Here is a 288,358-nt window from a genome sequence, read left to right on the forward strand (position 1 = left end):
CTCAATCACTCTCTGACACTATCTATCAGTCTCTGACACTCTCTGACACTCTCAGACGCTCTCAGACACTCTCTATCACTCTCTGACACTTTCTGACACTCTCTGACACTCTCTATCACTCTCTGACATTCTCAATCACTCTCCGATACTCTCCATCACTCTCTGACACTTTCAGACACTCTTAATCACTCTCTGACAGTGTTTGACACTCTCTGACACTCTCAGACACTCTCAGACACTTTATATCACTCTCTGACACTCTCAGACAGTCTCTGACACTTCCTATCACTCGCTGACACTCTCTGACACTCTCAGAGACTCTCAGATAGTCTCAGACACTTTCTATCACTCCCTGACACTGTCTGACAATCTCTGACTCTCTCAGACCCTCTCAGACACCATCTGACACTTTCTATCACTCTCTGACAAACTCAGCCACTCTCTGTCACTTTCTATCACTCCCTGACACTGTTTGACACTGTCTGACACTCTCAGACAATCTCAGACACTTTCTATCACTCTCTGACACTCTCAGACACTCTCTGACACTTTCTATCACTCGCTGACACTCTCTGACACTCTCAGAGACTCTCAGACAGTCGCAGACACTTTCTATCACTCTCTGACACTGTCTGACAATCTCTGACACTCTCAGACACTCACTTTCACTCTCTATCACTCTATGACACTCCCTATCCCTCCCTTACACTCTCAGATTCTCTATGACAATCTCTTTCACTCTCCAACACTCTCAGACACTCTCAGACACCATCTGACACTCTCAGACTCTCTCAGACATTCTCAGACACTCTCGATCAATATCTATCACTCTCTGACACACTCTGACACTGCCTATCACTCTTTGACACTCTCTGACACTCACTATCACTCTCTATCACTCTCTGGCACACTCTGACACTCTCTGGCGCTCTCAGACACTCTCTATCACTCTCTATCACTCTCTGACACACTCTGACAGTCTCTGACACTCTCAGACAGTCTCAGACACTCTCTATCACTCTCAGACACTCTCTATCGCTCTCTATCACTCTCTGACACTCTCTGACACTCTCTATCACTCTCTGACACTCTCAGACACTCTCTATCACTCACTGACACTCTCTATCACTCTCTGACACTCTCTGACACAATCTGACACACTCAGACACTCTATCACTCTGCATCACTCTCTGTCACTCTCTGACACACTCTGACACTCTCTGACACTCTCTGACAGTCTCAGACACTCTCTATCACTCTCAGACACTCTCTATCGCTCTCTATCACTCTCTGACACTCTCTGACACTCTCTATCACTCTCTGACACTCTCAGACACTCTCTATCACTCACTGACACTCTCTATCACTCTCTGACACTCTCTGACACAATCTGACACACTCAGACACTCTATCACTCTGCATCACTCTCTGTCACTCTCTGACACACTCTGACACTCTCTGACACTCTCTGACACTCTCTGACAATCTCTGACATTCTCTCTCACTCTCTGAAACACTCCGTCTCTCACAGACACTCTCAGACACTCTTGATCACTCTCTGACATACTCTATCACTCTCTGACACTCAAAGACACCCAAAGACACTCTCTATCACTCTCTGACACTCTCTGACTCTCTCTGACTCTCTCTGACTCTCTCAGACACTCTCTGACACTTTCTATCACTCTCTGAACCTCTCAGACACACTCTGACAATTTCTATCACTCTCTGAAACTCTCTGACACTCTCAGAGACTCTCAGACAGTCTCAGACACTTTCTCTCACTCTCTGACACTGTCTGACAATCTCTGACACTCTCAGACACTCTCTTTCACTCTCTATCCCTCTATGACACTCCCTATAACTCCCTCACAATCTCAGATTCTCTATGACACTCTCTTTCACTCTCCATCACTCTCTGACACTGTCAGACACTCTCTGACACTCTCAGACTCTCTCAGAAAATATCTATCACTCTATGAAACTCTCCGACACTCTCTATCACTCTCTGGCACAATCTGAATCGCTCTCTGACACTCTCTGACACTCTCTATCACTCTCTGACACTCACGGACACTCTCAGACTCGCTCAGACACTCTCAGGCACTCTCTATCACTCTCTATCACTCTCTGACAATCTCTGACTCTCTGAGACACTCTCAGACACTCTCAGACACTCTCTATCACTCCCTGACACTCTCAGACACTCTCTATCGCTCTCTATCACTCTCTGACACGCTCTGATGCACTCAGACACTCTCTGACACGCTCAGACACTCTATATCACTCTCTATCACCCTCTGACACTCTCAGACACTCTCTATCACTCTCTGACACTCTCTGACTCTCTGAGACACTCTCAGACACTCTCTAGCACTCTCTGACAATCTCAGACACTCTCTATCACTCTCTGACACTCTCAGACACTCCCTATCACTCTATATCACTCTCTGACACACTCAGACACTCTCTGATATGCTCAGACACTCTCTATCACTCTCTATCACTCTCTGACACTCTCAGACACTCTCTATCACTGTCTGACACTATCTGACAATCTCTGACACTCTCAGACACTCTCAGACACTCTCTATCACTCTCTGACACTCTCAGACACTCTCTATCACTCTCTGACACTCTCTGACTCTCTCTGACACTCTCTATCACTCTCTGTCACTCTCAGACACTCTCTGACACTCTCTATCAATCTATGACGCTCTCTATCACTCTCTATCACTCTCTATCACTCTCTGACACACTCAGACAATCTCTGACCCTCTCAGACACTCTCTATCACTCTCTATCACTCTCAGCACACTCTATCACTCTCTGACACTCTATGACTTTCTCTGTCACTCTCTACCACTCTCTATCACTCCATGACGCTCTCTGACACTCTCTATCACTCTATGACGCTCTATGACAATCTCTATCACTCTCCATCACTCTCTGACACTCTCTGACACTCTCAGACACTCTCTGTCACTCTCTGAAACTCTCTGACACTCTCTATCACTCTCTGACACGCTCTGACACACTCAGACACTCTCTGACACTCTCAGACACTCTCTATCACTCTCTGACACTCTCTGACTCTCTCTGACACTCTCTATCACTCTCAGACACTCTCAGACGCTCTCTGACACGCTCAGACACTCTCTAACACTCTCTGACGCTCTCTGACATTCTCTATCACTCTATGACGCTCTCTGAAACTCTCTATCACTCTCTATCACTCTGTGACACTCTCTGACACACTCATACACTCTCTGACACTCTCAGACACTCTCTATCACTCTCTGACACTCACTGACACTCTCTATTACTCTCTATCACTCTCTATCACTCTCTGACACACTCTGACCATCGCTGACACTCTCAGACACTCTCTAACACTCTCCGACACTCACTGACACTCTCAGACACTCTCTGTCACTCTCAGACACTCTCAGACACTCTCTATCACACTCTGACACTCTCTGACACTCTCAGACACTCTCTGACACTCTCGATCACTCTATGACACTCTCTGACACTCTCTGACACTCTCTATCAATCTCTGACACACTCTGACGCTCTCTGACAGTCTCAGACACACTCTATCACTCTCTGACACTCACTGACACTCTCAGACACTCTCTATCACTCTCCATCACTCTCTATCACTCTCTGACACTCTCTGACACTCTGTGACTCGCTGAGACATTCTCAGACACTCTCTGACACTCTCTGACACTCTCAGACACTCTGTGACTCTCTGAGACACTCTCAGACACTCTCCATCACTCTCTGACACTCTCAGACACTCTCTTTCACTCTCTGACACTTTCAGACACACTGAGACAAACTCTATCACTCTCTGACACTCACTGACACTCTCAGACACTCTCTGTCACTCTCAGACACTCTCTATCACTCTCTATCACTCTCTGACACTCTCTGACTCTCAGAGACCCTCTCAGACAATCTCTGACACTCGCAGACACACTCTATCACTCTCTGACACTCTCAGACACTCTCTATCACTCTCTGACACTCTCTATCACTCTCTATCACTCTCTGACACGCTCTGAGGCACTCAGACACTCTCTGACACTCTCAGACACTCTCTATCACTCTCTGACACTCTCTGACTCTCTGAGACACTCTCAGACACTCTCTATCACTCTCTGACACTCTCAGACACTCTCTATCACTCTCTGACACTCTCAGACACTCCCTATCACTCTCTATCACTCTCTGACACACTCAGAAACTCTCTGACACGCTCAGACACTCTCTATCACTCTCTATCACTCTCTAACACTCTCAGACACTCTCTATCACTGTCTGACACTATCTGACACTCTCTGAAACTCTCTGACACTCTCTATCACTCTCTGACACTCTCTGACAATCTCTGACACTCTCAGACACTCTCAGACACTCTCTATCACTCTCTGACACTCTCAGACACTCTCTATCACTCTCTGACACTCTCTGACTCTCTCTGACACTCTCTATCACTCTCAGACACTCTCAGACACTCTCGATCACTCCATGACGCTCTCTATCACTCTCTATCACTCTATATCACTCTCTCACAATCTCTGACACACTCAGACCATCTCTGACACTCTCAGACACTCTCTATCACTCTCTATCACTCTCAGACACACTCTATCACTCTCTGACACTCTATGACTCTCTCTGACACTCTCTATCACTCTCTATCACTCTATGACGCTCTCTGACACTCTCTATCACTCTATGACGCTCTCTGACACTCTCTATCACTCTCTATCACTCTCTGACACTCTCTGACACACTCAAACCTCTCTGACACTCTCAGACAATCTCTATAACTCTCTATCACTCTCTGACATTCTCTATCACTCTCTATCACTCTCTGACACTCTCTGACACTCTCAATCACTCTCTGACTGTCTCTGACACTCTCAGACATTCTCAATGACTCTCAATCACTCTCTGACACTCTCTGACACTCTCTGACACTTTCAATCACTCTCTGACACTCTCTGACACTCTCAGACACTCTCTATCACTCTCTGACACTGTCTGACACCCTCTGACATTCTCTGACACTCTCTATCACTCTCTGTCCCTCTCTGACACTCTCTGACACTCTGTGACACTGTCTGACATTCTCTGACACTCTTTATCAGTCTCTGACATTCTCTGACACGCTCTATCACTCTCTGACACACTGTACCACTCTCTGACACTCTCAGACACTCTCTATCTCTCTCTGACACTCTCTATCAATCTCTGACAATCTCAGACACTCTCAATCACTCTCTGACACTATCTATCAGTCTCTGGCACTCTCTGACACTGTCTGACACTCTCAGACGCTCTCAGATACTCTCTATCACTCTCTGACACTCTCTGACACTCTCAGACACTCCCAATCACTCTCTGACACTCTCAGCCACTCCCTATTACTCTCTGACTCTCTCTATCACTCTCTGACAAGCTCTGATACTCTCTGACACTCTCTGAAACTCTCTAACACTCTCAGACACTCTCAATCACTCTCTGACACTCTCAGACTCCGTCTATCACTCTCTGACATGCTCTGACACTCTCTGACATGCTCTCTGACACTCTCTGACACTCTCTATCACACTCGGTCACTCTCTGACACTCTCTATCTATCTCTGACGTTCTCAGACACTCTCTATCACTCTCTGACAATCTTAGACACCCTCAATCACTCTCAGACAATCGATATCACACTCTCTGACACGCTCTGACACTCTCAGTCACTCTCTGACTCTCTCAGACTCTCTCAGACATTCTCAATGACTCTCAATCACTCTCTGACACTCTCTGACTCTCTCAGACACTCTCTATCACTCTCTGACACTCTCTGACACCCTCTGACAATCTCTGACACTCTCTATCATTCTCTGACACTCTCTGACATTCTGTGACACTCTCTGACATTCTCTGACACTCTCTATCAGTCTCTGACACACTGTATCACTCTCTGACACTCTCAGACACTCTCTATCTCTCTCTGACACTCTCTATCACTCTCTGACTCTCTCAGACACTCTCAGACACTCTCAATCACGCTCTGACACTATCTATCAGTTTCAGACACTCTCAATCACTCTCAAACACTCTCAGACAATCCCTATCACTCTCTGACTCTCTCTATCACTCTCTGACAAGCTCTGACACTCTCTGACACTCTCTTTCACTCTCTGAACTCTGTAACACTCTCAGATACTCTCAATCACTCTCTGACACTCTCAGATACTCCCAATCACTCTCTGACACTCTCTGACTCCGTCCATCACTCTCTGACATGCTCTGACATGCTCTGACACTCTCTGACACTCTCTGACACTCTCTGTCACACTCGGTCACTCTCTGACACTCTCTGACATTGTCTATCACTCTCTGACATTCTCAGACACTCTCTATCACTCTCTGACACTCTTAGACACCCTCAATCACTCTCAAACACTCTATATCACACTCTCTGACAAGCTCTGACACTCTGAATCACACTCTGACTCTCTCAGACGCTCTCAGACATTCTCAATGACTCTCAATCACACTCTGACACTCTCTGACACTCTCAGACACTCTCTATCACTCTCTGACACTCTCTGACACCCTCTGACAATCTCTGACACTCTCTATCACTCTCGAACCCTCTCTGACACTCAGTGACACTCTGTGACACTCTCTGACACTCTCAGACACTCTCTATCTCTCTCTGACACTCTCTATCACTCGCTGACTCTCTCAGACACTCTCAGACACTGTCAGAGACTCTCTATCACTCTCTGACACTTTCTGACACTCTCTATCACTCTCTGGCATTCTCAATCACTCTCTGACACTCTCTGACACTCTCAGACACTCTCTATCACTCTCTGACACTCTCTGACACTCTCAGACACTCTCATGCACTCTCTGACACACTCAGACACTCTCTGACACTCTCTGACACTCTCAGACACTCTCTATCACTCTCTATCACTCTCTGACACTCTCAGACACTCTCAGACACTCTCAGACACTCTCTATCACTCTCTATTGCTCTCTGACACTATCAGACACTCTCTTTCACTCTCTGACACTCTCTGACACTCTCAGACACTCTCTATCACTCTCTGACACTCTCTGACACTCTCTGACACTCTCTGACACTCTCTATCACTCTCTATCACTCTCTGACTCTCTCAGACACTCTCAGACACTCTCAATCACTCTCTGACACTATCTAGCAGTCTCTGACACTCTCTGACACTGTCTGACACTCTCAGACGCTGTCAGACACTCTCTATCACACTCGGTCACTCTCTGACACTCTCTGACATTGTCTATCACTCTCTGACATTCTCAGACACTCTCTATCACTCTCTGACACTCTTAGACACCCTCAATCACTCTCAGACACTCTATATCACACTCTCTGACAAGCTCTGACACTCTGAATCACACTCTGACTCTCTCTGACGCTCTCAGACATTCTCAATGACTCTCAATCACACTCTGACACTCTCTGACACTCTCAGACACTCTCTATCACTCTCTGACACTCTCTGACACCCTCTGACAATCTCTGACACTCTCTATCACTCTCGATCCCTCTCTGACACTCAGTGACACTCTGTGACACTCTCTGACACTCTCAGACACTCTCTATCTCTCTCTGACACTCTCTATCACTCGCTGACTCTCTCAGACACTCTCAGACACTTTCAATCACTCTCTGACATTATCTATCAGTCTCTGACACTCTCTGACACTCTCAGACGCTCTCAGACACTCTCTATCTCTCTCTGACACTCTCTATCACTCGCTGACTCTCTCAGACACTCTCAGACACTCTGAATCACTCTCTGACACTATCTATCAGTCTCTGACACTCTCTGACACTCTCAGACGCTCTCAGACACTCTCTATCACTCTCTGACACTTTCTGACACTCTCTGACAATCTCTATCACTCTCTGACATTCTCAATCACTCTCTGACACTCTCCATCACTGTCTGACACTTTCAGACACTCTTAATCACTCTCTGATACTCTCAGACACTCTCTGACACACTCAGACGCACTCTGACACACTCAGACACTCTCAGACACTCTCAGGCACTCTCTATCACTCTCTATCACTCTCTGACACTCTCTGACACTTTCAGACACTCTCTATCACTCTCTGACACTCTCTGACACTCTCTGACACTCTGTATCACTCTCTGATACTCGCAGACTCTCTCTATCACTCTCTGACACTCTATATCACTCTCTGTCACTCTCTGACACTCTCTGACGCACACTGACACTCTCAGACAGTCTATATCACTCTCTATCACTCTCTGACACTCTCTGACACTCTCAGACACTCTCTATCAAACTCTATCACTCTCTGACACTCTCTATCGCTCTCTGATACTCTCTATCACTCTATGACACTCTCTATCACTCTATGACGCTCGCTGACACTCTCTAGCTCTCTCTATCATTCTCTTACACCCTCTGACACTGTCTGACACTCTCAGACGCTCTCAGATACTCTCTATCACTCTCTGACACTCTCTGACACTCTCAGACACTCCCAATCACTCTCTGACACTCTCAGCCACTCTCTATTACTCTCTGACTCTCTCCATCACTCTCTGACAAGCTCTGATACTCTCTGACACTCTCTGAAACTCTCTAACACTCTCAGACACTCTCAATCACTCTCTGACACTCTCAGACTCCGTCTATCACTCTCTGACATGCTCTGACACTCTCTGACATGCTCTCTGACAATCTCTGACACTCTCTATCACACTCGGTCACTCTCTGACACTCTCTATCTCTCTCTGACGTTCTCAGACACTCTCTATCACTCTCTGACAATCTTAGACACCCTCAATCACTCTCAGACAATCTATATCACACTCTCTGACACGCTCTGACACTCTCAATCACTCTCTGACTCTCTCAGACTCTCTCAGACATTCTCAATGACTCTCAATCACTCTCTGACACTCTCTGACTCTCTCAGACACTCTCTATCACTCTCTGACACTCTCTGACACCCTCTGACAATCTCTGACACTCTCTATCATTCTCTGACACTCTCTGACACTCTGTGACACTCACTGACATTCTCTGACACTCTCTATCAGTCTCTGACACACTGTATCACTCTCTGACACTCTCAGACACTCTCTATCTCTCTCTGACACTCTCTATCACTCTCTGACTCTCTCAGACTCTCTCAGACTCTCTCAGACATTCTCAATGACTCTCAATCACTCTCTGACACTCTCTGACTCTCTCAGACACTCTCTATCACTCTCTGACACTCTCTGACACCCTCTGACAATCTCTGACACTCTCTATCATTCTCTGACACTCTCTGACACTCTGTGACACTCTCTGACATTCTCTGACACTCTCTATCAGTCTCTGACACACTGTATCACTCTCTGACACTCTCAGACACTCTCTATCTCTCTCTGACACTCTCTATCACTCTCTGAATCTCTCAGACACTCTCAGACACTCTCAATCACGCTCTGACACTATCTATCAGTTTCAGACACTCTCAATCACTCTCAAACACTCTCAGACAATCCCTATCACTCTCTGACTCTCTCTATCACTCTCTGACAAGCTCTGACACTCTCTGACACTCTCTTTCACTCTCTGAAACTCTGTAACACTCTCAGATACTCTCAATCACTCTCTGACACTCTCAGACACTCCCAATCACTCTCTGACACTCTCTGACTCCGTCCATCACTCTCTGACATGCTCTGACATGCTCTGACACTCTCTGACACTCTCTGACACTCTCTATCACACTCGGTCACTCTCTGACACTCTCTGACATTGTCTATCACTCTCTGACATTCTCAGACACTCTCTATCACTCTCTGACACTCTTAGACACCCTCAATCACTCTCAGACACTCTATATCACACTCTCTGACAAGCTCTGACACTCTGAATCACTCTCTGACTCTCTCAGACGCTCTTAGACATTCTCAATGACTCTCAATCACACTCTGACACTCTCTGACACTCTCAGACACTCTCTACCACTCTCTGACACCCTCTGACACTCTCTGACACTCTCTATCACTCTCGATCCCTCTCTGACACTCAGTGACACTCTGTGACACTCTCTGACACTCTCAGACACTCTCTATCTCTCTCTGACACTCTCTATCACTCGCTGACTCTCTCAGACACTCTCAGACACTCTCAATCACTCTCTGACACTATCTATCAGTCTCTGACACTCTCTGACACTCTCAGACGCTCTCAGACACTCTCTATCACTCTCTGACACTTTCTGACACTCTCTGACACTCTCTATCACTCTCTGACATTCTCAATCACTCTCCGATACTCTCCATCACTCTCTGACACTTTCAGACACTCTTAATCACTCTCTGACAGTGTTTGACACTCTCTGACACTCTCAGACACTCTCAGACACTTTATATCACTCTCTGACACTCTCAGACAGTCTCTGACACTTCCTATCACTCGCTGACACTCTCTGACACTCTCAGAGACTCTCAGATAGTCTCAGACACTTTCTATCACTCCCTGACACTGTCTGACAATCTCTGACACTCTCAGACACTCTCTTTCACTCTCTATCCCTCCATGACACTCCCTATCACTCCCTAACACTCTCAGATACTCTATGGCACTCTATTTCACTCTCCATCACTCTCTGACACTGTCAGACACTCTCAGACTCTCTCAGACACTATCTATCACTCTATGAAACTCTCTGACACTCTCTATCACTCTCTGGCACACTCTGAATCTCTCTGACACTCTCTGACACTCTCTATCACTCTCTGACACTCTCTGACACTCTCTGACAATCTCAGACACTCTCTGACACTCTCTATGACTCTCTGACACTGTCTGACACTTTCAGACACTCTCTACCACTCTCTATCACTCTCTGACACTCTTTGAGACTCTCTGACACTCTCTGACACTCCCTGACACTCTCCATCACTCTCTGACACTCTCTGGCACTCTCTGACAATCTCAGACACTGTCTGACGCTTTCTATGACTCTCTGACACTGTCTGGCACTTTCAGACACTCTCAGACACACTCATACACTGTCTGGCGCTCTCTGGCACTCTCTATCACTCTCTGGCACTCTCTATCACTCTCTGACACTCTCAGACTCTCCCTGACGCTCTCAGACTCTCTCTGACACTCTCTAACACTCTCTGACACTCTCTGACACTCTCAGACACTCTCTGACACTCTCAGACGCTCTCTGACACTCTCTATCACTCTCTGACTCTCTATATCACTTTCTGACACAGCCTGACACACACTGACACTCTCAGGCACTCTCTGAAACTCTCTATCACTCTCTGAAACTTTCTGACACTCGCAGACACTCTGAGACACTCTCAGACACTGTCAGACACTTTCTGTCACTCTCTGACACTCTCTGTCACTCTCTATCACTCCCAGGCACTCTCTATCACTCTCTACCACTCTCTACCACTCTCTGTCATTCTCTGTCGCTCTCTATCACTCTCTGACTTTCTCTGACTCTCTCTGAAACTCTCAGACACTCTCTGACTCTCTCAGACCCTCTCAGACACCATCTGACACTTTCTATCACTCTCTGACAAACTCAGCCACTCTCTGTCACTTTCTATCACTCCCTGACACTGTTTGACACTGTCTGACACTCTCAGACAATCTCAGACACTTTCTATCACTCTCTGACACTCTCAGACACTCTCTGACACTTTCTATCACTCGCTGACACTCTCTGACACTCTCAGAGACTCTCAGACAGTCGCAGACACTTTCTATCACTCTCTGACACTGTCTGACAATCTCTGACACTCTCAGACACTCACTTTCACTCTCTATCACTCTATGACACTCCCTATCCCTCCCTTACACTCTCAGATTCTCTATGACAATCTCTTTCACTCTCCAACACTCTCAGACACTCTCAGACACCATCTGACACTCTCAGACTCTCTCAGACATTCTCAGACACTCTCGATCAATATCTATCACTCTCTGACACACTCTGACACTGCCTATCACTCTTTGACACTCTCTGACACTCACTATCACTCTCTATCACTCTCTGGCACACTCTGACACTCTCTGGCGCTCTCAGACACTCTCTATCACTCTCTATCACTCTCTGACACACTCTGACAGTCTCTGACACTCTCAGACAGTCTCAGACACTCTCTATCACTCTCAGACACTCTCTATCGCTCTCTATCACTCTCTGACACTCTCTGACACTCTCTATCACTCTCTGACACTCTCAGACACTCTCTATCACTCACTGACACTCTCTATCACTCTCTGACACTCTCTGACACAATCTGACACACTCAGACACTCTATCACTCTGCATCACTCTCTGTCACTCTCTGACACACTCTGACACTCTCTGACACTCTCTGACAGTCTCAGACACTCTCTATCACTCTCAGACACTCTCTATCGCTCTCTATCACTCTCTGACACTCTCTGACACTCTCTATCACTCTCTGACACTCTCAGACACTCTCTATCACTCACTGACACTCTCTATCACTCTCTGACACTCTCTGACACAATCTGACACACTCAGACACTCTATCACTCTGCATCACTCTCTGTCACTCTCTGACACACTCTGACACTCTCTGACACTCTCTGACACTCTCTGACAATCTCTGACATTCTCTCTCACTCTCTGAAACACTCCGTCTCTCACAGACACTCTCAGACACTCTTGATCACTCTCTGACATACTCTATCACTCTCTGACACTCAAAGACACCCAAAGACACTCTCTATCACTCTCTGACACTCTCTGACTCTCTCTGACTCTCTCTGACTCTCTCAGACACTCTCTGACACTTTCTATCACTCTCTGAACCTCTCAGACACACTCTGACAATTTCTATCACTCTCTGAAACTCTCTGACACTCTCAGAGACTCTCAGACAGTCTCAGACACTTTCTCTCACTCTCTGACACTGTCTGACAATCTCTGACACTCTCAGACACTCTCTTTCACTCTCTATCCCTCTATGACACTCCCTATAACTCCCTCACAATCTCAGATTCTCTATGACACTCTCTTTCACTCTCCATCACTCTCTGACACTGTCAGACACTCTCTGACACTCTCAGACTCTCTCAGAAAATATCTATCACTCTATGAAACTCTCCGACACTCTCTATCACTCTCTGGCACAATCTGAATCGCTCTCTGACACTCTCTGACACTCTCTATCACTCTCTGACACTCACGGACACTCTCAGACTCGCTCAGACACTCTCAGGCACTCTCTATCACTCTCTATCACTCTCTGACAATCTCTGACTCTCTGAGACACTCTCAGACACTCTCAGACACTCTCTATCACTCCCTGACACTCTCAGACACTCTCTATCGCTCTCTATCACTCTCTGACACGCTCTGATGCACTCAGACACTCTCTGACACGCTCAGACACTCTATATCACTCTCTATCACCCTCTGACACTCTCAGACACTCTCTATCACTCTCTGACACTCTCTGACTCTCTGAGACACTCTCAGACACTCTCTAGCACTCTCTGACAATCTCAGACACTCTCTATCACTCTCTGACACTCTCAGACACTCCCTATCACTCTATATCACTCTCTGACACACTCAGACACTCTCTGATATGCTCAGACACTCTCTATCACTCTCTATCACTCTCTGACACTCTCAGACACTCTCTATCACAGTCTGACACTATCTGACAATCTCTGACACTCTCAGACACTCTCAGACACTCTCTATCACTCTCTGACACTCTCAGACACTCTCTATCACTCTCTGACACTCTCTGACTCTCTCTGACACTCTCTATCACTCTCTGTCACTCTCAGACACTCTCTGACACTCTCTATCAATCTATGACGCTCTCTATCACTCTCTATCACTCTCTGACACACTCAGACAATCTCTGACCCTCTCAGACACTCTCTATCACTCTCTATCACTCTCAGCACACTCTATCACTCTCTGACACTCTATGACTTTCTCTGTCACTCTCTACCACTCTCTATCACTCCATGACGCTCTCTGACACTCTCTATCACTCTATGACGCTCTATGACAATCTCTATCACTCTCCATCACTCTCTGACACTCTCTGACACTCTCAGACACTCTCTGTCACTCTCTGAAACTCTCTGACACTCTCTATCACTCTCTGACACGCTCTGACACACTCAGACACTCTCTGACACTCTCAGACACTCTCTATCACTCTCTGACACTCTCTGACTCTCTCTGACACTCTCTATCACTCTCAGACACTCTCAGACGCTCTCTGACACGCTCAGACACTCTCTAACACTCTCTGACGCTCTCTGACATTCTCTATCACTCTATGACGCTCTCTGAAACTCTCTATCACTCTGTGACACTCTCTGACACACTCATACACTCTCTGACACTCTCAGACACTCTCTATCACTCTCTGACACTCACTGACACTCTCTATTACTCTCTATCACTCTCTATCACTCTCTGACACACTCTGACCATCGCTGACACTCTCAGACACTCTCTAACACTCTCCGACACTCACTGACACTCTCAGACACTCTCTGTCACTCTCAGACACTCTCAGACACTCTCTATCACACTCTGACACTCTCTGACACTCTCAGACACTCTCTGACACTCTCGATCACTCTATGACACTCTCTGACACTCTCTGACACTCTCTATCAATCTCTGACACACTCTGACGCTCTCTGACAGTCTCAGACACACTCTATCACTCTCTGACACTCACTGACACTCTCAGACACTCTCTATCACTCTCCATCACTCTCTATCACTCTCTGACACTCTCTGACACTCTGTGACTCGCTGAGACATTCTCAGACACTCTCTGACACTCTCTGACACTCTCAGACACTCTGTGACTCTCTGAGACACTCTCAGACACTCTCCATCACTCTCTGACACTCTCAGACACTCTCTTTCACTCTCTGACACTCTCAGACACACTGAGACAAACTCTATCACTCTCTGACACTCACTGACACTCTCAGACACTCTCTGTCACTCTCAGACACTCTCTATCACTCTCTATCACTCTCTGACACTCTCTGACTCTCTGAGACCCTCTCAGACAATCTCTGACACTCGCAGACACACTCTATCACTCTCTGACACTCTCAGACACTCTCTATCACTCTCTGACACTCTCTATCACTCTCTATCACTCTCTGACACGCTCTGAGGCACTCAGACACTCTCTGACACTCTCAGACACTCTCTATCACTCTCTGACACTCTCTGACTCTCTGAGACACTCTCAGACACTCTCTATCACTCTCTGACACTCTCAGACACTCTCTATCACTCTCTGACACTCTCAGACACTCCCTATCACTCTCTATCACTCTCTGACACACTCAGAAACTCTCTGACACGCTCAGACACTCTCTATCACTCTCTATCACTCTCTAACACTCTCAGACACTCTCTATCACTGTCTGACACTATCTGACACTCTCTGAAACTCTCTGACACTCTCTATCACTCTCTGACACTCTCTGACAATCTCTGACACTCTCAGACACTCTCAGACACTCTCTATCACTCTCTGACACTCTCAGACACTCTCTATCACTCTCTGACACTCTCTGACTCTCTCTGACACTCTCTATCACTCTCAGACACTCTCAGACACTCTCGATCACTCCATGACGCTCTCTATCACTCTCTATCACTCTATATCGCACTCTCACAATCTCTGACACACTCAGACCATCTCTGACACTCTCAGACACTCTCTATCACTCTCTATCACTCTCAGACACACTCTATCACTCTCTGACACTCTATGACTCTCTCTGACACTCTCTATCACTCTCTATCACTCTATGACGCTCTCTGACACTCTCTATCACTCTATGACGCTCTCTGACACTCTCTATCACTCTCTATCACTCTCTGACACTCTCTGACACACTCAAACCTCTCTGACACTCTCAGACAATCTCTATAACTCTCTATCACTCTCTGACATTCTCTATCACTCTCTATCACTCTCTGACACTCTCTGACACTCTCAATCACTCTCTGACTGTCTCTGACACTCTCAGACATTCTCAATGACTCTCAATCACTCTCTGACACTCTCTGACACTCTCTGACACTTTCAATCACTCTCTGACACTCTCTGACACTCTCAGACACTCTCTATCACTCTCTGACACTGTCTGACACCCTCTGACATTCTCTGACACTCTCTATCACTCTCTGTCCCTCTCTGACACTCTCTGACACTCTGTGACACTGTCTGACATTCTCTGACACTCTTTATCAGTCTCTGACATTCTCTGACACGCTCTATCACTCTCTGACACACTGTACCACTCTCTGACACTCTCAGACACTCTCTATCTCTCTCTGACACTCTCTATCAATCTCTGACAATCTCAGACACTCTCAATCACTCTCTGACACTATCTATCAGTCTCTGGCACTCTCTGACACTGTCTGACACTCTCAGACGCTCTCAGATACTCTCTATCACTCTCTGACACTCTCTGACACTCTCAGACACTCCCAATCACTCTCTGACACTCTCAGCCACTCCCTATTACTCTCTGACTCTCTCTATCACTCTCTGACAAGCTCTGATACTCTCTGACACTCTCTGAAACTCTCTAACACTCTCAGACACTCTCAATCACTCTCTGACACTCTCAGACTCCGTCTATCACTCTCTGACATGCTCTGACACTCTCTGACATGCTCTCTGACACTCTCTGACACTCTCTATCACACTCGGTCACTCTCTGACACTCTCTATCTATCTCTGACGTTCTCAGACACTCTCTATCACTCTCTGACAATCTTAGACACCCTCAATCACTCTCAGACAATCGATATCACACTCTCTGACACGCTCTGACACTCTCAGTCACTCTCTGACTCTCTCAGACTCTCTCAGACATTCTCAATGACTCTCAATCACTCTCTGACACTCTCTGACTCTCTCAGACACTCTCTATCACTCTCTGACACTCTCTGACACCCTCTGACAATCTCTGACACTCTCTATCATTCTCTGACACTCTCTGACATTCTGTGACACTCTCTGACATTCTCTGACACTCTCTATCAGTCTCTGACACACTGTATCACTCTCTGACACTCTCAGACACTCTCTATCTCTCTCTGACACTCTCTATCACTCTCTGACTCTCTCAGACACTCTCAGACACTCTCAATCACGCTCTGACACTATCTATCAGTTTCAGACACTCTCAATCACTCTCAAACACTCTCAGACAATCCCTATCACTCTCTGACTCTCTCTATCACTCTCTGACAAGCTCTGACACTCTCTGACACTCTCTTTCACTCTCTGAACTCTGTAACACTCTCAGATACTCTCAATCACTCTCTGACACTCTCAGATACTCCCAATCACTCTCTGACACTCTCTGACTCCGTCCATCACTCTCTGACATGCTCTGACATGCTCTGACACTCTCTGACACTCTCTGACACTCTCTGTCACACTCGGTCACTCTCTGACACTCTCTGACATTGTCTATCACTCTCTGACATTCTCAGACACTCTCTATCACTCTCTGACACTCTTAGACACCCTCAATCACTCTCAAACACTCTATATCACACTCTCTGACAAGCTCTGACACTCTGAATCACACTCTGACTCTCTCAGACGCTCTCAGACATTCTCAATGACTCTCAATCACACTCTGACACTCTCTGACACTCTCAGACACTCTCTATCACTCTCTGACACTCTCTGACACCCTCTGACAATCTCTGACACTCTCTATCACTCTCGAACCCTCTCTGACACTCAGTGACACTCTGTGACACTCTCTGACACTCTCAGACACTCTCTATCTCTCTCTGACACTCTCTATCACTCGCTGACTCTCTCAGACACTCTCAGACACTGTCAGAGACTCTCTATCACTCTCTGACACTTTCTGACACTCTCTATCACTCTCTGGCATTCTCAATCACTCTCTGACACTCTCTGACACTCTCAGACACTCTCTATCACTCTCTGACACTCTCTGACACTCTCAGACACTCTCATACACTCTCTGACACACTCAGACACTCTCTGACACTCTCTGACACTCTCAGACACTCTCTATCACTCTCTATCACTCTCTGACACTCTCAGACACTCTCAGACACTCTCAGACACTCTCTATCACTCTCTATTGCTCTCTGACACTATCAGACACTCTCTTTCACTCTCTGACACTCTCTGACACTCTCAGACACTCTCTATCACTCTCTGACACTCTCTGACACTCTCTGACACTCTCTGACACTCTCTATCACTCTCTATCACTCTCTGACTCTCTCAGACACTCTCAGACACTCTCAATCACTCTCTGACACTATCTAGCAGTCTCTGACACTCTCTGACACTGTCTGACACTCTCAGACGCTGTCAGACACTCTCTATCACACTCGGTCACTCTCTGACACTCTCTGACATTGTCTATCACTCTCTGACATTCTCAGACACTCTCTATCACTCTCTGACACTCTTAGACACCCTCAATCACTCTCAGACACTCTATATCACACTCTCTGACAAGCTCTGACACTCTGAATCACACTCTGACTCTCTCTGACGCTCTCAGACATTCTCAATGACTCTCAATCACACTCTGACACTCTCTGACACTCTCAGACACTCTCTATCACTCTCTGACACTCTCTGACACCCTCTGACAATCTCTGACACTCTCTATCACTCTCGATCCCTCTCTGACACTCAGTGACACTCTGTGACACTCTCTGACACTCTCAGACACTCTCTATCTCTCTCTGACACTCTCTATCACTCGCTGACTCTCTCAGACACTCTCAGACACTTTCAATCACTCTCTGACATTATCTATCAGTCTCTGACACTCTCTGACACTCTCAGACGCTCTCAGACACTCTCTATCTCTCTCTGACACTCTCTATCACTCGCTGACTCTCTCAGACACTCTCAGACACTCTGAATCACTCTCTGACACTATCTATCAGTCTCTGACACTCTCTGACACTCTCAGACGCTCTCAGACACTCTCTATCACTCTCTGACACTTTCTGACACTCTCTGACAATCTCTATCACTCTCTGACATTCTCAATCACTCTCTGACACTCTCCATCACTGTCTGACACTTTCAGACACTCTTAATCACTCTCTGATACTCTCAGACACTCTCTGACACACTCAGACGCACTCTGACACACTCAGACACTCTCAGACACTCTCAGGCACTCTCTATCACTCTCTATCACTCTCTGACACTCTCTGACACTTTCAGACACTCTCTATCACTCTCTGACACTCTCTGACACTCTCTATCACTCTCTATCACTCTCTGACACACTCTGACAATCTCTGACACTCTCAGACACTCTCAGACACTCTCTATCACTCTCTGACACACTCTGACACCCTCTGACAATCTCTGACACTCTCAGACACTCTCAGACACTCTCTGACACTCTCTGACACTCTCAGACACACTCTATCACTCTCTGACACTCTCTGACACTCTCTGACACTCTCTGTCACTCTCTATCACTCTCTGACACCCTCTGACAATCTCTGACACTCTCTATCAATCTCTATCCCTCTCTGACACTCTCAATCACTCTCTGACTCTCTCAGACACTCTCAGACACTCTCAATCATTCTCTGACACTCTCTGACACTCTCAGACACTCTCAGACACTCTCTGACACACTCAGACACTCTCTGACACTCTCTGACACTCTCAGACACTCTCTATCACTCTCTGACACTCTCTGACACTCTCTGACACGCTCTGTCACTCTCTATCACTCTCTGACACCCTCTGACAATCTCTGACACTCTCTATCACTCTCTATCCCTCTCTGACACTCTCTATCACTCTCTGACTCTCTCAGACACTCTCAGACACTCTCAATCACTCTCTGACACTCTCTGACACTCTCAGACACTCTCATACACTCTCGGACACACTCAGACACTCTCTGACACTCTCTGACACTCTCAGACACTCTCTATCACTCTCTGACACTCTCTGACACTCTCAGACACTCTCAGACACTCTCTATCACTCTCTATTGCTCTCTGACACTATCAGACACTCTCTTTCACTCTCTGACTCTCTCTGACACTCTCAGACACTCTCTATCACTCTCTGACACTCTCTGACACTCTCTGACACTCTCTATCACTCTATATCACACTCTGACACTCTCTGACACTCTCAGACACACTCTATCTCTCTCTGACACTCTCTATCACTCTCTGACTCTCTCAGACACTCTCAGACACTCTCAATCACTCTCTGACACTATCTAGCAGTCTCTGACACTCTCTGACACTGTCTGACACTCTCAGACGCTGTCAGACACTCTCTATCACACTCGGTCACTCTCTGACACTCTCTGACATTGTCTATCACTCTCTGACATTCTCAGACACTCTCTATCACTCTCTGACACTCTTAGACACCCTCAATCACTCTCAGACACTCTATATCACACTCTCTGACAAGCTCTGACACTCTGAATCACACTCTGACTCTCTCAGACGCTCTCAGACATTCTCAATGACTCTCAATCACACTCTGACACTCTCTGACACTCTCAGACACTCTCTATCACTCTCTGACACTCTCTGACACCCTCTGACAATCTCTGACACTCTCTATCACTCTCGATCCCTCTCTGACACTCAGTGACACTCTCTGACACTCTCAGACACTCTCTATCTCTCTCTGACACTCTCTATCACTCTTTGACTCTCTCAGACACTCTCAGACACTTTCAATCACTCTCTGACATTATCTATCAGTCTCTGACACTCTCTGACACTCTCAGACGCTCTCAGACACTCTCTATCTCTCTCTGACACTCTCTATCACTCGCTGACTCTCTCAGACACTCTGAATCACTCTCTGACACTATCTATCAGTCTCTGACACTCTCTGACACTCTCAGACGCTCTCAGACACTCTCTATCACTCTCTGACACTTTCTGACACTCTCTGACAATCTCTATCACTCTCTGACATTCTCAATCACTCTCTGACACTCTCCATCACTCTCTGACACTTTCAGACACTCTTAATCACTCTCTGATACTCTCAGACACTCTCTGACACACTCAGACGCACTCTGACACACTCAGACACTCTCAGACACTCTCAGGCACTCTCTATCACTCTCTATCACTCTCTGACACTCTCTGACACTTTCAGACACTCTCTATCACTCTCTGACACTCGCTGACACTCTCTGACACTCTCTATCACTCTCTATCACTCTCTGACACACTCTGACAATCTCTGACACTCTCAGACACTCTCAGACACTCTCTATCACTCTCTGACACACTCTGACACCCTCTGACAATCTCTGACACTCTCAGACACTCTCAGACACTCTCTGACACTCTCTGACACTCTCAGACAAACTCTATCACTCTCTGACACTCTCTGACACTCTCTGACACTCTCTGTCACTCTCTATCACACTCTGACACCCTCTGACAATCTCTGACACTCTCTATCACTCTCTATCCCTCTCTGACACTCTCTGACACTCTCTGACACTCTCAGACACTCTCTATCTCTCTCTGACACTCTCTATCACTCTCTGACTCTCTCAGACACTCTCAGACACTCTCAATCACTCTCTGACACTATCTAGCAGTCTCTGACACTCTCTGACACTGTCTGACACTCTCAGACGCTGTCAGAGACTCTATATCACTCTCTGACACTTTCTGACACTCTCTATCACTCTCTGGCATTCTCAATCACTCTCTGACACTCTCTGACACTCTCAGACACTCTCTATCACTCTCTGACACTCTCTGACACTCTCAGACACTCTCATACACTCTCTGACACTCTCAGACACTCTCTATCACTCTCTGACACTCTCTGACACTCTCTATCACTCTCTATCACTCTCTGACACTCTCAGACACTCTCAGACACTCTCAGACACTCTCTATCACTCTCTATTGCTCTCTGACACTATCAGACACTCTCTTTCACTCTCTGACACTCTCTGACACTCTCAGACACTCTCTATCACTCTCTGACACTCTCTGACACTCTCTGACACACTCTGACACTCTCTGACACACTCTGACACTCTCTGACACTCTCTGACACACTCTGACACACTCTGACACTCTCTGACACACTCTGACACACTCTGACACTCTCTATCACTCTCTATCACTCTCTATCACTCTCTGACACTTTCTGACACTCTCTGACACACTCTGACACTCTCTATCACTCTCTATCACTCTCTATCACTCTCTGACACTTTCTGACACTCTCTATCACTCTCTGGCATTCTCAATCACTCTCTGACACTCTCTGACACTCTCAGACACTCTCTATCACTCTCTGACACTCTCTGACACTCTCAGACACTCTCATACCCTCTCTGACACACTCAGACACTCTCTGATACTCTCTGACACTCTCAGACACTCTCTATCACTCTCTGACACTCTCTGACACTCTCTATCACTCTCTATCACTCTCTGACACACTCTGACAATCTCTGACACTCTCAGACACTCTCAGACACTCTCTATCACTCTCTATTGCTCTCTGACACTCTCAGACACTCTCTATCACTCTCTGACACTCTCTGACACTCTCAGACACTCTCAGACACTCTCAATCACTCTCTGACACTATCTAGCAGTCTCTGACAGTCTCTGACACTGTCTGACACTCTCAGACGCTGTCAGAGACTCTCTATCACTCTCTGACACTTTCTGAGACTCTCTATCACTCTCTGGCATTCTCAATCACTCTCTGACACTCTCTGACACTCTCAGACACTCTCTATCACTCTCTGACACTCTCTGACACTCTCAGACACTCTCTATCACTCTCTGACACTCTCTGACACTCTCAGACACTCTCAGCACTCTCATACACTCTCTGACACTCTCAGACACTCTCTATCACTCTCTATCACTCTCTGACACTCTCAGACACTCTCAGACACTCTCTATCACTCTCTATTGCTCTCTGACACTATCAGACACTCTCTTTCACTCTCTGACACTCTCTGACACTCTCAGACACTCTCTATCACTCTCTATCACTCTCTGACACTCTCTGACACTCTCTGACACTCTCTATCGCTCTCTATCACACTCTGACACTCTCTGACACTCTCAGACACACTCTATCTCTCTCTGACACTCTCTATCACTCTCTGACTCTCTCAGACACTCTCAGACACTCTCAATCACTCTCTGACACTATCTAGCAGTCTCTGACACTCTCTGACACTGTCTGACACTCTCAGACGCTTTCAGACACTCTCTATCACTCTCTGACACTTTCTGACACTCTCTATCACTCTCTGGCATTCTCAATCACTCTCTGACACTCTCTGACACTCTCAGACACTCTCTATCACTCTCTGACACTCTCTGACACTCTCAGACACTCTCATACCCTCTCTGACACACTCAGACACTCTCTGACACTCTCTGACACTCTCAGACACACTCTATCACTCTCTGACACTCTCTGACACTCTCTATCACTCTCTATCACTCTCTGACACACTCTGACAATCTCTGACACTCTCAGACACTCTCAGACACTCTCTATCACTCTCTATTGCTCTCTGACACTCTCAGACACTCTCTATCACTCTCTGACACTCTCTGACACTCTCAGACACTCTCTATCACTCTCTGACACTCTCTGACACTCTCTGACACTCTCTATCACTCTCTATCACACTCTGACACCCTCTGACAATCTCTGACACTCTCTATCACTCTCTATCCCTCTCTGACACTCTCTGACACTCTCTGACATTCTCTGACACTCTCTATCAGTCTCCGACACACTGTATCACTCTCTGACACTCTCAGACACTCTCTATCTCTCTCTGACACTCTCTATCACTCTCTGACTCTCTCAGACACTCTCAGACACTCTCAATCACTCTCTGGCACTATCTATCAGTTTCTGACACTCTCTGACATTGTCTGACACTCTCAGACGCTCTCAGACACTCTCTATCACTCTCTCACACTTTCTGACACTCTCCGACTCTCTCTATCACTCTCTGACACACTCCATCACCCTTTGACACTCTCTGACTCTCTCTGACACTCTCAGACACTCTCTATCACTCTCTGACACTCTCTGACACTTTCAGACACTCTCAATCACTCTCTGACACTCTCTGACACTCTCTGACACTTTCAGACACTCTCAATCACTCTCTGACACTCTCAGACACTCTCTGACACACTCAGACACTCTCTGACACTCTCAGACACGCTCTGACACTCTCTGACACACTCAGACACTCTCTGACACACTCAGACACTCTCTGACACTCTCAGACACTCTCTATCACTCTCTATCACTCTCTGACACTCTCTGACACTCTCTGACACTCTCTGACACTTTCAGACACTCTCAATCACTCTCAGACACTCTCTATCACTCTCTATCACTCTCTGACACTCTCTGACACTCTCTGACACTCTCTGACACTTTCAGACACTCTCAATCACTCTCTGACACTCTCAGACACTCTCTGACACTCTCAGACACTCTCTGACACTCTCAGACACTCTCTATCACTCTCTATCACTCTCTGACACTCTCTGACACTCTCAATCACTCTCTATCACTCTCTGACACTCTCTGACACTCTCAATCACTCTCTGACACTCTCAGACATTCTCTGTCACACTCAGACACTCTCTGACACACTCAGACACTCTCTGACACTCTCAGACACTCTCTATCACTCTCTATCACACTCTGACACCCTCTGAAAGTCTCTGACACTCTCTGACACTCTCTGACATTCTCTGACACTCTCTATCAGTCTCTGACACACTGTATCACTCTCTGACACTCTCAGACACTCTCTATCTCTCTCTGACACTCTCTGTCACTCTCTGACTCTCTCAGACACTCTCAGACACTCTCAATCACTCTCTGGCACTATCTATCAGTCTCTGACACTTTCTGACACTGTCTGACACTCTCAGACGCTCTCAGACACTCTCTATCACTCTCTGACTCTTTCTGACACTCTCTGACACTCTCTATCACTCTCTGACACTCTCAATCACTCTCTGACACTCTCTGACACTCTCTGACACTCTCAGACACTCTCTAACACTCTCTGACACTCTCCGACACTTTCAGACACTCTCAATCACTCTCTGACACTCTCTGACACTCTCTGACACTTTCAGACACTCTCAATCACTCCCTGACACTCTCAGACACTCTCTGACACACTCAGACACTCTCTGACACTCTCTATCACTCTCTGACACTCTCTGACACTTTCAGACACTCTCAATCACTCTCTGACACTCTCTGACACTTTCAGACACTCTCAATCACTCTCTGACACACTCAGACGCTCTCTGACACTCTCAGACACTCTCTATCACTCTCTATCACTCTCTGACACACTCAGACACTCTCAATCACTCTCTGACACTCTCTGACACTTTCAGACACTCTCAATCACTCCCTGACACTCTCCGACACTCTCTGACACACTCAGACACTCTCTGACACTCTCTATCACTCTCTGACACTCTCTGACACTTTCAGACACTCTCAATCACTCTCTGACACTTTCAGACACTCTCAATCACTCTCTGACACACTCAGACACTCTCTGACACTCTCAGACACTCTCTATCACTCTCTGACACTCTCTGACATTCTCAATCACTCTCTGACACTCTCAGACACTCTCTGACACACTCAGACACTCTCTGACACTCTCAAACACACTCTATCATTCTCTATCACTCTCTGACACTCTCTGACACTCTCTGACACACTCAGACACTCTCTGACACTCTCTGACACTCTCTGACACTCTCTATCACTCTCTGACACTCTCTGACACTCTCTGACACTCTCTATCACTCTCTATCACTCTCTGACACACTCTGACAATCTCTGACACTCTCAGACACTCTCTATCACTCTCTATTACTCTCTGACACTCTCAGACACTTTCAGACACTCTCAATCACTCTCTGACACACTCAGACACTCTCTGACACTCTCAGACACTCTCTCTCACTCTCTATCACTCTCTGACACTCTCTGACGCTCTCAATCACTCTCTGACACTCTCAGACACTCTCTGACACACTCAGACACTCTCTGACACTCTCAGACACTCTCTATCACTTTCTATCACTCTCTGACACTCTCTGACACTCTCAGACACTCTCTGACACTCTCTGACACTTTCAGACACTCTCAATCAATCTCTGACACTCTCAGACACTCTCTGACACACTCAGACACTCTCTGACACTCTCAGACACTCTCTATCACTCTCTATCACTCTCTGACACTCTCAATCACTCTCTGACACTCTCAGACACTCTCTGACACACTCAGACACTCTCTGACACACTCAGACACTCTCTGACACTCTCAGACACTCTCTATCACTCTCTATCACACTCTGACACCCTCTGACACTTTCAGACACTCTCAATCACTCTCTGACACACTCAGACACTCTCTGACACTCTCAGACACTCTATCACTCTCTATCACTCTCTGACACTCTCTGACACTGTCAATCACTCTCTGACACTCTCAGACACTCTCTGACACACTCAGACACTCTCTGACACTCTCAGACACTCTCTATCACTTTCTATCACTCTCTGACACTCTCAGACACTCTCTGACACTCTCTGACACTTTCAGACACTCTCAATCACTCTCTGACATTCTCAGACACTCTCTGACACACTCAGACACTCTCTGACACTCTCAGACACTCACTATCACTCTCTATCACTCTCTGACACTCTCAATCACTCTCTGACACTCCCAGACACTCTCTGACACACTCAGACATTCTCTGACACACTCAGACACTCTCTGACACTCTCAGACACTCTCTATCACTCTCTATCACACTCTGACACCCTCTGACAATCTCTGACACTCTCTATCACTCTCTATCCCTCTCTGACACTCTCGGACACTCTCTGAAATTCTCTGACACTCTCTATCAGTCTCTGACACACTGTATCACTCTCTGACACTCTCAGACACTCTCTATCTCTCTCTGACACTCTCTATCACTCTCTGACTCTCTCAGACACTCTCAGACACTCTAAAACATTCTCTGGCACAATCTATCAGTCTCTGACACTCTCTGACACATTCTGACACTCTCAGACGCTCTCAGACAGTCTCTATCACTCTCTGACACTTTCTGACACTCTCTGACACTCTCTATCACTCTCTGACACTCTCAATCACCCTTTGACACTCTCTGACACTCTCTGACACTCTCAGACACTCTCTATCACTCTCTGACACTTTCAGACAATCTCAATCACTCTCTGACACTCTCTGACACTCTCTGACACTTTCAGACACTCTCAATCACTCTCTGACACTCTCAGACACTCTCTGACACACTCAGACACTCTCCGACACTCTCTATCACTCTCTGACACTCTCTGACACGTTCAGACACTCTCAATCACTCTCTGATACTCTCTGACACTTTCAAACACTTTCAATCACTCTCTGACACACTCAGACACTCTCTGACACTCTCAGACACTCTCTATCACTCTCTATCACTCTCTGACACTCTCTGACACTCTCAATCACTCTCTGACACTCTCAGACACTCTCTGACACACTCAGACATTCTCTGACACTCTCAGACACTCTCTATCACTCTCTATCACTCTCTGACACTCTCTGACACTCTCAGACACACTCTGACATTCTCTGACACTCTCTGACACTCTCAGACACTCTCTATCACTCTCTATCACTCTCTGACACTCTCTGACACTCTCAGACACTCTCTATCACACTCTGACACTCTCTGACACTCTCAGACACTCTCAGATACTCTCTATCACTCTCTATCACTCTCTGACACTCTCAATCACTCTCTGACACTCTCAGACACTCTCTGACACACTCAGACACTCTCTGACACTCTCAGACACTCTCTATCACTCTCTGACACTCTCTGACACTCTCAGACACTCTCTATCACTCTCTGACACTCTCTGACACTCTCTGACACACTCAGACACTCTCAGACACTCTCAGATACTCTCTATCACTCTCTATAACTTCTGACACTCTCTGACACTCTCAGACACTCTCTATCACTCTCTGACACTCTCTGACACTCTCTGACACTTTCAGACACTCTCAAACACTCTCTGATACTCTCTGACACTTTCAAACACTCTCAATCACTCTCTGACACACTCAGACACTCTCTGACACTCTCAGACACTCTCTATCACTCTCTATCACTCTCTATCACTCTCTGACACTCTCTGACACTCTCAATCACTCTCTGACACTCTCAGACACACTCAGACATTCTCTGACACTCTCAGACACTCTCTATCACTCTCTATCACTCTCTGACACTCTCTGACACTCTCAGACACTCTCTGACACTCTCTGACACTCTCTGACACTCTCAGACACTCTCTATCACTCTCTATCACTCTCTGACACTCTCTGACACTCTCAGACACTCTCTGACACTCTCTGAAACTCTCTGACACACTCAGACACTCTCAGACACTCTCAGATACTCTCTATCACTCTCTATAACTTCTGACACTCTCTGACACTCTCAGACACTCTCTATCACTCTCTGACTCTCTCTGACACTCTCTGACACTCTCTGACACTCTCTGACACTTTCAGACACTCTCAATCACTCTTTATCACTCTATATCACACTCTGACACACTCTGACACTCTCTGACACTCTCTGACACTCTCAGACACTCTCTATCACTCTCTATAACTCTCTGACACTCTCTGACACTCTCAGACACTCTCTATCACACTCTGACACTCTCTGACACTCTCAGATACTCTCTATCACTCTCTGACACTCTCTATCACTCTCTGACACTCTCTGACACTCTCTGACACACTCAGACACTCTCAGACACTCTCAGATACTCTCTATCACTCTCTATAACTTCTGACACTCTCTGACACTCTCAGACACTCTCTATCACTCTCTGACACTCTCTGACACTCTCTGACACACTCAGACACTCTCAGACACTCTCTGACGCACTCAGACACTCTCTGACACTCTCAGACACTCTCTATCACTCTCTATCACTCTCTGACACTCTCAGTCACTCTCTGACACTCTCAGACACTCTCTGGCACTCTCAGACACTCTCTATCACTCTCTGACACTCTCTGACACTCTCTGACACACTCAGACAGTCTCAGACACTCTCAGATACTCTCTATCACTCTCTATAACTTCATACACTCTCTGACACTCTCAGTCACTCTCTATCACTCTCTGACACTCTCTGACACTTTCAGACACTCTCAATCACTCTCTGACACTCTCAGAAACTCTCTGACGCACTCAGACATTCTCTGACACTCTCAGACACTCTCTATCACTCTCTATCACTCTCTGACACTCTCAGTCACTCTCTGACACTCTCAGACACTCTCTGACACACTCAGACACTCTCTGACACACTCAGACACTCTCTATCACTCTCTACCACTCTCTGACACTCTCTGACACTCTCAGACACTCTCTATCACTCTCTGACACTCTCTGACACTCTCTGACACACTCAGACACTCTCTATCACTCTCAGACACTCTCTATCACTCTCAGACACTATCAGACATTCTCTATCACTCTCTGACACTCTCTCACATACTCTGACACTCTCTGACACTCTCAGACACTCTCTGACACTCTCTGACACTCTCTATCACTCTATTACACTCTCTGACACTCTCTGACACTCTCAGACACTCTCTACCACTCTCTATCACTCACTGATACACTCTGAAAGTCACTGACGCTCTCAGAAACTCTCAGACACTCTCTGTCACTCTCAGACACTGTCTATCACTCTCTATCACTCTCTATCACTCTCTGACACTCTCTGACTCTCTGAGACACTCTCAGACACTCTCTATCACCCTCTGACACTCTCAGACACTCTCTGTCACTCTCAGACACTCTCTATCACTCTCTATCACTCTCTGACACTCTCTGACACTCTCTGACTCTCTGAGACACACTCAGACACACTCTCTCACTCTGTGACACTCTGTGACACTCTCTGACACTCTCTATCACTCTTTATCACTCTATATCACACTCCGACACACTCTGACAATCTCTGACACTCACTGACACTCTCAGACACACTCTGTCACTCTCAGACACTATCAGACATTCTCTATCACTCTCTGACACTCTCTCACATACTCTGACACTCTCTGACACTCTCAGACACTCTCTACCACTCTCTATCACTCACTGATACACTCTGAAAGTCACTGACGCTCTCAGAAACTCTCAGACACTCTCCGTCACTCTCAGACACTCTCTATCACTCTCTATCACTCTCTGACACTCTCTGACACTCTCTGACTCTCTGAGACACTCTCAGACACTCTCTATCACCCTCTGACACTCTCTGACACTCTCTATTACTCTCTGACACTCTCAGCCACTCTCTATCACTCTCCATTACGCTCTGACACTCTCTGACACTCTCTGACACTCTGTATCACTCTCTGATACTCGCAGACTCTCTCTATCACTCTCTGACACTCTCTATCACTCTCTGACACTCTCTGACGCACACTGGCACACTCTGACACTCTCTATCACTCTCTGTCACTCTCTGACACTCTCTGACACACTCTGACACTCTCTGACGCTCTCAGACAGTCTCTATCACTCTCCATCACTCTCTGACACTCTCTGACACTCTCAGACACTCTCTGACACTCTCTATCAATCTCTATCACTCACTAACACTCTCTATCGCTCTCTGATACTCTCTATCACTCTATGACACACTCTGACACTCCCTGGCTCTCTCTATCACTCTCTTGCACTCTCTGACACACTCTGACACTCTCAGACACTCTCTGTCACTCCCTATCACTCTCTGTCACTCTCTGACACTCACAGACACTCTCCATCACACTCTGACACTCTCTGAATTTTCAGATATTCACTGACACTCTCTGAAACTCTCTATCACTCTCTAAAACTCTCTGACACTCTCTGACACTCTGTATCACTCTCTGATACTGGCTGACTCTCTCTATCACTCTCTGACACTCTCTATCACTCTCTGACACTCTCTGACACACACTGACACTCTCTATCACTCTCTGTCACTCTCTGACACTCACTGACACACTCTGACACTCTCTGACACTCTCAGACACTCTCTATCACTCTCTATCACTCTCTGACACTCTCAGTCACTCTCTGACACTCTCAGACACTCTCTGGCACTCTCAGACACTCTCTATCACTCTCTGACACTCTCTGACACTCTCTGACACACTCAGACAGTCTCAGACACTCTCAGATACTCTCTATCACTCTCTATAACTTCATACACTCTCTGACACTCTCAGTCACTCTCTATCACTCTCTGACACTCTCTGACACTTTCAGACACTCTCAATCACTCTCTGACACTCTCAGACACTCTCTGACGCACTCAGACATTCTCTGACACTCTCAGACACTCTCTATCACTCTCTGACACTCTCAGTCACTCTCTGACACTCTCAGACACTCTCTGACACACTCAGACACTCTCTGACACTCTCAGACACTCTCTATCACTCTCTACCACTCTCTGACACTCTCTGACACTCTCAGACACTCTCTATCACTCTCTGACACTCTCTTACACTCTCTGACACACTCAGACACTCTCTGACACTCTCAGACACTCTCTATCACTCTCTATCACACTCTGACACTCTCTATCACTCTCCATCAATCTCTGACATGCTCTGACACACTCACACAATCTCTATCACTCTCTGGCACTATCTGACACTCTCTGAAACACTCTGACACTCTCTATCACTCTCTATCCCTCTCTGAAACCCTCTGACAATCTCTGACCCTCTCAGACACTCTCTATCACTCTCTGACACTCACTGACACTCTCTGACACTCTCTATCACTCTTTATCACTCTCTATCACTCTCTGACACACTCTGACAATCTCTGATACTCACTGACACTCTCAGACAAACTCTGTCACTCTCAGACACTATCAGACATTCTCTATCACTCTCTGACACTCTCTATCACCCTCTGACACTCTCAGACACTCTCTGTCACTCTCAGACACTCTCTATCACTCTCTATCACTCTCTATCACTCTCTGACACTCTCTGACACTCTCTGACTCTCTGAGACACTCTCAGACACTCTCTATCACCCTCTGACACTCTCAGACACTCTCTGTCACTCTCAGACACTCTCTATCACTCTCTATCACTCTCTGACACTCTCTGACACTCTCTGACTCTCTGAGACACACTCAGACACACTCTCTCACTCTGTGACACTCTGTGACACTCTCTGACACTCTCTATCACTCTTTATCACTCTATATCACACTCCGACACACTCTGACAATCTCTGACACTCACTGACACTCTCAGACACACTCTGTCACTCTCAGACACTATCAGACATTCTCTATCACTCTCTGACACTCTCTCACATACTCTGACACTCTCTGACACTCTCAGACACTCTCTACCACTCTCTATCACTCACTGATACACTCTGAAAGTCACTGACGCTCTCAGAAACTCTCAGACACTCTCCGTCACTCTCAGACACTCTCTATCACTCTCTATCACTCTCTGACACTCTCTGACACTCTCTGACTCTCTGAGACACTCTCAGACACTCTCTATCACCCTCTGACACTCTCTGACACTCTCTATTACTCTCTGACACTCTCAGCCACTCTCTATCACTCTCCATTACTCTCTGACACTCTCTGACACTCTCTGACACTCTGTATCACTCTCTGATACTCGCAGACTCTCTCTATCACTCTCTGACACTCTCTATCACTCTCTGACACTCTCTGACGCACACTGACACACTCTGACACTCTCTATCACTCTCTGTCACTCTCTGACACTCTCTGACACACTCTGACACTCTCTGACGCTCTCAGACAGTCTCTATCACTCTCCATCACTCTCTGACACTCTCTGACACTCTCAGACACTCTCAGACACTCTCTATCAATCTCTATCACTCACTAACACTCTCTATCGCTCTATGACACACTCTGACACTCCCTAGCTCTCTCTATCACTCTCTTGCACTCTCTGACACACTCTGACACTCTCAGACACTCTCTGTCACTCCCTATCACTCTCTGTCACTCTCTGACACTCACAGACACTCTCCATCACACTCTGACACTCTCTGAATTTTCAGATATTCACTGACACTCTCTGAAACTCTCTATCACTCTCTAAAACTCTCTGACACTCTCTGACACTCTGTATCACTCTCTGATACTCGCTGACTCTCTCTATCACTCTCTGACACTCTCTATCACTCTCTGACACTCTCTGACACACACTGACACTCTCTATCACTCTCTGTCACTCTCTGACACTCACTGACACACTCTGACACTCTCTGACGCTCTCAGACAGTCTCTATCACTCTCTAACACTCTCTGACTCTCTCTGACACTCTCAGGCACTCTCAGACAATCTCTATCAATCTCTATCACTCTCTGACACTCTCTACCACTCTCTGACACTCTCTATCGCCCACTGACCCTCTCTATCACTCTATGACGCTCGCTGACACTTTCTGGCTCTCTCTATCATTCTCTTGCACTCTCTGACACACTCTGACACTCTCAGACACTCTCTGTCACTCCATATCACTCTCTGACACTCTGACACTCTCTGACACTCTCTGACACTCTCTGACACTCTCTGACACTCTCTATCACACTCTGACACTCTCTGACACTCTCAGATACTCTCTGACACTCTTTGAAACTCTCTATCACTCTCTATCAGTCTCTGACACTCTCTGACACTCTCTGACACTCTCTATCACTCTTTATCACTCTATATCACACTCTGACACACTCTGACAATCTCTGACACTCACTGACACTCTCAGACACACTCTGTCACTCTCAGACACTATCAGACATTCTCTATCACTCTCTGACACTCTCTATCACCCTCTGACACTCTCTGACACTCTCTATTACTCTCTGACACTTTCAGACACTCTCAATCACTCTCTGACACTCTCAGACACTCTCTGACACACTCAGACACTCTCTGACACTCTCTATCACTCTCTGACACTCTCTGACACTTTCAGACACTCTCAATCACTCTCTGATACTCTCTGACACTTTCAAACACTCTCAATCACTCTCTGACACACTCAGACACTCTCTGACACTCTCAGACACTCTCTATCACTCTCTATCACTCTCTATCACTCTCTGACACTCTCTGACACTCTCAATCACTCGCTGACACTCTCAGACACACTCAGACATTCTCAGACACTCTCTATCACTCTCTATCACTCTCTGACACTCTCTGACACTCTCAGACACTCTCTGACACTCTCTGACACTCTCTGACACTCTCAGACACTCTCTATCACTCTCTATCACTCTCTGACACTCTCTGACACTCTCAGACACTCTCTGACACTCTCTGACACTCTCTGACACACTCAGACACTCTCAGACACTCTCAGATACTCTCTATCACTCTCTATAACTTCTGACACTCTCTGACACTCTCAGACACTCTCTATCACTCTCTGACTCTCTCTGACACTCTCTGACACTCTCTGACACTCTCTGACACTTTCAGACACTCTCAATCACTCTTTATCACTCTATATCACACTCTGACACACTCTGACAATCTCTGACACTCACTGACACTCTCAGACACACTCTGTCACTCTCAGACACTATCAGACATTCTCTATCACTCTCTGACACTCTCTATCACCCTCTGACACTCTCTGACACTCTCTGACACTCTCAGACACTCTCAATCACTCTTTATCACTCTATATCACACTCTGACACATTCTGACAATCTCTGACACTCACTGACACTCTCAGACACACTCTGTCACTCTCAGACACTATCAGACATTCTCTATCACTCTCTGACACTCTCTATCACCCTCTGACACTCTCAGACACTCTCTATCACTCTCTATCACTCTCTGACACTCTCTGACACTCTCAGACACTCTCTGACACTCTCTGACACTCTCTGACACTCTCAGACACTCTCTATCACTCTCTATCACTCTCTGACACTCTCTGACACTCTCAGACACTCTCTGACACTCTCTGACACTCTCAGGTACTCTCTATCACTCTCTATAACTTCTGACACTCTCTGACACTCTCAGACACTCTCTATCACTCTCTGACTCTCTCTGACACTCTCTGACACTCTCTGACACTCTCTGACACTTTCAGACACTCTCAATCACTCTTTATCACTCTATATCACACTCTGACACACTCTGACAATCTCTGACACTCACTGACACTCTCAGACACACTCTGTCACTCTCAGACACTATCAGACATTCTCTATCACTCTCTGACACTCTCTATCTGCCTCTGACACTCTCTGACACTCTCAGACACTCTCTATCACTCTCTATAACTCTCTGACACTCTCTGACACTCTCAGACACTCTCTATCACACTCTGACACTCTCTGACACTCTCAGATACTCTCTATCACTCTCTATCACTCTCTGACACTCTGAATCACTCTCTGACACTCTCAGACACTCTCTGACACTCTCAGACACTCTCTATCACTCTCTATCACTCTCTGACACTCGCAGACACTCGCAGACACTCTCTATCACTCTCTGACACTCTCTGACACTCTCTGACACACTCAGACACTCTCAGACACTCTCAGATACTCTCTATCACTCTCTATAACTTCTGACACTCTCTGACACTCTCAGACACTCTCTATCACTCTCTGACACTCTCTGACACTCTCTGACACACTCAGACACTCTCAGACACTCTCTGACGCACTCAGACACTCTCTGACACTCTCAGACACTCTCTATCACTCTCTATCACTCTCTGACACTCTCAGTCACTCTCTGACACTCTCTATCACGCTCTGACACTCTCTGACACTCTGACACACTCAGACAGTCTCAGACACTCTCAGATACTCTCTATCACTCTCTATAACTTCATACACTCTCTGACACTCTCAGTCACTCTCTATCACTCTCTGACACTCTCTGACACTTTCAGACACTCTCAATCACTCTCTGACACTCTCAGACACTCTCTGACGGACTCAGACATTCTCTGACACTCTCAGACACTCTCTATCACTCTCTTTCACTCTCTGACACTCTCAGTCACTCTCTGACACTCTCAGACACTCTCTGACACACTCAGACACTCTCTGACACTCTCAGACACTCTCTATCACTCTCTACCACTCTCTGACACTCTCTGGCACTCTCAGACACTCTCTATCACGCTCTGACACTCTCTGACACTCTCTGACACACTCAGACAGTCTCAGACACTCTCAGATACTCTCTATCACTCTCTATAACTTCATACACTCTCTGACACTCTCAGTCACTCTCTATCACTCTCTGACACTCTCTGACACTTTCAGACACTCTCAATCACTCTCTGACACTCTCAGACACTCTCTGACGCACTCAGACATTCTCTGACACTCTCAGACACTCTCTATCACTCTCTTTCACTCTCTGACACTCTCAGTCACTCTCTGACACTCTCAGACACTCTCTGACACACTCAGACACTCTCTGACACTCTCAGACACTCTCTATCACTCTCTACCACTCTCTGACACTCTCTGACACTCTCAGACACTCTCTATCACTCTCTGACACTCTCTGACACTCTCTGACACACTCAGACACTCTCTGACACTCTCAGACACTCTCTATCACTCTCTATCACACTCTGACACTCTCTATCACTCTCCATCAATCTCTGACACGCTCTGACACACTCACACAATCTCTATCACTCTCTGGCACTATCTGACACTCTCTGAAACACTCTGACACTCTCAATCACTCTCTATCCCTCTCTGAAACCCTCTGACAATCTCTGACCCTCTCAGACACTCTCTATCACTCTCTGACACTCACTGACACTCTCAGACACTCTCTATCAATCTCTATAACTGTCTGACACACTCAGACACACTCTCTCACTCTCTGACACTCTCTGACACTCTCTGACACTCTCTATCACTCTATTACACTCTCTGACACTCTCTGACACTCTCAGACACTCTCTACCACTCTCTATCACTCACTGATACACTCTGAAAGTCACTGACGCTCTCAGAAACTCTCAGACACTCTCTGTCACTCTCAGACACTCTCTATCACTCTCTATCACTCTCTATCACTCTCTGACACTCTCTGACACTCTCTGACTCTCTGAGACACTCTCAGACACTCTCTATCACCCTCTGACACTCTCAGACACTCTCTGTCACTCTCAGACACTCTCTATCACTCTCTATCACTCTCTGACACTCTCTGACACTCTCTGACTCTCTGAGACACACTCAGACACACTCTCTCACTCTGTGACACTCTGTGACACTCTCTGACACTCTCTATCACTCTTTATCACTCTATATCACACTCCGACACACTCTGACAATCTCTGACACTCACTGACACTCTCAGACACACTCTGTCACTCTCAGACACTATCAGACATTCTCTATCACTCTCTGACACTCTCTCACATACTCTGACACTCTCTGACACTCTCAGACACTCTCTGACACTCTATAACACTCTGTTACACTCTCTGACACTATCTGACACTCTCAGACACTCTCTACCACTCTCTATCACTCACTGATACACTCTGAAAGTCACTGACTCTCTGAGACACTCTCAGACACTCTCTATCACCCTCTGACACTCTCTGACACTCTCTATTACTCTCTGACACTCCCAGCCACTCTCTATCACTCTCCATTACTCTCTGACACTCTCTGACACTCTCTGACACTCTGTATCACTCTCTGATACTCGCAGACTCTCTCTATCACTCTCTGACACTCTCTATCACTCTCTGACACTCTCTGACGCACACTGACACACTCTGACACTCTCTATCACTCTCTGTCACTCTCTGACACTCTCTGACACACTCTGACACTCTCTGACGCTCTCAGACAGTCTCTATCACTCTCCATCACTCTCTGACACTCTCTGACACTCTCAGACACTCTCAGACACTCTCTATCAATCTCTATCACTCACGAACACTCTCTATCGCTCTCTGATACTCTCTATCACTCTATGAAACACTCTGACACTCCCTAGCTCTCTCTATCACTCTCTTGCACTCTCTGACACACTCTGACACTCTCAGACACTCTCTGTCACTCCCTATCACTCTCTGTCACTCTCTGACACTCACAGACACTCTCCATCACACTCTGACACTCTCTGAATTTTCAGATATTCACTGACACTCTCTGAAACTCTCTATCACTCTCTAAAACTCTCTGACACTCTCTGACACTCTGTATCACTCTCTGATACTCGCTGACTCTCTCTATCACTCTCTGACACTCTCTATCACTCTCTGACACTCTCTGACACACACTGACACTCTCTATCACTCTCTGTCACTCTCTGACACTCACTGACACACTCTGACACTCTCTGACGCTCTCAGACAGTCTCTATCACTCTCTAACACTCTCTGACTCTCTCTGACACTCTCAGGCACTCTCAGACAATCTCTATCAATCTCTATCACTCTCTGACACTCTCTACCACTCTCTGACACTCTCTATCGCCCACTGACACTCTCTATCACTCTATGACGCTCGCTGACACTTTCTAGCTCTCTCTATCATTCTCTTGCACTCTCTGACACACTCTGACACTCTCAGACACTCTCTGTCACTCCATATCACTCTCTGACACTCTGACACTCTCTGACACTCTCTGACACTCTCTGACACTCTCTATCACACTCTGACACTCTCTGACACTCTCAGATACTCTCTGACACTCTTTGAAACTCTCTATCACTCTCTATCAGTCTCTGACACTCTCTGACACTCTCTGACACACTCTGACACTCTCAGACACTCTATGTCACTCCGTATCACTCTCTGACACTCTCTGACACTCTCAGACACTCTCTATCACTCTCTATCACTCTCTGACACTCTCTGACACTCTCAGACACTCTCTGACACTCTCTGACACTCTCTGACACTTTCAGACACTCTCAATCACTCTCTGACACTCTCAGACACTCACTGACACACTCAGACACTCTCTGACACTCTCAGACACTCTCTATCACTCTCTATCACTCTCTGACACTCTCTGACACACTCAATCACTCTCTGACACTCTCAGACACTCTCTGACACACTCAGACACTCTCTGACACACTCAGACACTCTCTGACACTCTCAGACAATCTCTGACACTCTCTATCACTCTCTATCCCTCTCTGACACTCTCTGACACTCTCTGACATTCTCTGACACTCTCTATCAGTCTCTGACACACTGTATCACTCCCTGACACTCTCAGACACTCTCTATCACTCTCTATCACTCTCTATCACTCTCTGACTCGCTCAGACACTCCCAGACACTCTCAATCACTCTCTGGCACTATCTATCAGTCTCTGACACTTTCTGACAATGTCTGACACTCTCAGACGCTCGCTGACACTCTCTAGCTCTCTCTATAATTCTCTTGCACTCTCGGACACACTCTGACACTCTCAGACACTCTCTGTCACTCCATATCACTCTCTGACACTCTGACACTCTCTGACACTCTCTGACACTCTCTATCACACTCTGACACTCTCTGACACTCTCAGATACTCTCTGACACTCTCTGAAACTCTCTATCACTCTCTATCAGTCTCTGACGCTCTCTGACACTCTCTGACACACTCTGACACTCTCAGACACTCTCTGTCACTCCCTATCACTCTCTGACACTCTCTGACACTCTCTGACACTCTCAGACACTCTCTGACACTCTCTGACACTCTCTGACACTCTGACACTCTCTGACACTCTCTGACACTCTCTATCACACTCTGACACTCTCTGACACTCTCAGATACACTCTGACACTCTCTGAAACTCTCTATCACTCTCTATCAGTCTCTGACACTCTCTGACACTCTCTGACACACTCTGACACTCTCAGACACTCTCTGTCACTCCCTATCACTCTCTGACACTCTCTGACACTCTCTGACACTCTCAGACACTCTCTATCACTCTCTATCACTCTCTGAAACTCTCTGACACTCTCAGACACTCTCTGACACTCTCTGAAACTCTCTGACACTCTCAGACACTCTCTGACACTCTCTGACACTCTCTGACACTCTCTGACACTTTCAGACACTCTCAATCACTCTCTGACACTCTCAGACACTCTCTGACACACTCAGACACTCTCTGACACACTCAGACACTCTCTGACACTCTCAGACAATCTCTGACACTCTTTATCACTCTCTATCCCTCTCTGACACTCTCTGACACTCTCTGACATTCTCTGACACTCTCTATCAGTCTCTGACACACTGTATCACTCTCTGACACTCTCAGACACTCTCTATCTCTCTCTGACACTCTCTATCACTCTCTGACTCGCTCAGACACTCTCAGACACTCTCAATCACTCTCTGCCACTATCTATCAGTCTCTGACACTTTCTGACAATGTCTGACACTCTCAGACGCTCTCAGACACTCTCTATCACTCTCTGACACTCTCAATCACTCTTTGACACTCTCTGACACTCTCTGACACTCTCAGACACTCTCTATCACTCTCTGACACTCTCTGACACTTTCAGACACTCTCAATCACTCTCTGACACTCTCTGACACTCTCTGACACTTTCAGACACTCTCAATCACTCTCTGACACTCTCTGACACTCTCTGACATTATCTACACTCTCTAACACTCTCTGAAGCTCTCTGAAACTCTCTGACACGCTGTGACACTCTCAGAAACTCTCTGAAACTCTCTGACCCTCTCTGACACTCTCTGACACTTTTTGACTCTCCCTGAAACTCTCTGACTCTCTCGGACACTCTCCGACCGACTCAGAAAATCTTTGAAACTCTCTGACACTCTCTGAAACTCTTTGACACTCACTGAAACTCTCTGACACTCTCTGACACTCTCTGAAACTCTCTGACACCATCTGAAACTCTCTGAAAACCTCCGACACTCTCTGACACTCTCTGACGCTCTCTGAAGCTCTCTGAAACTCACTGGCACTCTCTGACACTCTCAGAAAATCTCTGAAGCTCTCTGACACTCTCTGAAACTGTTTGACACTCACTGAAACTCTCTGAAACTCTCTGACACTCTCTGACACTCTCTGACACTCTCTGACACTCTCTGAAACTCTCTGAAAACATCCGACACTCTCTGACACTCTCTGACGCTCTCTGAAGCTCTCTCAAACTCTCTGACACTCTGTGACACTCTCTGAAACTCTCTGACAGTATCTGACACTCTCTGAAACTTTCTGACAATCTCTGAAACTGTCTGAAAATTTCTGACACTCTCTGACACTCTCTGAAACTCTCTGACACTCTCAGAAACTCTCGGAAACTCACTGAAACTCTCTGAAACTCCCTGACACTCTCTGACACTCTGTGACACTCTCTGAAACTCTCTGACAATCTCTGAAACACTCAGAAACTCTCTAAAACTCTCTGACACTCTCTGAAACTCTCTGACCCTCTCTGACACTCTCTGACACTCTCTGAAACACTCTGAAACTCTCTGACACTCTCTGACACTCTCTGAAACTCTCTGACAATTCTCTGAAACTCTCTGTCACTCTCTGACACTCTGTGACACTCTCTGACACTCTCTGAAGCGCTCTGAAATTCTCTGACAGTCTGTGACACTCTCTGAAACTCTTGACACACTCTGAAAGTCTCAGAAAATCTCAGAAACTCTCTGGCAATCTCTGACACTCTCTGAAACTCTCTGACACTCTCTGAAACGCTTTGACACTCTCTGAAACTCTCAGACAATCTCTGACACTCTCTGAAACTCTTTGACAATTCTCTGAACCTCTCCCACACTCTCTGACACTCTCTGCAATCTCTCTGACGCTCTCTGACAGTCTGTGACACTGGCTGAAACTCTTGACACTCTCTGAAAGTCTCAGAAAATCTCAGAAACTCTCTGGCAATCTCTGACACGCTCTGACACACTCAGAAACCCTCTGAAACTCTCTGACACTCTCAGAAACTCTCAGAAACTCTCTGAAACTCTCTTACACTCTCTGAGACTCTCTGACTCTCTGTGACACTCTCTGAAAGTCTCTGACACTCTCTGACACACTCAGAAACTCTCTGAACCTCTCTGACACTCTCTGACACTCTCCGAAACTCTCTGACACTCTGTGACACACTGTGAAAATTTCTGACACTCTCTGACAGTCTCTGAAGCTCTCTGGAACTCTCTGAAAATCTCTGACACTCTCTGACACTCTCAGACACTCTCAATCACTCTCTGACACTCTCTGACACTCTCTGACACTTTCAGACACTCTCAATCACTCTCTGACACTCTCAGACACTCTCTGACATTCTCTGACACTCTCTATCAGTCTCTGACACACTGCATCACTCTCTGACACTCTCAGACACTCTCTATCTCTCTCTGACACTCTCTGACACTTTCAGACACTCTCAATCATCAGACACTCTCTGACACACTCAGACACTCTCTGACACTCTCTATCACTCTCTGACACTCTCTGACACTTTCAGACACTCTCAATCACTCTCTGACACTCTCTGACACTTTCAGACACTCTCAATCACTCTCTGACACACTCAGACACTCTCTGACACTCTCAGACACTCTCTATCACTCTCTATCACTCTCTGACACTCTCAGTCACTCTCTATCACTCTCTATCAATCTCTGACACTCTCTGACACTCTCAATCACTCTCAGACACTCTCTGACACTCTCTGACACTCTCAATCACTCGCTGACACTCTCAGACACTCTCTGACACTCTCAGACACTCTCTATCACTCTCTATCACTCTCTGACACTCTCAGTCGCTCTCTATCACTCTCTATCAATCTCTGACACTCTCTGACACTCTCAATCACTCTCTGACACTCTCAGACACTCTCTGACACACTCAGACACTCTCAGACACTCTCAGACACACTCAGACACTCTCTATCACTCTCTGACACTCTCTGACACTCTCAATCACTCTCTGACTCTCTCAGACACTCTCTGACACACTCAGACACTCTCTGACACACTCAGACACTCTCTGACACTCTCAGACACTCTCTATCACTCTCTATCACTCTCTGACACTCTCTGACACTCTCAATCACTCTCTGACACTCTCTGACACACTCAGACCCTCTCTGACACACTCAGACACTCTCTGACACTCTCAGACACTCTCTATCACTCTATGTCACTCTCTGACACTCTCTGACACTCTCAGACACTCTCTATCACTCTCTGACACTCTCTGACACTCTCTGACACTCTCTAGCACTCTCTATCACTCTCTGACACACTCTGACAATCTCTGACACTCTCAGACACTCTCAGACAATCTCTATCAATCTCTATTACTCTCTGACACTCTCAAACACTCTCTATTACTCTCTGACACTCTCTGACACTCTCTGACACTCTCTATCACTCTCTGACACTCTCTGACACTCTCTGACATTCTCTATCACTCTCTATCACACTCTGACACTCTCTGACACTCTCAGTCACTCTCTATCACTCTCTATCAATCTCTGACACTCTCTGACACTCTCAATCACTCTCTGACACTCTCAGACACTCTCAATCACTCTCTGACACTCTCTGACACTCTCTGACACTCTCTAGCACTCTCTATCACTCTCTGACACACTCTGACATACTCTGACACTCTCAGACACTCTCAGACAATCTCTATCAATCTCTATTACTCTCTGACACTCTCAGACACTCTCTATTACTCTCTGACACTCTCTGACACTCTCTGACACTCTCTATCACTCTCTGACACTCTCTGACACTCTCTGACACTCTCTATCACTCTCTATCACACTCTGACACAATCTGACACTCTCAGTCACTCTCTATCACTCTCTATCAATCTCTGACACTCTCTGACACTCTCAATCACTCTCTGACACTCTCAGACACTCTCAATCACTCTCTGACACTCTCAGACACTCTCTGACACTCTCAGACACTCTCTATCACTCTCTATCACTCTCTGACACTCTCAGTCACTCTCTATCACTCTCTATCAATCTCTGACACTCTCTGACACTCTCAATCACTCTCTGACACTCTCTGACACTCTCTGACACACTCAGACCCTCTCTGACACACTCAGACACTCTCTGACACTCTCAGACACTCTCTATCACTCTATGTCACTCTCTGACACTCTCTGACACTCTCAGACACTCTCTATCACTCTCTGACACTCTCTGACACTCTCTGACACTCTCTGACAATCTCTAGCACTCTCTATCACTCTCTGACACACTCTGACAATCTCTGACACTCTCAGACACTCTCAGACAATCTCTATCAATCTCTATTACTCTCTGACACTCTCAAACACTCTCTATTACTCTCTGACACTCTCTGACACTCTCTGACACTCTCTATCACTCTCTGACACTCTCTGACACTCTCTGACATTCTCTATCACTCTCTATCACACTCTGACACTCTCTGACACTCTCAGTCACTCTCTATCACTCTCTATCAATCTCTGACACTCTCTGACACTCTCAATCACTCTCTGACACTCTCAGACACTCTCAATCACTCTCTGACACTCTCTGACACTCTCTGACACTCTCTAGCACTCTCTATCACTCTCTGACACACTCTAACAATCTCTGACACTCTCAGACACTCTCAGACAATCTCTATCAATCTCTATTACTCTCTGACACTCTCAGACACTCTCTATTACTCTCTGACACTCTCTGACACTCTCTGACACTCTCTATCACTCTCTGACACTCTCTGACACTCTCTGACACTCTCTATCACTCTCTATCACACTCTGACACAATCTGACACTCTCAGTCACTCTCTATCACTCTCTATCAATCTCTGACACTCTCTGACACTCTCAATCACTCTCTGACACTCTCAGACACTCTCAATCACTCTCTGACACTCTCAGACACTCTCTGACACTCTCAGACACTCTCTATCACTCTCTATCACTCTCTGACACTCTCAGTCACTCTCTATCACTCTCTATCAATCTCTGACACTCTCTGACACTCTCAATCACTCTCTGACACTCTCAGACACTCTCTGACACACTCAGACACTCTCAGACACTCTCAGACACTCTCTATCACTCTCTGACACTCTCTGACACTCTCAATCACTCTCTGACTCTCTCAGACACTCTCTGACACACTCAGACACTCTCAGACACTCTCTATCACTCTCTGACACTCTCTGACACTCTCAATCACTCTCTGACTCTCTCAGACACTCTCTGACACACTCAGACACTCTCTGACACTCTCAGACACTCTCTATCACTCTCTATCACTCTCTGACACTCTCTGACACTCTCAATCACTCTCTGACACTCTCTGACACACTCAGACCCTCTCTGACACACTCAGACACTCTCTGACACTCTCAGACACTCTCTATCACTCTATGTCACTCTCTGACACTCTCAGACACTCTCTATCACTCTCTGACACTCTCTGACACTCTCTGACACTCTCTCGCACTCTCTATCACTCTCTGACACACTCTGACAATCTCGGACACTCTCAGACACTCTCAGACAATCTCCATCAATCTCTATTACTCTCTGACACACTCAGACACACTCTCTCACTCTGTGACACTCTGTGACACTCTCTGACACTCTCTATCACTCTTTATCACTCTATATCACACTCTGACACACTCTGACAATCTCTGACACTCTCAGACAATCTCTGACACTCTCTATCACTCTCTATCCCTCTCTGACACTCTCTGACACTCTCTGACATTCTCTGACACTCTCTATCAGTCTCTGACACACTGTATCACTCTCTGACACTCTCAGACACTCTCTATCTCTCTCTGACACTCTCTATCACTCTCTGACTCGCTCAGACACTCTCAGACACTCTCAATCACTCTCTGGCACTATCTATCAGTCTCTGACACTTTCTGACAATGTCTGACACTCTCAGACGCTCTCAGACACTCTCTATCACTCTCTGACACTCTCAATCACTCTTTGACACTCTCTGACACTCTCTGACACTCTCAGACACTCTCTATCACTCTCTGACACTCTCTGGCACTTTCAGACACTCTCAATCACTCTCTGACACTCTCTGACACTCTCTGACACTTTCAGACACTCTCAATCACTCTCTGACACTCTCAGACACTCTCTGACATTATCTGACACTCTCTATCAGTCTCTGACACACTGTATCACTCTCTGACACTCTCAGACACTCTCTATCTCTCTCTGACACTCTCTATCACTCTCTGACGCGCTCAGACACTCTCAGACACTCTCAATCACTCTCTGGCACTATCTATCGGTCTCTGACACTTTCTGACAATGTCTGACACTCTCAGACGCTCTCAGACACTCTCTATCACTCTCTGACACTCTCAATCACTCTTTGACACTCTCTGACACTCTCTGACACTCTCAGACACTCTCTATCACTCTCTGACACTCTCTGACACTTTCAGACACTCTCAATCACTCTCTGACACACTCAGACACTCTCTGACACTCTCAGACACTCTCTATCACTCTCTGACACTCTCTGACACTCTCAATCACTCTCTGACACTCTCTGACACACTCAGACCCTCTCTGACACACTCAGACACTCTCTGACACTCTCAGACACTCTCTATCACTCTATGTCACTCTCTGACACTCTCAGACACTCTCTATCACTCTCTGACACTCTCTGACACTCTCTAGCACTCTCTATCACTCTCTGACACACTCTGACCATCTCTGACACTCTCAGACAATCTCTATCAATCTCCATTACTCTCTGACACTCTCAGACACTCTCTATTACTCTCTGACACTCTCTGACACTCTCTGACACTCTCTATCACTCTCTGACACTCTCTGACACTCTCTATCACTCTCTGACACTCTCTATCACTCTCAATCACTCTCTGACACTCTCTGACACACTCAGACCCTCTCTGACACACTCAGACACTCTCTGACACTCTCAGACACTCTCTATCACTCTATGTCACTCTCTGACACTCTCAGACACTCTCTATCACTCTCTGACACTCTCTGACACTCTCTAGCACTCTCTATCACTCTCTGACACACTCTGACCATCTCTGACACTCTCAGACACTCTCAGACAATCTCTATCAATCTCCATTACTCTCTGACACTCTCAGACACTCTCTATTACTCTCTGACACTCTCTGACACTCTCTGACACTCTCTATCACTCTCTGACACTCTCTGACACTCTCTGACACTCTCTATCACTCTCTATCACTCTCTATCACTCTCTATCACTCTCTGACACTCTCTGACACTCTCAATCACTCTCTGACTCTCTCAGACACTCTCTGACACACTCAGACACTCTCTGACACTCTCTGACACTCTCTGACACTCTCTGACTCTCTGAGACACTCTCAGACACTCTCTATCACCCTCCGACACTCTCAGACACTCTCTGTCACTCTCAGACACTCTCTATCACTCTCTATCACTCTCTGACACTCTCTGACACTCTCTCTCACTCTCTGACACTCTCTGACACTCTCTGACACTCTCTGACACACTCAGACACTCTCAGACACTCTCAGATACTCTCTATCACTCTCTATAACTTCTGACACTCTCTGAAACTCTCAGACACTCTCTATCACTCTCTGACACTCTCTGACACTCTCTGACACTTTCAGACACTCTCAATCACTCTTTGACACTCTCAGACACTCTCTGACACTCTCAGACACTCTCTATCACTCTCTGACACTCTCTGACACTCTCTGACACACTCAGACACTCTCAGACACTCTCAGATACTCTATATCACTCTCTATAACTTCTGACACTCTCTGACACTCTCAGAAGCTCTCTATCACTCTCTGACACTCTCTGACACTCTCTGACACTTTCAGACACTCTCAATCACTCTCTGACACTCTCAGTCACTCTCTCACATACTCTGACACTCTCTGACACTCTCAGACACTCTCTGACACTCTCTGACACTCTCTATCACTCTATTACACTCTCTGACACTCTCTGACACTCTCAGACACTCTCTACCACTCTCTATCACTCACTGATACACTCTGAAAGTCACTGACGCTCTCAGAAACTCTCAGACACACTCTGTCACTCTCAGACACTCTCTATCACTCTCTATCGCTCTCTGACACTCTCTGACACTCTCTGACTCTCTGAGACACTCTCAGACACTCTCTATCACCCTCTGACACTCTCAGACACTCTCTGTCACTCTCAGACACTCTCTATCACTCTCTATCACTCTCTATCACTCTCTGACACTCTCTGACACTCTCTGACTCTCTGAGACACACTCAGACACACTCTCTCACTCTGTGACACTCTGTGACACTCTCTGACACTCTCTATCACTCTTTATCACTCTATATCACTCTCTGACACACTCTGACAATCTCTGACACTCACTGACACTCTCAGACACACTCTGTCACTCTCAGACACTATCAGACATTCTCTATCACTCTCTGACACTCTCCCACATACTCTGACACTCTCTGACACTCTCAGACACTCTCTAGCTCTCTCTATCACTCTCTTGCACTCTCTGACACACTCTGACACTCTCAGACACTCTCTGTCACTCCCTGTCACTCCCTAACACTCTCTGTCACTCTCTGACACTCTCAGACACTCTCCATCACACTCTGACACTCTCTGAATTTTAAGATATTCACTGACACTCTCTGAAACTCTCTCTCACTCTCTAAAACTCTCTGACACTCTCTGACACTCTGTATCACTCTCAGATACTCGCTGACTCTCTCTATCACTCTCTGACACCCTCTATCACTCTCTGACACTCTCTGACACACACTGACACTCTCTATCACTCTCTGTCACTCTCTGACACTCACTGACACACTCTGACACTCTCTGACGCTCTCAGACAGTCTCTATCACTCTCTAACACTCTCTGACTCTCTCTGACACTCTCAGGCACTCTCAGACAATCTCTATCAATCTCTATCACTCTCTGACACTCTCTACCACTCTCTGACACTCTCTATCGCCCACTGACCCTCTCTATCACTCTATGACGCTCGCTGACACTTTCTGGCTCTCTCTATCATTCTCTTGCACTCTCTGACACACTCTGACACTCTCAGACACTCTCTGTCACTCCATATCACTCTCTGACACTCTGACACTCTCTGACACTCTCTGACACTCTCTATCACACTCTGACACTCTCTGACACTCTCAGATACTCTCTGACACTCTCTAAAACTCTCTATCACTCTCTATCAGTCTCTGACACTCTCTGACACTCTCTGACACACTCTGACACTCTCAGACACTCTATGTCACTCCGTATCACTCTCTGACACTCTCTGACACTCTCAGACACTCTCTATCACTCTCTGACACTCTCTGACACTCTCAGACACTCTCTGACACTCTCTGACACTCTCTGACACTTTCAGACACTCTCAATCACTCTCTGACACTCCCAGACACTCACTGACACACTCAGACACTCTCTGACACTCTCAGACACTCTCTATCACTCTCTATCACTCTCTGACACTCTCTGACACTCTCAATCACTCTCTGACACTCTCAATCACTCTCTGACACACTCAGACACTCTCTGACACACTCAGACACTCTCTGACACTCTCAGACAATCTCTGACACTCTCTATCACTCTCTATCCCTCTTTGACACTCTCTGACACTCTCTGACATTCTCTGACACTCTCTATCAGTCTCTGACACACTGTATCACTCTCTGACACTCTCAGACACTCTCTATCTCTCTCTGACACTCTCTATCACTCTCTGACTCGCTCAGACACTCCCAGACACTCTCAATCACTCTCTGGCACTATCTATCAGTCTCTGACACTTTCTGACAATGTCTGACACTCTCAGACGCTCGCTGACACTCTCTAGTTCTCTCTATCATTCTCTTGCACTCTCGGACACACTCTGACACTCTCAGACACTCTCTGTCACTCCATATCACTCTCTGACACTCTGACACTCTCTGACACTCTCTGACACTCTCTATCACACTCTGACACTCTCTGACACTCTCAGATACCCTCTGACACTCTCTGAAACTCTCTATCACTCTCTATCAGTCTCTGACGCTCTCTGACACTCTCTGACACACTCTGACACTCTCAGACACTCTCTGTCACTCCCTATCACTCTCTGACACTCTCTGACACTCTCAGACACTCTCTGACACTCTCTGACACTCTCTGACACTCTCTGACACTCTCTATCACACTCTGACACTCTCTGACACTCTCAGATACACTCTGACACTCTCTGAAACTCTCTATCACTCTCTATCAGTCTCTGACACTCTCTGACACTCTCTGACACACTCTGACACTCTCAGACACTCTCTGTCACTCCCTATCACTCTCTGACACTCTCTGACACTCTCTGACACTCTCAGACACTCTCTGAAACTCTCTGACACTCTCAGACACTCTCTGACACTCTCTGACACTCTCTGACAATTTCAGACACTCTCAATCACTCTCTGACACTCTCAGACACTCTCTGACACACTCAGACACTCTCTGACACTCTCAGACACTCTCAATCACTCTCTGACACTCTTCAGACACTCTCTGACACACTCAGACACTCTCTGACACACTCAGACACTCTCTGACACTCTCAGACACTCTCTGACACTCTCTGACACTCTCTGACACTTTCAGACACTCTCAATCACTCTCTGACACTCCCAGACACTCACTGACACACTCAGACACTCTCTGACACTCTCAGACACTCTCTATCACTCTCTATCACTCTCTGACACTCTCTGACACTCTCAATCACTCTCTGACACTCTCAATCACTCTCTGACACACTCAGACACTCTCTGACACACTCAGACACTCTCTGACACTCTCAGACAATCTCTGACACTCTCTATCACTCTCTATCCCTCTTTGACACTCTCTGACACTCTCTGACATTCTCTGACACTCTCTATCAGTCTCTGACACACTGTATCACTCTCTGACACTCTCAGACACTCTCTATCTCTCTCTCTGACACTCTCTATCACTCTCTGACTCGCTCAGACACTCCCAGACACTCTCAATCACTCTCTGGCACTATCTATCAGTCTCTGACACTTTCTGACAATGTCTGACACTCTCAGACGCTCGCTGACACTCTCTAGCTCTCTCTATCATTCTCTTGCACTCTCGGACACACTCTGACACTCTCAGACACTCTCTGTCACTCCATATCACTCTCTGACACTCTGACACTCTCTGACACTCTCTGACACTCTCTATCACACTCTGACACTCTCTGACACTCTCAGATACCCTCTGACACTCTCTGAAACTCTCTATCACTCTCTATCAGTCTCTGACGCTCTCTGACACTCTCTGACACACTCTGACACTCTCAGACACTCTCTGTCACTCCCTATCACTCTCTGACACTCTCTGACACTCTCAGACACTCTCTGACACTCTCTGACACTCTGACACTCTCTGACACTCTCTGACACTCTCTATCACACTCTGACACTCTCTGACACTCTCAGATACACTCTGACACTCTCTGAAACTCTCTATCACTCTCTATCAGTCTCTGACACTCTCTGACACTCTCTGACACACTCTGACACTCTCAGACACTCTCTGTCACTCCCTATCACTCTCTGACACTCTCTGACACTCTCTGACACTCTCTGACACTCTCAGACACTCTCTATCACTCTCTGAAACTCTCTGACACTCTCAGACACTCTCTGACACTCTCTGACACTCTCTGACACTCTCTGACACTTTCAGACACTCTCAATCACTCTCTGACACTCTCAGACACTCTCTGACACACTCAGACACTCTCTGACACTCTCAGACACTCTCAATCACTCTCTGACACTCTTCAGACACTCTCTGACACACTCAGACACTCTCTGACACACTCAGACACTCTCTGACTCTCTCAGACAATCTCTGACACTCTCTATCACTCTCTATCCCTCTCTGACACTCTCTGACACTCTCTGACATTCTCTGACACTCTCTATCAGTCTCTGACACACTGTATCACTCTCTGACACTCTCAGACACTCTCTATCTCTCTCTGACACTCTCTATCACTCTCTGACTCGCTCAGACACTCTCAGACACTCTCAATCAGTCTCTGGCACTATCTATCAGTCTCTGACACTTTCTGACAATGTCTGACACTCTCAGAAGCTCTCAGACACTCTCTATCACTCTCTGACACTCTCAATCACTCTTTGACACTCTCTGACACTCTCTGACACTCTCAGACACTCTCTATCACTCTCTGACACTCTCTGACACTTTCAGACACTCTCAATCACTCTCTGACACTCTCTGACACTCTCTGACACTTTCAGACACTCTCAATCACTCTCTGACACTCTCAGACACTCTCTGACATTATCTACACTCTCTAACACTCTCTGAAGCTCTCTGAAACTCTCTGACACGCTGTGACACTCTCAGAAACTCTCTGAAACTCTCTGACCCTCTCTGACACTCTCTGACACTTTTTGACTCTCCCTGAAACTCTCTGACTCTCTCGGACACTCTCCGACCGACTCAGAAAATCTCTGAAACTCTCTGACACTCTCTGAAACTCTTTGACACTCACTGAAACTCTCTGACACTCTCTGACACTCTCTGAAACTCTCTGAAACTCTCTGACACCATCTGAAACTCTCTGAAAACCTCCGACACTCTCTGACACTCTCTGACGCTCTCTGAAGCTCTCTGAAACTCTCTGGCACTCTCTGACACTCTCAGAAAATCTCTGAAGCTCTCTGACACTCTCTGAAACTGTTTGACACTCACTGAAACTCTCTGAAACTCTCTGACACTCTCTGACACTCTCTGACACTCTCTGAAACTCTCTGAAACTCTCTGAAACTCTCTGAAAACATCCGACACTCTCTGACACTCTCTGACGCTCTCTGAAGCTCTCTCAAACTCTCTGACACTCTGTGACACTCTCTGAAACTCTCTGACAGTATCTGACACTCTCTGAAACTTTCTGACAATCTCTGAAACTGTCTGAAAATTTCTGACACTCTCTGACACTCTCTGAAACTCTCTGACACTCTCAGAAACTCTCGGAAACTCACTGAAACTCTCTGAAACTCCCTGACACTCTCTGACACTCTGTGACACTCTCTGAAACTCTCTGACAATCTCTGAAACACTCAGAAACTCTCTAAAACTCTCTGACACTCTCTGAAACTCTCTGACCCTCTCTGACACTCTCTGACACTCTCTGAAACACTCTGAAACTCTCTGACACTCTCTGACACTCTCTGAAACTCTCTGACAATTCTCTGAAACTCTCTGTCACTCTCTGACACTCTGTGACACTCTCTGACACTCTCTGAAGCGCTCTGAAATTCTCTGACAGTCTGTGACACTCTCTGAAACTCTTGACACACTCTGAAAGTCTCAGAAAATCTCAGAAACTCTCTGGCAATCTCTGACACTCTCTGAAACTCTCTGACACTCTCTGAAACGCTTTGACACTCTCTGAAACTCTCAGACAATCTCTGACACTCTCTGAAACTCTTTGACAATTCTCTGAACCTCTCCCACACTCTCTGACACTCTCTGCAATCTCTCTGACGCTCTCTGACAGTCTGTGACACTGGCTGAAACTCTTGACACTCTCTGAAAGTCTCAGAAAATCTCAGAAACTCTCTGGCAATCTCTGACACGCTCTGACACACTCAGAAACCCTCTGAAACTCTCTGACACTCTCAGAAACTCTCAGAAACTCTCTGAAACTCTCTTACACTCTCTGAGACTCTCTGACTCTCTGTGACACTCTCTGAAAGTCTCTGACACTCTCTGACACACTCAGAAACTCTCTGAACCTCTCTGACACTCTCTGACACTCTCCAAAACTCTCTGACACTCTGTGACACACTGTGAAAATTTCTGACACTCTCTGACAGTCTCTGAAGCTCTCTGGAACTCTCTGAAAATCTCTTTGACACTCTCTGACACTCTCAGACACTCTCAATCACTCTCTGACACTCTCTGACACTCTCTGACACTTTCAGACACTCTCAATCACTCTCTGACACTCTCTATCAGTCTCTGACACACTGCATCACTCTCTGACACTCTCAGACACTCTCTATCTCTCTCTGACACTCTCTATCACTCTCTGACTCGCTCAGCCACTCTCAGACACTCTCAATCACTCTCTGGCACTATCTATCAGTCTCTGACACTTTCTGACAATGTCTGACACTCTCAGACGCTCTCAGACACTCTCTATCACTCTCTGACACTCTCAATCACTCTTTGACACTCTCTGACACTCTCTGACACTCTCAGACACTCTCTATCACTCTCTGACACTCTCTGACACTTTCAGACACTCTCAATCACTCTCTGACACTCTCTGACACTTTCAGACACTCTCTATCACTCTCTGACACTCTCTGACACTTTCAGACACTCTCAATCATCAGACACTCTCTGACACACTCAGACACTCTCTGACACTCTCTATCACTCTCTGACACTCTCTGACACTTTCAGACACTCTCAATCACTCTCTGACACTCTCTGACACTTTCAGACACTCTCAATCACTCTCCGACACACTCAGACACTCTCTGACACTCTCAGACACTCTCTATCACTCTCTATCACTCTCTGACACTCTCAGTCACTCTCTATCACTCTCTATCAATCTCTGACACTCTCTGACACTCTCAATCACTCTCTGACACTCTCAGACACTCTCAATCACTCTCTGACACTCTCAGACACTCTCTGACACTCTCAGACACTCTCTATCACTCTCTATCACTCTCTGACACTCTCAGTCACTCTCTATCACTATCTATCAATCTCTGACACTCTCTGACACACTCAATCACTCTCTGACACTCTCAGACACTCTCTGACACACTCAGACACTCTCAGACACTCTCTATCACTCTCTATCACTCTCTGACACTCTCTGACACTCTCAATCACTCTCTGACTCTCTCAGACACTCTCTGACACACTCAGACACACTCTGACAACACTCAGACACTCTCTGACACTCTCAGACACTCTCTATCACTCTCTATCACTCTCTGACACTCTCTGACACTCTCAATCACTCTCTGACACTCTCTGACACACTCAGACCCTCTCTGACACACTCAGACACTCTCTGACACTCTCGGACACTCTCTATCACTCTATGTCACTCTCTGACACTCTCTGACACTCTCAGACACTCTCTATCACTCTCTGACACTCTCTGACACTCTCTGACACTCCCTAGCACTCTCTATCACTCTCTGACACACTCTGACAATCTCTGACACTCTCAGACACTCTCAGACATTCTCTATCAATCTCTATTACTCTCTGACACTCTCAGACACTCTCTATTACTCTCTGACACTCTCTGACACTCTCTGACACTCTCTATCACTCTCTGACACTCTCTGACACTCTCTGACACTCTCTATCACTCTCTATCACACTCTGACACTCTCTGACACTCTCAGTCACTCTCTATCACTCTCTATCAATCTCTGACACTCTCTGACACTCTCAATCACTCTCTGACACTCTCAGACACTCTCAATCACTCTCTATCACTCTCTGACACTCTCAGTCACTCTCTATCACTCTCTATCAATCTCAGACACTCTCTGACACTCTCAGACACTCTCTATCACTCTCTATCACTCTCTGACACTCTCAGTCACTCTCTATCACTCTCTATCACTGTCTGGCACTCTCAGTCACTCTCTATCACTCTCTATCAATCTCTGACACTCTCTGACACTCTCAATCACTCTCTGACACTCTCAGACACTCTCTGACACACTCAGACACTCTCAGACACTCTCAGACACTCTCTATCACTCTCTGACACTCTCTGACACTCTCAATCACTCTCTGACTCTCTCAGACACTCTCTGACACACTCAGACACTCTCTGACACTCTCAGACACTCTCTATCACTCTCTATCACTCTCTGACACTCTCTGACACTCTCAATCACTCTCTGACACTCTCTGACACACTCAGACCCTCTCTGACACACTCAGACACTCTCTGACACTCTCAGACACTCTATATCACTCTATGTCACTCTCTGACACTCTCTGACACTCTCAGACACTCTCTATCAATCTCTGACACTCTCTGACACTCTCTGACACTCTCTAGCACTCTCTATCACTCTCTGACACACTCTGACAATCTCTGACACTCTCAGACACTCTCAGACAATCTCTATCAATCTCTATTACTCTCTGACACTCTCAGACACTCTCTATTACTCTCTGACACTCTCTGACACTCTCTGACACTCTCTATCACTCTCTATCACACTCTGACACTCTCTGACACTCTCAGACACTCTCAGACACTCTCAGATACTCTCTATCACTCTCTATAACTCTCTGACACTCTCTGACACTCTCAGACACTCTCTATCACTCTCTGACATTCTCTGACACTCTCAGACACTCTCAGATACTCTCTATCACTCTCTATCACTCTCTGACACTCTCTGACACTCTCAATCACTCTCTGACTCTCTCAGACACTCTCTGACACACTCAGACACTCTCTGACACTCTCAGACACTCTCTATCACTCTCTGACACTCTCTGACACTCTCTGTCACTCTCTGACACTCTCTGACACTCTCTGACACACTCAGACACTCTCAGACACTCTCAGATACTCTCTATCACTCTCTATAACTTCTGACACTCTCTGAAACTCTCAGACACTCTCTATCACTCTCTGACACTCTCTGACACTCTCTGACACTTTCAGACACACTCAATCACTCTTTGACACTCTCAGACACTCTCTGACACTCTCAGACACTCTCTATCACTCTCTGACACTCTCTGACACTCTCTGACACACTCAGACACTCTCAGACACTTTCAGACACTCTCAATCACTCTCTGACACTCTCTATCACTCTATTACACTCTCTGAAACTCTCTGACACTCTCAGACTCTCTCTACCACTCTCTATCACTTACTGATACACTCTGAAAGTCACTGACGCTCTCAGAAACTCTCAGACACTCTCTGTCACTCTCAGACACTCTCTATCACTCTCTATCACTCTCTATCGCTCTCAGACACTCTCTGACACTCTCTGACTCTCTGAGACACTCTCAGACACTCTCTATCACCCTCTGACACTCTCAGACACTCTCTGTCACTCTCAGACACTATCTATCACTCTCTATCACTCTCTATCACTCTCTGACACTCTCTGACACTCTCTGACTCTCTGAGACACACTCAGACACACTCTCTCACTCTGTGACACTCTGTGACACTCTCTGACACTCTCTATCACTCTTTATCACTCTATATCACACTCTGACACACTCTGACAATCTCTGACACTCTCAGACAATCTCTGACACTCTCTATCACTCTCTATCCCTCTCTGACACTCTCTGACACTCTCTGACATTCTCTGACACTCTCTATCAGTCTCTGACACACTGTATCACTCTCTGACACTCTCAGACACTCTCTATCTCTCTCTGACACTCTCTATCACTCTCTGACTCGCTCAGACACTCTCAGACACTCTCAATCACTCTCTGGCACTATCTATCAGTCTCTGACACTTTCTGACAATGTCTGACACTCTCAGACGCTCTCAGACACTCTCTATCACTCTCTGACACTCTCAATCACTCTCTCGCACTCTCTATCACTCTCTGACACACTCTGACAATCTCTGGCACTCTCAGACACTCTCAGACAATCTCTATCAATCTCTATTACTCTCTGACACTCTCAGACACTCTCTATTACTCTCTGACACTCTCTGACACTCTCTGACACTCTCTATCACTCTCTGACACTCTCTGACACTCTCTGACACTCTCTATCACTCTCAGACACTCTCAGATACTCTCTATCACTCCCTATAACTATCTGACACTCTCTGACACTCTCAAGAAACTCTCTATCACTCTCTGACATTCTCTGACACTCTCAGATACTCTCTATCACTCTCTATCACTCTCTGACACTCTCTGACACTCTCAATCACTCTCTGACTCTCTCAGACACTCTCTGACACACTCAGACACTCTCTGACACTCTCAGACACTCTCTATCACTCTCTATCACTCTCTGACACTCTCTGACACTCTCTATCACTCTCTGACACTCTCTGACACTCTCTGACACTCTCAGACACTCTCAGACACTCTCAGATACTCTCTATCACTCCCTATAACTATCTGACACTCTCTGACACTCTCAAGAAACTCTCTATCACTCTCTGACATTCTCTGACACTCTCAGATACTCTCTATCACTCTCTATCACTCTCTGACACTCTCTGACACTCTCAATCACTCTCTGACTCTCTCAGACACTCTCTGACACACTCAGACACTCTCTGACACTCTCAGACACTCTCTATCACTCTCTATCACTCTCTGACACTCTCTGACACTCTCTATCACTCTCTGACACTCTCTGACACTCTCTGACACACTCAGACACTCTCAGACTCTCTCAGATACTCTCTATCACTCTCTATAACTTCTGACACTCTCTGAAACTCTCAGACACTCTCTATCACTCTCTGACACTCTCTGACACTCTCTGACACTTTCAGACACTCTCAATCACTCTTTGACACTCTCAGACACTCTCTGACACTCTCAGACACTCTCTATCACTCTCTGACACTCTCTGACACTCTCTGACACACTCAGACACTCTCAGACACTCTCAGATACTCTCTATAACTCTCTATAACTTCTGACACTCTCTGACACTCTCAGAAACTCTCTATCACTCTCTGACACTCTCTGACACTCTCTGACACTTTCAGACACTCTCAATCACTCTCTGACACTCTCAGTCACTCTCTCACATACTCTGACACTCTCTGACACTCTCAGACACTCTCTGACACTCTCTGACACTCTCTATCACTCTATTACACTCTCTGAAACTCTCTGACACTCTCAGACACTCTCTACCACTCTCTATCACTCACTGATACGCTCTGAAAGGCACTGACGCTCTCAGAAACTCTCAGACACTCTCTGTCACTCTCAGACACTCTCTATCACTCTCTATCAGTCTCTATCGCTCTCTGACACTCTCTGACACTCTCTGACTCTCTGAGACACTCTCAGACACTCTCTATCACCCTCTGACACTCTCAGACACTCTCTGTCACTTTCAGACACTCTCTATCACTCTCTATCACTCTCTGACACTCTCTGACACTCTCTGACTCTCTGAGACACACTCAGACACACTCTCTCACTCTGTGACACTCTGTGACACTCTCTGACACTCTCTATCACTCTTTATCACTCTATATCACACTCTGACACACTCTGACAATCTCTGACACTCTCAGACAATCTCTGACACTCTCTATCACTCTCTACCCCTCTCTGACACTCTCTGACACTCTCTGACATTCTCTGACACTCTCTATCAGTCTCTGACACACTGTATCTCTCTCTGACACTCTCTATCACTCTCGGACTCGCTCAGACACTCTCAGACACTCTCAATCACTCTCTGGCACTATCTATCAGTCTCTGACACTTTCTGACAATGTCTGACACTCTCAGAGACGCTCTCAGACACTCTCTATCACTCTCTGACACTCTCAATCACTCTTTGACACTCTCTGACACTCTCTGACACTCTCAGACACTTTCTATCACTCTCTGACACTCTCTGACACTTTCAGACACTCTCAATCACTCTCTGACACTCTCTGACACTCTCTGACACTTTCAGACACTCTCTATCACTCTCTGACATTCTCTGACACTTTCAGACACTCTCAATCATCAGACACTCTCTGACACACTCAGACACTCTCTGACACTCTCTATCACTCTCTGACACTCTCTGACACTTTAAGACACTCTCAATCACTCTCTGACACACTCAGACACTCTCTGACACCCTCAGACACTCTCTATCACTCTCTATCAGTCTCTGACACACTGTATCGCTCTCTGACACTCTCAGACACTCTCTATCTCTCTCTGACACTCTCTATCACTCTCTGACTCGCTCAGACACTCTCAGACACTCTCAATCACTCTCTGGCACTATCTATCAGTCTCTGACACGTTCTGACAATGTCTGACACTCTCAGACGCTCTCAGACACTCTCTATCACTCTCTGACACTCTCAATCACTCTTTGACACTCTCTGACACTCTCTGACACTCTCAGACACTCTCTATCACTCTCTGACACTCTCAATCACTCTTTGACACTCTCTGACACTCTCTGACACTCTCAGACACTCTCTATCACTCTCTGACACTCTCTGACACTTTCAGACACTCTCAATCACTCTCTGACACTCTCTGACACTCTCTGACACTTTCAGACACTCTCTATCACTCTCTGACACTCTCTGACACTTTCAGACACTCTCAATCATCAGACACTCTCTGACACACTCAGACACTCTCTGACACTCTCTATCACTCTCTGACACTCTCTGACACTTTAAGACACTCTCAATCACTCTCTGACACACTCAGACATTCTCTGACACTCTCAGACACTCTCTATCACTCTCTATCACTCTCTGACACTCTCAGTCACTCTCTATCACTCTCTATCAATCTCTGACACTCTCTGACACTCTCAATCACTCTCTGACACTCTCAGACACTCTCTGACACACTCAGACACTCTCAGACACTCTCAGACACTCTCTATCACTCTCAGACACTCTCTGACACTCTCAGACACTCTCTGACACTCTCTGACACTCTCTGACACTTTCAGACACTCTCAATCACTCTCTGACACTCTCAGACACTCTCTGACACACTCAGACACTCTCTGACACTCTCAGACACTCTCTATCACTCTATATCACTCTCTGACACTCTCTGACACTCTCAATCACTCTCTGACACTCTCTGACACACTCAGACCCTCTCTGACACACTCAGACACTCTCTGACACTCTCAGACACTCTCTATCACTCTATGTCACTCTCTGACACTCTCTGACAATCTCAGACACTCTCTATCACTCTCTGACACTCTCTGACAATCTCTGACACTCTCAGACACTCTCAGACAATCTCTATCAATCTCTATTACTCTCTGACACTCTCAGACACTCTCTATTACTCTCTGACACTCTCTGACTCTCTCTGACACTCTCTATCACTCTCTGACACTCTCTGACACTCTCTGACACTCTCTATCACTCTCTATCACACTCTGACACACTCTGACAATCTCTGACACTCTCAGACACTCTCTATTACTCTCTGACACTCTCTGACACTCTCTGACACTCTCTATCACTCTCTGACACTCTCTGACACTCTCTGACACTCTCTATCACTCTCTGACACTCTCTGACACTCTCTGACACTCTCTAGCACTCTCTATCACTCTCTGACACACTCTGACAATCTCTGACACTCTCAGACACTCTCAGACAATCTCTATCAATCTCTATTACTCTCTGACACTCTCAGACACTCTCTATTACTCTCTGACACTCTCTGACACTCTCTGACACTCTCTATCACTCTCTGACACTCTCTGACACTCTCGGACACTCTCTAGCACTCTCTATCACTCTCTGACACACTCTGACAATCTCTGACACTCTCAGACACTCTCAGACAATCTCTATCAATCTCTATTACTCTCTGACACTCTCAGACACTCTCTATTACTCTCTGACACTCTCTGACACTCTCTATCACTCTCTGACACTCTCTGACACTCTCTATCACTCTCTATCACACTCTGACACACTCTGACAATCTCTGACACTCTCAGACACTCTCAGATACTCTCTATCACTCTCTATAACTCTCTGACACTCTCTGACACTCTCAGACACTCTCTATCACTCTCCGACATTCTCTGACACTCTCAGACACTCTCATATACTCTCTATCACTCTCTATCACTCTCTGACACTCTCTGACACTCTCAATCACTCTCTGACTCTCTCAGACACTCTCTGACACACTCAGACACTCTCTGACACTCTCAGACACTCTCTATCACTCTCTATCACTCTCTGACACTCTCTGACACTCTCTCTCACTCTCTGACACTCTCTGACACTCTCTGACACACTCAGACACTCTCAGACACTCTCAGATACTCACTATCACTCTCTATAACTTCTGACACGCTCTGAAAATCTCAGACACTCTCTATCACTCTCTGACACTCTCTGAAACTTTCAGACACTCTCAATCACTCTTTGACACTCTCAGACACTCTCTGACACTCTCAGACACTCTCTATCACTCTCTGACACTCTCTGACACACTCAGACACTCTCAGACACTCTCAGATACTCTCTATCACTCTCTATAACTTCTGACACTCTCTGACACTCTCAGAAACTCTCTATCACTCTCTGACACTCTCTGACACTCTCTGACACTTTCAGACACTCTCAATCACTCTCTGACACTCTCAGTCACTCTCTCACATACTCTGACACTCTCTGACACTCTCAGACACTCTCTGACACTCTCTGACACTCTCTATCACTCTATTACACTCTCTGACACTCTCTGACACTCTCTGACACTCTCAGACACTCTCTACCACTCTCTATCACTCACTGATACACTCTGAAAGTCACTGACGCTCTCAGAAACTCTCAGACACTCTCTGTCACTCTCAGACACTCTGAGACACTCTCAGACACTCTCTATCACCCTCTGACACTCTCAGACACTCTCTGTCACTCTCAGACACTATCTATCACTCTCTATCACTCTCTATCACTCTCTGACACTCTCTGACACTCTCTGACTCTCTGAGACACACTCAGACACACTCTCTCACTCTGTGACACTCTGTGACACTCTCTGACACTCTCTATCACTCTTTATCACTCTATATCACACTCTGACACACTCTGACAATCTCTGACACTCTCAGACAATCTCTGACACTCTCTATCACTCTCTATCCCTCTCTGACACTCTCTGACACTCTCTGACAATCTCTGACACTCACTGACACTCTCAGACACACTCTGTCACTCTCAGACACTATCAGACATTCTCTATCACTCTCTGACACTCTCTCACATACTCTGACACTCTCTGACACTCTCAGACACTCTCTCGCTCTCTCTATCACTCTCTTGCACTCTCTGACACACTCTGACACTCTCAGACACTCTCTGTCACTCCCTATCACTCTCTGTCACTCTCTGACACTCTCAGACACTCTCCATCACACTCTGACACTCTCTGAATTTTCAGATATTCACTGACACTCTCTGAAACTCTCTATCACTCTCTAAAACTCTCTGACACTCTCTGACACTCTGTATCACTCTCTGACACTCTCTGACACACACTGACACTCTCTATCACTCTCTGTCACTCTCTGACACTCACTGACACACTCTGACACTCTCTGACACACACTGACACTCTCTATCACTCTCTGTCACTCTCTGACACTCACTGACACACTCTGACAGTCTCTGACGCTCTCAGACAGTCTCTATCACTCTCGAACACTCTCTGACTCTCTCTGACACTCTCAGGCACTCTCAGACAATCTCTATCAATCTCTATCACTCTCTGACACTCTCTATCACTCTCTGACACTCTCTATCGCCCACTGACCCTCTCTATCACTCTATGACGCTCGCTGACACTTTCTAGCTCTCTCTATCATTCTCTTGCACTCTCTGACACACTCTGACACTCTCAGACACTCTCTGTCACTCCATATCACTCTCTGACACTCTGACACTCTCTGACACTCTCTGACACTCTCTATCACACTCTGACACTCTCAGACACGCTCTGTCACTCCCTATCACTCTCTGACACTCTCTGACACTCTCTGACACTCTCAGACACTCTCTATCACTCTCTATCACTCTCTGACACTCTCTGACACTCTCAGACACTCTCTGACACTCTCTGACACTTTCAGACACTCTCAATCACTCTCTGACACTTTCAGACACTCTCTGACAAAATCAGACACTCTCTGACACTCTCAGACACTCTCTATCACTCTCTGACACTCTCTGACACTCTCAATCACTCTCTGACATTCTCAGACACTCTCTGACACACTCAGACACTCTCTGACACACTCAGACACTCTCTGACACTCTCAGACAATCTCTGACACTCTCTATCACTCTCTATCCCTCTCTGTCACGCTCTGACACTCTCTGACATTCTCTGACACTCTCTATCAGTCTCTGACACACTGTATCACTCTCTGACACTCTCAGACACTCTCTATCTCTCTCTGACACTCACTATCACTCCCTGACTCGCTCAGACACTCTCAGACACTCTCAATCACTCTCTGGCACTATCTATCAGTCTCTGACACTTTCTGACAATGTCTGACACTCTCAGACGCTCTCAGACACTCTCTATCACTCTCTGACACTTTCTGACACTCTCTGACACTCTCTATCACTCTCTGACACTCTCTATCGCCCACTGACCCTCTCTATCACTCTATGACGCTCGCTGACACTCTCTAGCTCTCTCTATCATTCTCTTGCACTTTCTGACACACTCTGACACTCTCAGACACTCTCTGTCACTCCATATCACTCTCTGACACTCTGACACTCTCTGACACTCTCTGACACTGTCTATCACACTCTGACACTCTCTGACACTCTCAGATACTCTCTGACACTCTCTGAAACTCTCTATCACTCTCTATCAGTCTCTAACACTCTCTGACACTCTCTGACACACTCTGACACTCTCAGACACTCTCTGTCACTCCCTATCACTCTCTGACACTCTCTGACACTCTCTGACACTCTCAGACACTCTCTGACACTCTCTGACACTCTCTGACACTCTGACACTCTCTGACACTCTCTGACACTCTCTATCACACTCTGACACTCTCTGACACTCTCAGATACTCTCTGACACTCTCTATCACACTCTGACACACTCTGACACTCTCAGACACTCTCTGTCACTGCCTATCACTCTCTGACACTCTCTGACACTCTCAGACACTCTCTATCACTCTCTATCACTCTCTGACACTCTCTGACACTCTCAGACACTCTCTGACACTCTCTGACACTCTCTGACACTTTCAGACACTCTCAATCACTCTCTGACACTCTCAGACACTCTCTGACACACTCAGACACTCTCTGACACTCGCAGACACTCTCTATCACTCTCTATCACTCTCTGACACTCTCTGACACTCTCAATCACTCTCTGACACTCTTCAGACACTCTCTGACACACTCAGACACTCTCTGACACACTCAGACACTCTCTGACACTCTCAGACAAACTCTGACACTCTCTATCACTCTCTATCCCTCTCTGACACTCTCTGAGACTCTCTGACATTCTCTGACACTCTCTATCAGTCTCTGACACACTGTATCACTCTCAGACACTCTCTATCTCTCTCTGACACTCTCTATCACTCTCTGACTCGCTCAGACACTCTCAGACACTCTCAATCACTCTCTGGCACTATCTATCAGTCTCTGACACTTTCTGACAATGTCTGACACTCTCAGACGCTCTCAGACACTCTCTATCACTCTCTAACACTTTCTGACACTCTCTGACACTCTCTATCACTCTCTGACACTCTCAATCACTCTTTGACACTCTCTGACACTCTCTGACACTCTCAGACACTCTCTATCACTCTCTGACACTCTCTGACACTTTCAGACACTCTCAATCACTCTCTGACACTCTCTGACACTCTCTGACACTTTCAGACACTCTCAATCACTCTCTGACACTCTCAGACACTCTATGACACACTCAGACACTCTCTGACACTCTCTATCACTGTCTGACACTCTCTGACACTTTCAGACACTCTCAATCATCAGACACTCTCTGACACACTCAGGCACTCTCTGACACTCTCTATCACTCTCTGACACTCTCTGACACTTTCAGACACTCTCAATCACTCTCTGACACTCTCTGACACTTTCAGACACTCTCAATCACTCTCTGACACACTCAGACACTCTCTGACACTCTCAGACACTCTCTATCACTCTCTATCACTCTCTGACACTCTCTGACACTCTCAATCACTCTCTGACACACTCAGACACTCTCTGACACTCTCAGACACTCTCTATCACTCTCTATCACTCTCTGACACTCTCAAACACTCTCTATCACTCTCTATCACTCTCTGACACTCTCTGACACTCTCAGACACTCTCTGACACTCTCTGACACTCTCTGACACTTTCAGACACTCTCAATCACTCTCTGACACTTTCAGACACTCTCTGACAAAATCAGACACTCTCTGACACTCTCAGACACTCTCTATCACTCTCTGACACTCTCTGACACTCTCAATCACTCTCTGACACTCTCAGACACTCTCTGACACACTCAGACACTCTCTGACACACTCAGACACTCTCTGACACTCTCAGACAATCTCTGACACTCTCTATCACTCTCTATCCCTCTCTGTCACGCTCTGACACTCTCTGACATTCTCTGACACTCTCTATCAGTCTCTGACACACTGTATCACTCTCTGACACTCTCAGACACTCTCTATCTCTCTCTGACACTCACTATCACTCTCTGACTCGCTCAGACACTCTCAGACACTCTCAATCACTCTCTGGCACTATCTATCAGTCTCTGACACTTTCTGACAATGTCTGACACTCTCAGACGCTCTCAGACACTCTCTATCACTCTCTGACACTTTCTGACACTCTCTGACACTCTCTATCACTCTCTGACACTCTCTATCGCCCACTGACCCTCTCTATCACTCTATGACGCTCGCTGACACTCTCTAGCTCTCTCTATCATTCTCTTGCACTTTCTGACACACTCTGACACTCTCAGACACTCTCTGTCACTCCATATCACTCTCTGACACTCTGACACTCTCTGACACTCTCTGACACTGTCTATCACACTCTGACACTCTCTGACACTCTCAGATACTCTCTGACACTCTCTGAAACTCTCTATCACTCTCTATCAGTCTCTGACACTCTCTGACACTCTCTGACACACTCTGACACTCTCAGACACTCTCTGTCACTCCCTATCACTCTCTGACACTCTCTGACACTCTCAGACACTCTCTGACACTCTCTGACACTCTCTGACACTCTGACACTCTCTGACACTCTCTGACACTCTCTATCACACTCTTACTCGCTCAGACACTCTCAGACACTCTCAATCACTCTCTGGCACTATCTATCAGTCTCTGACACTTTCTGACAATGTCTGACACTCTCAGACGCTCTCAGACACTCTCTATCACTCTCTAACACTTTCTGACACTCTCTGACACTCTCTATCACTCTCTGACACTCTCAATCACTCTTTGACACTCTCTGACACTCTCTGACACTCTCAGACACTCTCTATCACTCTCTGACACTCTCTGACACTTTCAGACACTCTCAATCACTCTCTGACACTCTCTGACACTCTCTGACACTTTCAGACACTCTCAATCACTCTCTGACACTCTCAGACACTCTATGACACACTCAGACACTCTCTGACACTCTCTATCACTCTCTGACACTCTCTGACACTTTCAGACACTCTCAATCATCAGACACTCTCTGACACTTTCAGACACTCTCAATCACTCTCTGACACTCTCAGACACTCTATGACACACTCAGACACTCTCTGACACTCTCTATCACTCTCTGACACTCTCTGACACTTTCAGACACTCTCAATCATCAGACACTCTCTGACACACTCAGACACTCTCTGACACTCTCTATCACTCTCTGACACTCTCTGACACTTTCAGACACTCTCAATCACTCTCTGACACTCTCTGACACTTTCAGACACTCTCAATCACTCTCTGACACACTCAGACACTCTCTGACACTCTCAGACACTCTCTATCACTCTCTATCACTCTCTGACACTCTCTGACACTCTCAATCACTCTCTGACACACTCAGACACTCTCTGACACTCTCAGACACTCTCTATCACTCTCTGACACTCTCTGACACTCTCAATCACTCTCTGACACTCTCAGACACTCTCTGACACACTCAGACACTCTCGGACACTCTCAGACACTCTCTATCACTCTCTATCCCTCTCTGACACTCTCTGAGACTTTCTGACATTCTCTGACACTCTCTATCAGTCTCTGACACACTGTATCACTCTCAGACACTCTCTATCTCTCTCTGACACTCTCTATCACTCTGTGACTCGCTCAGACACTCTCAGACACTCTCACTCACTCTCTGGCACTATCTATCAGTCTCTGACACTTTCTGACAATGTCTGACACTCTCAGACGCTCTCAGACACTCTCTATCACTCTCTAACACTTTCTGACACTCTCTGACACTCTCTATCACTCTCTGACACTCTCAATCACTCTTTGACACTCTCTGACACTCTCTGACACTCTCAGACACTCTCTATCACTCTCTGACACTCTCTGACACTTTCAGACACTCTCAATCACTCTCTGACACTCTCTGACACTTTCAGACACTCTCAATCACTCTCTGACACTCTCAGACACTCTCTGACACACTCAGACACTCTCTGACACTCTCTATCACTCTCTGACACTCTCTGACACTTTCAGACACTCTCAATCATCAGACACTCTCTGACACACTCAGACACTCTCTGACACTCTCTATCACTCTCTGACACTCTCTGACACTTTCAGACACTCTCAATCACTCTCTGACACTCTCTGACACTTTCAGACACTCTCAATCACTCTCTGACACACTCAGACACTCTCTGACACTCTCAGACACTCTCTATCACTCTCTATCACTCTCTGACACTCTCTGACACTCTCAATCACTCTCTGACACTCTCTGACACTCTCAGACACTCTCTGACACACTCAGACACTCTCGGACACTCTCAGACACTCTCTATCACTCTCTGACACTCTCTGACACTCTCAGACACTCTCTGACACTCTCAGACACTCTCTGACACTCTCTGACACTCTGACACTTTCAGACACTCTCAATCACTCTCTGACACTCTCAATCACTCTCTGACACTCTCTGACACTCTCTGACACTCTCAGACACTCTCTATCACTCTCTATCACTCTCTGACACTCTCTGACACTCTCAATCACTCTCTGACACTCTCTGACACACTCAGACCCTCTCTGACACACTCAGACACTCTCTGACACTCTCGGACACTCTCTATCACTCAATGTCACTCTCTGACACTCTCAGACACTCTCTGACACTCTCTGACACTCTCTGACACTTTCAGACACTGTCAATCACTCTCAGACACTCTCTGACTCACTCAGACACTCTCTGACACTCTCAGACACTCTCTATCACTCTCTATCACTCTCTGACACTCTCTGACACTCTCAATCACTCTCTGACACTCTCTGACACACTCAGACCATCTCTGACACACTCAGACACTCTCTGACACTCTCAGACACTCTCTATCACTCTATGTCACTCTCTGACACTCTCTGACACTCTCTAGCACTCTCTATCACTCTCTGACACACTCTGACAATCTCTGATACTCTCAGACACTCTCAGACACTCTCTATTACTCTCTGACACTCTCTGACACTCTGTGACACTCTCTATCACTCTCTGACACTCTCTGACACTCTCTGACACTCACTATCACTCTCTATCACACTCTGACAATCTCTGACACTCTCAGATACTCTCTATCACTCTCTATAACTCTCTGATACTCTCTGACACTCTCAGACACTCTCTATCACTCTCTGACATTCTCTGACACTCTCAGACACTCTCAGATACTCTCTATCACTCTCTATCACTCTCTGACACTCTCTGACACTCTCAATCACTCTCTGACTCTCTCAGACACTCTCTGACACACTCAGACACTCTCTGACACTCTCTATCACTCTCTATCACTCTCTATCACTCTCTGACACTCTCTGACACTCTCTATCACTCTCTGACACTCTCTGACACTCTCTGACACACTCAGACACTCTCAGACACTCTCAGATACTCTCTATCACTCTCTATAACTTCTGACACTCTCTGAAACTCTCAGACACTCTCTATCACTCTCGGACACTCTCTGACACTCTCTGACACTTTCAGACACTCTCAATCACTCTTTGACACTCTCAGTCACTCTCTGACACACTCAGACACTCTCTGAAGCTCTCAGACACTCTCTATCACTCTCTGACACTCACTGACATTCTCAGACACTCTCTATCAATGTCTATCACTCTCTGACACTCTCAGACACTCTCTATCACTCTCTGTCACTCTCTGACACTCTCAGACACTCTCTATCACGCTCTGACACTCACTGACACTCTCAGACACTCTCTATCACTCTCTATCACTCTCTGACACACTCTGACAATCTCTGACACTCTCAGACACTCTCAGACACACTCTATCACTCTCAGACACTCTCTATCACTCTCTGACACTCACTGACACTCTCAGACACTCTCTATCACTCTCTATCACTCTCTGACACACTCTGACAATCTCTGACACTCTCAGACACTCTCAGACACTCTCTATCACTCTCTGACACTCACTGACACTCTCAGACACTCTCTGTCACTCTCAGACACTCTCTATCACTCTCTATCACTCTCTGACACTCTCTATCACTCTCTATCACTCTCTGACACGCTCTGACACACTCAGACACTCTCTGACGGTCTCAGACACTCTCTATCACTCTCTGACACTCACTGACATTCTCAAACTCTCTCTATCAATCTCTATTACTCTCTGACACTCTCAGACACTCTCTATCACTCTCTGACACTCTCTGACACTCTCAGACACTCTCTATCAATCTCTGACACTCTCGGACACTCTCAGACACTCTCTATCACTCTCTGACACTCACTGACACTCTCAGACACTCTCTGTCACTCTCAGACACTCTCTATCACTCTCTGACACTGTCTGACATACTCTGAATCTCTCTGACACTCTCAGACACTCTCTGACACTCTCTGACACTGTCTATCACTCTATGACACTTTCTGACACTGTCTCTCACTCTCTGACACATTCTGACACCCTCTGACACTCTCAGACACACTGAGACACACTCTATCACTCTCTGACACTCACTGACACTCTCAGACACTCTCTATCACTCTCCATCACTCTCTGACACTCTCTGACTCTCTGAGACACTCTCAGACACTCTCTATCACTCTCCATCACTCTCTATCACTCTCTGACACTCTCAGACACTCTCTGTCACTCTCTGACACTCTCAGACACTGTCTATCGCTCTCTATCACTCTCTGACGCACTCAGACACTCTCTGACACGCTCAGACACTCTCTATCACTCTCTATCACTCTCTGACACTCTCAGACACTCTCTATCACTCTCTGACAATCTCTGACTCTCTGAGAGACTCTCAGACACTCTCTATCACTCTCTGACACTCTCAGACACTCTCTATCACTCTCTGACACTCTCAGACACTCCCTATCCCTCTCTGACACTCTCTGACACTCTCTGATACGCTCAGACACTCTCTATCACTCTCTATCACTCTCTGACACTCTCAGACACTCTCTATCACTGTCTGACACTATCTGACACTCTTTGAAACTCTCTGACACTCACTAACACTCTCTGACACACTCTGACACTCTCTGACACTCTCAGACACTCTCTATCACTCTCTGACACTCTCAGACACTCTCTATCACTCTCTGACTCTCTCTGACACTCTCTATCACTCTCTATCACTCTCTGTCACTCTCAGACACTCTCTGACACTCTCTATCACTCTATGACGCTCTCTATCACTCTCTATCACTCTCTATCACTCTCTGACACTCTCTGACACACTCAGACAATCTCTGACACTCTCACACACTCTCTATCAATCTCTATCACTCTCTGCACACTCTATCACTCTCTGTCACTCTATGACTTTCTCTGACACTCTCTACCACTCTCTATCACTCTATGACGCTCTCTGACACTCTCTATCACTCTATGACGCTCTCTGACACTCTCTATCACTCTCCATCACTCTCTGACACTCTCTGACACACTCAGACACTCTCTGACACCCTCAGACACTCTCTGTCACTCTCTGACACTCTCTGACTCTCTCTGCCACTCTCTATCACTCTCAGACACTCTCAGACGCTCTCTGACACGCTCAGACACTCTCTATCACTCTATGACGCTCTCTGACACTCTCTATCACTCTATGACGCTCTCTGAAACTCTCTATCACTCTCTATCACTCTGTGACACTCTCTGACATACTCATACACTCTCTGACACTCTCAGACACTCTCTATCACACTATGACACTCTCTGACACTCTCAGACACTCTCTGACACTCTCGATCACTCTATGACACTCTCTGACGCTCTCTATCAATCTCTGACACATTCTGACACACTCTGACACACTCTGACAGTCTCAGACACACTCTATCACTCTCTGACACTCACTGACACTCTCAGACACTCTCTATCACTCTCCATCGCTCACTATCACTCTCTGACACTCTCTGACACTCTGTGACTCGCTGAGACATTCTCAGACAGTCTCTGACACTCTCTGACACTCTCTGACACTCTCAGACACTCTCTATCACTCTCTGACACTCTCAGACACTATCTATCTCTCTCTATCACTCTCTGACACTCTGTGACTCTCTGAGACACTCTCAGACACTCTCCATCACTCTCTGACACTCTCAGACACTCTCTATCACTCTCTGACACTCTCAGACACCTGAGACAAACGCTATCACCCTCTGACACTCACTGACACTCTCAGACACTCTCTGTCACTCTCAGACACTCTCTATCACTCTCTATCACTCTCTGACACTCTCTGACTCTCTGAGACACTCTCAGACACTCTCTGACACTCTCAGACACACTCTATCACTCTCTGACACTCTCAGACACTCTCTATCGCTCTCTGACACTCTCTATCACTCTCTATCACTCTCTGACACGCTCTGAGGCACTCAGACACTCTCTGACACGCTCAGACACTCTCTATCACTCTCTAGCACTCTCTGACACTCTCAGACACTCTCTATCACTCTCTGACACTCTCTGACTCTCTGAGACACTCTCAGACGCTCTCTATCACTCTCTGACACTCTCAGACACTCTCTATCACTCTCTGACACTCTCAGACACTCTCTATCACTCTCTATCACTCTCTAACACTCTCAGACACTCTCTATCACTGTCTGACACCCTCTGACAATCTCTGACACTCTCTATCACTCTCTATCCCTCTCTGACACTCTCTGTCACTCTGTGACACTCTCTGACATTCTCTGACACTCTCTATCACTCTCTGACACACTGTACCACTCTCTGACACTCTCAGACACTCTCTATCTCTCTCTGACACTCTCTATCAATCTCTGACACTCTCAGACGCTCTCAGATACTCTCTATCACTCTCTGACACTCTCTGACACTCTCAGACACTCTCAATCACTCTCTGACACTCTCAGCAACTCCCTGTTACTCTCTGACTCTCTCTATCACTCTCTGACAAGCTCCGATACTCTCTGACACTCTCTGAAACTCTCTAACACTCTCAGACACTCTCAATCACTCTCTGACACTCTCAGACTCCGTCTATCACTCTCTGACATGCTCTGACACTCTCTGACATGCTCTCTGACACTCTCTGACACTCTCTATCACACTCGGTCACTCTCTGACACTCTCTATCTCTCTCTGACGTTCTCAGACACTCTCTATCACTCTCTGACAATCTTAGATACCCTCAATCACTCTCAGACAATCTATATCACACTCTCTGACACGCTCTGACACTCTCAATCACTCTCTGACTCTCTCAGACTCTCTCAGACATTCTCAATGACTCTCAATCACTCTCTGACACTCTCTGACACTCTCTGACTCTCTCAGACACTCTCTATCACTCTCTGACACTCTCTGACAGCCTCTGACAATCTCTGACACTCTCTATCACTCTCTATCCCTCTCTGACACTCTCTGTCACTCTGTGACAATCTCTGACATTCTCTGACACTCTTTATCAGTCTCTGACATTCTCTGACACTCTCTATCACTCTCTGACACACTGTACCACTCTCTGACACTCTCAGACACTCTCTATCTCTCTCTGACGCTCTCTATCAATCTCTGACACTCTCAGACGCTCTCAGATACTCTCTATCACTCTCTGACACTCTCTGACACTCTCAGACACTCTCAATCACTCTCTGACACTCTCAGCCACTCCCTGTTACTCTCTGACTCTCTCTATCACTCTCTGACAAGCTCTGATACTCTCTGACACTCTCTGAAACTCTCTAACACTCTCAGACACTCTCAATCACTCTCTGACACTCTCAGACTCCGTCTATCACTCTCTGACATGCTCTGACACTCTCTGACATGCTCTCTGACACTCTCTGACACTCTCTATCACACTCGGTCACTCTCTGACACTCTCTATCTCTCTCTGACGTTCTCAGACACTCTCTATCACTCTCTGACAATCTTAGACACCCTCAATCACTCTCAGACAATCTATATCACACTCTCTGACTCTCTCAGACTCTCTCAGACATTCTCAATGACTCTCTATCACTCTCTGACACTCTCTGACACCCTCTGACAATCTCTGACACTCTCTATCATTCTCTGACACTCTCTGACACTCTGTGACACTCTCTGACATTCTCTGACACTCTCTATCAGTCTCTGACACACTGTATCACTCTCTGACACTCTCAGACACTCTCTATCTCTCTCTGACACTCTCTATCACTCTCTGACTCTCTCAGACACTCTCAGACACTCTCAATCACGCTCTGACACTATCTATCAGTTTCAGACACTCTCAAACACTCTCAGACAATCCCTATCACACTCTGACTCTGTCACTCTCTGACAAGCTCTGACACTCCCTGACACTCTCTTTCACTCTCTGAAACTCTGTAACACTCTCAGACACTCTCAATCACTCTCTGACACTCGCAGACACTCCCAATCACTCTCTGACACTCTCTGACTCTGTCCATCACTCTCTGACATGCTCTGACACTCTCTGACACTCTCTGACACTCTCTATCACACTCGGTCACTCTCTGACACTCTCTGACACTGTCTATCACTCTCTGACATTCTCAGACACTCTCTATCACTCTTTGACACTGTTAGACACCCTCAATCACTCTCAGACACTCTATATCACACTCTCTGACAAGCTCTGACACTCTGAATCACTCTCTGACTCTCTCAGACGCTCTCAGACATTCTCAATGACTCTCAATCACACTCTGACACTCTCTGACACTCTCAGACACTCTCTATCACTCTCTGACACTCTCTGACACCGTCTGACAATCTCTGACACTCTCTATCTCTCTCTATCCCTCTCTGACACTCTGTGACACTCTGTGACAGTCTCTGACATTCTCTGACACTCTCTATCAGTCTCTGACACACTGTATCACTCTCTGACACTCTCAATCACTCTCTGACTCTATCTATCAGTCTCTGACACTCTCTGACACTGTCTGACACTCTCAGACGCTCTCAGACACTCGCTATCACTCTCTGACACTTTCTGACACTCTCTGACTCTCTCTATCACTCTCTGACATTCTCAATCACTCTCTGACACTCTCCATCACTCTCTGACACTCTCAGACACTTTCAGACAATCTTAATCACTCTCTGACATTCTCAGACACTCTCTGACACACTCAGACACTCTCTGACACACTCATACACTCTCAGACACTCTCTGACACTCTCAGACACTCTCTGACACACTCAGACACTCTCTGACACTCTCAGACACTCTCTATCACTCTCTATCACTCTTTGACACACTCTGACACTCTCAGACACTCTCTATCACTCTCTGACACTCTCTGACACTCTCAGACACTCTCTATCACTCTTTGACACTCTCTGACACTCTCAGACACTCTCTATCACTCTTTGACACTCTCTGACACTCTCTATCACTCTCTATCACTCTCTATCACTCTCTGACACACTCTGACAATCTCTGACACTCTCAGACACTCTCAGACACTCTCTATCACTCTCTATTACTCTCTGACACTCTCAGACACTCTCTATCACTCTGTGACACTCTCTGACACACTCAGACACTCTCCATCACTCTCTGACACTCTCTGACACCCTCTGACAATCTCTGACACTCTCTATCACTCTCTATCCCTCTCTGACACTCTCTGACACACTCTGACATTATATGACACTCTCTATCAGTCTCTGACTCACTGTATCACTCTCTGACACTCTCAGACACTCTCTATCTCTGTCTGACACTCTCTATCACTCTCTGACTCTCTCAGACACTCTCAGACACTCTCAATCACTCTCTGACACTATCTATCAGTCTCTGACACTCTCTGACACTGTCTGACACTCTCAGACGCTGTCAGACACTCTCTATCACTCTCTGACACTTTCTGACACTCTCTATCACTCTCTGACATTCTCAATCACTCTCTGACACTCTCTGACACTCTCAGACACTCTCTATCACTCTCTGACACTCTCTGACACTCTCTATCACTCTCTGACACTCTCTGACACTCTCTGACACTCTCTGACACTCTCAGACACTCTCTATCACTCTCTGACACTCTCTGAAACTCTCTGACACTCTCTACAACTCTCTATCACTCTCTGACACACTCTGACAATCTCTGACACTCTCAGACACTCTCAGACACTCTCTATCACTCTCTATTACTCTCTGACACTCTCAGACACTCTCTATCACTCTCTGACACTCTCTGACACTCTCAGACACTCTCTATCACTCTCTGACACTCTGTGACACTCTCTGACACTCTCTGACACTCTCTATCACTCTCTATCACACTCTGACACCCTCTGACAATGTCTGACACTCTCTATCACTCTCTATCCCTCTCTGACACTCTCTGACACTCTCTGAAATTCTCTGACACTCTCTATCAGTCTCTGACACACTGTATCACTCTCTGACACTCTCAGACACTCTCTATCTCTCTCTGACACTCTATATCACTCTCTGACTCTCTCAGACACTCTCAGACACTCTCAATCACTCTCTGGCACTATGTATCAGTCTCTGACACTCTCTGACACTGTCTGAATATCTCAGACGCTCTCAGACACTCTCTATCACTCTCTGACACTTTCTGACACTCTCTGACTCTCTCTATCACTCTCTGACACTCTCAATCACTCTTTGACACTCTCTGACTCTCTCTGACACTCTCAGACACTCTCTATCACTCTCTGACACTCTCTGACACTTTCAGACACTCTCAATCACTCTCTGACACTCTCTGACACTCTCTGACACTTTCAGACACTCTCAATCACTCTCTGACACTCTCAGACACTCTCTGACACACTCAGACACTCTCTGACACTCACTATCACTCTCTGACACTCTCTGACACTCTCTGACACTCTCTGACACTTTCAGACACTCTCAATCACTCTCTGACACTCTCTGACACTTTCAGACACTCTCAATCACTCTCTGACACACTCAGACACTCTCTGACACTTTCAGACACTCTCAATCACTCTCTGACACACTCAGACACTCTCTGACACTCTCAGACACTCTCTATCATTCTCGATCACTCTCTGACACTCTCTGACACTCTCTGACACTCTCTGACACTTTCTGACACTCTCAATCACTCTCTGACACACTCAGACACTCTCTGACACTCACTATCACTCTCTGACACTCTCTGACACTCTCTGACACTTTCAGACACTCTCAATCACTCTCTGACACTCTCTGACACTTTCAGACACTCTCAATCACTCTCTGACACACTCAGACACTCTCTGACACTTTCAGACACTCTCAATCACTCTCTGACACACTCAGACACTCTCTGACACTCTCAGACACTCTCTATCACTCTCGATCACTCTCTGACACTCTCTGACACTCTCAATCACTATCTGACACTCTCAGACACTCTCTGACACTCTCTGACACTCTCTGACACTCGCTGACAATCTCAGACACTCTCTATCACTCGCTGACACTCTCTGACACTCTCAGACACTCTGACACTCTCTGACACTCTGACACTCTCTGACACTCTCAGACACTCTCTATCACTCTCTGACACTCTCTGACACTCTCTGACATTCTCTGACACTCTCTATCACTCTCTATCACACTCTGACACCCTCTGACAATGTCTGACACTCTCTATCACTCTCTATCCCTCTCTGACACTCTCTGACACTCTCTGAAATTCTCTGACACTCTCTATCAGCCTCTGACACACTGTATCACTCTCTGACATTCTCAGACACTCTCTATCTCTCTCTGACACTCTCTATCACTCTCTGACTCTCTCAGACACTCTCAGACACTCTCAATCACTCTCTGGCACTATCTATCAGTCTCTGACACTCTCTGACACTGTCTGACACTCTCAGACGCTCTCAGACACTCTCTATCACTCTCTGACACTTTCTGACACTCTCTGACTCTCTCTATCACTCTCTGACACTCTCAATCACTCTTTGACACTCTCTGACTCTCTCTGACACTCTCAGACACTCTCTATCACTCTCTGACACTCTCTGACACCTTCAGACACTCTCAATCACTCTCTGACACTCTCTGACACTCTCTGACACTTTCAGACACTCTCAATCACTCTCTGACACTCTCAGACACTCTCTGACACACTCAGACACTCTCTGACACTCACTATCACTCTCTGACACTCTCTGACACTCTCTGACACTCTCTGACACTTTCAGACACTCTCAATCACTCTCTGACACTCTCTGACACTTTCAGACACTCTCAATCACTCTCTGACACACTCAGACACTCTCTGACACTTTCAGACACTCTCAATCACTCTCTGACACACTCAGACACTCTCTGACACTCTCAGACACTCTCTATCACTCTCGATCACTCTCTGACACTCTCTGACACTTTCAGACACACTCAGACACTCTCTGACACTCACTATCACTCTCTGACACTCTCTGACACTCTCTGACACTTTCAGACACTCTCAATCACTCTCTGACACTCTCTGACACTATCAGACACTCTCAATCAATCTCTGACACACTCAGACACTCTCTGACACTTTCAGACACTCTCAATCACTCTCTGACACACTCAGACACTCTCTTACACTCTCAGACGCTCTCTATCACTCTCGATCACTCTCTGACACTCTCTGACACTCTCAATCACTCTCTGGCACTCTCAGACACTCTCTGACACTCTCTGACACTCTCTGACACTCTCAATCACTCTCTGACACTCTCAGACACTCTCTGACACTCTCTGACACTCTCTATCACTCGCTGACACTCTCTGACTCTCTCTGACACTCTCTATCACTCTCTGACTCTCTCAGACACTCTCAGACACTCTCAATCACTCTCTGGCACTATCTATCAGTCTCTGACACTGTCTGACACTCTCAGACGCTCTCAGACACTCTCTATCACTCTCTGACACTTTCTGACACTCTCTGACTCTCTCTATCACTCTCTGACACTCTCAATCACTCTTTGACACTCTCTGACTCTCTCTGACACTCTCAGACACTCTCTATCACTCTCTGACACTCTCTGACACTTTCAGACACTCTCAATCACTCTCTGACACTCTCTGACAATCTCTGACACTTTCAGACACTCTCAATCACTCTCTGACACTCTCAGACACTCTCTGACACACTCAGACACTCTCTGACACTCACTATCACTCTCTGACACTCTCTGACACTCTCTGACACTCTCTGACACTTTCAGACACTCTCAATCACTCTCTGACACTCTCTGACACTTTCAGACACTCTCAATCACTCTCTGACACACTCAGACACTCTCTGACACTTTCAGACACTCTCAATCACTCTCTGACACACTCAGACACTCTCTGACACTCTCAGACACTCTCTATCACTCTCTATCACTCTCTGACTCTCTCAGACACTCTCAGACACTCTCAATCACTCTCTGGCACTATCTATCAGTCTCTGACACTCTCTGACACTGTCTGACACTCTCAGACGCTCTCAGACACTCTCTATCACTCTCTGACACTTTCTGACACTCTCTGACTCTCTCTATCACTCTCTGACACTCTCAATCACTCTTTGACACTCTCTGACTCTCTCTGACACTCTCAGACACTCTCTATCACTCTCTGACACTCTCTGACACCTTCAGACACTCTCAATCACTCTCTGACACTCTCTGACACTCTCTGACACTTTCAGACACTCTCAATCACTCTCTGACACTCTCAGACACTCTCTGACACACTCAGACACTCTCTGACACTCACTATCACTCTCTGACACTCTCTGACACTCTCTGACACTCTCTGACACTTTCAGACACTCTCAATCACTCTCTGACACTCTCTGACACTTTCAGACACTCTCAATCACTCTCTGACACACTCAGACACTCTCTGACACTTTCAGACACTCTCAATCACTCTCTGACACACTCAGACACTCTCTGACACTCTCAGACACTCTCTATCACTCTCGATCACTCTCTGACACTCTCTGACACTTTCAGACACACTCAGACACTCTCTGACACTCACTATCACTCTCTGACACTCTCTGACACTCTCTGACACTCTCTGACACTTTCAGACACTCTCAATCACTCTCTGACACTCTCTGACACTATCAGACACTCTCAATCAATCTCTGACACACTCAGACACTCTCTGACACTTTCAGACACTCTCAATCACTCTCTGACACACTCAGACACTCTCTTACACTCTCAGACGCTCTCTATCACTCTCGATCACTCTCTGACACTCTCTGACACTCTCAATCACTCTCTGGCACTCTCAGACACTCTCTGACACTCTCTGACACTCTCTGACACTCTCAATCACTCTCTGACACTCTCAGACACTCTCTGACACTCTCTGACACTCTCTATCACTCGCTGACACTCTCTGACTCTCTCTGACACTCTCTATCACTCTCTGACTCTCTCAGACACTCTCAGACACTCTCAATCACTCTCTGGCACTATCTATCAGTCTCTGACACTCTCTGACACTGTCTGACACTCTCAGACGCTCTCAGACACTCTCTATCACTCTCTGACACTTTCTGACACTCTCTGACTCTCTCTATCACTCTCTGACACTCTCAATCACTCTTTGACACTCTCTGACTCTCTCTGACACTCTCAGACACTCTCTATCACTCTCTGACACTCTCTGACACTTTCAGACACTCTCAATCACTCTCTGACACTCTCTGACAATCTCTGACACTTTCAGACACTCTCAATCACTCTCTGACACTCTCAGACACTCTCTGACACACTCAGACACTCTCTGACACTCACTATCACTCTCTGACACTCTCTGACACTCTCTGACACTTTCAGACACTCTCAATCACTCTCTGACACTCTCTGACACTTTCAGACACTCTCAATCACTCTCTGACACACTCAGACACTCTCTGACACTTTCAGACACTCTCAATCACTCTCTGACACACTCAGACACTCTCTGACACTCTCAGACACTCTCTATCACTCTCGATCACTCTCTGACACTCTCTGACACTTTCAGACACACTCAGACACTCTCTGACACTCACTATCACTCTCTGACACTCTCTGACACTCTCTGACACTCTCTGACACTTTCAGACACTCTCAATCACTCTCTGACACTCTCTGACACTATCAGACACTCTCAATCAATCTCTGACACACTCAGACACTCTCTGACACTTTCAGACACTCTCAATCACTCTCTGACACACTCAGACACTCTCTTACACTCTCAGACGCTCTCTATCACTCTCGATCACTCTCTGACACTCTCTGACACTCTCAATCACTCTCTGGCACTCTCAGACACTCTCTGACACTCTCTGACACTCTCTGACACTCTCAATCACTCTCTGACACTCTCAGACACTCTCTGACACTCTCTGACACTCTCTGACACTCTCTATCACTCGCTGACTCTCTCAGACACTCTCAGACACTCTCTGACACTCTCTGACACTTTCAGACACTCTCAATCACTCTCTGACACTCTCAGACACTCTCTGACACACTCAGACACTCTCTGACACTCTCTGACACTCTCAGACACTCTCAGACACTCTCTGACACTTTCTGACACTCTCAATCACTCTCTGACACTCTCTGACATTCTCTGACACTCTCTATCAGTCTCTGACACACTGTATCACTCTCTGACACTCTCAGACACTCTCTATCTCTCTCTGACACTTTCTATCACTCTCTGACTCTCTCAGACACTCTCAGACACTCTCAATCACTCTCTGGCACTATCTATCAGTCTCTGACGCTCTCGGACACTGTCTGACACTCTCAGACGCTCTCAGACACACTCTATCACTCTCTGACACTTTCTGACACTCTCTGATACTCTCTATCACTCTCTGACACTCTCAATCACTCTTTGACACTCTCTGACACTCTCAGACACTCTCAATCACTCTCTGACACTCTCTGACAATCTCTGACACTTTCAGACACTCTCAATCACTCTCTGACACTCTCTGACACTCTCTGACACTCTCTGACACTTTCAGACACTCTCTGACACACTCAGACACTCTCTGACACTTTCAGACACTCTCAATCACTCTCTGACACACTCAGACACTCTCTGACACTCTCAGACACTCTCTATCACTCACTATCACTCTCTGACACTCTCTGACACTCTCAATCACTCTCTGACACTCTCAGACACTCTCTGACACACTCAGACACTCTCTGACACTTTCAGACACTCTCAATCACTCTCTGACACTCTCAGACACTCTCTGACACACTCAGACACTCTCTGACACTCTCTATCACTCTCTGAAACTCTCTGACACTTTCAGACACTCAATCACTCTCTGACACTCTCTGACACTTTCAGACACTCTCAATCACTCTCTGACACACTCAGACACTCTCTGACACTCTCAGACACTCTCTATCACTCTATCACTCTCTGACACTCTCTGACACTCTCTGACACACTCAGACACTCTCTGACACTCTCTGACACTCTCTGTCTCTCTCTGACACTCTCTGACACTCTCTATCACTCTCTATCACTCTCTGGCACACTCTGACAATCTCTGACACTCTCAGACACTCTCAGACACTCTCTATCACTCTCTGACTCTCTCTGACACTCTCAGACACTCTCTATCACTCTCTGACACTCTCTGACACTTTCAGACACTCTCAATCACTCTCTGACACTCTCTGACACTCTCTGACACTTTCAGACACTCTCTGACACACTCAGACACTCTCTGACACTCTCAGACACTCTCTGACACTCTCGATCACTCTCTGACACTCTCTGACACTCTCAATCACTCTCTGACACTCTCAGACACTCACTGACACACTCAGACACTCTCTGACACTCTCAGACACTCTCTATCACTATCTATCACTCTCTGACACTTTCTGACACTCTCAATCACTCTCTGACACTCTCAGAGACTCTCTGACACACTCAGACACTCTCTGACACACTCAGACACTCTCTGACACTCTCAGACACTCGCTATCACTCTCTGACACTCTCTGACACCCTCTGACAATCTCTGACACTCTCTATCATTCTCTGACACTCTCTGACACTCTGTGACACTCTCTGACATTCTCTGACACTCTCTATCAGTCTCTGACACACTGTATCACTCTCTGACGCTCTCAGACACTCTCTATCTCTCTCTGACACTCTCTATCACTCTCTGACTCTCTCAGACACTCTCAGACACTCTCAATCACGCTCTGACACTATCTATCAGTTTCAGACACTCTCAAACACTCTCAGACAATCCCTATCACACTCTGACTCTGTCACTCTCTGACAAGCTCTGACACTCCCTGACACTCTCTTTCACTCTCTGAAACTCTGTAACACTCTCAGACACTCTCAATCACTCTCTGACACTCGCAGACACTCCCAATCACTCTCTGACACTCTCTGACTCTGTCCATCACTCTCTGACATGCTCTGACACTCTCTGACACTCTCTGACACTCTCTATCACACTCGGTCACTCTCTGACACTCTCTGACACTGTCTATCACTCTCTGACATTCTCAGACACTCTCTATCACTCTTTGACACTGTTAGACACCCTCAATCACTCTCAGACACTCTATATCACACTCTCTGACAAGCTCTGACACTCTGAATCACTCTCTGACTCTCTCAGACGCTCTCAGACATTCTCAATGACTCTCAATCACACTCTGACACTCTCTGACACTCTCAGACACTCTCTATCACTCTCTGACACTCTCTGACACCGTCTGACAATCTCTGACACTCTCTATCTCTCTCTATCACTCTCTGACACTCTCTGACACTCTCTGACACTTTCAGACACTCTCAATCACTCTCTGACACTCTCTGACACTATCAGACACTCTCAATCAATCTCTGACACACTCAGACACTCTCTGACACTTTCAGACACTCTCAATCACTCTCTGACACACTCAGACACTCTCTTACACTCTCAGACGCTCTCTATCACTCTCGATCACTCTCTGACACTCTCTGACACTCTCAATCACTCTCTGGCACTCTCAGACACTCTCTGACACTCTCTGACACTCTCTGACACTCTCAATCACTCTCTGACACTCTCAGACACTCTCTGACACTCTCTGACACTCTCTGACACTCTCTATCACTCGCTGACTCTCTCAGACACTCTCAGACACTCTCTGACACTCTCTGACACTTTCAGACACTCTCAATCACTCTCTGACACTCTCAGACACTCTCTGACACACTCAGACACTCTCTGACACTCTCTGACACTCTCAGACACTCTCAGACACTCTCTGACACTTTCTGACACTCTCAATCACTCTCTGACACTCTCTGACATTCTCTGACACTCTCTATCAGTCTCTGACACACTGTATCACTCTCTGACACTCTCAGACACTCTCTATCTCTCTCTGACACTTTCTATCACTCTCTGACTCTCTCAGACACTCTCAGACACTCTCAATCACTCTCTGGCACTATCTATCAGTCTCTGACGCTCTCGGACACTGTCTGACACTCTCAGACGCTCTCAGACACACTCTATCACTCTCTGACACTTTCTGACACTCTCTGATACTCTCTATCACTCTCTGACACTCTCAATCACTCTTTGACACTCTCTGACACTCTCAGACACTCTCAATCACTCTCTGACACTCTCTGACAATCTCTGACACTTTCAGACACTCTCAATCACTCTCTGACACTCTCTGACACTCTCTGACACTCTCTGACACTTTCAGACACTCTCTGACACACTCAGACACTCTCTGACACTTTCAGACACTCTCAATCACTCTCTGACACACTCAGACACTCTCTGACTCTCTCAGACACTCTCTATCACTCACTATCACTCTCTGACACTCTCTGACACTCTCAATCACTCTCTGACACTCTCAGACACTCTCTGACACACTCAGACACTCTCTGACACTTTCAGACACTCTCAATCACTCTCTGACACTCTCAGACACTCTCTGACACACTCAGACACTCTCTGACACTCTCTATCACTCTCTGAAACTCTCTGACACTTTCAGACACTCAATCACTCTCTGACACTCTCTGACACTTTCAGACACTCTCAATCACTCTCTGACACACTCAGACACTCTCTGACACTCTCAGACACTCTCTATCACTCTATCACTCTCTGACACTCTCTGACACTCTCTGACACACTCAGACACTCTCTGACACTCTCTGACACTCTCTGTCTCTCTCTGACACACTCAGACACTCTCTGACACTCTCAGACACTCTCTATCACTCACTATCACTCTCTGACACTCTCTGACACTCTCAATCACTCTCTGACACTCTCAGACACTCTCTGACACACTCAGACACTCTCTGACACTTTCAGACACTCTCAATCACTCTCTGACACTCTCAGACACTCTCTGACACACTCAGACACTCTCTGACACTCTCTATCACTCTCTGAAACTCTCTGACACTTTCAGACACTCAATCACTCTCTGACACTCTCTGACACTTTCAGACACTCTCAATCACTCTCTGACACACTCAGACACTCTCTGACACTCTCAGACACTCTCTATCACTCTATCACTCTCTGACACTCTCTGACACTCTCTGACACACTCAGACACTCTCTGACACTCTCTGACACTCTCTGTCTCTCTCTGACACTCTCTGACACTCTCTATCACTCTCTATCACTCTCTGGCACACTCTGACAATCTCTGACACTCTCAGACACTCTCAGACACTCTCTATCACTCTCTGACTCTCTCTGACACTCTCAGACACTCTCTATCACTCTCTGACACTCTCTGACACTTTCAGACACTCTCAATCACTCTCTGACACTCTCTGACACTCTCTGACACTTTCAGACACTCTCTGACACACTCAGACACTCTCTGACACTCTCAGACACTCTCTGACACTCTCGATCACTCTCTGACACTCTCTGACACTCTCAATCACTCTCTGACACTCTCAGACACTCACTGACACACTCAGACACTCTCTGACACTCTCAGACACTCTCTATCACTATCTATCACTCTCTGACACTTTCTGACACTCTCAATCACTCTCTGACACTCTCAGAGACTCTCTGACACACTCAGACACTCTCTGACACACTCAGACACTCTCTGACACTCTCAGACACTCGCTATCACTCTCTGACACTCTCTGACACCCTCTGACAATCTCTGACACTCTCTATCATTCTCTGACACTCTCTGACACTCTGTGACACTCTCTGACATTCTCTGACACTCTCTATCAGTCTCTGACACACTGTATCACTCTCTGACGCTCTCAGACACTCTCTATCTCTCTCTGACACTCTCTATCACTCTCTGACTCTCTCAGACACTCTCAGACACTCTCAATCACGCTCTGACACTATCTATCAGTTTCAGACACTCTCAAACACTCTCAGACAATCCCTATCACACTCTGACTCTGTCACTCTCTGACAAGCTCTGACACTCCCTGACACTCTCTTTCACTCTCTGAAACTCTGTAACACTCTCAGACACTCTCAATCACTCTCTGACACTCGCAGACACTCCCAATCACTCTCTGACACTCTCTGACTCTGTCCATCACTCTCTGACATGCTCTGACACTCTCTGACACTCTCTGACACTCTCTATCACACTCGGTCACTCTCTGACACTCTCTGACACTGTCTATCACTCTCTGACATTCTCAGACACTCTCTATCACTCTTTGACACTGTTAGACACCCTCAATCACTCTCAGACACTCTATATCACACTCTCTGACAAGCTCTGACACTCTGAATCACTCTCTGACTCTCTCAGACGCTCTCAGACATTCTCAATGACTCTCAATCACACTCTGACACTCTCTGACACTCTCAGACACTCTCTATCACTCTCTGACACTCTCTGACACCGTCTGACAATCTCTGACACTCTCTATCTCTCTCTATCACTCTCTGACACTCTCTGACACTCTCTGACACTTTCAGACACTCTCAATCACTCTCTGACACTCTCTGACACTATCAGACACTCTCAATCAATCTCTGACACACTCAGACACTCTCTGACACTTTCAGACACTCTCAATCACTCTCTGACACACTCAGACACTCTCTTACACTCTCAGACGCTCTCTATCACTCTCGATCACTCTCTGACACTCTCTGACACTCTCAATCACTCTCTGGCACTCTCAGACACTCTCTGACACTCTCTGACACTCTCTGACACTCTCAATCACTCTCTGACACTCTCAGACACTCTCTGACACTCTCTGACACTCTCTGACACTCTCTATCACTCGCTGACTCTCTCAGACACTCTCAGACACTCTCTGACACTCTCTGACACTTTCAGACACTCTCAATCACTCTCTGACACTCTCAGACACTCTCTGACACACTCAGACACTCTCTGACACTCTCTGACACTCTCAGACACTCTCAGACACTCTCTGACACTTTCTGACACTCTCAATCACTCTCTGACACTCTCTGACATTCTCTGACACTCTCTATCAGTCTCTGACACACTGTATCACTCTCTGACACTCTCAGACACTCTCTATCTCTCTCTGACACTTTCTATCACTCTCTGACTCTCTCAGACACTCTCAGACACTCTCAATCACTCTCTGGCACTATCTATCAGTCTCTGACGCTCTCGGACACTGTCTGACACTCTCAGACGCTCTCAGACACACTCTATCACTCTCTGACACTTTCTGACACTCTCTGATACTCTCTATCACTCTCTGACACTCTCAATCACTCTTTGACACTCTCTGACACTCTCAGACACTCTCAATCACTCTCTGACACTCTCTGACAATCTCTGACACTTTCAGACACTCTCAATCACTCTCTGACACTCTCTGACACTCTCTGACACTCTCTGACACTTTCAGACACTCTCTGACACACTCAGACACTCTCTGACACTTTCAGACACTCTCAATCACTCTCTGACACACTCAGACACTCTCTGACTCTCTCAGACACTCTCTATCACTCACTATCACTCTCTGACACTCTCTGACACTCTCAATCACTCTCTGACACTCTCAGACACTCTCTGACACACTCAGACACTCTCTGACACTTTCAGACACTCTCAATCACTCTCTGACACTCTCAGACACTCTCTGACACACTCAGACACTCTCTGACACTCTCTATCACTCTCTGAAACTCTCTGACACTTTCAGACACTCAATCACTCTCTGACACTCTCTGACACTTTCAGACACTCTCAATCACTCTCTGACACACTCAGACACTCTCTGACACTCTCAGACACTCTCTATCACTCTATCACTCTCTGACACTCTCTGACACTCTCTGACACACTCAGACACTCTCTGACACTCTCTGACACTCTCTGTCTCTCTCTGACACTCTCTGACACTCTCTATCACTCTCTATCACTCTCTGGCACACTCTGACACTCTCAGACACTCTCAGACACTCTCTATCACTCTCTGACTCTCTCTGACTCTCTCTGACACTCTCAGACACTCTCTATCACTCTCTGACACTCTCTGACACTTTCAGACACTCTCAATCACTCTCTGACACTCTCTGACACTCTCTGACACTTTCAGACACTCTCTGACACACTCAGACACTCTCTGACACTCTCAGACACTCTCTGACACTCTCGATCACTCTCTGACACTCTCTGACACTCTCAATCACTCTCTGACACTCTCAGACACTCACTGACACACTCAGACACTCTCTGACACTCTCAGACACTCTCTATCACTATCTATCACTCTCTGACACTTTCTGACACTCTCAATCACTCTCTGACACTCTCAGAGACTCTCTGACACACTCAGACACTCTCTGACACACTCAGACACTCTCTGACACTCTCAGTCACTCGCTATCACTCTCTGACACTCTCTGACACCCTCTGACAATCTCTGACACTCTCTATCATTCTCTGACACTCTCTGACACTCTGTGACACTCTCTGACATTCTCTGACACTCTCTATCAGTCTCTGACACACTGTATCACTCTCTGACACTCTCAGACACTCTCTATCTCTCTCTGACACTCTCTATCACTCTCTGACTCTCTCAGACACTCTCAGACACTCTCAATCACGCTCTGACACTATCTATCAGTTTCAGACACTCTCAAACACTCTCAGACAATCCCTATCACACTCTGACTCTGTCACTCTCTGACAAGCTCTGACACTCCCTGACACTCTCTTTCACTCTCTGAAACTCTGTAACACTCTCAGACACTCTCAATCACTCTCTGACACTCGCAGACACTCCCAATCACTCTCTGACACTCTCTGACTCTGTCCATCACTCTCTGACATGCTCTGACACTCTCTGACACTCTCTGACACTCTCTATCACACTCGGTCACTCTCTGACACTCTCTGACACTGTCTATCACTCTCTGACATTCTCAGACACTCTCTATCACTCTTTGACACTGTTAGACACCCTCAATCACTCTCAGACACTCTATATCACACTCTCTGACAAGCTCTGACACTCTGAATCACTCTCTGACTCTCTCAGACGCTCTCAGACATTCTCAATGACTCTCAATCACACTCTGACATCTCTGACACTCTCAGACACTCTCTATCACTCTCTGACACTCTCTGACACCGTCTGACAATCTCTGACACTCTCTATCTCTCTCTATCCCTCTCTGACACTCTGTGACACTCTGTGACAGTCTCTGACATTCTCTGACACTCTCTATCAGTCTCTGACACACTGTATCACTCTCTGACACTCTCAATCACTCTCTGACACTATCTATCAGTCTCTGACACTCTCTGACACTGTCTGACACTCTCAGACGCTCTCAGACACTCGCTATCACTCTCTGACACTTTCTGACACTCTCTGACTCTCTCTATCACTCTCTGACATTCTCAATCACTCTCTGACACTCTCCATTACTCTCTGACACTCTCAGACACTTTCAGACAATCTTAATCACTCTCTGACATTCTCAGACACTCTCTGACACACTCAGACACTCTCTGACACACTCATACACTCTCAGACACTCTCTGACACTCTCAGACACTCTCTGACACACTCAGACACTCTCTGACACTCTCAGACACTCTCGATCACTCTCTATCACTCTTTGACACACTCTGACACTCTCAGACACTCTCTATCACTCTCTGACACTCTCTGACACTCTCAGACACTCTCTATCACTCTTTGACACTCTCTGACACTCTCAGACACTCTCTATCACTCTTTGACACTCTCTGACACTCTCTATCACTCTCTATCACTCTCTATCACTCTCTGACACACTCTGACAATCTCTGACACTCTCAGACACTCTCAGACACTCTCTATCACTCTCTATTACTCTCTGACACTCTCAGACACTCTCTATCACTCTCTGACACTCTCTGACACACTCAGACACTCTCCATCACTCTCTGACACTCTCTGACACCCTCTGACAATCTCTGACACTCTCTATCACTCTCTATCCCTCTCTGACACTCTCTGACACACTCTGACATTATATGACACTCTCTATCAGTCTCTGACTCACTGTATCACTCTCTGACACTCTCAGACACTCTCTATCTCTGTCTGGCACTCTCTATCACTCTCTGACTCTCTCAGACACTCTCAGACACTCTCAATCACTCTCTGACACTATCTATCAGTCTCTGACACTCTCTGACACTGTCTGACACTCTCAGACGCTGTCAGACACTCTCTATCACTCTCTGACACTTTCTGACACGCTCTATCACTCTCTGACATTCTCAATCACTCTCTGACACTCTCTGACACTCTCAGACACTCTCTATCACTCTCTGACACTCTCTGACACTCTCTATCACTCTCTGACACTCTCTGACACTCTCTGACACTCTCTGACACTCTCAGACACTCTCTATCACTCTCTGACACTCTCTGAAACTCTCTGACACTCTCTACAACTCTCTATCACTCTCTGACACACTCTGACAATCTCTGACACTCTCAGACACTCTCAGACATTCTCTATCACTCTCTATTACTCTCTGACACTCTCTGGCACTATCTATCAGTCTCTGACACTCTCTGACACTGTCTGACACTCTCAGACGCTCTCAGACACTCTCTATCACTCTCTGACACTCTCTGACACTCTCTATCACTCTCTATCACACTCTGACACCCTCTGACAATGTCTGACACTCTCTATCACTCTCTATCCCTCTCTGACACTCTCTGACACTCTCTGAAATTCTCTGACACTCTCTATCAGTCTCTGACACACTGTATCACTCTCTGACACTCTCAGACACTCTCTATCTCTCTCTGACACTCTATATCACTCTCTGACTCTCTCAGACACTCTCAGACACTCTCAATCACTCTCTGGCACTATCTATCAGTCTCTGACACTCTCTGACACTGTCTGACACTCTCAGACGCTCTCAGACACTCTCTATCACTCTCTGACACTTTCTGACACTCTCTGACTCTCTCTATCACTCTCTGACACTCTCAATCACTCTGACACTCTCTGACACTCTCTGACACTCTCTGACACTCTCTGACACTTTCAGACACTCTCAATCACTCTCTGACACTCTCTGACACTTTCAGACACTCTCAATCACTCTCTGACACACTCAGACACTCTCTGACACTTTCAGACACTCTCAATCACTCTCTGACACACTCAGACACTCTCTGACACTCTCAGACACTCTCTATCACTCTCGATCACTCTCTGACACTCTCTGACACTCTCTGACACTCTCTGACACTTTCTGACACTCTCAATCACTCTCTGACACACTCAGACACTCTCTGACACTCACTATCACTCTCTGACACTCACTATCACTCTCTGACACTCTCTGACACTCTCTGACACTTTCAGACACTCTCAATCACTCTCTGACACACTCAGACACTCTCTGACACTTTCAGACACTCTCAATCACTCTCTGACACACTCAGACACTCTCTGACACTCTCAGACACTCTCTATCACTCTCGATCACTCGCTGACACTCTCTGACACTCTCAATCACTATCTGACACTCTCAGACACTCTCTGACACTCTCTGACACTCGCTGACACTCTCTGACACTCTCAGACACTCTGACACTCTCTGACACTCTCTGACACTCTCAGACACTCTCTATCACTCGCTGACACTCTCTGACACTCTCAGACACTCTGACACTCTCTGACACTCTGACACTCTCTGACACTCTCAGACACTCTCTATCACTCTCTGACACTCTCTGACACTCTCTGACATTCTCTGACACTCTCTATCACTCTCTATCACACTCTGACACCCTCTGACAATGTCTGACACTCTCTATCACTCTCTATCCCTCTCTGACACTCTCTGACACTCTCTGAAATTCTCTGACACTCTCTATCAGCCTCTGACACACTGTATCACTCTCTGACATTCTCAGACACTCTCTATCTCTCTCTGACACTCTCTATCACTCTCTGACTCTCTCAGACACTCTCAGACACTCTCAATCACTCTCTGGCACTATCTATCAGTCTCTGACACTCTCTGACACTGTCTGACACTCTCAGACGCTCTCAGACACTCTCTATCACTCTCTGACACTTTCTGACACTCTCTGACTCTCTCTATCACTCTCTGACACTCTCAATCACTCTTTGACACTCTCTGACTCTCTCTGACACTCTCAGACACTCTCTATCACTCTCTGACACTCTCTGACACTTTCAGACACTCTCAATCACTCTCTGACACTCTCTGACACTCTCTGACACTTTCAGACACTCTCAATCACTCTCTGACACTCTCAGACACTCTCTGACACACTCAGACACTCTCTGACACTCACTATCACTCTCTGACACTCTCTGACACTCTCTGACACTTTCAGACACTCTCAATCACTCTCTGACACTCTCTGACACTTTCAGACACTCTCAATCACTCTCTGACACACTGAGACACTCTCTGACACTTTCAGACACTCTCAATCACTCTCTGACACACTCAGACACTCTCTGACACTCTCAGACACTCTCTATCACTCTCGATCACTCTCTGACACTCTCTGACACTTTCAGACACACTCAGACACTCTCTGACACTCACTATCACTCTCTGACACTCTCTGACACTCTCTGACACTCTCTGACACTTTCAGACACTCTCAATCACTCTCTGACACTCTCTGACACTATCAGACACTCTCAATCAATCTCTGACACACTCAGACACTCTCTGACACTTTCAGACACTCTCAATCACTCTCTGACACACTCAGACACTCTCTTACACTCTCAGACGCTCTCTATCACTCTCGATCACTCTCTGACACTCTCTGACACTCTCAATCACTCTCTGGCACTCTCAGACACTCTCTGACACTCTCTGACACTCTCTGACACTCTCAATCACTCTCTGACACTCTCAGACACTCTCTGACACTCTCTGACACTCTCTGACACTCTCTATCACTCGCTGACACTCTCTGACTCTCTCAGACACTCTCAGACACTCTCTGACACTCTCTGACACTTTCAGACACTCTCAATCACTCTCTGACACTCTCAGACACTCTCTGACACACTCAGACACTCTCTGACACTCTCTGACACTCTCAGACACTCTCAGACACTCTCTGACACTTTCTGACACTCTCAATCACTCTCTGACACTCTCTGACATTCTCTGACACTCTCTATCAGTCTCTGACACACTGTATCACTCTCTGACACTCTCAGACACTCTCTATCTCTCTCTGACACTTTCTATCACTCTCTGACTCTCTCAGACACTCTCAGACACTCTCAATCACTCTCTGGCACTATCTATCAGTCTCTGACGCTCTCGGACACTGTCTGACACTCTCAGACGCTCTCAGACACACTCTATCACTCTCTGACACTTTCTGACACTCTCTGATACTCTCTATCACTCTCTGACACTCTCAATCACTCTTTGACACTCTCTGACACTTTCAGACACTCTCAATCACTCTCTGACACTCTCTGACAATCTCTGACACTTTCAGACACTCTCAATCACTCTCTGACACTCTCTGACACTCTCTGACACTCTCTGACACTTTCAGACACTCTCTGACACACTCAGACACTCTCTGACACTTTCAGACACTCTCAATCACTCTCTGACACACTCAGACACTCTCTGACACTCTCAGACACTCTCTATCACTCACTATCACTCTCTGACACTCTCTGACACTCTCAATCACTCTCTGACACTCTCAGACACTCTCTGACACACTCAGACACTCTCTGACACTTTCAGACACTCTCAATCACTCTCTGACACTCTCAGACACTCTCTGACACACTCAGACACTCTCTGACACTCTCTATCACTCTCTGAAACTCTCTGACACTTTCAGACACTCAATCACTCTCTGACACTCTCTGACACTTTCAGACACTCTCAATCACTCTCTGACACACTCAGACACTCTCTGACACTCTCAGACACTCTCTATCACTCTATCACTCTCTGACACTCTCTGACACTCTCTGACACACTCAGACACTCTCTGACACTCTCTGACACTCTCTGTCTCTCTCTGACACTCTCTGACACTCTCTTTCACTCTCTATCACTCTCTGGCACACTCTGACAATCTCTGACACTCTCAGACACTCTCAGACACTCTCTATCACTCTCTGACTCTCTCTGACACTCTCAGACACTCTCTATCACTCTCTGACACTCTCTGACACTTTCAGACACTCTCAATCACTCGCTGACACTCTCTGACACTCTCTGACACTTTCAGACACTCTCTGACACACTCAGACACTCTCTGACACTCTCAGACACTCTCTATCACTCTCGATCACTCTCTGACACTCTCTGACACTCTCAATCACTCTCTGACACTCTCAGACACTCACTGACACACTCAGACACTCTCTGACACTCTCAGACACTCTCTATCACTATCTATCACTCTCTGACACTTTCTGACACTCTCAATCACTCTCTGACACTCTCAGAGACTCTCTGACACACTCAGACACTCTCTGACACACTCAGACACTCTCTGACACTCTCAGACACTCGCTATCACTCTCTATCACACTCTGACACCCTCTGACAATCTCTGACACTCTCTATCACTCTCTATCCCTCTCTGACACTCTCTGACACTCTCTGACATTCTCTGACACTCTCTATCAGTCTCTGACACACTGTATCACTCTCAGACACTCTCAATCACTCTCTATCACACTCTGACACCCTCTGACAATCTCTGACACTCTCTATCACTCTCTATCCCTCTCTGACACTCTCTGACACTCTCTGACATTCTCTGACGCTCTCTATCAGTCTCTGAGACACTGTATCACTCTCTGACACTCTCAGACACTCTCAATCACTCTCTGACACTCTCAGACACTCTCTGACACTCTCTGACACTCTCTGACACTCTCTATCACTCGCTGACACTCTCTGACTCTCTCAGACACTCTCAGACACTCTCTGACACTCTCTGACACTTTCAGACACTCTCAATCACTCTCTGACACTCTCAGACACTCTCTGACACACTCAGACACTCTCTGCCACTCTCTGACACTCTCAGACACTCTCAGACACTCTCAGACACTCTCTGACACTTTCTGACACTCTCAATCACTCTCTGACACTCTCTGACATTCTCTGACACTCTCTATCAGTCTCTGACACACTGTATCACTCTCTGACACTCTCAGACACTCTCTATCTCTCTCTGACACTTTCTATCACTCTCTGACTCTCTCAGACACTCTCAGACACTCTCAATCACTCTCTGGCACTATCTATCAGTCTCTGACACTCTCGGACACTGTCTGACACTCTCAGACGCTCTCAGACACACTCTATCACTCTCTGACACTTTCTGACACTCTCTGAAACTCTCTATCACTCTCTGACACTCTCAATCACTCTTTGACACTCTCTGACACTTTCAGACACTCTCAATCACTCTCTGACACTCTCTGACAATCTCTGACACTTTCAGACACTCTCAATCACTCTCTGACACTCTCAGACACTCTCTGACACTCTCTGACACTTTCAGACACTCAATCACTCTCTGATACTCTCTGACACTTTCAGACACTCTCAATCACTCTCTGACACACTCAGACACTCTCTGACACTCTCAGACACTCTCTATCACTCACTATCACTCTCTGACACTCTCAATCACTCTCTGACACTCTCAGACACTCTCTGACACACTCAGACACTCACTGACACTTTCAGACACTCTCAATCACTCTCTGAAACTCTCAGACACTCTCTGACACACTCAGACACTCTCTGACACTCTCTATCACTCTCTGAAACTCTCTGACACTTTCAGACACTCAATCACTGTCTGACACTCTCTGACACTTTCAGACACTCTCAATCACTCTCTGACACACTCAGACACTCTCAGACACTCTCAGACACTCTCTATCACTCTATCACTCTCTGACACTCTCTGACACTCTCTGACACACTCAGACACTCTCTGACACTCTCTGACACTCTCTGTCTCTCTCTGACACTCTCTGACACTCTCTATCACTCTCTATCACTCTCTGGCACACTCTGACAATCTCTGACACTCTCAGACACTCTCAGACACTCTCTATCACTCTCTGACTCTCTCTGACACTCTCAGACACTCTCTGTCACTCTCTGACACTCTCTGACACTTTCAGACACTCTCAATCACTCTCTGACACTCTCTGACACTCTCTGACACTTTCAGACACTCTCTGACACTTTCAGACACTCTCAATCACTCTCTGACACACTCAGACACTCTCTGACACTCTCAGACCCTCTCCATTACTCACTATCTATCACTCTCTGACACTCTCTGACACTCTCAATCGCTCTCTGACACTCTCAGACACTCTCTGACACACTCAGACACTCTCTGACACTCTCTATCACTCTCTGAAACTCTCTGACACTTTCAGACACTCTCAATCACTCTCTGACACTCTCTGACACTCTCTGACACTTTCAGACACTCTCTGACACTTTCAGACACTCTCAATCACTCTCTGACACACTCAGACACTCTCTGACACTCTCAGACCCTCTCCATTACTCACTATCTATCACTCTCTGACACTCTCTGACACTCTCAATCGCTCTCTGACACTCTCTGACACTCTCAATCACTCTCTGACACTCTCAGACACTCTCTGACACACTCAGACACTCTCTGACACTTTCAGACACTCTCAATCACTCTCTGACACTCTCAGACACTCTCTGACACACTCAGACACTCTCTGACACTCTCTATCACTCTCTGAAACTCTCTGACACTTTCAGACACTCAATCACTCTCTGACACTCTCTGACACTTTCAGACACTCTCAATCACTCTCTGACACACTCAGACACTCTCTGACACTCTCAGACACTCTCTATCACTCTATCACTCTCTGACACTCTCTGACACTCTCTGACACACTCAGACACTCTCTGACACTCTCTGACACTCTCTGTCTCTCTCTGACACTCTCTGACACTCTCTGTCACTCTCTATCACTCTCTGGCACACTCTGACAATCTCTGACACTCTCAGACACTCTCAGACACTCTCTATCACTCTCTGACTCTCTCTGACACTCTCAGACACTCTCTATCACTCTCTGACACTCTCTGACACTTTCAGACACTCTCAATCACTCTCTGACACTCTCTGACACTCTCTGACACTCTCTGACACTTTCAGACACTCTCTGACACACTCAGACACTCTCTGACACTCTCAGACACTCTCTATCACTCTCGATCACTCTCTGACACTCTCTGACACTCTCAATCACTCTCTGACACTCTCAGACACTCACTGACACACTCAGACACTCTCTGACACTCTCAGACACTCTCTATCACTATCTATCACTCTCTGACACTTTCTGACACTCTCAATCACTCTCTGACACTCTCAGAGACTCTCTGACACACTCAGACACTCTCTGACACACTCAGACACTCTCTGACACTCTCAGACACTCGCTATCACTCTCTATCACACTCTGACACCCTCTGACAATCTCTGACACTCTCTATCACTCTCTATCCCTCTCTGACACTCTCTGACACTCTCTGACATTCTCTGACACTCTCTATCAGTCTCTGACACACTGTATCACTCTCAGACACTCTCAATCACTCTCTATCACACTCTGACACCCTCTGACAATCTCTGACACTCTCTATCACTCTCTATCCCTCTCTGACACTCTCTGACACTCTCTGACATTCTCTGACGCTCTCTATCAGTCTCTGAGACACTGTATCACTCTCTGACACTCTCAGACACTCTCAATCACTCTCTGACACTCTCAGACACTCTCTGACACTCTCTGACACTCTCTGACACTCTCTATCACTCGCTGACACTCTCTGACTCTCTCAGACACTCTCAGACACTCTCTGACACTCTCTGACACTTTCAGACACTCTCAATCACTCTCTGACACTCTCAGACACTCTCTGACACACTCAGACACTCTCTGCCACTCTCTGACACTCTCAGACACTCTCAGACACTCTCAGACACTCTCTGACACTTTCTGACACTCTCAATCACTCTCTGACACTCTCTGACATTCTCTGACACTCTCTATCAGTCTCTGACACACTGTATCACTCTCTGACACTCTCAGACACTCTCTATCTCTCTCTGACACTTTCTATCACTCTCTGACTCTCTCAGACACTCTCAGACACTCTCAATCACTCTCTGGCACTATCTATCAGTCTCTGACACTCTCGGACACTGTCTGACACTCTCAGACGCTCTCAGACACACTCTATCACTCTCTGACACTTTCTGACACTCTCTGAAACTCTCTATCACTCTCTGACACTCTCAATCACTCTTTGACACTCTCTGACACTTTCAGACACTCTCAATCACTCTCTGACACTCTCTGACAATCTCTGACACTTTCAGACACTCTCAATCACTCTCTGACACTCTCAGACACTCTCTGACACTCTCTGACACTTTCAGACACTCAATCACTCTCTGATACTCTCTGACACTTTCAGACACTCTCAATCACTCTCTGACACACTCAGACACTCTCTGACACTCTCAGACACTCTCTATCACTCACTATCACTCTCTGACACTCTCAATCACTCTCTGACACTCTCAGACACTCTCTGACACACTCAGACACTCACTGACACTTTCAGACACTCTCAATCACTCTCTGAAACTCTCAGACACTCTCTGACACACTCAGACACTCTCTGACACTCTCTATCACTCTCTGAAACTCTCTGACACTTTCAGACACTCAATCACTGTCTGACACTCTCTGACACTTTCAGACACTCTCAATCACTGTCTGACACACTCAGACACTCTCAGACACTCTCAGACACTCTCTATCACTCTATCACTCTCTGACACTCTCTGACACTCTCTGACACACTCAGACACTCTCTGACACTCTCTGACACTCTCTGTCTCTCTCTGACACTCTCTGACACTCTCTATCACTCTCTATCACTCTCTGGCACACTCTGACAATCTCTGACACTCTCAGACACTCTCAGACACTCTCTATCACTCTCTGACTCTCTCTGACACTCTCAGACACTCTCTGTCACTCTCTGACACTCTCTGACACTTTCAGACACTCTCAATCACTCTCTGACACTCTCTGACACTCTCTGACACTTTCAGACACTCTCTGACACTTTCAGACACTCTCAATCACTCTCTGACACACTCAGACACTCTCTGACACTCTCAGACCCTCTCCATTACTCACTATCTATCACTCTCTGACACTCTCTGACACTCTCAATCGCTCTCTGACACTCTCAGACACTCTCTGACACACTCAGACACTCTCTGACACTCTCTATCACTCTCTGAAACTCTCTGACACTTTCAGACACTCAATCACTCTCTGACACTCTCTGACACTTTCAGACACTCTCAATCACTCTCTGACACACTCAGACACTCTCAGACACTCTCAGACACTCTCTATCACTCTATCACTCTCTGACACTCTCTGACACTCTCTGACACACTCAGACACTCTCTGACACTCTCTGACACTCTCTGTCTCTCTCTGACACTCTCTGACACTCTCTATCACTCTCTATCACTCTCTGGCACACTCTGACAATCTCTGACACTCTCAGACACTCTCAGACACTCTCTATCACTCTCTGACTCTCTCTGACACTCTCAGACACTCTCTGTCACTCTCTGACACTCTCTGACACTTTCAGACACTCTCAATCACTCTCTGACACTTTCTGACACTCTCTGAAACTCTCTATCACTCTCTGACACTCTCAATCACTCTTTGACACTCTCTGACACTCGCTGACACTCTCAGACACTCTCTATCACTCTCTGACACTCTCTGACACTTTCAGACACTCTCAATCACTCTCTGACACTCTCTGACACTCTCTGACACTTTCAGACACTCTCTGACACACTCAGACGCTCTCTGACACTCTCAGACACTCTCTATCACTCTCGATCACTCTCTGACACTCTCTGACACTCTCAATCACTCTCTGACACTCTCAGACACTCACTGACACACTCAGACACTCTCTGACACTCTCAGACACTCTCTATCACTCTCTATCACTCTCTGACACTTTCTGACACTCTCAATCACTCTCTGACATTCTCAGACACTCTCTGACACACTCAGACACTCTCTGACACACTCAGACACTCTCTATCACTCTCTATCACACTCTGACACCCTCTGACAATCTCTGACACTCTCTATCACTCTCTATCCCTCTCTGACACTCTCTGACACTCTCTGACATTCTCTGACACTCTCTATCAGTCTCTGACACACTGTATCACTCTCAGACACTCTCAGACACTCTCTATCTCTCTCTGACACTTTTTATCACTCTCGGACTCTCTCAGACACTCTCAGACACTCTCAACCACTCTCTGGCACTATCTATCATTCTCTGACACTCTCTGACACTGTCGGACACTCTCAGACGCTCTCAGACACACTCTATCACTCTCTGACACTTTCTGACACTCTCTGAAACTATCTATCACTCTCTGACACTCTCAATCACTCTTTGACACTCTCTGACACTCTCTGACACTCTCAGACACTCTCTATCACTCTCTGACACTCTCTGACACTTTCAGACACTCTCAATCACTCTCTGACACTCTCTGACACTCTCTGACACTTTCAGACACTCTCAATCACTCTCTGACACTCTCAGACACTCTCTGACACACTCAGACACTCTCTGACACTCTCTATCACTCACTGACACTCTCTGACACTTTCAGACACTCAATCACTCTCTGACACTCTCTGACACTTTCAGACACTCTCAATCACTCTCTGACACACTCAGACACTCTCTGACACTCTCAGACACTTTCAGACACTCTCAATCACTCTCTGACACTCTCAGACACTCTCTGACACACTCAGACACTCTCTGACACTCTCTATCACTCACTGACACTCTCTGACACTTTCAGACACTCAATCACTCTCTGACACTCTCTGACACTTTCAGACACTCTCAATCACTCTCTGACACACTCAGACACTCTCTGACACTCTCAGACACACTCTATCACTCACTATCACTCTCTGACACTCTCTGACACTCTCAATCACTCTCTGACACTCTCTATCACTCTCTATCCCTCTCTGACACTCTCTGACACTCTCTGACATTCTCTGACACTCTCTATCAGTCTCTGACACACTGTATCACTCTCAGACACTCTCAATCACTCTCTATCACACTCTGACACCCTCTGACAATCTCTGACACTCTCTATCACTCTCTATCCCTCTCTGACACTCTCTGACACTCTCTGACATTCTCTGACGCTCTCTATCAGTCTCTGACACACTGTATCACTCTCTGACACTCTCAGACACTCTCAATCACTCTCTGACACTCTCAGACACTCTCTGACACTCTCTGACACTCTCTGACACTCTCTATCACTCGCTGACACTCTCTGACTCTCTCAGACACTCTCAGACACTCTCTGACACTCTCTGACACTTTCAGACACTCTCAATCACTCTCTGACACTCTCAGACACTCTCTGACACACTCAGACACTCTCTGCCACTCTCTGACACTCTCAGACACTCTCAGACACTCTCAGACACTCTCAGACACTTTCTGACACTCTCAATCACTCTCTGACACTCTCTGACATTCTCTGACACTCTCTATCAGTCTCTGACACACTGTATCACTCTCTGACACTCTCAGACACTCTCTATCTCTCTCTGACACTTTCTATCACTCTCTGACTCTCTCAGACACTCTCAGACACTCTCAATCACTCTCTGGCACTATCTATCAGTCTCTGACACTCTCGGACACTGTCTGACACTCTCAGACGCTCTCAGACACACTCTATCACTCTCTGACACTTTCTGACACTCTCTGAAACTCTCTATCACTCTCTGACACTCTCAATCACTCTTTGACACTCTCTGACACTTTCAGACACTCTCAATCACTCTCTGACACTCTCTGACAATCTCTGACACTTTCAGACACTCTCAATCACTCTCTGACACTCTCAGACACTCTCTGACACTCTCTGACACTTTCAGACACTCAATCACTCTCTGATACTCTCTGACACTTTCAGACACTCTCAATCACTCTCTGACACACTCAGACACTCTCTGACACTCTCAGACACTCTCTATCACTCACTATCACTCTCTGACACTCTCAATCACTCTCTGACACTCTCAGACACTCTCTGACACACTCAGACACTCACTGACACTTTCAGACACTCTCAATCACTCTCTGAAACTCTCAGACACTCTCTGACACACTCAGACACTCTCTGACACTCTCTATCACTCTCTGAAACTCTCTGACACTTTCAGACACTCAATCACTGTCTGACACTCTCTGACACTTTCAGACACTCTCAATCACTCTCTGACACACTCAGACACTCTCAGACACTCTCAGACACTCTCTATCACTCTATCACTCTCTGACACTCTCTGACACTCTCTGACACACTCAGACACTCTCTGACACTCTCTGACACTCTCTGTCTCTCTCTGACACTCTCTGACACTCTCTATCACTCTCTATCACTCTCTGGCACACTCTGACAATCTCTGACACTCTCAGACACTCTCAGACACTCTCTATCACTCTCTGACTCTCTCTGACACTCTCAGACACTCTCTGTCACTCTCTGACACTCTCTGACACTTTCAGACACTCTCAATCACTCTCTGACACTCTCTGACACTCTCTGACACTTTCAGACACTCTCTGACACTTTCAGACACTCTCAATCACTCTCTGACACACTCAGACACTCTCTGACACTCTCAGACCCTCTCCATTACTCACTATCTATCACTCTCTGACACTCTCTGACACTCTCAATCGCTCTCTGACACTCTCAGACACTCTCTGACACACTCAGACACTCTCTGACACTCTCTATCACTCTCTGAAACTCTCTGACACTTTCAGACACTCAATCACTCTCTGACACTCTCTGACACTTTCAGACACTCTCAATCACTCTCTGACACACTCAGACACTCTCAGACACTCTCAGACACTCTCTATCACTCTATCACTCTCTGACACTCTCTGACACTCTCTGACACACTCAGACACTCTCTGACACTCTCTGACACTCTCTGTCTCTCTCTGACACTCTCTGACACTCTCTATCACTCTCTATCACTCTCTGGCACACTCTGACAATCTCTGACACTCTCAGACACTCTCAGACACTCTCTATCACTCTCTGACTCTCTCTGACACTCTCAGACACTCTCTGTCACTCTCTGACACTCTCTGACACTTTCAGACACTCTCAATCACTCTCTGACACTTTCTGACACTCTCTGAAACTCTCTATCACTCTCTGACACTCTCAATCACTCTTTGACACTCTCTGACACTCGCTGACACTCTCAGACACTCTCTATCACTCTCTGACACTCTCTGACACTTTCAGACACTCTCAATCACTCTCTGACACTCTCTGACACTCTCTGACACTTTCAGACACTCTCTGACACACTCAGACGCTCTCTGACACTCTCAGACACTCTCTATCACTCTCGATCACTCTCTGACACTCTCTGACACTCTCAATCACTCTCTGACACTCTCAGACACTCACTGACACACTCAGACACTCTCTGACACTCTCAGACACTCTCTATCACTCTCTATCACTCTCTGACACTTTCTGACACTCTCAATCACTCTCTGACATTCTCAGACACTCTCTGACACACTCAGACACTCTCTGACACACTCAGACACTCTCTATCACTCTCTATCACACTCTGACACCCTCTGACAATCTCTGACACTCTCTATCACTCTCTATCCCTCTCTGACACTCTCTGACACTCTCTGACATTCTCTGACACTCTCTATCAGTCTCTGACACACTGTATCACTCTCTGACACTCTCAGACACTCTCTATCTCTCTCTGACACTTTTTATCACTCTCGGACTCTCTCAGACACTCTCAGACACTCTCAACCACTCTCTGGCACTATCTATCATTCTCTGACACTCTCTGACACTGTCGGACACTCTCAGACGCTCTCAGACACACTCTATCACTCTCTGACACTTTCTGACACTCTCTGAAACTATCTATCACTCTCTGACACTCTCAATCACTCTTTGACACTCTCTGACACTCTCTGACACTCTCAGACACTCTCTATCACTCTCTGACACTCTCTGACACTTTCAGACACTCTCAATCACTCTCTGACACTCTCTGACACTCTCTGACACTTTCAGACACTCTCAATCACTCTCTGACACTCTCAGACACTCTCTGACACACTCAGACACTCTCTGACACTCTCTATCACTCACTGACACTCTCTGACACTTTCAGACACTCAATCACTCTCTGACACTCTCTGACACTTTCAGACACTCTCAATCACTCTCTGACACACTCAGACACTCTCTGACACTCTCAGACACTTTCAGACACTCTCAATCACTCTCTGACACTCTCAGACACTCTCTGACACACTCAGAAACTCTCTGACACTCTCTATCACTCACTGACACTCTCTGACACTTTCAGACACTCAATCACTCTCTGACACTCTCTGACACTTTCAGACACTCTCAATCACTCTCTGACACACTCAGTCACTCTCTGACACTCTCAGACACACTCTATCACTCACTATCACTCTCTGACACTCTCTGACACTCTCAATCACTCTCTGACACTCTCAGACACTCTCTATCACTCACTATCACTCTCTGACACTCTCTGACACTCTCAATCACTCTTTGACACTCTCTGACACTCTCAATCACTCTCTGACACTCTCAGACACTCTCTGACACACTCAGACACTCTCTGACACTCTCAGACACTTTCTATCACTCTCTATCACTCTCTGATACTCTCTGATACTCTCTGACACTCTCTGACACACTCAGACACTCTCTGACACTCTCTGACACTCTCTATCTCTCTCTGACAGTCTCTGACACTCTCTGACACTCTCTATCACTCTCTATCACTCTCTGACACACTCTGACACACTCTGACAATCTCTGACACTCTCAGACACTCTCAGACACTCTCTATCACTCTCTATCACTCTCTGACACACTCTGACAATCTCTGACACTCTCAGACACTCTCAGACACTCTCTATCACTCTCTATTACTCTCTGACACTCTCAGACACTCTCTATCACTCTCTGACACTCTCAGACACTCTCTATCACTCTCTGACACTCTCTGACACTCTATATCACTCTCTATCACACTCTGACACCCTCTGACAATCTCTGACACTCTCTATCACTCTCTATCCCTCTCTAACACTCTCTGACAATCTCTGACATTCTCTGACACTCTCTATCAGTCTCTGACACACTGTATCACTCTCTGACACTCTCAGACACTCTCTATCTCTCTCTGACACTCTCTATCACTCTCTGACGCTCTCAGACACTCTCAGACACTCTCAATCACTCTCTGGCACTATCTATCAGTCTCTGACACTCTCTGACACTGTCTGACACTCTCAGACGCTCTCAGACACTCTCTATCACTCACTGACACTTTCTGACACTCTCTGACTCTCTCTATCACTCTCTGACACTCTCAATCACTCTTTGACACTCTCTGACACTCTCTAACACTCTCAGACACTCTCTATCACTCTCTGACACTCTCTGACACTTTCAGACACTCTTAATCACTCTCTGACACTCTCTGACACTCTCTGACACTTTCAGACACCGTCAATCACTCTCTGACACTCTCAGACACTCTCTGACACACTCAGACGCTCTCTGACACTCTCCATCACTCTCTGACACTCTCTGACACTCTCTGACACTCTCAATCACTCTCTGACACTCTCTGACACTTTCAGACACTCTCAATCACTCTCTGACACACTCAGACACCCTCTGACACTCTCAGACACTCTCTATCACTCTAAATCACTCTCTGACACTCTCAATCACTCTCTGACACTCTCAGACACTCTCTGACACACTCAGACACTCTCTGACACTCTCAGACACTCTCTATCACTCTCTATCAATCTCTGACACTCTCTGACACTCTCAGACACTCTCTGACACTCTCTGACACTTTCAGACACTCTCAATCACTCTCTGACACTCTCAGACGCTGTCAGACACTCTCAATCACTCTCAGACACTCTCTGACACACTCAGACACTCTCTGACACTCTCAGACACTCTCTATCACTCTCTATCACTCTCTGATACTCTCTGATACTCTCTGACACTCTCTGACACACTCAGACACTCTCTGACACTCTCTGACACTCTCTATCTCTCTCTGACAGTCTCTGACACTCTCTGACACTCTCTGACACTCTCTATCACTCTCTATCACACTCTGACAATCTCTGACACTCTCAGACACTCTCAGACACTCTCTATCACTCTCTATTACTCTCTGACACTCTCAGACACTCTCTATCACTCTCTGACACTCTCAGACACTCTCTATCACTCTCTGACACTCTCTGACACTCTATATCACTCTCTATCACACTCTGACACCCTCTGACAATCTCTGACACTCTCTATCACTCTCTATCCCTCTCTAACACTCTCTGACAATCTCTGACATTCTCTGACACTCTCTATCAGTCTCTGACACACTGTATCACTCTCTGACACTCTCAGACACTCTCTATCTCTCTCTGACACTCTCTATCACTCTCTGACTCTCTCAGACACTCTCAGACACTCTCAATCACTCTCTGGCACTATCTATCAGTCTCTGACACTCTCTGACACTGTCTGACACTCTCAGACGCTCTCAGACACTCTCTATCACTCACTGACACTTTCTGACACTCTCTGACTCTCTCTATCACTCTCTGACACTCTCAATCACTCTTTGACACTCTCTGACACTCTCTAACACTCTCAGACACTCTCTATCACTCTCTGACACTCTCTGACACTTTCAGACACTCTCAATCACTCTCTGACACTCTCTGACACTCTCTGACACTTTCAGACACCGTCAATCACTCTCTGACACTCTCCATCACTCTCTGACACTCTCTGACACTCTCTGACACTCTCAATCACTCTCTGACACTCTCTGACACTTTCAGACACTCTCAATCACTCTCTGACACACTCAGACACCCTCTGACACTCTCAGACACTCTCTATCACTCTAAATCACTCTCTGACACTCTCAATCACTCTCTGACACTCTCAGACACTCTCTGACACACTCAGACACTCTCTGACACTCTCAGACACTCTCTATCACTCTCTATCAATCTCTGACACTCTCTGACACTCTCAGACACTCTCTGACACTCTCTGACACTTTCAGACACTCTCAATCACTCTCTGACACTCTCAGACGCTGTCAGACACTCTCAATCACTCTCTGACACTCTCTGACAATTTCAGACACTCTCAATCACTCTCGGACACTCTCAGACACTCTCTGACACACTCAGACACTCTCTGACACTCTCTATCACTCTCTGAAACTCTCTGACACTTTCAGACACTCTCAATCACTCTCTGACACTCTCTGACACTTTCAGACACTCTCAATCACTCTCTGTCACACTCAGACACTCTCTGACACTCTCAGACTCTCTCTATCACTCTCTGACACTCTCTGACACTCTCAATCACTCTCTGACACTCTCAGACACTCTCTGACACACTCAGACACTCTCTGACACTCTCAGACACTCTCTATCACTCTCTGATACTCTCTGACACTCTAAGACACTCTCTGACACTCTCTGACACTCTCTGACACTTTCAGACTCTCTCAATAACTATCTGACACTCTCTGATACTTTCAGACAGTCTCAATCACTCTCTGACACTCTCAATCACTCTCTGACACTCTCAGACGCTCTCTGACACACTCAGACTCTCTCTGACACTCTCAGACACTCTCTATCACTCTCTGACACTCTCTGACACTCTCAGACACTCTCTGACACTCTCTGACACTCTCTGACACTTTCAGACACTCTCAATCACTCTCTGACACTCTCAGACTCTCTCTGACACACTCAGACTCTCTCTGACACTCTCAGACACTCTCTATCACTCTCTGACACTCTCTGACACTCTCAGACACTCTCTGACACTCTCTGACACTTTCAGACACTCTCAATCACTCTCTGACACTCTCTGACACTCTCTGACAGTCTCAGACACTCTCTATCACTCTCTAAAACTCGCTGACACTCTCTGACACTCTCAGACACTCTCTGACACTCTCTGACACTCTCTGATACTTTCAAGCACTCTCAATCACTCTCTGACACTCTCAGACACTCTCTGACACACTCAGACACTCTCTGACACTCTCAGACACTCTCTATCACTCTCTATCACTCTCTGACACTTTCTGACACTCGCAATCTCTCTCTGACACTCTCAGACACTCTCTGACACACTCAGACACTCTCTGACACACTCAGACACTCTCTGACACTCTCAGACACTCTCTATCACTCTCTATCACACTCTGACACCCTCTGACAATCTCTGACACTCTCTATCACTCTCTATCCCTCTCTGACACTCCCTGACACTCTCTGACATTCTCTGACACTCTCTATCAGTCTCTGACACACTGTATCACTCTCTGAGACTCTCAGACACTCTCTATCTCTCTCCGACACTTTCTATCACTCTCTGACTCTCTCAGACACTCTCAGACACTCTCAATCACTCTCTGGCACTATGTATCATTCTCTGACACTCTCTGACACTGTCTGACACTCTCAGACGCTCTCAGACACACTCTATCACACTCTGACACTTTCTGACACTCTCTGAAACTCTCGATAACTCTCTGACACTCTCAATCACTCTTTGACACTCTCTGACACTCTCTGACACTCTCAGACACTCTCTATCACTCTCTGACACTCTCTGACACTTTCAGACACTCTCAATCACTCTCTGACACTCTCTGACACTCTCTGACACTTTCAGACACTCTCAATCACTGAATCACTCTCTGACACTCTCTGACACTTTCAGACACTCTCAATCACTCTCTGACACACTCAGACACTCTCTGACACTCTCAGACACTCTCTATCACTCACTATCACTCTCTGACACTCTCTGACACTCTCAATCACTCTCTGACACTCTCAGACACTCTCTGACACACTCAGACACTCTCTGACACTCTCAGACACTCTCTATCACTCTCTATCACTCTTTGACACTCTCTGACACTCTCTGACACACTCAGACACTCTCTGACACTCTCTGACACTCTCTATCTCTCTCTGACACTCTCTGACACTCTCTGACACTCTCTATCACTCTCTATCACTCTCTGACACACTCAGACACTCTCTGACACTCTCAGACACTCTCTATCACTCTCTGACTCTCTCTGACACTCTCAGACACTCTCTATCACTCTCTGACACTCTCTGACACTTTCAGACACTCTCAATCACTCTCTGACACTCTCTGACACTTTCAGACACTCTCAATCACTCTCTGACACTCTCTGACACTTTCAGACACTCTCAATCACTCTCTGACACTCTCAGACACTCTCAGACACACTCAGACACTCTCTGACACTCACTATCACTCTCTGACACTCTCTGACACTTTCAGACACTCTCAATCACTCTCTGACACTCTCTGACACTTTCAGACACTCTCTATCACTCTCGATCACTCTCTGACACTCTCTGACACTCTCAATCACTCTCTGACACTCTCAGACACTCTCTGACACACTCAGACACTCTCTGAAACTCTCAGACACTCTCTATCACTCTCTATCACTCGCTGACACTCTCTGACACTCTCAGACACTCACTGACACACACAGACACTCTCTGACACTCTCAGACACTCTCTATCACTCTCTATCACTCTCTGACACTTTCTGACACTCTCAGACACTCTCTGACACTCTCTGACACTTTCAGACACTCTCAATCACTCTCTGACACTCTCTGACACTTTCAGACACTCTCAATCACTCTCTGACACTCTCAGACACTCTCAGACACACTCAGACACTCTCTGACACTCACTATCACTCTCTGACACTCTCTGACACTTTCAGACACTCTCAATCACTCTCTGACACTCTCTGACACTTTCAGACACTCTCTATCACTCTCGATCACTCTCTGACACTCTCTGACACTCTCAATCACTCTCTGACACTCTCAGACACTCTCTGACACACTCAGACACTCTCTGAAACTCTCAGACACTCTCTATCACTCTCTATCACTCGCTGACACTCTCTGACACTCTCAGACACTCACTGACACACACAGACACTCTCTGACACTCTCAGACACTCTCTATCACTCTCTATCACTCTCTGACACTTTCTGACACTCTCAGACACTCTCTATCACTCTCTATCACTCTCTGACACTTTCTGACACTCTCAATCACTCTCTGACACTCTCAGACACTCTCTGACACACTCAGACACTCTCTGACACTCTCAGACACACTCTATCACTCTCTATCACACTCTGACACCCTCTGACAATCTCTGACACTCTCTATCACTCTCTACCCCTCTCTGACACTCTCTGACACTCTCTGACACTCTCTGACATTCTCTGACACTCTCTATCAGTCTCTGACACACTGTATCACTCTCTGACACTCTCAGGCACTTTCTATCTCTCTCTGACACTTTATATCACTCTCTGACTCTCTCAGACACTCTCAGACACTCTCAATCACTCTCTGGCACTATCTATCAGTCTCTGACACTCTCTGACACTGTCTGACACTCTCAGACGCTCTCAGACACACTCTATCACTCTCTATCACACTCTGACACCCTCTGACAATCTCTGACACTCTCTATCACTCTCTACCCCTCTCTGACACTCTCTGACACTCTCTGACATTCTCTGACACTCTCTATCAGTCTCTGACACACTGTATCACTCTCTGACACTCTCAGACACTCTCTATCTCTCTCTGACACTTTATATCACTCTCTGACACTCTCAGACACTCTCAGACACTCTCAATCACTCTCTGGCACTATCTATCAGTCTCTGACACTCTCTGACACTGTCTGACACTCTCAGACGCTCTCAGACACACTCTATCACTCTCTGACACTTTCTGACACTCTCTGAAACTCTCTATCACTCTCTGACACTCTCAATCACTCTTTGACACTCTCAATCATTCTCTGACACTCTCAGACACTCTCTGACACACTCAGACACTCTCTGACACTCTCTATCACTCTCTGACTCACTCAGACACTCTCAGACACTCTCAATCACTCTCTGGCACTATCTATCAGTCTCTGACACTGTCTGACACTGTCAGACGCTCTCAGACACTCTCTATCACTCTCTGACACTTTCTGACACTCTCTGACTCACTCTATCACTCTCTGACACTCTCAATCACTCTCTGACACTCTCTGACACTCTCTGACACTCTCAGACACTCTCTATCACTCTCTGACACTCTCTGACACTTTCAGACACTCTCAATCACTCTCTGACACTCTCTGACACTTTCAGACACTCTCAATCACTCTCTGACACTCTCAGACACTCTCTGACACTCTCCATCACTCTCTGACACTCTCTGACACTTTCAGACACTCTCAATCACTCTCTGACACTCTCTGACACTTTCAGACACTCTCAATCACTCTCTGACACACTCAGACACCCTCTGACACTCTCAGACACTCTCTATCACTCTATATCACTCTCTGACACTCTCTGACACTCTCAGACACTCTCTGACACTCTCTGACACTTTCAGACACTCTCAATCACTCTCTGACACTCTCAATCACTCTCTGACACTCTCAATCACTCTCTGACACACTCAGACACCCTCTGACACTCTCAGACACTCTCTATCACTCTATATCACTCTCTGACACTCTCTGACACTCTCAGACACTCTCTGACAATTTCAGACAATCTCAATCACTCTCTGACACTCTCAGACACTCTCTGACACACTCAGACACTCTCTGACACTCTCTACCACTCTCTGACACTCTCTGACACTCTCTGACACTTTCAGACACTCTCAATCACTCTCTGACACTCACTGCACTCTCAATCACTCTCTGACACACTCAGACACTCTCTGACACTCTCAGACTCTCTCTATCACTCTCTGACACTCTCTGACACTCTCAATCACTCTCTGACACTCTCAGACACTCTCTGACACACTCAGACACTCTCTGACACTCTCAGACACTCTCTGACACTCTCTGACACTCTCAGACACTCTCTGACACACTCAGACACTCTCTGACACTCTCTGACACTTTCAGACACTCTCAATCACTCTCTGACACTCTCAGACACTCTCTGACACACTCAGACACTCTCTGACACTCTCAGACACTCTCTGACACTTTCAGACACTCTCAATCACTCTCTGACACTCTCAGACACTCTCTGACACACTCAGACACTCTCTGACACTCTCTGACACTCTCTGACACTCTCTGACACTTTCAGACAATCTCAATCACTCTCAGACACTCTCTGACACACTCAGACACTCTCTGACACTCTCAGACACTCTCTGACACTCTCTGACACTCTCAATCACTCTCTGACACACTCTATCACTCTCTGACACTCTCTGACACTCTCTGACACTCTCAGACACTCTCTATCACTCTCTATCACACTCTGACACTCTCTATCACTCTCTATCAATCTCTGACACGCTCTGACACACTCACACAATCTCTATCACTCTCTGGCACTATCTGACACTCTCTGAAACAATCTGACACTCTCTATCACTCTCTATCACTCTCTGAATCCCTCTGACAATCTCTGACACTCTCAGACACTCTCTATCACTCTCTGACACTCACTGACACTCTCAGACACTCTCTATCACTCTCTATAACTCTCTGACACACTCAGACACACTCTCTCACTCTCTGACACTCTCTGACACTCTCTGACACTCTCTGACACTTTCAGACACTCTCAATCACTCTCTGCCACTCTCTGACACTTTCAGACACTCTCTGACACTCTCAGACACCCTCTGACACTCTCAGACACTCTCTATCACTCTATATCACTCTCTGACACTCTCTGACACTCTCAATCACTCTCCGACACTCTCAGACACACTCTGACACACTCAGACACTCTCTGACACTCTCAGACACTCTCTATCACTCTCTATCAATCTCTGACACTCTCTGACACTCTCAGACACTCTCTGACACTCTCTGACACTTTCAGACACTCTCAATCACTCTCTGACACTCTCTGACACTTTCAGACACTCTCAATCACTCTCTGACACACTCAGACACCCTCTGACACTCTCAGACACTTTCAGACACTCTCAATCACTCTCTGACACTCTCTGACACTCTCAGACACTTTCAGACACTCTCAATCACTCTCTGACACTCTCTGACAATTTCAGACACTCTCAATCACTCTCTGACACTCTCAGACGCTCTCTGACACACTCAGACACTCTCTGACACTCTCTATCACTCTCTGACATTCTCTATCACTCTTTATCACTCTCTATCACTCTCTGACACACTCTGACAATCTCTGACACTCTCCATCACTCTCTGACACTCTCTGAAACTTTCAGACACTCTCAATCACTCTCTGACACTCTCTGACACTTTCAGACACTCTCAATCACTCTCTGACACACTCAGACACCCTCTGACACTCTCAGACACACTCAGACACTCTCTGACACTCTCTGTCAATCTCTGACACTCTCTGACACTCTCAGACACTCTCTGACACTCTCTGACACTTTCTGACACTCTCAATCACTCTCTGACACTCTCTGACACTTTCAGACACTTTCAATCATTCTCTGACACACTCAGACACTCTCTGACACTCTCAGACACTCTCTATCACTCTATATCACTCTCTGACACTCTCTGACACTCTCAATCACTCTCTGACACTCTCAGACACTCTCTGAAACTCTCTGACACTTTCAGACACTCTCTATCACTCTCTGACACTCTCTGACACTCTCTATCACTCTCTATTACTCTCTGACACTCTCTGACACTCTCTGACACTCTCCATCACTCTCTGACACTTTCAGACACTCTCAATCACTCTATATCACTCTCTGACACTCTCTGACACTCTCAATCACTCTCTGACACTCTCAATCACTCTCAGACACTCTCTGACACACTCAGACACACTCAGACACTCTCTGACACTCTCAGACACTCTCTATCACTCTCTATTACTCTCTGACACTCTCTGACACTCTCCATCACTCTCTGACACTCTCTGACACTTTCAGACACTCTCAATCACTCTATATCACTCTCTGACACTCGCTGACACTCTCAATCACTCTCTGACACTCTCAGACACTCTCAGACACTCTCTGACACACTCAGACACACTCAGACACTCTCTGACACTCTCAGACACTCTCTATCACTCTCTGTCAATCTCTGACACTCTCTGACACTCTCAGACACTCTCTGACACTCTCTGACACTTTCAGACACTCTCAATCACTCTCTGACACTCTCTGACACTTTCAGACACTTTCAATCATTCTCTGACACACTCAGACACCCTCTGACACTCTCAGACACTCTCTATCACTCTATATCACTCTCTGACACTCTCTGACACTCTCAATCACTCTCTGACACTCTCAGACACTCTCTGACACTCTCTGACACTTTCAGACACTCTATATCACTCTCTGACACTCTCTGACACTCTCAATCACTCTCTGACACTCTCAGACACTCTCTGACACTCTCTGACACTTTCAGACACTCTCTATCACTCTCTGACACTCTCTGACACTCTCAGACACTCTCTGACACTCTCTGACACTCTCTGACACTTTCAGACACTCTCAATCACTCTCTGACACTCTCAGACACTCTCTGACAAACTCAGACACTCTCTGACACTCTCAGACACTCTCTGACACTCTCTGACACTCTCAATCACTCTCTGACACTCTCTATCACTCTCTGACACTCTCTGACACTCTCTGACACACTCAGACACTCTCTGACACTCTCTGACACTCTCAGACACTCTCTATCACTCTCTGACACTCTCAGACACTCTCTGACAAACTCAGACACTCTCTGACACTCTCAGACACTCTCTGACACTCTCTGACACTCTCAATCACTCTCTGACACTCTCTATCACTCTCTGACACTCTCTGACACTCTCTGACACACTCAGACACTCTCTGACACTCTCTGACACTCTCAGACACTCTCTATCACTCTCTATCACTCTCTGTCAATCTCTGACACTCTCAGACACTCTCTGACACTCTCTGACACTCTCAATCACTCTCTGACACTCTCTATCACTCTCTGACACTCTCAGACACTCTCTGACACACTCAGACACACTCAGACACTCTCTGACACTCTCAGACACTCTCTATCACTCTCTGTCAATCTCTGACACTCTCTGACACTCTCAGACACTCTCTGACACTCTCTGACACTTTCAGACACTTTCAATCATTCTCTGACACACTCAGACACCCTCTGACACTCTCAGACACTCTCTATCACTCTATATCACTCTCAATCACTCTCTGACACTCTCTATCACTCTCTGACACTCTCTGACACTCTCTGACACACTCAGACACTCTCTGACACTCTCAGACACTCTCTATCACTCTATATCACACTCTGACACTCTCTATCACTCTCTATCAATCTCTGACAAGCTCTGACACACTCACACAATCTCTATCACTCTCTGGCACTATCTGACACTTTCTGAAACTATCTGACACTCTCTATCACTCTCTATCACTCTCTGAAACCCTCTGACAATCTCTGACACTCTCAGACACTCTCTATCACTCTCTGACACTCACTGACACTCTCAGACACTCTCTATCACTCTCTATAACTCTCTGACACACTCAGACACACTCTCTCACTCTCTGACACTCTCTGACACTCTCTGACACTCTCTATCACTCTTTATCACTCTCTATCACTCTCTGACACACTCTGACAATCTCTGACACTCACTGACACTCTCAGACACACACTGTCACTCTCAGACACTATCAGACATTCTCTATCACTCTCTGACACTCTCTCACAGTCTCTGACACTATCTGACACTCTCAGACACTCTCTGACACTCTCTGACACTCTCTATCACTCTATTACACTCTCTGACACTCTCTGACACTCTCAGACACTCTCTACCACTCTCTATCACTCACTGATACACTCTGAAAGTCACTGACGCTCTCAGAAACTCTCAGACACTCTCTGTCACTCTCAGACACTCTCTGACTCTCTGAGACACTCTCAGACACACTCTATCACCCTCTGACACTCTCAGACACTCTCTATCACTCTCTGACACTCTCAGACACTCTCTATCACTCTCTGACACTCTCTATTACTCTCTGACACTCTCAGCCACTCTCTGACTCTCTGAGACACTCTCAGACACACTCTATCACCCTCTGACACTCTCAGACACTCTCTATCACTCTCTGACACTCTCAGACACTCTCTATCACTCTCTGACACTCTCTATTACTCTCTGACACTCTCAGCCACTCTCTATCACTCTCTATTACTCTCTGACACTCTCTGACACTCTGTATCACTCTCTGATACTCGCAGACTCTCTCTATCACTCTCTGACACTCGCTATCACTCTCTGACACTCTCTGACGCACACTGACACACTCTGACACTCTATATCACTCTCTGTCACTCTCTGACACTCTCTGACGCACTCTGACACTCTCTGACACTCTCAGACAGTCTCTATCACTCTCTATCACTCTCTGACACTCTCTGACACTCTCAGACACTCTCAGACACTCTCTATCAATCTCTATCACTCTCTGACACTCTCTATCGGTCTCTGATACTCTCTATCACTCCATGACACTCTCTATCACTCTATGACGCTCGCTGACACTCTCTAGCTCTCTCTATCACTCTCTTACACTCTCTGACACACTCTGACACTCTCAGACACTCTTTATCACACTCTGACACTCTCTGACACTCTCAGATACTCTCTGACACTCTCTGAAACTCTCTATCACTCTCTATCAGTCTCTGACAATCTCTGACACTCTCTGACACACTCTGACACTCTCAGACACTCTCTGTCACTCCCTATCACTCTCTGACACTCTCTGACACTCTCAGACACTCTCTGACACTCTCAGACACACTCTATCACTCTCTATCACTCTCTGAAACTCTCTGACACTCTCTGACACACTCTGACACGCTCAGACACTCTCTATCACTCCCTATCACTCTCTGACACTCTCTCACACTCTCTGACACTCTCTCACATACTCTGACACTATCTGACACTCTCAGACACTCTCTGACACTCTCTGACACTCTCTATCACTCTATTACACTCTCTGACACTCTCTGACACTCTCAGACACTCTCTACCACTCTCTATCACTCACTGATACACTCTGAAAGTCACTGACGCTCTCAGAAACTCTCAGACACTCTCTGTCACTCTCAGACACTCTCTATCACTCTCTATCACTCTCTATCACTCTCTGACACTCTCTGACACTCTCTGACTCTCTGAGACACTCTCAGACACACTCTATCACCCTCTGACACTCTCAGACACTCTCTATCACTCTCTGACACTCTCAGACACTCTCTATCACTCTCTGACACTCTCTGACACTCTCTATTACTCTCTGACACTCTCAGCCACTCTCTATCACTCTCTATTACTCTCTGACACTCTCTGACACTCTCTGACACTCTGTATCACTCTCTGATACTCGCAGACTCTCTCTATCACTCTCTGACACTCTCTATCACTCTCTGACACTCTCTGACGCACACTGACACACTCTGACACTCTATATCACTCTCTGTCACTCTCTGACACTCTCTGACGCACTCTGACACTCTCTGACACTCTCAGACAGTCTCTATCACTCTCTATCACTCTCTGACACTCTCTGACACTCTCAAACACTCTCAGACACTCTCTATCAATCTCTATCACTCTCTGACACTCTCTATCGCTCTCTGATACTCTCTATCACTCCATGACACTCTCTATCACTCTATGACGCTCGCTGACACTCTCTAGCTCTCTCTATCATTCTCTTACACTCTCTGACACACTCTGACACTCTCAGACACTCTTTATCACACTCTGACACTCTCTGACACTCTCTGACACTCTCAGATACTCTCTGACACTCTCTGAAACTCTCTATCACTCTCTATCAGTCTCTGACAATCTCTGACACTCTCAGACACTCTCTGTCACTCCCTATCACTCTCTGACACTCCCTATCACTCTCTGACACTCTCTGACACTCTCTGACACTCTCTGACACTCTCAGACACTCTCTATCACTCCCTATCACTCTCTGACACTCTCTCACACTCTCTGACACTCTCAGACACTCTCCATCACTCTCTATCACTCTCTGAAACTCTCTGACACTCTCTGACACTCTCTGACACTCTCAGACACTCTCAGACAATCTCTATCAATCTCTATCACTCTCTGAAACTCTCTATCACTCTCTGACACTCTCTATCGCCCACTGACACTCTCTATCACTCCATGATGCTCTTTGACTCTCTCTATCACTCTATGACGCTCTCTGACACTCTCTATCACTCTCAATCACTCTCTGACACTCTCTGACACACTCAGACACTCTCTGACATTCTCAGACACTCTCTATCACTCTCTATCACACTCTGACACTCTCTATCACTCTCTATCAATCTCTGACACACTCACACAATCTCTATCACTCTCTGGCACTATCTGACACTCTCTGAAACTCTCTGACACTCTCTATCACTCTCTATCACTCTCTGAAACCCTCTGACAATCTCTGACACTCTCAGACACTCTCTATCACTCTCTGACACTCACTGACACTCTCAGACACTCTCTATCACTCTCTATAACTCTCTGACACACTCAGACACACTCTCTCACTCTCTGACACTCTCTGACACTCTCTGACACTCTCTATCACTCTTTATCACACTCTATCACTCTCTGACACACTTTGACAATCTCTGACACTCACTGACACTCTCAGACACACTCTGTCACTCTCAGACACTATCAGACATTCTCTATCACTCTCTGACACTCTCTCACATGCTCTGACACTCTCTGACACTCTCAGACACTCTCTGACACTCTCTATCACTCTATTAGACTCTCTGACTCTCTCTGACACTCTCAGACACTCTCTACCACTCTCTATCACTCACTGTTACACTCTGAAAGTCACTGACGCTCTCAGAAACTCTCAGACACTCTCTGTCACTCTCAGACACTCTCTATCACTCTCTATCACTCTCTATCACTCTCTGACACTCTCTGACACTCTCTGACTCTCTGAGACACTCTGAGACACTCTCTATCACCCTCTGACACTCTCAGACACTCTCTATCACTCTCTGACACTCTCAGACACTCTCTATCACTCTCTGACACTCTCTGACACTCTCTATTACTCTCTGACACTCTCAGCCACTCTCTATCACTCTCTATTACTCTCTGACACTCTCTGACACTCTCTGACACTCTGTATCACTCTCTGATACTCGCAGACTCTCTCAATCACTCTCTGACACTCTCTATCACTCTCTGGCACTCTCTGACGCACACTGACACACTCTGACACTCTCTATCACTCTCTGTCACTCTCTGACACCCTCTGACACACTCTGACACTCTCTGACGCTCTCAGACAGTCTCTATCACTCTCTATCACCCTCTGACACTCTCTGACACTCTCAGACACTCTCTATCAATCTCTATCACTCTCTGACAGTCTCTATCGCTCTCTGATACTCTCTATCACTCTATGACACTCTCTATCACTCTATGACGCTCGCTGACACTCTCTAGCTCTCTCTATCATTCTCTGGCACTCTCTGACACACTCTGACACTCTCAGACACTCTCTGTCACTCCCTATCACTCTCTGACACTCTGACACTCTCTGACACACTCTGACACTCTCTATCACACTCTGACACTCTCTGACACTCTCAGATACTCTCTGACACTCTCTGAAACTCTCTATCACTCTCTATCAGTCTCTGACACTCTCTGACACTCTCTGACACACTCTGACACTCTCTGACACTCTCAGACACTCTCTATCACTCTCTATCACTCTCTGAACCTCTCTGACACTCTCTGACACACTCTGACACGCTCAGACACTCTCTATCACTCCCTATCACTCTCTGACACTCTCTCACTCTCTCTGACACTCTCTCACACTCTCTATCACTCTCTATCACTCTCTGAAACTCTCTGACACTCTCTGACACTCTCTGACACTCTCAGACACTCTCAGACAATCTCTATCAATCTCTATCACTCTCTGACACTCTCTATCACTCTCTGACACTCTCTATCGCCCACTGACACTCTCTATCACTCCATGACGCTCTTTGACTCTCTCTATCACTCTATGACGCTCTCTGACACTCTCTATCACTCTCAATCACTCTCTGACACTCTCTGACACACTCAGACACTCTCTGACATTCTCAGACACTCTCTATCACTCTCTATCACACTCTGACACTCTCTATCACTCTCTATCAATCTCTGACACGCTCTGACACACTCACACAATCTCTATCACTCTCTGGCACTATCTGACACTCTCTGACACTCTCTGACACTCTCTATCACTCTCTATCACTCTCTGACACCCTCTGACAAACTCTGACACTCTCAGACACTCTCTGTCACTCCCTATCACTCTCTGACACTCTCTGACACTCTCAGACACTCTCTGTCACTCCCTATCACTCTCTGACACTCTCTGACACTCTCAGACACTCTCTATCACTCTCTATCACTCTCTGAAACTCTCTGACACTCTCTGACACACTCTGACACGCTCAGACACTCTCTATCACTCCCTATCACTCTCTGACACTCTCTCACACTCTCTGACACTCTCAGACACTCTCTATCACTCTCTATCACTCTCTGAAACTCTCTGACACTCTCTGACACTCTCTGACACTCTCCATCACTCTATGACACTCTCTGACACTCTCTATCACTCTCTGTCACTCTCTATCACTCTCTATCACTCTCTGACACTCTCTGACACTCTCCATCACTCAATGACACTCTGTGACACTCCCTATCACTCTCTATCACTCCTGAAACTCTGTGACACTCTCTGTCACTCTCCGTCACTCTCTGACACTCTCAGACACTCTCTATCACACTCCGTATCACTCTCTGACACCCAATGACTCTCTCTATCACTCTCTGACACTCTATATCACTCTCTATCACTCTCTGACACTCTCTGACACTCTCTATCACTCTCTGTCTCTCTCTGACACTCTCTATCGCTCTCTATCACTCTCTGACTCTCTCTGACACTCTATATCACTCTCTATCACTCTCTGACACTCTCTGACACACTCGATCACTCAATGACACTCTGTGACAGTCTCCATCACTCTCTGACACTCTCTGACACTCTCTGACACAATCAGACACTCAATGACACTCCCTGACACTCCCTATCACTCTCTTCCCTCTCTGACACTCTCTGACACTCTCAGACACTCTCAGACACTCTCAATGACTCTCTATCACTCTCTGACACTCTCTATCACTCTCTATCACTTTCTGACACTCTCTAACATTCTCTGACACTCTCTGACACTCTCTATCACTCAATGACACTCTCTGACGCTCTCTATCACTCTCTGACACTTTCTGACAATCTCTGACACTCTCAGACACTCCCTATCACTCTTTATCACTCTCTAACACTCTCTGACACTCTCTGACACTCTCAGACAATCTCTGACAATCAGAGACACTCTCTATCACTCTCTGTCACTCTCTATCACTCTCTATCACTCTCTGACACTCTCTGATACTCTCTATCACTCTTTGACACTCTCTGACAGTCTCTATCACTCTCTATCACTCTCTGACACTCTCTGACACACTCAGACACTCTGTGACTCACTCTGACACACTCTGTCACTCTCTGACACTCTGTATCACTCTCTATCACTCTCTGACACTCTCTGACACTCTCTATCACTCTCTGTCACTCTCTCACTATCCCTAACACTCTCTATCACTCTCTATCACTCTCTGGCACTCTCTGACACTCTATATCACTCAATGACACTCTGTGACACTCTCTGTCACTCTCTGTCACTCTCAGACACTCTCAGACACTATCCATCACTCTCTATCACTCTCTGACACTCTCTATCACTCAATGACACTCTCTGACACTCTCCATCACTCTCTGACACTCTCTGACACTCTCTGACACTCTCTGACACTCTCAGACACTCTCTATCACTCTTTATCACCGTCGGACACTCTCTGACACTCTCAGACACTCTCTGACAATCACAGACACTCTCAGACACTCTCTATCACTCTCTATCACTCTCTATCACTCTCTGACACTCTGTATCGCTCTCTATCACTCTCGATCACTCTCTGACACTCTCTGACACACTCTATCACTCAATGACACTCTCTGACACTCTCTATCACTCTCTGACACTCTCTATCACTCTCTATCACTCTTTGACACTCTCTGACACTCTCTGACACTCTCCATCACTCTCTATCACTCTCTGACACTCTCTGATACTCTCTATCACTCTCTGACACTCTCTGACAGTCTCTATCACTCTCTATCACTCTCTGACACTCTCTGACACACTCATACACTCTGTGACTCACTCTGACACTCTCGGTCACTCTCTGACACTCTCTATCACTCTCTATCACTCTCTGACACTCTCTGACACTCCCCATCACTTAATGACACTCTGTGACACTCCCTATCACTCTCCATCACTCTCTGACACTCTGTGACACTCTCTATCACTCTCCATCACTCTCTGACACTCTCAGACACTCTCTATCACACTCCGTATCACTCTCTGACAACCAATGACACTCTCTATCACTCTCTGACACTCTATATCACTCTCTATCACTCTCTGACACTCTCTGACACTCTCTATCACTCTCTGTCTCTCTCTGACACTCTCTATCACTCTCTATCACTCTCTGACTCGCTCTGACACTCTCTATCACTCTCTATCACTCTCTGACACTCTCTATCACTCAATGACACTCTGTGACAGTCTCTATCACTCTCTGACACTCTCTGACACAATCAGACACTCAATGACACTCTCTGACACTCCCTATCACTCTCTTCACTCTCTGACACTCTCAGACACTCTCAATCACTCTCCATCACTCTCTGACACTCTCTATCACTCTCTATCACTTTCTGACACTCTCTATCACTCTCTGACACTCTCTATCACTCAATGACACTCTCTGACACTCTTTATCACTCTCTGACACTCTCTGAAACTCTCTGACACTCTCAGACACTCTCTATCACTCTTTATCACTCTCTAACACTCACTGACACTCTCTGACACTCTCAGGCACTCTCTGACAATCACAGACACTCTCTATCACTCTCTATCTCTCTCTATCACTCTCTGACACTCTCTATCGCTCTCTGACAGTCTCGATCACTCTCTGGCACTCTCTGACACACTCTATCACTCAATGACACTCTCTGATACTCTCTATCACTCTCTGACACTCTCTATCACTCTCTATCACTCTCTGACACTCTCTGACACTCTCTATCACTCTCTATTACTCTCTGAGACTCTCTGACACTCACTATCCCTCTCTATCACTCTCTATCACTCTCTGACACTCTCTGACACTCTCCATCACTCAATGACACTCTGTGACACTCTATATCACACTCCATCACTCTCTGACACTCTGTGACACTCTCTATCACTCTCCATCACTCTCTGACACTCTCAGACACCCTCGATCACACTCCGTATCACTCTCTGACACCCAATGACACACTCTATCACTCTCTGACACTCTATATCACTCTCTATCACTCTCTGACACTCTCTGACACTCTCTATCACTCTCTGACTCTCTCTGACACTCTCTATCACTCTCTATCACTCTCTGACACTCTCTGACACTCTCTATCACTCAATGACACCCAATGACACTCTCTATCACTCTCTGACACTCTCTATCACTCTCTGACTCTCTCTGACACTCTCTATCACTCTCTATCACTCTCTGACACACTCTGACACTCTCCATCACTCTATGACACTCTCTGACACTCTCTATCGCTCTCTGTCACTCTCTGACACACTCTGACAACCTCTGACACACTCTGACACTCTCTGACACTCTCTGACACTCTCTGACACTCTCTGATACTCTCTGACACCCTCTGACACACTCTGACACACTCTGACACTCTCTGACGCTCTCAGACAGTCTCTATCACTCTCTATCACCCTCTGACACTCTCTGACACTCTCAGACACTCTCTATCAATCTCTATCACTCTCTGACATTCTCTATCGCTCTCTGATACTCTCTACAACTCTATGACACTCTCTATCACTCTATGACGCTCGCTGACACTCTCTAGCTCTCTCTATCATTCTCTGGCACTCTCTGACACACTCTGACACTCTCAGACACTCTCTGTCACTCCCTATCACTCTCTGACACTCTGACACTCTCTGACACACTTTGACACTCTCTATCACACTCTGACACTCTCTGACACTCTCTGACAGTCTCAGATACTCTCTGACACTCTCTGAAACTCTCTATCACTCTCTATCAGTCTCTGACACTCTCTGACACTCTCTGACACACTCTGACACTCTCTGACACTCTCAGACACTCTCTATCACTCTCTATCACTCTCTGAAACTCTCTGACACTCTCTGACACACTCTGACACGCTCAGACACTCTCTATCACTCCCTATCACTCTCTGACACTCTCTCACACTCTCTGACACTCTCTCACACTCTCTATCACTCTCTATCACTCTCTGAAACTCTCTGACACTCTCTGACACTCTCAGACACTCTCAGACAATCTCTATCAATCTCTATCACTCTCTGACACTCTCTATCACTCTCTGACACTCTCTATCGCCCACTGACACTCTCTATCACTCCATGACGCTCTTTGACTCTCTCTATCACTCTATGACGCTCTCTGACACTCTCTATCACTCTCAATCACTCTCTGACACTCTCTGACACACTCAGACACTCTCTGACATTCTCAGACACTCTCTATCACTCTCTATCACACTCTGACACTCTCTATCACTCTCTATCAATCTCTGACACGCTCTGACACACTCACACAATCTCTATCACTCTCTGGCACTATCTGACACTCTCTGACACTCTCTGACACTCTCTATCACTCTCTATCACTCTCTGACACCCTCTGACAAACTCTGACACTCTCAGATACTCTCTGTCACTCCCTATCACTCTCTGAAACTCTCTGACACTCTCTGACACGCTCTGACACGCTCAGAAACTCTCTATCACTCCCTATCACTCTCTGACACTCTCTCACACTCTCTGACACTCTCAGACACTCTCTATCACTCTCTATCACTCTCTGAAACTCTCTGACACTCTCTGACACTCTCTGACACTCTCCATCACTCTATGACACTCTCTGACACTCTCTATCACTCTCTGTCACTCTCTGAAACACACTGACAACCTCTGACACACTCTGACACTCTCTGACACTCTCTGACACTCTCTATCACTCTCTATCACTCTCTGACACTCTCTGACACTCTCCATCACTCAATGACACTCTGTGACACTCCCTATCACTCTCTATCACTCCTGAAACTCTGTGACACTCTCTGTCACTCTCCGTCACTCTCTGACACTCTCAGACACTCTCTATCACACTCCGTATCACTCTCTGACACCCAATGACTCTCTCTATCACTCTCTGACACTCTATATCACTCTCTATCACTCTCTGACACTCTCTGACACTCTCTATCACTCTCTGTCTCTCTCTGACACTCTCTATCGCTCTCTATCACTCTCTGACTCTCTCTGACACTCTATATCACTCTCTATCACTCTCTGACACTCTCTGACACACTCGATCACTCAATGACACTCTGTGACTGTCTCCATCACTCTCTGACACTCTCTGACACTCTCTGACACAATCAGACACTCAATGACACTCTCTGACACTCCCTGTCACTCTCTTCCCTCTCTGACACTCTCTGACACTCTCAGACACTCTCAGACACTCTCAATCACTCTCTATCACTCTCTGACACTCTCTATCACTCTCTATCACTTTCTGACACTCTCTAACATTCTCTGACACTCTCTGACACTCTCTATCACTCAATGACATTCTCTGACGCTCTCTATCACTCTCTGACACTTTCTGACAATCTCTGACACTCTCAGACACTCCCTATCACTCTTTATCACTCTCTAACACTCTCTGACAATCTCTGACACACTCAGACAATCTCTGACAATCACAGACACTCTCTATCATTCTCTGTCACTCTCTATCACTCTCTGACACTCCCTGACACTCTCTATCACTCTCGATCACTCTCTGACACTCTCTGATACTCTCTATCACTCTCTGACACTCTCTGACAGTCTCGATCACTCTCTATCACTCTCTGACACTCTCTGACACACTCTGACACTCTGTGACTCACTCTGACACACTCTGTCACTCTCTGACACTCTGTATCACTCTCTATCACTCTCTGACACTCTCTGACACTCTCTATCACTCTCTGTCAATCTCTCACTCTCCCTAACACTCTCTATCACTCTCTATCACTCTCTGGCACTCTCTGACACTCTATATCACTCAATGACACTCTGTGACACTCTCTGTCACTCTCTGTCACTCTCAGACACTCTCAGACACTATCCATCACTCTCTATCACTCTCTGACACTCTCTATCACTCAATGACACTCTCTGACACTCTCCATCACTCTCTGACACTCTCTGACACTCTCTGACACTCTCTGACACTCTCAGACACTCTCTATCACTCTTTATCACCGTCGGACACTCTCTGACACTCTCAGACACTCTCTGACAATCACAGACACTCTCAGACACTCTCTATCACTCTCTATCACTCTCTATCACTCTATGACACTCTGTATCGCTCTCTATCACTCTCGATCACTCTCTGACACTCTCTGACACACTCTATCACTCAATGACACTCTCTGACACTCTCTATCACTCTCGGACACTCTCTATCACTCTCTATCACTCTTTGACACTCTCTGACACTCTCTGACACTCTCTATCACTCTCTATCACTCTCTGACACTCTCTGATACACTCTATCACTCTCTGACACTCTCTGACAGTCTCTATCACTCTCTATCACTCTCTGACACTCTCTGACACTCTCAGACACTCTGTGACTCACTCTGACACTCTCGGTCACTCTCTGACACTATCTGACACACTCAGACACTCTCTGACATTCTCAGACACTCTCTATCACTCTCTATCACACTCTGACACTCTCTATCACTCTCTATCAATCTCTGACACGCTCTGACACACTCACACAATCTCTATCACTCTCTGGCACTATCTGACTCTCTCTGACACTCTCTGACACTCTCTATCACTCTCTATCACTCTCTGACACCCTCTGACAAACTCTGACACTCTCAGACACTCTCTGTCACTCCCTATCACTCTCTGACACTCTCTGACACTCTCAGACACTCTCTATCACTCACTATCACTCTCTGAAACTCTCTGACACTCTCTGACACACTCTGACACGCTCAGAAACTCTCTATCACTCCCTATCACTCTCTGACACTCTCTCACACTCTCTGACACTCTCAGACACTCTCTATCACTCTCTATCACTCTCTGAAACTCTCTGACACTCTCTGACACTCTCCATCACTCTATGACACTCTCTGACACTCTCTATCACTCTCTGTCACTCTCTGAAACACACTGACAACCTCTGACACACTCTGACACTCTCTGACACTCTCTGACACTCTCTATCACTCTCTATCACTCTCTGACACTCTCTGACACTCTCCATCACTCAATGACACTCTGTGACACTCCCTATCACTCTCTATCACTCCTGAAACTCTGTGACACTCTCTGTCACTCTCCGTCACTCTCTGACACTCTCAGACACTCTCTATCACACTCCGTATCACTCTCTGACACCCAATGACTCTCTCTATCACTCTCTGACACTCTATATCACTCTCTATTACTCTCTGACACTCTCTGACACTCTCTATCACTCTCTGTCTCTCTCTGACACTCTCTATCGCTCTCTATCACTCTCTGACTCTCTCTGACACTCTATATCACTCTCTATCACTCTCTGACACTCTCTGACACACTCGATCACTCAATGACACTCTGTGACTGTCTCCATCACTCTCTGACACTCTCTGACACTCTCTGACACAATCAGACACTCAATGACACTCTCTGACACTCCCTGTCACTCTCTTCCCTCTCTGACACTCTCTGACACTCTCAGACACTCTCAGACACTCTCAATCACTCTCTATCACTCTCTGACACTCTCTATCACTCTCTATCACTTTCTGACACTCTCTAACATTCTCTGACACTCTCTGACACTCTCTATCACTCTCTGGCACTCTCTGACACTCTATATCACTCAATGACACTCTGTGACACTCTCTGTCACTCTCTGTCACTCTCAGACACTCTCAGACACTATCCATCACTCTCTATCACTCTCTGACACTCTCTATCACTCAATGACACTCTCTGACACTCTCCATCACTCTCTGACACTCTCTGACCCTCTCAGACACTCTCTATCACTCTTTATCACCGTCGGACACTCTCTGACACTCTCAGACACTCTCTGACAATCACAGACACTCTCAGACACTCTCTATCACTCTCTATCACTCTCTATCACTCTCTGACACTCTGTATCGCTCTCTATCACTCTCGATCACTCTCTGACACTCTCTGACACACTCTATCACTCAATGACACTCTCTGACACTCTCTATCACTCTCTGACACTCTCTATCGCTCTCTATCACTCTTTGACACTCTCTGACACTCTCTGACACTCTCTATCACTCTCTATCACTCTCTGACACTCTCTGATACTCTCTATCACTCTCTGACACTCTCTGACAGTCTCTATCACTCTCTATCACTCTCTGACACTCTCTGACACACTCAGACACTCTGTGACTCACTCTGACACTCTCGGTCACTCTCTGACACTCTCTGACACACTCAGACACTCTCTGACATTCTCAGACACTCTCTATCACTCTCTATCACACTCTGACACTCTCTATCAGTCTCTATCAATCTCTGACACGCTCTGACACACTCACACAATCTCTATCACTCTCTGGCACTATCTGACACTCTCTGACACTCTCTGACACTCTCTATCACTCTCTATCACTCTCTGACACCCTCTGACAAACTCTGACACTCTCAGACACTCTCTGTCACTCCCTATCACTCTCTGACACTCTCTGACACTCTCAGACACTCTCTATCACTCTCTATCACTCTCTGAAACTCTCTGACACTCTCTGACACACTCTGACACGCTCAGAAACTCTCTATCACTCCCTATCACTCTCTGACACTCTCTCACACTCTCTGACACTCTCAGACACTCTCTATCACTCTCTATCACTCTCTGAAGCTCTCTGACACTCTCTGACACTCTCTGACACTCTCCATCACTCTATGACACTCTCTGACACTCTCTATCACTCTCTGTCACTCTCTGAAACACACTGACAACCTCTGACACACTCTGACACTCTCTGACACTCTCTGACACTCTCTATCACTCTCTATCACTCTCTGACACTCTCTGACACTCTCCATCACTCAATGACACTCTGTGACACTCCCTATCACTCTCTATCACTCCTGAAACTCTGTGACACTCTCTGTCACTCTCCGTCACTCTCTGACACTCTCAGACACTCTCTATCACACTCCGTATCACTCTCTGACACCCAATGACTCTCTCTATCACTCTCTGACACTCTATATCACTCTCTATCACTCTCTATCACTCTCTGACACTCTCTATCACTCTCTGTCTCTCTCTGACACTCTCTATCGCTCTCTATCACTCTCTGACTCTCTCTGACACTCTATATCACTCTCTATCACTCTCTGACACTCTCTGACACACTCGATCACTCAATGACACTCTGTGACTGTCTCCATCACTCTCTGACACTCTCTGACACTCTCTGACACAATCAGACACTCAATGACACTCTCTGACACTCCCTGTCACTCTCTATCGCTCTCTGTCACTCTCTGACACACTCTGACAACCTCTGACACACTCTGACACTCTCTGACACTCTCTGACACTCTCTGACACTCTCTGATACTCTCTGACACCCTCTGACACACTCTGACACACTCTGACACTCTCTGACGCTCTCAGACAGTCTCTATCACTCTCTATCACCCTCTGACACTCTCTGACACTCTCAGACACTCTCTATCAATCTCTATCACTCTCTGACATTCTCTATCGCTCTCTGATACTCTCTACAACTCTATGACACTCTCTATCACTCTATGACGCTCGCTGACACTCTCTAGCTCTCTCTATCATTCTCTGGCACTCTCTGACACACTCTGACACTCTCAGACACTCTCTGTCACTCCCTATCACTCTCTGACACTCTGACACTCTCTGACACACTTTGACACTCTCTATCACACTCTGACACTCTCTGACACTCTCTGACAGTCTCAGATACTCTCTGACACTCTCTGAAACTCTCTATCACTCTCTATCAGTCTCTGACACTCTCTGACACTCTCTGACACACTCTGACACTCTCTGACACTCTCAGACACTCTCTATCACTCTCTATCACTCTCTGAAACTCTCTGACACTCTCTGACACACTCTGACACGCTCAGACACTCTCTATCACTCCCTATCACTCTCTGACACTCTCTCACACTCTCTGACACTCTCTCACACTCTCTATCACTCTCTATCACTCTCTGAAACTCTCTGACACTCTCTGACACTCTCAGACACTCTCAGACAATCTCTATCAATCTCTATCACTCTCTGACACTCTCTATCACTCTCTGACACTCTCTATCGCCCACTGACACTCTCTATCACTCCATGACGCTCTTTGACTCTCTCTATCACTCTATGACGCTCTCTGACACTCTCTATCACTCTCAATCACTCTCTGACACTCTCTGACACACTCAGACACTCTCTGACATTCTCAGACACTCTCTATCACTCTCTATCACACTCTGACACTCTCTATCACTCTCTATCAATCTCTGACACGCTCTGACACACTCACACAATCTCTATCACTCTCTGGCACTATCTGACACTCTCTGACACTCTCTGACACTCTCTATCACTCTCTATCACTCTCTGACACCCTCTGACAAACTCTGACACTCTCAGATACTCTCTGTCACTCCCTATCACTCTCTGAAACTCTCTGACACTCTCTGACACGCTCTGACACGCTCAGAAACTCTCTATCACTCCCTATCACTCTCTGACACTCTCTCACACTCTCTGACACTCTCAGACACTCTCTATCACTCTCTATCACTCTCTGAAACTCTCTGACACTCTCTGACACTCTCTGACACTCTCCATCACTCTATGACACTCTCTGACACTCTCTATCACTCTCTGTCACTCTCTGAAACACACTGACAACCTCTGACACACTCTGACACTCTCTGACACTCTCTGACACTCTCTATCACTCTCTATCACTCTCTGACACTCTCTGACACTCTCCATCACTCAATGACACTCTGTGACACTCCCTATCACTCTCTATCACTCCTGAAACTCTGTGACACTCTCTGTCACTCTCCGTCACTCTCTGACACTCTCAGACACTCTCTATCACACTCCGTATCACTCTCTGACACCCAATGACTCTCTCTATCACTCTCTGACACTCTATATCACTCTCTATCACTCTCTGACACTCTCTGACACTCTCTATCACTCTCTGTCTCTCTCTGACACTCTCTATCGCTCTCTATCACTCTCTGACTCTCTCTGACACTCTATATCACTCTCTATCACTCTCTGACACTCTCTGACACACTCGATCACTCAATGACACTCTGTGACTGTCTCCATCACTCTCTGACACTCTCTGACACTCTCTGACACAATCAGACACTCAATGACACTCTCTGACACTCCCTGTCACTCTCTTCCCTCTCTGACACTCTCTGACACTCTCAGACACTCTCAGACACTCTCAATCACTCTCTATCACTCTCTGACACTCTCTATCACTCTCTATCACTTTCTGACACTCTCTAACATTCTCTGACACTCTCTGACACTCTCTATCACTCAATGACTTTCTCTGACGCTCTCTATCACTCTCTGACACTTTCTGACAATCTCTGACACTCTCAGACACTCCCTATCACTCTTTATCACTCTCTAACACTCTCTGACAATCTCTGACACACTCAGACAATCTCTGACAATCACAGACACTCTCTATCATTCTCTGTCACTCTCTATCACTCTCTGACACTCCCTGACACTCTCTATCACTCTCGATCACTCTCTGACACTCTCTGATACTCTCTATCACTCTCTGACACTCTCTGACAGTCTCGATCACTCTCTATCACTCTCTGACACTCTCTGACACACTCTGACACTCTGTGACTCACTCTGACACACTCTGTCACTCTCTGACACTCTGTATCACTCTCTATCACTCTCTGACACTCTCTGACACTCTCTATCACTCTCTGTCAATCTCTCACTCTCCCTAACACTCTCTATCACTCTCTATCACTCTCTGGCACTCTCTGACACTCTATATCACTCAATGACACTCTGTGACACTCTCTGTCACTCTCTGTCACTCTCAGACACTCTCAGACACTATCCATCACTCTCTATCACTCTCTGACACTCTCTATCACTCAATGACACTCTCTGGCACTCTCCATCACTCTCTGACACTCTCTGACACTCTCTGACACTCTCTGACACTCTCAGACACTCTCTATCACTCTTTATCACCGTCGGACACTCTCTGACACTCTCAGACACTCTCTGACAATCACAGACACTCTCAGACACTCTCTATCACTCTCTATCACTCTCTATCACTCTATGACACTCTGTATCGCTCTCTATCACTCTCGATCACTCTCTGACACTCTCTGACACACTCTATCACTCAATGACACTCTCTGACACTCTCTATCACTCTCGGACACTCTCTATCACTCTCTATCACTCTTTGACACTCTCTGACACTCTCTGACACTCTCTATCACTCTCTATCACTCTCTGACACTCTCTGATACACTCTATCACTCTCTGACACTCTCTGACAGTCTCTATCACTCTCTATCACTCTCTGACACTCTCTGACACTCTCAGACACTCTGTGACTCACTCTGACACTCTCGGTCACTCTCTGACACTCTCTGACACACTCAGACACTCTCTGACATTCTCAGACACTCTCTATCACTCTCTATCACACTCTGACACTCTCTATCACTCTCTATCAATCTCTGACACGCTCTGACACACTCACACAATCTCTATCACTCTCTGGCACTATCTGACTCTCTCTGACACTCTCTGACACTCTCTATCACTCTCTATCACTCTCTGACACCCTCTGACAAACTCTGACACTCTCAGACACTCTCTGTCACTCCCTATCACTCTCTGACACTCTCTGACACTCTCAGACACTCTCTATCACTCACTATCACTCTCTGAAACTCTCTGACACTCTCTGACACACTCTGACACGCTCAGAAACTCTCTATCACTCCCTATCACTCTCTGACACTCTCTCACACTCTCTGACACTCTCAGACACTCTCTATCACTCTCTATCACTCTCTGAAACTCTCTGACACTCTCTGACACTCTCCATCACTCTATGACACTCTCTGACACTCTCTATCACTCTCTGTCACTCTCTGAAACACACTGACAACCTCTGACACACTCTGACACTCTCTGACACTCTCTGACACTCTCTATCACTCTCTATCACTCTCTGACATTCTGTGACACTCTCCATCACTCAATGACACTCTGTGACACTCCCTATCACTCTCTATCACTCCTGAAACTCTGTGACACTCTCTGTCACTCTCCGTCACTCTCTGACACTCTCAGACACTCTCTATCACACTCCGTATCACTCTCTGACACCCAATGACTCTCTCTATCACTCTCTGACACTCTATATCACTCTCTATCACTCTCTGACACTCTCTGACACTCTCTATCACTCTCTGTCTCTCTCTGACACTCTCTATCGCTCTCTATCACTCTCTGACTCTCTCTGACACTCTATATCACTCTCTATCACTCTCTGACACTCTCTGACACACTCCGTATCACTCTCTGACACCCAATGACTCTCTCTATCACTCTCTGACACTCTATATCACTCTCTATCACTCTCTGACACTCTCTGACACTCTCTATCACTCTCTGTCTCTCTCTGACACTCTCTATCGCTCTCTATCACTCTCTGACTCTCTCTGACACTCTATATCACTCTCTATCACTCTCTGACACTCTCTGACACACTCGATCACTCAATGACACTCTGTGACTGTCTCCATCACTCTCTGACACTCTCTGACACTCTCTGACACAATCAGACACTCAATGACACTCTCTGACACTCCCTGTCACTCTCTTCCCTCTCTGACACTCTCTGACACTCTCAGACACTCTCAGACACTCTCAATCACTCTCTATCACTCTCTGACACTCTCTATCACTCTCTATCACTTTCTGACACTCTCTAACATTCTCTGACACTCTCTGACACTCTCTATCACTCTCTGGCACTCTCTGACACTCTATATCACTCAATGACACTCTGTGACACTCTCTGTCACTCTCTGTCACTCTCAGACACTCTCAGACACTATCCATCACTCTCTATCACTCTCTGACACTCTCTATCACTCAATGACACTCTCTGACACTCTCCATCACTCTCTGACACTCTCTGACCCTCTCAGACACTCTCTATCACTCTTTATCACCGTCGGACACTCTCTGACACTCTCAGACACTCTCTGACAATCACAGACACTCTCAGACACTCTCTATCACTCTCTATCACTCTCTATCACTCTCTGACACTCTGTATCGCTCTCTATCACTCTCGATCACTCTCTGACACTCTCTGACACACTCTATCACTCAATGACACTCTCTGACACTCTCTATCACTCTCTGACACTCTCTATCGCTCTCTATCACTCTTTGACACTCTCTGACACTCTCTGACACTCTCTATCACTCTCTATCACTCTCTGACACTCTCTGATACTCTCTATCACTCTCTGACACTCTCTGACAGTCTCTATCACTCTCTATCACTCTCTGACACTCTCTGACACACTCAGACACTCTGTGACTCACTCTGACACTCTCGGTCACTCTCTGACACTCTCTGACACACTCAGACACTCTCTGACATTCTCAGACACTCTCTATCACTCTCTATCACACTCTGACACTCTCTATCAGTCTCTATCAATCTCTGACACGCTCTGACACACTCACACAATCTCTATCACTCTCTGGCACTATCTGACACTCTCTGACACTCTCTGACACTCTCTATCACTCTCTATCACTCTCTGACACCCTCTGACAAACTCTGACACTCTCAGACACTCTCTGTCACTCCCTATCACTCTCTGACACTCTCTGACACTCTCAGACACTCTCTATCACTCTCTATCACTCTCTGAAACTCTCTGACACTCTCTGACACACTCTGACACGCTCAGAAACTCTCTATCACTCCCTATCACTCTCTGACACTCTCTCACACTCTCTGACACTCTCAGACACTCTCTATCACTCTCTATCACTCTCTGAAGCTCTCTGACACTCTCTGACACTCTCTGACACTCTCCATCACTCTATGACACTCTCTGACACTCTCTATCACTCTCTGTCACTCTCTGAAACACACTGACAACCTCTGACACACTCTGACACTCTCTGACACTCTCTGACACTCTCTATCACTCTCTATCACTCTCTGACACTCTCTGACACTCTCCATCACTCAATGACACTCTGTGACACTCCCTATCACTCTCTATCACTCCTGAAACTCTGTGACACTCTCTGTCACTCTCCGTCACTCTCTGACACTCTCAGACACTCTCTATCACACTCCGTATCACTCTCTGACACCCAATGACTCTCTCTATCACTCTCTGACACTCTATATCACTCTCTATCACTCTCTATCACTCTCTGACACTCTCTATCACTCTCTGTCTCTCTCTGACACTCTCTATCGCTCTCTATCACTCTCTGACTCTCTCTGACACTCTATATCACTCTCTATCACTCTCTGACACTCTCTGACACACTCGATCACTCAATGACACTCTGTGACTGTCTCCATCACTCTCTGACACTCTCTGACACTCTCTGACACAATCAGACACTCAATGACACTCTCTGACACTCCCTGTCACTCTCTTCCCTCTCTGACACTCTCTGACACTCTCTGACACACTCAGACACTCTCAGACACTCTCAATCACTCTCTATCACTCTCTGACACTCTCTTTCACTCTCTATCACTTTCTGACACTCTCTAACATTCTCTGACACTCTCTGACACTCTCTATCACTCAATGACACTCTCTGACGCTCTCTATCACTCTCTGACACTTTCTGACAATCTCTGACACTCTCAGACACTCCCTATCACTCTTTATCACTCTCTAACACTCTCTGACACTCTCTGACACTCTCAGACAATCTCTGACAATCACAGACACTCTCTATCACTCTCTGTCACTCTCTATCACTCTCTATCACTCTCTGACACTCCCTGACACTCTCTATCACTCTCGATCACTCTCTGACACTCTCTGATACTCTCTATCACTCTCTGACACTCTCTGACAGTCTCTATCACTCTCTATCACTCTCTGACACTCTCTGACACACTCTGACACTCTGTGACTCACTCTGACACACTCTGTCACTCTCTGACACTCTGTATCACTCTCTATCACTCTCTGACACTCTCTGACACTCTCTATCACTCTCTGTCAATCTCTCACTCTCCCTAACACTCTCTATCACTCTCTATCACTCTCTGGCACTCTCTGACACTCTATATCACTCAATGACACTCTGTGACACTCTCTGTCACTCTCTGTCACTCTCAGACACTCTCAGACACTATCCATCACTCTCTATCACTCTCTGACAATCTCTATCACTCAATGACACTCTCTGACACTCTCCATCACTCTCTGACACTCTCTGACACTCTCTGACACTCTCTGACACTCTCAGACACTCTCTATCACTCTTTATCACCGTCGGACACTCTCTGACACTCTCAGACACTCTCTGACAATCACAGACACTCTCAGACACTCTCTATCACTCTCTATCACTCTCTATCACTCTCTGACACTCTGTATCGCTCTCTATCACTCTCGATCACTCTCTGACACTCTCTGACACACTCTATCACTCAATGACACTCTCTGACACTCTCTATCACTCTCTGACACTCTCTATCACTCTCTATCACTCTTTGACACTCTCTGACACTCTCTGACACTCTCTATCACTCTCTATCACTCTCTGACACTCTCTGATACTCTCTATCACTCTCTGACACTCTCTGACAGTCTCTATCACTCTCTATCACTCTCTGACACTCTCTGACACACTCAGACACTCTGTGACTCACTCTGACACTCTCGGTCACTCTCTGACACTCTCTATCACTCTCTATCACTCTCTGACACTCTCTGACACTCCCCATCACTTAATGACACTCTGTGACACTCCCTATCACTCTCCATCACTCTCTGACACTCTGTGACACTCTCTATCACTCTCCATCACTCTCTGACACTCTCAGACACTCTCTATCTCACTCTGTATCACTCTCTGACAACCAATGACACTCTCTATCACTCTCTGACACTCTATATCACTCTCTATCACTCTCTGACACTCTCTGACACTCTCTATCACTCTCTGTCTCTCTCTGACACTCTCTATCACTCTCTATCACTCTCTGACTCTCTCTGACACTCTCTATCACTCTCTATCACTCTCTGACACTCTCTATCACTCAATGACACTCTGTGACAGTCTCTATCACTCTCTGACACTCTCTGACACAATCAGACACTCAATGACACTCTCTGACACTCCCTATCACTCTCTTCACTCTCTGACACTCTCAGACACTCTCAATCACTCTCCATCACTCTCTGACACTCTCTATCACTTTCTGACACTCTCTATCACTCTCTGACACTCTCTATCACTCAATGACACTCTCTGACACTCTTTATCACTCTCTGACACTCTCTGAAACTCTCTGACACTCTCAGACACTCTCTATCACTCTTTATCACTCTCTAACACTCACTGACACTCTCTGACACTCTCAGGCACTCTCTGACAATCACAGACACTCTCTATCACTCTCTATCTCTCTCTATCACTCTCTGACACTCTCTATCGCTCTCTGACAGTCTCGATCACTCTCTGACACTCTCTGACACACTCTATCACTCAATGACGTTCTCTGACACTCTCTATCACTCTCTGACACTCTCGATCACTCTCTATCACTCTCTGACACTCTCTGACACTCTCTATCACTCTCTATTACTCTCTGAGACTCTCTAGCACTCACTATCACTCTTTATCACTCTCTATCACTCTCTGACACTGTCTGACACTCTCCATCACTCAATGACACTCTGTGACACTCTATATCACACTCCATCACTCTCTGACACTCTGTGACACTCTCTATCACTCTCCATCACTCTCTGACACTCTCAGACACCCTCGATCACACTCCGTATCACTCTCTGACACCCAATGACACTCTCTATCACTCTCTGACACTCTATATCACTCTCTATCACTCTCTGACACTCTCTGACACTCTCTATCACTCTCCATCACTCTCTGACACTCTCAGACACTCTCTATCTCACTCTGTATCACTCTCTGACAACCAATGACACTCTCTATCACTCTCTGACACTCTATATCACTCTCTATCACTCTCTGACACTCTCTGACACTCTCTATCACTCTCTGTCTCTCTCTGACACTCTCTATCACTCTCTATCACTCTCTGACTCTCTCTGACACTCTCTATCACTCTCTATCACTCTCTGACACTCTCTATCACTCAATGACACTCTGTGACAGTCTCTATCACTCTCTGACACTCTCTGACACAATCAGACACTCAATGACACTCTCTGACACTCCCTATCACTCTCTTCACTCTCTGACACTCTCAGACACTCTCAATCACTCTCCATCACTCTCTGACACTCTCTATCACTTTCTGACACTCTCTATCACTCTCTGACACTCTCTATCACTCAATGACACTCTCTGACACTCTTTATCACTCTCTGACACTCTCTGAAACTCTCTGACACTCTCAGACACTCTCTATCACTCTTTATCACTCTCTAACACTCACTGACACTCTCTGACACTCTCAGGCACTCTCTGACAATCACAGACACTCTCTATCACTCTCTATCTCTCTCTATCACTCTCTGACACTCTCTATCGCTCTCTGACAGTCTCGATCACTCTCTGACACTCTCTGACACACTCTATCACTCAATGACGTTCTCTGACACTCTCTATCACTCTCTGACACTCTCGATCACTCTCTATCACTCTCTGACACTCTCTGACACTCTCTATCACTCTCTATTACTCTCTGAGACTCTCTAGCACTCACTATCACTCTTTATCACTCTCTATCACTCTCTGACACTGTCTGACACTCTCCATCACTCAATGACACTCTGTGACACTCTATATCACACTCCATCACTCTCTGACACTCTGTGACACTCTCTATCACTCTCCATCACTCTCTGACACTCTCAGACACCCTCGATCACACTCCGTATCACTCTCTGACACCCAATGACACTCTCTATCACTCTCTGACACTCTATATCACTCTCTATCACTCTCTGACACTCTCTGACACTCTCTATCACTCTCTGACTCTCTCTGACACTCTCTATCACTCAATGACACCCAATGACACTCTCTAACACTCTCTGACACTCTCTATCACTCTCTGACTCTCTCTGACACTCTCTATCACTCTCTATCACTCTCTGTCTCTCTCTGACACTCTCTATCGCTCTCTATCACTCTCTGACTCTCTCTGACACTCTATATCACTCTCTATCACTCTCTGACACTCTCTGACACACTCGATCACTCAATGACACTCTGTGACTGTCTCCATCACTCTCTGACACTCTCTGACACTCTCTGACACAATCAGACACTCAATGACACTCTCTGACACTCCCTGTCACTCTCTTCCCTCTCTGACACTCTCTGACACTCTCTGACACACTCAGACACTCTCAGACACTCTCAATCACTCTCTATCACTCTCTGACACTCTCTATCACTCTCTATCACTTTCTGACACTCTCTAACATTCTCTGACACTCTCTGACACTCTCTATCACTCAATGACACTCTCTGACGCTCTCTATCACTCTCTGACACTTTCTGACAATCTCTGACACTCTCAGACACTCCCTATCACTCTTTATCACTCTCTAACACTCTCTGACACTCTCTGACACTCTCAGACAATCTCTGACAATCACAGACACTCTCTATCACTCTCTGTCACTCTCTGACACTCTCTGACACACTCTGACACTCTGTGACTCACTCTGACACACTCTGTCACTCTCTGACACTCTGTATCACTCTCTATCACTCTCTGACACTCTCTGACACTCTCTATCACTCTCTGTCAATCTCTCACTCTCCCTAACACTCTCTATCACTCTCTATCACTCTCTGGCACTCTCTGACACTCTATATCACTCAATGACACTCTGTGACACTCTCTGTCACTCTCTGTCACTCTCAGACACTCTCAGACACTATCCATCACTCTCTATCACTCTCTGACAATCTCTATCACTCAATGACACTCTCTGACACTCTCCATCACTCTCTGACACTCTCTGACACTCTCTGACACTCTCTGACACTCTCAGACACTCTCTATCACTCTTTATCACCGTCGGACACTCTCTATCACTCTCTGACACTCTCTGACAGTCTCTATCACTCTCTATCACTCTCTGACACTCTCTGACACACTCTGACACTCTGTGACTCACTCTGACACACTCTGTCACTCTCTGACACTCTGTATCACTCTCTATCACTCTCTGACACTCTCTGACACTCTCTATCACTCTCTGTCAATCTCTCACTCTCCCTAACACTCTCTATCACTCTCTATCACTCTCTGGCACTCTCTGACACTCTATATCACTCAATGACACTCTGTGACACTCTCTGTCACTCTCTGTCACTCTCAGACACTCTCAGACACTATCCATCACTCTCTATCACTCTCTGACACTCTCTATCACTCAATGACACTCTCTGGCACTCTCCATCACTCTCTGACACTCTCTGACACTCTCTGACACTCTCTGACACTCTCAGACACTCTCTATCACTCTTTATCACCGTCGGACACTCTCTATCACTCTCTGACACTCTCTGACAGTCTCTATCACTCTCTATCACTCTCTGACACTCTCTGACACACTCTGACACTCTGTGACTCACTCTGACACACTCTGTCACTCTCTGACACTCTGTATCACTCTCTATCACTCTCTGACACTCTCTGACACTCTCTATCACTCTCTGTCAATCTCTCACTCTCCCTAACACTCTCTATCACTCTCTATCACTCTCTGGCACTCTCTGACACTCTATATCACTCAATGACACTCTGTGACACTCTCTGTCACTCTCTGTCACTCTCAGACACTCTCAGACACTATCCATCACTCTCTATCACTCTCTGACAATCTCTATCACTCAATGACACTCTCTGACACTCTCCATCACTCTCTGACACTCTCTGACACTCTCTGACACTCTCTGACACTCTCAGACACTCTCTATCACTCTTTATCACCGTCGGACACTCTCTGACACTCTCAGACACTCTCTGACAATCACAGACACTCTCAGACACTCTCTATCACTCTCTATCACTCTCTATCACTCTCTGACACTCTGTATCGCTCTCTATCACTCTCGATCACTCTCTGACACTCTCTGACACACTCTATCACTCAATGACACTCTCTGACACTCTCTATCACTCTCTGACACTCTCTATCACTCTCTATCACTCTTTGACACTCTCTGACACTCTCTGACACTCTCTATCACTCTCTATCACTCTCTGACACTCTCTGATACTCTCTATCACTCTCTGACACTCTCTGACAGTCTCTATCACTCTCTATCACTCTCTGACACTCTCTGACACACTCAGACACTCTGTGACTCACTCTGACACTCTCGGTCACTCTCTGACACTCTCTATCACTCTCTATCACTCTCTGACACTCTCTGACACTCCCCATCACTTAATGACACTCTGTGACACTCCCTATCACTCTCCATCACTCTCTGACACTCTGTGACACTCTCTATCACTCTCCATCACTCTCTGACACTCTCAGACACTCTCTATCACACTCCGTATCACTCTCTGACAACCAATGACACTCTCTATCACTCTCTGACACTCTATATCACTTTCTATCACTCTCTGACACTCTCTGACACTCTCTATCACTCTCTGTCTCTCTCTGACACTCTCTATCACTCTCTATCACTCTCTGACTCTCTCTGACACTCTCTATCACTCTCTATCACTCTCTGACACTCTCTATCACTCAATGACACTCTGTGACAGTCTCTATCACTCTCTGACACTCTCTGACACAATCAGACACTCAATGACACTCTCTGACACTCCCTATCACTCTCTTCACTCTCTGACACTCTCAGACACTCTCAATCACTCTCCATCACTCTCTGACACTCTCTATCACTTTCTGACACTCTCTATCACTCTCTGACACTCTCTATCACTCAATGACACTCTCTGACACACTTTATCACTCTCTGACACTCTCTGAAACTCTCTGACACTCTCAGACACTCTCTATCACTCTTTATCACTCTCTAACACTCACTGACACTCTCTGACACTCTCAGGCACTCTCTGACAATCACAGACACTCTCTATCACTCTCTATCTCTCTCTATCACTCTCTGACACTCTCTATCGCTCTCTGACAGTCTCGATCACTCTCTGACACTCTCTGACACACTCTATCACTCAATGACGTTCTCTGACACTCTCTATCACTCTCTGACACTCTCGATCACTCTCTATCACTCTCTGACACTCTCTGACACTCTCTATCACTCTCTATTACTCTCTGAGACTCTCTAGCACTCACTATCACTCTCTATCACTCTCTATCACTCTCTGACACTGTCTGACACTCTCCATCACTAAATGACACTCTGTGACACTCTATATCACACTCCATCACTCTCTGACACTCTGTGACACTCTCTATCACTCTCCATCACTCTCTGACACTCTCAGACACCCTCGATCACACTCCGTATCACTCTCTGACACCCAATGACACTCTCTATCACTCTCTGACACTCTATATCACTCTCTATCACTCTCTGACACTCTCTGACACTCTCTATCACTCTCTGACTCTCTCTGACACTCTCTATCACTCTCTGACACTCTCTGACACTCTCTATCACTCAATGACACCCAATGACACTCTCTAACACTCTCTGACACTCTCTATCACTCTCTGACTCTCTCTGACACTCTCTATCACTCTCTATCACTCTCTGTCTCTCTCTGACACTCTCTATCGCTCTCTATCACTCTCTGACTCTCTCTGACACTCTATATCACTCTCTATCACTCTCTGACACTCTCTGACACACGCGATCACTCAATGACACTCTGTGACTGTCTCCATCACTCTCTGACACTCTCTGACACTCTCTGACACAATCAGACACTCAATGACACTCTCTGACACTCCCTGTCACTCTCTTCCCTCTCTGACACTCTCTGACACTCTCTGACACACTCAGACACTCTCAGACACTCTCAATCACTCTCTATCACTCTCTGACACTCTCTATCACTCTCTATCACTTTCTGACACTCTCTAACATTCTCTGACACTCTCTGACACTCTCTATCACTCAATGACACTCTCTGACGCTCTCTATCACTCTCTGACACTTTCTGACAATCTCTGACACTCTCAGACACTCCCTATCACTCTTTATCACTCTCTAACACTCTCTGACACTCTCTGACACTCTCAGACAATCTCTGACAATCACAGACACTCTCTATCACTCTCTGTCACTCTCTATCACTCTCTATCACTCTCTGACACTCCCTGACACTCTCTATCACTCTCGATCACTCTCTGACACTCTCTGATACTCTCTATCACTCTCTGACACTCTCTGACAGTCTCTATCACTCTCTATCACTCTCTGACACTCTCTGACACACTCTGACACTCTGTGACTCACTCTGACACACTCTGTCACTCTCTGACACTCTGTATCACTCTCTATCACTCTCTGACACTCTCTGACACTCTCTATCACTCTCTGTCAATCTCTCACTCTCCCTAACACTCTCTATCACTCTCTATCACTCTCTGGCACTCTCCGACACTCTATATCACTCAATAACACTCTGTGACACTCTCTGTCACTCTCTGTCACTCTCAGACACTCTCAGACACTATCCATCACTCTCTATCACTCTCTGACAATCTCTCTCACTCAATGACACTCTCTGACACTCTCCATCACTCTCTGACACTCTCTGACACTCTCTGACACTCTCTGACACTCTCTATCACTCTTTATCACCGTCGGACACTCTCTGACACTCTCAGACACTCTCTGACAATCACAGACACTCTCAGACACTCTCTATCACTCTCTATCACTCTCTATCACTCTCTGACACTCTGTATCGCTCGCTATCACTCTCGATCACTCTCTGACACTCTCTGACACACTCTATCACTCAATGACACTCTCTGACACTCTCTATCACTCTCTGACACTCTCTATCACTCTCTATCACTCTTTGACACTCTCTGACACTCTCTGACACTCTCTATCACTCTCTATCACTCTCTGACACTCTCTGATACTCTCTATCACTCTCTGACACTCTCTGACAGTCTCTATCACTCTCTATCACTCTCTGACACTCTCTGACACACTCAGACACTCTGTGACTCACTCTGACACTCTCGGTCACTCTCTGACACTCTCTATCACTCTCTATCACTCTCTGACACTCTCTGACACTCCCCATCACTTAATGACACTCTGTGACACTCCCTATCACTCTCCATCACTCTCTGACACTCTGTGACACTCTCTATCACTCTCCATCACTCTCTGACACTCTGTGACACTCTCTATCACTCTCCATCACTCTCTGTCACTCTCAGACACTCTCAGACACTATCCATCACTCTCTATCACTCTCTGACAATCTCTATCACTCAATGACACTCTCTGACACTCTCCATCACTCTCTGACACTCTCTGACACTCTCTGACACTCTCTGACACTCTCTATCACTCTTTATCACCGTCGGACACTCTCTGACACTCTCAGACACTCTCTGACAATCACAGACACTCTCAGACACTCTCTATCACTCTCTATCACTCTCTATCACTCTCTGACACTCTGTATCGCTCTCTATCACTCTCGATCACTCTCTGACACTCTCTGACACACTCTGTCACTCAATGACACTCTCTGACACTCTCTATCACTCTCTGACACTCTCTATCACTCTCTATCACTCTTTGACACTCTCTGACATTCTCTGACACTCTCTATCACTCTCTATCACTCTCTGACACTCTCTGATACTCTCTATCACTCTCTGACACTCTCTGACAGTCTCTATCACTCTCTATCACTCTCTGACACTCTCTGACACACTCAGACACTCTGTGACTCACTCTGACACTCTCGGTCACTCTCTGACACTCTCTATCACTCTCTATCACTCTCTGACACTCTCTGACACTCCCCATCACTTAATGACACTCTGTGACACTCCCTATCACTCTCCATCACTCTCTGACACTCTGTGACACTCTCTATCACTCTCCATCACTCTCTGACACTCTCAGACACTCTCTATCACACTCCGTATCACTCTCTGACAACCAATGACACTCTCTATCACTCTCTGACACTCTATATCACTCTCTATCACTCCCTGACACTCTCTGACACTCTCTATCACTCTCTGTCTCTCTCTGACACTCTCTATCACTCTCTATCACTCTCTGACTCTCTCTGACACTCTCTATCACTCTCTATCACTCTCTGACACTCTCTATCACTCAATGACACTCTGTGACAGTCTCTATCACTCTCTGACACTCTCTGACACAATCAGACACTCAATGACACTCTCTGACACTCCCTATCACTCTCTTCACTCTCTGACACTCTCAGACACTCTCAATCACTCTCCATCACTCTCTGACACTCTCTATCACTCTCTATCACTTTCTGACACTCTCTATCACTCTCTGACACTCTCTATCACTCAATGACACTCTCTGACACTCTTTATCACTCTCTGACACTCTCTGAAACTCTCTGACACTCTCAGACACTCTCTATCACTCTTTATCACTCTCTAACACTCACTGACACTCTCTGACACTCTCAGGCACTCTCTGACAATCACAGACACTCTCTATCACTCTCTATCTCTCTCTATCACTCTCTGACACTCTCTATCGCTCTCTGACAGTCTCGATCACTCTCTGACACTCTCTGACACACTCTATCACTCAATGACGTTCTCTGACACTCTCTATCACTCTCTGACACTCTCGATCACTCTCTATCACTCTCTGACACTCTCTGACACTCTCTATCACTCTCTATTACTCTCTGAGACTCTCTAGCACTCACTATCACTCTCTATCACTCTCTATCACTCTCTGACACTGTCTGACACTCTCCATCACTCAATGACACTCTGTGACACTCTATATCACACTCCATCACTCTCTGACACTCTGTGACACTCTCTATCACTCTCCATCACTCTCTGACACTCTCAGACACCCTCGATCACACTCCGTATCACTCTCTGACACCCAATGACACTCTCTATCACTCTCTGACACTCTATATCACTCTCTATCACTCTCTGACACTCTCTGACACTCTCTATCACTCTCTGACTCTCTCTGACACTCTCTATCACTCTCTGACACTCTCTGACACTCTCTATCACTCAATGACACCCAATGACACTCTCTAACACTCTCTGACACTCTCTATCACTCTCTGACTCTCTCTGACACTCTCTATCACTCTCTATCACTCTCTGACACTCTCTGACACTCTCCATCACTCTATGACACTCTCTGACACTCTCTATCGCTCTCTGTCACTCTCTGACACACTCTGACAACCTCTGACACACTCTGACACTCTCTGACACTCTCTGACACTCTCTGACACTCTCTGATACTCTCTGACACCCTCTGACACACTCTGACACACTCTGACACTCTCTGACACTCTCTGACACTCTCTATCACTCTCTGACACTCTCTGGCACTCTCTATCACACAATGACAATCTGTGACACTCTCTAACACTCTCTGACACTCTCTGACACAATCAGACACTCTGTGACACACTCTGAAACTCTCTATCACTCCATTACACTCTCTGACGCTCTCTGTCACTCTCTATTACGCTCTGACACTCTCTGCCACACTCTATCACTATCTGACACTCTCCATCACTCTATGACACTCTCTGACACTCTCTATCACTCTCTGTCACTCTCTGAAACACTCTGACAACCTCTGACACACTCTGACACTCTCTGACACTCTCTGACACTCTCTGACACTCTCTGATACTCTCTGACACCCTCTGACACACTCTGACACACTCTGACACTCTCTGACACTCTCTGACACTCTCTATCACTCTCTGACACTCTCTGGCACTCTCTATCACACAATGACAATCTGTGACACTCTCTAACACTCTCTGACACTCTCTGACACAATCAGACACTCTGTGACACACTCTGAAACTCTCTATCACTCCATTACACTCTCTGACGCTCTCTGTCACTCTCTATTACGCTCTGACACTCTCTGCCACACTCTATCACTATCTGACACTCTCCATCACTCTATGACACTCTCTGACACTCTCTATCACTCTCTGTCACTCTCTGAAACACTCTGACAACCTCTGACACACTCTGACACGCTCTGACACTCTCTATCACTCTCTATCACTCTCTGACACTATCTGACACTCTCCATCACTCAATGACACTCTGTGACACTCCCTATCACTCTCTATCACTCCTGACACTCTGTGACACTCTCTGACACTCTCCATCACTCTCTGACACTCTCAGACACTCTCTATCACACTCCGTATCACTCTCTGACACCCAATGACACTCTCTATCACTCTCTGACACTCTATATCACTCTCTGACACTCTCTGACACTCTCTATCACACTCTGTCTCTCTCTGACACTCTCTATCACTCTCTATCACTCTCTGACTCTATCTGACACACTCTATCACTCAATGACACTCTGTGACAGTCTCTATCACTCTCTGACACTCTCTGACACTCTCTGACACAATCAGACACTCAATGACACTCTCTGACACTCCCTATCACTCTCTTCACTCTCTGACACTCTCTGACAATCTCAGACACTCTCAGTCACTCTCAATCACACTCTGTCACTCTCTGACACTCTCTATCACTCTCTATCACTTTCAGACACTCTCTATCATTCTCTGACACTCTCTGACACTCTCTATCACTCAATGACACTCTCTGACACTCTCTATCACTCTTTATTACTCTCTAACACTCTCTGACACTCTCGGACACTCTCAGACAATCTCTGATAATCACAGACACTCTCTATCACTCTTTATTACTCTCTAACACTCTCTGACACTCTCGGACACTCTCAGACAATCTCTGATAATCACAGACACTCTCTATCACTCTCTGTCACTCTCTATCACTCTCTATCACTCTCTGACACTCTCTGACACTCTCTATCACTCTCTATCACTCTCTGACACTCTCTGATACTCTCTATCACACTCTGACACTCTCTGACAGTCTCTATCACTCTCTATCACTCTCTGACACTCTGTGACACACTCAGACACTCTGTGACTCGCTCTGACACTCTCGGTCACTCTCTGACACTCTCTATCACTCTCTATCACTCTCTGACACTCTCCATCACTTAATGACACTCTGTGACACTCCCTATCTCTCTCCATCACTCTCTGACACTCTGTGACACTCTCTATCACTCTCCATCACTCTCTGACACTCTCAGACACTCTCTATCACACTCCGTATCACTCTCTGACACCCAATGACACTCTCTATCACTCTCTGACACTCTATATCACTCTCTATCACTCTTTGACACTCTCTGACACTCTCTATCACTCGCTGTCTCTCTCTGACAGTCTCTATCATTCTCTGACTCTCTCTGACACTCTCTATCACTCTCTGACACTCTCTGACACTCTCTATCACTCAAAGACACTCTGTGACAGTCTCTATCACTCTCTGACACTCTCTGACACAATCAGACACTCAATGACACTCTCTGACACTCCCTATCACTCTCTTCACTCTCTGACACTCTCAGACACTCTCAATAACTCTCTATCACTCTCTGACACTCTCTATCACTCTCTATCACTTTCTGACACTCTCTATCACTCTCTGACACTCTCTGTCACTCAATGACACCTTCTGACACTCTCTATCACTCTCTGACACTCTCTGAAACTCTCTGACACTCTCAGACACTCTCTATCAATCTTTATCACTCTCTAACACTCTCTGACACTCTCTGACACTCTCAGGCACTCTCTGACAATCACAGACACTCTCTATCACTCTCTATCACTCTCTAACACTCTCTATCGCTCTCTGACAGTCTCGATCACTCTCTGACACACTCTGACACACTCTATCACTCTCTATCACTCTTTATCACTCTCTAACACTCACTGACACTCTCTATCACTCTCTATTACTCTCTGAGACTCTCTGACACTCTCTATCTCTCTCTATCACTCTCTGACACTCTCTATCGCTCTCTGACAGTCTCGATCACTCTCTGACACTCTCTGACACACTCTATCACTCAATGACGTTCTCTGACACTCTCTATCACTCTCTGACACTCTCGATCACTCTCTATCACTCTCTGACACTCTCTGACACTCTCTATCACTCTCTATTACTCTCTGAGACTCTCTGACACTCACTATCACTCTCTATCACTCTCTATCACTCTCTGACACTCTCTGACAATCTCCATCACTCAATGACACTCTGTGACACTCTCTATCACTCTCCATCACTCTCTGACACTCTCAGACACCCTCGATCACACTCCGTATCACTCTCTGACACCCAATGACACTCTCTATCACTCTCTGACACTCTATATCACTCTCTATCACTCTCTGACACTCTCAAACACTATCCATCACTCTCTATCACTCTCTGACAATCTCTATCACTCAATGACACTCTCTGACACTCTCCATCACTCTCTGACACTCTCTGACACTCTCTGACACTCTCTGACACTCTCAGACACTCTCTATCACTCTTTATCACCGTCGGACACTCTCTGACACTCTCAGACACTCTCTGACAATCACAGACACTCTCAGACACTCTCTATCACTCTCTATCACTCTCTATCACTCTCTGACACTCTGTATCGCTCTCTATCACTCTCGATCACTCTCTGACACTCTCTGACACACTCTATCACTCAATGACACTCTCTGACACTCTCTATCACTCTCTGACACTCTCTATCACTCTCTATCACTCTTTGACACTCTCTGACACTCTCTGACACTCTCTATCACTCTCTATCACTCTCTGACACTCTCTGATACTCTCTATCACTCTCTGACACTCTCTGACAGTCTCCATCACTCTCTATCACTCTCTGACACTCTCTGACACACTCAGACACTCTGTGACTCACTCTGACACTCTCGGTCACTCTCTGACACTCTCTATCACTCTCTATCACTCTCTGACACTCTCTGACACTCCCCATCACTTAATGACACTCTGTGACACTCCCTATCACTCTCCATCACTCTCTGACACTCTGTGACACTCTCTATCACTCTCCATCACTCTCTGACACTCTCAGACACTCTCTATCACACTCCGTATCACTCTCTGACAACCAATGACACTCTCTATCACTCTCTGACACTCTATATCACTCTCTATCACTCTCTGACACTCTCTGACACTCTCTATCACTCTCTGTCTCTCTCTGACACTCTCTATCACTCTCTATCACACTCTGACTCTCTCTGACACTCTCTATCACTCTCTATCACTCTCTGACACTCTCTATCACTCAATGACACTCTGTGACAGTCTCTATCACTCTCTGACACTCTCTGACACAATCAGACACTCAATGACACTCTCTGACACTCCCTATCACTCTCTTCACTCTCTGACACTCTCAGACACTCTCAATCACTCTCCAGCACTCTCTGACACTCTCTATCACTCTCTATCACTTTCTGACACTCTCTATCACTCTCTGACACTCTCTATCACTCAATGACACTCTCTGACACTCTTTATCACTCTCTGACACTCTCTGAAACTCTCTGACACACTCAGACACTCTCTATCACTCTTTATCACTCTCTAACACTCACTGACACTCTCTGACACTCTCAGGCACTCTCTGACAATCACAGACACTCTCTATCACTCTCTATCTCTCTCTATCACTCTCTGACACTCTCTATCGCTCTCTGACAGTCTCGATCACTCTCTGACACTCTCTGACACACTCTATCACTCAATGACGTTCTCTGACACTCTCTATCACTCTCTGACACTCTCGATCACTCTCTATCACTCTCTGACACTCTCTGACACTCTCTATCACTCTCTATTACTCTCTGAGACTCTCTGACACTCACTATCACTCTCTATCACTCTCTATCACTCTCTGACACTCTCTGACACTCTCCATCACTCAATGACACTCTGTGACACTCCCTATCTCTCTCCATCACTCTCTGACACTCTGTGACACTCTCTATCACTCTCCATCACTCTCTGACACTCTCAGACACTCTCTATCACACTCCGTATCACTCTCTGACACCCAATGACACTCTCTATCACTCTCTGACACTCTATATCACTCTCTATCACTCTTTGACACTCTCTGACACTCTCTATCACTCTCTGTCTCTCTCTGACAGTCTCTATCATTCTCTGACTCTCTCTGACACTCTCTATCACTCTCTATCACTCTCTGACACTCTCCATCACTTAATGACACTCTGTGACACTCCCTATCTCTCTCCATCACTCTCTGACACTCTGTGACACTCTCTATCACTCTCCATCACTCTCTGACACTCTCAGACACTCTCTATCACACTCCGTATCACTCTCTGACACCCAATGACACTCTCTATCACTCTCTGACACTCTATATCACTCTCTATCACTTTTTGACACTCTCTGACACTCTCTATCACTCTCTGTCTCTCTCTGACAGTCTCTATCATTCTCTGACTCTCTCTGACACTCTCTATCACTCTCTGACACTCTCTGACACTCTCTATCACTCAAAGACACTCTGTGACAGTCTCTATCACTCTCTGACACTCTCTGACACAATCAGACACTCAATGACACTCTCTGACACTCCCTATCACTCTCTTCACTCTCTGACACTCTCAGACACTCTCAATAACTCTCTATCACTCTCTGACACTCTCTATCACTCTCTATCACTTTCTGACACTCTCTATCACTCTCTGACACTCTCTGTCACTCAATGACACCTTCTGACACTCTCTATCACTCTCTGACACTCTCTGAAACTCTCTGACACTCTCAGACACTCTCTATCAATTTTTATCACTCTCTAACACTCTCTGACACTCTCTGACACTCTCAGGCACTCTCTGACAATCACAGACACTCTCTATCACTCTCTATCACTCTCTAACACTCTCTATCGCTCTCTGACAGTCTCGATCACTCTCTGACACTCTCTGACACACTCTATCACTCTCTATCACTCTTTATCACTCTCTAACACTCACTGACACTCTCTATCACTCTCTATTACTCTCTGAGACTCTCTGACACTCTCTATCTCTCTCTATCACTCTCTGACACTCTCTATCGCTCTCTGACAGTCTCGATCACTCTCTGACACTCTCTGACACACTCTATCACTCAATGACGTTCTCTGACACTCTCTATCACTCTCTGACACTCTCGATCACTCTCTATCACTCTCTGACACTCTCTGACACTCTCCATCACTCAATGACACTCTGTGACACTCTATATCACACTCCATCACTCTCTGACACTCTGTGACACTCTCTATCACTCTCCATCACTCTCTGACACTCTCAGACACCCTCGATCACACTCCGTATCACTCTCTGACACCCAATGACACTCTCTATCACTCTCTGACACTCTATATCACTCTCTATCACTCTCTGACACTCTCAGACACTATCCATCACTCTCTATCACTCTCTGACAATCTCTATCACTCAATGACACTCTCTGACACTCTCCATCACTCTCTGACACTCTCTGACACTCTCTGACACTCTCAGACACTCTCTATCACTCTTTATCACCGTCGGACACTCTCTGACACTCTCAGACACTCTCTGACAATCACAGACACTCTCAGACACTCTCTATCACTCTCTATCACTCTCTATCACTCTCTGACACTCTGTATCGCTCTCTATCACTCTCGATCACTCTCTGACACTCTCTGACACACTCTATCACTCAATGACACTCTCTGACACTCTCTATCACTCTCTGACACTCTCTATCACTCTTTGACACTCTCTGACACTCTCTGACACTCTCTATCACTCTCTATCACTCTCTGACACTCTCTGATACTCTCTATCACTCTCTGACACTCTCTGACAGTCTCTATCACTCTCTATCACTCTCTGACACTCTCTGACACACTCAGACACTCTGTGACTCACTCTGACACTCTCAGTCACTCTCTGACACTCTCTATCACTCTGTATCACTCTCTGACACTCTCTGACACTCCCCATCACTTAATGACACTCTGTGACACTCCCTATCACTCTCCATCACTCTCTGACACTCTGTGACACTCTCTATCACTCTCCATCACTCTCTGACACTCTCAGACACTCTCTATCACACTCCGTATCACTCTCTGACAACCAATGACACTCTCTATCACTCTCTGACACTCTATATCACTCTCTATCACTCTCTGACACTCTCTGACACTCTCTATCACTCTCTGTCTCTCTCTGACACTCTCTATCACTCTCTATCACTCTCTGACACTCTCTATCACTCAATGACACTCTGTGACAGTCTCTATCACTCTCTGACACTCTCTGACACAATCAGACACTCAATGACACTCTCTGACACTCCCTATCACTCTCTTCACTCTCTGACACTCTCAGACACTCTCAATCACTCTCCATCACTCTCTTCACTCTCTGACACTCTCAGACACTCTCAATCACTCTCCATCACTCTCTGACACTCTCTATCACTCTCTATCACTTTCTGACACTCTCTATCACTCTCTGACACTCTCTATCACTCAATGACACTCTCTGACACTCTTTATCACTCTCTGACACTCACTGACACTCTCTGACACTCTCAGGCACTCTCTGACAATCACAGACACTCTCTATCACTCTCTATCTCTCTCTATCACTCTCTGACACTCTCTATCGCTCTCTGACAGTCTCGATCACTCTCTGACACTCTCTGACACACTCTATCACTCAATGACGTTCTCTGACACTCTCTATCACTCTCTGACACTCTCGATCACTCTCTATCACTCTCTGACACTCTCTGACACTCTCTATCACTCTCTATTACTCTCTGAGACTCTCTGACACTCACTATCACTCTCTATCACTCTCTATCACTCTCTGACACTCTCTGACACTCTCCATCACTCAATGACACTCTGTGACACTCTATATCACACTCCATCACTCTCTGACACTCTGTGACACTCTCTATCACTCTCCATCACTCTCTGACACTCTCAGACACCCTCGATCACACTCCGTATCACTCTCTGACACCCAATGACACTCTCTATCACTCTCTGACACTCTATATCACTCTCTATCACTCTCTGACACTCTCTGACACTCTCTATCACTCTCTGACTCTCTCTGACACTCTCTATCACTCTCTGACACTCTCTATCACTCTCTATCACTCAATGACACCCAATGACACTCTCTATCACTCTCTGACACTCTCTATCACTCTCTGACTCTCTCTGACACTCTCTATCACTCTCTATCACTCTCTGACACTCTCTGACACTCTCCATCACTCAATGACACTCTCTGACACTCTCTATCGCTCTCTGTCACTCTCTGACACACTCTGACACACTCTGACACTCTCTGACACTCTCTGACACTCTCTGACACTCTCTGACACACTCTGACACACTCTGACACTCTCTGACACTCTCTATCACTCTCTGACACTCTCTGGCACTCTCTATCACGCAATGACAATCTGTGACACTCTCTAACACTCTCTGACACTCTCTGACACAATCAGACACTCTGTGACACACTCTGAAACTCTCTATCACTCCATTACACTCTCTGACGCTCTCTATCACTCTCTATTACGCTCTGACACTCTCTGCCAGACTCTATCACTATCTGACACTCTCCATCACTCTATGACACTCTCTGACACTCTCTATCACTCTCTGTCACTCTCTGAAACACTCTGACAACCTCTGACACACTCTGACACTCACTGACACTCTCTATCACTCTCTATCACTCTCTGACACTATCTGACACTCTCCATCACTCAATGACACTCTGTGACACTCCCTATCACTCTCTATCACTCCTGACACTCTGTGACACTCTCTGACACTCTCCATCACTCTCTGACACTCTCAGACACTCTCTATCACACTCCGTATCACTCTCTGACACCCAATGACACTCTCTATCACTCTCTGACACTCTATATCACTCTCTGACACTCTCTGACACTCTCTATCACACTCTGTCTCTCTCTGACACTCTCTATCACTCTCTATCACTCTCTGACTCTCTCTGACACACTCTATCACTCAATGACACTCTGTGACAGTCTCTATCACTCTCTGACACTCTCTGACACTCTCTGACACAATCAGACACTCAATGACACTCTCTGACACTCCCTATCACTCTCTTCACTCTCTGACACTCTCTGACACTTTCAGACACTCTCAGTCTCTCTCAATCACACTCTGTCACTCTCTGACACTCTCTATCACTCTCTATCACTTTCAGACACTCTCTATCATTCTCTGACACTCTCTGACACTCTCTATCACTCAATGACACTCTCTGACACTCTCTATCACTCCTTATTACTCTCTAACACTCTCTGACACTCTCGGACACTCTCAGACAATCTCTGATAATCACAGACACTCTCTATCACTCTTTATTACTCTCTAACACTCTCTGACACTCTCGGACACTCTCAGACAATCTCTGATAATCACAGACACTCTCTATCACTCTCTGTCACTCTCTATCACTCTCTATCACTCTCTGACACTCTCTGACACTCTCTATCACTCTCTATCACTCTCTGACACTCTCTGATACTCTCTATCACACTCTGACACTCTCTGACAGTCTCTATCACTCTCTATCACTCTCTGACACTCTGTGACACACTCAGACACTCTGTGACTCGCTCTGACACTCTCGGTCACTCTCTGACACTCTCTATCACTCTCTATCACTCTCTGACACTCTCCATCACTTAATGACACTCTGTGACACTCCCTATCTCTCTCCATCACTCTCTGACACTCTGTGACACTCTCTATCACTCAATGACACTCTCTGACACTCTCTATCACTCTCTGACACTCTCTATCACTCTCTATCACTCAATGACACCCAATGACACTCTCTATCACTCTCTGACACTCTCTATCACTCTCTGACTCTCTCTGACACTCTCTATCACTCTCTATCACTCTCTGACACTCTCTGACACTCTCCATCACTCAATGACACTCTCTGACACTCTCTATCGCTCTCTGTCACTCTCTGACACACTCTGACAACCTCTGACACACTCTGACACTCTCTGACACTCTCTGACACTCTCTATCACTCTCTGACACTCTCTGACACTCTCTGACACACTCTGACACACTCTGACACACTCTGACACTCTCTGACACTCTATTACACTCTCTGACGCTCTCTATCACTCTCTATTACGCTCTGACACTCTCTGCCACACTCTATCACTATCTGACACTCTCCATCACTCTATGACAGTCTCTGACACTCTCTGTCACTCTCTGAAACACTCTGACAACCTCTGACACACTCTGACACTCACTGACACTCTCTATCACTCTCTATCACTCTCTGACACTATGTGACACTCTCCATCACTCAATGACACTCTGTGACACTCCCTATCACTCTCTATCACTCCTGACACTCTGTGACACTCTCTGACACTCTCCATCACTCAATGACACTCTGTGACACTCCCTATCACTCTCTATCACTCCTGACACTCTCTATCACTCTCTGACACTCTCTGACACTCTCTGACACTCTCAGACACTCTCAGACACTCTCTATCACTCTCTGACACTCTCTATCACACTCTATCACTATCTGACACTCTCTGACACTCTCAATCACTCTCTGAATCTCTCTGACACTCTCTGACACTCAATGACACTCTCTGACTCTCCCTATCACTCTCTGACACACTATGACACTCCCTATCACTCTTAACCACTCTCTGACACTCAGTATCACTCTATATCACTCTCTGACACTCTCTGTCACTCTCTGAAACTCTCTGACACTCTCTGACAATCAATGACGCACTCTGACACTCCCGATCACTCTTAAACACTCTCTGACACTCACTATCACTCTATATCACTCTCTGACACGCTCTATCACTCTCTATCACTCTCTGACATTCTCTATCACTCTCTATCACTCTCTGACAATCTATATCACTCTCTGAAACTCTCTGACACTCTCTGACACTCCCTATCACTCTCTATCACTCACTGACACTCTCTGACACTCTCAGACACTCTCTATCACTCTCTGACACTCTCTGACACTCTCTATCACTCTCTGACACTCTCTGACACTCACAGACACTCTCTATCACTCTCTATCACTCTCTGACACTCACTATCACACTCTATCACTCTCTATCACTTTCTGACACTCTCTGACACTCTCAATCACTCTCTGAAACTCTCTGACACTCAATGACACTCTCTGACACTCCCTATCACTCTCTGACACTCTCTGACTCTCTCTGACACTCTCTGACACTCTCAGACGCTCTCTATCACTCTCTGACACTCTCTATCACTCTCTATCACTCTCTGACACTCTCTGACACTCTCTGAAACTCTCAGACACTCTCAGACACTCTCTAATACTCTTTATCACTCTCTGGCACTCTTTGACAGTCTCTGACACTCTCAGACACATTCAATCACTTTCTATCACTCTCTGACACTCTTTGACACTCTCTATCACTCTATGACACTCTCTGACAATCTCTATCACTCTCTATTATTCTCTGACACACTCTGACACACTCTGACAATCTCTGACACTCTCTATCACTCCATGACACTCTCTGACACTCTCTATCACTCGCTGACACACTCTGACAGACTCTGACACTCTCAGACTCTCTCAGACACTCTCTGACACTCTCTATCACTCTCTATCACGCTCTGACACTCTCTGACTCTCTCTGACACTCTCAGACACTCCCTATCACTCTCTATCACTCTCTGACACTCTCTATCATTCTCTGACACTCTCTATCACACTCTTTCAATCTCTGACACTCTCTGTCACTCTCTGAAACTCTCTGACACTCTCTGACAATCACTGACACTCTCTGACACTCTCTATCACTCTCTATCACTCTATGACACTCTCTGAAACTCTCAGACGCTCTCTATCACACTCTGACACTCTCTATCACTTTCTGACAATCTCTATCACTCTCTGACACTCTCGATCACTCTCTGAAACTCTCTGAAACTCTCTGACACTCTCTGACACTCACTGACACTCTCTGACACTCCCTATCACTCTTAACCACTCTCTGACACTCACTATCACTCTATATCACTCTTTGACACTCTCTATCATTCTCTGAAACTCTCTGACACTCTGACACTCAATGACACTCTCTGAAACTCCCTATCACTCTTAACAACTCTCTGACACTCACTATCACTCTATATCACTCTCTGACACTCTCTATCACTCTCTATTATTCTCTGACACACTCTGACACACTTTGACACTCTCTGACACTCTCTATCACTCTATGACACTCTCTGACACTCTCTATCACTCTCTATCACTCTCTGACACTCTCTGACACACTCAGACACGCTCTATCACTCTCTATCACTTTCTGACACACTCTGACAGACTCTGACACTCTCAGATTCTCTCAGACACTCTCTGCCACTCTCTATCACTCTCTATCACGCTCTGACACTCTCTGACTCTCTCTGACACTCTCAGACACTCCCTATCACTCTCTGTCACTCTCTGACTCTCTCTGACACTCTCAGACACTCACTATCACTCTCTATCACTCTCTGACACTCTCTATCACTCTCTGACACTCTCTGTCACTCGCTATCACTCTCTGACACTCTCTGTCACTCTCTGAAACTCTCTGACACTCTCTGACACTCACTATCACTCTCTATCACTCTCTGACACTCTCTATCACTCTCTGACACTCTCTATCACTCTCTATCACTCTCTGACACTCTCTGTCACTCTCTGAAACTCTCTGACACTCTCTGACACTCAATGACACTCTCTGACACTCCCTATCACTCATAACCACTCTCTGACACTCACTATCACTCTATATCACTCTTTGACACTCTCTATCACTCTCTATCACTCTCTGACACGCTCTATCACTCTCTATCACTCTCTGACACTTTCTATCACTCTCTATCACTCTCTATCTCTCTCTGACACTCTCTATCACTCTCTGAAACTCGCAGACAGTCTCTATCACTCTCTATCACTCTCTGACACTCTCTATCACTTTCTGACACACTCTGACACTCTCAATCACTCTCTGAAACTCTCTGACACTCTCTGACACTCAATGACAATCTCTGACACTCCCTATCACTCTCTATCACTCTCTGACACTCTCTGACACTCTCTGTCACACTCAGACACTCTCTATCACTCTCTGACACACTCTATCACTCTCTATCACTCTCTATCACTCTCTGACACTCTCTGACACTCTCAGACAGTCTCTATCACTCTCTATCACTCTCTGACTCTCTCTATCACTTTCTGACACTCTCAATCACTCTCTGAAACTCTCTGACACTCAATGACACTCAATGACACTCTCTGACACTCCCTATCACTCTCTATCACTCTCTGACACTCTCTGACACTCTCAGACTCTCTCTATCACTCTCTATCTCTCTCTGACACTCTATATCACTCTCTATCACTCTCTGACACTCTCTGACACTCTCTGACACTCTCAGACACTCTCTGACACTCTTTATCACTCTCTTGCACTCTCTGACACTCTTTGAAACTCTCTGTCACTCGATGACACTCTCTGACACTCTCTATCACTCTCTATTATTCTCTGACACACTCTGACACGCTCTGACACTCTCAGACACTCTCTATCACTCTGTATCACTCTCTGACACTCTCTATCACTCTCTGACACTCTCCGACACTCTCAGACACTCTCTGACACTCTCAGACACTCTCAATCACTCTCTGAATCTCTGTGACACTCTCAGACACTCTCATTCACTCTCAGACACTCTCTGACACTCTCAGACACTCTCTATCACTCTCTGACACTCTCAGACACTCTCTGACACTCTCATACACTCTCTATCAATCTCTATCACTCTCTGACACACTCTGACACACTCTGACAGTCTCAGACACTCTCTATCACACTCTGACACACTCTGACAATCTCTGACACTCTCAAACACTCTCAGACACTCTCAGACACTTTATATCACCCTCTGACAGTCACTGACACTCGCAGACACTCTCTGTCACTCTCAGACACCTCAGACACTCTCTATCACGCTCTGACACTCTCTGACACTCTCTGACACTCTCTGACAGTCTCAGACACACTCTATCCTTCTCTGACACGCTCTGACAATCTCTGACAATCTCAGACACTCTCAGACACTCTATATCACTCTCTGACACTCACTGACAATTGCAGACACTCTCTGTCACTCTCAGACACCTCAGACACTCTCTATCAATCTCTGACACTCTCTGACGCTCTCTGACACTCTCTGACACTCTCTGACACTCTCTGACACTCTCTATCACTCTCTGACACTCTCTGACACTCTCTGACACTCTCTGACACTCTCTGACGCTCTCTGACACACTCTGACACTCTCTATCACTCTCTGACACTCTCTGACACACTCAGACACGCTCTATCACTCTCTATCACTCTCTGACACACTCTGACAGTCTCTGACACTCTCAGACTCTCTCAGACACTCTCTGACACTCTCTGTCACTCTCTGACACTCACTATCACTCTCTATCACGCACTGACACTCTCTGACACTCTCAGACACTCCCTATCACTCTCTATCACTCTCTGACACTCTCTGACACTCTCAGACACTCACTATCACTCTCTATCACTCTCTGACACTCTCTATCACTCTCTATCACTCTCTGACACTCTCTATCACTCTCTGAAACTCTATGAAATTCTCTGACACTCAATGACACTCTCGGACACTCCCCATCACTCTTAATCACTCTCTGACACTCACTATCACTCTCTATCACTCTCTGACACTCTCTATCACTCTCTTTCTCTCTCTATCACTCTCTGACACTCTCCATCACTCTCTGAAACTCTCTGACACTCTCTGACACTCAATGACAATGCCTGACACTCCCAGTCACTCCCTATCACTCTCTGACACTCTCTGACTCTCTCTGACACTCTTGGACACTCTCTATCACTCTCTATCACTCTCTGACACTCTCTGACACTCAATGACACTCTCTGACACTCCCTATCACTCTCTATCACTCTCTGACACTCTCTGACACTCTCAGACACTCTCTGACACTCTTTATCACTCTCTGGCACTCTCTGACAGTCTCTGACACTCTCAGACACATTCAATCACTTTCTATCACTCTCTGACACTCTTTGAAACTCTCTATCACTCGATGACACTCTCTGACACTCTCTATCACTCTCTATTATTCTCTGACACACTCTGACACGCTCTGACACTCTCAGACACTCTCTATCACTCTGTATCACTCTCTGACACTCTATATCACTCTCTGACACTCTATATCACTCTCTGACACTCTCTGACACTCTCAGACACTCTCAATCACTCTCTGAATCTCTGTGACACTCACAGACACACTCATTCACTCTCAGACACTCTCTGACACTCTCTGACACTCTCAGACACTCTCTATCACTCTCTGACACTCTCATACACTCTCTATCAATCTCTATCACTCTCTGACACACTCTGACACACTCTGACAGTCTCAGACACTCTCTATCACACTCTGACACACTCTGACAATCTCTGACACTCTCAGACACTCTCAGATACTCTCAGACACTTTATATCACTCTCTGACAGTCACTGACACTCGCAGACACCTCAGACACTCTCTGTCACGCTCTGACACTCTCTGACACTCTCTGACACACTCTGACACTCTCTGACAGTCTCAGACACACTCTATCCTTCTCTGACACACTCTGACAATCTCTGACAATCTCAGACACTCTCAGACACTCTATATCACTCTCTGACACTCACTGACAATCGCAGACACTCTCTGTCACTCTCAGACACCTCAGACACTCTCTATCACTCTCTGACGCTCTCTGACAATCTCTGACACTCTCTGACACTCTCTATCACTGTCTGACACTCTCTGACACTCTCTGACACTCTCTGACACTCTCTGACGCTCTCTGACTCTCTCTGACACTCTCTATCACTCTCTATCACTCTCTGACACTCTCTGACACACTCAGACACGCTCTATCACTCTCTATCACTCTCTGACACACTCTGACAGTCTCTGACACTCTCAGACTCTCTCAGACACTCTCTGACACTCTCTGTCACTCTCTGACACTCACTATCAGTCTCTATCACGCACTGACACTCTCTGACACTCTCAGACACTCACTATCACTCTCTATCACTCTCTGACACTCTCTGACACTCTCTATCACTCTCTATCACTCTCTGACACTCTCTATCACTCTCTATCACTCTCTGACACTCTCTGACACACTCAGACACGCTCTATCACTCTCTATCACTCTCTGACACACTCTGACAGTCTCTGACACTCTCAGACTCTCTCAGACACTCTCTGACACTCTCTGTCACTCTCTGACACTCACTATCAGTCTCTATCACGCACTGACTCTCTCTGACACTCTCAGACACTCCCTATCACTCTCTATCACTCTCTGACTCTCTCTGACACTCTCAGACACTCACTATCACTCTCTATCACTCTCTGACACTCTCTATCACTCTCTGACACTCTCTATCACTCTCTATCACTCTCTGACACTCTCTGTCACTCTCTGAAACTCTCTGACACTCTCTGACACTCACTATCACTCTCTATCACTCTCTGACACTCTATATCACTCTCTGACACTCTCTATCACTCTCTATCACTCTCTGACACTCTCTGTCACTCTCTGAAACTCTCTGACACTCTCTGACACTCAATGACACTCTCTGACACTCCCTATCACTCATAACCACTCTCTGACACTCACTATCACTCTATATCACTCTTTGACACTCTCTATCACTCTCGATCACTCTCTGACACGCTCTATCACTCTCTATCACTCTCTGACACTTTCTATCATTCTCTATCACTCTCTATCTCTCTCTGACACTCTCTATCACTCTCTGAAACTCGCAGACAGTCTCTATCACTCTCTATCACTCTCTGACACTCTCTATCACTTTCTGACACACTCTGACACTCTCAATCACTCTCTGAAACTCTCTGACACTCTCTGACACTCAATGACAATCTCTGACACTCCCTATCACTCTCTATCACTCTCTGACACTCTCTGACACTCTCTGACACACTCAGACACTCTCTATCACTCTCTGACACACTCTATCACTCTCTATCACTCTCTATCACTCTCTGACACTCTCTGTCACTCTCTGAAACTCTCTGACACTCTCTGACACTCACTATCACTCTCTATCACTCTCTGACACTCTATATCACTCTCTGACACTCTCTATCACTCTCTATCACTCTCTGACACTCTCTGTCACTCTCTGAAACTCTCTGACACTCTCTGACACTCAATGACACTCTCTGACACTCCCTATCACTCATAACCACTCTCTGACACTCACTATCACTCTATATCACTCTTTGACACTCTCTATCACTCTCGATCACTCTCTGACACGCTCTATCACTCTCTATCACTCTCTGACACTTTCTATCATTCTCTATCACTCTCTATCTCTCTCTGACACTCTCTATCACTCTCTGAAACTCGCAGACAGTCTCTATCACTCTCTATCACTCTCTGACACTCTCTATCACTTTCTGACACACTCTGACACTCTCAATCACTCTCTGAAACTCTCTGACACTCTCTGACACTCAATGACAATCTCTGACACTCCCTATCACTCTCTATCACTCTCTGACACTCTCTGACACTCTCTGACACACTCAGACACTCTCTATCACTCTCTGACACACTCTATCACTCTCTATCACTCTCTATCACTCTCTGACACTCTCTGACACTCTCAGACAGTCTCTATCACTCTCTATCACTCTCTGACTCTCTCTATCACTTTCTGACACTCTCAGTCACTCTCTGAAACTCTCTGACACTCAATGACACTCAATGACACTCTCTGACACTCCCTATCACTCTCTATCACTCTCTGACACTCTCTGACACTCTCCGACTCTCTCTATCACTCTCTATCTCTCTCTGACACTCTATATCACTCTCTATCACTTTCTGACACTCTCTGACAATCTCTGACACTCTCAGACACTCTCTGACACTCTTTATCACTCTCTTGCACTCTCTGACACTCTTTGAAACTCTCTATCACTCGATGACACTCTCTGACACTCTCTATCACTCTCTGTTATTCTCTGACACACTCTGACACGCTCTGACACTCTCAGACACTCTCTATCACTCTGTATCACTCTCTGACACTCTCTATCACTCTCTGACACTCTCCGACACTCTCAGACACTCTCTGACACTCTCAGACACTCTCAATCACTCTCTGAATCTCTGTGACACTCTCAGACACTCTCATTCACTCTCAGACACTCTCTGACACTCTCAGACACTCTCTATCACTCTCTGACACTCTCAGACACTCTCTGACACTCTCATACACTCTCTATCAATCTCTATCACTCTCTGACACACTCTGACAGTCTCAGACACTCTCTATCACTTTCTGACACACTCTGACAATCTCTGACACTCTCAAACACTCTCAGACACTCTCAGACACTTTATATCACCCTCTGACAGTCACTGACACTCGCAGACACTCTCTGTCACTCTCAGACACCTCAGACACTCTCTATCACGCTCTGACACTCTCTGACACTCTCTGACAAACTCTGACACTCTCTGACAGTCTCAGACACTTTATATCACCCTCTGACAGTCACTGACACTCGCAGAAACTCTCTGTCACTCTCAGACACCTCAGACACTCTCTATCACGCTCTGACACTCTCTGACACTCTCTGACACTCTCTGACAGTCTCAGACACACTCTATCCTTCTCTGACACGCTCTGACAATCTCTGACAATCTCAGACACTCTCAGACACTCTATATCACACTCTGACACTCACTGACAATTGCAGAAACTCTCTGTCACTCTCAGACACCTCAGACACTCTCTATCAATCTCTGACACTCTCTGACGCTCTCTGACACTCTCTGACACTCTCTGACACTCTCTATCACTCTCTGACACTCTCTGACACTCTCTGACACTCTCTGACACTCTCTGACACTCAATGACACTCTCTGACACTCCCTATCACTAATAACCACTCTCTGACACTCACTATCACTCTATATCACTCTTTGACACTCTCTATCACTCTCGATCACTCTCTGACACGCTCTATCACTCTCTATCACTCTCTGACACTTTCTATCATTCTCTATCACTCTCTATCTCTCTCTGACACTCTCTATCACTCTCTGAAACTCGCAGACAGTCTCTATCACTCTCTATCACTCTCTGACACTCTCTATCACTTTCTGACACACTCTGACACTCTCAATCACTCTCTGAAACTCTCTGACACTCTCTGACACTCAATGACAATCTCTGACACTCCCTATCACTCTCTATCACTCTCTGACACTCTCTGACACTCTCTGACACACTCAGACACTCTCTATCACTCTCTGACACACTCTATCACTCTCTATCACTCTCTATCACTCTCTGACACTCTCTGACACTCTCAGACAGTCTCTATCACTCTCTATCACTCTCTGACTCTCTCTATCACTTTCTGACACTCTCAGTCACTCTCTGAAACTCTCTGACACTCAATGACACTCAATGACACTCTCTGACACTCCCTATCACTCTCTATCACTCTCTGACACTCTCTGACACTCTCCGACTCTCTCTATCACTCTCTATCTCTCTCTGACACTCTATATCACTCTCTATCACTTTCTGACACTCTCTGACAATCTCTGACACTCTCAGACACTCTCTGACACTCTTTATCACTCTCTTGCACTCTCTGACACTCTTTGAAACTCTCTATCACTCGATGACACTCTCTGACACTCTCTATCACTCTCTATTATTCTCTGACACACTCTGACACGCTCTGACACTCTCAGACACTCTCTATCACTCTGTATCACTCTCTGACACTCTCTATCACTCTCTGACACTCTCCGACACTCTCAGACACTCTCTGACACTCTCAGACACTCTCAATCACTCTCTGAATCTCTGTGACACTCTCAGACACTCTCATTCACTCTCAGACACTCTCTGACACTCTCAGACACTCTCTATCACTCTCTGACACTCTCAGACACTCTCTGACACTCTCATACACTCTCTATCAATCTCTATCACTCTCTGACACACTCTGACAGTCTCAGACACTCTCTATCACTTTCTGACACACTCTGACAATCTCTGACACTCTCAAACACTCTCAGACACTCTCAGACACTTTATATCACCCTCTGACAGTCACTGACACTCGCAGACACTCTCTGTCACTCTCAGACACCTCAGACACTCTCTATCACGCTCTGACACTCTCTGACACTCTCTGACAAACTCTGACACTCTCTGACAGTCTCAGACACTTTATATCACCCTCTGACAGTCACTGACACTCGCAGAAACTCTCTGTCACTCTCAGACACCTCAGACACTCTCTATCACGCTCTGACACTCTCTGACACTCTCTGACACTCTCTGACAGTCTCAGACACACTCTATCCTTCTCTGACACGCTCTGACAATCTCTGACAATCTCAGACACTCTCAGACACTCTATATCACACTCTGACACTCACTGACAATTGCAGAAACTCTCTGTCACTCTCAGACACCTCAGACACTCTCTATCAATCTCTGACACTCTCTGACGCTCTCTGACACTCTCTGACACTCTCTGACACTCTCTATCACTCTCTGACACTCTCTGACACTCTCTGACACTCTCTGACACTCTCTGACGCTCTCTGACACACTCTGACACTCTCTATCACTCTCTGACACTCTCTGACACACTCAGACACGCTCTATCACTCTCTATCACTCTCTGACACACTCTGACAGTCTCTGACACTCTCAGACTCTCTCAGACACTCTCTGACACTCTCTGTCACTCTCTGACACTCACTATCACTCTCTATCACGCACTGACACTCTCTGACACTCTCAGACACTCCCTATCACTCTCTATCACTCTCTGACACTCTCTGACACTCTCAGACACTCACTATCACTCTCTATCACTCTCTGACACTCTCTATCACTCTCTATCACTCTCTGACACTCTCTATCACTCTCTGAAACTCTATGAAATTCTCTGACACTCAATGACACTCTCGGACACTCCCCATCACTCTTAATCACTCTCTGACACTCACTATCACTCTCTATCACTCTCTGACACTCTCTATCACTCTCTTTCTCTCTCTATCACTCTCTGACACTCTCCATCACTCTCTGAAACTCTCTGACACTCTCTGACACTCAATGACAATGCCTGACACTCCCAGTCACTCCCTATCACTCTCTGACACTCTCTGACTCTCTCTGACACTCTTGGACACTCTCTATCACTCTCTATCACTCTCTGACACTCTCTGACACTCAATGACACTCTCTGACACTCCCTATCACTCTCTATCACTCTCTGACACTCTCTGACACTCTCTGACACTCTCAGACACTCTCTGACACTCTTTATCACTCTCTGGCACTCTCTGACAGTCTCTGACACTCTCAGACACATTCAATCACTTTCTATCACTCTCTGACACTCTTTGAAACTCTCTATCACTCGATGACACTCTCTGACACTCTCTATCACTCTCTATTATTCTCTGACACACTCTGACACGCTCTGACACTCTCAGACACTCTCTATCACTCTGTATCACTCTCTGACACTCTATATCACTCTCTGACACTCTATATCACTCTCTGACACTCTCTGACACTCTCAGACACTCTCAATCACTCTCTGAATCTCTGTGACACTCACAGACACACTCATTCACTCTCAGACACTCTCTGACACTCTCTGACACTCTCAGACACTCTCTATCACTCTCTGACACTCTCATACACTCTCTATCAATCTCTATCACTCTCTGACACACTCTGACACACTCTGACAGTCTCAGACACTCTCTATCACACTCTGACACACTCTGACAATCTCTGACACTCTCAGACACTCTCAGATACTCTCAGACACTTTATATCACTCTCTGACAGTCACTGACACTCGCAGACACTCTCTGTCACTCTCAGACACCTCAGACACTCTCTGTCACGCTCTGACACTCTCTGACACTCTCTGACACACTCTGACACTCTCTGACAGTCTCAGACACACTCTATCCTTCTCTGACACACTCTGACAATCTCTGACAATCTCAGACACTCTCAGACACTCTATATCACTCTCTGACACTCACTGACAATCGCAGACACTCTCTGTCACTCTCAGACACCTCAGACACTCTCTATCACTCTCTGACGCTCTCTGACAATCTCTGACACTCTCTGACACTCTCTATCACTGTCTGACACTCTCTGACACTCTCTGACACTCTCTGAAACTCTCTGAGGCTCTCTGACTCTCTCTGACACTCTCTATCACTCTCTATCACTCTCTGACACTCTCTGACACACTCAGACACGCTCTATCACTCTCTATCACTCTCTGACACACTCTGACAGACTCTGACACTCTCAGAATCTCTCAGACACTCTCTGACACTCTCTGTCACTCTCTGACACTCACTATCACTCTCTATCACGCACTGACACTCTCTGACACTCTCAGACACTCCCTATCACTCTCTATCACTCTCTGACACTCTCTGACACTCTCAGACACTCACTATCACTCTCTATCACTCTCTGACACTCTCTATCACTCTCTATCACTCTCTGACACTCTCTGACACTCTCTATCACTCTCTGAAACTCTCTGAAATTCTCTGACACTCAATGACACTCAATGACAATCTCTGACACTTTCTATCACGCTCTGACACTCTCTGACTCTCTCTGACACTCTCAGACACTCCCTATCACTCTCTATCACTCTCTGACTCTCTCTGACACTCTCAGACACTCACTATCACTCTCTATCACTCTCTGACACTCTCTATCACTCTCTGACACTCTCTATCACTCTCTATCACTCTCTGACACTCTCTGTCACTCTCTGAAACTCTCTGACACTCTCTGACACTCACTATCACTCTCTATCACTCTCTGACACTCTATATCACTCTCTGACACTCTCTATCACTCTCTATCACTCTCTGACACTCTCTGTCACTCTCTGAAACTCTCTGACACTCTCTGACACTCAATGACACTCTCTGACACTCCCTATCACTCATATCCACTCTCTGACACTCACTATCACTCTATATCACTCTTTGACACTCTCTATCACTCTCTATCACTCTCTGACACGCTCTATCACTCTCTATCACTCTCTGACACTTTCTATCATTCTCTATCACTCTCTATCTCTCTCTGACACTCTCTATCACTATCTGAAACTCGCAGACAGTCTCTATCACTCTCTATCACTCTCTGACACTCTCTATCACTTTCTGACACACTCTGACACTCTCAATCACTCTCTGAAACTCTCTGACACTCTCTGACACTCAATGACAATCTCTGACACTCCCTATCACTCTCTATCACTCTCAGTCACTCTCTGAAACTCTCTGACACACTCAGACACTCTCTATCACTCTCTGACACACTCTATCACTCTCTATCACTCTCTATCACTCTCTGACCCTCTCTGACACTCTCAGACAGTCTCTATCACTCTCTATCACTCTCTGACTCTCTCTATCACTTTCTGACACTCTCAATCACTCTCTGAAACTCTCTGACACTCAATGACACTCAATGACACTCTCTGACACTCCCTATCACTCTCTATCACTCTCTGACACTCTATATCACTCTCTATCACTTTCTGACACTCTCTGACAATCTCTGACACTCTCAGACACTCTCTGACACTCTTTATCACTCTCTTGCACTCTCTGACACTCTTTGAAACTCTCTATCACTCGATGACACTCTCTGACACTCTCTATCACTCTCTATTATTCTCTGACACACTCTGACACGCTCTGACACTCTCAGACACTCTCTATCACTCTGTATCACTCTCTGACACTCTCTATCACTCTCTGACACTCTCCGACACTCTCAGACACTCTCTGACACTCTCAGACACTCTCAATCACTCTCTGAATCTCTGTGACACTCTCAGACACTCTCATTCACTCTCAGACACTCTCTGACACTCTCAGACACTCTCTATCACTCTCTGACACTCTCAGACACTCTCTGACACTCTCATACACTCTCTATCAATCTCTATCACTCTCTGACACACTCTGACAGTCTCAGACACTCTCTATCACTCTCTGACACACTCTGACAATCTCTGACACTCTCAAACACTCTCAGACACTCTCAGACACTTTATATCACCCTCTGACAGTCACTGACACTCGCAGACACTCTCTGTCACTCTCAGACACCTCAGACACTCTCTATCACGCTCTGACACTCTCTGACAAACTCTGACACTCTCTGACAGTCTCAGACACACTCTTTCCTTATCTGACACAATCTGACAATCTCTGACAATCTCAGACACTCTCAGACACTCTATATCACTCTCTGACACTCACTGACAATCGCAGACACTCTCTATCACTCTCTGACACTCTCCGACACTCTCAGACACTCTCTGACACTCTCAGACACTCTCAATCACTCTCTGAATCTCTGTGACACTCTCAGACACTCTCATTCACTCTCAGACACTCTCTGACACTCTCAGACACTCTCTATCACTCTCTGACACTCTCTGACGCACTCTGACACTCTCTGACACTCTCTGACACTCTCTATCACTCTCTGACACTCTCTGACACTCTCTGACACTCTCTGACGCTCTCTGACACACTCTGACACTCTCTATCACTCTCTATCACTCTCTGACACTCTCTGACACACTCAGACACGCTCTATCACTCTCTATCACTCTCTGACACACTCTGACAGTCTCTGACACTCTCAGACTCTCTCAGACACTCTCTGACACTCTCTGTCACTCTCTGACACTCACTATCACTCTCTATCACGCACTGACACTCTCTGACACTCTCAGACACTCCCTATCACTCTCTATCACTCTCTGACACTCTCTATCACTCTCTATCACTCTCTGACACTCTCTATCACTCTCTGAAACTCTATGAAATTCTCTGACACTCAATGACACTCTCGGACACTCCCCATCACTCTTAATCACTCTCTGACACTCACTATCACTCTCTATCACTCTCTGACACTCTCTATCACTCTCTTTCTCTCTCTATCACTCTCTGACACTCTCCATCACTCTCTGAAACTCTCTGACACTCTCTGACACTCAATGACAATGCCTGACACTCCCTGTCACTCTCTATCACTCTCTGACACTCTCTGACTCTCTCTGACACTCTTGGACACTCTCTATCACTCTCTATCACTCTCTGACACTCTCTGACACTCAATGACACTCTCTGACACTCCCTATCACTCTCTATCACTCTCTGACACTCTCTGACACTTTCTCTCTGACACTCTCAGACACTCTCTGACACTCTTTATCACTCTCTGGCACTCTCTGACAGTCTCTGACACTCTCAGACACATTCAATCACTTTCTATCACTCTCTGACACTCTTTGAAACTCTCTATCACTCGATGACACTCTCTGACACTCTCTATCACTCTCTATTATTCTCTGACACACTCTGACACGCTCTGACACTCTCAGACACTCTCTATCACTCTGTATCACTCTCTGACACTCTTTGAAACTCTCTATCACTCGATGACACTCTCTGACACTCTCTATCACTCTCTATTATTCTCTGACACACTCTGACACGCTCTGACACTCTCAGACACTCTCTATCACTCTGTATCACTCTCTGACACTCTATATCACTCTCTGACATTCTATATCACTCTCTGACACTCTCCGACACTCTCAGACACTCTCAATCACTCTCTGAATCTCTGTGACACTCACAGACACACTCATTCACTCTCAGACACTCTCTGACACTCTCAGACACTCTCTATCACTCTCTGACACTCTCTGACACTCTCTGACACTCTCAGACACTCACTATCACTCTCTATCACTCTCTGACACTCTCTATCACTCTCTATCTCTCTCTGACACTCTCTATCACACTCTGAAACTCTCTGAAATTCTCTGACACTCAATGACACTCTCTGACACTCTCTATTACTCTCTATCACTCTCTGACACTCTCTATCACTCTCTATCACTCTCTGACACTCTCTATCACTCTCTTTCTCTCTCTATCACTCTCTGACACTCCCCATCACTCTTAATCACTCTCTGACACTCACTATCACTCTCTATCACTCTCTGACACTCTCTATCACTCTCTTTCTCTCTCTATCACTCTCTGACACTCTCCATCACTCTCTGAAACTCTCCATCACTCTCTGACACTCAATGACAATGCCTGACACTCCCTGTCACTCTCTATCACTCTCTGACACTCTCTGACTCTCTCTGACACTCTTGGACTCTCTCTATCACTCTCTATCACTCTCTGACACTCTCTGACACTCAATGACACTCTCTGACACTCCCTATCACTCTCTATCACTCTCTGACACTCTCTGACACTCCCTATCACTCTCTATCACTCTCTGACACTCTCTGACACTCTCTGACACTCTGAGACTCTCTCTATCACTCTCTATCACTCTCTGACACTCTCTATCACTCTCTATCACTCTCTGACACTCTCTGACACTCTCTGACACTCTCAGACACTCTCTAACACTCTTTATCACTCTCTGGCACTCTCTGACAGTCTCTGACACTCTCAGACACATTCAATCACATTCTATCACTCTCTGACACTCTTTGACACTCTCTATCACTCTGTGACCCTCTCTGACACTATCTATCACTCTCTATTATTCTCTGACACACTCTGACACTCTCTGACAATCTCTGACACTCTCTGACACTCTCTGACACTCTTTATCACTCTCTTGCACTCTCTGACACTCTTTGAAACTCTCTATCACTCGATGACACTCTCTGACACTCTCTATCACTCTCTATTATTCTCTGACACACTCTGACACGCTCTGACACTCTCAGACACTCTCTATCACTCTGTATCACTCTCTGACACTCTCTATCACTCTCTGACACTCTCCGACACTCTCAGACACTCTCTGACACTCTCAGACACTCTCAATCACTCTCTGAATCTCTGTGACACTCTCAGACACTCTCATTCACTCTCAGACACTCTCTGACACTCTCAGACACTCTCTATCACTCTCTGACACTCTCAGACACTCTCTGACACTCTCATACACTCTCTATCAATCTCTATCACTCTCTGACACACTCTGACAGTCTCAGACACTCTCTATCACTCTCTGACACACTCTGACAATCTCTGACACTCTCAAACACTCTCAGACACTCTCAGACACTTTATATCACCCTCTGACAGTCACTGACACTCGCAGACACTCTCTGTCACTCTCAGACACCTCAGACACTCTCTATCACGCTCTGACACTCTCTGACAAACTCTGACACTCTCTGACAGTCTCAGACACACTCTATCCTTCTCTGACACACTCTGACAATCTCTGACAATCTCAGACACTCTCAGACACTCTATATCACTCTCTGACACTCACTGACAATCGCAGACACTCTCTGTCACTCTCAGACACCTCAGACACTCTCTATCACTCTCTGACACTCTCTGACGCTCTCTGACACTCTCTGACACTCTCTGACACTCTCTATCACTCTCTGACACTCTCTGACACTCTCTGACACTCTCTGACGCTCTCTGACACACTCTGACACTCTCTATCACTCTCTATCACTCTCTGACACTCTCTGACACACTCAGACACGCTCTATCACTCTCTATCACTCTCTGACACACTCTGACAGTCTCTGACACTCTCAGACTCTCTCAGACACTCTCTGACACTCTCTGTCACTCTCTGACACTCACTATCACTCTCTATCACGCACTGACACTCTCTGACACTCTCAGACACTCCCTATCACTCTCTATCACTCTCTGACACTCTCTGACACTCTCAGACACTCACTATCACTCTCTATCACTCTCTGACACTCTCTATCACTCTCTATCACTCTCTGACACTCTCTATCACTCTCTGAAACTCTATGAAATTCTCTGACACTCAATGACACTCTCGGACACTCCCCATCACTCTTAATCACTCTCTGACACTCACTATCACTCTCTATCACTCTCTGACACTCTCTATCACTCTCTTTCTCTCTCTATCACTCTCTGACACTCTCCATCACTCTCTGAAACTCTCTGACACTCTCTGACACTCAATGACAATGCCTGACACTCCCTGTCACTCTCTATCACTCTCTGACACTCTCTGACTCTCTCTGACACTCTTGGACACTCTCTATCACTCTCTATCACTCTCTGACACTCTCTGACACTCAATGACACTCTCTGACACTCCCTATCACTCTCTATCACTCTCTGACACTCTCTGACACTCTCTCTGACACTCTCAGACACTCTCTGACACTCTTTATCACTCTCTGGCACTCTCTGACAGTCTCTGACACTCTCAGACACATTCAATCACTTTCTATCACTCTCTGACACTCTTTGAAACTCTCTATCACTCGATGACACTCTCTGACACTCTCTATCACTTTCTATTATTCTCTGACACACTCTGACACGCTCTGACACTCTCAGACACTCTCTATCACTCTGTATCACTCTCTGACACTCTATATCACTCTCTGACACTCTATATCACTCTCTGACACTCTCCGACACTCTCAGACACTCTCAATCACTCTCTGAATCTCTGTGACACTCACAGACACACTCATTCACTCTCAGACACTCTCTGACACTCTCTGACACTCTCAGACACTCTCTATCACTCTCTGACACCCTCTGACACTCTCTGACACTCTCAGACACTCACTATCACTCTCTATCACTCTCTGACACTCTCTATCACTCTCTATCACTCTCTGACACTCTCTATCACTCTCTGAAACTCTCTGAAATTCTCTGACACTCAATGACACTCTCTGACACTCTCTATTACTCTCTATCACTCTCTGACATTCTCTATCACTCTCTATCACTCTCTGACACTCTCTATCACTCTCTTTCTCTCTCTATCTCTCTCTGACACTCCCCATCACTCTTAATCACTCTCTGACACTCACTATCACTCTCTATCACTCTCTGACACTCTCTATCACTCTCTTTCTCTCTCTATCACTCTCTGACACTCTCCATCACTCTCTGAAACTCTCTGACACTCTCTGACACTCAATGACAATGCCTGACACTCCCTGTCACTCTCTATCACTCTCTGACACTCTCTGACTCTCTCTGACACTCTTGGACACTCTCTATCACTCTCTACCACTCTCTGACACTCTCTGACACTCAATGACACTCTCTGACACTCCCTATCACTCTCTATCACTCTCTGACACTCTCTGACACTCCCTATCACTCTCTATCACTCTCTGACACTCTCTGACACTCTGAGACTCTCTCTATCACTCTCTATCACTCTCTGACACTCTCTATCACTCTCTATCACTCTCTGACACTGTCTGACACTCTCAGACACTCTCTAACACTCTTTATCACTCTCTGGCACTCTCTGACAGTCTCTGACACTCTCAGACACATTCAATCACATTCTATCACTCTCTGACACTCTTTGACACTCTCTATCACTCTGTGACCCTCTTTGACACTATCTATCACTCTCTATTATTCTCTGACACACTCTGACACTCTCTGACAATCTCTGACACTCTCAGACACTCTCTGACATTCTCTATCACTCTCTATTATTCTCTGACACTCTCTGTCACACTCTATCACTCTCTATCACTCTCTGACATTCTCCATCACTCTCTGGCACTCTCTGACAGTCTCTGACACTCTCAGACACATTCAATCACATTCTATCACTCTCTGACACTCTTTGACACTCTCTATCACTCTATGACACTCTCTGACACTCTCAATCACTCTCTGACACTCCCTATCACTCTCTGACACTCTCTGACACTCTCTGACACTCTGAGACTCTCTCTATCACTCTCTATCACTCTCTGACACTCTCTGACACTCTCTAACACTCTTTATCACTCTCTGGCAGTCTCTGACGCTCTCAGACACATTCAATCACATTCTATCACTCTCTGACACTCTTTGACACTCTCTATCACTCTCTATTATTCTCTGACACACTCTGACACTCTCTGACACTCTCTGACAATCTCTGACACTCTCAGACACTCTCTGACACTCTCTATCACTCTCTATTATTCTCTGAAACACTCTGACACTCACTGACAATCTCTGACACTCCCTATCACTCTTAACCACTCTCTGACACACACTATCACTCTATATCACTCTCTGACGCTCTCTATCACTCTCTGAAAATCTCTGACACTCTCTGACACTCTCTATCACTCTCTGACACTCCCTATCACTCTTAACCACTCTCTGACACTCACTATCACTCTATATCACTCTGTGACACTATCACTCTCTGAAACTCTCTGACACTCTCTGACAATCAATGACAATCTCTGACACTTCCTATAACTCTCTATCACTCTCTGACACTCTCTGACACTCTGAGACTCTCTCTATCACTCTCTATCACTCTCTGACACTCTCTATCACTCTCTATCACTCTCTGACACTCTCTGACACTCTCAGACACATTCAATCACGTTCTATCACTCTCTGACACTCTTTGACACTCTCTATCACTCTCTATTATTCTCTGACACACTCTGACACTCTCTGACACTCTGTGACAATCTCTGACACTCTCAGACACTCTCTGACACTCTTTATCACTCTCTATTATTCTCTGAAACACTCTGACACTCACTGACACTCTCTGACACTCCCTATCACTCTTAACCACTCTCTGACACACACTATCACTCTCTGAATCTCTCTGACGCTCTCTGACACTCAATGACAATCTCTGACACTCTCAGACACTCTCTATCACTCTCTGACACTCTCTATCACTCTCTGACACTCTCTGACGCTCTCTGACACTCTCTGACACTCTCTATCACTCTCTGACACTCTCTATCACTCTCTGACACTCTCAGACACTCTCAGACTCTCTCAGACACTCTCTATCACTCTCTGACACTCTCTATCACTCTCTGACACTCTCTGACACTCTCAGACACTATCACTCTCTATCACTCTCTGACACTCTCTACAACTCTCTATCACTCTCTATCACTTTCTGACACTCACTGACACTCTCAATCAGTCTCTGAAACTCTCTGACACTCTCTGACACTCAATGACACTCTCTGACACTCCCTGTCACTCTCTATCACTCTCTGATACTCTCAGACTCTCTCTATCACTCTCTATCACTCTCTGACACTCTCTATCACTCTCTATCACTCTCTATCACTCTCTGACACTCTCTATCACTCTCTGACACTCTATGACACTCTCAGACACTCTCTGACACTCTCAGATACTCTCTATCACTCTCAATCACTCTCTGACACTCTCTATCACTCTCTGACACTCTCTGACACTCTCTGACACTCTCAGACACTCTCTATCACTATCTATCACTCTCTGACACTCTCTACAACTCTCTATCACTCTCTATCACTTTCTGACACTCTCTGACACTCTCAATCAGTCTCTGAAACTCTCTGACACTCTCTGACACTCAATGACACTCTCTGACACTCCCTGTCACTCTCTATCACTCTCTGATACTCTCAGACTCTCTCTATCACTCTCTATCACTCTCTGACACTCTATGACACTCTCAGACACTCTCTGACACTCTCAGAAACTCTCTATCACTCTCTATCACTCTCTGACACTTTCTATCACTCTCTGACACTCTCTATCACTCTCTGACACTCTCTACAACTCTCTATCACTCTCTATCACTTTCTGACACTCTCTGACACTCTCAATCAGTCTCTGAAACTCTCTGACACTCTCTGACACTCAATGACACTCTCTGACACTTCCTGTCACTCTCTATCACTCTCTGATACTCTCAGACTCTCTCTATCACTCTCTATCACTCTCTGACACTCTCTTTCACTTTCTATCACTCTCTGAAACTCTTTGACACTCTCTATCACTACATGACACTCTCTGACACTCTCTTTCACTCTCTACCACTCTCTGACACTCTCTGACACTCAATGACACTCTCTGACACTCCCTATCACTCTCTATCACTCTCTGACACTCTCTGACACTCCCTATCACTCTCTATCACTCTCTGACACTCTCTGACACTCTGAGACTCTCTCTATCACTCTCTATCACTCTCTGACACTCTCTATCACTCTCTATCACTCTCTGACACTCTCTGACACTCTCAGACACTCTCTAACACTCTTTATCACTCTCTGGCACTCTCTGACAGTCTCTGACACTCTCAGACACATTCAATCACATTCTATCACTCTCTGACACTCTTTGACACTCTCTATCACTCTGTGACCCTCTTTGACACTATCTATCACTCTCTATTATTCTCTGACACACTCTGACACTCTCTGACAATCTCTGACACTCTCAGACACTCTCTGACATTCTCTATCACTCTCTATTATTCTCTGACACTCTCTGTCACACTCTATCACTCTCTATCACTCTCTGACATTCTCCATCACTCTCTGGCACTCTCTGACAGTCTCTGACACTCTCAGACACATTCAATCACATTCTATCACTCTCTGACACTCTTTGACACTCTCTATCACTCTATGACACTCTCTGACACTCTCAATCACTCTCTGACACTCCCTATCACTCTCTGACACTCTCTGACACTCTCTGACACTCTGAGACTCTCTCTATCACTCTCTATCACTCTCTGACACTCTCTGACACTCTCTAACACTCTTTATCACTCTCTGGCAGTCTCTGACGCTCTCAGACACATTCAATCACATTCTATCACTCTCTGACACTCTTTGACACTCTCTATCACTCTCTATTATTCTCTGACACACTCTGACACTCTCTGACACTCTCTGACAATCTCTGACACTCTCAGACACTCTCTGACACTCTCTATCACTCTCTATTATTCTCTGAAACACTCTGACACTCACTGACAATCTCTGACACTCCCTATCACTCTTAACCACTCTCTGACACACACTATCACTCTATATCACTCTCTGACACTCCCTATCACTCTTAACCACTCTCTGACACTCACTATCACTCTATATCACTCTGTGACACTATCACTCTCTGAAACTCTCTGACACTCTCTGACAATCAATGACAATCTCTGACACTTCCTATAACTCTCTATCACTCTCTGACACTCTCTGACACTCTGAGACTCTCTCTATCACTCTCTATCACTCTCTGACACTCTCTATCACTCTCTATCACTCTCTGACACTCTCTGACACTCTCAGACACATTCAATCACGTTCTATCACTCTCTGACACTCTTTGACACTCTCTATCACTCTCTATTATTCTCTGACACACTCTGACACTCTCTGACACTCTGTGACAATCTCTGACACTCTCAGACACTCTCTGACACTCTTTATCACTCTCTATTATTCTCTGAAACACTCTGACACTCACTGACACTCTCTGACACTCCCTATCACTCTTAACCACTCTCTGACACACACTATCACTCTCTGAATCTCTCTGACGCTCTCTGACACTCTCAGACAATCTCTGACACTCTCAGACACTCTCTATCACTCTCTGACACTCTCTATCACTCTCTGACACTCTCTGACGCTCTCTGACACTCTCTGACACTCTCTATCACTCTCTGACACTCTCTATCACTCTCTGACACTCTCAGACACTCTCAGACTCTCTCAGACACTCTCTATCACTCTCTGACACTCTCTATCACTCTCTGACACTCTCTGACACTCTCAGACACTATCACTCTCTATCACTCTCTGACACTCTCTACAACTCTCTATCACTCTCTATCACTTTCTGACACTCACTGACACTCTCAATCAGTCTCTGAAACTCTCTGACACTCTCTGACACTCAATGACACTCTCTGACACTCCCTGTCACTCTCTATCACTCTCTGATACTCTCAGACTCTCTCTATCACTCTCTATCACTCTCTGACACTCTCTATCACTCTCTATCACTCTCTATCACTCTCTGACACTCTCTATCACTCTCTGACACTCTATGACACTCTCAGACACTCTCTGACACTCTCAGATACTCTCTATCACTCTCAATCACTCTCTGACACTCTCTATCACTCTCTGACACTCTCTGACACTCTCTGACACTCTCAGACACTCTCTATCACTATCTATCACTCTCTGACACTCTCTACAACTCTCTATCACTCTCTATCACTTTCTGACACTCTCTGACACTCTCAATCAGTCTCTGAAACTCTCTGACACTCTCTGACACTCAATGACACTCTCTGACACTCCCTGTCACTCTCTATCACTCTCTGATACTCTCAGACTCTCTCTATCACTCTCTATCACTCTCTGACACTCTATGACACTCTCAGACACTCTCTGACACTCTCAGAAACTCTCTATCACTCTCTATCACTCTCTGACACTTTCTATCACTCTCTGACACTCTCTATCACTCTCTGACACTCTCTACAACTCTCTATCACTCTCTATCACTTTCTGACACTCTCTGACACTCTCAATCAGTCTCTGAAACTCTCTGACACTCTCTGACACTCAATGACACTCTCTGACACTTCCTGTCACTCTCTATCACTCTCTGATACTCTCAGACTCTCTCTATCACTCTCTATCACTCTCTGACACTCTCTTTCACTTTCTATCACTCTCTGAAACTCTTTGACACTCTCTATCACTACATGACACTCTCTGACACTCTCTATCACTCTCTATTATTCTCTGACACACTCTGACACTCTCTGACACTCTCTGACACTCTCAGACGCTCTCTGTCACTCTCTGACAATCTCTGACACTATCAGACAATCTCTGACACTCTCTGACACTCAATGACACTCTCTGACACTTCCTGTCACTCTCTATCACTCTCTGATACTCTCAGACTCTCTCTATCACTCTCTATCACTCTCTGACACTCTCTTTCACTTTCTATCACTCTCTGAAACTCTTTGACACTCTCTATCACTACATGACACTCACTGACACTCTCTATCACTCTCTATTATTCTCTGACACACTCTGACACTCTCTGACACTCTCTGACACTCTCAGACGCTCTCTGTCACTCTCTGACAATCTCTGACACTATCAGACAATCTCTGACACTCTCAGACACTCTCCATCACTCTCAGACACTCTCTGACACTCTCAGACACTCTCTGACACTCTCAGACACTCTCTATCACTCTGTATCACTCTCTGACACACTCTGACACTCTCTGACACTCTCTGACACTCTCAGACGCTCTCTATCACTCTCTGACAATCTCTGACACTATCAGACAATCTCTGACACTCTCAGACACTCTCCATCACTCTCAGACACTCTCTGACACTCTCAGACACTCTCTGACACTCTCAGACACTCTCTATCACTCTCTGACACTCTCTGACACTCTCAGACACTCTCTGACACTCTCATACACTCTCTATCAAACTCTATCACTCTCTGACACACTCTGACACACTCTCACAGTCTCAGACACTCTCAGACACTCTCTGACACTCTCATACACTCTCTATCAATCTCTATCACTCTCTGACACACTCTGACACACTCTGACAGTCTCAGACACTCTCCATCACTCTCAGACACTCTCTGACACTCTCAGACACTCTCTGACACTCTCAGACACTCTCTATCACTCTCTGACACTCTCTGACACTCTCAGACACTCTCTGACACTCTCAGACACTCTCTATCACTCTCTGACATTCTCTACAACTCTCTATCACTCTCTATCACTTTCTGACACTCTCTGACACTCTCAATCAGTCTCTGAAACTCTCTGACACTCTCTGACACTCAATGACACTCTCTGACACTTCCTGTCACTCTCTATCACTCTCTGATACTCTCAGACTCTCTCTATCACTCTCTATCACTCTCTGACACTTTCTATCACTCTCTGAAACTCTTTGACACTCTCTATCACTCTATGACACTCCCTGTCACTCTCTATCACTCTCTGATACTCTCAGACTCTCTCTATCACTCTCTATCACTCTCTGACATTCTCTATCACTCTCTGACACTCTTAGACACTCTCTATCACTCTCTGACACTCTCTATCACTCTCTGACACTCTGTGACACTCTCAGACACTCTCTGACACTCTCAGATACTCTCTATCACTCTCTATCACTCTCTGACACTCTCTATCACTCTCTGACACTCTCAGACACTCTCTATCACTCTCTATCACTCTCTGACACTCTCTGCAACTCTCTATCACTCTCTATCACTTTCTGACACTCTCTGACACTCTCAATCAGTCTCTGAAACTCTCTGACACTCTCTGACACTCAATGACACTCTCTGACACTCCCTGTCACTCTCTATCACTCTCTGATACTCTCAGACTGTCTCTATCACTCTCTATCACTCTCTGACACTCTATGACACTCTCAGACACTCTCTGACACTCTCAGAAACTCTCTATCACTCTCTATCACTCTCTGACACTTTCTATCACTCTCTGACACTCTCAGACACTCTCTATCACTCTCTGACATTCTCTACAACTCTCTATCACTCTCTATCACTTTCTGACACTCTCTGACACTCTCAATCAGTCTCTGAAACTCTCTGACACTCTCTGACACTCAATGACACTCTCTGACACTTCCTGTCACTCTCTATCACTCTCTGATACTCTCAGACTCTCTCTATCACTCTCTATCACTCTCTGACACTCTCTTTCACTTTCTATCACTCTCTGAAACTCTTTGACACTCTCTGTCACTCTATGACTCTCTCTGACACTCTCTATCACTCTCTATTATTCTCTGACACACTCTGACACTCTCTGACACTCTCTGACACTCTCAGACGCTCTCTGTCACTCTCTGACAATCTCTGACACTATCAGACAATCTCTGACACTCTCAGACACTCTCCATCACTGTCAGACACTCTCTGACACTCTCAGACACTCTCTGACACTCTCAGACACTCTCTATCACTCTCTGACACTCTCTGACACTCTCAGACACTCTCTGACACTCTCATACACTCTCTATCAAACTCTATCACTCTCTGACACACTCTGACACACTCTCACAGTCTCAGACACTCTCAGACACTCTCTGACACTCTCATACACTCTCTATCAATCTCTATCACTCTCTGACACACTCTGACACACTCTGACAGTCTCAGACACTCTCTATCACTCTCTGACACTCTCTGACACTCAATGACACTCTCTGACACTCCCTATCACTCTTAACCACTCTCTGACACTCACTATCACTCTATATCACTCTCTATCAATCTCTATCACTCTCTATCACTCTCTATCACTCTCTACCACTATCTGACACTCTCTGACACTCTCTATCACTCTCTATCACTCTCTGACACTCTCTATCACTCTCTGAAACTATCAGACACTCTCTGACACTCAATGACACTCTCTGACACTCCCTATCACTCATAACCACTCTCTGACACTCACTATCACTCTATATCACTCTGTGACACTCTCTATCACTCTCTGAAACTCTCTGACACTCTCTGTCAATCAATGACAATCTCTGACACTTCCTATCACTCTCTATCACTCTCTGACACTCTCAGACACTCTCTGACACTCTCAGACACTCTCTATCACTCTCTGACACTCTCTGACACTCTCAGACACTCTCTGACACTCTCATACACTCTCTATCAAACTCTATCACTCTCTGACACACTCTGACACACTCTCACAGTCTCAGACACTCTCAGACACTCTCTGACACTCTCATACACTCTCTATCAATCTCTATCACTCTCTGACACACTCTGACACACTCTGACAGTCTCAGACACTCTCCATCACTCTCAGACACTCTCTGACACTCTCAGACACTCTCTGACACTCTCAGACACTCTCTATCACTCTCTGACACTCTCTGACACTCTCAGACACTCTCTGACACTCTCAGACACTCTCTATCACTCTCTGACATTCTCTACAACTCTCTATCACTCTCTATCACTTTCTGACACTCTCTGACACTCTCAATCAGTCTCTGAAACTCTCTGACACTCTCTGACACTCAATGACACTCTCTGACACTTCCTGTCACTCTCTATCACTCTCTGATACTCTCAGACTCTCTCTATCACTCTCTATCACTCTCTGACACTTTCTATCACTCTCTGAAACTCTTTGACACTCTCTATCACTCTATGACACTCCCTGTCACTCTCTATCACTCTCTGATACTCTCAGACTCTCTCTATCACTCTCTATCACTCTCTGACATTCTCTATCACTCTCTGACACTCTTAGACACTCTCTATCACTCTCTGACACTCTCTATCACTCTCTGACACTCTGTGACACTCTCAGACACTCTCTGACACTCTCAGATACTCTCTATCACTCTCTATCACTCTCTGACACTCTCTATCACTCTCTGACACTCTCAGACACTCTCTATCACTCTCTATCACTCTCTGACACTCTCTGCAACTCTCTATCACTCTCTATCACTTTCTGACACTCTCTGACACTCTCAATCAGTCTCTGAAACTCTCTGACACTCTCTGACACTCAATGACACTCTCTGACACTCCCTGTCACTCTCTATCACTCTCTGATACTCTCAGACTGTCTCTATCACTCTCTATCACTCTCTGACACTCTATGACACTCTCAGACACTCTCTGACACTCTCAGAAACTCTCTATCACTCTCTATCACTCTCTGACACTTTCTATCACTCTCTGACACTCTCAGACACTCTCTATCACTCTCTGACATTCTCTACAACTCTCTATCACTCTCTATCACTTTCTGACACTCTCTGACACTCTCAATCAGTCTCTGAAACTCTCTGACACTCTCTGACACTCAATGACACTCTCTGACACTTCCTGTCACTCTCTATCACTCTCTGATACTCTCAGACTCTCTCTATCACTCTCTATCACTCTCTGACACTCTCTTTCACTTTCTATCACTCTCTGAAACTCTTTGACACTCTCTGTCACTCTATGACTCTCTCTGACACTCTCTATCACTCTCTATTATTCTCTGACACACTCTGACACTCTCTGACACTCTCTGACACTCTCAGACGCTCTCTGTCACTCTCTGACAATCTCTGACACTATCAGACAATCTCTGACACTCTCAGACACTCTCCATCACTGTCAGACACTCTCTGACACTCTCAGACACTCTCTGACACTCTCAGACACTCTCTATCACTCTCTGACACTCTCTGACACTCTCAGACACTCTCTGACACTCTCATACACTCTCTATCAAACTCTATCACTCTCTGACACACTCTGACACACTCTCACAGTCTCAGACACTCTCAGACACTCTCTGACACTCTCATACACTCTCTATCAATCTCTATCACTCTCTGACACACTCTGACACACTCTGACAGTCTCAGACACTCTCTATCACTCTCTGACACTCTCTGACACTCAATGACACTCTCTGACACTCCCTATCACTCTTAACCACTCTCTGACACTCACTATCACTCTATATCACTCTCTATCAATCTCTATCACTCTCTATCACTCTCTATCACTCTCTACCACTATCTGACACTCTCTGACACTCTCTATCACTCTCTATCACTCTCTGACACTCTCTATCACTCTCTGAAACTATCAGACACTCTCTGACACTCAATGACACTCTCTGACACTCCCTATCACTCATAACCACTCTCTGACACTCACTATCACTCTATATCACTCTGTGACACTCTCTATCACTCTCTGAAACTCTCTGACACTCTCTGTCAATCAATGACAATCTCTGACACTTCCTATCACTCTCTATCACTCTCTGACACTCTCTGACACTCTCTGACACTCTCAGACACTCTCTATCACTCTCTATCACGCTCTAACACTGTCTATCACTCTCTATCACTCTCTATCACTTTCTGACACTCTCTGACATTCTCAATCACTCTCTGAAACTCTCTGAAACTCTCTGACAATCTCTGACACTCTCTGTCACTCAATGACACACTCTGACACTCCCTATCACCCTCGATCACTCTCTGACACGCTCAGACACTCACTATCACTCTCTATCACTCTCTGACACTCTCTATCACTCTCTATCAATCTCTGACACTCTCTATCACTCTCTGAAACTCTCTGACTCTCTCTGACACTCACTGACACTCTCTGCCAAGCCCTGTCACTCTTAACCACTCTCTGACACTCACTATCCCTCTATATCACTCTCTGACACGCTCTATCACTCTCTGATACTCTCTGAAACTCTCTGACACTCAATGACACGTTCTATCACTCTCTATCACTCTCTATCACTCTCTGACACTCTCTATCACTCTCTATCACTCTCTGAATCTCTCTGACACTCTCTGACACTCTCTGACACTCTCAGACGCTCTCTATCACTCTCTGACAATCTCTGACACTATCAGACACTCTCTGACACTCTCAGACACTCTCAGACACTCTCTATCACTCTCTATTATTCTCTGACACACTCTGACACTCTCTGACACTCTCTGACACTCTCAGACGCTCTCTATCACTCTCTGACAATCTCTGACACTATCAGACACTCTCTGACACTCTCAGACACTCTCCATCACTCTCAGACACTCTCTGACACTCTCAGACACTCTCTGACACTCTCAGACACTCTCTGTCACTCTCTGACACTCTCTGACACTCTCTGACACTCTCAGACACTCTCTGACACTCTCATACACTCTCTATCAAACTCTATCAATCTCTGACACACTCTGACACACTCTGACAGTCTCAGACACTCTCAGACACTCTCTGACACTCTCATACACTCTCTATCAATCTCTATCACTCTCTGACACACTCTGACACACTCTGACAGTCTCAGACACTCTCTGACACTCTCTGACACTCTCTATCACTCTCTGACACTCTCTGACACTCTCAGACACTCTCTGACACTCTCATGCACTCTCTATCAATCTCTATCACTCTCTGACACTCTCTGACACTCAATGACACTCTCTGACACTCCCTATCACTCTTAACCACTCTCTGACACTCCCTATGACTCTTAACCACTCTCTGACACTCACTATCACTCTATATCACTCTCTATCAATCTCTATCACTCTCTATCACTCTCTACCACTATCTGACACTCTCTGACACTCTCTATCACTCTCTGACACTCTCTATCACTCTCTGAAACTATCTGACACTCTCTGACACTCAATGACACTCTCTGACACTCCCTATCACTCATAACCACTCTCTGACACTCACTATCACTCTATATCACTCTGTGACACTCTCTATCACTCTCTGAAACTCTCTGACACTCTCTGACAATCAATGACAATCTCTGACACTTCCTATCACTCTCTATCACTCTCTGACACTCTCTGACACTCTCTGACACTCTCAGACACTCTCTATCAATCTCTATCACGCTCTAACACTGTCTATCACTCTCTATCACTCTCTGACACTCTCAGACACTCTCTGTCACTCTCTGACACTCTCTGACACTCTCAGACACTCTCTGACACTCTCATACACTCTCTATCAAACTCTATCACTCTCTGACACACTCTGACACACTCTGACTGTCTCAGACACTCTCAGACACTCTCTGACACTCTCATACACTCTCTATCAATCTCTATCACTCTCTGACACACTCTGACAGTCTCAGACACTCTCTGACACTCTCAGACACTCTCTATCACTCTCTGACACTCTCTGACACTCTCAGACACTCTCTGACACTCTCATGCACTCTCTATCAATCTCTATCACTCTCTGACACTCTCTGACACTCAATGACACTCTCTGACACTCCCTATCACTCTTAACCACTCTCTGACACTCCCTATCACTCTTAACCACTCTCTGACACTCACTATCACTCTATATCACTCTCTATCAATCTATATCACTCTCTATCACTCTCTACCACTATCTGACACTCACTGACACTCTCTATCACTCTCTATCACTCTCTGACACTCTCTATCACTCTCTGAAACTATCTGACACTCTCTGACACTCAATGACACTCTCTGACACTCCCTATCACTCATAACCACTCTCTGACACTCACTATCACTCTATATCACTCTGTGACACTCTCTATCACTCTCTGAAACTCTCTGACACTCTCTGACAATCAATGACAATCTCTGACACTTCCTATCACTCTCTATCACTCTCTGACACTCTCTGACACTCTCTGACACTCTCAGACACTCTCTATCAATCTCTATCACGCTCTAACACTGTCTATCACTCTCTATCACTCTCTGACACTCTCTGATACACTCTGACACTCTCAGACACTCTCTATCACTCTCTATCACTCTCTGACACTCTCTATCACTCTCTATCACTCTCTGAAACTCTCTGACACTCTCTGTCAATCAATGACAATCTCTGACACTTCCTCTCACTCTCTATCACTCTCTGACACTCTCTGACACTCTCTGACACTCTCAGACACTCTCTATCACTCTCTATCACGCTCTAACACTGTCTATCACTCTCTATCACTCTCAATCACTTTCTGACACTCTCTGACATTCTCAATCACTCTCTGAAACTCTCTGAAACTCTCTGACAATCTCTGACACTCTCTGTCACTCAATGACACACTCTGACACTCCCTATCACTCTCTATCACTCTCTGACACGCTCAGACACTCACTATCACTCTCTATCACTCTCTGACACTCTCTATCACTCTATATCACTCTCTGACACGCTCTATCACTCTCTGAAACTCTCTGAAACTCTCTGACACTCAATGACACTCTCTGACACTCCCTATCACTCTTAACCACTCTCTGACACTCACTATCTCTCTATATCACTCTCTGACACGTTCTATCACTCTCTATCACTCTCTATCACTCTCTGACACTCTCTATCACTCTCTATCACTCTCTGAATCTCTCTGACACTCTCTGACACTCTCTGACACTCTCAGACGCTCTCTATCACTCTCTGACAATCTCTGACACTATCAGACACTCTCTGACACTCTCAGACACTCTCAGACACTCTCTATCACTCTCTATTATTCTCTGACACACTCTGACACTCTCTGACACTCTCTGACACTCTCAGACGCTCTCTATCACTCTCTGACAATCTCTGACACTATCAGACACTCTCTGACACTCTCAGACACTCTCCATCACTCTCAGAAACTCTCTGACACTCTCAGACACTCTCTGACACTCTCAGACACTCTCTGTCACTCTCTGACACTCGCTGACACTCTCTGACACTCTCAGACACTCTCTGACACTCTCATACACTCTCTATCAAACTCTATCACTCTCTGACACACTCTGACAGTCTCAGACACTCTCAGACACTCTCTGACACTCTCATACACTCTCTATCAATCTCTATCACTCTCTGACACACTCTGACACACTCTGACAGTCTCAGACACTCTCAGACACTCGCTGACACTCTCATACACTCTCTATCAATCTCTATCACTCTCTGACACACTCTGACACTCTCTATCACTCTCTGAAACTATCTGACACTCTCTGACACTCAATGACACTCTCTGACACTCCCTATCACTCATAACCACTCTCTGACACTCACTATCACTCTATATCACTCTGTGACACTCTCTATCACTCTCTGAAACTCTCTGACACTCTCTGACAATCAATGACAATCTCTGACACTTCCTATCACTCTCTATCACTCTCTGACACTCTCTGACACTCTCTGACACTCTCAGACACTCTCTATCAATCTCTATCACGCTCTAACACTGTCTATCACTCTCTATCACTCTCTGACACTCTCTGATACACTCTGACACTCTCAGACACTCTCTATCACTCTCTATCACTCTCTGACACTCTCTATCACTCTCTATCACTCTCTGAAACTCTCTGACACTCTCTGTCAATCAATGACAATCTCTGACACTTCCTCTCACTCTCTATCACTCTCTGACACTCTCTGACACTCTCTGACACTCTCAGACACTCTCTATCACTCTCTATCACGCTCTAACACTGTCTATCACTCTCTATCACTCTCAATCACTTTCTGACACTCTCTGACATTCTCAATCACTCTCTGAAACTCTCTGAAACTCTCTGACAATCTCTGACACTCTCTGTCACTCAATGACACACTCTGACACTCCCTATCACTCTCTATCACTCTCTGACACGCTCAGACACTCACTATCACTCTCTATCACTCTCTGACACTCTCTATCACTCTATATCACTCTCTGACACGCTCTATCACTCTCTGAAACTCTCTGAAACTCTCTGACACTCAATGACACTCTCTGACACTCCCTATCACTCTTAACCACTCTCTGACACTCACTATCTCTCTATATCACTCTCTGACACGTTCTATCACTCTCTATCACTCTCTATCACTCTCTGACACTCTCTATCACTCTCTATCACTCTCTGAATCTCTCTGACACTCTCTGACACTCTCTGACACTCTCAGACGCTCTCTATCACTCTCTGACAATCTCTGACACTATCAGACACTCTCTGACACTCTCAGACACTCTCAGACACTCTCTATCACTCTCTATTATTCTCTGACACACTCTGACACTCTCTGACACTCTCTGACACTCTCAGACGCTCTCTATCACTCTCTGACAATCTCTGACACTATCAGACACTCTCTGACACTCTCAGACACTCTCCATCACTCTCAGAAACTCTCTGACACTCTCAGACACTCTCTGACACTCTCAGACACTCTCTGTCACTCTCTGACACTCGCTGACACTCTCTGACACTCTCAGACACTCTCTGACACTCTCATACACTCTCTATCAAACTCTATCACTCTCTGACACACTCTGACAGTCTCAGACACTCTCAGACACTCTCTGACACTCTCATACACTCTCTATCAATCTCTATCACTCTCTGACACACTCTGACACACTCTGACAGTCTCAGACACTCTCAGACACTCGCTGACACTCTCATACACTCTCTATCAATCTCTATCACTCTCTGACACACTCTGACACACTCTGACAGTCTCAGACACTCTCTATCACTCTCTATCACTCTCTGGCACTCTCTATCACTCTCTGACACTCTCTGACACTCTCAGACACTCTCTATCACTCTCTATCACTCTCTGACACTCTCTGCAACTCTCTATCACTTTCTGACACTCTCTGACACTCTCAATCAGTCTCTGAAACTCTCTGACACTCTCTGACACTCAATGACACTCTCTGACACTCCCTGTCACTCTCTATCACTCTCTGATACTCTCAGACTGTCTCTATCACTCTCTATCACTCTCTGACACTCTATGACACTCTCAGACACTCTCTGACACTCTCAGAAACTCTCTATCACTCTCTATCACTCTCTGACACTTTCTATCACTCTCTGACACTCTCAGACACTCTCTATCACTCTCTGACATTCTCTACAACTCTCTATCACTCTCTATCACTTTCTGACACTCTCTGACACTCTCAATCAGTCTCTGAAACTCTCTGACACTCTCTGACACTCAATGACACTCTCTGACACTTCCTGTCACTCTCTATCACTCTCTGATACTCTCAGACTCTCTCTATCACTCTCTATCACTCTCTGACACTCTCTTTCACTTTCTATCACTCTCTGAAACTCTTTGACACTCTCTATCACTCTATGACACTCTCTGACACTCTCTATCACTCTCTATTATTCTCTGACACACTCTGACACTCTCTGACACTCTCTGACACTCTCAGACGCTCTCTGTCACTCTCTGACAATCTCTGACACTATCAGACAATCTCTGACACTCTCAGACACTCTCCATCACTCTCAGACACTCTCTGAGACTCTCAGACACTCTCTGACACTCTCAGACACTCTCTATCACTCTCTGACACTCTCTGACACTCTCAGACACTCTCTGACACTCTCATACACTCTCTATCAAACTCTATCACTCTCTGACACACTCTGACACACTCTCACAGTCTCAGACACTCTCAGACACTCTCTGACACTCTCATACACTCTCTATCAATCTCTATCACTCTCTGACACTCTCTGACACTCAATGACACTCTCTGACACTCCCTATCACTCTTAACCACTCTCTGACACTCCCTATCACTCTTAACCACTATCTGACACTCACTATCACTCTATATCACTCTCTATCAATCTCTATCACTCTCTATCACTCTCTACCACTATCTGACACTCTCTGACACTCTCTATCACTCTCTATCACTCTCTGACACTCTCTATCACTCTCTGAAACTATCTGACACTCTCTGACACTCAATGACACTCTCTGACACTCCCTATCACTCATAACCACTCTCTGACACTCACTATCACTCTATATCACTCTGTGACACTCTCTATCACTCTCTGAAACTCTCTGACAGTCTCTGACAATCAATGACAATCTCTGACACTTCCTATCACTCTCTATCACTCTCTGACACTCTCTGACACTCTCTGACACTCTCAGACACTCTCTATCAATCTCTATCACGCTCTAACACTGTCTATCACTCTCTATCACTCTCTGACACTCTCAGACACTCTCTGTCACTCTCTGACACTCTCTGACACTCTCTGACACTCTCAGACACTTTCTGACACTCTCATACACTCTCTATCAAACTCTATCACTCTCTGACACACTCTGACACACTCTGACAGTCTCAGACACTCTCAGACACTCTCTGACACTCTCATACACTCTCTATCAATCTCTATCACTCTCTGACACACTCTGACACACTCTGACAGTCTCAGACACTCTCTGACACTGTCAGACACTCTCTATCACTCTCTGACACTCTCTGACACTCTCAGAAACTCTCTGACACTCTCATGCACTCTCTATCAATCTCTATCACTCTCTGACACTCTCTGACACTCAATGACACTCTCTGACACTCCCTATCACTCTTAACCACTCTCTGACACTCCCTATCACTCTTAACCACTCTCTGACACTCACTATCACTCTATATCACTCTCTATCAATCTCTATCACTCTCTATCACTCTCTACCACTATCTGACACTCACTGACACTCTCTATCACTCTCTATCACTCTCTGACACTCTCTATCACTCTCTGAAACTATCTGACACTCTCTGACACTCAATGACACTCTCTGACACTCCCTATCACTCATAACCACTCTCTGACACTCACTATCACTCTATATCACTCTGTGACACTCTCTATCACTCTCTGAAACTCTCTGACACTCTCTGACAATCAATGACAATCTCTGACACTTCCTATCACTCTCTATCACTCTCTGACACTCTCTGACACTCTCTGACACTCTCAGACACTCTCTATCAATCTCTATCACGCTCTAACACTGTCTATCACTCTCTATCACTCTCTGACACTCTCTGATACACTCTGACACTCTCAGACACTCTCTATCACTCTCTATCACTCTCTGACACTCTCTATCACTCTCTATCACTCTCTGAAACTCTCTGACACTCTCTGTCAATCAATGACAATCTCTGACACTTCCTCTCACTCTCTATCACTCTCTGACACTCTCTGACACTCTCTGACACTCTCAGACACTCTCTATCACTCTCTATCACGCTCTAACACTGTCTATCACTCTCTATCACTCTCAATCACTTTCTGACACTCTCTGACATTCTCAATCACTCTCTGAAACTCTCTGAAACTCTCTGACAATCTCTGACACTCTCTGTCACTCAATGACACACTCTGACACTCCCTATCACTCTCTATCACTCTCTGACACGCTCAGACACTCACTATCACTCTCTATCACTCTCTGACACTCTCTATCACTCTATATCACTCTCTGACACGCTCTATCACTCTCTGAAACTCTCTGAAACTCTCTGACACTCAATGACACTCTCTGACACTCCCTATCACTCTTAACCACTCTCTGACACTCACTATCTCTCTATATCACTCTCTGACACGTTCTATCACTCTCTATCACTCTCTATCACTCTCTGACACTCTCTATCACTCTCTATCACTCTCTGAATCTCTCTGACACTCTCTGACACTCTCTGACACTCTCAGACGCTCTCTATCACTCTCTGACAATCTCTGACACTATCAGACACTCTCTGACACTCTCAGACACTCTCAGACACTCTCTATCACTCTCTATTATTCTCTGACACACTCTGACACTCTCTGACACTCTCAGACGCTCTCTATCACTCTCTGACAATCTCTGACACTATCAGACACTCTCTGACACTCTCAGACACTCTCCATCACTCTCAGACACTCTCTGACACTCTCAGACACTCTCTGACACTCTCAGACACTCTCTGTCACTCTCTGACACTCGCTGACACTCTCTGACACTCTCAGACACTCTCTGACACTCTCATACACTCTCTATCAAACTCTATCACTCTCTGACACACTCTGACAGTCTCAGACACTCTCAGACACTCTCTGACACTCTCATACACTCTCTATCAATCTCTATCACTCTCTGACACAAACTGACACACTCTGACAGTCTCAGACACTCTCAGACACTCGCTGACACTCTCATACACTCTCTATCAATCTCTATCACTCTCTGACACACTCTGACACACTCTGACAGTCTCAGACACTCTCTGACACTCTCAGACACTCTCTATCACTCTCTATCACTCTCTGGCACTCTCTATCACTCTCTGACACTCTCTGACACTCTCAGACACTCTCTATCACTCTCTATCACTCTCTGACACTTTCTATCACTCTCTGACACTCTCAGACACTCTCTATCACTCTCTGACATTCTCTACAACTCTCTATCACTCTCTATCACTTTCTGACACTCTCTGACACTCTCAATCAGTCTCTGAAACTCTCTGACACTCTCTGACACTCAATGACACTCTCTGACACTTCCTGTCACTCTCTATCACTCTCTGATACTCTCAGACTCTCTCTATCACTCTCTATCACTCTCTGACACTCTCTTTCACTTTCTATCACTCTCTGAAACTCTTTGACACTCTCTATCACTCTATGACACTCTCTGACACTCTCTATCACTCTCTATTATTCTCTGACACACTCTGACACTCTCTGACACTCTCTGACACTCTCAGACGCTCTCTGTCACTCTCTGACAATCTCTGACACTATCAGACAATCTCTGACACTCTCAGACACTCTCCATCACTCTCAGACACTCTCTGAGACTCTCAGACACTCTCTGACACTCTCAGACACTCTCTATCACTCTCTGACACTCTCTGACACTCTCAGACACTCTCTGACACTCTCATACACTCTCTATCAAACTCTATCACTCTCTGACACACTCTGACACACTCTCACAGTCTCAGACACTCTCAGACACTCTCTGACACTCTCATACACTCTCTATCAAACTCTATCACTCTCTGACACACTCTGACACACTCTCACAGTCTCAGACACTCTCAGACACTCTCTGACACTCTCATACACTCTCTATCAATCTCTATCACTCTCTGAAACAGTCTGACACACTCTGAAAGTCTCAGACACTCTCTATCACTCTCTGACACTCTCTGACACTCAATGACACTCTCTGACACTCCCTATCACTCTTAACCACTCTCTGACACTCACTATCACTCTATATCACTCTCTATCAATCTCTATCACTCTCTATCACTCTCTATCACTCTCTACCACTATCTGACACTCTCTGACACTCTCTATCACTCTCTATCACTCTCTGACACTCTCTATCACTCTCTGAAACTATCAGACACTCTCAGACACTCAATGACACTCTCTGACACTCCCTATCACTCATAACCACTCTCTGACACTCACTATCACTCTATATCACTCTGTGACACTCTCTATCACTCTCTGAAACTCTCTGACACTCTCTGTCAATCAATGACAATCTCTGACACTTCCTATCACTCTCTATCACTCTCTGACACTCTCTGACACTCTCTGACACTCTCAGACACTCTCTATCACTCTCTATCACGCTCTAACACTGTCTATCACTCTCTATCACTCTCTATCACTTTCTGACACTCTCTGACATTCTCAATCACTCTCTGAAACTCTCTGAAACTCTCTGACAATCTCTGACACTCTCTGTCACTCAATGACACACTCTGACACTCCCTATCACTCTCGATCACTCTCTGACACGCTCAGACACTCACTATCACTCTCTATCACTCTCTGACACTCTCTATCACTCTCTATCAATCTCTGACACTCTCTATCACTCTCTGAAACTCTCTGACTCTCTCTGACACTCACTGACACTCTCTGCCAAGCCCTGTCACTCTTAACCACTCTCTGACACTCACTATCCCTCTATATCACTCTCTGACACGCTCTATCACTCTCTGAAACTCTCTGAAACTCTCTGACACTCAATGACACTCTCTGACACTCCCTATCACTCTTAACCTCTCTCTGACACTCACTATCTCTCTATATCACTCTCTGACACGTTCTATCACTCTCTATCACTCTCTATCACTCTCTGACACTCTCTATCACTCTCTATCACTCTCTGAATCTCTCTGACACTCTCTGACACTCTCTGACACTCTCAGACGCTCTCTATCACTCTCTGACAATCTCTGACACTATCAGACACTCTCTGACACTCTCAGACACTCTCAGACACTCTCTATCACTCTCTATTATTCTCTGACACACTCTGACACTCTCTGACACTCTCTGACACTCTCAGACGCTCTCTATCACTCTCTGACAATCTCTGACACTATCAGACACTCTCTGACACTCTCAGACACTCTCCATCACTCTCAGACACTCTCTGACACTCTCAGACACTCTCTGACACTCTCAGACACTCTCTGTCACTCTCTGACACTCTCTGACACTCTCTGACACTCTCAGACACTCTCTGACACTCTCATACACTCTCTATCAAACTCTATCACTCTCTGACACACTCTGACACACTCTGACAGTCTCAGACACTCTCAGACACTCTCTGACACTCTCATACACTCTCTATCAATCTCTCTCACTCTCTGACACACTCTGACACACTCTGACAGTCTCAGACACTCTCTGACACTCTCAGACACTCTCTATCACTCTCTGACACTCTCTGACACTCTCTGACACTCTCAGACACTCTCTGACACTCTCATGCACTCTCTATCAATCTCTATCACTCTCTGACACTCTCTGACACTCAATGACACTCTCTGACACTCCCTATCACTCTTAACCACTCTCTGACACTCCCTATCACTCTTAACCACTCTCTGACACTCACTATCACTCTATATCACTCTGTGACACACTCTATCACTCTCTGAAACTCTCTGACACTCTCTGACAATCAATGACAATCTCTGACACTTCCTATCACTCTCTATCACTCTCTGACACTCTCTGACACTCTCTGACACTCTCAGACACTCTCTATCAATCTCTATCACGCTCTAACACTGTCTATCACTCTCTATCACTCTCTGACACTCTCTATCACTCTCTATCACTCTCTGACACTCTCTATCACTCTCTATCACTCTCTGAAACTCTCTGACACTCTCTGTCAATCAATGACAATCTCTGACACTTCCTCTCACTCTCTATCACTCTCTGACACTCTCTGACACTCTCAGACACTCTCTATCACTCTCTATCACGCTCTAACACTGTCTATCACTCTCTATCACTCTCTATCACTTTCTGACACTCTCTGACATTCTCAATCACTCTCTGAAACTCTCTGAAACTCTCTGACAATCTCTGACACTCTCTGTCACTCAATGACACACTCTGACACTCCCTATCACTCTCTATCACTCTCTGACACGCTCAGACACTCACTATCACTCTCTATCACTCTCTGACACTCTCTATCACTCTCTATCAATCTCTGACACTCTCTATCACTCTCTGAAACTCTCTGACTCTCTCTGACACTCACTGACACTCTCTGACAAGCCCTGTCACTCTTAACCACTCTCTGACACTCACTATCCCTCTATATCACTCTCTGACACGCTCTATCACTCTCTGAAACTCTCTGAAACTCTCTGAAACTCTCTGACACTCAATGACACTCTCTGACACTCCCTATCACTCTTAACCACTCTCTGACACTCACTATCTCTCTATATCACTCTCTGACACGTTCTATCACTCTCTATCACTCTCTATCACTCTCTGACACTCTCTATCACTCTCTATCACTCTCTGAATCTCTCTGACACTCTCTGACACTCTCTGACACTCTCAGACGCTCTCTATCACTCTCTGACAATCTCTGACACTATCAGACACTCTCTGACACTCTCAGACACTCTCAGACACTCTCTATCACTCTCTATTATTCTCTGACACACTCTGACACTCTCTGACACTCTCAGACGCTCTCTATCACTCTCTGACAATCTCTGACACTATCAGACACTCTCTGACACTCTCAGACACTCTCCATCACTCTCAGACACTCTCTGACACTCTCAGACACTCTCTGACACTCTCAGACACTCTCTGTCACTCTCTGACACTCTCTGACACTCTCTGACACTCTCAGACACTCTCTGACACTCTCATACACTCTCTATCAAACTCTATCACTCTCTGACACACTCTGACAGTCTCAGACACTCTCAGACACTCTCTGACACTCTCATACACTCTCTATCAATCTCTATCACTCTCTGACACACTCTGACACACTCTGACAGTCTCAGACACTCTCAGACACTCGCTGACACTCTCATACACTCTCTATCAATCTCTATCACTCTCTGACACACTCTGACACACTCTGACAGTCTCAGACACTCTCTTACACTCTCAGACACTCTCTATCACTCTCTGACACTCTCTGACACTCTCAGACACTCTCTGACACTCTCATGCACTCTCTATCAATCTCTATCACTCTCTGACACTCTCTGACACTCAATGACACTCTCTGACACTCCCTATCACTCTTAACCACTCTCTGACACTCCCTATCACTCTTAACCACTCTCTGACACTCACTATCACTCTATATCACTCTCTATCAATCTCTATCACTCTCTACCACTATCTGACACTCTCTGACACTCTCTATCACTCTCTATCACTCTCTGACACTCTCTATCACTCTCTGAAACTATCTGACACTCTCTGACACTCAATGACACTCTCTGACACTCCCTATCACTCATAACCACTCTCTGACACTCACTATCACTCTATATCACTCTGTGACACTCTCTATCACTCTCTGAAACTCTCTGACACTCTCTGACAATCAATGACAATCTCTGACACTTCCTATCACTCTCTATCACTCTCTGACACTCTCTGACATTCTCTGACACTCTCAGACACTCTCTATCAATCTCTATCACGCTCTAACACTGTCTATCACTCTCTATCACTCTCTGACACTCTCTGATACACTCTGACACTCTCAGACACTCTCTATCACTCTCTATCACTCTCTGACACTCTCTATCACTCTCTATCACTCTCTATCACTTTCTGACACTCTCTGACACTCTCAATCACTCTCTGAAACTCTATGAAACTCTCTGACACTCTCTGACACTCTCTGTCACTCAATGACACACTCTGACACTCCCTATCACTCTCTATCACTCTCTGACACGCTCAGACACTCACTATCACTCTCTATCACTCTCTGACGCTCTCTATCACTCTCTATCGATCTCTGACACTCTCTATCACTCTCTGAAACTCTCTGACTCTCTCTGACACTCACTGACACTCTCTGACAAGCCCTGTCACTCTTAACCACTCTCTGACACTCACTATCCCTCTATATCACTCTCTGACACGCTCTATCACTCTCTGAAACTCTCTGAAACTCTCTGACACTCAATGACACTCTCTGACACTCCCTATCACTCTTAATCACTCTCTGACACTCACTATCTCTCTATATCACTCTCTGACACGTTCTATCATTCTCTATCACTCTCTATCACTCTCTAACACTCTCTATCACTCTCTATCACTCTCTGAAACTCTCTGACACTCTCTGACACTCTCTGACACTCAATGACAATCTCTGACACTCCCTATCACTCTCTATCACTCTCTGACACTCTCTGACACTCTCTATCACTCTCTGACACTCTCTATCACTCTCTGACACTCTCTGACACTCTCAGACACTCTCTATCACTCTCTGGCACTCTCTATCACTCTCTGGCACCCTCTATCACTTTCTGACACTCTCTGACACTCTCAATCACTCTCTGACACTCTCAATCACTCTCTGACACTCTCAATCACTCTCTGACACTCCCTATCACTCTCTATCGCTCTCTGACACTCTCTGTCACTCTGAGACTCTCTCTATCACTCTCTGTCACTCTCTGAAACTCTCTATCACTCTCTATCACTCTCTGACACTCTCTGACACCCTCAGACACTCTCTTACACTCTTTATCACTCTCTGGCACTCTCTGACAGTCTCTGACACTCTCAGACACATTCAATCACATTCTATCACTCTCTGACACTCTGTGACACTCTCTATCACTCTTTGACACTCTCTGACACTCTCTATCACTCTCTATTATTCTCTGACACACTCTGACACTCTCTGACACTCTTTGACAATCTCTGACACTCTTAGACACTCTCTGACACTCTCTATCACTCTCTATTATTCTCTGACACACTCTGACACTCACTGACACTCTCTGACACTCCCTATCACTCTTAACCACTGTCTGACACACACTATCACTCTATATCACTCTCTGAAGCTCTCTATCACTCTCTGACGCTCCCTATCACTCTTAACCACTCTCTGACACTCACTATCACTCTATATCACTCTCTGACACGCTCTATCACTCTCTATCACTGTCTATCACACTCTGACACTCTCTGTCACTCTCTATCACTCTCTATCACTCTCTGACACTCTCTGACACTTTCTGAATCTCTCTGACGCTCTCTGACAGTCAATGTCAATCTCTGACACTCCCTATCACTCTCTCTCACTCTCTGACAATCTCTGACACTCTCTGACACTCTCAGACACTCTCTGACACTCTCTATCACTCTCTGACACTCTCTATCACTCTCTGACACTCTCTGACACTCTCAGACACTATCTATCACTCTCTGACACTCTCTACCACTCTCTATCACTCTCTATCACTTTCTGACTCTCTCTGACACTCTCAATCAGTCTCTGAAACTCTCTGACACTCTCTGACACTCAATGACACTCTCTGACACTCTCTGACTCTCTGTGACACTCTCAGACACTCTCTGAAACTCTCAGACACTCTCCATCACTCTCAGACACTCTCAGACACTCTCTGACACTCTCAGACACTCTATCACTCTCTGACACTCTCTGACACTCTCAGTCACTCTCTGACACTCTCTATCAGTCTCTGACACTCTCAGACACTCTCGATCACTCTCGACCACTCTCTGACATTCTCTGACAATCTCTATCACTCTCAGACACTCGCTGACTTTATCTGACACTCTCAGAACCTCTCTGATACTGTCAGACACTCTCTATCACACTCAGACACTCGCTGACACTCTCTGACATTCTCAGATACTCTCTATCACACTCAGACAGTCACAGACACTCTCAGACAGTCCCTGACACTCTCAGACACTCTCAGACACTCTCTATCACTCTCTGACACTCTCAGACACTCGCTATCACTCTCTGACATTCTCTGACACTCTCTGACACTTTCAATCACTCTCTGACACTCTCTTACACTCTCAGACACTCTCTATCACACTCTGACACTCTCAATCACTCTCTGACACTCTCAGACAATCCCTATCACTCTCTGACACTCTTGACTCTCTCTATCACTCTCTGACAAGCTCGGACGCTCTCTGACACTCTCTGACACTCTCTATCACTCTCTATCACTCTCTGAAACTCTCTGACACTCTCTGACACTCTATTACAATCTCTGACACTCCCTATCACTCTCTATCACTCTCTGACACTCTCAGACACTCTCCATCACTCTCTGGCACTCTCTATCACTCTCTGGCACTCTCTATCTCTTTCTGACACTCTCTGACACTGTCAATCACTCTCTGACACTCTCAATCACTCTCTGACACTCTCAATCACTCTCTGACACTCTCTGACACTCTCTGACACTCTCTGACACTCCCTATCACTCTCTATCACTCTCTGACACTCTCTGACACTCTGAGACTCTCTCTATCACTCTCTGTCACTCTCTGAAACTCTCTATCACTCTCTATCACTCTCTGACACTCTCTGACACTCTCTGACAGTCTCTTACACTCTTTATCACTCTCTGGCACTCTCTGACAGTCTCTGACACTCTCAGACACATTCAATCACATTCTATCACTCTCTGACACACTGTGACACTCTCTATCACTCTTTGACACTCTCTGACACTCTCTATCACTCTCTGACAATCTCTGACACTCTTAGACACTCTCTGACACTCTCTATCACTCTCTATTATTCTCTGACACACTCTGACACTCACTGACACTCTCTGACACTCCCTATCACTCTTAACCACTGTCTGACACACACTATCACTCTATATCACTCTCTGACGCTCTCTATCACTCTCTGACACTCCCTATCACTCTTAACCACTCTCTGACACTCACTATCTCTCTATATCACTCTCTGACACGCTCTATCACTCTCTATCACTGTCTATCACTCTCTGACACTCTCTATCACTCTCTATCACTCTCTATCACTCTCTGACACTCTCTGACACTTTCTGAATCTCTCTGACGCTCTCTGACACTCAATGACAATCTCTGACACTCCCTATCACTCTCTATCACTCTCTGACACTCTCTGACACTCTCTGACACTCTCAGACACTCTCTGACACTCTCTATCACTCTCTGACACTCTCTATCACTCTCTGACACTCTCTGACACTCTCTATCACTCTCTATCACTTTCTGACTCTCTCTGACACTCTCAATCAGTCTCTGAAACTCTCTGACACTCTCTGACACTCAATGACACTCTCTGACACTCTCTGACTCTCTGTGACACTCTCAGACACTCTCTGAAACTCTCAGACACTCTCCATCACTCTCAGACACTCTCTGACACTCTGAGACACTCTATCACTCTCTGACACTCTCAGACACTCTCTGACACTCTCATACACTCTCTATCAATCTCTATCGCTCTCTGACGCACTCTGACAGTCTCAGACACTCTCTATCACTCTCTATCACTCTCTGACACTCTCAGACTCTCTCTATCACTCTCTATCACTCTCTGACGCTCTCTATCACTCTCTGACACTCTCTGACACTCTCTGACATTCTCAGACACACTCTAACACTCTTTATCACTCTCTGGCACACTCTGACAGTCTCTGACACTCTCAGACACATTCAATCACTTTCTATCACTCTCTGACACTCTTTGACACTCTCTATCACTCTATGACACTCTCTGACACTCTCTATCACTCTCTATTATTCTATGACACACTCTGACACTCTCTGACAGTCTCAGACACTCTCTGACACTCTCAGACACTCTCAATCACTCTCTGACTCTCTGTGACACTCTCAGACACTCTCTGAAACTCTCAGACACTCTCCATGACTCTCAGACACTCTCTGAGACTCTCAGACACTCTCTGACACTCTCAGACACTCTATCACTCTCTGATACTCTCTGACACTCTCAGACACTCTCTGACACTCTCATACACTCTCTATCAATCTCTATCGCTCTCTGACACACTCTGACACACTCTGACAGTCTCAGACACTCTGTATCACTCTCTGACACACTCTGACAATCTCTGACACTCTCAGACACTTTATATCACTCTCTGACACTCGCTGACACTCGCAGACACTCTCTGTCACTCTCAAACCCCTCTGACACTCTCTAACACGCTCTGACACTCTCTGACACTCTCTGACACACTCTGACAGTCTCAGACACACTCTATACCTCTCTGACACACTCTGACAATCTCTGACACTCTCAGACACTCTCAGACACTCTATATCACTCTCTGACACTCACTGACAATCACAGACACTCTCTGTCACTGTCAGACACATCAGACACTCACTGTCACTCTCTGACACTCTCTGACACGCTCTGACACTCTCTGACGCTCTCTGACGCTCTCTGACACGCTCTATCACTCTCTATCACTCTCTGACACTCTCTGACAATCTGTATCACTCTCTGGCTCTCGCTGACTCTCTCCGACACTCTCAGACACTCTCTGACACTCTCAGATACTCTCCATCTCTCTCTGACACTCTCTGACACTCTCTATCAGTCTCTGACACTCTCAGACACTCTCGATCACTCTCTACCACTCTCTGACATTCTCTGACAATCTCTATCACTCTCAGACACTCGCTGACTTTATCTGACACTCTCAGAACCTCTCTGATACTGTCAGACACTCTCTATCACACTCAGACACTCGCTGACACTCTCTGACATTCTCAGATACTCTCTATCACTCTCAGACAGTCACAGACACTCTCAGACAGTCCCTGACACTCTCAGACACTCTCAGACACTCTCTATCACTCTCTGACACTCTCAGACAATCGCTATCACTCTCTGACATTCTCTGACACTCTCTGACACTTTCAATCACTCTCTGACACTCTCTTACACTCTCAGACACTCTCTATCACTCTCTGACACTCTCAATCATTCTCTGACACTCTCAGACAATCCCTATCACTCTCTGACACTCTTGACTCTCTCTATCACTCTCTGACAAGCTCGGACGCTCTCTGACACTCTCTGACTCTCTCAGACACTCTCTATCACTCTCTGATACTCTCAGACACTCGCTATCACTCTCTGACATTCTCTGACACTCTCTGACACTTTCAATCACTCTCTGACACTCTCTGACACTCTCAGACACTCTCTATCACTCTCTGACGCTCTCTGACACTCTCTGACACTCTTTATCACTCTCAGTCACTCTCTGACACACTCTATCACTCTCTACCACTCTCTGACATTCTCTGACAATCTCTATCACTCTCTGACACTCGCTGACACTCTCAGACATTCTCAATCACTCTCAATCTCTCCCTGACACTCTCAATCACTCTCTGACACTCTCAGACACTCTCAATCACTCTCTGACACGCTAAGACACTCCCTATCACACTCTGACACTCTCTGACTTTCTCCATCACACTCTAACAAGCTCTGACACTCTCTGACATTCTCAGACACTCTCTATCACTCTCTGACACTCTCTGACACTCTTAAGCACTCTCAATCACTCTCAGACACTCTATACCACTTTCTATCACACTCTGACAATCTCAGAGACTCTCAATCACTCTCTGACACTCTCAGACACTCTCAGACATTCTCAATCACTCTCTGACACTCTCTGACACTCTCAATCACTCTCTGACACTCTTTGACATTCTCAGACACTCTCTAACACTCTCTGACACTCTCTGACACTCTCTGACATTCTCTGACACACTTTATCACTCTCTGACACTCTCAGACACTCTCAGACACTCTCTGTCACTGTCTGACAGTCTCTGACACTCTCTATCACTCTCTGACACTCTCTGACACTCTCTGTCACTCTCTGACATTCTCTGACACTCTCTAAATCTCTCTGACACTCTCTGACACTCTCAGACGCTCTCAGACACTCTCTGTCACTGTCTGACAGTCTCTGACACTCTCTATCACTGTCTGACACTCTCTGACACTCTCTGTCACTCTCTGACATTCTCTGTCACACTCTATCACTCTCTAACACTCTCTGACGCTCTCTGACACACTCAATCATTCTCTGACGCTCTCAGACACTCCCTATCACTCTCTGACACTCATGACTCTCTCTATCACTCTCTGACAAGCTCGGTGCTCTCTGACACTCTCTGACACTCTCTATCATTCTCTGTCACTCTCAGACACTCGCTGACATTCTCTGACACTCTCAGACACTCTCTGATACTCTCAGACACTCTATCACTCTCAGACACTCGCTGACACTCTCTGACACTCTCAGACCCTCTCTATCACTCTCAGAGAGTCTGAGACACTCTCAGACACTCCCTGACACTCTCAGAAACTCTCTGACATTCTCTATCACTCTCTGACACTCTCAGACACTCGCTATCACTGTCTGACATTCTCTGACACTCTCTGACACTTTCAATCACTCTCTGACACTCTCTGACACTCTCAGACACTCTCTATCACTCTCTGACGCTCTCAGTCACTCTCTGACACACTCTATCACTCTCTACCACTCTCTGACATTCTCTGACAATCTCTATCACTCTCTGACACTCGCTGACACTCTCAGACATTCTCAATCACTCTCAATCTCTCCCTGACACTCTCAATCACTCTCTGACACTCTCAGACACTCTCAATCACTCTCTGACACGCTAAGACACTCCCTATCACACTCTGACGCTCTCTGACTTTCTCCATCACACTCTGACAAGCTCTGACACTCTCTGACATTCTCAGACACTCTCTATCACTCTCTGACACGCTCTGACACTCTTAAGCACTCTCAATCACTCTCAGACACTCTATACCACTTTCTATCACACTCTGACAATCTCAGAGACTCTCAATCACTCTCTGACACTCTCTGACACTCTTTGACATTCTCAGACACTCTCTATCACTCTCTGACACTCTCTGACACTCTCTAACACTCTCTGACATTCTCTGACACACTTTATCACCCTCTGACACTCTGTATCACTCTCTGACACTCTGTATCACTCTCTGACACTCTCTGACACTCTCTATCACTGTCAGACCCTCTCTGACACTCTCTGACAATCTCAGACGCTCTCAGACACTCTCTCTCACTCTCTGACAGTCTCTGACACTCTCAGACACTCTCTATCCCTATCTACCACTCTCTGACATTCTCTGACAATCTCTATCACTCTCAGGCACTCGTTGACTCTCTCTGACTCTCTCTGACACTCTCTGACACTCTCTGACAGACTCTGTCACTCTCTAGCACTCTTTGACACTCTCTGACATTCTCTGAGACTCTCTATCACTCTCTGACACTCTCTGACATTCTCTGACACACTTTATCACTCTCTGAAACTCTGTATCACTCTCTGACACTCTCAGACACTCTCTATCTCTCTCTGACACTCTCTGACACTCTCAGACAATCTCTATCACTCTCTATCTCTCTCTGACACTCTCTGACACTCTCTATCACTCTCTGCCACTCTCTGACACTATCAGGCGCTCTCAGACACTCTCTGTCACTCTCTGACACTCTCTGACACACTTTATCACCCTCTGACACTCGGTATCACTCTCTGACACGGTCTAAACTCTCTGACACTCACAGACGCTCTCAGACACTCTCTAACACTCCCTGACACTCTCTGACACTCTCTATCACTCTCAGACCCTATCTGACACTCTCTGACACATCTCAGATGCTCTCAGACACTCTCTACCACTCTCTGACATTCTCTGACAATCTCTATCACTCTCAGGCTCTCGCTGACTCTCTCCGACACTCTCAGACACTCTCTGACACTCTCAGATACTCTCCATCACTCTCTGACACTCTCTGACACCCTCTATCAGTCTCTGACACTCTTAGACACTCTCGATCACTCTCTACCACTCTCTGACATTCTCTGACAATCTCTATCACTCTCAGACACTCGCTGACTTTATCTGACACTCTCAGACCCTCTCTGATACTGTCAGACACTCTCTATCACTCTCAGACACTCGCTGACACTCTCTGACATTCTCAGATACTCTCTATCACACTCAGACAGTCACAGACACTCTCAGACACTCCCTGACACTCTCAGACACTCTCAGACACTCTCTATCACTCTCTGACACTCTCAGACACTCGCTATCACTCTCTGACATTCTCTGACACTCTCTGACGCTTTCAATCACTCTCTGACACTCTCTTACCCTCTCAGACACTCTCTATCACTCTCTGACGCTCTCTGACACTCTCAATCACTCTCTGACACTCTCAGACAATCCCTATCACTCTCTGACACTCTTGACTCTCTCTATCACACTCTGACAAGCTCGGACGCTCTCTGACACTCTCTGACACTCTCAGACACTCTCTATCAGTCTCTGACACTCTCAGACACTCGCTATCACTCTCTGACATTCTCTGACACTCTGACACTTTCAATCACTCTCTGACACTCTCTGACACTCTCAGACACGCTCTATCACTCTCTGACGCTCTCTGACACTGTCTGACACTCTTTATCACTCTCAGTCACTCTCTGACACACTCTATCACTTTCTACCACTCTCTGACATTCTCCGACAATCTCTATCACTCTCTGACACTCGCTGACACTCTCAGACATTCTCAATCACTCTCAATCTCTCTCTGACACTCTCAATCACTCTCTGACTCTCAGACACTCTCAATCACTCTCTGACACGCTAAGACACTCCCTATCACACTCTGACACTCTCTGACTTTCTCCATCACACTCTGACAAGCTCTGACACTCTCTGACATTCTCAGACACTCTCTATCACTCTCTGACACTCTCTGACACTCTTAAACACTCTCAATCACTCTCAGACACTCTATATCACTTTCTATCACACTCTGACAATCTCAGACACTCTCAATCACTCTCTGACACTCTCAGACACTCTCAGACATTCTCAATCACTCTCTGACACTCTCTGACACTCTCAATCACTCTCTGACACTCTTTGACATTCTCAGACACTCTCTATCACTCTCTGACACTCTCTGACACTCTCTATCACTCTGTGACACTCTCTGACACTCTCTGACATTCTCTGACACTCTCTGACACACTCTGACACTCTCAGGCGCTCTCAGACTTTCTCTACCACTCTCTGACAGTCTCTGACACACTTTATCACCCTCTGACACTCTGTATCACGCTCTGACACTCTCTAAAACTCTCTGACACTCTCTGACACATTCTGACACTCTCAGACGCTCTCTGACACTCTCTATCACTCTCTGATACTATCTGACACTCTTTATCACTCTGTGACACTCTCTGACACACTCTGCCACTCTCAGGCGCTCTCAGACTTTCTCTACCACTCTCTGACAGTCTCTGACACACTTTATCACCCTCTGACACTCTGTATCACTCTCTGACACTCTCTAAAACTCTCTGACACTCTCTGACACATTCTGACACTCTCAGACGCTCTCAGACACACTCTATCACTCTCTGACACTCTCTGACACTCTCTATCACTGTCAGACCCTCTCTGACACTCTCTGACACTCTCAGACGCTCTCAGACACTCTCTCTCACTCTCTGACAGTCTCTGACACTCTCAGACACTCTCTATCCCTATGTACCACTCTCTGACATTCTCTGACAATCTCTATCACTCTCAGGCACTCGTTGACTCTCTCTGACTCTCTCTGACTCTCTCTGACACTCTCTGACACTCTCTGACACTCTCTGACACTCTCTGACACTCTCTGTCACTCTCTAGCACACTTTGACACTCTCTGACATTCTCTGAGACTCTCTATCACTCTCTGACACTCTCTGACATTCTCTGACACACTTTATCACTCTCTGAAACTCTGTATCACTCTCTGACACTCTCAGACACTCTCTATCTCTCTCTGACACTCTCTGACACTCTCAGACAATCTCTATCACTCTCTATCTCTCTCTGACACTCTCTGACACTCTCTATCACTCTCTGCCACTCTCTGACACTCTCTGACACTATCAGACGCTCTCAGACACTCTCGATCACTCTCTGACACTCTCTGACACTCTTTATCACTCGCTGACACTCTCTGACACTCTCAGGCGCTCTCAAACACTCTCTGTCACTCTCTGACACTCTCTGACACACTTTATCACCCTCTGACACTCGGTATCACTCTCTGACACGGTCTAAACTCTCTGACACTCACAGACGCTCTCAGACACTCTCTAACACTCCCTGACACTCTCTGACTCTCTCTATCACTCTCAGACCCTATCTGACACTCTCTGACACATCTCAGATGCTCTCAGACACTCTCTACCACTCTCTGACATTCTCTGACAATCTCTATCACTCTCAGGCTCTCGCTGACTCTCTCCGACACTCTCAGACACTCTCTGACACTCTCAGATACTCTCCATCACTCTCTGACACTCTCTGACACTCTCTGACACTCTCTATCAGTCTCTGACACTCTTAGACACTCTCGATCACTCTCTACCACTCTCTGACATTCTCTGACAATCTCTATCACTCTCAGACACTCGCTGACTTTATCTGACACTCTCAGACCGTCTCTGATACTGTCAGACACTCTATATCACTCTCAGACACTCGCTGACACTCTCTGACATTCTCAGATACTCTCTATCACACTCAGACAGTCACAGACACTCTCAGACACTAACTGACACTCTCAGACACTCTCAGACACTCTCTATCACTCTCTGACACTCTCAGACACTCGCTATCACTCTCTGACATTCTCTGACACTCTCTGACACTTTCAATCACTCTCTGACACTCTCTTACACTCTCAGACACTCTCTATCACTCTCTGACGCTCTCTGACACTCTCAATCACTCTCTGACACTCTCAGACAATCCCTATCACTCTCTGACACTCTTGACTCTCTCTACCACTCTCTGACAAGCTCGGACGCTCTCTGACACTCTCTGACACTCTCAGACACTCTCTATCAGTCTCTGACACTCTCAGACACTCGCTATCACTCTCTGACATTCTCTGACACTCTGACACTTTCAATCACTCTCTGACACTCTCTGACACTCTCAGACACTCTCTATCACTCTCTGACGCTCTCTGACACTCTCTGACACTCTTTATCACTCTCAGTCACTCTCTGACACACTCTATCACTCTCTACCACTCTCTGACATTCTCCGACAATCTCTATCACTCTCTGACACTCGCTGACACTCTCAGACATTCTCAATCACTCTCAATCTCTCTCTGACACTCTCAATCACTCTCTGACACTCTCAGACACTCTCAATCACTCTCTGACACGCTAAGACTCTCCCTATCACACTCTGACACTCTCTGACTTTCTCCATCACACTCTGACAAGCTCTGACTCTCTCTGACATTCTCAGACACTCTCTATTATTCTCTGACACTCTCTGACACTCTTAAACACTCTCAATCACTCTCAGACAAGCTATATCACTTTCTATCACACTCTGACAATCTCAGACACTCTCAATCACTCTCTGACACTCTCAGACACTCTCAGACATTCTCAATCACTCTCTGACACTCTCTGACACTCTCAATCACTCTCTGACATTCTTTGACATTCTCAGACACTCTCTATCACTCTCTGACACTCTCTAACACTCTCTGACACTCTCTGACATTCTCTGACACACTTTATCACTCTCTGACACTCTTTGACATTCTCAGACACTCTCTATCACTCTCTGACACTCTCAGACACTCTCTATCACTCTCTGACATTCTCTGACACTCTCTAAATCTCTCTGACACTCTCTGACACTCTCTGACACTCTCTGACACTCTCAGACGCTCTCAGACACTCTCTGTCACTGTCTGACAGTCTCTGACACTCTCTATCACTCCCTGACACTCACTGACACTCTCTGTCACTCTCTGACATTCTCTGTCACACTCTATCACTCTCTAACACTCTCTGAAGCTCTCTGACACACTCAATCACTCTCTGACACTCTCAGACACTCCCTATCACTCTCTGACACTCATGACTCTCTCTATCACTCTCTGACAAGCTCGGACGCTCTCTGACACTCTCTGACACTCTCTATCATTCTCCGTCACTCTCAGACACTCGCTGACATTCTCTGACACTCTCATACACTCTCTGATACTCTCAGACACTCTATCACTCTCAGACACTCGCTGACACTCTCTGACACTCTCAGACACTCTCGATCACTCTCAGACAGTCTCAGACACTCTCAGACACTCCCTGACACTCTCAGAAACTCTCAGACATTCTCTATCACTCTCTGACTCTCTCAGACACTCGCTATCACTCTCTGACATTCTCTGACACTCTCTGACACTCTCAATAACTCTCTGAACTCTCTGACACTCTCAGACACTCTCAATCACTCTCTGACACTCTCAGACACGCCCTATCACGATCTGACACTCTTGACTCTCTCTATCAGTCTGTGACAAGCTCTGACGCTCTCTGACACTCTCTATCACTCTCTGTCACTCTCTCACACACTCTATCTCTGTCTACGACTCTGTGAGATTCACAGACAATCTCTGTCACTCTCTGATAATCGCTGACACTCTCTGACACTCTCAGACACTCTCAGACATTCTCAATCACTCTCAATCACTCTCTGACACTCTCAATCACTCTCTGACACTCTCAGACGCTCTCTATCACACTCTGACACTTTCAGACACTCATAATCACTCTCTGACACTCTCAGACAATCCCTATCACTCTCTGACACTCTCTGACTGTCTCTATCACACTCTGACAAGCTCTGACACTCTCTGAAATTCTCAGACCCTCTCTATCACTCTCTGACACTCTATGACACTCTCAGACACTCTCAATCACTCTCTGACACTCTCAAACACTCTCAGGCATTCTCTATCACTCTCTGACACTCTCTGACACTCTCAGAGACTCTCTATCACTCTCTGACATTCTCTGACAATCTCTATCACTCTCAGGCTCTCGCTGACTCTCTCCGACACTCTCAGACACTCTCTGATACTCTCAGATACTCTCCATCACTCTCTGATACTCTCTGATACTCTCTGACACTCTCTATCAGTCTCTGACACTCTCAGACACTCTCGATCACTCTCAGATACTCTCCATCACTCTCTGATACTCTCTGACATTCTCTGACAATCTCTATCACTCTCAGACATTCGCTGACACTCTCTGACATTCTCAGATACTCTCTATCACACTCAGACAGTCACATACACTCTCAGACAGTCCCTGACACTCTCAGACACTCTCTATCACTCTCTAACACTCTCAGACACTCGCTATCACTCTCTGACATTCTCTGACACTCTCTGACACTTTCAATCACTCTCTGACACTCTCTTACACTCTCAGACACTCTCTATCACTCTCTGACGCTCTCTGACACTCTCAATCACTCTCTGACACTCTCAGACAATCCGTATCACTCTCTGACACTCTTGACTCTCTCTATCACTCTCTGACAGCTCGGACGCTCTCTGACACTCTCTGACACTCTCAGACACTCTCTATCACTCTCTGACACTCTCAGACACTCGCTATCACTCTCTGACATTCTCTGACACTCTCTGACACTTTCAATCACTCTCTGACACTCTCAGACACTCTTTATCACTCTCAGTCACTCTCTGACACACTCTATCACTCTCTACCACTCTCTGACATTCTCCGACAATCTCTATCACTCTCTGACACTCGCTGACACTCTCAGACATTCTCAATCACTCTCAATCTCTCTCTGACACTCTCAATCACTCTCTGGCACTCTCAGACACTCTCAATCACTCTCTGACACGCTAAGACAATCCCTATCACTCTCTGACACTCTTGAGTCTCTCTATCACTCTCTGACAGCTCGGACGCTCTCTGACACTCTCTGACACTCTCAGACACTCTCTATCACTCTCTGACACTCTCCGACACTCGCTATCACTCTCTGACATTCTCTGACACTCTCTGACACTTTCAATCACTCTCTGGCACTCTCAGACACTCTCAATCACTCTCTGACACGCTAAGACACTCCCTATCACACTCTGACACTCTCTGACTTTCTCCATCACACTCTGACAAGCTCTGACACTCTCTGACATTCTCAGACACTCTCTATCACTCTCTGACACTCTCTGACACTCTTAAACACTCTCAATCACTCTGAGACACTCTATACCACTTTCTATCACACTCTGACAATCTCAGACACTCTCAATCACTCTCTGACACTCTCAGACACTCTCAGACATTCTCAATCACTCTCTGACACTCTCTGACACTCTCAATCACTCTCTGACACTCTTTGACATTCTCAGACACTCTATATCACTCTCTGACACTCTCTGACACTCTCTAACACTCTCTGACACTCTCTGACACTCTCTGACACTCTCTGACATTCTCTGACACACTTTATCACTCTCTGACACTCCCAGACACTCTCTATCACTCTCTGACATTCTCTGACACTCTCTAAATCTCTCTGACACTCTCTGACACTGAGACGCTCTCAGACACTCTCTGTCACTGTCTGACAGTCTCTGACACTCTCTATCACTCTCTGACACTCTCTGACACTCTCTGTCACTCTCTGACATTCTCTGTCACACTCAGACGCTCTCAGACACTCTCTCTCACTCTCTGACACTCTCTGACACTCTCAGATACTCTCCATCACTCTCTGACACTCTCTGACACTCTCTATCACTCTCTGACACTCTCAGACACTCTCAGAAACTCTCTATCACTCTCTACCACTCTCTGACATTCTCTGACAATCTCTATCACTCTCTGACACTCGCTGACTTTATCTGACACTCTCAGACACTCTCTGATACTGTCAGACACTCTCTATCACTCTCTGACACTCCCTGACACTCTCTATCACTGTCAGACCCTCTCTGACACTCTCAGACGCTCTCAGACACTCTCTCTCACTCTCTGACACTCTCTGACACTCTCAGACACTATCTATCCCTATCTACCACTCTCTGACATTCTCAGACACTCTCTATCACACTCAGACTGTCTCAGACACTCTCAGACACTCTCAGACACTCTCTATCAATCTCTGACACTCTCTGACATTCTCAATCACTCTCTGACACTCTCTATCACTGTCAGACCCTCTCTGACACTCTCTGACACTCTCTGACGCTCTCAGACACTCTCTCTCACTCTCTGACACTCTCAGACACTATCTATCCCTATCTACCACTCTCTGACATTCTCAGACACTCTCTATCACACTCAGACTGTCTCAGACACTCTCAGACACTCTCAGACACTCGCTATCACTCTCTGACATTCTCTGACACTCTCTGACATTTTAAATCACTCGCCGACACTGTCTGACACTCTCAGACAGTCTCAGACACTCTCAGACACTCTCAGACACTCCCTGACACTCTCAGACACTCTCAGACATTCTCTATCACTCTCTGACACTCTCAGACACTCGCTATCACTCTCTGACATTCTCTGACTCTCTCTGACACTCTCAATCACTCTCTGAAAATCTCTGACACTCTTAGACACTCTCTATCACTCTCTGACGCTCTCTGACACTCTCAATCACTCTCTGACACTCTCAGACACTCCCTATCACTATCTGACACTCTTGACTGTCTCTATCAGGCTCTGACAAGCTCTGACGCTCTCTGACACTCTGCATCACTCTCGGTTACTCTCTGACACTCTCTATCTCTCTCTACTACTCTCTGAGATTCTCTGACAATCTCTATCACTCTCTTATACTCGCTGACACTCTCTGAAACTCTCAGACACTCTCAGACATTCTCAATCACTCGCTGACACTCTCAATCACTCTCAGGCACTCGCTGACTCTCTCTGACTCTCTCAGACACTCTCTGACACTCTCAGATACTCTCCATCACTCTCTGACACTCTCTGACACTCTCAGACAATCTCTATCACTCTCTACCACTCTCTGACATTCTCTGACAATCTCTATCACTCTCTGACACTCGCTGACACTCTCTATCACTGTCAGACCCTCTCTGACACTCTCAGACGCTCTCAGACACTCTCTCTCACTCTCTGACACTCTCTGACACTCTCAGACACTATCTATCCCTATCTACCACTCTCTGACATTCTCTGACACTCTCTGTCACACTCAGACTGTCTCAGACACTCTCAGACACTCTCAGACACTTTATCAATCTCTGACACTCTCTGACATTCTCAATCACTCTCTGACACTCTCTATCACTGTCAGACCCTCTCTGACACTCTCTGACACTCTCAGACGCTCTCAGACACTCTCTCTCACTCTCTGACACTCTCTGACACTCTCAGACACTATCTATCCCTATCTACCACTCTCTGACATTCTCAGACACTCTCTATCACACTCAGACTGTCTCAGACACTCTCAGACACTCTCAGACACTCGCTATCACTCTCTGACATTCTCTGACACTCTCTGACATTTTAAATCACTCGCTGACACTGTCTGACATTCTCAGACAGTCTCAGACACTCTCAGACACTCCCTGACACTATCAGACACTCTCAGACATTCTCTATCACTCTCTGACACCCTCAGACACTCGCTATCACTCTCTGACATTCTCTGACACTCTCTGACACTCTCAATCACTCTCTGAAAATCTCTGACACTCTTAGACACTCTCTATCACTCTCTGACGCTCTCAATCACTCTCTGACACTCTCAGACACTCCCTATCACTATCTGACACTCTTGACTGTCTCTATCAGGCTCTGACAAGCTCTGACGCTCTCTGACACTCTGTATCACTCTCGGTTACTCTCTGACACTCTCTATCTCTCTCTACTACTCTCTGAGATTCTCAGACAATCTCTATCACTCTCTTATACTCGCTGACACTCTCTGAAACTCTCAGACACTCTCAGACATTCTCAATCACTCTCTGACACTCTCAATCACTCTCAGGCACTCGCTGACTCTCTCTGACTCTCTCAGACACTCTCTGACACTCTCAGATACTCTCCATCACTCTCTGACACTCTCTGACACTCTCTATCACTCTCTGACACTCTCAGATACTCTCAGACAATCTCTATCACTCTCTACCACTCTCTGACATTCTCTGACAATATCTATCACTCTCTGACACTCGCTGACTTTATCTGACACTCTCAGACACTCTCTGAAACTGTCAGACACTCTCTATCACTCTCTGACACTCTCTGACACTCTCTATCACTGTCAGACCCTCTCTGACACTCTCAGACGCTCTCAGACACTCTCTCTCACTCTCTGACACTCTCTGACACTCTCTGACACTCTCAGACACTATCTATCCCTATCTACCACTCTCTGACATTCTCAGACACTCTCTATCACACTCAGACTGTCTCAGACACTCTCAGACACTCTCAGACAATCTCTATCAATCTCAGACACTCTCTGACATTCTCAATCACTCTCTGACACTTTCTATCACTGTCAGACCCTCTCTGACACTCTCTGACACTCTCAGACGCTCTCAGACACTCTCTCTCACTCTCTGACACTCTCTGACACTCTCAGACACTATCTATCCCTATCTACCACTCTCTGACATTCTCAGACACTCTCTATCACACTCAGACTGTCTCAGACACTCTCAGACACTCTCAGACACTCGCTATCACTCTCTGACATTCTCTGACACTCTCTGACATTTTAAATCACTCGCTGACACTGTCTGACACTCTCAGACACTCTCAGACATTCTCTATCACTCTCTGACACTCTCAGACACTCGCTATCACTCTCTGACATTCTCTGACACTCTCTGACACTCTCAATCACTCTCTGAAAATCTCTGACACTCTTAGACACTCTCTATCACTCTCTGACGCTCTCAATCACTCTCTGACACTCTCAGACACTCCCTATCACTATCTGACACTCTTGACTGTCTCTATCAGGCTCTGACAAGCACTGACGCTCTCTGACACTCTGTATCACTCTCGGTTACTCTCTGACACTCTCTATCTCTCTCTACTACTCTCTGAGATTCTCAGACAATCTCTATCACTCTCTTATACTCGCTGACACTCTCTGAAACTCTCAGACACTCTCAGACATTCTCAATCACTCTCTGACACTCTCAATCACTGTCAGACCCTCTCTGACACTCTCTGACACTCTCAGACGCTCTCAGACACTTTCTCTCACTCTCTGACACTCTCTGACACTCTCAGACACTATCTATCCCTATCTACCACTCTCTGACATTCTCAGACACTCTCTATCACACTCAGACTGTCTCAGACACTCTCAGACACTCTCAGACACTCTCTATCAATCTCTGACACTCTCTGACATTCTCAATCACTCTCTGACACTCTCTATCACTGTCAGACCCTCTCTGACACTCTCTGACACTCTCAGACGCTCTCAGACACTCTCTCTCACTCTCTGACACTCTCTGACACTCTCAGACACTATCTATCCCTATCTACCACTCTCTGACATTCTCAGACACTCTCTATCACACTCAGACTGTCTCAGACACTCTCAGACACTCTCAGACACTCGCTATCACTCTCTGACATTCTCTGACACTCTCTGACATTTTAAATCACTCGCTGACACTGTCTGACACTCTCAGACAGTCTCAGACACTCTCAGACACTCCCTGACACTCTCAGACACTCTCAGACATTCTCTATCACTCTCTGACACTCTCAGACACTCGCTATCACTCTCTGACATTCTCTGACACTCTCTGACACTCTCAATCACTCTCTGAAAATCTCTGACACTCTTAGACACTCTCTATCACTCTCTGACGCTCTCTGACACTCTCAATCACTCTCTGACACTCTCAGACACTCCCTATCACTATCTGACACTCTTGGCTGTCTCTATCAGGCTCTGACAAGCTCTGACGCTCTCTGACACTCTGTATCACTCTCGGTTACTCTCTGACACTCTCTATCTCTCTCTACTACTTTCTGAGATTCTCTGACAATCTCTATCACTCTCTTATACTCGCTGACACTCTCTGAAACTCTCAGACACTCTCAGACATTCTCAATCACTCTCTGACACTCTCAATCACTCTCAGGCACTCGCTGACTCTCTCTGACTCTCTCAGACACTCTCTGACACTCTCAGATACTCTCCATCACTCTCTGACACTCTCTGACACTCTCTAACACTCTCTGACACTCTCAGACACTCTCAGACAATCTCTATCACTCTCTACCACTCTCTGACATTCTCTGACAATCTCTATCACTCTATGACACTCGCTGACTTTATCTGACACTCTCAGACACTCTCTGATACTGTCAGACACTCTCTATCACTCTCTGACACTCTCTGACACTCTCTATCACTGTCAGACCCTCTCTGACACTCTCTGACACTCTCAGACGCTCTCAGACACTCTCTCTCACTCTCTGACACTCTCTGACACTCTCAGACACTATCTATCCCTATCTACCACTCTCTGACATTCTCAGACACTCTCTATCACACTCAGACTGTCTCAGACACTCTCAGACACTCTCAGACACTCTCGATCAATCTCTGACACTCTCTGACATTCTCAATCACTCTCTGACACTCTCTATCACTGTCAGACCCTCTCTGACACTCTCTGACACTCTCAGACGCTCTCAGACACTCTCTCTCACTCTCTGACACTCTCTGACACTCTCAGACACTATCTATCCCTATCTACCACTCTCTGACATTCTCAGACACTCTCTATCACTCTCTGACATTCTCTGACACTCTCTGACATTTTAAATCACTCGCTGACACTGTCTGACACTCTCAGACAGTCTCAGACACTCTCAGACACTCCCTGACACTCTCAGACACTCTCAGACATTCTCTATCACTCTCTGACACTCTCAGACACTCGCTATCAATCTCTGACATTCTCTGACACTCTCTGACACTCTCAATCACTCTCTGAAAATCTCTGACACTCTTAGACACTCTCTATCACTCTCTGACGCTCTCTGACACTCTCAATCACTCTCTGACACTCTCAGACACTCCCGATCACTATCTGACACTCTTGACTGTCTCTATCAGGCTCTGACAAGCTCTGACGCTCTCTGACACTCTGTATCACTCTCGGTTACTCTCTGACACTCTCTATCTCTCTCGACTACTCTCTGAGATTCTCAGACAATCTCTATCACTCTCTTATACTCGCTGACACTCTCTGAAACTCTCAGACACTCTCAGACATTCTCAATCACTCTCTGACACTCTCAATCACTCTCTGACACTCTCTGACACTCTCAGACGCTCTCAATCACACTCTGACACGCTCAGACACTCATATTCGCTCTCTGACACTCTCAGACACTCCCTATCACTCTCTGACACTCTCTGACTGTCTCTATCACACTCTGACAAGCTCTGACACTCACTGACATTCTCAGACTCTCTCTATCACTTTCTGACACTCTCTGACACTCTTAAACACTCTCAATCACACTATATCACTTTCTATCACTCTCTGACGCTCTCAGACACTCTCAATCACCTTCTGGCACTCTCAGACACTCTCAGGCACTCTCAATCACTCTCTGACATTTTCAGACACTCTCTATCATTCTCTGACACTCTCTGACACTCTCTGACGCTCTCAGAGACTCTCTGTCACTCTCTACCACTCTCTGACATTCTCTGACAATCTCCATAACTCTCAGGCTCTCGCTGACACTCTCTGACCGTCTCTATCGCTCTCGGTCACTCACAGACACTCGCTGACATTCTCTGACTCTCTCAGACCCTCTCTGATACTCTCAGACACTCTCTATCACTCTGAGACACCCGCTGACACTCTCTGACACTCTCAGACACTCGCTATCACTCTCTGACATTCTCTGACACTCTCAATCACTCTCTGACACTCTCTGACGCTCTCAGACACTCTCTATCACTCTCTGACGTTCTCTGACACTCTCAATCACTCTCTGACACTCTCAGACACTCCCTATCACTATCCAACACTCTTGTCTTTCTCTAACAGTCTCTGACAAGCTCTGACGCTCTCTGACACTCTCTATCACTCTCGATCACTCTCTGACACACTCTATCTCTCTCTGCTTCTCTCTGAGATTATCTGACAATCTCTATCACTCTCTGACACTCTCAGACACTCCCTATCACTCCCTGACACTCATGACACTCACTATCACTCTCTGACAAGCTCGGACGCTCTCTGACAGTCTCTTACACTCTCTATCAGTCTCGGTCACTCTCTGACACACTCTATCACTCTCTGACACTCTCTGACACTCTCTGACTGTCTCTATCACACTCTGACAAGCTCTGACACTCTGTGACATTCTCAGACACTCTCTATCACTCTCGGTCACTCTCTGACACACACTATCTCTCTCTACTTTTCTCTGAGATTATCTGACAATCTCTATCACTCTCTGATACTCGCTGACACTATCTGACACTCTCAGACACTCTCCGACATTCTCAATCACTCTCAATCACTCTCTGACACTCTCAGACATTCTCTATCACTCTCTACATCTCTCTGACATTCTCTGACAATCTCTGTCACTCTCAGACACTCGCTGACTTTATCTGACACTCTCAGACACTCTCTATCACTCTCTGACACTCTCTAAATCTCTCTGACACTCTCTGACACTCTCTGACACTCTCAGACGCTTTCAGACACTCTCTGTCACAGTCTGACACACTCTGACACTCTCTATCACTCTCTGACACTATCTATCACTCTCTGACACTCTCTGACTCTCTCAGACACTCTCTGACATTCTCTGTCACTCTCTATCACTCACTACCACTCTCTGACGCTCTCTGACACACTCAATCACTCTCTGACACTCTCAGACACTCCCTATCACTCCCTGACACTCATGACTCTCACTATCACTCTCTGACAAGCTCGGACGCTCTCTGACAGTCTCAGACACTCTCAATCTCTCTCTGACACTCTAATACACTCCCTATCACACTCTGACACTCTCTGACTGTCTCTATCACACTCTGACAAGCTCTGACATTCTGTGACATTCTCAGACACTCTCTATCACTCTCTGACACTCTCTGACACTCCTAAACACTCGCAATCACTCTCAGACACTCTATATCACTTTCTGTCACTCTCTGACAGTCTCAGACACTCTCAATCACTCTCTGACACTCTCTGTCACTCTCTGACATTCTCTGACATTCTCTGACACACTTTATCACTCTCTGACACTCTCAGACACTCTCTATCTCTTTCTGACACTCTCTGACACGCTGAGACAGCCTCTATCACTCTCTATCTCTCTCTGACACTCTCTAACACTCTCTATCACTCTCTGACTCTCTCTGACACTCTCAGACGCTCTCAGACACTCTCGATCACTCTCTGACTCTGTTTATCACTCCGTGACACTCTCTGACACTCTCAGGCGCTCTCAGAGACTCTCTATCACTCTCTGACACTCTCTGGCACTCGCTATCACTCTCTGACACTCTCAGACTCTCCCTTTCTCTCTCTGACACTCTCTGACACTCTCAGAGAATCTCTATCACTCTCTTTCTCTCTCTGACACTCTCTGACACTCTCTATCACTCTCTGACTCTCTCTGACACTCTCAGACGCTCTCAGACAATCTCGATCACTCTCTGAAACCCTCTGACACTCTCTATCACTGTTAGAGCCTCTCTGACACTCTCTGACACTCTCAGACGCTCTCAGACACTCTCTTTCACTCTCTGACTCTCTCTGACACTCTCAGACACTCTCTATCACTCTCTACCACTCTCTGACATTCTCTGACAATCTCTGTCACTCTCAGTCACTCGCTGACTCTCTCTGACACTCTCAGACACTCCCTGACACTCTCAGATACTCTCCATCACTCTCTGACACTCTCTGACACTCTCTATCACTCTCAGACACTCTCAGACACTGTCTATCACTCTCTACCACTCTCTGACATTCTCTGACAATCTCTAACACTCTCAGAAACTATCTGACTTTATCTGACACTCTCAGACACTCTCTGAAATTTTCAGACACTCTCTATCACTCTCAGACACTCGCTGACACTCTCTGACATTCTCAGACACTCTCAATCACACTCAGGCAGTCTCAGACACTCTCAGACACTCCCTGGCGCTCTCAGACACTGTCAGACACTCTCTATCACTCTCTGACACTCTCAGACACTCGCTATCACTCTCTGACACTCTCTGACTCTGTCAGACGGTCTCAGGCACTCTCGATCACTCTCTGAGACTCTCTGACAATATCTATCTCAGTCAGACCCTCTCTGACACTCTCTGACACTCTCTGACACTCTCCGACGCTCTCGGACACTCTCTTACACTCTCTGACACTCTCTGACACTCTCTGACACTCTCAGATACTCTCCATCACTCTGTGACACTCTCTGACACTCTCTATCACTCTCAGACACTCGCTGACTTTATCTGACACTCTCAGACACTCTCTGACACTGTCAGACACTCTCTGAAACTCTCTGACACTCTCTGACACTCTGTGACACACTGTGAAACTCTCTGACACTCTCTGACACGCTGTGACACTCTCTGAAACTCTCGGAAACTCGCTGACAATCTCTGACACACTCAGGATCTCTCAGATCCCTCGGACAATCTCTGACACTCTCTGACACTCTCTGACACTCTCTGACACCATCTGCAGCTCTCAGAAACTCTCAGAAACTCTCTGGCACTCTCTGACACTCTCAGAAACTCTCTGAAACTCTCTGACACTGACTGAAACCCTTTGCCACTCTCTGACACTCTCTGCAACACTCTGACACTATCTGACACTCTCTGAAGCTTTCTGACACTCTCTGACTCTCTCTGAAATTCTCTGAAACTCTCTGACACTCTCAGAAACTCTCAGAAACTCTCTGACACTATCTGACACTCTCTGAAACTTTCTGACACTCTCTGAAACACTCAAAAACACTCCGACGCTATCTGACACACTCTGAAACTCTCCGACATTCTCTGACACTCTCTGACACTCTATGACAATCTCAGACACTCTCTGACGCTCTCTGAAACTCTTTGAAACTCTGTGACACTCTCTGACAGTCTCTGACACTCTGTGATACTCTCTGACACACTCAGAAACTCGCAGAGCCCTCTGACACTCTCTTACACTCACAGATACTCTGAGTATCTCTCTGACACTCTCTGACTCTCTCAGACACTCTCTGACACTCTCTGACATTCTCTGAAAATCTCTGAAACTGTCTGACACTCTCTAATACTCTCTGAAAATCTCCGACACTCTTTGACACTCTCTAAAACTCTTTGACACTCTCTGAAACTCTCTGAAACTCTCAGACACCCTCTGACACTCTCTGAAGCTCTCTGAAACTCTCTGACATGCTGTACACGCTCTGAAACTCTCTGTAACTCACTGACAGTCTCTGACACTCTGTGACACTCTCTTACACTCACAGATACTCTCAGAAACTCTCCGACATTCTCTGACACTCTCTGACACTCTCTGACACTCTCAGACACTCTCTGACACTCTCTGATATTCTCTGAAACTCTCTGAAACACTCTGACACTCTCTGACACTCTGTGACACTCTCTGACACACTCAGAATCTCTCTGAACCCTCTGACAGACTCTGACACTCTCTGACACTCTCTGACACTCACAGATACTCTCCGACATTCTCTGACACTCTCTGACACTCTATGACACTCTCAGTCACTCTCTGAAACTCTCTGACACTCTCTGACACTCTGTGACACACTGTGACACCCTCTGACACTCTCTGAAACTCACATATACTCTCAGAAACACGCCGACATTCTCTGACAGTCTCTGAAACTCTCAGACACTCTCTGACACTCTGTGACACTCTCCGACACTCTCTGACACTCTCTGACACTCTGTGACACTCTCTGACACTCTGTGACACACTGTGAAACTCTCTGACTCTCTCTGACACGCACAGATACTCTCAGAAGTTCTGCGACATTCTCTGACACTCTCCGACACTCTCTGACACTCTGTGAAACTGTCTGAAACTCTTTGACAATCTCTGACAGTCTCTGGCACTCTGTGACACTCCCTGACACACTCCAAAACTTGCAGAACCCTCTGACACTCTCTTACACTCACAGATACTCTCAGAAACTCTCCGACAGTCTCTGACACTCTCAGACTCTCTCTGACACTCTCTGATATTCTCTGAAACTCTCTGAAACTCTCTGACACTCTCTGACACTATCTGATACTCTTTGACACTCTCTAACACTCTCAGACAATCTCAGAATCTCTCTGAAACTCTCTGACACTCTCTGAAACTCTCTGAAACTCTCTGACACTCTCTGAAACTCTCTGAAACTCTCTGACACTCACTGAAACACTCTGTCACTATCTGACTCTCACTGACACTCTCAGAAGCTCTCTAAAACTCTCTGACAATCTGTGATACTCTCTGAAACTCTCTGCAATCTCTCTGACACTCTGTGAAACTCTCTGAAACTCTCTGACACTCTCTGACACTCTCTGACACTTTCAAAAACTCTCTGGCAATCTCTGACACGCTCAGACGCTCTCTGAAACTCTCTGACAGTCTCTGAAACTCTCTGACACTCTCTGAAACTCTCTGAAACTCTCCGAAACTCTCTGACACTCACTGACACTCTCTGAAACTCTTTGACAATCTCTGAAACTCTCTGGCACTCTCAGAAACTGTCTGAAACTCTCTGACACTCTCTGAAACTCTTTGACACTCTCTGAATCTCTCTGACACTCTCTGACACTCTCTGAAGCTCTCTGTAACTCTCTGACACTCTGTGACACTCTCTGAAACTCTCTGACACTATCTGAAACTCTCTGAATCTTTCTGACACTCTCTGACCCTCTCTGAAACTCTTTGAAACTCTCTGACACTCTCAGAAACTCTCAGAAACTCTCTGAAACTCTCTGACACTCCCTGACACTCCCTGACACTCTCTGACACTCTGTGACACTCTCTGAAGCTCTCTGACACTATCTGACACTCTCTGAAACTTTCTGACACTCTCTGACACTCTCTGAAACTCTCTGACACGCTCTGAAACCCGCAAACACTCTCCGACATTTTCTGGCAACCTCTGAAAATCTCTGACACACTCTGATACTTTCAGACACTCTCTATCACTCTCAGACACTCGCTGACACTCTCTGACATTCTCAGACACTCTCAATCACACTCAGGCAGTCTCAGACACTCTCAGACACTCCCTGGCACTCTCAGACACTGTCAGACACTCTCTATCACTCTCTGACACTCTCAGACACTCGCTATCACTCTCTGACACACTCTGACACTGTCAGACGGTCTCAGACACTCTCGATCACTCTCTGAGACTCTCTGACAATCTCTATCTCTGTCAGACCCTCTCTGACACTCTCTGACACTCTCTGACACTCTCCGACGCGCTCGGACACTCTCTTACACTCTCTGACACTCTCTGACACTCTCTGACACTCTCAGATACTCTCCATCACTCTGTGACACTCTCTGACACTCTCTATCACTCTCAGACACTCGCTGACTTTATCTGACACTCTCAGACACTCTCTGACACTGTCAGACACTCTCTGAAACTCTCTGACACTCTCTGACACTCTGTGACACACTGTGAAACTCTCTGACACTCTCTGACACGCTGTGACACTCTCTGAAACTCTCGGAAACTCGCTGACACTCTCTGACACACTCAGAATCTCTCAGAACCCTCGGACAATCTCTGACACTCTCTGACACTCTCTGACACTCTCTGAAGCTCTCAGAAACTCTCAGAAACTCTCTGGCACTCTCTGACACTCTCAGAAACTCTCTGAAACTCTCTGACACTGACTGAAACCCTTTGCCACTCTCTGAACCTCTCTGAAACTCTCTGACACTCTGACACTCTCTGACACTCTCTGAAACACTCTGACACTATCTGACACGCTCTGACGCTTTCTGACACCCTCTGACTCTCTCTGAAATTCTCTGAAACTCTCTGACACTCTCTGAAACTCTCAGAAACTCTCTGAAGCTCTCTGACACTCCCTGAAACTCTCTGACACTCTGTGACACTCTCTGAAACTCTCTGACACTCTCTGACACTCTCTGAAACACTCAAAAACTCTCCGACACTATCTGACACTCTCTGACACTCTCTGAAACTCTCCGACACTCTCTGACACTCTCTGACACTCTCTGACACTCTCTGACACTCTCTGATATTCTCTGAAACTCTCTGAACCTCTCTGACACTCTCTGACACATTCAGAACCTCTCTGAACCCTCTGACAGACTCTGACACTCTCTGACACTCACAGATACTCTCAGAAACTCTCCGACATTCTCTGACACTCTCTGACACTCTCAGACACTCTCTGACACTCTCTGATATTCTCTGAAACTCTCTGAACCTCTCTGACACTCTCTGACACATTCAGAACCTCTCTGAACCCTCTGACAGACTCTGACACTCTCTGACACTCACAGATACTCTCAGAAACTCTCCGACACTCTGTGACACTGTCTGACACTCTATGACACTCTCTGACACTCTGTGACACACTGTGAAACTCTCTGACTCTCTCTGACACGCACAGATACTCTCAGAAGTTCTGCGACATTCTCTGACACTCTCTGACACTCTCTGACACTCCCTGACACACTCCAAAACTCTCAGAACCCTCTGACACTCTCTTACACTCACAGATACTCTCAGAAACTCTCCGACAGTCTCTTACACTCTCAGACTCTCTCTGACACTCTCTGATATTCTCTGAAACTCTCTGAAACTCTCTGACACTCTCTGACACTATCTGATACTCTTTGACACTCTCTGACACTCTCAGACAATCTCAGAAGCTCTCTGAAACTCTCTGACACTCTCTGAAACTCTCTGAAACTCTCTGACACTCTCTGAAACTCTCTGAAACTCTCTGACACTCACTGAAACACTCTGTCACTATCTGACTCTCACTGACACTCTCAGAAGCTCTCTGAAACTCTCTGACAATCTGTGACACTCTCTGAAACTCTCTGAAACTCTCTGAAACTCTCTGCAATCTCTCTGACACTCTGTGAAACTCTCTGAAACTCTCTGACACTCTCTGACACTCTCTGACACTTTCAAAAACTCTCTGGCAATCTCTGACACGATCAGACGCTCTCTGAAACTCTCTGACACTCTCTGAAACTCTCTGACACTCTCTGACACTCTCTGACACTCTCTGAAACTCTCCGAAACTCTCTGACACTCTCTGACACTCTCTGAAACTCTTTGACAATCTCTGAAACTCTCTGGCACTCTCTGGCACTCTCAGAAACTGTCTGAAACTCTCTGACACTCTCTGAAACTCTTTGACACTCTCTGACGCTCTCTGAAACTCTCTGACACTCTCTGACACTCTCTGACACTCTCTGAAGCTCTCTGTAACTCTCTGACACTCTGTGACACTCTCTGAAACTCTCTGACACTATCTGAAACTCTCTGAATCTTTCTGACACTCTCTGACCCTCTCTGAAACTCTCAGAAACTCTCTGAAACTCTCTGACACTCCCTGACACTCTCTGACACTCTGTGACACTCTCTGAAGCTCTCTGACACTATCTGACACTCTCTGAAACGTTCTGACACTCTCTGACACTCTCTGAAACTCTCTGACACGCTCTGAAACACGCAAACACTCTCCGACACTATCAGGCAATCTCTGAAAATCTCTGACACTCTCTGACACTTTGTGACACACTGTGAAGCTCTCTGACACTCACGGACACTCTCAGAAACTCTCCGACATTCTCTGACACTCTCTGACACTCTTTGACAATCTCAGACACTCTCTGACACTCTCTGAAACTATTTGAAACTCTCTGACACACTCTGACAGTCTCTGACACTCTGTGACACTCTCTGACACACTCAGAAACTCGCAGAAACCTCTGACACTCTCTTACACTCACAGATACTCTGAGTATCTCTCCGATACTCTCTGACACTCCCAGACACTCTCTGACACTCTCTGACAGCCTCTGAAACTCTCTGAAACTCTCTGACACTCTCTGACACTCTCTGAAACTCTTTGACACTCTCTGACACTCTCAGACACTCTCTGACACTCTCTGACAGCCTCTGAAACTCTCTGAAACTCTCTGACACTCTCTGACACTCTCTGAAACTCTCTGACACTCACTGAAACTCTCTGTCAATCTCTGACACTCTCTGACAGTCTCTGACACTCTGTGACACTCCCTGACACACTCCGAAATTCTCAGAACCCTCTGACACTCTCTTACACTCACAGATACTCTCAGAAACTCTCCGACATTCTCTGACACTCTCAGACACTCTCGGACACTCTCTGATATTCTCTGAAACTCTCTGACACTCTCTGACACTATCTGATACTCTTTGACACTCTCTGACACTCTCAGACAATCTCTGACACACTCTGAAACTCTCTGAAACTCTTTGACACTCTCTGACACTCTCTGAAACTCTCTGACACTCTCTGAAACTCTCTGATACTCTCTGAAGCTCTCTGTAACTCTCTGACACTCTGTGACACTCTCTGAAACTCTCTGACACTATCTGACACTCTCTGAATTTTTCTGACACTCTCTGACCCTCTCTGAAACTCTCTTCAACTCTCTGACACTCTCAGAAACTCTCAGAAACTCTCTGAAACTCTCTGACACTCCCTGACACTCTCTGACACACTGTGACACTCTCTGAAACTCTCTGACACTATCTGACACTCTCTGAAACTTTCTGACAATCTCTGACACTCTCTGAAACTCTCTGACACTCTCTGAAACACTCAAACAGTCTCCGACACTATCTGACAATCTCTGAAAGTCTCTGAAACTCTCTGACCCTCTCTGTAACTGTCTGAAACTCTCTGACACTCACTGAAACACTCTGCAATCTCTCTGATGCTCTCTGACAGTCTCTGACGCTCTCTGACAGTCTGTGACACTCTCTGAAACTCTCTGACACTATCTGATACTCTCAGACAATCTCTGACACTCTCTGAAACTCTCTGAAACTCTCAAACACTCTCCGACACTATCTGACAATCTCTGAAACTCTCTGACACTCTCTGACACTCTGTGTCACACTGTGAAACTCTCTGACACTCACAGAAACTCTCCGACATTCTCTGACACTCTCTGACACTCTGTGACAATCTCAGACATTCTCTGACACTCTCTGAAACTGTTTGAAACTCTCTGACACTCTCTGACAGTCTCAGACACTCTGTGACACTCTCTGACACACACAGAAACTCGCAGAACCCTCTGACACTCTCTTACACTCACAGATATTCTGAGTATCTCTCCGACACTCTCTGACACTCTCTGACACTCTCTGAAACTCTCTGAAAATCTTTGATACTCTCTGACACTCCCAGACAATCTCTGACACTCTCTGAAACTCTCTGAAACTCTCTGACACTCACTGAAACTCTCTGTCACTCTCTGACAGTCTCTGACAGTCTCTGACACTCTGTGACACTCCCTGACACACTCCGAAATTCTCAGAACCCTCTGACACTTTCTTACACTCACAGATACTCTCAGAAACTCTCCGACATTCTCTGACACTCTCAGACACTCTCTGGCACTCTCTGATATTCTCTGAAACTCTCTGACACTCTCTGGCACTCGCTATCACTCTCTGACACTCTCAGTTCTCCCTTTCTCTCTCTGACACTCTCTGACACTCTCAGAGAATCTCTATCACTCTCTTTCTCTCTCTGACACTCTCTGACACTCTCTATCACTCTCTGACTCTCTCTGACACTCTCAGACGCTCTCAGACAATCTCGATCACTCTCTGAAACCCTCTGACACTCTCTATCACTGTTAGAGCCTCTCTGACACTCTCTGACAATCTCAGACGCTCTCAGACACTCTCTTTCACTCTCTGACTCTCTCTGACACTCTCAGACACTCTCTATCACTCTCTACCACTCTCTGACATTCTCTGACAATCTCTGTCACTCTCAGTCACTTGCTGACTCTCTCTGACACTCTCAGACACTCCCTGACACTCTCAGATACTCTCCATCACTCTCTGACACTCTCTGACACTCTCTATCACTCTCAGACACTCTCAGACACTGTCTATCACTCTCTACCACTCTCTGACATTCTCTGACAATCTCTAACACTCTCAGAAACTATCTGACTTTATCTGACACTCTCAGACACTCTCTGAAATTTTCAGACACTCTCTATCACTCTCAGACACTCGCTGACACTCTCTGACATTCTCAGACACTCTCAATCACACTCAGGCAGTCTCAGACACTCTCAGACACTCCCTGGCGCTCTCAGACACTGTCAGACACTCTCTATCACTCTCTGACACTCTCAGACACTCGCTATCACTCTCTGACACTCTCTGACTCTGTCAGACGGTCTCAGGCACTCTCGATCACTCTCTGAGACTCTCTGACAATATCTATCTCAGTCAGACCCTCTCTGACACTCTCTGACACTCTCTGACACTCTCCGACGCTCTCGGACACTCTCAGATACTCTCCATCACTCTGTGACACTCTCTGACACTCTCTATCACTCTCAGACACTCGCTGACTTTATCTGACACTCTCAGACACTCTCTGACACTGTCAGACACTCTCTGAAACTCTCTGACACTCTCTGACACTCTGTGACACACTGTGAAACTCTCTGACACTCTCTGACACGCTGTGACACTCTCTGAAACTCTCGGAAACTCGCTGACAATCTCTGACACACTCAGGATCTCTCAGATCCCTCGGACAATCTCTGACACTCTCTGACACTCTCTGACACTCTCTGACACCATCTGCAGCTCTCAGAAACTCTCAGAAACTCTCTGGCACTCTCTGACACTCTCAGAAACTCTCTGAAACTCTCTGACACTGACTGAAACCCTTTGCCACTCTCTGACACTCTCTGAAACTCTCTGACACTTTCTGACACTCTCTGACACTCTCTGCAACACTCTGACACTATCTGACACTCTCTGAAGCTTTCTGACACTCTCTGACTCTCTCTGAAATTCTCTGAAACTCTCTGACACTCTCAGAAACTCTCAGAAACTCTCTGACACTATCTGACACTCTCTGAAACTTTCTGACACTCTCTGAAACACTCAAAAACACTCCGACGCTATCTGACACACTCTGAAACTCTCCGACATTCTCTGACACTCTCTGACACTCTATGACAATCTCAGACACTCTCTGACACTCTCTGAAACTCTTTGAAACTCTGTGACACTCTCTGACAGTCTCTGACACTCTGTGATACTCTCTGACACACTCAGAAACTCGCAGAGCCCTCTGACACTCTCTTACACTCACAGATACTCTGAGTATCTCTCTGACACTCCCTGACTCTCTCAGACACTCTCTGACACTCTCTGACATTCTCTGAAAATCTCTGAAACTGTCTGACACTCTCTAATACTCTCTGAAAATCTCCGACACTCTTTGACACTCTCTAAAACTCTTTGACACTCTCTGAAACTCTCTGAAACTCTCAGACACCCTCTGACACTCTCTGAAGCTCTCTGAAACTCTCTGACATGCTGTACACGCTCTGAAACTCTCTGTAACTCACTGACAGTCTCTGACACTCTGTGACACTCTCTTACACTCACAGATACTCTCAGAAACTCTCCGACATTCTCTGACACTCTCTGACACTCTCTGACACTCTCAGACACTCTCTGACACTCTCTGATATTCTCTGAAACTCTCTGAAACACTCTGACACTCTCTGACACTCTGTGACACTCTCTGACACACTCAGAATCTCTCTGAACCCTCTGACAGACTCTGACACTCTCTGACACTCTCTGACACTCACAGATACTCTCCGACATTCTCTGACACTCTCTGACACTCTATGACACTCTCAGTCACTCTCTGAAACTCTCTGACACTCTCTGACACTCTGTGACACACTGTGACACCCTCTGACACTCTCTGAAACTCACATATACTCTCAGAAACACGCCGACATTCTCTGACAGTCTCTGAAACTCTCAGACACTCTCTGACACTCTGTGACACTCTCCGACACTCTCTGACACTCTCTGACACTCTGTGACACTCTCTGACACTCTGTGACACACTGTGAAACTCTCTGACTCTCTCTGACACGCACAGATACTCTCAGAAGTTCTGCGACATTCTCTGACACTCTCCGACACTCTCTGACACTCTGTGAAACTGTCTGAAACTCTTTGACAATCTCTGACAGTCTCTGGCACTCTGTGACACTCCCTGACACACTCCAAAACTCGCAGAACCCTCTGACACTCTCTTACACTCACAGATACTCTCAGAAACTCTCCGACAGTCTCTGACACTCTCAGACTCTCTCTGACACTCTCTGATATTCTCTGAAACTCTCTGAAACTCTCTGACACTCTCTGACACTATCTGATACTCTTTGACACTCTCTGACACTCTCAGACAATCTCAGAATCTCTCTGAAACTCTCTGACACTCTCTGAAACTCTCTGAAACTCTCTGACACTCTCTGAAACTCTCTGAAACTCTCTGACACTCACTGAAACACTCTGTCACTATCTGACTCTCACTGACACTCTCAGAAGCTCTCTAAAACTCTCTGACAATCTGTGACACTCTCTGAAACTCTCTGCAATCTCTCTGACACTCTGTGAAACTCTCTGAAACTCTCTGACACTCTCTGACACTCTCTGACACTTTCAAAAACTCTCTGGCAATCTCTGACACGCTCAGACGCTCTCTGAAACTCTCTGACAGTCTCTGAAACTCTCTGACACTCTCTGAAACTCTCTGAAACTCTCCGAAACTCTCTGACACTCACTGACACTCTCTGAAACTCTTTGACAATCTCTGAAACTCTCTGGCACTCTCTGGCACTCTCAGAAACTGTCTGAAACTCTCTGACACTCTCTGAAACTCTTTGACACTCTCTGAATCTCTCTGACACTCTCTGACACTCTCTGAAGCTCTCTGTAACTCTCTGACACTCTGTGACACTCTCTGAAACTCTCTGACACTATCTGAAACTCTCTGAATCTTTCTGACACTCTCTGACCCTCTCTGAAACTCTTTGAAACTCTCTGACACTCTCAGAAACTCTCAGAAACTCTCTGAAACTCTCTGACACTCCCTGACACTCTCTGACACTCTGTGACACTCTCTGAAGCTCTCTGACACTATCTGACACTCTCTGAAACTTTCTGACACTCTCTGACACTCTCTGAAACTCTCTGACACGCTCTGAAACCCGCAAACACTCTCCGACATTTTCTGGCAACCTCTGAAAATCTCTGACACACTCTGATACTTTCAGACACTCTCTATCACTCTCAGACACTCGCTGACACTCTCTGACATTCTCAGACACTCTCAATCACACTCAGGCAGTCTCAGACACTCTCAGACACTCCCTGGCACTCTCAGACACTGTCAGACACTCTCTATCACTCTCTGACACTCTCAGACACTCGCTATCACTCTCTGACACACTCTGACACTGTCAGACGGTCTCAGACACTCTCGATCACTCTCTGAGACTCTCTGACAATCTCTATCTCTGTCAGACCCTCTCTGACACTCTCTGACACTCTCTGACACTCTCCGACGCTCTCGGACACTCTCTTACACTCTCTGACACTCTCTGACACTCTCTGACACTCTCAGATACTCTCCATCACTCTGTGACACTCTCTGACACTCTCTATCACTCTCAGACACTCGCTGACTTTATCTGACACTCTCAGACACTCTCTGACACTGTCAGACACTCTCTGAAACTCTCTGACACTCTCTGACACTCTGTGACACACTGTGAAACTCTCTGACACTCTCTGACACGCTGTGACACTCTCTGAAACTCTCGGAAACTCGCTGACACTCTCTGACACACTCAGAATCTCTCAGAACCCTCGGACAATCTCTGACACTCTCTGACACTCTCTGACACTCTCTGAAGCTCTCAGAAACTCTCAGAAACTCTCTGGCACTCTCTGACACTCTCAGAAACTCTCTGAAACTCTCTGACACTGACTGAAACCCTTTGCCACTCTCTGAACCTCTCTGAAACTCTCTGACACTCTCTGACACTCTCTGACACTCTCTGAAACACTCTGACACTATCTGACACTCTCTGAAGCTTTCTGACACCCTCTGACTCTCTCTGAAATTCTCTGAAACTCTCTGACACTCTCAGAAACTCTCAGAAACTCTCTGAAGCTCTCTGACACTCCCTGAAACTCTCTGACACTCTGTGACACTCTCTGAAACTCTCTGACACTCTCTGACACTCTCTGAAACACTCAAAAACTCTCCGACACTATCTGACACTCTCTGACACTCTCTGAAACTCTCCGACACTCTCTGACACTCTCTAAAACTCTTTGACACTCTCTGAAACTCTCTGAAACTCTCAGACACCCTCTGACACTCTCTGAAGCTCTCTGAAACTCTCTGACATGCTACTCACGCTCTGAAACTCTCTGTAACTCACTGACAGTCTCTGACACTCTGTGACACTCTCTTACACTCACAGATACTCTCAGAAACTCTCCGACATTCTCTGACACTCTCTGACACTCTCTGACACTCTCAGACACTCTCTGACACTCTCTGATATTCTCTGAAACTCTCTGAACCTCTCTGACACTCTCTGACACATTCAGAACCTCTCTGAACCCTCTGACAGACTCTGACACTCTCTGACACTCACAGATACTCTCAGAAACTCTCCGTCACTCTGTGACACTGTCTGACACTCTATGACACTCTCTGACACTCTGTGACACACTGTGAAACTCTCTGACTCTCTCTGACACGCACAGATACTCTCAGAAGTTCTGCGACATTCTCTGACACTCTCTGACACTCTCTGACACTCCCTGACACACTCCAAAACTCTCAGAACCCTCTGACACTCTCTTACACTCACAGATACTCTCAGAAACTCTCCGACAGTCTCTTACACTCTCAGACTCTCTCTGACACTCTCTGATATTCTCTGAAACTCTCTGAAACTCTCTGACACTCTCTGACACTATCTGATACTCTTTGACACTCTCTGACACTCTCAGACAATCTCAGAAGCTCTCTGAAACTCTCTGACACTCTCTGAAACTCTCTGAAACTCTCTGACACTCTCTGAAACTCTCTGAAACTCTCTGACACTCACTTAAACACTCTGTCACTATCTGACTCTCACTGACACTCTCAGAAGCTCTCTGAAACTCTCTGACAATCTGTGACACTCTCTGAAACTCTCTGAAACTCTCTGAAACTCTCTGCAATCTCTCTGACACTCTGTGAAACTCTCTGAAACTCTCTGACACTCTCTGACACTCTCTGACACTTTCAAAAACTCTCTGGCAATCTCTGACACGATCAGACGCTCTCTGAAACTCTCTGACACTCTCTGAAACTCTCTGACACTCTCTGACACTCTCTGACACTCTCTGAAACTCTCCGAAACTCTCTGACACTCTCTGACACTCTCTGAAACTCTTTGACAATCTCTGAAACTCTCTGGCACTCTCTGGCACTCTCAGAAACTGTCTGAAACTCTCTGACACTCTCTGAAACTCTTTGACACTCTCTGACGCTCTCTGAAACTCTCTGACACTCTCTGACACTCTCTGACACTCTCTGAAGCTCTCTGTAACTCTCTGACACTCTGTGACACTCTCTGAAACTCTCTGACACTATCTGAAACTCTCTGAATCTTTCTGACACTCTCTGACCCTCTCTGAAACTCTCAGAAACTCTCTGAAACTCTCTGACACTCCCTGACACTCTCTGACACTCTGTGACGCTCTCTGAAGCTCTCTGACACTATCTGACACTCTCTGAAACGTTCTGACACTCTCTGACACTCTCTGAAACTCTCTGACACGCTCTGAAACACGCAAACACTCTCCGACACTATCAGGCAATCTCTGAAAATCTCTGACACTCTCTGACACTTTGTGACACACTGTGAAACTCTCTGACACTCACGGACACTCTCAGAAACTCTCCGACATTCTCTGACACTCTCTGACACTCTATGACAATCTCAGACACTCTCTGACACTCTCTGAAACTATTTGAAACTCTCTGACACACTCTGACAGTCTCTGACACTCTGTGACACTCTCTGACACACTCAGAAACTCGCAGAAACCTCTGACACTCTCTTACACTCACAGATACTCTGAGTATCTCTCCGATACTCTCTGACACTCTCAGACACTCTCTGACACTCTCTGACAGCCTCTGAAACTCTCTGAAACTCTCTGACACTCTCTGACACTCTCTGAAACTCTTTGACACTCTCTGACACTCTCAGACACTCTCTGACACTCTCTGACAGCCTCTGAAACTCTCTGAAACTCTCTGACACTCTCTGACACTCTCTGAAACTCTCTGACACTCACTGAAACTCTCTGTCAATCTCTGACACTCTCTGACAGTCTCTGACACTCTGTGACACTCCCTGACACACTCCGAAATTCTCAGAACCCTCTGACACTCTCTTACACTCACAGATACTCTCAGAAACTCTCCGACATTCTATGACACTCTCAGACACTCTCTGACACTCTCTGATATTCTCTGAAACTCTCTGACACTCTCTGACACTATCTGATACTCTTTGACACTCTCTGACACTCTCAGACAATCTCTGACACACTCTGAAACTCTCTGAAACTCTTTGACACTCTCTGACACTCTCTGAAACTCTCTGACACTCTCTGAAACTCTCTGATACTCTCTGAAGCTCTCTGTAACTCTCTGACACTCTGTGACACTCTCTGAAACTCTCTGACACTATCTGACACTCTCTGAATTTTTCTGACACTCTCTGACCCTCTCTGAAACTCTCTTCAACTCTCTGACACTCTCAGAAACTCTCAGAAACTCTCTGAAACTCTCTGACACTCCCTGACACTCTCTGACACTCTGTGACACTCTCTGAAACTCTCTGACACTATCTGACACTCTCTGAAACTTTCTGACAATCTCTGACACTCTCTGAAACTCTCTGACACTCTCTGAAACACTCAAACAGTCTCCGACACTATCTGACAATCTCTGAAAGTCTCTGAAACTCTCTGACCCTCTCTGTAACTGTCTGAAACTCTCTGACACTCACTGAAACACTCTGCAATCTCTCTGATGCTCTCTGACAGTCTCTGACGCTCTCTGACAGTCTGTGACACTCTCTGAAACTCTCTGACACTATCTGATACTCTCAGACAATCTCTGACACTCTCTGAAACTCTCTGAAACTCTCAAACACTCTCCGACACTATCTGACAATCTCTGAAACTCTCTGACACTCTCTGACACTCTGTGTCACACTGTGAAACTCTCTGACACTCACAGAAACTCTCCGACATTCTCTGACACTCTCTGACACTCTGTGACAATCTCAGACATTCTCTGACACTCTCTGAAACTATTTGAAACTCTCTGACACTCTCTGACAGTCTCAGACACTCTGTGACACTCTCTGACACACACAGAAACTCGCAGAACCCTCTGACACTCTCTTACACTCACAGATATTCTGAGTATCTCTCCGACACTCTCTGACACTCTCTGACACTCTCTGAAACTCTCTGAAAATCTTTGATACTCTCTGACACTCCCAGACAATCTCTGACACTCTCTGAAACTCTCTGAAACTCTCTGACACTCACTGAAACTCTCTGTCACTCTCTGACAGTCTCTGACAGTCTCTGACACTCTGTGACACTCCCTGACACACTCCGAAATTCTCAGAACCCTCTGACACTTTCTTACACTCACAGATACTCTCAGAAACTCTCCGACATTCTCTGACACTCTCAGACACTCTCTGGCACTCTCTGATATTCTCTGAAACTCTCTGACACTCTCTGACACTATCTGATATTCTTTGACACTCTCTGACTCTCTCAGACAATCTCAGAAGCTCTCTGAAACTCTCTGACACTCTCTGACGCTCTCTGAAACTCTCTGAAACTCTCTGAAACTCTCTGACACTCTCAGACACTCTCTATCACTCTCTATCTCTCTCTGACATTCTCTGACAATCTCTATCACTCTCAGACACTCTCTGACTTTATCTGACACTCTCAGACACTCTCTATCACTCTCTGACACTCTCTGACACTCTCTAAATCTCTCTGACACTCTCTGACACTCTCAGACGTCCTCAGACACTCTCTGTCACAGTCTGACACTCTCTGACACTCTCTATCACTCTCTGACACTCTCTGACTCTCTCAGACACTCTCAGACACTCTCTGTCACTCTCTGACATTCTCTGTCACTCTCTATCACTCTCTACCACTCTCTGACGCTCTCTGACACACTCAATCACTCTCTGACACTCTCAGACACTCCCTATCACTCTCTGACACTCATGACTCTCACTATCACTCTCTGACAAGCTCGGATGCTCTCTGACAGTCTCTGCCACTCTCTATCAGTCTCGGTCACTCTCTGACACACTCTATCACTCTCTGACACACTTTATCACCCTCTGACACTCTGTATCACTCTCTGACACTGTCTAAACTCTCTGACACTCTCTGACGCTCTCAGACACTCTCTAACACTCCCTGACTCTCTCTGACACTCACTATCACTCTCAGACCCTATCTGACACTCTCTGACACATCTCAGATGCTCTCAGACACTCTCTATCACTCTCTGACTCTCTCTGACACTCTCTGACGCTCTCAGAGACTCTCTTTCACTCTCTATCACTCTCTACCACTCTCTGACATTCTCTGACAATCTCGATAACTCTCAGGCTCTCGCTGACACTCTCTGACCGTCTCTATCACTCTCGGTCACTCTCAGACACTCGCTGACATTCTCTGACTCTCTCAGACCCTCTCTGATACTTTCAGACACCCTCTATCACTCTCAGACACTCTATATCACTTTCTATTACTCTCTGACGCTCTCAGACACTCTCAATCACCTTCTGACACTCTCAAACACTCTCAGGCATTCTCAATCACTCTCTGACATTCTCAGACACTCTCTATCATTCTCTGACACTCTCTGACACTCTCTGACACTCTCTATCACTCTTTGACACTCTCTGACACTCTCTGACATTCTCTGACACACTTTATCACTCTCTGAAACTCTGTAACACTCTCTGACACTCTCAGACACTCTCTATCTCTCTCTGACACTCTCTGAAACTCTCAGACAATCTCTATCACTCTCTATCTCTCTCTGACACTCTCTGACACTCTCTATCACTCTCTGACACTCTCTGACACTCTCTGACACTATCAGAGGCTCTCAGACACTCTCGATCACTCTCTGACACTCTCTGACGCTCTTTATCACTCTCTGACACTCTCAGACACTCTCAGGCGCTCTCAGACACTCTCTATCACTCCCTGACTCTCTCTGACACTCTCTATCACTCTCAGACCCTATCTGACACTCTCTGACACATCTCAGATGCTCTCAGACACTCTCTATCACTCTCTGACACTCTCTGACGCTCTCAGAGACTCTCTATCACTCTCTACCACTCTCTGACATTCTCTGACAATCTCTATAACTCTCAGGCTCTCGCTGACACTCTCTGACCGTCTCTATCACTCTTGGTCACTCTCAGACACTCGCTGACATTCTCTGACTCTCTCAGACCCTCTCTGATACTCTCAGACACTTTCTATCACTCTGAGACACCCGCTGACACTCTCTGACACTCTCAGACACTCTCTATCATTCTCAGACAGTCTCAGACACTCTCAGACACTCCCTGAGACTCTCAGACACTGTCAGACATTCTCTATCACTCTCTGACACTCTCAGACACTCGCTATCACTCTCTGTCATTCTCTGACACTCTCTATCACTCTCTGACGTTCTCTGACACTCTCAATCACTCTCTGACACTCTCAGACACTCCCTATCACTATCCAACACTCTTGACTTTCTCTAACAGTCTCTGACAAGCTCTGACGCTCTCTGACACTCTCTATCACTCTCGGTCACTCTCTGACACACTCTATCTCTCTCTACTTCTCTCTGAGATTATCTGACAATCTCTATCACTCTCTGATACTCGCTGACACTCTCTGACACTCTCAGACACTCTCAATCACTCTCTGACACTCTCTGTCACTCTCTGACATTCTCTGACATTCTCTGACACACTTTATCACTCTCTGACACTCTCAGACACTCTCTATCTCACTCTGACACTCTCTGACACTCTGAGACAGCCTCTATCACTCTCTACCTCTCTCTGACACTCTCTAACACTCTCTATCACTCTCTGACACTCTCTGACACTCTCAGACGCTCTCAGACACTCTCGTTCACTCTCTGACTCTGTTTATCACTCTGTGACACACTCTGACACTCTCAGGCGCTCTCAGAGACTCTCTATCACTCTCTGACACTCTCTGGCACTCGCTATCACTCTCTGACACTCTCAGACTCTCCCTTTCTCTCTCAGACACACTCTGACACTCTCAGGCGCTCTCAGAGAATCTCTATCACTCTCTTTCTCTCTCTGACACTCTCTGACACTCTCTATCACTCTCTGACTCTCTCTGACACTCTCAGACGCTCTCAGACAATCTCGATCACTCTCTGAAACCCTCTGACACTCTCTATCACTGTTAGAGCCTCTCTGACACTCTCTTTCACTCTCTGACACTCGCTGACACTCTCAGACACTCTCTATCACTCTCTACCACTCTCTGACATTCTCTGACAATCTCTATCACTCTCAGTCACTCGCTGACTCTCTCTGACACTCTCAGACACTCTCTGACACTCTCAGATACTCTCCATCACTCTCTGACACTCTCTGACACTCTCTATCACTCTCAGACACTCTCAGACACTGTCTATCACTCTCTACCACTCTCTGACATTCTCTGACAATCTCTAACACTCTCAGAAACTCGCTGACTTCATCTGACACTCTCAGACACTCTCTGATACTTTCAGACACTCTCTATCACTCTCAGACACTCGCTGACACTCTCTGACATTCTCAGACACTCTCAATCACACTCAGGCAGTCTCAGACACTCTCAGACACTCTCTATCACTCTCAGACACTCGCTATCACTCTCTGACACTCTCTGACACTGTCAGACGCTCTCAGACACTCTCGATCACTCTCTGAGACTCTCTGACACTCTCTATCTCTGTCAGACCCTCTCTGACACTCTCTGACACTCTCCGACGCTCTCAGACACTCTCTTACACTCTCTGACACTCTCTGACACTCTCAGACACTCTCTATCACTCTCTACCAATCTCTGACATTCTCTGACAATCTCTATAACTCTCAGGCACACGCTGACTCTCTCTGACACTCTCAGACACTCTCAGACACTCTCCATCACTCTCTGACACTCTCTATCACTCTCAGACACTCGCTGACTTTATCTGACACTCTCAGACACTGTCAGACACTCTCTGAAACTCTCTGACACTCTCTGACACTCTGTGACACACTGTGAAACTCTCTGACACTCTCTGACACGCTGTGACACTCTCTGAAACTCTCGGAAACTCGCTGACACTCTCTGACACACTCAGAATCTCTCAGAACCCTCGGACAATCTCTGACACTCTCAGAAACTCTCTGAAACTCTCTGACACTGACTGAAACCCTTTGACACTCTCTGACACTATCTGACACTCTCTGACACTCTCTGACACTCTCTGACACTCTCTGAAACACTCTGACACTATCTGACACTCTCTGAAGCTTTCTGACACTCTCTGACTCTCTCTGAAATTCTCTGAAACTCTCTGACAATCTCAGAAACTCTCTGAAACTCTCTGACACTCCCTGAAACTCTCTGACACTCTGTGACACTCTCTGAAACTCTCTGACACTATCTGACAGTCTCTGAAAGTTTCTGACACTCTCTGAAACTCTCTGACACTCTCTGACACTCTCTGAAACACTCAAAAACTCTCCGACACGATCTGACACTCTCTGAAACTCTCCGACATTCTCTGACACTCTCTGACACTCTATGACAATCTCAGACACTCTCTGACACTCTCTGACACTCTGTGAAACTCTTTGAAACTCTGTGACACTCTCTGACAGTCTCTGACATTCTCTGAAAATCTCTGAAACTGTCTGACACTCTCTAATACTCTCTGAAACTCTCCGACAATCTCTGACACTGTCTGACACTCTCTAAAACTCTTTGACACCTTCTGAAACTGTCTGAAACTCTCAGACACCCTCTGACACTCTCTGAAGCTCTCTGAAACTCTCTGACATGCTGTGACACGCTCTGAAACTCTCTGTCACTCACTGACAGTCTCTGCCACTCTGTGACACTCTCTTACACTCACAGATACTCTCAGAAACTCTCCGACATTCTCTGACACTCTCTGACACTCTCAGACACTCTCTGACACTCTCAATCACTCTCTGACACTCTCAGACACTCCCGATCACTATCTGACACTCTTGACTGTCTCTATCAGGCTCTGACAAGCTCTGACGCTCTCTGACACTCTGTATCACTCTCGGTTACTCTCTGACACTCTCTGACACTCTGTGACACTCTCTGACACGATCTGACTCTCTCTGAATCTCTCTGACACTCTCTGACACTCTGTGACACTCTCTGACACTCTGTGACACACTGTGAAACTCTCTGACTCTCTCTGACACGCACAGATACTCTCAGAAATTCTGCGACATTCTCTGACACTCTCTGACACTCTCTGACACTCTGTGAAACTCTCTGAAACTCTTTGACACTCTCTGACAGTCTCTGACACTCTGTGACACTCCCTGACACACTCCGAAACTCTCAGAACCCTCTGACACTCTCTTACACTCACAGATACTCTCAGAAACTCTCCGACAGTCTCTGAAACTCTCAGACTCTCTCTGACACTCTGTGATATTCTCTGAAACTCTCTGAAACTCTCTGATACTCTCACACACTATCTCATACTCTTTGACACTCTCTGACACTCTCAGACAATCTCAGAAGCTCTCTGAAACTCTCTGACACTCTCTGAAACTCTCTGAAACTCTCTGACACTCTCTGAAACTCTCTGACACTCACTGAAACACTCTGTCACTATCTGACTCTCACTGACACTCTCAGAAGCTCTCTGAAACTCTCTGACAGTCTGTGACCCTCTCTGAAACTCTCTGAAACTCTCTGAAACTCTTTGCAATCTCTCTGACACTCTGTGGAACTCTCTGAAACCCTCTGACACTCTCTGACACTCTCTGACACTTTCAAAAACTCTCTGGCAATCTCTGACACGCTCAAACGATCTCTGAAACTCTCTGACACTCTCTGAAACTCTCTGACACTCTCTGACACCCTCTGAAACTCTCCGAAACTCTCTGACACTCTCTGACACTCTCTGAAACTCTTTGACAATCTCTGAAACTCTCTGGCACTCTCTGACACTCTCAGAAACTGTCTGAAACTCTCTGACACTCTCTGAAACTCTTTGACACTCTCTGACACTCTCTCAAACTCTCTGACACTCTCTGACACTCTCTGAAGCTCTCTGTAACTCTCTGACACTCTGTGACACTCTCTGAAACTCTCTGACACTATCTGAAACTCTCTGAATCTTTCTGACACTCTCTGACCCTCTCTGAAACTCTCTGAAACTCTCTGACACTCTCAGAAACTCTCAGAAACTCTCTGAAACTCTCTGACACTCCCTGACACACTCTGACACTCTGTGACACTCTCTGAAGCTCTCTGACACTATCTGACACTCTCTGAAACTTTCTGACACTCTCTGAAACTCTCTGACACTCTCTGAAACACGCAAACACTCTCCGACACTATCTGGCAATCTCTGAAACTCTCTGACACTCTCTGACACTCTGTGACACACTGTGAAACTCTCTGACACTCTCTGACACGCTCGGACACTCTCTGAAACTCTCGGAAACTCGCTGACACTCTCTGACACACTCAGAATCTCTCAGAACCCTCGGACAATCTCTGACACTCTCTGACCTATCTGAAGCTCTCAGAAACTCTCAGAAACTCTCTGGCACTCTCTGACACTCTCAGAAACTCTCTGAAACTCTCTGACACTGACTGAAACCCTTTGACATTCTCTGACACTCTCTGAAACTCTCTGACACTCTCTGACACTCTCTGACACTCTCTGAAACACTCTGACACTATCTGACACTCTCTGAAACTTTCTGACACTCTCTGACTCTCTCTGAAATTCTCTGAAACTCTCTGACACTCTCAGAAACTCTCAGAAACTCTCTGAAACTCTCTGTGACTCCCTGAAACTCTCTGACACTCTGTGACACTCTCTGAAACTCGCTGACACTATCTGACACTCTCTGAAACTTTCTGACACTCTCTGACACTCTCTGACACTCTCTGACACTCTCTGAAACTCTCGGACACTCTCTGAAACACTCAAAAACTCTCTGACACTATCTGACACTCTCTGACACTCTATGACAATCTCAGACACTCTCTGACACTCTCTGATACTCTGTGAAACTCTTTGAAACTCTGTGACACTCTCTGACAGTCTCTGACACTGTGATACTCTCTGACACACTCAGAAACTCGCAGAGCCCTCTGACACTCTCTTACACTCACAGATACTCTGAGTATCTCTCCGACACTCTCTGACTCTCTCAGACACTCTCTGACACTCTCTGATATTTTCTGAAACTCTCTGAACCTCTCTGACACTCTCTGACACGATCTGACTCTCTCTGAAACTCTCTGACACTCTCTGACACTCTGTGACACTCTCTGACACTCTGTGACACACTGTGAAACTCTCTGACTCTCTCTGACACGCACAGATACTCTCAGAAATTCTGCGACATTCTCTGACACTCTGACACTCTCTGACACTCTGTGAAACTCTCTGAAACTCTTTGACACTCTCTGACAGTCTCTGACACTCTGTGACACTCCCTGACACACTCCGAAACTCTCAGAACCCTCTGACACTCTCTTACACTCACAGATACTCTCAGAAACTCTCCGACAGTCTCTGACACTCTCAGACTCTCTCTGACACTCTGTGATATTCTCTGAAACTCTCTGAAACTCTCTGACACTCTCTGACACTATCTCATACTCTTTGACACTCTCTGACACTCTCAGACAATCTCAGAAGCTCTCTGAAACTCTCTGACACTCTCTGAAACTCTCTGAAACTCTCTGACACTCTCTGAAACTCTCTGAAACTCTCTGACACTCACTGAAACACTCTGTCACTATCTGACTCTCACTGACATTCTCAGAAGCTCTCTGAAACTCTCTGACAGTCTGTGACACTCTCTGAAACTCTCTGCAATCTCTCTGACACTCTGTGAAACTCTCTGAAACTCTCTGACACTCTCTGACACTCTCTGACACTTTCAAAAACTCTCTGGCAATCTCTGACACGCTCAGACGCCCTCTGAAACTCTCTAACACTCTCTGAAACTCTCTGACACTCTCTGACACTCTCTGACACTCTCTGAAACTCTCCGAAACTCTCTGACACTCTCTGACACTCTCTGAAACTCTTTGACAATCGCTGAAACACTCTGGCACTCTCTGACACTCTCAGAAACTGTCTGAAACTCTCTGACACTCTCTGAAACTCTTTGACACTCTCTGACACTCTCTGAAACTCTCTGACACTCTCTGACACTTTCAAAAACTCTCTGGCAATCTCTGACACGCTCAAACGATCTCTGAAACTCTCTGACACTCTCTGAAACTCTTTGACAATCTCTGAAACTCTCTGGCACTCTCTGACACTCTCAGAAACTGTCTGAAACTCTCTGACACTCTCTGAAACTCTTTGACACTCTCTGACACTCTCTGAAACTCTCTGACACTCTCTGACACTCTCTGACACTCTCTGAAGCTCTCTGTAACTCTCTGACACTCTGTGACACTCTCTGAAACTCTCTGACACTATCTGAAACTCTCTGAATCTTTCTGACACTCTCTGACCCTCTCTGAAACTCTCTGAAACTCTCTGACACTCTCAGAAACTCTCAGAAACTCTCAGAAACTCTCTGAAACTCTCTGACACTCCCTGACACACTCTGACACTCTGTGACACTCTCTGAAGCTCTCTGACACTATCTGACACTCTCTGAAACTTTCTGACACTCTCTGACACTCTCTGAAACTCTCTGACACTCTCTGAAACACGCAAACACTCTCCGACACTATCTGGCAATCTCTGAAACTCTCTGACACTCTCTGACACTCTGTGACACACTGTGAAACTCTCTGACACTCTCTGACACGCTGTGACACTCTCTGAAACTCTCGGAAACTCGCTGACACTCTCTGACACACTCAGAATCTCTCAGAACCCTCGGACAATCTCTGACACTCTCTGACACTATCTGAAGCTCTCAGAAACTCTCAGAAACTCTCTGGCACTCTCTGACACTCTCAGAAACTCTCTGAAACTCTCTGACACTGACTGACTCTCTCTGAAATTCTCTGAAACTCTCTGACACTCTCAGAAACTCTCAGAAACTCTCTGAAACTCTCAGAGACTCCCTGAAACTCTCTGACACTCTGTGACACTCTCTGAAACTCGCTGACACTATCTGACACTCTCTGAAACTTTCTGACACTCTCTGACACACTCTGACACTCTCTGAAACTCTCGGACACTCTCTGAAACACTCAAAAATTCTCCGACACTATCTGACACTCTCTGACACTCTATGACAATCTCAGACACTCTCTGACACTCTCTGATACCCTGTGAAACTCTTTGAAACTCTGTGACACTCTCTGACAGTCACTGACACTGTGATACTCTCTGACACACTCAGAAACTCGCAGAGCCCTCTGACACTCTCTTACACTCACAGATACTCTGAGTATCTCTCCGACACTCTCTGACTCTCTCAGACACTCTCTGACACTCTCTGATATTTTCTGAAACTCTCTGAACCTCTCTGACACTCTCTGACACGATCTGACTCTCTCTGAAACTCTCTGACACTCTCTGACACTCTGTGACACTCTCTGACACTCTGTGACACACTGTGAAACTCTCTGACTCTCTCTGACACTCACAGATACTCTCAGAAACTCTCCGACAGTCTCTGACACTCTCAGACTCTCTCTGACACTCTGTGATATTCTCTGAAACTCTCTGAAACTCTCTGACACTCTCTGACACTATCTCATACTCTTTGACACTCTCTGACACTCTCAGACAATCTCAGAAGCTCTCTGAAACTCTCTGACACTCTCAGAAACTCTCAGAAACTCTCTGAAACTCTCTGACACTCCCTGAAACTCTCTGACACTCTGTGACACTCTCTGAAACTCTCTGACACTATCTGACACTCTCTTAAACTTTCTGACACTCTCTGACACTCTCTGACACTCACTGAAACTCTCGGACACTCTCTGAAACACTCAAAAACTCACAGACACTATCTGACACTCTCTGACACTCTATGACAATCTCAGACACTCTCTGACACTCTCTGATACTCTGTGAAACTCTTTGAAACTCTGTGACACTCTCTGACAGTCTCTGACACTGTGATACTCTCTGACACACTCAGAAACTCGCAGAGCCCTCTGACACTCTCTTACACTCACAGATACTCTGAGTATCTCTCCGACACTCTCTGACTCTCTCAGACACTCTCTGACACTCTCTGATATTCTCTGAAAATCTCTGACACTGTCTGACATTCTCTAATACTCTCTGAAAATCTCCGACACTCTCTGACACTCTCTGACACTCTCTGAAACTCTTTGACACTCTCTGAAACTCTCTGAAACTCTCAGACACCCTCTGACAATCTCTGAAGCTCTCTGAAACTCTCTGACATGCTGTGACACGCTCTGAAACTCTCTGTCACTCACTGACAGTCTCTGACACTCTGTGACACTCTCTTACACTCACAGATACTCTCAGAAACTCTCCGACATTCTCTGACACTCTCTGACACTCTCAGACACTCTCTGACACTCTCTGATATTTTCAGAAACTCTCTGAACCTCTCTGAAACTCTCTGACACTCTCAGAAACTCTCAGAAACTCTCTGAAACTCTCTGACACTCCCTGACACACTCTGACACTCTGTGACACTCTCTGAAGCTCTCTGACACTATCTGACACTCTCTGAAACTTTCTGACACTCTCTGAAACTCTCTGACACTCTCTGAGACACGCAAACACTCTCCGACACTATCTGGCAATCTCTGAAACTCTCTGACACTCTCTGACACTCTGTGACACACTGTGAAACTCTCTGACACTCTCTGACACGCTGTGACACTCTCTGAAACTCTCGGAAACTCGCTGACACTCTCTGACACACTCAGAATCTCTCAGAACCCTCGGACAATCTCTGACACTCTCTGACCTATCTGAAGCGCTCAGAAACTCTCAGAAACTCTCTGGCACTCTCTGACACTCTCAGAAACTCTCTGAAACTCTCTGACACTGACTGAAACCCTTTGACATTCTCTGACACTCTCTGAAACTCTCTGACACTCTCTGACACTCTCTGACACTCTCTGACACTCTCTGAAACACTCTGACACTATCTGACACTCTCTGAAACTTTCTGACACTCTCTGATTCTCTCTGAAATTCTCTGAAACTCTCTGACACTCTCTGAAACTCTCAGAAACTCTCTGAAACTCTCTGAGACTCCCTGAAACTCTCTGACACTCTGTGACACTCTCTGAAACTCGCTGACACTATCTGACACTCTCTGAAACTTTCTGACACTCTCTGACACTCTCTGACACTCTCTGAAACTCTCGGACACTCTCTGAAACACTCAAAAACTCTCTGACACTATCTGACAGTCTCTGACACTCTATGACAATCTCAGACACTCTCTGACACTCTCTGATACTCTGTGAAACTCTTTGAAACTCTGTGACACTCTCTGACAGTCTCTGACACTGTGATACTCTCTGACACACTCAGAAACTCGCAGAGCCCTCTGACACTCTCTTACACTCACAGATACTCTGAGTATCTCTCCGACACTCTCTGACTCTCTCAGACACTCTCTGACACTCTCTGATATTTTCTGAAACTCTCTGAACCTCTCTGACACTCTGTGACACGATCTGACTCTCTCTGAAACTCTCTGACATTCTCTGACACTCTCTGACACTCTCTGACACTCTGTGAAACTCTCTGAAACTCTTTGACACTCTCTGACAGTCTCTGACACTCTGTGACACTCCCTGACACACTCCGAAACTCTCAGAACCCTCTGACACTCTCTTACACTCACAGATACTCTCAGAAACTCTCCGACAGTCTCTGACACTGTGATACTCTCTGACACACTCAGAAACTCGCAGAGCCCTCTGACACTCTCTTACACTCACAGATACTCTGAGTATCTCTCCGACACTCTCTGACTCTCTCAGACACTCTCTGACACTCTCTGATATTTTCTGAAACTCTCTGAACCTCTCTGACACTCTGTGACACGATCTGACTCTCTCTGAAACTCTCTGACATTCTCTGACACTCTCTGACACTCTCTGACACTCTGTGAAACTCTCTGAAACCCTTTGACATTCTCTGACACTCTCTGAAACTCTCTGACACTCTCTGACACTCTCTGACACTCTCTGACACTCTCTGAAACACTCTGACACTATCTGACACTCTCTGAAACTTTCTGACACTCTGATTCTCTCTGAAATTCTCTGAAACTCTCTGACACTCTCTGAAACTCTCAGAAACTCTCTGGCACTCTCTGACACTCTCAGAAACTCTCTGAAACTCTCTGACACTGACTGAAACCCTTTGACATTCTCTGACACTCTCTGAAACTCTCTGACACTCTCTGACACTCTCTGACACTCTCTGACACTCTCTGAAACACTCTGACACTATCTGACACTCTCTGAAACTTTCTGACACTCTCTGATTCTCTCTGAAATTCTCTGAAACTCTCTGACACTCTCTGAAACTCTCAGAAACTCTCTGAAACTCTCTGAGACTCCCTGAAACTCTCTGACACTCTGTGACACTCTCTGAAACTCGCTGACACTATCTGACACTCTCTGAAACTTTCTGACACTCTCTGACACTCTCTGACACTCTCTGAAACTCTCGGACACTCTCTGAAACACTCAAAAACTCTCTGACACTATCTGACAGTCTCTGACACTCTATGACAATCTCAGACACTCTCTGACACTCTCTGATACTCTGTGAAACTCTTTGAAACTCTGTGACACTCTCTGACAGTCTCTGACACTGTGATACTCTCTGACACACTCAGAAACTCGCAGAGCCCTCTGACACTCTCTTACACTCACAGATACTCTGAGTATCTCTCCGACACTCTCTGACTCTCTCAGACACTCTCTGACACTCTCTGATATTTTCTGAAACTCTCTGAACCTCTCTGACACTCTGTGACACGATCTGACTCTCTCTGAAACTCTCTGACATTCTCTGACACTCTCTGACACTCTCTGACACTCTGTGAAACTCTCTGAAACTCTTTGACACTCTCTGACAGTCTCTGACACTCTGTGACACTCCCTGACACACTCCGAAACTCTCAGAACCCTCTGACACTCTCTTACACTCACAGATACTCTCAGAAACTCTCCGACAGTCTCTGACACTCTCAGACTCTCTCTGACACTCTCTGATATTCTCTGAAACTCTCTAAACCTCTCTGACACTCTCTGACACTATCTCATACTCTTTGACACTCTCTGACACTCTCAGACAATCTCAGAAGCTCTCTGGCACTCTCTGACACTCTCAGAAACTGTCTGAAACTCTCTGACACTCTCTGAAACTCTTTGACACTCTCTGACACTCTCTGAAACTCTCTGACACTCTCTGACACTCTCTGACACTCTCTGAAGCTCTCTGTAACTCTCCGACAATCTGTGACACTCTCTGAAACTCTCTGACACTATCTGAAACTCTCTGAATCTTTCTGACACTCTCTGACCCTCTCTGAAACTCTCTGAAACTCTCTGACACTCTCAGAAACTCTCAGAAACTCTCTGAAACTCTCTGACACTCCCTGAAACTCTCTGACACTCTGTGACACTCTCTGAATTTCTCTGACACTATCTGACACTCTCTGAAACTTTATGACACTCTCTGACACTCTCTGAAACTCTCTGACACTCTCTGAAACACGCAAACACTCTCCGACACTATCTGGCAATCTCTGAAACTCTCTGACACTCTCTGACACTCTGTGACACACTGTGAAACTCTCTGACACTCACGGACACTCTCAGAAACTCTCCGACATTCTCTGACACTCTCTGACACTCTATGACAATCTCAGACACTCTCTGACACTCTCTGAAACTATTTGAAACTCTCTGACACACTCTGACATTCTCTGACACTCTCTGACACTCTCTGACACACTCAGAAACTCGCATAACCCTCTGAAACTCTCTTACACTCACAGATACTCTGCGTATCTCTCCGATACTCTCTGACACTCTCAGACACCCTCTGACAGTCTCTGAAACTCTCTGAAACTCTCTGACACTCTCTGACACTATCTGATACTCTTTGACACTCTCTGACACTCTCAGACAATCTCTGACACTCTCTGAAACTCTCTGAAACTCTCCGACACTCACTGAAACTGTCGGTCATTCTCTGACACTCTCTGACACTCTCTGAAGCTCTCTGAAACTCTCTGAAACTCTCTGACGCTCTCTGAAGCTCTCTGACACTCTCTGACAGTCTGTGACGCTCTCTGAAACTCTCTGACAGTCTCTGACACTCTCTGTCACTCTCTGAAGCTCTCTGAAACTCTCTGACGCTCTGTGGCACTCTCTGAAACTCTCTGATACTATCTGACAGTCTCTGAAACTTTCTGACACTCTCTGTCACTCTCTGACAATCTCAGAAAGACTCTGAAACTCTCTGAAACTCTCTGACACTCTCTGAAACTCTCTGAAACTCTCTGACACTCTGAAACACTCAGAAACTCTCTGACACTCTCTGACACTCTCTGACTCTCTCTGACACTCTCTGAAACTCTCTGACACTCTCAGACACTATCTGACACTCACTGAAACTCTCTGACACTCTCTGACACTCTGTGACACTCTGTGAAACTCTCTGACACTCTCTGACACGCTGTGACACTCTCTGAAACTCTCGGAAACTCGCTGACACTCTCTGACATACTCAGAATCTCTCAGATCCCTCGGACAATCTCTGAAACTCTCTGACACTATCTGAAGCACTCAGAAACTCTCAGAAACTCTCTGGCACTCTCTGAAACTCTCTGAAACTCTCTGAAACTCACTGAAACTCTCTGTCACTCTCTGAAACTCTCTGACACTCTCTGAAGCTCTCTGAAACACTCTGAAACTCTCTGACACTCTCTGAAGCTCTCTGACACTCTCTGACAGTCTGTGACACTCTCTGAAACTCTCGGACAGTCTCTGACACTCTCTGACACAGTCAGAAACTCTCTGAAACACTCTGGCAATCGTTGACACGCCCAGACACTCTCTGAAACTCTCTGACAATCTCTGACACTCTCTGAAACTCTCCGACACTCTCTGACACTCTCTGACACTCTCTGAAACTGTTTGACACACTCTGAAACTCTCTGAAACTCTTTGACACTCTCTGACACTCTCTGAAACTCTCTGACACTCTCTGAAACTCTCCGACACTCTCTGACACTCTCTGAAACTCTTTGACACACTCTGAAACTCTCTGAAACTCTTTGACACTCTCTGACACTCTCTGAAACTCTCTGACACTCTCTGACACTCTCTGACACTCTCTGAAGCTCTCTGTAACTCTCTGACACTATCTGACACTCTCTGAATCTTTCTGACACTCTCTGACCCTCTCTGAAACTCTCTGAAACTCTCTGACACTCTCAGAAACGCTCAGAAACTCTCTGAAACTCTCTGACACTCCCTGACACTCTCTGACACTCTCTGACAATCTCTGACACTCTCTGAAACTCTCTGACACTCTCTGAAATACTCAAACACTCTCCGACACTATCTGACAATCTCTGAAACTCTCTGACACTCTCTGACACTCTATGTCACACTGTGAAACTCTCTGACACTCACGGAAACTCTCAGAAACTCTCCGACATTCTCTGACACTCTCTGACACTCTATGACATTCTCAGACATTCTCTGACACTCTCTGAAACTATTTGAAACTCTCTGACACTCTCTGACAGTCTCTGACACTCTGTGACACTCTCTGACACACACAGAAACTCGCAGAACCCTCTGACACTCTCTTACACTCACAGATATTCTGAGTATCTCTCCGACACTCTCTGACACTCTCAGACAATCTCTGACACTCTCTGACATTCTCTGAAACTCTCTGAAACTCTGTGACACTCTCTGAAACTCTCTGAAAATCTTTGACACTCTCTGACACTCTCAGACAATCTCTGACACTCACTGAAACTCTCTGTCACTCTCTGACACTCTCTGACAGTCTCTGACACTCTGTGACGCTCCCTGACACACTCCGAAATTCTCAGAACCCTCTGACACTTTCTTACACTCACAGATACTCTCAGAAACTCTCCGACATTCTCTGACACTCTCAGACACTCTCTGGCACTCTCTGATATTCTCTGAAACTCTCTGACACTCTCTGACAATATCTGATATTCTTTGACACTCTCTGACTCTCTCAGACAATCTCAGAAGCTCTCTGAAACTCTCTGACACTCTCTGACACTCTCTGAAACTCTCTGAAACTCTCTGACACTCTCTGAAACTCTCTGACACTCACTGAAACACTCTGCAATCTCTCTGACGCTCTCTGACAGTCTGTGACACTCTCTGAAACTCTCTGATACTCTCTGAATCTCTTTGACACTCTCTGATACTCTCAGACAATCTCTGACACTCTCTGAAACTCTCTGAAACTCTCCGACACTCACTGAAACTCTCTGTCACTCTCTGACACTCTCTGACGCTCTCTGAAGCTCTCTGACACTCTCTGACAGTCTGTGACGCTCTCTGAAACTCTCTGACAGTCTCTGACACTCTCTGACACTCTCTGAAGCTCTCTGAAACTCTCTGACGCTCTGTGGCACTCTCTGAAACTCTCCGACACTATCTGACACTCTCTGAAACTTTCTGACACTCTCTGGCACTCTCTGACAATCTCAGAAAGACTCTGAAACTCTCTGAAACTCTCTGACACTCTCTGAAACTCTCTGAAACTCTCTGACACTCTCTGAAACACTCAGAAACTCTCTGACACTCTCTCTGACACTCTCTGAATCTCTCTGACACTCTCTGAAACTCTCTGACACTCTCAGACACTATCTGACACTCTCTGAAACTCTCTGACACTCTCTGACACTCTGTGACACTCTGTGAAACTCTCTGACACTCTCTGACACGCTGTGACACTCTCTGAAACTCTCGGAAACTCGCTGACACTCTCTGACATACTCAGAATCTCTAAGAACACTTGGACAATCTCTGACACTCTCTGACACTCTCTGACACTATCTAAAGCACTCAGAAACTCTCAGAAACTCTCTGGCACTCTCTGAAACTCTCTGAAACTCACTGAAACTCTCTGTCACTCTCTGACACTCTCTGACACTCTCTGAAGCTCTCTGAAACACTCTGAAACTCTCTGACACTCTCTGAAACTCTCTGACAGTCTCTGACACTCTCTGACACAGTCAGAAACTCTCAGAAACTCTCTGGCAATCTTTGACACGCTCAGACACTCTCTGAAACTCTCTGACACTCTCTGAAACTCTCTGACAATCTCTGACACTCTCTGAAACTCTCCGACACTCTCTGATACTCTCTGACACTCTCTGAAACTCTTTGACACAATCTGAAACTCTCTGAAACTCTCAGACACACTCTCACAGTCTCTGAAGCTCTCTGAAACTATCTGACACGCTATTACACTCTCTGAAACACTCTTTCACTCACTGACAGTCTCTGACACTCTGTGACACTCTCCTACACTCACAGAAACTCTCAGAAACTCTCCGACATTCTCTGACACTCTCTGACACTCTCTGACACTCTCTGACACACTCAGAAACTCGCTGAACCCTCTGACAGTCTCTGACACTCTCTGACACTCTCTGAAACTCTCAGACACTCTCTGAAACTCCCAAACACTCTCCGATACTATCTGACAATCTCTGAAACTCTCTGACACTCTCTGACACTCTGTGTCACACTGTGAAACTCTCTGACACTCACGGAAACTCTCAGAAACTCTCCGACATTCTCTGACACTCTCTGACACTCTATGACAATCCCAGACATTCTCTGACACTCTCTGAAACTATTTGAAACTCTCTGACACTCTCTGACAGTCTCTGACACTCTGTGACACTCTCTGACACACACAGAAACTCGCAGAACCCTCTGACACTCTCTTACACTCACAGATATTCTGAGTATCTCTCCGACACTCTCTGACACTCTCAGACAATCTCTGACACTCTCTGACATTCTCTGAAACTCTCTGACAATATCTGAAACTCTCTGAAAATCTTTGACTCTCCCTGACACCCTCAGACAATCTCTGACACTCTCTGAAACTCTCTGAAACTCTCTGACACTCACTGAAACTCTCTGTCACTCTCTGACAGTCTCTGACAGTCTCTGACACTCTGTGACACTCCCTGACACACTCCGAAATTCTCAGAACCCTCTGACACTTTCTTACACTCACAGATACTCTCAGAAACTCTCCGACATTCTCTGACACTCTCAGACACTCTCTGGCACTCTCTGATATTCTCTGAAACTCTCTGACACTCTCTGACACTATCTGATATTCTTTGACACTCGCTGACTCTCTCAGACAATCTCAGAAGCTCTCTGAAACTCTCTGACACTCTCTGAAACTCTCTGAAACTCTCTGACACTCTCAGACACTCTCTATCACTCTCGACCTCTCTCTGACATTCTCTGACAATCTCTATCACTCTCAGACACTCTCTGACACTCTCTAAATCTCTCTGACACTCTCTGACACTCTCAGACGCTCTCAGACACTCTCTGTCACAGTCTGACACTCTGTGACACTCTGTGTCACACTGTGAAACTCTCTGACACTCACGGAAACTCTCAGAAACTCTCCGACATTCTCTGACACTCTCTGACACTCTATGACAATCTCAGACATTCTCTGACACTCTCTGAAACTATTTGAAACTCTCTGACACTCTCTGACAGTCTCTGACACTCTGTGACACTCTCTGACACACACAGAAACTCGCAGAACCCTCTGACACTCTCTTACACTCACAGATATTCTGAGTATCTCTCCGACACTCTCTGACACTCTCAGACAATCTCTGACACTCTCTGACATTCTCTGAAACTCTCTGACACTCTCTGAAACTCTCTGAAAATCTTTGACACTCTCTGACACCCTCAGTCAATCTCTGACACTCTCTGAAACTCTCTGAAACTCTCTGACACTCACTGAAACTCTCTGTCACTCTCTGACAGTCTCTGACAGTCTCTGACACTCTGTGACACTCCCTGACACACTCCGAAATTCTCAGAACCCTCTGACACTTGCTTACACTCACAGATACTCTCAGAAACTCTCCGACATTCTCTGACACTCTCAGATACTCTCTGGCACTCTCTGATATTCTCTGAAACTCTCTGACACTCTCTGACACTATCTGATATTCTTTGACACTCTCTGACTCTCTCAGACAATCTCAGAAGCTCTCTGAAACTCTCTGACACTCTCTGAAACTCTCTGAAACACTCTGACACTCTCAGACACTCTCTATCACTCTCTACCTCTCTCTGACATTCTCTGACAATCTCTATCACTCTCAGAAACTCTCTGACACTCTCTAATACTCTCTGACACTCTCTGACACTCTCAGACGCTCTCAGACACTCTCTGTCACAGTCTGACACTCTCTGTCACAGTCTGACACTCTCTGACACTCTCTATCACTCTCTGACACTATCTATCACTCTCTGACACTCTCTGACTCTCTCAGACACTCTCAGACACTCTCTGTCACTCTCTGACATTCTCTGACACTCTCTATCACTCTCTACCACTCTCTGACGCTCTCTAACACACTCAATCACTCTCTGACACTCTCAGACACTCCCTATCACTCTCTGACACTCATGACTCTCACTATCACTCTCTGACAAGCTCGGACGCTCTCTGACAGTCTCTGACACTGTCTATCAGTCTCGGTCACTCTCTGACACACTCTATCACTCTCTGACGCTCTCTGACATTCTCTGACAATCTCTATCACTCTCTGACACTCGCTGACACTCTCTGACACTCTCAGACACTCTCAGACATTCTCAATCACTCTCAATCACTCTCTGACACTCTCAGACACTCTCAATCTCTCTCTGACACTCTAAGATACTCCCTATCACACTCTGACATCTCTGACTGTCTCTATCACACTCTGACTAGCTCTGACATTCTGTGACATTCTCAGACACTCTCTATCACTCTCTGACACTCTCTGACACTCCTAAACACTCGCAATCACTCTCAGACACTCTATATCACTTTCTATCACTCTCTGACGCTCTCAGACACTCTCTACCTCTCTCTGACACTCTCTGACACTCTGAGACAGCCTCTGTCACTCTCTATCTCTCTCTGACACTCTCTAACACTCTCTATCACTCTCTGACTCTCTCTGACACTCTCAGACGCTCTCAGACACTCTCGATCACTCTCTGACTCTGTTTATCACTCTGTGACACTCTCTGACACTCTCAGGCGCTCTCAGAGACTCTCTATCACTCTCTGACACTCTCTGGCACTCGATATCACTCTCTGACACTCTCAGTCTCTCCCTTTCTCTCTCTGACACTCTCTGACACTCTCAGAGAATCTCTATCACTCTCTTTCTCTCTCTGACACTCTCTGACACTCTCTATCACTCTCTGACTCTCTCTGACAATCTCAGACGCTCTCAGACAATCTCGATCACTCTCTGAAACCCTCTGACACTCTTTATCACTGTTAGAGCCTCTCTGACACTCTCTGACACTCTCAGACGCTCTCAGACACTCTCTTTCACTCTCTGACTCTCTCTGACACTCTCAGACTCTCTCAATCACTTTCTGACACTCTCTGACACTCTTAAACACTCTCAATCACTCTCAGACACTCTATATCACTTTCTATCACTCTCTGACGCTCTCAGACACTCTCAATCACCTTCTGACACTCCCAGACACTCTCAGGCAATCTCAATCACTCTCTGACATTCTCAGACACTCTCTATCATTCTCTGACACTCTCTGACACTCTCTGACACTCTCTATCACTCTTTGACACTCTCTGACACTCTCTGACATTCTCTGACACACTTTATCACTCTCTGAAACTCTGTAACACTCTCTGACACTCTCAGACACTTTCTATCTCTCTCTGACACTCTCTGAAACTCTCAGACAATCTCTATCACTCTCTATCTCTCTCTGACACTCTCTGACACTCTCTATCACTCTCTGACACTCTCTGACACTATCAGAGGCTCTCAGACACTCTCGATCACTCTCTGACACTCTCTGACACTCTTTATCACTCTCTGACACTCTCAGACACTCTCTATCACTCTCTGACACTCTCTGACACACTTTATCACCCTCTGACACTCTGTATCACTCTCTGACACTGTCTAAACTCTCTGACACTCTCTGACACTCTCTGACACTCTCAGATGCTCTCAGACACTCTCTAACACTCCCTGACTCTCTCTGACACTCTCTATCACTCTCAGACCCTATCTGACACTCTCTGACACTCTCAGACACTCTCAGACATTCTCAATCACTCTCAATCACTCTCTGACACTCTCAGACACTCTCAATCTCTCTCTGACACTCTAAGTCACTCTCTATCTCTCTCTGACACTCTCTGACACTCTCTATCACTCTCTGACACTCTCTGACACTCTCTGACACTATCAGAGGCTCTCAGACACTCTCGATCACTCTCTGACACTCTCTGACACTCTTTATCACTCTCTGGCACTCTCAGACACTCTCAGGCGCTCTCAGACACTCTCTATCACTCTCTGACACTCTCTGACACACTTTATCACCCTCTGACACTCTGTATCACTCTCTGACACTGTCTAAACTCTCTGACAATCTCTGACACTCTCTGACACTCTCAGACGCTCTCAGACACTCTCTAACACTCCCTGACTCACTCTGACACTCTCTATCACTCTCAGACCCTATCTGACACTCTCTGACACTCTCAGACACTCTCAGACATTCTCAATCACTCTCAATCACTCTCTGACACTCTCAGACACTCTCAATCTCTCTCTGACACTCTAAGACACTGCCTATCACACTCTGACAATCTCAGACACTCTCAATCACTCTCTGACACTCTCTGTCACTCTCTGACACTCTCTGTCACTCTCTGACATTCTCTGACATTCTCTGACACACTTTATCACTCTCTGACACTCTCAGACACTCCTAAACACTCGCTATCACTCTCAGACACTCTATATCACTTTCTATCACTCTCTGACAATCTCAGACACTCTCAATCACTCTCTGACACTCTCTGTCACTCTCTGACATTCTCTGACATTCTCTGACACACTTTATCACTCTCTGACACTCTCAGACTCTCTCTATCACTTTCTGACACTCTCTGACACTCTTAAACACTCTCAATCACTCTCAGACACTCTATATCACTTTCTATCACTCTCTGACGCTCTCAGACACTCTCAATCACCTTCTGACACTCCCAGACACTCTCAGGCATTCTCAATCACTCTCTGACATTCTCAGACACTCTCTTTCATTCTCTGACACTCTCTGACACTCTCTATCACTCTTTGACACTCTCTGACACTGTCTGACACTCTCTGACACTATCAGAGGCTCTCAGACACTCTCGATCACTCTCTGACACTCTCTGACACTCTCTATCACTCTTTGACACTCTCTGACACTCTCTGACATTCTCTGACACACTTTATCACTCTCTGAAACGCTGGAACACTCTCTGACACTCTCAGACACTCTCGATCTCTCTCTGACACTCTCTGAAACTCTCAGACAATCTCTATCACTCTCTATCTCTCTCTGACACTCTCTGACACTCTCTATCACTCTCTGACACTCTCTGACACTATCAGAGGCTCTCAGACATTCTCGATCACTCTCTGACACTCTCTGACACTCTTTATCACTCTCTGGCACTCTCAGACACTCTCAGGCGCTCTCAGACACTCTCTATCACTCTGACACTCTCTGACACTCCCTATCACTCTCTGACACTCATGACTCTCACTATCACTCTCTGACAAGCTCGGACGCTCTCTGACAGTCTCTGACACTCTCTATCAGTCTCGGTCACTCTCTGACACACTCTATCACTCTCTGACACTCTCTGACATTCTCTGACAATCTCTATCACTCTCTGACAGTCGCTGACACTCTCTGACACTCTCAGATCTACCAGACATTCTCAATCACTCTCAATCACTCTCTGACACTCTCAGACTGTCTCAATCACACTCTGAAAAGCTCTGACAATCTGTGACATTCTCAGACACTCTCTATCCCTCTCTGACACTCTCTGACACTCCTAAACACTCACAATCACTCTCAGACACTCTATATCACTTTCTATCACTCTCTGACAATCTCAGACACTCTCAATCACTCTCTGACACTCTCTGTCACTCTCTGACATTCTCTGACATTCTCTGACACACTTTATCACTCTCTGACACTCTCAGACTCTCTCTATCACTTTCTGACACTCTCTGACACTCTTAAACACTCTCAATCACTCTCAGACACTCTATATCACTTTCTATCACTCTCTGACGCTCTCAGACACTCTCAATCACCTTCTGACACTCCCAGATACTCTCAGGCATTCTCAATCACTCTCTGACATTCTCAGACACTCTCTATCATTCTCTGACACTCTCTGACACTCTCTATCACTCTTTGACACTCTCTGACACTCTCTGACACTCTCTGACACTATCAGAGGCTCTCAGACACTCTCGATCACTCTCTGACACTCTCTGACACTCTTTATCACTCTCTGGCACTCTCAGACACTCTCAGGCGCTCTCAGACACTCTCTATCACTCTCTGACACTCTCTGACACTCCCTATCACTCTCTGACACTCATGACTCTCACTATCACTCTCTGAAAAGCTCGGACGCTCTCTGACAGTCTCTGACACTCTCTATCAGTCTCGGTCACTCTCTGACACACTCTATCACTCTCTGACACTCTCTGACACACTTTATCACCCTCTGACACTCTGTATCACTCTCTGACACTGTCTAAACTCTCTGACACTCTCTGAAACTCTCTGACACTCTCAGACGCTCTCAGACACTCTCTAACACTCCCTGACTCTCTCTGACACTCTCTATCACTCTCAGACCCTATCTGACACTCTCTGACACATCTCAGATGCTCTCAGACACTCTCTATCACTCTCTAACTCTCTCTGACACACTCTGACGCTCTCAGAGACTCTCTATCACTCTCTACCACTCTCTGACATTCTCTGACAATCTCTATAACTCTCAGGCTCTCGCTGACACTCTCTGACCGTCTCTATCACTCTCGGTCACTCTCAGACACCCGCTGACACTCTCTGACACTCTCAGACACTCTCTATCATTCTCAGACAGTCTCAGACACTCTCAGACACTCCCTGAGACTCTCAGACACTGTCAGACATTCTCTATCACTCTCTGACACTCTCAGACACTCGCTATCACTCTCTGACATTCTCTGACATTCTCTGACACTCTCAATCACTCTCTGACACTCTCTGACACTCTCAGACACTCTCTATCACTCTCTGACGTTCTCTGACACTCTCAATCACTCTCTGACACTCTCAGACACTCCCTATCACTATCCGACACTCTTGACTTTCTCTAACAGTCTCTGACAAGCTCTGACGCTCTCTGACACTCTCTATCACTCTCGGTCACTCTCTGACACACTCTATCTCTCTCTACTTCTCTCTGATATTATCTGACAATCTCTATCACTCTCTGATACTCGCTGACAATCTCTGACACTCTCAGACATTCTCAATCACTCTCAATCACTCTCTGACACTCTCAGACACTCTCTATCACTCTCTACCTCTCTCTGACATTCTCTGACAATCTCTATCACTCTCAGACACTCGCTGACTTTATCTGACACTCTCAGACACTCTCTATCACTCTCTGACACTCTCTGACACACTCTCAATCTCTCTGACACTCTCTGACACTCTCTGACACTCTCAGACGCTCTCAGACACTCTCTGTCACAGTCTGACACTCTCTGACACTCTCTATCACTCTCTGACACTCTCTATCACTCTCTGACACTCTCTGACTCTCTCAGACACTCTCAGACACTCTCTGCCACTCTCTGACATTCTCTGTCACTCTCTATCACTCTCTACCACTCTCTGAAGCTCTCTGAAACTCTCTGACGCTCTGTGGCACTCTCTGAAACTCTCTGACACTATCTGACACTCTCTGAAACTTTCTGACACTCTCTGTCACTCTCTGACAATCTCAGAAAGACTCTGAAACTCTCTGACACTCTCTGACTCTCTCTGACACTCTCTGAAACTCTCTGACACTCTCAGACACTATATGACACTCTCTGAAACTCTCTGACACTCTCTGACACTCTGTGACACTCTGTGAAACTCTCTGACACTCTCTGACACGCTGTGACACTCTCTGAAATTCTCAGAAACTCGCTGACACTCTCTGACATACTCAGAATCTCTCAGAACCCTCGGACAATATCTGACACTCTCTGACACTATCTGAAGCACTCAGAAACTCTCAGAAACTCTCTGGCACTCTCTGAAACTCTCTGAAACTCTCTGTCACTCTCTGACACTCTCTGACACTCTCTGAAGCTCTCTGAAAAACTCTGAAACTCTCTGACACTCTCTGAAGCTCTCTGACACTCTCTGACAGTCTGTGACACTCTCTGAAACTCTCGGACAGTCTCTGACACTCTCTGACACAGTCAGAAACTCTCTGAAACTCTCTGGCAATCGTTGACACGCTCAGACACTCTCTGAAACTCTCTGACACTCTCTGAAACACTCAAACAGTCTCCGACAGTATCTGACACTCTCAGACACTCTCTATCATTCTCAGACAGTTTCAGACACTCTCAGACACTCCCTGAGACTCTCAGACACTGTCAGACATTCTCTATCACTCTCTGACACTCTCAGACACTCGCTATCACTCTCTGATATTCTCTGACATTCTCTGACACTCTCAATCACTCTCTGACACTCTCAGACACTCTCTCTCACTCTCTGACGTTCTCTGACACTCTCAATCACTCTCTGACACTCTCAGACACTCCCTATCACTATCCGACACTCTTGACTTTCTCTAACAGTCTCTGACAAGCTCTGACGCTCTCTGACACTCTCTATCACTCTCGGTCACTCTCTGACACACTCTATCTCTCTCTACTTCTCTCTGATATTATCTGACAATCTCTATCACTCTCTGATACTCGCTGACAATCTCTGACACTCTCAGACATTCTCAATCACTCTCAATCACTCTCTGACACTCTCAGACACTCTCTATCACTCTCTACCTCTCTCTGACATTCTCTGACAATCTCTATCACTCTCAGACACTCGCTGACTTTATCTGACACTCTCAGACACTCTCTATCACTCTCTGACACACTCTAAATCTCTCTGACACTCTCTGACACTCTCAGACGCTCTCAGACACTCTCTGTCACAGTCTGACACTCTCTGACACTCTCTATCACTCTCTGACACTCTCTATCACTCTCTGACACTCTCTGACTCTCTCAGAAACTCTCAGACACTCTCTGCCACTCTCTGACATTCTCTGTCACTCTCTATCACTCTCTACCACTCTCTGAAGCTCTCTGAAACTCTCTGACGCTCTGTGGCACTCTCTGAAACTCTCTGACACTATCTGACACTCTCTGAAACTTTCTGACACTCTCTGTCACTCTCTGACAATCTCAGAAAGACTCTGAAACTCTCTGACACTCTCTGACTCTCTCTGACACTCTCTGAAACTCTCTGACACTCTCAGACACTATATGACACTCTCTGAAACTCTCTGACACTCTCTGACACTCTGTGACACTCTGTGAAACTCTCTGACACTCTCTGACACGCTGTGACACTCTCTGAAATTCTCGGAAACTCGCTGACACTCTCTGACATACTCAGAATCTCTCAGAACCCTCGGACAATCTCTGACACTCTCTGACACTATCTGAAGCACTCAGAAACTCTCAGAAACTCTCTGGCACTCTCTGAAACTCTCTGAAACTCTCTGAAACTCACTGAAACTCTCTGTCACTCTCTGACACTCTCTGACACTCTCTGAAGCTCTCTGAAACACTCTGAAACTCTCTGACACTCTCTGAAGCTCTCTGACACTCTCTGACAGTCTGTGACACTCTCTGAAACTCTCGGACAGTCTCTGACACTCTCTGACACAGTCAGGAACTCTCTGAAACTCTCTGGCAATCGTTGACACGCTCAGACACTCTCTGAAACTCTCTGACACTCTCTGAAACACTCAAACAGTCTCCGACAGTATCTGACAATCTCAGACACTCTCTGAAACTCTCTGACAATCTCTGACACTCTCTGAAACTCTCCGACACTCTCTGACACTCTCTGACACTCTCTGAAACTCTTTGACACACTCTGAAACTCTATGAAACTCTTTGACACTCTCTGACACTCTCTGAAACTCTCTGACACTCTCTGAACTCTCTGATACTCTCTGAAGCTCTCTGTAACTCTCTGACACTCTGTGACACTCTCTGAAACTCCCTGACACTATCTGACACTCTCTGAATCTTTCTGACACTCTCTGACCCTCTCTGAAACTCTCTGCAACTCTCTGACACTTTCAGAAACTCTCAGAAACTCTCTGAAACTCTCTGACAATCCCTGACACTCTCTGACACTCTGTGACACTCTCTGAAACTCTGACACTATCTGACACTCTCTGAAACTTTCTGACAATGTCTGACACTCTCTGAAACTCTCTGACACTCTCTGAAACACTCAAACAGTCTCCGACACTATCTGACAATCTCTGAAACTCTCTGAAACACTCTGACACTCTCTGAAACTGTCTGAAACTCTCTGACACTCACTGAAACACTCTGCAATCTCTCTGACGCTCTCTGACAGTCTGTGACACTCTCTGAAACTCTCTGACAGTCTCTTACACTCTCTGACACTCTCTGAATCTCTTTGACAATCTCTGACACTCTCAGACAATCTCTGACACTCTCCAAAACTCTCTGAAAGTCTCCGACACTCACTGAAACTCTCTGTCACTCTCTGACACTCTCTGAAGCTCTCTGAAACTCTCTGAAACTCTCTGACGCTCTCTGAAGCTCTCTGACACTCTCTGACAGTCTGTGACGCTCTCTGAAACTCTCTGACAGTCTCTGACACTCTCTGACACTCTCTGAAGCTCTCTGAAACTCTCTGACGCTCTGTGGCACTCTCTGAAACTCTCTGACACTATCTGACACTCTCTGAAACTCTCTGACACTCTCTGAAACTCACTGGAACTCTCTGACACTCTCTGAAACACTCAGAAACTCTCTGACATTCTCTGACACTCTCTGACTCTATCTGACACACTCTGAAACTCTCTGACACTCTCAGACACTATCTGACGCTCTCTGAAACTCTCTGACACTCTCTGACACTCTGTGACAGTCTGTGAAACTCTCTGACACTCTCTGAAACTCTCGGAAACTCGCTGACACTCTCTGACATACTCAGAATCTCTCAGAACCCTCGGACAATCTCTGACACTCTCAGAAACTCTTTGGCACTCTTTGAAACTCTCTGAAACTCTCTGAAACTCACTGAAACTCTCTGTCACTCTCTGACACTCTCTGACACTCTCGGAAGCTCTCTGACACTCTCTGACAGTCTGTGACACTCTCTGAAACTCTCTGGCAATCTTTGACACGCTCAGACACTCTCTGAAACTCTCTGACACTCTCTGAAACTCTCTGACAATCTCTGACACTCGCTGAAACTCTCCGATGCTCTCTGACACTCTCTGAAACTCTTTGACACACTCTGAAACTCTCTGAAACTCTTTGACTCTCTCTGACACTCTCTGAAACTCTCTGACACTCTCTGATACTCTCTGACACTCTCTGACACTCTCTGAAGCTCTCTGTAACTCTCTTACACTATCTGACACTCTCTGAATCTTTCTGACACTCTCTGACCCTCTCTGAAACTCTCTGAAACTCTCTGACACTCTCAGAAACGCTCAGAACCTCTCTGAAACTCTCTGACACTCCCTGACACTCTCTGACACTCTCTGACACTCTCTGAAACTCTCTGACACTATCTGACACTCTCTGAAACTTTCTGACAATCTCTGACACTCTCTGAAACTTTCTGACAATCTCTGACACTCTCTGAAACACTCAAACACTCTCCGACACTACCTGACAATCTCTGAAACTCTCTGACACTCTCTGACACTCTGTGTCACACTGTGAAACTCTCTGACACTCACGGAAACTCTCAGAAACTCTCCGACAATCTCTGACACTCTCTGACACTCTATGACAATCTCAGACATTCTCTGACACTCTCTGAAACTATTTGAAACTCTCTGACACTCTCTGATACTTTCTGACAATCTCTAACACTCTCTGACATTCTCTGAAACTCTCTGACACTCTCTGACAGTCTCTGACACTCTGTGACACTCTCTGACACACTCCGAAATTCTCAGAACCCTCTGACACTTTCTTACACTCTCAGAAACTCTCCGACATTCTCTGACACTCTCAGACACTCTCTGGCACTCTCTGATATTCTCTGAAACTCTCTGACACTCTCTGACACTATCTGATATTCTTTGACACTCTCTGACTCTCTCAGACAATCTCCGAAGCTTTCTGAAACTCTCTGACACTCTCTGAAACTCTCTGAAACTCTCTGAAACTCTCTGACACTCTCTGAAACTCTCTGAAACTCTCTGACACTCACTGAAACACTCTGCAATCTCTCTGACGCTCTCTGACAGTCTGTGACACTCTCTGAAACTCTCTGACACTCTCTGAATCTCTTTGACACTCTCTGACACTCTCAGACAATCTCTGACACTCTCTGAAACTCTCTGAAACTCTCCGACACTCACTGAAACTCTCTGTCACTCTCTGACACCCTCTGAGACTCTCTGAAGCTCTCTGAAACTCTCTGAAACTCTCTGACGCTCTCTGAAGCTCTCTGACACTCTCTGACAGTCTGTGACGCACTCTGAAACTCTCTGACAGTCTCTGACACTCTCTGACACTCTCTGAAGCTCTCTGAAACTCTCTGACGCTCTGTGGCACTCTCTGAAACTCTCTGACACTATCTGACACTCTCTGAAACTTTCTGACACTCTCTGGCACTCTCTGACAATCTCAGAAAGACTCTGAAACTCTCTGAAACTCTCTGACACTCTCTGAAACTCTCTGAAACTCTCTGACACTCTCTGAAACACTCAGACTCTCTGACACTCTCTGACACTCTCTGACTCTCTCTGACACTCTCTGAAACTCTCTGACACTCTCAGACACTTTCTGACACACTCTGAAACTCTCTGACACTCTCTGACACTCTGTGACACTCTGTGAAACTCTCTGACACTCTCTGACACGCTGTGACACTCTCTGAAACTCTCGGAAACTCGCTGACACTCTCTGACATACTCAGAATCTCTAAGAACCCTCGGACAATCTCTGACACTCTCTGACACTCTCTGACACTATCTAAAGCACTCAGAAACTCTCAGAAACTCTCTGGCACTCTCTGAAACTCTCTGAAACTCACTGAAACTCTCTGTCACTATCTGACACTCTCTGACACGCTCTGAAGCTCTCTGAAACACTCTGAAACTCTCTGACACTCTCTGACACTCTCTGAAGCTCTCTGACACTCTCTGACAGTCTATGACACTCTCTGAAACTCTCTGACAGTCTCTGACACTCTCTGACACAGTCAGAAACTCTCAGAAACTCTCTGGCAATCTTTGACACGCTCAGACACTCTCTGAAACTCTCTGACACTCTCTGAAACTCTCTGACAATCTCTGACACTCTCTGAAACTCTCCGACACTCTCTGATACTCTCTGACACTCTCTGAAACTCTTTGACGCACTCTGAAACTCTCTGAAACTCTCAGACACTCTCTCACAGTCTCTGAAGCTCTCTGAAACTTTCTGACACGCTGTTACACTCTCTGAAACACTCTGTCACTCACTGACAGTCTCTGACACTCTGTGACACTCTCTTACACTCACAGAAACTCTCAGAAACTCTCCGACATTCTCTGACACTCTCTGACACTCTCTGACACTCTCTGACACTCTCTGACTCACTCAGAAACTCTCTGAACCCTCTGACAGTCTCTGACACTCTCTGACACTCTCTGAAACTCTCTGACACTCTCTGAAACTCTCAAACACTCTCCGACACTATCTGACAATCTCTGAAACTCTCTGACACTTTGTGTCACACTGTGAAACTCTCTGACACTCAAGGAAACTCTCAGAAACTCTCCGACATTCTCTGACACTCTCTGACACTCTATGACAATCTCAGACATTCTCTGACACTCTCTGAAACTATTTGAAACTCTCTGACACTCTCTGACAGTCTCTGACACTCTGTGACACTCTCTGACACACAGAGAAACTCGCAGAACCCTCTGACACTCTCTTACACTCACAGATATTCTGAGTATCTCTCCGACACTCTCTGACACTCTCTGAAACTCTCCGACACTCACTGAAACTCTCTGTCACTCTCTGACACTCTCTGACACTCTGTGAAGCTCTCTGAAACTCTCTGAAACTCTCTGACGCTCTCTGAAGCTCTCTGACACTCTCTGACACTCGCTGACACTCTCTGAAACTCTCTGACAGTCTCTGACACTCTCTGACACTCTCTGAAGCTCTCTGAAACTCTCTGACGCTCTGTGGCACTCTCTGAAACTCTCTGACACTATCTGACACTCTCTGAAACTTTCTGACACTCTCTGGCACTCTCTGACAATCTCAGAAAGACTCTGAAACTCTCTGAAACTCTCTGAAACTCTCTGAAACTCTCTGCCACTCTCTGAAACACTCAGAAACTCTCTGACACTCTCTGACACTCTCTGACTCTCTCTGACACTCTCTGAAACTCTCTGACACTCTCAGACACTTTCTGACACTCTCTGAAACTCGCTGACACTCTCTGACACCCTGTGACACTCTCTGAAGCTCTCTGTAACTCTCTGACAATCTGTGACACTCTCTGAAACTTTCTGACACTCTCTGACACTCTCTGAAACTCTCTGAAACTCTCTGACACTCTCAGAATCTCTCAGAAACTCTCTGAAACTCTCTGACACTCCCTGACACTCTCTGACACTCTGTGACACTCTCTGAAGCTCTCTGACACTCTCTGAAACACTCAAAACTCTCCGACACAATCTGACACTCTCTGAAACTCTCTGACACTCTCAGAATCTCTCAGAAACTCTCTGAAACTCTCTGACACTCCCTGACACTCTCTGACACTCTGTGACACACTGTGAAACTCTCTGACACTCACGGATACTCTCAGAAACTCTCCGACATTCTCTGACACTCTCTGACACTCTATGACAATCTCAGACACTCTCTGACACTCTGTGACACTCTGTCGAACTCTTTGAAACTCTCTGACAATCTCTGACAGTCTCTGACACTCTGTGACACTCCCTGACACACTCCGAAATTCTCAGAACCCTCTGACACTCTCTTACACTCACAGATACTCTCAGAAACTCTCCGACATACTCTGACACTCTCAGACACTCTCTGACACTACCTGATACTCTTTGACACTCTCTGACTCTCTCAGACAATCTCAGAAGCTCTCTGAAACTCTCTGACACTCTCTGAAACTCTCTGAAACTCTCTGACACTCACTGAAACACTCTGCAATCTCTCTGACGCTCTCTGACAGTCTGTGACACTCTCTGAAACTCTCTGACACTCTCTGACACTCTCTGACACTCTCTGAATCTCTTTGACACTCTCTGACACTCTCTATCACTCTCTGACACTCTCTGACACTATCAGAGGCTCTCAGACATTCTCGATCACTCTCTGACACTCTTTATCACTCTCTGGCACTCTCAGACACTCTCAGGCGCTCTCAGACACTCTCTATCACTCTGACACTCTCTGACACTCCCTATCACTCTCTGACACTCATGACTCTCACTATCACTCTCTGACATGCTCGGACGCTCTCTGAAAGTCTCTGACACTCTCTATCAGTCTCGGTCACTCTCTGACACACTCTATCATTCTCTGACACTCTCTGACATTCTCTGACAATCTCTATCACTCTCTGACACTCGCTGACACTCTCTGACACTCTCAGACACTACCAGACATTCTCAATCACTCTCAATCACTCTCTGACTATCTCAGACTGTCTCAATCACACTCTGAAAAGCTCTGACACTCTGTGACATTCTCAGACACTCTCTATCCCTCTCTGACACTCTCTGACACTCCTAAACACTCACAATCACTCTCAGACACTCTATATCACTTTCTATCACTCTCTGACAATCTCAGACACTCTCAATCACTCTCTGACACTCTCTGTCACTCTCTGACATTCTCTGACACACTTTATCACTCTCTGACACTCTCAGACTCTCTCTATCACTTTCTGACACTCTCTGACACTCTTAAACACTCTCAATCACTCTCAGACACTCTATATCACTTTCTATCACTCTCTGACGCTCTCAGATACTCTCAATCACCTTCTGACACTCCCAGACACTCTCAGGCATTCTCAATCACTCTCTGACATTCTCAGACACTCTCTATCATTCTCTGACACTCTCTGACACTCTCTATCACTCTTTGACACTCTCTGACACTCTCTGACACTCTCTGACACTATCAGAGGCTCTCAGACACTCTCGATCACTCTCTGACACTCTCTGACACTCTTTATCACTCTCTGGCACTCTCAGACACTCTCAGGCGCTCTCAGACACTCTCTATCACTCTCTGACACTCTCTGACACTCCCTATCACTCTCTGACACTCATGACTCTCACTATCACTCTCTGAAAAGCTCGGACGCTCTCTGACAGTCTCTGACACTCTCTATCAGTCTCGGTCACTCTCTGACACACTCTATCACTCTCTGACACACTTTATCACCCTCTGACACTCTGTATCACTCTCTGACACTGTCTAAACTCTCTGACACTCTCTGAAACTCTCTGACACTCTCAGACGCTCTCAGACACTCTCTAACACTCCCTGACTCTCTCTGACACTCTCTATCACTCTCAGACCCTATCTGACACTCTCTGACACATCTCAGATGCTCTCAGACACTCTCTATCACTCTCTGACTCTCTCTGACACACTCTGACGCTCTCAGAGACTCTCTATCACTCTCTACCACTCTCTGACATTCTCTGACAATCTCTATAACTCTCAGGCTCTCGCTGACACTCTCTGACCGTCTCTATCACTCTCGGTCACTCTCAGACACTCGCTGACATTCTCTGACTCTCTCAGACCCTCTCTGATACTCTCAGACACTTTCTATCACTCTGAGACACCCGCTGACACTCTCTGACACTCTCAGACACTCTCTATCATTCTCAGACAGTCTCAGACACTCTCAGACACTCCCTGAGACTCTCAGACACTGTCAGACATTCTCTATCACTCTCTGACACTCTCAGACACTCGCTATCACTCTCTGACATTCTCTGACATTCTCTGACACTCTCAATCACTCTCTGACACTCTCTGACACTCTCAGACACTCTCTATCACTCTCTGACGTTCTCTGACACTCTCAATCACTCTCTGACACTCTCAGACACTCCCTATCACTATCCGACACTCTTGACTTTCTCTAACAGTCTCTGACAAGCTCTGACGCTCTCTGACACTCTCTATCACTCTCAATCACTCTCTGACACTCTCTGACACTCTCAGACACTCTCTATCACTCTCTGACGTTCTCTGACACTCTCAATCACTCTCTGACTCTCTCAGACACTCCCTATCACTATCCGACACTCTTGACTTTCTCTAACAGTCTCTGACAAGCTCTGACGCTCTCTGACACTCTCTATCACTCTCGGTCACTCTCTGACATACTCTATCTCTCTCTACTTCTCTCTGATATTATCTGACAATCTCTATCACTCTCTGATACTCGCTGACAATCTCTGACACTCTCAGACATTCTCAATCACTCTCAATCACTCTCTGACACTCTCAGACACTCTCTATCACTCTCTACCTCTCTCTGACATTCTCTGACAATCTCTATCACTCTCAGACACTCGCTGACTTTATCTGACACTCTCAGACACTCTCTATCACTCTCTGACACTCTCTGACACACTCTCAATCTCTCTGACACTCTCTGACAGTCTCTGACACTCTCAGACGCTCTCAGACACTCTCTGTCACAGTCTGACACTCTCTGACACTCTCTATCACTCTCTGACACTCTCTATCACTCTCTGACACTCTCTGACTCTCTCAGACACTCTCAGACACTCTCTGCCACTCTCTGACATTCTCTGTCACTCTCTATCACTCTCTACCACTCTCTGAAGCTCTCTGAAACTCTCTGACGCTCTGTGGCACTCTCTGAAACTCTCTGACACTATCTGACACTCTCTGAAACTTTCTGACACTCTCTGTCACTCTCTGACAATCTCAGAAAGACTCTGAAACTCTCTGACACTCTCTGACTCTCTCTGACACTCTCTGAAACTCTCTGACACTCTCAGACACTATATGACACTCTCTGAAACTCTCTGACACTCTCTGACACTCTGTGACACTCTGTGAAACTCTCTGACACTCTCTGACACGCTGTGACACTCTCTGAAATTCTCGGAAACTCGCTGACACTCTCTGACATACTCAGAATCTCTCAGAACCCTCGGACAATCTCTGACACTCTCTGACACTATCTGAAGCACTCAGAAACTCTCAGAAACTCTCTGGCACTCTCTGAAACTCTCTGAAACTCTCTGAAACTCTCTGAAACTCACTGAAACTCTCTGTCACTCTCTGACACTCTCTGACACTCTCTGAAGCTCTCTGAAAAACTCTGAAACTCTCTGACACTCTCTGAAGCTCTCTGACACACTCTGACAGTCTGTGACACTCTCTGAAACTCTCGGACAGTCTCTGACACTCTCTGACACAGTCAGAAACTCTCTGAAACTCTCTGGCAATCGTTGACACGCTCAGACACTCTCTGAAACTCTCTGACACTCTCTGAAACACTCAAACAGTCTCCGACAGTATCTGACACTCTCAGACACTCTCTATCATTCTCAGACAGTTTCAGACACTCTCAGACACTCCCTGAGACTCTCAGACGCTGTCAGACATTCTCTATCACTCTCTGACACTCTCAGACACTCGCTATCACTCTCTGATATTCTCTGACATTCTCTGACACTCTCAATCACTCTCTGACACTCTCAGACACTCTCTATCACTCTCTGACGTTCTCTGACACTCTCAATCACTCTCTGACACTCTCAAACACTCCCTATCACTATCCGACACTCTTGACTTTCTCTAACAGTCTCTGACAAGCTCTGACGCTCTCTGACACTCTCTATCACTCTCGGTCACTCTCTGACACACTCTATCTCTCTCTACTTCTCTCTGATATTATCTGACAATCTCTATCACTCTCTGATACTCGCTGACAATCTCTGACACTCTCAGACATTCTCAATCACTCTCAATCACTCTCTGACACTCTCAGGCACTCTCTATCACTCTCTACCTCTCTCTGACATTCTCTGACAATCTCTATCACTCTCAGACACTCGCTGACTTTATCTGACACTCTCAGACACTCTCTATCACTCTCTGACACTCTCTGACACACTCTAAATCTCTCTGACACTCTCTGACACTCTCAGACGCTCTCAGACACTCTCTGTCACAGTCTGACACTCTCTGACACTCTCTATCACTCTCTGACACTCTCTATCACTCTCTGACACTCTCTGACTCTCTCAGAAACTCTCAGACACTCTCTGCCACTCTCTGACATTCTCTGTCACTCTCTATCACTCTCTACCACTCTCTGAAGCTCTCTGAAACTCTCTGACGCTCTGTGGCACTCTCTGAAACTCTCTGACACTATCTGACACTCTCTGAAACTTTCTGACACTCTCTGTCACTCTCTGACAATCTCAGAAAGACTCTGAAACTCTCTGACACTCTCTGACTCTCTCTGACACTCTCTGAAACTCTCTGACACTCTCAGACACTATATGACACTCTCTGAAACTCTCTGACACTCTCTGACACTCTGTGACACTCTGTGAAACTCTCTGACACTCTCTGACACGCTGTGACACTCTCTGAAATTCTCGGAAACTCGCTGACACTCTCTGACATACTCAGAATCTCTCAGAACCCTCGGACAATCTCTGACACTCTCTGACACTATCTGAAGCACTCAGAAACTCTCAGAAACTCTCTGGCACTCTCTGAAACTCTCTGAAACTCACTGAAACTCTCTGTCACTCTCTGACACTCTCTGACACTCTCTGAAGCTCTCTGAAACACTCTGAAACTCTCTGACACTCTCTGAAGCTCTCTGACACTCTCTGACAGTCTGTGACACTCTCTGAAACTCCCGGACAGTCTCTGACACTCTCTGACACAGTCAGGAACTCTCTGAAACTCTCTGGCAATCGTTGACACGCTCAGACACTCTCTGAAACTCTCTGACACTCTCTGAAACACTCAAACAGTCTCCGACAGTATCTGACAATCTCAGACACTCTCTGAAACTCTCTGACAATCTCTGACACTCTCTGAAACTCTCCGACACTCTCTGACACTCTCTGACACTCTCTGAAACTCTTTGACACACTCTGAAACTCTATGAAACTCTTTGACACTCTCTGACACTCTCTGAAACTCTCTGACACTCTCTGAACTCTCTGATACTCTCTGAAGCTCTCTGTAACTCTCTGACACTCTGTGACACTCTCTGAAACTCCCTGACACTATCTGACACTCTCTGAATCTTTCTGACACTCTCTGACCCTCTCTGAAACTCTCTGCAACTCTCTGACACTTTCAGAAACTCTCAGAAACTCTCTGAAACTCTCTGACACTCCCTGACACTCTCTGACACTCTGTGACACTCTCTGAAACTCTCTGACACTATCTGACACTCTCTGAAACTTTCTGACAATGTCTGACACTCTCTGAAACTCTCTGACACTCTCTGAAACACTCAAACAGTCTCCGACACTATCTGACAATCTCTGAAACTCTCTGAAACACTCTGACACTCTCTGAAACTGTCTGAAACTCTCTGACACTCACTGAAACACTCTGCAATCTCTCTGACGCTCTCTGACAGTCTGTGACACTCTCTGAAACTCTCTGACAGTCTCTTACACTCTCTGACACTCTCTGAATCTCTTTGACAATCTCTGACACTCTCAGACAATCTCTGACACTCTCCGAAACTCTCTGAAAGTCTCCGACACTCACTGAAACTCTCTGTCACTCTCTGACACTCTCTGAAGCTCTCTGAAACTCTCTGAAACTCTCTGACGCTCTCTGAAGCTCACTGACACTCTCTGACAGTCTGTGACGCTCTCTGAAACTCTCTGACAGTCTCTGACACTCTCTGACACTCTCTGAAGCTCTCTGAAACTCTCTGACGCTCTGTGGCACTCTCTGAAACTCTCTGACACTATCTGACACTCTCTGAAACTTTCTGACACTCTCTGGCACTCTCTGACAATCTCAGAAAGACTCTGAAACTCTCTGAAACTCTCTGACACTCTCTGAAACTCACTGGAACTCTCTGACACTCTCTGAAACACTCAGAAACTCTCTGACATTCTCTGACACTCTCTGACTCTATCTGACACACTCTGAAACTCTCTGACACTCTCAGACACTATCTGACGCTCTCTGAAACTCTCTGACACTCTCTGACACTCTGTGACAGTCTGTGAAACTCTCTGACACTCTCTGAAACTCTCGGAAACTCGCTGACACTCTCTGACATACTCAGAATCTCTCAGAACCCTCGGACAATCTCTGACACTCTCAGAAACTCTTTGGCACTCTTTGAAACTCTCTGAAACTCTCTGAAACTCACTGAAACTCTCTGTCACTCTCTGACACTCTCTGACACTCTCGGAAGCTCTCTGACACTCTCTGACAGTCTGTGACACTCTCTGAAACTCTCTGGCAATCTTTGACACGCTCAGACACTCTCTGAAACTCTCTGACACTCTCTGAAACTCTCTGACAATCTCTGACACTCGCTGAAACTCTCCGATGCTCTCTGACACTCTCTGAAACTCTTTGACACACTCTGAAACTCTCTGAAACTCTTTGACACTCTCTGACACTCTCTGAAACTCTCTGACACTCTCTGACACTCTCTGACACTCTCTGATACTCACTGAAACACTCTGCAATCTCTCTGACGCTCTCTGACAGTCTGTGACACTCTCTGAAGCTCTCTGACAGTCTCTTACACTCTCTGACACTCTCTGAATCTCTTTGACAATCTCTGACACTCTCAGACAATCTCTGACACTCTCCGAAACTCTCTGAAAGTCTCCGACACTCACTGAAACTCTCTGTGACTCTCTGACACTCTCTGAAGCTCTCTGAAACTCTCTGAAACTCTCTGACGCTCTCTGAAGCTCTCTGACACTCTCTGACAGTCTGTGACGCTCTCTGAAACTCTCTGACAGTCTCTGACACTCTCTGACACTCTCTGAAGCTCTCTGAAACTCTCTGACGCTCTGTGGCACTCTCTGAAACTCTCTGACACTATCTGACACTCTCTGAAACTTTCTGACACTCTCTGGCACTCTCTGACAATCTCAGAAAGACTCTGAAACTCTCTGAAACTCTCTGACACTCTCTGAAACTCACTGCAACTCTCTGACACTCTCTGAAACACTCAGAAACTCTCTGACATTCTCTGACACTCTCTGACTCTATCTGACACACTCTGAAACTCTCTGACACTCTCAGACACTATCTGACGCTCTCTGAAACTCTCTGACACTCTCTGACACTCTGTGACAGTCTGTGAAACTCTCTGACACTCTCTGAAACTCTCGGAAACTCGCTGACACTCTCTGACATACTCAGAATCTCTCAGAACCCTCGGACAATCTCTGACACTCTCAGAAAGTCTTTGGCACTCTTTGAAACTCTCTGAAACTCTCTGAAACTCACTGAAACTCTCTGTCACTCTCTGACACTCTCTGACGCTCTCGGAAGCTCTCTGACACTCTCTGACAGTCTGTGACACTCTCTGAAACTCTCTGGCAATCTTTGACACGCTCAGACACTCTCTGAAACTCGCTGACACTCTCTGACATACTCAGAATCTCTAAGAACCCTCGGACAATCTCTGACACTCTCTGACACTCTCTGACACTATCTAAAGCACTCAGAAACTCTCAGAAACTCTCTGGCACTCTCTGAAACTCTCTGAAACTCACTGAAACTCTCTGTCACTCTCTGACACTCTCTGACACGCTCTGAAGCTCTCTGAAACACTCTGAAACTCTCTGACACTCTCTGACACTCTCTGAAGCTCTCTGACACTCTCTGACAGTCTATGACACTCTCTGAAACTCTCTGACAGTCTCTGACAATCTCTGACACAGTCAGAAACTCTCAGAAACTCTCTGGCAATCTTTGACACGCTCAGACACTCTCTGAAACTCTCTGACACTCTCTGAAACTCTCTGACAATCTCTGACACTCTCTGAAACTCTCCGACACTCTCTGATACTCTCTGACACTCTCTGAAACTCTTTGACGCACTCTGAAACTCTCTGAAACTCTCAGACACTCTCTCACAGTCTCTGAAGCTCTCTGAAACTTTCTGACACGCTGTTACACTCTCTGAAACACTCTGTCACTCACTGACAGTCTCTGACACTCTGTGACACTCTCTTACACTCACAGAATCTCTCAGAAACTCTCCGACATTCTCTGACACTCTCTGACACTCTCTGACACTCTCTGACACTCTCTGACTCACTCAGAAACTCTCTGAACCCTCTGACAGTCTCTGACACTCTCTGACACTCTCTGAAACGCTCTGACACTCTCTGAAACTCTCAAACACTCTCCGACACTATCTGACAATCTCTGAAACTCTCTGACACTTTGTGTCACACTGTGAAACTCTCTGACACTCAAGGAAACTCTCAGAAACTCTCCGACATTCTCTGACACTCTCTGACACTCTATGACAATCTCAGACATTCTCTGACACTCTCTGAAACTATTTGAAACTCTCTGACACTCTCTGACAGTCTCTGACACTCTGTGACACTCTCTGACACACAGAGAAACTCACAGAACCCTCTGACACTCTCTTACACTCACAGATATTCTGAGTATCTCTCCGACACTCTCTGACACTCTCTGAAACTCTCCGACACTCACTGAAACTCTCTGTCACTCTCTGACACTCTCTGACACTCTGTGAAGCTCTCTGAAACTCTCTGAAACTCTCTGACGCTCTCTGAAGCTCTCTGACACTCTCTGACACTCGCTGACACTCTCTGAAACTCTCTGACAGTCTCTGACACTCTCTGACACTCTCTGAAGCTCTCTGAAACTCTCCGACGCTCTGTGGCACTCTCTGAAACTCTCTGACACTATCTGACACTCTCTGAAACTTTCTGACACTCTCTGGCACTCTCTGACCATCTCAGAAAGACTCTGAAACTCTCTGAAACTCTCTGAAACTCTCTGAAACTCTCTGCCACTCTCTGAAACACTCAGAAACTCTCTGACACTCTCTGACACTCTCTGACTCTCTCTGACACTCTCTGAAACTCTCTGACACTCTCAGACACTTTCTGACACTCTCTGAAACTCTCTGACACTCTCTGACACCCTGTGACACTCTCTGAAGCTCTCTGTAACTCTCTGACAATCTGTGACACTCTCTGAAACTTTCTGACACTCTCTGACACTCTCTGAAACTCTCTGAAACTCTCTGACACTCTCAGAATCTCTCAGAAACTCTCTGAAACTCTCTGACACTCTCTGACACTCTCTGACACTCTCTGACACTCTGTGACACTCTCTGAAGCTCTCTGACACTCTCTGAAACACTCAAAACTCTCCGACACAATCTGACACTCTCTGAAACTCTCTGACACTCTCTGACACTCTGTGACACACTGTGAAACTCTCTGACACTCACGGATACTCTCAGAAACTCTCTGACATTCTCTGACACTCTCTGACACTCGATGACAATCTCAGACACTCTCTGACACTCTGTGACACTCTGTCGAACTCTTTGAAACTCTCTGACAATCTCTGACAGTCTCTGACACTCTGTGACACTCCCTGACACACTCCGAAATTCTCAGAACCCTCTGACACTCTCTTACACTCACAGATACTCTCAGAAACTCTCCGACATACTCTGACACTCTCAGACACTCTCTGACACTACCTGATACTCTTTTACACTCTCTGACTCTCTCAGACAATCTCAGAAGCTCTCTGAAACTCTCTGACACTCTCTGAAACTCTCTGAAACTCTCTGACACTCACTGAAACACTCTGCAATCTCTCTGACGCTCTCTGACAGTCTGTGACACTCTCTGAAACTCTCTGACACTCTCTGACACTCTCTGAATCTCTTTGACACTCTCTGACACTCTCAGACAATCTCTGACACTCTCTGAAACTCTCTGACACTCTGTGACACTCTCTGAAACTCTCTGACACTATCTGACACTCTCTGAAACTTTCTGACAATCTCTGAAACACTCAAACACTCTCGGACAGTCTGTGACGCTCTCTGAAACTCTCTGACAGTCTCTGACATTCTCTGACTCTCTCTGAAGCTCTCTGAAACTCTCTGACGCTCTGTGGCACTCTCTGAAACTCTCTGACACTATCTGACACTCTCTGAAACTTTCTGACACTCTCTGGCACTCTCTGACAATCTCAGAAAGACTCTGAAACTCTCTGAAACTCTCTGACACTCTCTGAAACTCTCTGAAACTCTCTGACACTCTCTGAAACACTCGGAAACTCTCTGACACTCTCTCACTCTCTCAGACACTCTCTGAAACTCTCTGACACTCTCAGACACTATCTGATACTCTCTGAAACTCTCTGACACTCTCTGACACTCTGTGACACTCTGTGAAACTCTCTGACACTCTCTGACACGCTGTGACACTCTCTGAAACTCTCGGAAACTCGCTGACACTCTCTGACATACTCAGAATCTCTCAGAACCCTCGAACAATCTCTGACACTCTCTGACACTCTCTGTCACCATCTAAAGCACTCAGAAACTCTCAGAAACTCTCTGGCACTCTCTGAAACTCTCTGAAACTCTCTGAAACTCACTGAAACTCTCTGTCACTCTCTGACACGCACTGACACTCTCTGAAGCTCTCTGAAACACTCTGAAACTCTCTGACACTCTCTGAAGCTCTCTGACACTCTCTGACAGTCTGTGACACTCTCTGAAACTCTCTGACAGTCTCTGACACTCTCTGACATAGTCAGAAACTCTCAGAAACTCTCTGGCAATCTTTGACACTCTCAGACACTCCCTGAAACTCTCTGACACTCTCTGAAACTCTCTGACAATCTCTGACACTCCCTGAAACTCTCCGACACTCTCTGATACTCTCTGACACTCTCTGAAACTCTTTGACACACTCTGAAACTCTCTGAAACTCTCAGACACTCTCTCACAGTCTCTGAAGCTCTGTGAAACTCTCTGACACGCTGTTACACTCTCTGAAACACTCTGTCACTCACTGACAGTCTCTGACACTCTGTGACACTCTCTCACACTCACAGAAACTCTCAGAAACTCTCCGACATTCTCTGACACTCTCTGAAACTCTCTGACACTCTCTGACACTCTCTGACACTCTCTGACACGATCTGACTCTCTCTGAAACTCTATGTCAGTCTCTGACACTCTGTGACACTCTCTGACACACTCATAAACTCTCTTAACCCTCTGACAGTCTCTGACACTCTCTGACACACTCTGAAGCTCTCTGTAACTCTCTGACAATCTGTGACACTATCTGAAACTTTCTGACACTCTCTGACACTCTCTGAAACTCTCTGAAACTCTCTGACACTCTCAGAATCTCTCAGAAACTCTCTGAAACTCTCTGACACTCCCTGACACTCTCTGACACTCTGTGACAATCTCTGAAACTCTCTGACACTCTCAGAATCTCTCAGAAACTCTCTGAAATTCTCTGACACGCTCAGACACTCTCTGACACTCTGTGACACTCTGTGAAACTCTCTGACACTCTCTGACACGCTGTGACACTCTCTGAAACTCTCGGAAACTCGCTGACACTCTCTGACATACTCAGAATCTCTCAGAACCCTCGGACAATCTCTGACACTCTCTGACACTCTCTGTCACCATCTAAAGCACTCAGAAACTCTCAGAAACTCTCTGGCACTCTGTGAAACTCTCTGAAACTCTCTGAAACTCACTGAAACTCTCTGTCACTCTCTGACACGCACTGACACTCTGTGAAGCTCTCTGAAACATTCTGAAACTCTCTGACACGCTCTGAAGCTCTCTGACACTCTCTGACAGTCTGTGACACTCTCTGAAACTCTCTGACAGTCTCTGACACTCTCTGACATAGTCAGAAACTCTCAGAAACTCTCTGGCAATCTTTGACACGCTCAGACACTCTCTGAAACTCTCTGACACTCTCTGAAACTCTCTGACAATCTCTGACACTCCCTGAAACTCTCCGACACTCTCTGATACACTCTGACACTCTCTGAAACTCTTTGACACACTCTGAAACTCTCTGAAACTCTCAGACACTCTCTCACAGTCTCTGAAGCTCTGTGAAACTCTCTGACACGCTGTTACACTCTCTGAAACACTCTGTCACTCACTGAAAGTCTCTGACACTCTGTGACACTCTCTCACACTCACAGAAACACTCAGAAACTCTCCGACATTCTCTGACACTCTCTGAAACTCTCTGACACTCTGTGACACTCTCTGACACTCTCTGACACGATCTGACTCTCTCTGAAACTCTGTGACAGTCTCTGACACTCTGTGACACTCTCTGAAACAATCATAAACTCTCTTAACCCTCTGACAGTCTCTGACACTCTCTGACACACTCTGAAGCTTTCTGTAACTCTCTGACAATCTGTGACACTATCTGAAACTTTCTGACACTCTCTGACACTCTCTGAAACTCTCTGAAACTCTCTGACACTCTCAGAATCTCTCAGAAACTCTCTGAAACTCTCTGACACTCCCTGACACTCTCTGACACTCTGTGACAATCTCTGAAACTCTCTGACACTCTCAGAATCTCTCAGAAACTCTCTGAAACTCTCTGACACGCTCAGACACTCTCTGACACTCTGTCAAACTCTTTGAAACTCTCTGTCACTCTCTGAAACTCTCTGACACTCTCTGAAGCTCTCTGAAACACTCTGAAACTCTCTGACACTCACTGAAACTCTCTGACAGTCTCTGACACTCTCTGACACAGTCAGAAACTCTCAGAAACTCTCTGGCAATCTTTGATACGCTCAGACACTCTCTGAAACTCTCTGAAACTCTCTGAAACTCTCTGACAATCTCTGACACTCTCTGAAACTCTCCGACACTCTCTGATACTCTCTGACACTCTCTGAAACTCTTTGACACTCTCTGAAACTCTCTGAAACTCTCAGACACTCTCTCACAGTCTCTGAAGCTCTCTGAAACTCTCTGACACTCTCAGAATCTCTCAGAAACTCTCTGAAACTCTCTGACACGCTCAGACACTCTCTGACACTCTGTGACACTCTGTGAAACTCTCTGACACTCTCTGACACGCTGTGACACTCTCTGAAACCCTCGGACAATCTCTGACACTCTCTGACACTCTCTGTCACCATCTAAAGCACTCAGAAACTCTCAGAAACTCTCTGGCACTCTCTGAAACTCTCTGAAACTCTCTGAAACTCACTGAAACTCTCTGTCACTCTCTGACACGCACTGACACTCTCTGAAGCTCTCTGAAACACTCTGAAACTCTCTGACACTCTCTGAAGCTCTCTGACACTCTCTGACAGTCTGTGACACTCTCTGAAACTCTCTGACAGTCTCTGACACTCTCTGACATAGTCAGAAACTCTCAGAAACTCTCTGGCAATCTTTGACACGCTCAGACACTCTCTGAAACTCTCTGACACTCTCTGAAACTCTCTGACAATCTCTGACACTCCCTGAAACTCTCCGACACTCTCTGATACTCTCTGACACTCTCTGAAACTCTTTGACACACTCTGAAACTCTCTGAAACTCTCAGACACTCTCTCACAGTCTCTGAAGCTCTGTGAAACTCTCTGACACGCTGTTACACTCTCTGAAACACTCTGTCACTCACTGACAGTCTCTGACACTCTGTGACACTCTCTCACACTCACAGAAACTCTCAGAAACTCTCCGACATTCTCTGACACTCTCTGAAACTCTCTGACTCTCTCTGACACTCTCTGACACTCTCTGACACGATCTGACTCTCTCTGAAACTCTGTGACAGTCTCTGACACTCTGTGACACTCTCTGACACACTCATAAACTCTCTTAACCCTCTGACAGTCTCTGACACTCTCTGACACACTCTGAAGCTTTCTGTAACTCTCTGACAATCTGTGACACTATCTGAAACTTTCTGACACTCTCTGACACTCTCTGAAACTCTCTGAAACTCTCTGACACTCTCAGAATCTCTCAGAAACTCTCTGAAACTCTCTGACACTCCCTGACACTCTCTGACACTCTGTGACAATCTCTGAAACTCTCTGACACTCTCAGAATCTCTCAGAAACTCTCTGAAACTCTCTGACACGCACAGACACTCTCTGACACTCTGTCAAACTCTTTGAAACTCTCTGTCACTCTCTGAAACTCTCTGACACTCTCTGAAGCTCTCTGAAACACTCTGAAACTCTCTGACACTCACTGAAACTCTCTGACAGTCTCTGACACTCTCCGACACAGTCAGAAACTCTCAGAAACTCTCTGGCAATCTTTGATACGCTCAGACACTCTCTGAAACTCTCTGACACTCTCTGAAACTCTCTGACAATCTCTGACACTCTCTGAAACTCTCCGACACTCTCTGATACTCTCTGACACTCTCTGAAACTCTTTGACACTCTCTGAAACTCTCTGAAACTCTCAGACACTCTCTCACAGTCTCTGAAGCTCTCTGAAACTCTCTGACACGCTGTTACACTCTCTGAAA

The sequence above is a fragment of the Heterodontus francisci genome, chromosome 28, assembly GCF_036365525.1.
Source record: "Heterodontus francisci isolate sHetFra1 chromosome 28, sHetFra1.hap1, whole genome shotgun sequence".
NCBI lineage: Eukaryota > Metazoa > Chordata > Chondrichthyes > Heterodontiformes > Heterodontidae > Heterodontus > Heterodontus francisci.